Source organism: Saccopteryx leptura, chromosome 5 (genome assembly GCF_036850995.1).
Source record: "Saccopteryx leptura isolate mSacLep1 chromosome 5, mSacLep1_pri_phased_curated, whole genome shotgun sequence".
In the NCBI taxonomy this organism is placed as follows: domain Eukaryota; kingdom Metazoa; phylum Chordata; class Mammalia; order Chiroptera; family Emballonuridae; genus Saccopteryx; species Saccopteryx leptura.
In genome coordinates this window covers 179916191-180204548 of record NC_089507.1, presented here as the reverse complement: position 1 = coordinate 180204548, position 288358 = coordinate 179916191, and the positions used below count along the sequence as shown (strand labels likewise).

At 40.7% G+C, this 288358-nt stretch overlaps 5 protein-coding genes, 1 non-coding gene and 1 pseudogene across 8 annotated transcripts; 4 read left to right on the top strand and 3 right to left on the bottom strand.

Annotated features, from left to right (window-relative positions):
• Nucleotides 1-112805: 112805 nt before the first annotated feature.
• On the bottom strand, nt 112806-190769 carry DZANK1 (double zinc ribbon and ankyrin repeat domains 1). Of its 2 annotated transcripts, XM_066387058.1 has the most exons (21): nt 190627-190769; nt 188891-189011; nt 182602-182755; nt 172255-172369; nt 170334-170430; nt 167517-167635; nt 162079-162164; nt 152103-152220; nt 148430-148543; nt 147933-148025; nt 142846-142968; nt 141913-142077; nt 140684-140891; nt 133158-133261; nt 130152-130226; nt 127852-127948; nt 127341-127441; nt 124611-124691; nt 123571-123698; nt 113996-114070; nt 112806-113552 (listed from the first exon to the last, which is right to left on the bottom strand). In XM_066387058.1, the coding sequence occupies exons 2-21, from the start codon at nt 188997-188999 to the stop codon at nt 113429-113431; spliced, it is 2286 nt and encodes a 761-aa protein (XP_066243155.1). In that variant the 5' UTR covers nt 189000-189011; nt 190627-190769; the 3' UTR covers nt 112806-113428. The 2 variants fall into 2 exon arrangements, with proteins under 2 accessions (XP_066243155.1, XP_066243156.1); XM_066387059.1 differs by lacking the exon at nt 142846-142968.
• LOC136405930 (transcription initiation factor IIA subunit 2 pseudogene) lies at nt 150098-150586 on the bottom strand (annotated as a pseudogene).
• A 273-nt stretch (nt 190770-191042) lies between the features above and the next one.
• POLR3F (RNA polymerase III subunit F) lies at nt 191043-206695 on the top strand. The gene is made up of 9 exons (XM_066387054.1): nt 191043-191205; nt 192102-192219; nt 195591-195658; nt 196138-196205; nt 199074-199186; nt 203351-203494; nt 203695-203802; nt 204651-204842; nt 205896-206695. The coding sequence occupies exons 1-9, from the start codon at nt 191144-191146 to the stop codon at nt 205971-205973; spliced, it is 951 nt and encodes a 316-aa protein (XP_066243151.1). The 5' UTR covers nt 191043-191143; the 3' UTR covers nt 205974-206695.
• A 2146-nt stretch (nt 206696-208841) lies between these two features.
• On the bottom strand, nt 208842-216970 carry RBBP9 (RB binding protein 9, serine hydrolase). The gene is made up of 5 exons (XM_066387055.1): nt 216795-216970; nt 215586-215628; nt 214537-214642; nt 211054-211139; nt 208842-210308 (listed from the first exon to the last, which is right to left on the bottom strand). The coding sequence occupies exons 1-5, from the start codon at nt 216891-216893 to the stop codon at nt 210073-210075; spliced, it is 570 nt and encodes a 189-aa protein (XP_066243152.1). The 5' UTR covers nt 216894-216970; the 3' UTR covers nt 208842-210072.
• A 3885-nt stretch (nt 216971-220855) lies between these two features.
• Nucleotides 220856-274075, top strand: SEC23B (SEC23 homolog B, COPII coat complex component). 2 transcript variants are annotated; one of them, XM_066387050.1, is made up of 20 exons: nt 220856-221227; nt 223297-223520; nt 226153-226210; nt 229530-229616; nt 230784-231020; nt 231128-231213; nt 232034-232178; nt 232578-232736; nt 233075-233190; nt 236654-236777; nt 238004-238084; nt 243992-244081; nt 244479-244585; nt 246940-247093; nt 256774-256851; nt 259488-259649; nt 260666-260752; nt 262761-262916; nt 263273-263338; nt 273610-274075. In XM_066387050.1, the coding sequence occupies exons 2-20, from the start codon at nt 223300-223302 to the stop codon at nt 273697-273699; spliced, it is 2304 nt and encodes a 767-aa protein (XP_066243147.1). In that variant the 5' UTR covers nt 220856-221227; nt 223297-223299; the 3' UTR covers nt 273700-274075. The 2 variants fall into 2 exon arrangements, with proteins under 2 accessions (XP_066243147.1, XP_066243146.1); XM_066387049.1 differs by having other exon boundaries at nt 223286-223520.
• On the top strand, nt 221861-222025 carry LOC136407174 (U1 spliceosomal RNA). The gene has a single exon (XR_010751784.1). It is a non-coding gene; the product is annotated as a U1 spliceosomal RNA (small nuclear RNA).
• Nucleotides 274076-282634: 8559 nt separating the features above from the next.
• SMIM26 (small integral membrane protein 26) lies at nt 282635-284571 on the top strand. The gene is made up of 2 exons (XM_066385427.1): nt 282635-282825; nt 284254-284571. Exons 1-2 carry the CDS (start codon nt 282708-282710, stop codon nt 284406-284408), a joined length of 273 nt encoding a protein of 90 aa, XP_066241524.1. The 5' UTR covers nt 282635-282707; the 3' UTR covers nt 284409-284571.
• Nucleotides 284572-288358: the final 3787 nt, after the last annotated feature.

Sequence of the window (288358 nt, the reverse complement as noted above, 5' to 3'; positions counted from 1 at the left end):
GTTGTGCCTCAAGTTGTTTGTCTTCTATTTCACTAATCCTATCTTCTATCTGGACTGTTCTGTTAGCTAAGCTTGTTACCTCATTTTTCAGCTCGTGAATTGAGTTTTTCATTTCTGTTTGAATTGTTTTTATAGTTTCAATTTCCTTAGTAATATATTCTTTGTGTTCATTGAGTTGTTTTCTGATCTCCCTAAATTGCCTTTCTGTGTTTTCTTGTATATCTCTGAGTATTTTTAAGATTTCTATTTTAAATTCTCTGTCATTTAGCTCCAAGGCTTCCAATATGTTAAGTCTTTTCTCCATAGATTTTTCCACATCTATTTGTGTTACCTCTCGTTCTTTTGTATTCATAATATTCGATTTCCTCTTTCTTATTGGCATCTGAGGGTGGTCTTGTTGATAGCACACAGGCAAACTCCCTGCGTGGCTTGAAGGAACATCCCTGCGGTAGTTAGCTTCCTCCACACCCTAGTCTCTCAGATTCAAGTGATAACAGTCCTATCGCTTTCAGTTTGTGTGGAACTCCGGAATGCTCCGAGGAAAAATTTTTCTGTTTCTAGTTGATAAATTTGTCGTGATTTTGGGGAGATCTGTCGGACGCGCTTCTCACGGCGCCATTTCCGTGATGTCACCCTCTCAATTTCAACATTTTATTAAACAAAAGTATTTATGTAAAATCGTCTATGCATAGAGAGATGTTGTGAAAATTATCTCTGAATGGCTGTATATCACTAAGTTTTGTTTATTTGAATTTTCTGCATTGCTTTCTTACAATAAACCTGTAATGATTTACAGAAACAATAAAGGAAACAGTAAATCATTTAATCAATCAACATTGGATAAAGCCTAAATATCTATATATGTGTATTACTTCAACTATTAATGTGTGCCAGAAGCAAAATATAATGTGATGTTACATTTTAAAACATATAAACACACCTAATCAGGATCTTATTTGAAATTGAAGATATTTTAAATAAAGAAAAGAAATTGAAGATATTTGTTTTGAAAATTTTAGGTTATAAAAGAGTTCATACTCAAATCTTTTCTACTCTAGTGAGACACGTACTTTTACATTAATCTATAAACTTACATCAGAACTATCAAAAACAAAACAAAACATGTTTTTCAAACTTCACAGCCAAGACAGCCCTTGCTGCAAAGCCTGCAGTCTGTCTAGGACCTTCTTTTGCCCATACCCAAAGCTACACGGTGAGTTTTCTCAGCAGCTATTTGCTGAGCACCATGTACCAGAAACTGCAATTAGGCACAAGGCTCAGTGCCCACACACATATATTGAGCTTCCTAGGGAGGTGGGAATATAACAGGCGAGTACACAATGACCTGGTTATTTCTGCGGGAGGGAGAAGCAGAGTTCAGTTGGGGCAGGTGTTGGCACCAGGAGGGGCAGCCACCTTGGCAGGGTCGTGAAGCAGAGAGAGCATGCCCTGGGCCCTTTCCCAGGCCAGGAGGTCTCAGCGAGGTGCAGCAAGAGTGGAGGCTGGAGTGATGGCCACAGCCGCTAAACCAGGAGCCACCGGTCAACTGCGAAAGGGTGCTTCGATTTCTCATGAGGACAGTTGTGGAAAAGGGAGAAACACTGCAGGACAGATGGAGGAAGGCTGTGCGAGTCCCAGAGCGGGAAGGTGGGGTCCTGAGCAAGGTCAAGGCCAGGGGGTGTGAAGACAAGGTGGTGGGACCGAGAGCCGGCATCCTTGTTGAGTGCAGAGTGGGAGTCCCAGCCCCACGTGCAGCTGGGGGCTGAAGAGGGAGGGCTGGAGCAGCCAGTGACACACACTGTAAATGCAGCCACTTATAGCAACCCACACTGATAAGCTCAGGAGTCTGAGCACACCGACCATGGAAAGATGGACAGGGGAGCAGAGAGAAGTCAGGTAAACTCCATTTAGTTTCATTTTCTTAATGTGGAGAGTCAAATCCACATAGATTTTCTTTTATAAATGCTTATTACTTAAAAATAGGTAGTAGGTATCAATATGTAACTCTTTATACTTTATTATCATATTCTCTTTATATTACTCTATTTATCTAAACAATAATTTTCTGCCTCAGGTGGCTACTATGAAGTGAGCAATGTGTGTTCTGAAGCTGATGGACACTGTGTGGGACTGTTAACCAATCACTGTCTTTGGAGGAAGTCCTAACCTCTCCTTGTATACCCTCCCTATATGTTCAATAGCTTCTCTGTTTTCACAGTCAGTAGTCCATATTGCTATCTTATGACCTTTAGCTTTAACATTAACAACAGCTCCGCATACATCATCATCACTGTAGTCATCAAAAGATTCTCCAGTAAGGCACAGCAGTGTCTCTATCCAAATGCTATCGAAGTCACGGCATCTATGCTGTTTGTTTTTATATGTTGTTGGGTTTCTGTGTGGTGGGGTTTTTTTGTATTTTTCTGAAGTTGGAAACGGGGAGGCAGTCAGACAGACTCCCGCATGTGCCCGACTGGGATCCACCAAGCATGCCCACCAGGGGGGCGATGCTATGCCCATTTGGGCCGTTGCTCTGTTGCAACCAGAGCCATTCTAGCACCTGAGGCAGAGGCCTTAGAGCCATCCTCAGTGTCCGGGCCAACATTGCTCCAATGGAGCCTTGGCTGTGGGAGGGGAAGATACAGACAGATAGGAAGGGGGTGGTGGAGAAGCAGATGGTTGCTTCTTCTTGTTCCCTGGCTGGAAATTGAACCTGGGACTCCTGCATGCCAGGCGGATCCTCTACCACTGAGCAAACCAGCCAGGTCCTGTAACTGTAATTCTAAAATCAAACTTTGCATCTCAGATCCACGTTCCCTCTCCAGTAATTAGACAGCTCATTTTAAATCAGTAACTTAGTTATCTTGTTCTTGGTAGTCATTCCATGTATATCAATATCACATTGTGCACTTTAAATATAAGCAATTATATGTATTTATCAATTATTCTTCAATAAAGTTGAAAAAAATAGAAAGAGCATTGCCCCGAAACAACAAGGTTGCAGGTTCGATCCATGGTCAGGGCACACACAGGAAGCAGGTGATGAGTACACGACCGAGTGGAACAATAAATGAATGCCTCCTTTCTCCCTCCCCTCTCACTTCACTACCTCTCTCTGCATCTCTGAAAATAAAAAGAAATAAAGTCTTGGCCAGATAGCTCGGTTGGAGCCTTGTCCTGGAGCGTGGAGGTTGTCTGGTCAATTCTGTGGTCAGGGCACATACAAGAGCAGCTCCATGTTCCTGTCTCTGTCTCCTTGCCTCTCTCTCTCTCTCAAAAATAAATAAATAAAAATTAAAAAATAGGAAGAATCAATGAAACTGAAAGTTGCTTCTTTGAAAAAATGAACATTAACAAACCTTTAGCAAGATTAAGTAAAAAAGAGAGATACAAATAATATCAGAAATGAAAGTGGGGCCTATCCTGTGGTGGTGCAGTGGATAACGCATTGATTTGGAATGCTAAGGTCACTGGTTCGAAACGTGGGGCTTTCCCAGTAAAGGCACGTAGACTAACAATCAATGAACAACCAAAGTGAAGCAACTATGAATTAATAATTTTTGCTCCATCTTCCTCTTCTGTATATAAAATCAATATATAAAACCTTAAAAAAAAGAGATGACATCAGAGTACTGGCATGGTAGGAAGCGATACTGATAAATCTCCCCCAATACTCAACATGATCTTCAACCAGAAACACAAAAATCGATCCTTGGAACCGCCAGATGTTCCGCAATACACCGAAGGTATGGTCAAGCGAAAAATTTGCTAAATATATAATCAAACCCGAAGAATATAGAGAGTAAGAAATACTCCACCTTCTTCACTAACCTAAATAGGGCTGCTTTCACTGGGAATTGACAGTATAGAAACTAAGGCAGGCAAAGGGGGTGAATAGATCCAGGCTGCGGCACAAACGGCCAAACCAGGCTGTGGCACGGAGATTCAAGCCTAGGAAAAACTGTGCTTGGGGCAATCCAGGCAATACAAACTAAGACTCGCACCAAACCCAGATAAAGAAAGATAAGCGGGGCAGCCATTCGCCCCGCTCTCCTGGTTGGAGCGCGCAGATAGTGGGCGAGAGATCCCTCTGATCGCCTTGGGAGTGGGTGCCCGTGTTATCCCACAGAGAGGCAGAGTCAGAGGCCTTTGTGTGGGCTGAAAGTAGAATCTCGGGACTGCCCCAAGTACCCTAAAAAAGCCACGCACTGGGAAGGAGCGAAAGCTAATTCCAACGCTGGATCTTTTCCGTGTGCGCGTGGTTTTCACTCGGAGTGTGAGACTGCTGGCCTGATATGCTGGTTGGCGCACACAGAGAGTGGGCAGGAGATTCCTCCGAGCGCCTCAGGAGTGGGCGCTTCTGTTACCCCACAGAGAGGCAGAGTCAGGGGCATTTGTGTGGGCCAAAAGTGGAATCTTGGGCTTCCCCAGCGCCCTGAAAAAGCCGCGTATGGGGAGGGAGTGAGAGCCAAATCCTACGCTGGAACTTTTCCATGCGGACGGGGGTTTCATTCAGAGTGTGAGACATCTGGCCTGATATCCTGGTCTGTGCACGCAGATAGTGAGCGAGCAATTCCTCCGAGAACCCCGGGAGTGGACGCTTGCCTGTGTTACTGGACAGAGTGGCAGAGTCAGAGGTCTTTGTGTGGGCGGAAGCATCTCCTGATTATGCTAGCAGCTCTGACTGATTGAGCCTTACCCAGAGCCCTGTGCTGAGTGGGAATAGAGTGAGGAGTTGCCAGTTCTTTGTGCCTCTTATTATCCAGACAGAGGCAGCAGCAACCCCATGGCTGGATTATGAGGCTACTAATTGAGGAAGGAAAGACTAGGAGAGAGGCTCTGGGAACACGGTCTCACTTACTGTCGAAGCCTACACATACTAATGAGCCTTGACTGCCAACAAGACTGAAGCCCAATACATGATATTGCCATACATACTTATCAACTTCAAACCTCTACCTGAGCATGCCTCAAGGGCAGAACCCGGGATACAGAGTCACCAACCAGGAAGAGGGAGAGAAATGAAAAAGCAAGAAGATAACCTCTCAAAATCAAGAATAATCCACAGACTTTATAACCTATCCCATTTTTTTATATTTGTTCGTTTTTTTCTGTTATCTTCATGCCTAATTTTTTTTTCCTCTTCCAATTTGGTCGTTTAATTCTATGCAGGCCTTACTGTCATCTCTCCTTGAAATACACTACCCATAAGTGTTACATCTCCCATTATCTTTTCTTTCCTCTTCCTTTCTCTCTTTGATGGTTGCACTCCAAAACCCTTAACTCTCTCGGTCTCCTTCTTTTTTCTTTTTTCTTCTTTTAGTGCTTCCCTCTCTTTCTTTTTTCCCTCTCTTTCTTTTCTCCCTCTATATTAGTTTCTTCCTTTCTCCTTTACATCTCCTCTCATTCAATCCTCAATAATGAACAAATTATCTTATCTGGGACTCAAATTTATGTTTGTGGCATTTTGGGGGTTTTTACTTCACTTTTTTACCTCACTAGCAGTGCTCCAAACCCTGGCTCTCCATTTTATATAGTTCTTGTTTCACTAAATACAATAGTAATTTTTTTTAATTTTTACCCCCATTTTCCTATTTCCCTCTTATTCCTCTCATCATATCTCTTAGCCAACCAACACCTAAAAGCAAATCATTTTATTCTTGTCCCAAACTTTTTCTTCATTTGCATTTTGTGGGTCCATACCCCCCTCTTGTGCCCCATTATTACTTTTCCCCAACTCAGACCCTCCATTACAGGCATTGTTTGTTCTGTTTAGTACAATATAATTCACAGTTCACCACAAGATTTTCTCAAGAAAGAGGGAAGATGAAAGGAGAGGAAAAAAGGAGGGGGGAAATAATTTTTTTTCTTTTATTTATTTATTATTTTAATTTAAAAAATTTTTTTAAAAAAACCTCTTTGCTACTTTTATTTTTATTTTTTTTTAACTTTCTATCCTTATTAAACCTCATTAATACTATCCACGAAACCACCCTCAGATGCCATTAAGGAAGAGAAAATCGAATATCATGGATACAAAAGAAATAGAGGTAACACGGATAGATGAGAAAAAACCTATGGAGAAAAAACTTAATATTTTGGAAACCTTGGATTTAAATGACAGAGAATTTAAAATAGAAATCCTAAAATTACTCAGAGATATACAAGAAAACATAGAAAGGCAATTTAGGGAGCTCAGAAAACAACTCAATGAACACAAAGAATATATTTCCAAGGAAATTGAAACTATAAAAACAAATCAACTAGAGATGAAAAACTCAATTCACGAGCTGAAAAATGAGGTAACAAGCTTAGCTAATAGAACAGGCCAGATAGAAGGTAGGAATAGTGAAATAGAAGACAAGCAACTTGAGACACAACAGAGAGAAGAAGAAAGAGACTCAAAAATTTAAAAAAATGAGATAGCCCTACAAGAATTACCTGACACCATCAGAAAGAATAACATAAGAATAATAGGTATATCAGAGGGAGAAGAGAGAGAAAATAGAATGGAGAACATACTCAAACAAATAATAGATGAGAACTTCCCAAGCCTGTGGAAAGAAATAAAGCCTCAAATTCAAGAAGCAAACAGAACTCTGAGTTTTCATATCCCCAACAAACCTACTCCAAGGCACATCATAATGAAATTGGCACAAACAAATGGTAAGAAAAAAATTCTCAAGGCATCCAGGGAAAAGAAGAATACAACATATAAAGGAAGGCCCATTAGATTATCATCAGATTTCTCAACAGAAACTCTACAAGCTAGAAGAGAATGGACCCCAATATTTAAAGTCCTGAAAGAGAGGAACTTTCAGCCACGAATACTATACCCATCAAAGCTATCCTTCAAATATGAAGGAGAAATAAAAACATTCAGAGATACAGAAAAGATGAGGAAATTTATCATCAGAAAACCCCCACTCTAGGTATTACTAAAGGGGGTTCTCCAATCAGATACAAAAAAACAAAAAAAAACAGAGCCACAAGTAAAAGCTCCAAGAAGAACACAATAAAACAAAATTTAAACTGTGACAACAAAAAAAAAGGGGGGTGGGGGAGAGGATGGAGATTAACAGTAACAAAGGATGATAGAGTGCAAAACTACTCACAAGATAGTGCGTTATAATGAACAGGGTAGGAACCCTTTTCATTATTTAAAGGTAACCACCATTGAAAAAACCACCACAGAAACACATGATTTAAAAAAAATAGCAACAGAGGAAAGATGTATGGAATACAACCAAATAAAAACAAAAGATAGAAAAACGAAAGACAAGGTTCAAACAAGACACAAAACTAACAGAAAACAACCTATAAAATGACAATAGGGAACTCACAAGTGTCAATAATTACACGAAATGTAAACGGATTAAACTCACCAATAAAAAGGCATAGAGTAGCAGAATGGATTAAAAAAATTCAACGGTATGCTGCCAACAAGAAACTCAACTAAGCAACAAGGATACAAACAAATACAAAGTGAAAGGCTGGAAAACAATACTCCAAGCAAATAACATCCAAAAAAAAGCAGGTGTAGCAATACTCATACCTGATAATGCTGACTACAAGACAGCAAAAGTACTCAGAGTCAAAAATGGCCACTTCATAATGGCTAAGGGGACACTGAATCAAGAAGACATAACAATTCTTAATATATATGCACCAAACCAAGGAGCACCAAAATATATAAGACAGCAACTTATTGACCATAAAACAAATACTGACAAAAATACAATCATAATTGGAGACCTCAATACACCACTGACAGCTGTAGATCGGTCATCCAAACAGAGAATCAACAAAGATATATTGGCCTTAAACAAAACACAAGAGCACCTGTGTATGATAGACATCTACAGGACATTTCATCCCAAAGTGACTGAGTATACATTTTTCTCCAGTGTACATGGATCATTCTCAAGAATTGACCATATGTTCGGCCACAAAAACAACATCAGCAAATTCAGAAAAAGCAAAGTTGTACCAAGCATATTTTCTGATCATAAAGCCTTGAAACTAGAATTTAACTGCAAAAAGGAGGAAAAATTCCCACAAAAATGTGGATACTAAACAACATACTTCTAAAAAATGTATGGGTCAAAGAAGAAATAAGCGCAGAGATCAAAAGATATGTACAGACAAATGAAAATGACAATACGACATATCAGAATCTATGCGATGCAGCAAAAGCAGTGATAAAAAGGAAGTTCATATCACTTCAGGCATATATGAACAACCAAGAGAGAGCCCAAGTGAACCACATAACTTCACACCTTAAGAAACGACAACAAGAAGAACAACGACAACCCAAAACCAGCCGAAGAAAAAAATATAATAAAAATCAGAGCTGAAATAAATGAAATAGAGAACAGAAAAACTATAGAAAAAATTAATAGAACAAGAAGCTGGTTCTTTGAAAAGATCAACAAAATTGACAAACCCTAGCAAGACTTACCAAAGAAAAAAGAGAAAGAACTCATATAAACAAAATCCAAAATGAAAGAGGAGAAATTACCATGGACATTGTAGATATACAAAGAATTGTGGTAGAATACTATGAAAAACTTTATGACACTAAATTCAACAACCTAGAAGAAATGGATAAATTCCTAGATCAATACAACCTTCCTAGACTGAGTCAAGAAGAAGCAGAAAGCCTAAACAGACCTATTAGTAGAGAAGAAATAGAAAAAACCATTAAAAACGTTCCCAAAAATAAAAGTCCAGTCCCAAACAGCTATACCAGCAAATTTTATCAAATATTCCAAGAAGACTTGGTTCCTATTCTACTCAAAGTCTTCCAAAAAATTGAAGAAGAAGCAATACTTCCAAACACATTTTATGAGGCCAACATAACCCTCATACCAAAACCAGGCAAAAATGGCACAAAAAAAGAAAACTACAGACCAATATCTCTAATGAATACAGATGCTAAAATATTAAACAAAATGCTAGCAAATCGAATACAACAACATATTAAAAAAATAATACATCATGATCAAGTGGGATTCATCCCAGAATCTCAAGGATGGTTCAACATACGTAAAACTGTTAACGTAATACACCATATCAAGAAAACAAAGAACTAAAACCACATGATCTTATCAATAGACGCAGAAAAGGCTTTCGATAAAATACAACACAATTTTATGTTTAAGACTCTCAAAAAAATGGGTATAGAAGGAAAATATCTCAACATGATAAAGGCCATATATGATAAACCATCAGCTAACATCATATTAAATGGCACTAAACTGAAGGCTTTCCCCCTTAAATCAGGAACAAGACAGGGTTGTCCACTCTCTCCACTCTTATTTAATGTGGTACTAGAGGTTCTAGCCAGAGCAATCAGAGAAGACAAAGAAATAATAGGCATCCATATCAGAATAGAAGAAGTAAAGGTAGCACTTTTTGCAGATGATATGATCCTATACATTGAAAACCCCAAAGAATCCACAAAAAGACTACTATTGTAGAAACAATAAGCCAATACAGTAAGGTCGCAGGATACAAAATTAACATACAGAAGTCCATAGCCGAGGAGTGACGTCACGGAAATGGTTCCGTGAGCAGTACATCTGACAGCTCTCCACAAAATCTCAACAAATTTATCAACTAGAAACAGAAAAATTTATCCTCGGAGCATTCCGGAGTTCCACACACACTAAAAACAAAAGGACTCTTATCACTTGAATCTGAGAGACAGGTCGGAGCTGAGGGTGTGGAAGAAGCTAACTACTGCACAGACGTTCATTCAAGCCGAGGAAGGTGTACGCCTGTGGTGAGTCAACCCACACGTGCAACTGCCCGCCCACACTCGATGAGGAACAGCCTGAGCACTGTGAGCAGCCGCCAAAGTGTGGTAAGAAACCATGCACGCGTGCCCGCTGCCGCTGTCCGGTCGCAGAGCGAGCTCCCAGCATCCCCAGCGGCCTGCGCACTGCAAGTGAGAGTCCCCAGCCACTGGCATGACCAGAGCACCCCATTCGCTTGTGTGCCCTGAAAGTCCCACTCGCCCACACGCCCAGAGCACCCCACTCGCCCGCACACCCAGAGTGCCCCATTCTCCCGTGCGCCCAGTGCACCCCAGCCGCCAGTGGCAAGGCAAGCGGGAAGGGTGCCAAAGCTATCTTCCCTACTCCAGAGATTCTCTCTGTGGGAGGGGAACTCCACCCAGCCATTCAAACTAACAATCAAGCGTTGGGGGAGGGGCGCGCGGGCAGATTGAAATACTTTCTGGAGTACAGCTGTGGATCCAATCACTGAAATTAGCTTAACCCACGAAATCTGCGCACCCACGGGGCTCTAATTGATAAGATCTCTCTCAGTTCAGCGATCCAAGACAAGAGGCGTGATATTTTTTAGTGCCTCTCACTAAAGGGGCAGGGGCAACTTCTGATTGACAGAGCCATCTTATTAAGGGATATACGCTCACAAGAGGGACTTGGCAGATATTAAGATCTATACAGCAAGCAGCGACTAGTGCCTCTTCTTCCCAGCCAAAACAGGCTACAAAGTGTGGAAAGCCTGGGTTGAGTGGTCCAACTGAATGCTAGGCGCTGAACAGTCACCTTGACAACAATTGACTCCCAGCCCCACCTGATTACGCTGGAGGCTTTGACTGCCAGAGCCTTACCCAGAGCCTTGTGCTGAGTGGGGATAGCGTGCGGATTTCCCAGCTCTTTGAGCCTCTTACTCCCCAGGCAGAAGCAGTGGCAGCCTCATAGCTGGATCAACAGGCTGCTAATTCAGGAAGGGGAGACTAGGAGAGAGACTCCAGGAAAGCAAACTCTCTCATTGTTGGACCCTGCAAACGCCAACAAGCCTTGACTACCAACGAGACTAAAGCCAATTATATGACATTGCCATAGAATCCCATCAAATGCAAATCCCTACCTAAGCGTGACACAGGGGCAGAGCCTGGGGTACAGAGTCACCGACCAGGAAGAGGGAGAGAAAAGAAAAAATAAGAAGTTAACCTCTCAAAATCAAGAAAAATCCACAGACTTTATAATTTGTTCCACTATTTTTTTGTTGTTGTTGTTTGTTTCTTCTACCTTATTGCCTTTATTATTATTACTTCTATTTCCTCCACCTCGGTCCTTTTATTCTCTGCCCATCTTATGCTTCCCTTTTCTTGAACTACACTACCCATGAGTGTTTCATTTTATTTCTTTTCTTCATTCTTACTCTCCTTTAGGGTTACACTCCAAAACCCTTAACTCTCACTCTCTCCCGTTTTTTTTATTTTCCTTTTTTTCTTCCTTTTTTTTCTCTTTTTCTTATTTTTTTCTTTGTATTCGTTTCTTCTTTTCTCCTTTTACTTTTCCTCCCATTCAATCCTCAATCACGAACAAATTATTTAATTTGGGACTCAACTTTTTTTGGTTGTTTATTTTTTTGCTTTTGTTTTTGGTTTTCTTTTCTTTGTTTTTGTGACATTTTGGGTACTTTTTACTTGGCTTTTTAACTCATTAGCATTCCTCCCAACCCAAGGTCTCCATTGTATTTAGTCTTTGCTCCACTTCATACAACAGATTTTTACTTATTATTTTTATTTTTTTCTTATTTAATTATTTTTTCTCCTTTTTTCTTTTTCCCTCAAATCCTTCTCATTATATCTCTTAGTCGACCAAAACTTACAAGCAAATCATTTCCTACTTGTCTAAGATTTTCTCCTTTTTTTTGCATTTAGTAGGTCCTTACTCCCTTTTTTGCCCCTTGACGTCTTCAACCCAAATCAGGCCCTCCGTTATAGGCAGTTTTTGTTCCATTTAGCATAATATAATTCACAGGTCATCATGATATTTCTTTAAGGAGGGGAGAGGAGGGGAAGAGAAGAAAGAAAAAAGGGGAAAATAATAAATTATTACTGTTTTTTTTGTGGAGTTTTTCTTTTTTCCCCCATTTTTATTCTTTATTAATTCTAATTAGTGCTATCAACAAGACCACCCTCAGATGCCAATAAGAAAAAGGAAATCGAATATTATGGATACAAAAGATAGAGAGGTAACACAAATGTAGAAAAACCTATGGAGAAAAGATTTAACATATTGGAAACCTTGGAGCTAAATGACAGAAAATTTAAAATAGAAATACTAAAAATACTCAGAGATATACAAGAAAACACAGAAAGGCAATTTAGAGAGCTCAGAAAACAACTCAACGATCACAAAGAATATATTACCAAGGAAATTGAAACTATAAAAACAAATCAAACAGAAATGAAAAACTCAATGCACAAGCTGAAAAACGAGGTAACAAGCTTAGCTAATAGAACAGCCCAGCTAGAAGATAGGATTAGTGAAATAGAAGACAAGCAACTTGAGGCACAACAAAGAGAAAAAAAAAGAGACTCAAAAATAATAAAAAACGAGAAAGCCCTACAGGAATTGTCTGACTCCATCAGAAAGAATAACATAAGAATAATAGGTATATCAGAGGGAGAAGAGAAAGAAAATGGAATGGAGAATATATTCAAACAAATAATAGACGAGAACTTCCCAAGCCTGTGGAAAGAACTAAAGTCTCAAATTCAAGAAGCAAACAGAACACCGAGTTTTCTTAACCCCAACAAACCCACTCCAAGGCACATCATAATGAAGATGACACAAACCAATGACAAAGAAAAAATTCTCAAAGCAGCCAGGGAAAAGAAGAGTACAACATATAAAGGAAGGCCTGTTAGATTATCATCAGATTTCTCAGCAGAAACTCTACAAGCTAGAAGAGAGTGGACCCCAATATTTAAAGCCCTGAAAGAGAGGAACTTTCAGCTAAGAATACTATACCCATCAAAGCTATCCTTCAAGTACGAAGAAGATATAAAAACATTCACAAATTCAGAAAAGATGAGAGAATTTATCAGCAGAAAGCCCCCACTCCAGGAAATACTAAAGGGGGTTTTCCAACCACATTCAAAGAACAAAAGAAAACAACACCACAGGTTAACAGCTCCACCAAGAACATAATAAAACCAAATTTATACTGAGACAACAAAAGAAAAAAAGGGGGGAGAGGATGGAGATTAACAGTAGCAAAGGACGATGAAGTGCAGAAATACTTATAAGATAGGGTACTACAATGAATATGGTAGGTACTCTTTTCATTACTTAATGGTAACCACCCTTGAAAAAACCACCACAAAAACACTTGACTTAAAAAAGGTAGCAACAGAGGAAAGAAGTATGGAACACAAACAAACAAAAACAAATGATAGAAAAACAAAAGACAAGAATCAAACTAGATACAAAACTAACAGAAAGCAATTTATAAAATGGCAGTAGGGAACCCACAAGTGTCAATAATTACACTAAATGTAAATGGATTAAACTTACCAATAAAAAGACACAGAGTAGCACAATGGATTAAAAAAGAAAATCCAACTGTATGCTGCCTACAAGAAACACATCTAAGCAACAAGGATAAAAACAAATTCAAAGTGAAAGGCTGGAAAACAATACTGCAAGCAAACAACACCCAAAAAAAAGCAGGTGTAGCAATACTCATATCTGATAATGCTGACTACAAGACAGCAAAAGTACTCAGAGACAAAAATTGTCATTTCATAATGATTAAGGGGACACTGAATCAAGAAGACATAACAATCCTTAATATATATGCACCAAACCAAGGAGCACCAAAATGTATAAGACAGCTACTTATTGACCTTAAAACAAAAACTAACAAAAATACAATCATACTTGGAGACCTCAATATTCCGCTGACGAATACAGATCGGTCATCCAAACAGAGAATCAATAAAGATATAGTAGCCTTAAATGAAATACTAGAACACCTGGATATGATAGACATCTAGAGGACACTTCATCCCAAAGCGACAGAGTATACATTTTTCTCTAGTGTACATGGAAAATTCTCAAGAATTGACCATATGTTGGGCCACAAAGACAATATCAGTAAATTTAGAAAAATTGAAATTGTACCAAGCATATTTTCTGATCAAAAAGCCTTGAAACTAGAATTCAACTTCAAAAAAGAGGGGGAAAAACCCACAAAAATGTGGAAACTAAACAACATACTTCTAAAAAATGAGTGGGTCAAAGAAGAAATAAGCGCAGAGATCAAAAGATATATACAGACAAATGAAAATGAAAATACGACAGATCAGAATCTCTGGGATCCAGCAAAAGCAGTATTAAGAGGAAAGTTCATGTCACTTCAGGCCTATATGAACAAACAAGAGAGAGCCGAAGTAAACCACTTAACTTCACACCTTAAGGAACTAGAAAAAGAAGAACAAAGACAACCCAAAACCAGCCGAAGAAAGGAGATAATAAAAATCAGAGCAGAAATAAATGAAATAGAGAACAGAAAAACTATAGAAAAAATCAATAAAACAAGGAGCTGGTTCTTTGAAAAGATCAACAAAATTGACAAACCCTTGGCAAGACTCACCAAGGAAAAAAGGCACAGGACTCAAATAAATAAAATCCAAAATGAAAGAGGAGAAATCACCACAGACATCATAGATATACAAAGAATTATTGTAGAATACTATGAAAAATTATATGCCACCAAATACAACAATCTAGAAGAAATGGATAAATTCCTAGAACAATACAACCTTCCTAGACTGAGTCATGAAGAAGCAGAATGCCTAAACAGACCAATCAGCAGGGAGGAAATAGAAAAAACTATTAAAAACCTCCCCAAAAATAAAAGTCCAGGCCCAGACGGTTATACTAGTGAATTCTATCAAACATTCAAAGAAGACTTGGTTCCTATTCTACTCAAAGTCTTCCAAAAAATTGAAGAAGAAGCAATACTTCCAAACACATTTTATGAGGCCAACATAACCCTCATACCAAAACCTGGCAAGGATGGCACAAAGAAAGAAAACTACAGACCAATATCTCTAATGAATACAGATGCTAAAATTCTAAACAAAATACTGGCAAACCGAATACAACAACATATTAAAAAAATAATACATCATGATCAAGTGGGATTCATCCCAGAATCTCAAGGATGGTTCAACATACACAAAACGGTTAACGTAATACACCATATCAACAAAACAAAGAACAAAAACCACATGATCTTATCAATAGATGCAGAAAAGGCTTTTGATAAAATACAACACAATTTTATGTTTAAGACTCTCAACAAAATGGGTATAGAAGGAAAATATCTCAACATGATAAAGGCCATATATGATAAACCATCAGCCAACATCATTTTAAACGGCATAAAACTGAGGACTTTCTACCTTAAATCAGGAACAAGACAGGGTTGTCCACTCTCTCCACTCTTATTTAACGTGGTGCTAGAAGTTCTGGCCAGAGCAATCAGACAACACAAAGAAATAAAAGGCATCCATATTGGAAAAGAAGAAGTAAAGGTATCACTTTTTGCTGATGATATGATCCTATACATCGAAAACCCGAAGGACTCCACAAAAAGATTACTAGAAACAGTAAACCAATACAGTAAGGTCGCAGGATACAAAATTAAGATACAAAAGTCCATAGCCTTTCTATATGCCAAAAATGAAATATTAGAAAACAAACTCAGAAAAATAATCCCCTTCACGATTGCAACGAAAAAAATAAAATACCTAGGAATAAACATAACAAAGAATGTAAAAGACCTATATAACGAAAACTATAAAACATTATTAAGAGAAATAGAAAAAGACACAATGAGATGGAAAAATATTCCTTGTTCTTGGATAGGAAGAATAAATAAAATTAAAATGGACATATTATCCAAAGCAATATATAAATTTAATGCAATTCCCATCAAAATTCCTATGACATTTTTTAAAGAAATGGAACAAAAAATCATCAGATTTATAGGGAATTATAAAAAACCTCGAATAGCCAAAGCAATCCTAAGGAAAAAGAATGAATCTGGAGGAATTACAATACCTGACTTTAAACTATATTATATGGCCAAGAAAATCAAAACAGCATGGTATTGGCAGAAAAATAAACACTCAGACCAATAGAACAGAATAGAAAGCCCAGAAATAAAAGTACATATATATAGTCAAATAATTTTTGATAAAGGGGCCAACAACACACAATGGAGAAAAGAAAGCCTCTTCAACAAATGATGCTGAGAAAACTGGAAAGCCACATGCAAAAGAATGAAACTGGACTACAGTCTGTCCCCCTGTCCTAAAATTAACTCAAAATAGATAAAAAATCTAAACATAAGACCTGAAACAATAAAGTACATAGAAGAAGACATAGGTACTAAACTCATGGACCTGGGTTCTAAAGAGCATTTTATGAATTTGACTCCAAAGGCAAGAGAAGTGAAGGCAAAAATTAATGAATGGGACTACATCAGATTATGAAGTTTTTGCTCAGCAAGAGAAACTGATAACAAAATAAACAGACAGCCAACTAAATGGGAGATGATATTCTCAAACAACTGCTCAGATAAGGGCCTAATATTTAAAATATACAAAGAATTCATAAAACTCAAAAATAAACAAACAAACAATCCAATAAAAAAATGGGAAGAGGACATGAACAGACTCTTCTCCCAGGAAGAAATACAAATGGCCAACAGATATATGAAAAGATGCTCACCTTCTTTAGTTATTAGAGAAATGTAAATCAAAAGTGCAATGACATACCACCTCACACCTGTTAGATTAGCTATTATTAACAAGACAGGTAATAGAAAATGTTGGAGAGGCTGTGGAGAAAAAGGAACACTCATTCACTGTTGCTGGGAATGTAAACTAGTGCAAACATCCTGGAAGAAAGTATGGTGTTTCCTCAAAAGACTGAAAATAGAACTACCTTATGACCCAGCAATCCCACTACTAGGTATATACCCAAAAAACTCAGAAACATTGATACGTAAAGACACATGCAGCCCCATGTTTATTGCAGCATTGTTCACAGTGGCCAGGACATGGAAACAACCAAAAAGCCCATCAATAGATGACTGGATAAAGAAGATGTGGCACATATACACTATGGAATACTACTCAGCCATAAGAAATGATGACATCAGGTCATTTACAGCAAAATGGTGGGATCTTGATAACATTATACGAAGTGAAATAAGTAAATCAGAAAAAACCAGGAACCGCATTATTCCATACGTAGGTGGGATATAAAAGTGAGACTAAGAGACATTGATAAGAGTGTGGTGGTTAAGGGGGGTAGGGGAAGACGGAGACGAAAAGGGGGAGGGGAAGGGGCACAAAGAAACTAGATAGAAGATGACAGAGGACAATCTGATTTTGGATGATGGGTATGCAACATAATTGAATGACAAGATAACCTGAACATGTTTTCTTTGAATATATGTACTCCGATTTATAGATGTAACCCATTAAAAACATAAAATTATAAAAAAAATAATAATAAAATAAAATTTAAAAAAAATCTTAAAAAAGAAAAAGGAAAGAAATGAAAGTGAGAACATTATTATTGACCTTACAGAAACAAAAAGGAATATAAGGGAATATCATGAACAGTTGCATGCTATGCAACAACTTAGGTAACCTAGATAAAATGGACAAATTCTACATAGAGAAATATGATCTAAAGAAATTGACTTAAAAAAGAATAGAAAATCTGAATAGATCTATAGCAAAAGATAAAATAATAGAAAAAATGTCTGATATGAACGTCACGCTCTCTGACACATAGAAATGGACCCGGTGGCACTCTGGGCCCCTCAAAGCACATGGGGGGGATGATAGTAAGGAGTCAGCTTTGTCCTGCAGGAAATAAGCTGCAATCCTCAGTCTTTCTCCCATGTCCTTCTTCTGCTGCTGCTTTTTTTTTTTTTTTTTTTAGGAATGAAATGTAATGGAGTGACATTGATGCATAAGAACCCCTGTCTTTTATGTAAAGAAAAACTTCTAAATTTTTATGAATATACTTGTGGAACTGGACTTTGGGAAGAAACTCTTTTCAATTTGGGGCTAGCCAGGGATGAGCTGACACCTGGGACTGAGATATTCAAATTAGACACAGGAGAAAAACAACAGGGTAAGTTCTTGTCACTCCCTATAGAAGTACATTGAAGAAAACTTTTAAAATGATGCGCGGGATCCACTCCAGAAAGAGAATGACTTGCCTTCATGCCCCCAAGTGTAGGAAGTGGGGATCCTGGTACCAGTTAAGGAAGTCCCTGTTACTAGGTCGAGCCAGAGAGAGTCACACCATCCACTGAAGAAGCCAGATTCTAATGAGTGTTTGCATCCTAGTATCCTAGCTGCATAGAACTCAGAATGCAGTGACCTCTAGGTATATTGTTCTATAGGACAGAAGCCTTTGGAACACTGAGCACAGGAGACTAATGGGTCACCGGGAAACCAACCACAGCAAGTACAATTTAGCTCAGCCAGTGGTTGCAGGAAGAAGGAAAAGGAAAATGAGCTAGAAAGAATTTAGAGGACACAGTCACAGGTGACTGGATTTGAATGAGAGAGAGAGGGAACCAAGGCTGACATCAGAGAGGATCCCTGGGCATAGTAGGTGCCACCCGTTGAGACAGAGAGTACGTAACAGTGCCTCAGCACTGGAGCTCACACCAGGGACACAGCTCAGCAGGGTGAGCCTCACTGTACATGAGTTCTCTCTCCAGAAATTACCAAGGGCTCTCAAAGGTTTGCTTTAACTTTTTAAACTGCAAACCCCTGCAACTGAAGCTTTAGGATTTTCCCCATAATAAACGCACCCCATTGACTTAGATTCAGTACATGCACTTGACCCAAAGACGGTGGGATCAGGCAGGAATAATGCTTACCTGGCAACCTTGAAGTGACCTCCTGGCTGAAATAGTCACACACTTGCATTTAGAAAGTTGCTATGATCTGGGGAGGATAAATGAAACAGAACATTAATGACAAAAAAACATAACTCTGTGGTGCCGTTGCTCTGTCCCCTAGGGCAGTGGTCCTGATGCTTTTTTGGACTACGGACCCATTTAAAGTCAGACAATATTTTCAGGGACCGGCCTTTAGGGTGGGACAAATAAATGGAACATGTGACCGAGACAAGCGTCAAGAGTGAGTCTTAGATGGATGTAACAGAGGGAATCTGGTCATTTTTTAAAAATAAAACATTGTTCAGACTTAGGTATAAATAAAATGGAAATAATGTAAGTTATTGATTCTCTCTCTGCAGACCAGTAACAAATGGCCCAAGGACTAGTACCAGTCCACGGCCCGGAGGTTAGGGACCACTGCCCTAGGGAGTAGAGAGATGTGGGAATGTGAGCTTGAATGTGCTACCATCTGACCAGGTCCTCCAAACAAAATGGCACAAATGTGGAAAGCCCTGTGCACAGTGTGCACACTTCAATTGATGTGCAGTCATGGTGCGTTCTTGTTTCTGAATGCCAAGTATAAGAAATGTAACACAGTGAAACAGAGGAAATGCTTGAGTAAGAAATTTTTACTTTTGTTAGGTTATGTATACCTTATTTTAAAATACTGGTATATTGGAAATATGTAAAATTTCCACTCTACAATTCGTGAACTATTTTTGTGCATTAGAAAATGGTTATCAAGAAATTCTTTGTAAGTATTAACATATCTTATTATTTCAGTTCAAATAATACTGGTCCTGCTAGTTGTCTTGCATTTTGGTGACTCTGACCAGGTCATATCGAAAGAGAAGATATTGTAGGGATTCGAATAAAGGGAGAGATGGTCAAAGCCACATGCAACCCTAAGGGGTGGACAGGATAAAGCTGCATGAACCTGGCTGTGGTTCCAGTTCTCCTTCTCCGAGGGGAGACTCCTCACCCACTGGGCACAGGACGAACACAGTCTGATACATGCACATGTTCACCAACTCTCTGTGGGTGGCCGTCTTTCCAAATGTCAGAGCAAATCCTCGCACTTGCGTGGAGGGCATGCTTTACTTCCCTCTTTCTATCCCCACTAAATGCTCATGAAATATGTTTTGATTGGACAATTTCAATTTACTTGTAAATGCTGGTCCTGGCAGTAAGGAATATAAAGAAAGAAGAGAGTAGGAAACCATTTCTTCTTTTATACCAGGTAATGTAATTCTTAATATATAAAGTAAACTGAGGGGGTTTTTTCCTATATAAATAAGTGAAATTCAACATCTTTTTTAAAAAAATATTTATGTAAAGTCGTCTACGCATAGAGAGATGTTTTGAAAATTATATCTGAATGGCGGTATATCACTAAGTTTTGTGTATTTGAATTTTCTACATTGTTTTCTTATAATAAACTTGTAATGATTTAAAGAAACAATAAAGGAAACAGTAAATCATTTGATCAATCAACATTGGATAAAGCCTAAATATCTATATATGTGTATTACTTCAACTATTAATTGTGCCAGAAGCAAAATATACTGTGATGTTATATTTTAAAACATATAAACCCATCTAATCAGGATCTTATTTGAAATTGAATATATTTGTTTTGAAAATTTTAGGTTATAAAAGAGTTGATACTCAAATCTTTTCTAGTCTAGTGACACACATACTTTTACCTTACTCTATACACTTACATCAGAACTACCAACAACAAAAAGAAACATGTTTTTCAACACTTCACAGCCAAGACACCCCCTGCTGCAAAGCCTGCAGTCAGTCTAGGACCTTCTTTTACCCATACCCAAAGACACACGGTGAGTTTTCTCAGCAGCTATTTGCTGAGTACCATGTACCAGAAACTGGAATTAGGCACAAGGCTCAGTGCCCACACATATATATTGAGCTTCCCAGGGAGGTGGGAATATAACAGGCGAGTATAAAATGACCTGATTATTTCTGCGGGAGGGAGAAGCAGAGTTCAGTTGGGGCAGGTGGTGGCGCCAGGAGGGGCAGCCCCACTGGCAGGGTCCTGGATCTGAGAGAGCATGCCCTGATCCCTTTTCCAGTCCCAGGTCCGATCTCAGCAGGGAGCAGCAGGAGTGGAGGCTGGAGTGATGGCCACAGCCGCTAAACCAGGAGACACCAACCAACTGCGGAAGGGTGTTTGGATTTCTATGAGGACAGTTGTGGAAAAGGGAGAAACAGCGAAGGAGAGATGGAAGAAGGCTGTGCGGGACCCAGGGTGGGAAGATGGGGTCCTGAGCAAGTGCCAGGCCAGGAGATGTGAAGACAAGGCGGTGGGACCAAAAGCCGGCATCCCTATTGGTTGCAGATTGGGAGTCCCAGCCACACGTGCAGCTGGAGGCTCAAGAGGGAGGGCTGGAGTGGCCAGTGACACACACTGTAAATGCAGCCACTTATAGCAACCCACACTGATGAGCTCAGGAGACTGAGCACACCGACCATGGAAAGATGGGCAGGGGAGCAGAGGGAAGTCAGGTAAACTCCATTTAGTTTCATTTTCTTAATGTGGAGAGTCCAATCCACAAAGATTTTCTTTTATAAATGCTTATTACTTAAAAATAGCTAATAAGTATCAATATTTAACTCTTTATACTTCATTATCTTATTCTTTTTATATTACTCTATTTATCTGCACAATAATTTTCTGCCTCAGGTGGCTACTATGAAGTGAGCAAGGTGTGTTCTGAAGCTGATGGACACTGTGTGGGACTGATAACCAATCACTGTCTTTGGAGGAAGTCCTAAACTTTCCTTGTATACTCTCCCTATATGTTCAACAGCTTCTCTGTTTTCACAGTCAGTAGTCCATATTGCTATCTTATCACCTTTAGCTTTAACATTAACAACAGCTCCACATACATCATCATCACTGTAGTCATCAAAAGACTCTCCAGTAAGGCACAGCAGTGTCTCTAGCCAAAAGCTATCAAGATAACTTCATCTCTGCTGTTTGTTTCTATTTGTTGTTGTTGTTTTGTATTTTTCTGAAGTTGGAAACAGGGAGGCAGTCAGACAGACTCTAGCATGCATCCGACTGGCATCCACCAGGCACGCCCACCAGAAGGCGATGCTCTGCCTATCTAGGGCATTGTTCTGTTGCAACCAGAGCCATTCTAGTGCCTGAGGCAGAGGCCATAGAGCCATCCTCAGCTTCCAGACCAATATTGCTCCAATGGAGCCTTGGCTGCGGGAGGGGAAGAGACATACAGACACAAAGGAGAGGGGGAGGGGTGGAGAAGCACATGGGTGCTTCTCCTGTGTGCACTGGCCAGGAACCGAACCCGGGACTCCTGCATGCCAGGCCGATGCTCTACCACTGAGCCAACCGGCCAGGTCCTGTATTTGGAATTCTAAAATCAAACTTTGCCTCTAAGTTCCAAGTTCCGTCTCCAGTAATTAGGCAGCTCATTTTAAATCAGTAACTTAGTTATCTTGTTCTTGGTAGTCATTCCATGTATATCAACATCACATTGTGCACTTTAAATATAAACAATTATATGTATTTTTCAATTATTCTTCAATAAAATTGAACAAAATAGAAAGAGCATCGCCCCGAAACGACAAGGTTTCAGGTTCGATTCACGGTCAGAGCACACACGGGAAGCAGGCGAAGAGTACAAGACCGAATCGAACAATAAATGAATGCCTCCCTTCTCCCTCCCCTCTCTCTTCACTACCTCTCTTTGTATCTCTGAACATATAAAGAAATGAAATCTTGGCCAGAGAGCTCGGTTGGAGCCTTGTCCTGGAGCGTGGAGGTTGCCTAGTCATTCCCCTATTGTGGGCACATACAAGAGCAGCTCCATGTTCCTGTCTCTGTCTCCTTGCCTTTCTTACTCTCTAAAATAAATAAATAAAAATAAATAAAATAGGAAGAATCAATTGAACTGAAAGTTGCTTCTTTGAAAAAATGAACATTAACAAAACTTTACCAAGATTAAGTAAAAAAGAGAGATACAAATAATATCAGAAATGAATGTCGGGCCTAGCCTGTGGTGGCGCAGTGGATAACGCATTGACTTGGAATGCTAAGGTCACTGCTTCGAAACCCAGGGCTTGCCCAGTAAAGACACGTAGACAAGCAATGAATGAACAACTAAAGTGAAGCAACTATGAGTTAATACTTCTTGCTCCACCTTCCTCCTCTCTATATAAAATCAATATATAAAATCTTAAAAAAAGAGATGACGTCAGAGTACTGGCACGGTAGGAAGCGATACAGATAAATGTTCCCCAATACTCAACATAATCTTCAACCAGAAACAGAAAAATCTATCCTTGAAGCCGCCAGATGTTCCACAATATACCCAAAGGTATGGTCAAGTGAAAAATTTGCTAAATATATAATCAAACCCCGAAGAATATAAGGAGTAAGAAATACTCCACCTTCTTCACTAACCTAAATAGGGCTCCTTTCACTGGGAACTGAGAGTATAGAAACTAAGGCAGGCAAAGGGGGCGAATAGATCCAGGCTGCGGCACAAACGGCCAAACAAGGCTGTGGCATGGAGATCCAAGCCAAAGAAAAACTGTGCTTGGGACAACCCAGGCAATACAAGCTAAGACTCGTGCCAAACCCAGATAAAGAAAGATAAGCGGGGCAGCCATTCGCCCCGATCTCCTGGTCGGCGCGCGCAGATAGTGGGCGAGAGATTCCTCCGAAGGCCCCGGGAGTCGGCACCCGTGTTATCCCACAGAGAGGCAAAGTCAGAGGCCTTTGTGTGGGCAGAAAGTGGAATCTCAGGACTGCCCCAGTTCCCTGGAAAAGCCGCACATGGGGAGGGAGCGAGAGCTAATTCCAATGCTAGAACTTCTCCCTGCGGGTGGAGCGCTTTCTCGGAGTGAGAGATGGCTGGCCTGATATCCTGGTAGGCTCGCGCAGATAGTGGGCGAGAGATCCCTCTGATCGCCTTGGGATGGGGTGCCTGTGTTATCCCACAGAGAGGCAGAGTCAGAGGCCTTTGTGTGGGCTGAAAGCAGAATCTCAGGACACCCCAAGCACCCTGAAAAAGCTGCGCCCTGGGAGGGAGTGAAAGCTAATTCCAATGCTGGATCTTTTCCGTGCGCGCGTGGGTTTCACTCGGAGTGTGAGACTGCCGGCCTGATATGCTGGTCGGCGCACACGGAGAGTGGGCAAAAGATTCCTCTGAGCGCCTCAGGAGTGGGCGCTTGTGTTACGCCACAGATAGGCAGAGTCAGGGGCATTTGTGTGGGCCAAAAGTGGAATCTCAGGCTGCCCCAGCGCTCTGAAAAGGCCGTGCATGGGGAGGGAGTGAGAGCCAATTCCAACGCTGGAACTTTTCCGTGCGGGCGGGGGTTTCACTCAGAGTGTGAGACGGTCGGCCTGATATCCTGGTCTGTGTGCGCAGATAGTGAGCGAGTGATTCCTCCAAGTGCCCCGGGAGTGGACGCCCGCTCGTGTTACCGGACAGTGTGGCAGAATCGGAGGTCTTTGTGTGGGCGCAAGCCCCTCCTGATTATGCTAGCAGCTCTGACTGATTGAGCCTTACCCAGAGCCCTGTGCTGAGTGGGAATAGAGTGAGGAGTTACCAGCTCTTTGAGCCTCTTACTATCCAGGCAGAGGCAGCAGGAACCCCATAGCTGGATTATCAGGCTACTAACTGAGGACGGAAAGACTAGGAGAGAGGCTCCGGGAACATGGTCTCTCTTACTGTCGGAGCCTACAAATACTAATGAGCCTTGACTGCCAACAGGACTGAAGCCCAATTCATGACATCACCACAGATACTTATCAACTTCAAACCTCTACCTGAGCGTGCCACAGGGGCAGAACCCGGGATACAGAGTCACCAACCAGGAAGAGGGAGAGAAAAGAAAAAGCAAGAAGATAACCTCTCAAAATCAAGAATAATCCACAGACTTTATAACCTATTCCATTTTATTATATTTGTTCATTTGTTTCTCTTATCTTCATGTTCTGATTTTTTTTTCCTCTTCCAATTTGGTCGTTTAATTCTATGCAGGCCTTACTCTCATCTCTCCTTGAACTACACTACCCATAAGTGTTACATCTCCCATTATCTTTCTTTCCTCTTCTTTTCTCTCTATGAGAGTTGCACTCCAAAACCCTTAACTCTCTCTCTCTCTCTCTCTCTCCTTTTTTTTTCTTTTTTCTTCTTTTACTGGTTCCCTCTTTTATTTTCCCCCTCTCTTTCTTTTCTCCCTCTATATTAGTTTCTTCCTTTCTCCTTTACATCTCCTCTCATTCAATCCCCAATAACAAACAAATTATCTTATCTGGGACTCAAACTTATGTTTGTGGCATTTTGGGGGGTTTTTACTTCACTTTTTTACCTCACTAGCAGTGCTCCCAACCCTGGCTCTCCATTTTATCTAGTTCTTGTTCCACTAAATACAATAGTAATTTTTTAATTTCCCCCCATTTTCCTATTTCCCTCTTATTCCTCTAACCATATCTCTTAGCCAACCAACACCTAAAAGCAAATCATTATATTCTTGACCCAAATTTTTTTCTTATTTGCATTTTGTGGGTCCATACCCCCCTCTTCTGCCCCTTTATTACTTCTCCCCAACTGAGGCCCTCCATTAGAGGCATTGTTTGTTCTATTTAGTACAATATAATTCACAGTTCACCACAAGATTTTCTCAAGAAAGAGGGGAGAGGAAAGGAGAGGAAAAAAGGAGAGGAGAAATAATTTTTTTTCTTTTATTTGTTTTTTTTTTAATTAAAAAATTTGTTTCTAAAAACTCTATTCTAATTTTTTTTTCATTTTTTAACTTTTTATTCTTTATTAAACTTCATTAATACTATCAACAAAACCACCCTGAGATGCCATTAAGGAAGAGAAAATCGAATATCATGGATACAAAAGAAATAGAGGTAACACAGCTAGATGACAAAAAACCTATGGAGAAAAAACTTAATATTTTGGAAACCTTGGATTTAAATGACAAAGAATTTAAAATAGAAATCCTAAAAATACTCAGAGATATACAAGAAAACACAGAAAGGCAATTTAGAGAGCTCAGAAAACAACTCAATGAACACAGAGAATATATTTCCAAGGAAATTGAAACTATAAAAACAAATCAAATAGAGATGAAAAACTCAATTCACGAGCTGAAAAACGAGGTAACAAGCTTAACTAATAGAATAGGCCAGATAGAAGGTAGGATTAATGAAATAGAAGAAAAGTAACTTGAGGCACAACAGAGAGAAAAAGAAAGAGACTCAAAAATTTTAAAAAATGAAATAGCCCTACAGGAATTATCTGACTCCATCAAAAAGAATAACATAAGAACAATAGGTATATCAGTGGGAGAAGAGAGAGAAAATGGAATGGAAAACATACTCAAAAAAATAATAGATGAGAACTTCCCACGCCTGGGGAAAGAACTAAAGACTCAAATTCAAGAAGCAAACAGAACTCTGAGTTTTTATAACCCCAACAAACCTACTCCAAGGCACATCATAATGAAATTGGCACAAACCAACGGCAAGGAAAAAATTCTCAAGGCAGCCAGGGAAAAGAAGAATACAACATATAAAGGAAGGCCCATTAGATTATCATCAGATTTCTCAATAGAAATTCTACAAGCTAGAAGAGAGTGGACCCCAATATTTAAAGTCCTGAAACAGAGAAACTTTCAGCCACGAATACTATACCCATCAAAGCTATTCTTCAAATACAAAGGACAAATAAAAACATTCACAGATACAGAAAAGATGAGGGAATTTATCATCAAAAAACCCCCACTCCAAGAATTAGTAAAGGGGGTTCTCCAGTCAGATACAAAGAAAAAAAAAAAAAAAACAAAGCCACAAGTTAAATTTCTACCAAGAACACAATACAACCAAATTTAAACTGTGACAACAAAAAAAAAAAAAGAGGGGGAAAAGATGGAGATTAACAGTAGCAAAGGACATTGGAGTGCAAAACTACTCACAAGATAGTGCACTACAATGAATAGGGTAGGAACCTTTTTCATTACGTAAAGGTAACCACGATTTAATAAACCACCACATACTAGAGGTTCTTGCCACAGCAATCAGACAAGACAAAGAAATAAAAGGCATCCATATCGGAAAAGAAGAAGTAAAGGTATCACTTTTTGCAGATGATATGATCCTATACATCGAAAACCTCAAAGAATCCACAAAAAGACTTCTAGAAAAAATAAGCCAATACAGTAAGGTTGCAGGATACAAAATTAACATACAGAAGTCAATAGCCTTTCTATATGCCAACAATGAAACATTTGAGAATGAACTCAAAAGAATAATCCCCTTCACGATTGCAACAAAAAAAATAAAATACCTAGGAATAAACATAACAAAGAATGTAAAGAACTTATACAATGAAAACTATAAACCATTGTTAAGGGAAATCGAAAAAGACATTATGAGATGGAAGAATATTCCTTGTTCTTGGTTAGGTAGAATAATATAATCAAGATGGCCATATTACCCAAAGCTATATACAAATTTAATGCAATTCCCATCAAATTTCCAATGACATTTTTTAAAGAAATGGAGCAAAAAATCATCAGATTTATATGGAAGTATAAAAAACCCCGAATAAGCAATCCTAAAGAAAAGAAATTAAGCTGGGGGCATTACAATACCTGACTTCAAACTCTATTATACTGCCACGACAATAAAAACAACATGGTATTGGCAGAAAAATAGACACTCAGACCAATGGAACAGAATAGAAAACCCAGAAATAAAATCACATATATATAGTCAAATAATTTTTGATAAAGGGGCCAACAACACACAATAGAGAAAAGAAAGCCTCTTCAACAAATGGTGCTGGGAAAACTGGAAAGCCACATGCAAAAGAATGAAGCTGGACTACAGTTTGTCCCCCTGTACTAAAATTAACTCAAAATGGATCAAAGATTTAAACATAAGACCTGAAACAATAAAGTACATAGAAGAAGACATAGGTACCAAACTCATGGACCTGGGCTTTAAAGAGCATTTTATGAATTTGACTCCACAGGCAAGAGAAGTGAAAGCAAAAATTAATGAATGGGACTACATCAGACTAAGAAGTTTTTGTTCAGCAAGAGAAATTGATAACAAGATAAACAGACAGCCAACTAATTGGGAAATGATATTTTTAAACACCTGCTCAGATAAGGGCCTAATATCCAAAATATATAAAGAACTCATAAAACTCAACGACAAACAAACAAACAATCCAATAAAAAAATGGGAAGAGGATATGAACAGACACTTCTCCCAGGAAGAAATACAGATGGCCAACAGATATATGAAAAGATGCTCATCTTCTTTAGTTATTAGAGAAATGCAAATCAAAACTGCAATGAGATACCACCTCACACCTGTTAGATTAGCTATTATTAACAAGACAGGTAATAGCAAATGTTGGAGAGGCTGTGGAGAAAAAGGAACCCTCATCCACTGTTGGTGGGAATGTAAAGTAGTACAACCATTATGGAAGAAAGTATGGTGGTTCCTCAAAAAACTGAAAATAGAACTACCTTATGACCCAGCAATCCCTCTACTGGGTATATACCCCAAAAACTCAGAAACATTGACTTGTAAAGACACATGCAGCCCCATGTTCATTGCAGCATTGTTCACAGTGGCCAGGACATGGAAACAACCAAAAAGCCCATCAATAGATGACAAGATAAAGAAGATGTGGCACATATACACCATGGAATACTACTCAGCCATAAGAAATGATGACATCGGATCATTTATAGCAAAATGGTGGGACCTTGACAACATTATACGGAGTGAAATAAGTATATCAGAAAAAAACAGGAACTGCATTTTTCCATACATAGATGGGACATAAAAGTGAGACCAAGAGACATTGATAAGAGTGTGGTGCTTATGGGGGGAGGGAGGAGAGGGAGAGGGAAGGGGGAGGGGGAGGGACACAAAGAGAACTAGATAGAGGGTGGCAGGACAATCTGACTTTGGGTGATGGGTATGCAACATAATTGAACTTTAAGATAACCTGGACATGTTATCTTTGAATATATGTATCTTGATTTACTGATGTCACCCCATTAAAAATAAATACAATAAAAAAATAATAATAAAATTAAAAAAAAAGAAAAAAAAGAAAAAACCACCACAGAAGCACATGATTTAAAAAAGATAGCAACAGAGGAACGATGTATGGAATACAACCAAATAAAACAAAAGATAGAAAAATGAAAGAGAAGGTTCAAATAAGACACAAAACTAACAGAAAACAACCTATAAAATGGCAATAGGGATCTCACAAGTGTCAATAATTACACTAAATGTAAACGGATTAAACTCACCAATAAAAAGGCACAGAGTAGCAGAATGGATTAAAAAAATCCAACTGTATGCTCCCTACAAGAAACACATCTAAGCAACAAGTATAAAAACAAATTCAAAGTGAAAGGCTGGAAAACAATACTCCAAGCAAATAACATCCAAAAAAAGCAGGCGTAGCAATACTCATACCTGATAATGCTGACTACAAGACAGCAAAAGTACTCAGAGACAAAAATGGCCATTTCATAATGCCTAAGGGGACACTGAATCAAGAAGACATAACAATTCTTAATATATATGCACCAAACCAAGGTGCACCAAAATGTATAAGACAGCTACTTATTGACCTTAAAACAAAAACTGACAAAAATACAATCATACTTAAAGACCTCAATACACCGCTGACAGCTCTAGATCTGTCATCCAAACAGAGAATCAACAAAGATATATTGGCCTTAAACAAAACACTAGAGCACCTGGATATGATAGACATCTACAGGACATTTCATCCCAAAGTGACAGAGTATACATTTTTCTCCAGTGCACATGGATCATTCTCAAGAAATGACCATATGTTGGGCCACAAAAACAACATCAGCAGATTCAGAAAAATCAAAGTTGTACCAAGCATATTTTCTGATCATAAGGCCTTGAAACTAGAATTCAACTGCAAAAAGGAGGAAAAAACTCCCACAAAAATGTGGATACTAAACAACATACTTTTAAAAAATGAATGGGTCAAAGAAGAAATAAGCGCAGAGATCAAAAGATATATACAGACAAATGAAAATGACAATATGACATATCACAATCTATGGGATACAGCAAAAGCAGTGTTAAGAGGGAAGTTCATATCACTTCAGGCATATATGAACAACCAAGAGAGAGCCCAAGTGAACCACATAACTTCACACCTTAAGAAACTACAACAAGAAGAACAACGACAACCCAAAACCAGCCAAAGAAAAAATATAATAAAAATCAGAGCAGAAATAATTGAAATAGAGAACAGAAAAATATAAAAAAACTTAATAGAACAAGAAGCTGGTTCTTTGAAAAGATCAACAAAATTGAAAAACCCTGGCAAGACTTGCCAAAGAAAAAAGAGAAAGAACTCATATAAACAAAATCCAAAATGAAAGAGGAGAAATTACCACGGACATAGTAGATATACAAAGAATTGAGGTAGAATAGTATGAAAAACTTTATGCCACTAAATTCAACAACCTAGAAGAAATGGATAAATTCCTAGATCAATACAACCTTCCTAGACTGAGTCAAGAAGAAGCAGAAAGCCTAAACAGACCTATTAGTAGAGAAGAAATAGAAAAAAACATTATAAACATCCCCAAAAATAAAAGTCCAGTCCCAGACGGCTATACCAGAAAATTCTGTCAAACATTCCAAGAAGACTTGATTCCTATTCTACTGAAAGTCTTCCGAAAAATTAAAGAAGAAGCAATACTTCCAAACACATTTTATGAGGCCAACATAAACCTCATACCAAAACCAGGCAAGGATGGCACACACAAAAAAAACTACAGACCAATATCTCTAATTAATACAGAAGGTAAAATACTAAACAAAATACTAGCAAATCGAATACAACAACATATTACAAAAATAATACATCATGATCAAGTGGGATTCATCCCAGAATCTCAAGGATGGTTCAACATACGTAAAACGGTTCATGTAATACACCATATCAACAAAACAAAGAACAAAAACCACATAATCTTATCAATAGACTCAGAAAAGGCTTTCGAAAAAATACAACGCAATTTTATGTTTAAGACTCTCAACAAAATGGGTATAGAAGGAAAATATCTCAACATGATAAAGGCCATATATGATAAACCATCAACTAACATCATATTAAATGGCACAAAACTGAAAGCTTTCCCCCTTAAATCAAGAACAAGACAAGGTTGTCCACTCTCTCCACTCTTATTTAATGTGGTTCTAGACGTTCTAGCCAGAGCAAACAGACAAGACAAAGAAATAAAAGGCATCCATATCGGAAAAGAAGAAGTAAAGGTATCACTTTTTGCAGATGATATGATCCTATACATCGAAAACCCCAAGAATCCACAAAAAGACTACTAGAAACAATAAGCCAATACAGTAAGGTCGCAGAATACAAAATTAACATACAGAAGTCCATAGCCTTTCTAGATGCCAACAATGAAACATTTGAGAACGAACTCAAAAAATAATCCCCTTCACGATTGCAACGGAAAACATAAAATACCTAGGAATAAACACAACCAAGAATGTAAAGGAATTATTTAATGAAAACTACAAACCATTGTTAAGGGAAACCGAAAAAGATATAATAAGATGGAAGAATATTCCTTGTTCTTGGTTAGAAAGAATAAATATAATCAAGATGGCCATATTACCCAAAGCAATATACAAATTTAATACAATTCCCATCAAAATTCCAATGACATTTTTTAAGGAAATGGAGCAAAAAATTATCAGATTTATATGGAACTATAAAAAAACCCGAATAGGCAAAGCAATCCTAAAGAAAAAGAATGAAGCTGGGGACATTACAATACCTGACTTCAAACTGTATTATAGGGCCAAGAAAATCAAAACAGCATGGTATTGGCAGAAAAATAGACACTCAGACCAATGGAACAGAATAGAAAGTCCAGAAATAAAAGCACATATATATAGTCAAATAATTTTTGATAAAGGAGCCAACAACACACAATGGAGAAAAGAAACCCTCTTCAAAAAGTGATGCTGGGAAAACTGGAAGCTATATGCAAAAGAATGAAACTGGATTACAGTCTGTCCTCCTGCACTAAAATTAACTCAAAATGGATCAAAGATCTAAACATAAGACCTGAAACAATAAAGTACATAGAAGAAGACATAGGTACTAAAATCATGGACCTGGGTTCTAAAGAGCATTTTATGAATTTGACTCCAAAGGCAAGAGAAGTGAAGGCAAAAATTAATGAATGAAACCACATCAGACTACGAAGTTTTTGCTCAGCAAGAGAAACTGATAACAAAATAAACAGACAGCCAACTAAATGGGAGATGATATTCTCAAACAACAGCTCAGATAAGGGCCTAATATCCAGAATATACAAAGAATTCATTAAACTCAACAACAAACAAAAAACAATCCAATAAAAAAATGGGAAGAGGACATGAACAGACACTTCTCCCAGGAAGAAATACAAACGGCCAACAGATATATGAAAAGATGCTCACCTTCTTTAGTTATTAGAGAAATGCAAATCAAAACTGCAATGACATACCACCTCACACCTGTTAGATTAGCTATTATTAACAAGACAGGTAATAGCAAATGTTGGAGAGGCTGTGGAGAAAAAGGAACCCTCATCCACTGTTGCTGGGAATGTAAACTAGTGCAAACATTATGGAAGAAAGTATGGTGGTTCCTCAAAAAACTGAAAATAGAACTACCTTATGACCCAGCAATCCCTCTACCAGGTATATACCCAAAAAACTCAGAAACATTGATACGTAAAGACACATGCAGCCCCATGTTCATTGCAGCATTGTTCACAGTGGCCAGGACATGGAAACAACCAAAAAGCCCGTCAATAGATGACTGGATAAAGAAGATGTGGCACATATACACTATGGAATACTATTCAGCCATAAGAAATGATGACATCAGATCATTTACAGCAAAATGCTGGGATCTTGATAAAATTATACGAAGTGAAATAAGTGAATCAGAAAAAAACAGGAACTGCATTATTCCATACGTAGGTGGGACATAAAAGTGAGACTAAGAGACATTCATAAGAGTGTGGTGGTTATGGGGGGAGGGGGGAGAGGGAGACCAAAACAGGGGAGGGGGAGGAGCACAAAAAAACTAGATAGAAGGTGACAAGAGGAAAATCTGATTTTGGGTGATGGGTATGCAACATAATTGAATGACAAGATAACCTAAACATGTTTTCTTTGAATATATGTACTCCGATTTATGGATGTAACCCCATTAAAAAAATAAAATTATAAAAAAAAATAATAAAATAAAATTTAAAAAAAATCTTAAAAAAGAAAAATAAAAGAAATGAAAGTGAGAACATTATTATTGACCTTACAGAAACAAAAAGGAATATAAGGGAATATCATGAACAGTTGCATGCTATTCAACAACTTAGGTAACCTAGATAAAATGGACAAATTCTACATAGAGAAAGATGATCTAAAGAAATTGACTTAAGAAAGAATAGAAAATCTGAATAGATCTATAGCAAGAGATAAAATAATAGGAAAAATGTCTGATATGGACGTCAGGCTCTCTGACACGTAGGGATGGACCCGGTGGCACTCTGGGCCCCTCAAAGCACATGGGGGGATGACAGTAAGGAGTCAGCTTTGCCCTGCAGGAAATAAGCTGCAGTCCTCAGCCCTTTCTCCCATGTCCTTCTTCTGCTGCTGCTTTTTTTTTTTTTTTTTTGGAATGAAATGTAATGGAGTGACATTAATGCATAAGAACGCCTGTCTTTTATGTAAAGAAAAACTTCTAAATTTTTATGAATATACTTGTGGGAATGGATTTTGGGGAGAAACTAAGAGGCTCTTTTCAATTTTGGGGTTGGCCAGGGATGAGCAGACACCTGGGTCTGAGATATTCAAATTAGACACAGGAGAGAAACAACAGGGTAAATTCTTGGCACTTCCTATAGAAGTACACTGAAGAAAAATTTTAAAATGAGGCTTGGGATCCACTCCAGCAAGAGAAAGATTTACCGTCATGCCCCCAAGTGTAGGAAGCGGGGATGCTGTTACCAGTTAAGGAAGTCCCTGTTACTAAGTCAAGCCAGAGATACTCACGCCATCCACTGAAGAAGCCAGATTCAGATGAGTGTTTGCATCCTAGTATCCTAGCTGCATAGAACTCAGAATGCAGTGACCTCTAGGTATATTGTTCTATAGGACAGAAGCCTTTGGAACACTGAGCACGGGAGACTCATGGGTCACCGGGAAACCAACCACAGCATGTACAATTTAGCTGAGCCAGTGGTTGCACGAAGAAGAAAAAGGAAAAGGAGCCTTAAAGAATTTAGGAGAATCAGTCACAGGTGACTGGATTTGAATGGGAGAGAGAGGGAACCAAGGCTGACATCAGAGAGCATCCCTGGGCAGGGTAGGTGCCACCCGCTGAGACAGAGAGTAAGTAACAGTGCCTCAGCACTGGAGCTCACACCAGGGACACAGCTCAGCAGGGTGAGCCTCACTGTACATGAGTTCTCTCTCCAGAATTACAAAGGACTCTCAAAGTTTTGGTTTAACTTTTTAAACTGCAAACCCCTGCAACTGAATCTTTAGGATTTTCCCCATAATAAACGCACCCCACTGACTTAGATTCAGTACATGCACTTGACCCAAAGACCGTGGGATCAGGCAGGGTTTATGCTCACCTGGCAACCTTGAAGTGACCTCCTGGTTTAAAAAGTCACACACTTGCATGTACAATGTTCCTATGACTGGGGAGGATAAAATGAAACAGAACACTAATGACAAAACAACATAACTTTGTAGTATGTTGCTCTGTCCCCTAGGGCAGTAGTCCCCAGCCTGTTTTGGACCACGGACTGTTTTAATGTCAGAAAATATTTTCACAGACAGGCGTTTAGGGTGGGATGGATAAATATATTACGTGACTGAGACCAGCGTCAAGAGTGAGTCTTAGGCGGATGTAACAGAGGAAATCTGGTCACTTAAAAAAAAATAAAACATCGTTCTGACTTAAATATACATAAAATGGAAATAATGTAAGTTATTCTTCCTGGGCAGACCGGTACCAAATGGCCCACGGACCGGTACAGGTCCGCGGCCCGGTGATGGGGACCATTGCCTTAGGGAATAGAGAGATGTGGGAATATGAGGTTGAATGTGCTACCATCTGACCAGGTCCTCCAAACAAAATGGCACAAACATGGAAAGCCCTGTGCACAGTGTGCACACTTCAATTAATGTGAAGTCACGGTGCGTTCTTGTTTCTGAATGCCAAGTATAAGAAATGTAACACAGAGAAACTCAGGAAATGCTTGAGTAAGAAATTGTAACTTTTGTTAGGTTATGTATACCTTATTTTAAAATACTGCTTTATCTGAAATATGTAAAATTCCCACTGTATAATTCGTGAACTATTTTCGTGCATTAGAAAATGGCTATCAAGAAATTCTTTGTAAGTATTAACATATCTTATTATTTCAGTTTAAATAATACTGGTCCTGCTAGTAGTCTTGCATTTTGGTGCACTTTGACCAGGTCGTATCCAAAGAGAAGATATTGTAGGGATTCGAATAAAGGGAGAGATGGTCAAAACCACATGCAACCCTAAGGGGCGGACAGGACAAAGCTGCCTGAACCTGGCCCTGGTTCCAGTGCTTCTCTGAGGGGAACCTCCTGACCCACTGGGCACAGGACGAACACAGTCTGATACATACACGTGTTCACCAATTCTCTGTGGGTGCCCATCTTTCCAAAGGTCACAGCAAATCCTCGTATTCACGTGGAGGGCATGCTTTACTTCTCTCTTTCTATCCCCACTAAATGCTCATGAAATACATTTTGATTGGACAATTTCGATTTATTGGTAAAAGCTGGTCCTGATGGTAAGGAAATTAAGGAAGGAAGAGAGTAGAAAACCATTTCTTCTTTAACACCAGGTGACGTATTTCTTTTCTTTTTTAAAAAAATTTTAATTTTTTTTTTTTTCTGAAGCTGGAAACGGGGAGAGACAGTCAGACAGACTCCCGCATGCGCCCAACCGGGATCCACCCGGCAAGCCCACCAGGGACCGACGCTCTGCCCACGAGTGGGCGATGCTCTGCCCATCTGGGGCGTCACTCTGTTGTGACCAGAGCCACTCTAGGGCCTGGGGCAGAGGCCAAGAAGCCATCCCCAGTGCCTGGGCCATCTTAGCTCCAATGGAGCCTCAGCTGCGAGTGGGGAAGAGAGAGACAGACAGGAAGGAGAGGGAGTGGGGTGGAAAATCAGATGGGCGGTTCTCCTGTGTTACCTGCCCAGAAATCGAACCCGGGACGTCTGCTCTCAAGGCTGACGCTCTACCACTGAGCCAACCGGCCACGGCCACGTATTTCTTAATATACAGAGTAAACTGAGGATATTTTTTTTATATACATAAGTCGATGTCAACATCTTATTAAACAAAAATATTTATGTAAAGTCGTCTATGCATAGGGAGATGTTTTGAAAATTATCTCTGAATGGCCGTATATCACTAAGTTTTGTTTATTTGAATTTTCTGCATTGTTTTCTTACCAAAAACAAGATCAAGCTACACCGGCTTATTGTGGACTTAACCGGTTCACTATATCAACCCACCCATCACCGGATAGCATCGCAGTACTTTAAGGAATTTATTTTCCTTAAACAGCCATCTCCCTAGCTCCGCCTTTTTTCTTTTTTTTTTTTCACTCACCCAGTTAATGTAGCTTAGAAAAAAAAGCAAGGCACTGAAAATGCCTAGATGGGCTCACTAGCCCCATTAATACACAGGTTTGGTCCTGGCCTTCCTATTAATTATTAGCAGACTTACACATGCAAGTATCAGCTCCCCAGTGAGGATGCCCTCTAGGTCAATATTCTGAAATAAAGGAGCAAGTATCAGGCATGCTCAACGCAGCCCATGACACTTTGCTCAGCCACACCTCCACGGGAAACAGCAGTGATAAAAATTAAGCCATGAATGAAAGTTCAACTAAGCCATGCTAATATAGGGTTGGTAAATTTCGTGCCAGCCACCGCGGTCATACGATTAACCCAAATTAATAGTATCAGCGTAAGGCGTGTTTAAGGTAATACCCAAAATAAAGTTAAACCCTGACTAAGCCGTGAAAAGCCCTAGTCTCTGTAAAATAACCCACGAAAGTGACTTTAAAAGCCTGAACACACGGCAGCTAAGATCGAAACTGGGATTAGATAACCCACTATGCTTAGCCCCAAACCTAAGAAGTTAAACTAACAAAACTGCTCGCCAGAGTACTACTAGCCACAGCTTAAAACTCAAAGGACTTGGCGGTGCTAGAGGAGCCTGTTCTGTAATCGATACACCCCGATAAACCTCACCAACCCTTGCCAAATCAGTCTATATACTGCCATCTTCAGCAAACCCTAAAAAGGATTTTAAGTAAGCACAAATATTACACATAAAAACGTTAGGTCAGCCCTGGCCGGTTGGCTCAGCAGTAGAGCGTCGGCCTAGCGTGCAGAGGACCCGGGTTCGATTCCGGCCAAGGCACACAGGAGAAGCGCCTATTTGATTCTCCACCCCTCCGCCACGCCTTCCTTTCTGTCTCTCTCTTCCCCTCTCGCAGCCAAGCCTCCGCCCCCTGGTAGGCAGAGCATCGCCCCCTGGTGGTCGTGCCGGGTGGATCCCGGTTGGGCGCATGTGGGAGTCTGTCTGACTGTCTCTCCGTTTCCAGCTTCAGAAAAAAACAATGCAAAAAAAAAAAAACAACAACAACAACAAAAAAACGTTAGGTCAAGGTGTAACCTATGGGTTGGGAAGAAATGGGCTACATTCCCTATAAAAGGTCATAATCAATATACACGGATACTATAATGAAATATATAGTTGAAGGTGGATTTAGCAGTAAATTAAGAATAGAGCACTTGGCCCTGGCCAGTTGGCTCAGTGGTAGAGCGTCGGCCTGGCATGCAGAAGTTCTGGGTTCGATTCTGGCCAGAACACACAGGAGAAGCGCCCATCTGCTTCTTCACCCCTCCCCCTCTCCTTCCTCTCTGTCTCTCTCTTCCCCTCCTGCAGCAAGGCTCCATTGGAGCAAAGATGTCCTGGGCGCTGGGGATGGCTCCTTGGCCTCTGCCCCAGGCGCTAGAATGGCTCTGGTCGCAATAGAGCGACGCCCTGGAGGGGCAGAGCATCGCCACCTGGTGGGCATAGCGTTGCCCCCTGGTGGGCGTGCCGGGTGGATCCCGGTCGGGCACATGCAGGAGTCTGTCTGACTGTCTCTCCCCGTTTCCAGCTTCAGAAAAATACCAAAAAAAAAAAAAAAGAATAGAGCGCTTAATTGAATATAGGCCATGAAGCATGCACACACCGCCTGTCACCCTCCTCAAACAATACCAGTCTAAAATAATCATATTTAAAATACTCCACTTGCAAGAGGAGATAAGTTGTAACAAGGTAAGTATACTGGAAAGTGCACTTGGATAACTCAAAGCATAGCTTAAGCATAAAGCACCCGGCTTACACCCGGGAGATACTACAACTACTGAGTTGCTTTGAACTAATTCTAGCTCGAACCTGCAAGACACAACTAACACCTACAATTAAAACAAAACATTTACATAAATAAAAGTATAGGAGATAGAAATTATATTCAACGCTATAAAAAAGTACCGCAAAGGAACCACAATTTAAAAGTAAAAAAAAGCAAAGCTTACCCCTTTTACCTTTTGCGTAATGATTTAACTAGAAAAATTTTAGCAAAGAGAACTGAAGCTAAATACCCCGAAACCAGACGAGCTATCTAAGGACAGCCCAAAGGGGCAAACTCATCTATGTGGCAAAATAGTGAGAAGATCCTTAGATAGAGGCGACAAACCAACCGAGCCTGGTGATAGCTGGTTGTCCAGTTAATGAATTTTAGTTCAAGTATAAATCTACCGAAAACACCCATAAATTTAATGTAGACTTATTTTATAGCCCAAGGGGGTACAGCCCATTGGACTCAGGGTACAACCTTTATTAGAGAGTAATTATTTAGTATACCATAGTTGGCCTAAAAGCAGCCACCCATTAGGAAAGCGTTCATGCTCAACAACCTCCCTATCTTAATTACAAACATACTTAACAACTCCTAATAGTAAACTGGACTGTTCTATTATTAAATAGAAGCAATACTGTTAATATGAGTAACAAGAATAATTTCTCCCAGCACAAGTGTATATCAGAACGAATACTTCACTGATAGTTAACAAATTACTAAGCCTATACAAAAAATAAACCCCTTATACCATGATCTGTTAGCCCAACACAGGTGTGCAGTCAAGGGAAAGATTAAAAGGAGCAAAAGGAACTCGGCAAACACGAACCCCGCCTGTTTACCAAAAACATCACCTCTAGCCTTACCAGTATTAGAGGCACTGCCTGCCCAGTGACATAAGTTTAACGGCCGCGGTATCCTGACTGTGCAAAGGTAGCATAATCACTTGTTCCCTAAATAGAGACTCGTATGAATGGCCACACGAGGGTTCAACTGTCTCTTGCCCCCAATCAGTGAAATTGACCTCCCCGTGAAGAGGCGGGGATAATGTAATAAGATGAGAAGACCCTATGGAGCTTTAATTAACTAGTCTAAAGAGAATTAACACTAATCAACATGATCTAACGTAACTCTACTTAGATTAGCAATTTGGGTTGGGGTGACCTCGGAATAAAACACAACTTCCGAGTGATTAATATTTAGACCTACAAGTCAAAATAATATCATCATTTATTGATCCAAAAAATTGATCAACGGACCAAGTTACCCTAGGGATAACAGTGCAATCCTATTCAAGAATCCATATCGACAATAGGGTTTACGACCTCAATGTTAGATCAGGGCATCCTAGTGGTGCAACCACTACTAAGGGTTCGTTTCTTCAACGATTAATAGTCCTACGTGATCTGAGTTCAGACCGGAGTAATCCAGGTCGGTTTCTACCTATTCTAGGCCTCCCCCAGTACAAAAGGACAAGAGAGGCAGGGCCCACTTCATTCACACGCCCTCAAGCCAACAGATACTACAATATTAATCTGATAACGCATATAACTAATCACCCTAGACCAGGGTTTGTTAGGGTGGCAGAGTCCGGTAAATGCATAAAACTTAAACCTTTATAGCCAGAGGTTCAATTCCTCTTCCTAACAAAATGTTCTTGATTAGCCTACTATTAATAATTGTACCTATTTTATTAGCCGTAGCATTCCTAACCCTATTAAAACGTAAAGTGTTAGGATATATACAACTAGAAAAGGCCCAAATGTCATTGGACCCTACGGCCTACTCCAAACAATCACAGATGCAGTAAAACTATTTATTAAAGAACCCCTCCGACCCCTAACATCATCCATCTCAATATTCATTATCGCCCCCATCCTGGCCCTAACACTAGCCCTAACCATGTGAATTCCCCTCCCCATACCCTACCCCCTTATCAACATAAACTTAGGCATCCTATTTATACTAGCTATATCTAGCCTAGCTGTATATGCCATCCTATGATCAGGCTGAGCCTCAAACTCAAAATATGCTCTAATCGGAACCCTATGAGCCGTGGCACCGATCATTTCCTATGAAGTAACCCTGGCTATTATTCTCCTGTCCGTACTACTAATAAGCGGCTCCTTCACACTATCTACCCTTATTACAACCCAAGAACACCAATGATTAATTATCCCCGCATGACCCCTAGCTATAATATGATTCATCTCAACCCTAGCCGAAACCAATCGGGCACCCTTTGATCTAACAGAAGGGGAATCAGAACTAGTATCTGGCTTCAACATTGAGTACGCAGCAGGCCTCTTCGCATTATTTTTCCTGGCAGAATATGCCAACATCATCATAATAAATATCCTTACAACTACTCTCTTCCTAGGAGCATACCATAGCCCTCTAATGCCAGAACTTTACACAATCAACTTGACCCTTAAGACCCTACTCCTCACCATCACATTCTTATGAGTACGCGCATCATACCCTCGATCCGATATGACCAACTAATACACCTATTACGAAAAAACTTCCTACCCCTCACACTAGGCCTATGTATATGACATGTCGCTATACCAATCCTTACAGCAGATATCCCACCCCAAACATAAGAAATATGTCTGATAAAAGAATTACTTTGATAGAGTAAATAATAGGGGTGCAAGCCCCCTTACTTCTAGAACTATAGGATTTGAACCTACCCCTAAGACTTCAAAAATCTCCGTGCTACCACACTACACCAAATTCTAAGTAAGGTCAGCTAAATAAGCTATGGGGCCCAAATACGCCAAAAATGTTGGTTTATATCCTTCCCGTACTAATAAATCCCCTCAACCTCACTATAATTATACTAACAGTTATCTTAGGCACAACAATCGTAATAATAAGCTCCCACTGATTAATAATCTGTATAGGATTCGAAATAAATATATTAGCCGTTATCCCCTTGCTAATAAAACAATATAACCCCCGATCGATAGAAGCTGCCACTAAATATTTTCTAACACAAGCCACCGCTTCCATACTCCTTATGTTAGCTGCCATTATTAACCTGTTATACTCAGGCCAATGAACATTCACAAAACTTATAAACCCAACAGCATCAGTCATTATAACCCTGGCCCTAGCCATATAAATAGGCCTCACCCCTCTCCACTTCTGAGTTCCAGAGGTTACACAAGGCATCTCACTCTCATCTGGCCTAATTTTACTAACATGACAAAAATTAGCCCCACTATCAGTCCTCTGTGTAATTAGTCCTGTTATTAATTTAGATCTAATCCTGCTTATATCTATACTATCTATTGCAATTGGAGGTTGGGGAGGATTAAACCAAACCAAGCTTCGTAAGATTCTAGCATACTCCTCAATCGCCCACATGGGATGAATAGCCTCTATTCTAGCATTTAACCCAACTATAACACTACTAAACCTCCTCCTATATATCCTAATAACAACCACAACATTTATATTCTTTATAATAACTTCAGCAACAACAACCCTATCCCTCTCCCACATGTGAAATAAAATACCCCTAATCACTACTAGCACCCTAACCATTATACTCTCACTAGGAGGCCTCCCTCCCCTAGCTGGCTTCTTACCTAAATGAATAATCATTCAAGAACTAACTAAAAACAACAACATCACTTTAGCTACATTAATAGCCGTCACTGCACTACTCAACCTTTTCTTTTACATACGACTAAGTACGCCACTTCCCTAACTATATTCCCTACCACAAATAACATAAAAATCAAATGACAATTTAATAATAAAAAACAAATAAAATGCCTTTCAGTACTTATTATTTTGTCAACAATTACTCTCCCGCTCGCCCCAGCAATAACCCTGCTCAACTAGAAGTTTAGGTTAACTAGACCAAGAGCCTTCAAAGCTCTAAGTAAATAGAATATATATTTAACTTCTGTACTCTTCCTAAGGACTGCAAGACTCTATCTTACATCAGCTGAATGCAAATCAACTACTTTAATTAAGCTAAGCCCTTACTAGATTGATGGGCTTCCAACCCAGGAAACTGTAGTTAACAGCTAAACACCCTAAACAACTGGCTTCAATCTACTTCTCCTGCCCTGTAGGGGAAAAAAGGCGGGAGAAGCCCCGGCAGGATTGAAGCTGCGTCTTTAAATTTGCAATTCAATGTGTAATACACCACAGGGCTTGGTAAAAAGAGGACTTGCACCTCTGTCTTTAGATTTACAGTCTAATGCTTACTCAGCCATTTTAGCTATGTTCGTAACTCGTTGACTTTACTCCACAAACCACAAAGATATTGGTACACTCTATCTTCCAGGGGTCCCCAAGCTTTTACACAGGGGGCCAGTTCACTGTCCCTCAGACGGTTGGAGGGCCGCCACATACAGTGCTCCTCTCACTGACCACCAATGAAAGAGGTGCCCATTCCAGAAGTGTGCCAGGGGGCTGGATAAATGGCCTCAGGGGGCCGCATGTGGCCCGCGGGCCGTAGTCTGGGGATGCCTGTCGGTGCTTGAGCCGGAATAGTAGGCACAGCCCTGAGCCTTTTAATCCGCGCAGAACTCAGCCAAAGAGGAGCCTTATTAGGCGATGACCAAATCTACAACGTAGTGGTCACTGCTCATGCATTTGTAATAATTTTCTTTATAGTAATACCTATTATAATTGGCGACTTTGGAAATTGACGCGTGCCCCTGATAATTGGCGCCCCAGACATGGCCTTCCCTCGTATGAGTAACATAAGCTTCTGACTATTACCTCCCTCTTTTCTACTCCTATTAGCATCCTCCATAGTTGAAGGTGGTGCGGGAACTGGATGAACAGTCTACCCCCCACTGGCAGGTAATCTGGCCCATGCCGGTGCCTCAGTCGACCTAGCTATCTTCTCATTTGGCAGGTGTCTCCTCTATTCTCGGAGCAATTAACTTTATTACCACCATTATTAATATGAAACCCCCTGGCCTATCCCAATACCAAACACCTCTGTTTGTCTGATCTGTCCTGATTACCGCGGTCTTACTCCTTCTATCACTCCCTGTACTAGCTGCTGGAATCACTATACTTCTAACAAACTGAAACTTAAACACAACATTTTTCGATCAGGCCGGAGGGGGCGATCCCATTTTATATCAACACTTATTTTGATTCTTCGGCCACCCCAAGGTATACATTCTCATCCTACCCGGGTTTGGAATTATCTCCCATATTGTTATATATTACTCAGGAAAAAAAGAACCATTTGGTTACATAGGAATAGTCTGAGCCATGATATCTATTGGGTTCCTAGGATTTATTGTATGAGCCCATCATATATTTACTGTTGGAATAGACGTTGATACACGCACCTACTTCACATCTGCTACTATGATTATTGCTATTCCTACTGGTGTTAAAGTATTTAGCTGATTAGCAACTCTTCATGAAGTTAATATCAAATGATCCCTGGCCATACTATGGGCCCTTGGATTTATTTTCCTTTTTACTGTGGGGGGTTTAACTGGTATTGTACTAGCTAATTCATCCCTAGACATTGTACTTCATGACACTTATTATGTAGTAGCCCATTTTTACTACGTTTTATCCATAGGAGCAGTATTTGCCATTATGGGTGGATTTGTCCACTGATTCCCCCTTTTCTCCGGCTATACCCTACACCCCGCCGAACTAAAGCTCACTTTTTAGTAATATTTGTAGGCGTTAATATAACCTTCTTCCCCCAACGCTTCTTAGGCTTGTCCGGAATGCCACGACGATACTCTGATTACCCTGATGCATACACTACCTGAAACACTGTATCATCTATAGGCTCCTTCATCTCATTAACAGCTGTAATGCTAATGGTTTTCATCGTATGGGAAGCATTCGCCTCCAAACGAGAAGTCTCACTAGTAGAACTAACAACCACAAACTTTGAGTGACTCCATGGCTGCCCTCCCTCTTATCATACATTCGAAGAGCCTACTTATATTAATATTAAATAAATAAGAAAGGAAGGATTCGAACCCCCTTAAATTGGTTTCAAGCCAACACCATAACCACTATGTCTTTCTCCATGGTAGAGGTATTAATAAAACTTACATCACTTTGTCAGGGTTAAATTATAGGTGAAACCCCTATATACCTCTATGGCATACCCATTCCAAACAGGCTTCCAAGACGCAACTTCTCCTATTATAGAAGAGCTGCTACACTTTCACGACCACACTATAATGATCGTATTCCTTATGAGCTCCCTAGTCCTCTATATTACTCTATATTATCTCAATTATGTTAACCACTAAATTAGCCCACACGAGCACCATAGATGCCCAAGAGGTGGAAACCATCTGAATGATCCTACCAGCTATTATACTCATTATAATTGCACTCCCATCCCTCCAAATTCTTTACATAATAGATGAAATTAATAACCCCTCTATTACCATTAAAACCATCAGTGGTACAGAAGTTATGAATATACAGATTACGAAGATTTGAATTTTGACTCCTATATAATCCCCACATCCGATCTCGCACCCGGCCAAATCCGCCAGCTGGAAGTAGACAACTGAGTGGTTCTACCCATAGAATTCACTGTTCATATATTAATCTCATCAGAAGATGTCCTACACTCTTGAGCCGTCCCATCTTTGGGCTTAAAAACAGACGCTATTCCAGGAAGCCTAAATCTAACAACCCTACTATCCACCGGACCTGGCTTATATTATGGACAATGTTCCGAAATCTGCGGATCGGACCATAGCTTCATACCAATTTTACTTGAAATAGTCCCATTAAAACATTTTGAAAAATGATCATCATCCATACTATAGTATCATCAAGAAGCTACTGCAGCATCAACCTTTTAAGTTGAAGATTGAGAGCCTCACCCTCTCCTTGATGACATGCCCCAGCTCGACACTTCCACATGATTTATCACAACATTATCAATAATTATCACACTGTTTATTATTATACAATGAAAGGTCTCCAAACACTCATTCTATTCAGCCCCTGAGCCTTCCTTAGCCAAATCACTAAAGCATACAACCCCCTGAGAAACAAAATGAACGAACATCTATTCGCCTCTTTAATTACCCCTACAATAATAGGACTGCCTGTTGTTGTTTTAATCATTATATTCCCCACCGTCCTATTTCCTTCCTCCAGTCAACTAATTGCAAATCGATTAATTGTAATACAGCGATGACTCCTTCACTTAACATCAAAACAAATGATAATGATCCACAGTCAAAAAGGACAAACCTGAACCCTTATGCTAAGATCACTCATTCTATTCATCAGGTCTACAAACCTCCTCGGCCTTCTACCCTATTCTTTCACACCCATTACCCAATTATCAATAAACCTCGGAATGGCTATCCCATTATGAGCAGGTACAGTAATTCTTGGTTTCTGGCACAAAACTAAACCCTCCCTTGCGCATTTCCTCTCACAAGGTATCCCCATCCCCCTTATCCCCATACTAGTTATTATCGAAACAATCAGCCTATTTATTCAACCCATAGCCTTAGCCGTTCGGCTACCAGGGAATATTACCGCAGGACACCTTTTAATTCACCTCATTGGAGGTGCAACTCTAGCACTCATAAGCATTAGCACTGCAACTGCATTAATCACATTCATCATTCTAATTTTATTAACTATCCTGGAGTTTGCTGTAGCCCTTATCCAGGCCTACGTCTTCACACTCGTAGTTAGCCTGTACTTACACGATAATGCCTAATGACCCACCAAACCCATGCATATCACATAGTAAACCCCAGCCCCTGACCTCTTACAGGAGCCCTGTCTGCATTACTACTAACCTCAGGACTAATTATATGATTCCGTTTTAACTCAATGTCCCTTCTACTATTGGGCCTAACAACTAATCTCCTAACAATATACCAATGATGGCACGACGTTGTCTGAGAGGGTACTTTTCAAGGTCACCATACACCTGTCGTTCAAAAAGGACTTTGCTATGGAATAATCCTCTTCATCATCTCAGAAGTATTTTTCTTCACAGGTTTCTTTTGAGCCTGCTACCACTCAAGCCTAGCCCTTACCCCAGAGCTAGGCGGGTACTGGCCTCCTACAGGCATTACCCTCCTAAGCCCCTTAGATGTCCCCCTACTAAATACATCTGTCCTTCTAGCCTCTGGTGTGTCAATCACCTGAACCCATCATAGCTTAGTGGAAGGCAATCGCAAACATATAATCCAAAGCCTATTTATCACAATCTGCCTAGGCCTGTACTTTACATTATTACAAGCCTCCAAATATTACGAAATTCTTTTACCATTTCCAATGGTGTTTACGGTTCTACATTCTTCATGGCCACCGGATTCCACGGACTGCATGTAATTATTGGCTCCACATTCCTAATCGTGTGCCTATTACTACAATTAAAATTCCACTTTACATCAACTCACCATTTTGGATTCGAAGCCGCAGCTTGATATTGACATTTTGTTGACGTAGTTTGACTATTCCTGCACATCTCTATCTACTGATGAGGTTCATACTCTTTTAGTATTAATTAGTACAACTGACTTCCAATCAGTTAGATTCGGTAATAAGTCCGAAAAAGAGTAATAAACGTAGTAATTTCTATCTCCATTAACACCCTGCTAGCAACCCTCCTAGTAGTTATTGCATTCTGACTTCCCCAGATTAATACATATGCAGAAAAATCTAGCCCCTATGAATGTGGGTTTGACCCCAAGGGGTCCGCACGGCTTCCTTTCTCTATAAAATTTTTCCTAGTGGCCATCACCTTCTTAATATTTGACCTAGAAATTGCCCTTCTCTTATCCCTCCCCTGAGCCACTCAAACCAACAGTCTCCCCACCATACTCATTATGTCTCTATTTCTCATTTCCCTCTTAGCCATTAGCCTAGCCTATGAGTGATCACAAGAAGGATTAGAATGAGCCAAATAATGATAGTTAGTTTAAAGCAAAACAAGTGATTTCAACTCACTAAACTATGGCCTTACCCATAACTATTAAATGTCCTTGACCTATGTAAACACAATATTAGCCTTTACAATTTCCCTAGTTGGCCTGTTAATATACCGCTCCCACATAATATCTTCACTATTATGTCTAGAAGGTATAATATTATCACTATTTGCAATAATCGCTATAACAATTCTAAACTCCCACCTAACCCTCACCAGCATACTACCTATTATTCTTCTGGTATTTGCTGCCTGCGAAGCAGCCCTGGGACTATCTCTACTAGTTATAGTATCCAACACCTACGGCGTTGATCATGTACAGAACCTAAACTTATTAAAATGCTAAAAATTATTATACCAACAGTTATATACCAACTGGTTTGACCTAGAAATTGCCCTTCTCTTACCCCTCCCTTGAGCCACTCAAACCAACAGTCTCCCCACCATACTTATTATGTCTCTATTTCTCATTTCCCCCTTAGCCATTAGCCTAGCCTATGAGTAATCACAAGAAGGATAAGAATGAGCCGAATAATGATAGTTATTTTAAAGCAAAACAAGTGATTTCAACGCACTAAACTATGGCCTTACCCATAAGGTTGTCAAAAACTAATATAGTATGAATTAATACTACTATACCCCCCCCTCATATGGTTGTCAAAAACTAATATAATATGAATTAATACTACAATACACAGCCTGTTAATTAGCCTATTGTGCCTACCTCTGATTAATCAATTCAGCGACAATACCCTAAACCTATCCCTAATATTCTTCTCTGACTCCCTGTCAATACCCCTCCTCCTCCTAACAACATGACTTCTACCCCTGATAATTATTGCCAGCCAGTTTCACTTGACAAAAGAGTCTGCAACACAGAAAAAATTATATATTACTATACTCATCCTATTACAAACATTCTTAATCATAACTTTCACTGCCACAGAACTAATTCTATTTTATATTCTATTTGAGGCTACCCTAGTACCAACCCTCATCATTATCACCCGCTGAGGCGGACAGGCAGAGCGTCTCAATGCTGGACGCTATTTTTTGTTTTATACTCTAGTAGGCTCCCTCCCCCTGTTAGTAGCACTCATATACATCCAAAACACCACAAGATCATTAAATTTTTTATTACTATAATATTGGGCCAACCCCCTACAAAACTCCTGAGGCAACTCCCTTTTATGACTGGCCTGCATGCTGGCATTTATAGTAAAAATACTCCTCTACGGACTCCACCTCTGACCCCCCAAAGCACACGTAGAAGCCCCTATTGAAGTACTACTAAAACTAGGGGGCTACGGAATGCTACGAATTACAACCCTTCTCAACCCACTCACAAGCAATATGGCATACCCGTTTATAATGCTTTCACTATGGGGCATAATCATAACAAGCTCAAGCTGCTTACATCAAAAAGACCTAAAATCACTAATTGCCTACTCATCAGTAAGTCATATAACCCTGGTGATTGTAGCCATTCTCATCCAGTCTCCATGAAGCTATATAGGAGCTACTAACCTCCTCTATACTATTCTGCATGGCCAATTCCAATTACAGGTGAATCCATAGTCGAACTATAATCCTAGCATGCAGCCTACAAACTATTTTACCCCTTATAGCCTCCTGATGACTTTTAGCAAGCCTCACCAACCTAGCCCTCCCCCCTACCATTAATTTAATTGGAGAACTATTTGTAGTCATAGCAACATTCTCCTGATCAAATATGTTTATTATCCTTATAGGACTAAACATTATTATCACTGCTCTTTACTCCTTCTATATACTAATCATAACTCAACGAGGTAAACATACTCATCACATTAATAATATCAAGCCCAACTACACACGAGAAAATACACTAATAGCAATACACCTAATACCCCTACTCCTCCTATCAATTAATCCAAAAATCATTCTGGGTACATTATACTGTAAATATAGTTTAATAAAAACCCTAGATTGTGAATCTAGTAATAGGGTCTAAACCCCCTTACTTACCGAAGAAGAATGCAAGAACTGCTAACTCATGCTACCGCGCCTAAAACCGTGGCTTTTCAAACTTTTAAAGGATAGTAGTTATCTGTTGGTCTTAGGAGCCAAAAAATTGGTGCAACTCCAAATAAAAGTAATAAACCTATTTAATATATCTATTATACTAGCACTACTTCTACTAACTATACCTATTATAGCAACGGCCCTCAACCTAGATAAAAAGCCAAATTACCCAAACTACATCAAGACTATAGTCTCATATTCCTTCGCGGCCAGCCTAATCCCTACCCTATTATTTATCAGCTCCCACCAAGAAATAGTAATCTCGAACTGAAACTGAATCACAATCCAAACAATCAAACTAACCCTCAGCTTCAAATTCGACTACTTCTCTATATTATTTATACCAGTAGGATTGTTCGTAACCTGATCTATTATAGAATTCTCAATATGATATATACACTCAGACCCTAATATTAACCGCTTCTTTAAATACCTACTAATATTTCTAATTACAATAATAATTCTAGTTACAGCCAACAACCTATTCCAACTTTTTATTGGTTGAGAGGGAGTAGGAATTATATCCTTCTTACTCATTGGATGATGATATGGGCGCGCAGACGCCAACACCGCTGCTCTGCAAGCAATCCTGTACAACCGAATTGGAGACATTGGCTTTATTGCCTCTATGGCATGATTCATAATAAACTCCAATACATGAGAACTTCAACAGATCTTTGTACTAAACCCAGAAAATACAAACTTCCCACTCATAGCCCTACTCCTAGCTGCCACTGGAAAATCTGCCCAGTTTGGACTCCACCCATGACTTCCTTCCGCCATAGAAGGCCCCACACCTGTTTCTTCTGCCCTACTGCACTCAAGTACTATAGTTGTTGCAGGAGTATTCCTATTGATTTGATTTTACCCCCTAATAGAAAACAACAAACTAGTACAAACTATAGTCCTATGCCTAGGAGCTATTACAACCCTATTTACAGCAATCTGCGCCCTTACCCAAAATGACATTAAAAAAATCATTGCCTTTTCCACCTCCAGTCAGCTAGGCTTAATAATAGTAACTATTGGAATTAATCAGCCCCACTTAGCATTTCTCCACATCTGCACCCACGCATTTTTCAAAGCCATGCTATTTATATGCTCCGGATCAATCATCCATAGCTTAGGTGACGAATAAGACATCCGAAATATGGGGGGCCTATTCAAGACCCTACCCTTCACCACCACCGCCTTAGTCATCGGAAGCCTTGCCCTAACAGGCACCCCCTTCCTAACGGGCTTTTATGCTAAAGACCTTATTATCGAAGCAGCCAGTATCTCATATACCAACGCCTGAGCCCTACTACTAACCCTCCTAGCCACTTCCCTCACAGCTGTTTACAGCACGCGAATTATTTTCTTTGCACTTCTAGGACAACCACGATTTCCCACCCTTATCCTAATTAACGAGAACAACCCACTCCTAATTAATTCTATCAAGCTCCTGTTAATTGGAAGCATTTTTGCAGGATTCCTACTATCGAACAGCATCCCCCCAACCACTACCCCACAAATAACAATACCTCTCTACCTAAAACTTATAGCCCTAGGAGTAACCCCAACAGGATTTATAATAGCCCTAGAACTAAACCAAGTCACCTACAACCTAATGTTCAAAAAGCCCTCAAGCATGATTAAATTCTCAAACCTCTTAGGCTATTTTCCCACCATCATACACCGCCTCCAACCACTAATAAGCCTTACAACAAGCCAGAAATCCACCTCCCTTCTATTAGACCAAATCTGACTAGAAATACTCCTACCAAAATCAATCTCAAATATACATATAAAATCTTCTACTACGGTATCTAACCAAAAAGGCCTAGTTAAACTATATTTCCTCTCTTTCCTCATCACCCTACCCTTACTATACTCATATTTAATTTCCACGAGTAATCTCCATAATTACTACAACCCCAATAAGCAAGGATCACCCTGTAACTACTACTAACCAAGTCCCATAGCTATACAACCCCGCAACACCTATAATCTCTTTACTAAAAAATCCAGCATCGCCCATATCATAAATCACCCAATCCTCTATGTCATTAAACTTTAAAATTACCTCCAACTCAACACCCTCATTCTCAGTTACACTAACAACTAACCCCACCTCTATAAGTAAACCTGCAATAAGAGAACCTAAGACCGTTTTATTAGATACCAATACCTCCGGATACTGCTCAGTTGCTGTAGCCATAGTATAACCAAAAACCACCATTATTCCCCCTAAAAAAATCAAAAACACCATGAGACCTAAAAATGGCCCATCAAAACTAATCACAATACCACAACCCACCCCTCCACTCACAATCAGCCCCAATTCTCCGTAAATTGGTGAAGGTTTAGAAGAAAACCCCACAAACCCAACTACAAAAATGATACTTAAGATAAACGCAATATATGTCATCATAATTCCTACATGGTCTCTACCCATGACTTATGACATGAAAAATCACGGGTGTATTTCAACTATAAGAATAATGACAAACATCCGTAAATCCCACCCACTATTTAAAATCATCAACGACTCATTCGTTGACCTCCCCGCACCCTCAAGTATCTCCTCCTTTTTTTTAGGAATAAAATTTAATGAAGTGACATTGATGCATTAAGAACCCCTGTCTTTAATGTAAAGAAAAACTTCTAAAGTTTTTATGATTATACTTGTGGGACTGGATTTTGGGGAGAAACTAAGAGGCTCTTTCCAATTTTGGGGCTGGCCAGGGATGAGCAGACAACTGGGACTGAGATATTCAAATTAGACACAGGAGAAAAACAACGGGGTAAGTTCTTGGCACTTCCTATAGAAGTACATTGATGAAAAATTTTAAAATGAGGCTTGGCATTCATTCCAGCAAGAGAAAGAATTACCATCATGCCCCCAAGTGTAGGAAGCAGGGATCCTGGTACCAGTTAAGGAAGTCCCTGTTACTAGGTTGAGCCAGAGAGAGTCACACCATCCACTGAAGAAGCCAGTTTCACATGAGTGTTTGCATCCTAGTATCCTAGCTGCATAGAACTCAGAATGCAGTGACCTCTAGGTATATTGTTCCATAGGACAGAAGCCTTTGGAACACTGAGCACGGGAGACTCATGGGTCACCGGGAAAACAACCATAGCAAGTACAATTTAGCGGAGCCAGTGGTTGCAGGAAGAAGGAAAAGGAAAATGAGCCAGAAAGAATTTAGGAGACGCAGTCACAGGTGATTGGATTTGAATGGGAGAGAGAGGGAACCAAGACTGACATCAGAGAGGATCCTTGGGCATGGTAGGTGCCACCCGCTGAGACAGAGAGGAAGTAACAGTGCCTCAGCACTGGAGCTCACATCAGGGACACAGGTCAGCAGGGTGAGCCTCACTGTACATGAGTTCTCACTCCAGAATTTACCAAGGGCTCTCAAAGGTTTGGTTTAGCTTTTTAAACTGCAAACCCCTGCAACTGAAGCTTTAGGATTTTCCCCAAAATAAACAGACCCCTCTGACTTAGATTCAGTACATGCACTTGACCCAAAGATGTTGGGATCAGGCAGGAATTATGCTCACATGGCAATCTTGAAGTGACCTCCTGGCTTAAATAGTCACACACTTGCTTGTACAATGCTGCTATCAACTAGGGAGGATAAAATGAAAAGAACACTAATGACAAAACAACATAACTCTGTGCTGCTGTTGCTCTGTCCCCTAGGGCAGTGGTCACCACAGACCGGTTTAATGTCAGACATTATTTTCATGGACCGGCCTTTAGGGTGGGACGGATAAATGGATCACGTGACCGAGACAAGCGTCAAGAGTGAGTCTTAGATGGATGTAACAGAGGGAATCTGGTCATTTTTTAAGAATACGACATCGTTCAGACTTAGGTATAAATAAAATGGAAATAATGTAAGTTATTTATTCTCTCTCTGCGGACCGGTACCAAATGGCCCATGGACAGGTACAGGTCTGCGGCCCGGGGGTTGGGGACCTCTGCCCTAGGGAATAGAGAGATGTGAGAATGTGAGATTGAATGTGCTACCATCTGACCAGGTCCTCCAAACAAAATGGCACAAACGAGGCAATCCCTGTGCACAGTGTGCACACTTCAATTCATGTGAAGTCATGGTGCGTTCTTGTTTCTGAATGCCAAATATAAGAAATGTAACACAAAGAAACACAGGAAACGCTTGAGTAAGAAATTGTAACTTTTGCTAGGTTATGTATATGTTATTTTGAAATACTGGTGTATCGGAAATATGTAAAATTCCCACTCTACTATTCGTGAACTATTTTTGTGCTTTAGAAAATGGCTATCAAGAAATTCCTTATCAAGAAATTAACATATCTTATTATTTTTGTTCAAATAATACTTGTCTTGCTAGTTGTCTTGCATTTTGGTGCACTGACCAGGTCGTATCAAAAAAGAAGATATTCTAGAGATTCGAATAAAGGGAGAGATAGTCAAAGCCACATGCAACCCTAAGGGGCAGACAGGACAAAGCTGCCTGAACCTGGCCGTGGTTCCGGTTCTCCTTCTCCAAGGGGAGCCTCCTGACCCACTGGGCAGAGGATGAACACAGTCTGATACATACACGTGTTCACCAATTCTCTGTGGGTGCCCGTCTTTCCAAATGTCACAGCAAATCCTCACACTCGCATGGAGGGCATGCTTTACTTCCCTCTTTCTATCCCCACTAAATGCTCATGAAATACCTTTTGATTGGACAATTTCAATTTATTGGTAAAAGCTGGTCCTGACCATAAAGAATTTAAGGAAAGAAGAGAGCAGGAGACCATTTCTTCTTTCCCACCAGGTGACGTATTTTTTGATATATAGAGTAAACTGAGGGTATGTCTTTCTATAAAAGTAAGTCGATTTCAACATTTTCTTAAACAAAAGTATTTATGTAAAATTGTCTATGCATAGAGAGATGTTGTGAAAATTATCTCTGAATGGCGGTATATCACTAAGTTTTGTTTATTTGAATTTTCTGCATTGCTTTCTTACAATAAACCTGTAATGATTTACAGAAACAATGAAGGAAACAGTAAATCATTTAATCAATCAACATTGGATAAAGCCTAAATATCTATATATGTGTATTACATCAACTATTAATGTGTGCCAGAAGCAAAATATACTGTGATGTTACATTTTAAAACATATAAACCCACCTAATCAGGATCTTATTTGAATTTGAAGATATTTAAAAAAAAGAAAAGAAATTGAAGATATTTGTTTTGAAAATTTTAGGTTATAAAAGAGTTCATACTCAAATCTTTTCTACTCTAGTGAGACACGTACTTTTACGTTAATCTATAAACTTACATCAGAACAAAACGAAACATGTTTTTCAAACTTCACAGCCAAGACACCCCTTGCTGCAAGGCCTACAGTCGGTCTAGGACCTTCTTTTGCCCATACCCAAAGCCACACGGTGAGTTTTCTCAGCAGCTATGTGCTGAGTACCGTGTACCAGAAACTGCAATTAGGCACAAGGCTCAGTGCCCACATACATATATTGAGCTTCCCAGGGAGGTGGGAATATAACAGGTGAGTACACAATGACCTGGTTATTTCTGTGGGAGGGAGAAGCAGAGTTCAGTTGGGGCAGGTGTTGGCACCAGGAGGGGCAGCCACACTGGCAGGAACCTGGAGCTGAGAGAGCATGCCCAGGGCCCTTTTCCAGGCCCAGGTGATCTCAGCGAGGAGCAGCAAGAGTGGAGGCTGGAGTGATGGCCGCAGCCGCTAAACCAGGAGCAAGGGCCCAACTGCGGAAGGGTGTTTGGATTTCTCATGAGGACAGTTGTGGAAAAGGGAGAAACACCGCAGGACAGATGGAAGAAGGCTGTGCGGGACCCAGAGCGGGAAGATGGCGTCCTGAGCAAGGTCAATGCCAGGGGGTGTGAAGACAAGGTGGCGGGACCGAGAGCCGGCATCCTTGTTGGGTGCAGATTGGGAGTCCCAGCCACACGTGCAGCTGGGGCTCAAGAGGGAGGGCTGGAGCAGCCAATGACACACACTGTAAATGCAGCCACTTATAGCAACCCACACTGATGAGCTCAGGAGTCTGAGCACACCGACCATGGAAAGATGGGCAGGGGAGCAGAGGGAAGTCAGGTAAACTCCATTTCATTTCATTTTCTTAATGTGGAGAGTCCAATCCACATAGATTTTCTCTTAGAAATGCTTATTACTTAAAAATAGGTAGTAGGTATCAATATGTAACTCTATACTTTATTATCATATTCTCTTTATATTACTCTATTTATCTAAACAATAATTTTCTGCCTCAGGTGGCTACTATGAAGTGAGCAAGGTGTGTTCTGTAGCTGATGGGGACTGTGTGGGACTGATAACCAATCACTGTCTTTGGAGGAAGTCCTAACCTTTCCTTGTATACCCTCCCTATATGTTCAATAGCTTCTCTGTTTTCACAGTCAGTAGTCCATATTGTTATCTTATCACCTTAGCTTTAATGTTAAAAACAGCTCCACAGACATCATCATCACTGTAGTCATCAAAAGATTCTCCAGTAAGGCACAGCAATGTCTCTAGCCAAATGCTATTGAAGTCACTGCATCTCTTCTGTTTGTTTTTATATGTTGTTGGGTTTCTGTGTGGTGTGGTTCTTTTTGTATTTTTCTGAAGTTGGAAACGGGGAGGCAGTCAGACAGACTCCCGCATGCGCCCGACTGGGATCCACCAAGCATGCCCACCAGGGGGACGATGCTATGCCCATCTGGGCCATTGCTCTGTTGCAAACAGCGCCATTCTACCGCCTGAGGCAGAGGCCTTAGAGCCATCCTCAGTGTCCGGGCCAACATTGCTCCAATGGAGCCTTGGCTGTGGGAGGGGAAGATACAGACAGACAGGAAGGGTGGGGTAGAGAAGCAGATGGGTGCTTCTTCTTGTTCCCAGGCCGGAAATTGAACCTGGGACTCCTGCATGCCAGGCGGATCCTCTACCACTGAGGCAACCGGCGAGGTCCTGTAATTGGAATTCTAAAATCAAACTTTGCATCTCAGTTCCACGTTCCCTCTCCAGTAATTAAGCAGCTCATTTTAAATCAGTAACTTAGTTATCTTGTTCTTGGTAGTCATTCCATGTATATCAACATCACATTGTGCACTTTAAATATAAGCAATTATATGTATTTATCAATTATTCTTCAATAAAGTTGAAAAAAATAGAAAGAGCATCGCCCCGAAACAACAAGGTTGCAGGTTCGATCCATGGTCAGGGCACACACAGGAAGCAGGCAATGAGTACACGACCGAGTGGAACAATAACTGAATGCCTCCCTTCTCCCTCCCCTCTCTCTTCACTACCTCTCTCTGCATATCTGAAAATAAAAAGAAATAAAGTCTTGGCCAGATAGCTCAGTTGGAGCCTTGTCCTGGAGCGTGGAGGTTGCCTGGTCAATTCCGTGGCCAGGGTACATACAAGAGCAGCTCCATGTTCCTGTCTCTGTCTCCTTGCCTCTCTCTCTTTCAAAAATAAATAAATAAATAAAAAATAGGAAGAATCAATGAAACTGAAAGTTGCTTCTTTGAAAAAATGAACATTAACAAACCTTTAGCAAGAATAAGTAAAAAAGAGAGATACAAATAATATCAGAAATGAAAGTGGGGCCTAGCCTGTGGTAGTTCAGTGGATAACGCATTGACTTGGAATGCTAAGGTCACTGGTTCGAATCCCGGGGCTTTCCCAGTAAAGGCACGTAGACAAGCAATCAATGAACAACCAAAGTGAAGCAACTATGAATTAATACTTTTTGCTGCATCTTCCTATTCTGTATTTAAAATCAATACATAAAATCTTTAAAAAAGAGATGACATCAGAGTACTGGCATGGTATGAAGCAATACCGATAAATTTCCCCCAATACTCAACATGATCTTCAACCAGAAACCCAAAAATCTATCCTTGGAGCCGCCAGATGTTCCGCAATACACCGAAGGTATGGTCAAGCGAAAAATTTGCTACATATATAATCAAACTCTGAAGAATATAGAGAGTAAGAAATACTCCACCTTCTTCACTAACCTAAATAGGGCTGCTTTCACTGGGAACTGAGAGTATAGAAACTAAGGCAGGCAAAGGGGGCGAATAGATCCAGGCTGCGGCACAAATGGCCAAACCAGGCTGTGGCACGGAGATCCAAGCCTAGGAAAAACTGTGCTTGGGGCAACCCAGGCAATACAAACTAAGACTCGCACCAAACCCAGATAAAGAAAGATAAGCGGGGCAGCCATTCGCCCCGATCTCCTGGTCGGCGCGTGCAGATAGTGGGCGAGAGATCCCTCCGATCGCCTTGGGAGTGGGTGCCCGTGTTATCCCACAGAGAGGCAGAGTCAGAGGCCTTTGTGTGGACTGAAAGCAGAATCTCGGGACTGCCCCAAGCACCCTGAAAAAGCCGCGCACTGGGAAGGAGCGAAAGCTAATTCCAACGCTGGATCTTTTCCGTGCGCGCGTGGGTTTCACTCGGAGTGTGAGACTGCCGGCCTGATATCCTGGTCCGTGCACACAGAGAGTGGGCAGGAGATTCCTCCGAGCGCCTCAGGAGTAGGCACTTGTGTTTCCCCACAGAGAGGCAGAGTCAGGGGCCTTTGTGTGGGCCGAAAATGGAATCTTGGGCTGCCCTAGCGCCCTGAAAAAGCCACGCACGGGGAGGGAGTGACAGCCAATTCCAACGCTGGAACTTTTCCATGTGGACGGGCATTTCATTCAGAGTGTGAGACAGCTGGCCTGATATCCTGGTCTGTGCACGCAGATAGTGAGTGAGCAATTCCTCCGAGCACCCCAGGAGTGGATGCCCGCCCATGTTACCGGACAGAGTGGCAGAGTCAGAGGTCTTTGTGTGGGCGGAAGCCCCGCCTGATTATGCTAGCAGCTCTGACTGATTGAGCCCTGTGCTGAGTGGGAATAGAGTGAGGAGTTGCCAGCTCTTTGAGCCTCTTACTATCCAGGCAGAGGCAGCAGCAACCCCATAGCTGGATTATCAGGCTACTAATTGAGGAAGGAAAGACTAGGAGAGAGGCTCCGGGAACACAGTCTCTCTTACTGTCGGAGCCTATAAATGCTAATGAGCAGCAACTGCCAACAAGACTGAATCCCAATACATGACATCGCCATAGAGACTTATCAACTTCAAACATCTACCTGAGCGTGCCAAAGGGGCAGAACCCGGGGTACAGAGTCACTGACCAGGAAGAGGGAGAGAAAAGAAAAAGCAAGAAGATAACCTCTCAAAATCAAGAATAATCCACAGACTTTATAACCTATCCCATTTTATTGTATTTGTTCGTATGTTTCTCTTATCTTCATGTCCTGATTTTTTTTTTCCTCTTCGAATTTGGTCATTTAATTCTATGCCGTCCTTACTCTAATCTCTCCTTGAACTACAGTACCCATAAGTGTTACATCTCCCATTATCTTTTCTTTCCTCTTCCTTTCTCTCTATGAGGGTTGCACTCCAAAACCCTTAACTATCTCTCTCTCCTTTTTTTTTTTTTTTCTTCTTTTAGTGCTTCCCTCTTTTTCTTTTTCCTCTCTCTTTCTTTTCTCCCTCTATATTAGCTTATTCCTTTCTCCTTTACGTCTCCTCTCATTTAATCCTCAATAACGAACAAATTATCTTATCTGGGACTCAAACTTATGTTTGTGGCATTTTGGGGGGTTTTTACTTCACTTTTTAACCAAACTAGCAGTGCTCCAAACCCTGGCTCTCCATTTTATATAGTTCTTGTTCCACTAAATACAATAGTAATTTTTTAATTTTTACCCCCATTTTCCTATTTCCCTCTTATTCCTCTCATCATATCTCTTAGCCAACCAACACCTAAAAGCAAATCATTTTATTCTTGCCCCAAATTTTTTCCTCATTTGCATTTTGTGGGTCCATACCCCCCTCTTGTGCCCCTTTATTACTTTTCCCCAACTCAGGCCCTCCATTAGAGGCATTGTTTGTTCTGTTTAGTACAATATAATTCACAGTTCACCACAAGATTTTCTCAAGAAAGAGGGGAGAGGAAAGGAGAGGAAAAAAGAAGGGGGAAAATAATTTTTTTCTTTTATTTATTTATTTTCTTTAATTAAAAAAAAAATTTTTTTTAAACTATTTTCTACTTTTTATTTTTATTTTTTTAACTTTCTTTCCTTATTAAACCACATTAATACTATCCACAAAACCACCCTCAGATGCCATTAAGGAAGAGAAAATCGAATATCATGGATACAAAAGAAAGAGAGGTAACACAGATAGATGAGAAAAAACCTATGGAGAAAAAACTTAATATTTTGGAAACCTTGGTTTTAAATGACAGAGAATTTAAAATAGAAATCCTAAAAATACTCAGAGATATAAAAGAAAACACAGAAAGGCAATTTAGAGAGGTCAGAAAACAACTCAATGAACACAAAGAATATATTTCCAAGGAAATTGAAATTATAAAAACAAATCAACTAGAGATGAAAAACTCAATTCACGAGGTGAAAAATGAGGTAACAAGCTTAGCTAATAGAACAGGCCAGATAGAAGGTAGGATTAGTGAAATAGAAGATAAGCAACTTGAGGCACAACAGAGAGAAGAAGAAAGAGACTCAAAAATTTAAAAAAATGAGATAGCCCTACATGAATTACCTGACACCATCAGAAAGAATAACATAAGAATAATAGGTATATCAGAGGGAGAAGAGAGAGAAAATGGAATGGAGAACATACTCAAACAAATAATAGATGAGAACTTCCCAAGCCTGTGGAAAGAACTAAAGCCTCAAATTCAAGAAGCAAACAGAACTCTGAGTTTTCATAACCCCAACAAAGCTACTCCAAGGCACATCATAATGAAATTGGCACAAACCAATGGCAAGAAAAAAATTCTTAAGGCAGCCAGGGAAAAGAAGAATACAACATATAAAGGAAGGCCCATTAGATTATCATCAGATTTCTCAACCGAAACTCTACAAGCTAGAAGAGAATGGACCCCAATATTTAAAGTCCTGAAAGAGAGGAACTTTCAGCCACGGATACTATACCCATCAAAGCTATCCTTCAAATACAAAGGACAAATAAAAAACATTCACAGATACAGAAAAGATGAGGGAATTTATCATCAAAAAACCTCCACTCCAAGAATTACTAAATGGGGTTCTCCAATCAGATACAAAGAACAACAACAACAAAAAAAAACAAAGCCACAAGTAAAAGCTCCACAAAGAACACAATACAACCAAATGTAAACTGTGACAACAAAAAATAAAAAAAGAGGGGGGAAAGGATGGAGATTAACAGTAGCAAAGGACGATGGAGTGCAAAGTTACTCACAAGATAGTGCACGACAATGAATAGGGTAGGAACCCTTTTCATTACTTAAAGGTAACCACCATTGAAAAAACCACCACAGAAACACATGATTTTAAAAAGATAGCAACAGAGGAAAGATGTATGGAATACAACCAAATAAAAACAAAAGATAGAAAAATGAAAGAGAAGGTTCAAACAAGACACAAAACTAACAGAAAACAACCTATAAAATGGCATAGGAAACTCACAAGTGTCAATAATTACACTAAATGTAAACGGAATAAACTCACCAATAAAAAGGCACATAGTAGCAGAATGAATTAAAAAAAATCCAACTGTATGCTGCCTACAAGAAACCCATCTAAGCAACAAGGATAAAAACAAATTCAAAGTGAAAGGCTGGAAAACAATACTCCAAGCAAATAACATCCAAAAAAAAAAAGGTGTAGCAATACTCATATCGGATAATGCTGACTTCAAGACAGCAAAAGTACTCAGAGACAAAAATGGCCATTTCATAATGGCTAAGGGGACACTGAATCAAGAAGACATAACAATTCTTAATATATATGCACCAAACAAAGGAGCACCAAAATATATAAGATACCTACTTATTGACCTTAAAACAAAAACTAACAAAAATAGAATCATACTTGGAGACCTCAATACACCACTGACGGCTCTAGATCGGTCATCCAAACAGAGAATCAACAAAGATATATTGGCCTTAAACAAAACACTAGAGCACCTGGATATGATAGACATCTACAGGACATTTCATTCCAAAGTGATAGAGTATACATTTTTCTCCAGTGTACATGGATCATTCTCAAGAATTGACCATATGTTGGGCCACAAAAACAACATCAGCAAATTCAGAAAAATCAAAGTTGTACCAAGCATATTTTCTGATCATAAAGCCTTGAAACTAGAATTCAACTGCAAAAAAGAGGAAAAAAATCCCACAAAAATGTGGATACTAAACAACATACTTCTAAAAAATGAATGGGTCAAAGAAGAAATAAGCGCAGAGATCAAAAGATATATACAGACAAATGAAAATGACAATACGACATATCAGAATCTATGGGATGCAGCAAAAGCAGTGATAAGAGGAAAGTTCATATCACTTCAGGCATATATGAACAACCAAGAGAGAGCCCAAGTGAACCACATAACTTCACACCTAAAGAAACTAGAAAAAGAAGAACAAAGACAACCAAGACAAGCCGAAGAAAAAATATAATAAAAATCAGAGCAGAAATAAATGAAATAGAGAACAGAAAAACTATAGAAAAAATTAATAGAACAAGAAGTTGGTTCTTTGAAAAGATCAACAAAATTGACAAACCCTGGCAAGACTTACCAAAGAAAAATGAGAAAGAATTCATATAAACAAAATCCAAAATGAAAGAGGAGAAATTACCATGGACATCATACATATACAAAGAATTATTGTAGAATACTATGAAGAACTTTATGACACTAAATTCAACAAACTAGAAGAAATGGATAAATTCCTAGAACAATACAACCTTCTTAGACTGAGTCAAGAAGAAGCAGAAAGCCTAAACAGACCTATTAGTAGAGAAGAAATAGAAGAAAACATTAAAAACCTCCCCAAAAATAAAAGCCCAGTGCCAGACGGCTATACCAGCGAATTTTATCAAACATTTCAAGAAGACTTGGTTCCTATTCTCCTCAAAGTCTTCCAAAAAATTGAAGAAGAAGCAATACTTCCAAACACATTTTATGAGGCCAACATAACCCTCATACCAAAACCAGGCAAGGATGGCACAAAAAAAGAAAACTACAGACCAATATCTCTAATGAATACAGAAGCTAAAATACTAAACAAAATACTAGCAAATCGAATACATCAACATATTGATCAAGTAGGATTCATGCCAGAATCTCAAGGATGGTTCAACATACGTAAAACGGTTAATGTAATATGCCATATCAACAAAACAAAGAACAAAAACCAAATAATCTTATCAATAGACGCAGAAAAGGCTTTCGAAAAAATACAACACAATTTTATGTTTAAGACTCTCAACAAAATGGGTATAGAAGGAAAATATCTCAACATGATAAAGGCCATATATGATAAACCATCAGCTAACATCATAGTAAATGGCACAAAACTGAAGGCTTTCCCCGTTAAATCAGGAACAAGACACGGTTGTCCACTCTCTCCACTCTTATTTAATGTGGTACTAGAGGTTCTAGCCACAGCAATCAGACAAGAAAAAGAAATAAAAAGCATCCATATCAGAAAAGAAGAAGTAAAGGTATCACTTTTTGCAGATGATATGATCCTATAAATCGAAAACCCCAAAGAATCCACAAAAAGACTACTAGAAACAATAAGCCAATACAGTAAGGTCGCAGGATACAAAATTCACATACAGAAGTCCATAGCCTTTCTATATGCCAACAATGAAACATTTGAGAACGAACTCAAAAAAATAATCCCCTTCATGATTGCAACAAAAAAAATAAAATACCTAGGAATAAACATAACAAAGAATGTAAAGGACTTATATAATGAAAACTACAAACCATTGTTAAGGAAAACCAAAAAAGATATAATGAGATGGAAGAATATTCCTTGTTCTTGGTTAGAAACAATAAATATAATCAAGATGGCCATATTACCCAAAGAAATATACAAATTTAATGCAATTCCCAACAAAATTCCAATGACATTTTTTAAAGAAATGGTGCAAAAAATCATCAGATTTATATGGAACTATAAAAAAACCCAAATAGCCAAAGCAATCCTAAAGAAAAAGAATGAAGCTGGGGGCATTACAATACCTGACTTCAAACTCTATTATAGGACCACAACAATCAAAACAGCATGGTATTGGCAGAAAAATAGACACTCAGACCAATGGAACATAATAAAAAGCCCAGAAATAAAACCACATATATATAGTCAAATAATTTTTGATAAAGGGGCCAACAAAACACAATGGAGAAAAGAAAGCCTCTTCAACAAATGATGCTGGGAAAACTGGAAAGCCACATGCAAAAGAATGAAACTGGACTACAGTTTGTCCCCTTGTACTAAAATTAACTGAAAATTAATCAAAGATCTAAACATGAGACCTGAAACAATAAAGTACATAAAAGAAGACATAGGTACTAAATTCATGGACCTGGGTTCTAAAGAGGATTTTATGAATTTGACTCCAAAGGCGAGAAGTGAAGGCAAAAATTAATGAATGGGACTACATCAAACTAAGAAGTTTTTGCTCAGCAAGAGAAACTGATAACAAAATAAACAGACAGCCAACTAAATGGGGGATGACATTCTCAAACAACTGCTCAAGTAAGGGCCTGATATCCAAAATATACAAAGAATTCATAAAACTCAACAACAAACAAAACAATAAAAATATGGGAAGAGGACATGAACAGATACTTCTCCCAGGAAGAAATACAAATGGCCAACAGATATATGAAAAGATGCTCATCTTCTTTAGCTATTAGAGAAATGCAAATCAAAACTCCAATGTGATACCACCTCACACCTGTTAGATTAGCTATTATTAACAAGACAGGTAATAGCAAATGTTGCAGAGACTGTGGAGAAAAAGGAACCCTCATTCACTGTTGCTGGGAATGTAAAGTAGTACAACCATTATGGAAGAAAGTATGGTGGTTCCTCAAAACACTGAAAATAGAACTACCTTATGACCCAGCAATCCCTCAACTAGGTATATACCCAAAAAACTCAGAAACATTGATACGTAAAGACACATGCAGCCCCATGTTCATTGCAGCATTGTTCACAGTGGCCAGGACATGGAAACAACCAAAAAGCCTGTCAATAGATGACTGGATAAAGAAGATGTGGCACATATACACTATGGAATACTATTCAGCCATAAGAAATAATGACATCAGATCATTTACAGCAAAATGGTGGGATCTTGATAACATTATACGAAGTGAAATAAGTAAATCAGAAAAAACCAGGAACCACATTATTCCATACGTAGGTGGGATATAAAGGTGAGACTAAGAGACATTGATAAGAGTGTGGTGGTTAAGGGAGCTGGGGGAAGAGGGAGACGAAAAGGTGGAGGGGGAGGGGCACAAAGAAACTAGATAAAAGGTGACAGAGGAAAATCTGATTTTGGGTGATGGGTATGCAACATAATTGAATGACAAGATAACCTGAACATGTTTTCTTTGAATATATGTACTCTGATTTATGGATGTAACCCCATTAAAAAAATAAAATTATAAAAAAATAATAATAAAATAAAATTTTAAAAAAATCTTAAAAAAGAAAAAGAAAAGAAATGAAAGTGAGAACATTATTATTGACCTTACAGAAACAAAAAGGAATATAAGGGAATATCATGAACAGTTGCATGCTATTGAACAACTTAGGTAACCTAGATAAAATGGACAAATACTACATAGAAAAAGATGATCTAAAGAAATTGACTTAAGAAAGAATAGAAAATCTGAATAGATCTATAGCAAGACATAAAATAATAGGAAAAAAGTCTGATATGGACGTCACGCACTCTGATGCATAGGGATGGACCCCGTGGGCACTCTGGGCCCCTCAAAGCACATGAGGGGGATGATAGTAAGGAGTCAGCTTTGCCCTGCAGGAAATAAGCTGCAGACCTCAGCCCTTTCTCCCATGTCCTTCTTCTGCTGCAGCTTTATTTTTTAGAAATGAAATGTAATGGAGTGACATTGATGCATAAGAATCCCAGTCTTTTTTTTTTTTTTTTTTTTTGTATTTTTCGGAAGCTGGAAACGGGGAGAGATAGTCAGACAGACTCCCTCATGCGCCCGACCAGGATCCACCAGGAACGCCCACCAGGGGGCGACGCTCTGCCCACCAGGGGGCGATGCTCTGACCCTCCGGGGCGTCGCTCTACCGCTACTAGAGCCACTTTAGCACCTGGGGCAGAGGCCAAGGAGCCATCCCCAGCACCCGGGCCATCTTTGCTCCAATGGAGCCTCGGCTGCGGGAGGGGAAGAGAGAGACAGAGAGGAAGGAGGGAGGGGTGGAGAAGCAAATGGGCGCTTCTCCTACGTGCCCTGGCCAGGAATCAACCCAGGTACCCCACACGCCAGGCCAAAGCTCAACCGCTGAGCCCACCTGCGAGGGCCTCCCTGTCTTTTATGTAAATAAAAACTTTTAAAATTTTATGAATATACTTGTGGGACTGGATTTTGGGGAGAAATTAAGAGGCTCTTTTCAATTTTGGGGCTGGCCAGCGATGAGCAGACACCTGGGTCTGAGATATTCAAATTAGACACAGGAGAGAAATAACAGGGTAAATTCTTGGTACTCCCTATAGAAGTACATTGAAGAAAAATTTTAAAATGAGGCTTGGGATCCATTCCACCAAGAGAAAGATTTACCTTCATGTCCCCAAGTGTAGGAAGTGGGGATCCAGGTACCAGTTAAGGAAGTCCCTGTTACTAGGTCGAGCCAGAGAGTCACACCATCCACGGAAGAAGCCAGTTTCAGATGAGTGTTTGCATCCTAGTATCCTAGCTGCATAGAACTCAGAATGCAGTGACCTCTAGGTATATTGTTCCATAGGACAGAAGCCTTTGGAACACTGAGCACGGGAGACTCATGGGTCACCGGGGAACCAACCACAGCAAGTACAATTTAGCTGAGCCAGTTGTTGCAGGAAGAAGGAAAAGGAAAATGAGCCAGGAACAATTTAGGAGACGCAGTCACCGGTGATAGGATTTGAATGGGAGAGAGAGGGAACCAAGGCTGACCTCAGAGAGGATCCCTGGGCAAGGTAGGTGCCACCTGCTGAGACAGAGAGTAAGTAACTGTGTCTCAGCACTGGAGCTCACTCCAGGGACACAGGTCAGCAGGGTGAGCCTCATTGCACATGAGTTCTCTCTCCAGTATTTACCAAGGGCTCTCAAATGTTTGGTTTAACTTTTTAAACTGCAAACCCCTGCAACTGAAGCTTTAGGATTTTCCCCATAATAAATGCACCCCACTGACTTAGATTCAGTACATGCACTTGACCCAAAGACGGTGGGATCAGGCAGGAATTATGCTCAGCTGCCAACCTTGAAGAGACCTCCTGGCTTAAATAGTCACACACTTGCTTGTACAATGTTGCTATGACTATGGAGGATAAAATGAAAGAGAACACTAATGACAAAACAACATAACTCTGCGGTGCTGTTGCTCTGTCCCCTAGGGCAGTGGTCCCCAGCCTTTTTTGGACCACGGACAGTTTTAATGTCAGAAAATATTTTCACAGACAGGCGTTTACGGTGGGACGGATAAATACATTACCTGACTGTGACAAGCGTCAAGATGAGTCTTCGGGGGACGTAACACAGGGAATCTGGTCATTTAAAAAAAACAAAACATAGTTCAGACTTAAAGATACATAAAATGGAAATTATGTAAGTTAATCTTTCTCTGCAGACCGGTACCAAATGGCCCATGGACCGGTACAGGTCTGCGGCCCGGTGGTTGGGGACCACTGCCCTAGGGAATAGAGAGATGTGGGAATGTGAGGTTGAATGTGGTACCCTCAGACCAGGTCCTCCAAACAAAATGGCACAAACGTGGAAAGCCCTGTGCACAGTGTGCACACTTCAATTAATGTGAAGTCATGGTGCGTTCTTGTTTCTGAATGCCAAGTATAAGAAATGTAACACAGAGAAACTCAGGATATGCTTGAGTAAGAAATTGTAACTTTTGTTAGGTTATGTATACCTTATTTTAAAATACTGGTTTATCGGAAATATGTAAAATTCCCACTCTACAATTCGTGGACTATTTTCGTGCATTAGAAAATGGCTATCAAGAAATTCCTTGTAAGTATTAACATATCTTATTATTTCAGTTTAAATACTACTGGTCCTGCTAGTTGTCTTGCATTTTGGTGCACTTTGACCAGGTCGTATCCAAAGAGAAGATATTGTAGGGATTCGAATAAAGGGAGAGATGGTCAAAGTCACATGCAACCATAAGGGGCGGACAGGACAAAGCTGCCTGAACCTGGCCGTGGTTCCAGTTCTCCTTCTCCGAGGGGGGACTCCTGATCCACTGGGCACAGGACGTACACAGTCTTACACCTACACGTGTTCACCAATTCTCTGTGGGTGCCCGTCTTTCCAAAGGTCACAGCAAATCTTCGCACTCGTGTGGAGGGCATGATTTACTTCCCTCTTCCTATCCCCACTAAATGCTCACGAAATACCTTTTGATTGGACAATTTCAATTTGCTGGTAAAAGCCGGTCCTGACGGTAAGGATTTTAAGGGTAGAGCAGAGTAGGAGACCATTTCTTCTTTCACACCAGGTGACGTATTTCTTTTTTATTTATTTATTTATTTATTTATTTATTTATTTATTTATTTCTGAAGCTGGAAATGAGGAGAGACAGTCAGACAGACTCCCGCATGTGCCCGACCGGGATCCACCCAGCACACCCACCACAGGGCGGTGCTGTGCCCATCCGGGGCGTCACTCTATTGTGACCAGAGCCACTCTAGCGCCTGGGGCAGAGGCCAAAGAGCCATCCCCAGTGCCCGGGCCATCTTTGCTCCAATGGAGCCTCAGCGGCGGGAGGAGAAGAGAGAGACAGAGAGTAAGGAGAGGGGGAGGGGTGGAAAAGCAGATGAACGTTTCTCCTGTTACCTGGCCGGAAATCGAACCCGGGACTTCTGCATGCAAGGACGACGCTCTACCGCTGAGCAAACTGGCCAAGGCCACGTATTCCTTAATATAGAGAGTAAATTGAGGGTATTTTTTTCTATATAAATAAGTTGATTTCAACATTTTATTAAACAAAAATATTTATGTAAAGTCTCTATGCATAGAGAGACGTTTTGAAAAATTATCTCTGAATGGTGGTATATAACTAAGTTTTGTTTCTTTGAATTTTCTGCATTGTTTTTTTACAATAAACCTGTAAGATTTACAGAAACAATAAAGGAAACAGTAAATCATTTAATCAATCAACATTGGATAAAGCCTAAATATCTATATATGCATATTACTTCAACTATTAATGTGTGCCAGTAGCAAAATATACTGTGATGTTACATTTTACAACATATAAACCCACTTAATCAGGATCTTATTTGAAATTGAAGATATTTGTTTTTGAAAATTTTAGGTTATAAAAGAGCTGATATTCAAATCTTTTCTAGTCTAGTGACACACATACTTTCACCTTAATCTATAAACTTACATCAGAACTATCAAAAACAAAAAGAAACATGTTTTTCAAACTTCACAGCCAAGACACCCCTTGCTGCAAAGCCTACAGTCGGTCTAGGACCTTCCTTTGCCCATACCCAAAGACACACGGTGAGTTTTCTCAGCAGCTATTTGCTGAGTACCGTGTACCAGAAACTGGAATTAGGCACAAGGCTCAGTGCCCACACATATATATTGAGCTTCCCAGGGAGGTGGGAATATAACAGGCGAGTACACAATGACCTGGTTATTTCAGTGGGAGGGAGAAGCAGAGTTCAGTTGGGGCAGGTGGTGGCGCCAGGAGGGGCAGCCACACTGGCAGGGTCCTGGAGCTGAGAGAGCATGCCCTGGGCCCTTCTCCAGGCCCAGGTCTGATCTCAGCAGGGAGCAGCAAGAGAGGAGGCTGGAGTGATGGCCGCAACTGCTAAACCAGGAGCCACTAACCAACTGCAAAAGGGTGTTTGGATTTTGCATGAGGACAGTTGTGGAAAAAGGAGAAACAGCATAGGACAGATGGAAGAAGGCTGTGCGGGACCCAGAGCGGGAAGATGGGGTCCTGAGCAAGTACCAGGCCAGGGGGTGTGAAGACAAGGTGGCGGGACCGAGAGCCGGCATCCTATTTGGGTGCAGAGTGGGAGTCCAAGCCACAGGTGCAGCTGGAGGCTTAAGAGGGAGGGCTGGAGCGGCCAGTGACACACACCGTAAATGCAGCCACTTATAGCAACCCACACTGATGACCTCAGGAGTCTGAGCACACGGACCGTGGAAAGATGGATAGGGGAGCAGAGGGAAGTCAGGTAAACTCCATTTAGTTTCATTTTCTTAATGTGGAGAGTCAAATCCACATAGATTTTCTTTTATAAATGCTTATTACTTAAAAATAGCTAGTAAGTATCAATATTTAACTCTTATACTTTATTACCATATTCTTTTTATATTACTCGATTTATCTACACAGTAACTTTCTGCCTCAGGTGGCTACTATGAAGTGAGCAAGGTGTATTCTGAAGCTGATGGGTACTGTGTGGGACTGATAAGCAATCACTGTCTTTGGAAGAAGTCCTAACCTTTCCTTGTATACCCTCCCTATATGTTCAACAGCTTCTCTGTTTTCACAGTCAGTAGTCCATATTGCTATCTTATCACCTTTAGCTTTAACATTAACAACAGCTCCACATACATCATCATCACTGTAGTCATCAAAAGATTCTCCAGTAAGGCACAGCAGTGTCTCTAGCCAAAAGCTATCGAAGTCACTTCATCTCTGCTGTTTGTTTTTATTTGTTGTTGGTTTTTTGTGGGGGTTTTTTTGTATTTTTCTGAAGCTAGAAACGGGGAGAGACAGTCAGACAGGCTCCCGCATGCGCCCGACTGGGATCCACCTGGCAAGCCCACCAGGGGGTGATGCTCTACCCATCTGGAGCGTTGCTCTGTTGCAACCAGAGCCATTTTAGCGCCTGATGCAGAGGCCATAGAGCCATCCTCAGCGCCCGCGCCATCTTTTGCACCAATGGTGCCTTGGCTGCAGGAGGGGAAGAGACAGACAGACAGGAAGGACAGGGGGAGGGGTGGAGAAGCAGATGGGCGCTTCTCCTGTGTGCCCTAGCTGGGAATCGAACCCATGACTCCTGCATGCCAGGCCGACTCTCTACCACTGAGCCAACCAGCCAAGTCCTGTAATTGGAATTCTAAAATCAAACTTTGCATCTCAGTTCCAAGTTCCTTCTTTAGTAATTAGGCAGCTCATTTTAAATCAGTAACTTAGTTATCTTGTTCTTGGTAATCATCCCATGTATATCAACATCACATTGTGCACTTTAAATATCAACAATTATATGCCTTTATCAATTATTCTTCAATAAAGTTGAACAAAATAGAAAGAGCATCGCCCCGAAATGACAAGGTGGCAGGTTCGATCCACGGTCAGGGCACACACGGGAAGCAGGCGATGAGTTCTCGACCGAGTGGAACAATTACTGAATGCCTCCCTTCTCCCTCCCCTCTCTCTTCACTACCTCTCTCTGTATTTCTGAAAATAAAAAGAAATGAAGTCTTGGCCAGATAGCTCGGTTAGAGCCTTGTCCTGGAGCGAGGAGGTTGCCTGGTCAGTTCCCTGGTCAGGGCACATACAAGAGCAGCTCCATGTTCCTGTCTCTGTCTCCTTGCCTCTCTCTCTCTCAAAAATAAAAAAAATTAAAAACAATAGGAAGAATCAGTGAACCTGAAAGCTGGTTCTTTGAAAAAATGAGCATTGACAAACCTTTAGCAAGATTAAGAAAAAAAGACAGATAGAAATAATATCAGAAATGCAAGTGGGGCCAAGCCTGTGGTGGTTCAGTGGATAATGCATTGACTTGGAATGCTAAGTTTGCTGGTTCGAAGCCCGGGGCTTGCCCAGTAAATGCACGTAGACCAGCAATAAATGAACAACTAAAGTGAAGCAACTATAAGTTAATACTTCTTGCTCCAACTACCTCCTCTCTATATAAAATCAATACCTAAAATCTTAAAAAAGTAAAATAAAAGAAATGAAAGTGAGGACATTATTATTGACCTTACAGAAACAAAAAGGAATATAAGAAAAAATCATGAACAGTTGCATGCTATGCAACAAATTAAATAACCTCGATAAAATGGACAAATTCTGCAAAGAGAGAGATGATCTAAAGAAATTGAGTTAAGGAAAAATAGAAAATCTGAATAGATTTATAACAAGAGATAAAATAATAGGAAAAAAGTCTGATATGGACGTCAGGCTCTGTGACGCATAGGGATGGACCTGGTGGCACTCTGGGCCCCTCAAAGCACATGGGGGGGATGATAGTAAGGAGTCAGCTTTGCCCTGCAGGAAATAAGCTGCAGTCTTCAGCCCTTTCTCCCATGTCCTTCTTCTGCTGCTGCTTTTTTTTAGGAATGAAATGTAATGGAGTGACATTGATGCATAAGAACCTCTGTCTTTTATGTAAAGAAAAACTTCTAAGGCTTTTTTTAATACATTTGTGGGACTGGATTTTGAGGAGAAACTAAGAGGCTCTTTTTTAATTTTGGAGCTGGCCAGGGATGAGCAGACACCTGGGTCTGAGATATTCAAATTAGACACAGGAGAAAAACTACGGGGTACGTTCTTGGCACTCCCTATAGAAGTACATTGAAGAAAAATTTTAAAATGAGGCTTGGGGCCCTGGCCGGTTTGCTCAGTGGTAGAGCGTCGGCCTGGCGTGCAGGAATCCCGGGTTCGATTCCCGGCCACGGCACACAGGAGAAGCGCCCATCTGCTTCTCCACTCCTCCCCCTCTCCTTCCTCTCTGTCTCTCTCTTCCCCTCCCGCAGCCAAGGCTCCATTGGAGCAAAGATGGCCCGGGCGCTGGGGATGGCTCCTTGGCCTCTACCCCAGGGGCTAGAGTGGCTCTGGTCGGGACAGAGGGACGCCCCGGAGGGGCAGAGCATCGCCCCCTGGTGGGCAGAGTGTCGCCCCCTGGTGAGCGTGCCTGGTGGATCCCGGTCGGGCGCATGCGGGAGTCTGTCTGACTGTCTCTCCCCGTTTCTAGATTCAAGGAAAAAAAAAATGAGGTTTGGGATCCACTCCAGCAAGAGAAAGATTTACCTTCATGCCCCCAAGTGTAGCAAGTGGGGATCCTGATTCCAGTTAAGGAAGTCCCTGTTACTAGGTTGAGCCAGAGAGAGTCCCACCATCCACTGAAGAAGCCAGTTTCAGATGACTGTTTGCATCCTAGTATCCTAGCTGCATAGAACTCAGAATGCAGTTTCCTCTAGGTATATTGTTCCATAGGACAGAAGCCTTTGGAACACTGAGCACGGGAGACTCATGGGTCACCGGGAAACCAAGCACAGCAAGTACAATTTAGCTGAGCCAGTGGTTGCAGGAAGAAGGAAAAGGAAAATGAGCCAGGAACAATTTAGGAGACGCAGTCACCGGTGATAGGATTTGAATGGGAGAGAGAGCGAACCAAGGCTGACCTCAGAGAGGATCCCTGGGCACGGTAGGTGCCAGCCGCTGAGATAGAGAGTAAGAAACAGTGTCTCAGCACTGGAGCTCACACCAGGGACACAGCTCAGCAGGGTGAGCCTCATTGCACATGAGTTCTCTCTCCAGAATTTACCAGGGGCTCTCAAGGTTTGATTTCACTTTTTAAACTGCAAACCCCTGCAACTGATGCTTTAGGATTTTCCCCATAATAAACGCACCCCACTGACTTAGATTCAGTACATGCACTTGACCCAAAGACGGTGGGATCAGGCAGGACTTATGCTCACCTTGCGACCTATAAGCGACCTCCTGGCTTAAATAGTCACACACTTGTTTGTACAAAGTTGCTATGATCTGGGGAGGATAAAATGAAACAGAACACTAATGACAAAACAACATAACTCTGTGCTGCTGGTGATTTTTCCCCTAGGGCAGTGGTCCCCAGGGACCGGTTTAGTGTCATAAAATATTTTCATGGAGTGGCCTTTAGTGTGGGATGGATAAATGGGTCACGTGACGGAGAGAAGCGTCAAGAGTTAGTCTTAGACGGATGTAACAGAAAGAATCTATCTGGTCATTATTTCAAAATAAAACATCGTTCAGACTTAAGTATAAATAAAATGAAATTTTGTAAGTCATTTATTCTCTCTCTGCGGACCGGTAACAAATGTCCCACGGACTGGTACCGGTCTGCGGCCCGGGGCTTGGGGACCACTGCCCTAGGGAATAGAGAGATGTGGGAATGTGAGGTTGAATGTGCTACCATCTGACCAGGTCCTCCAAACAAAATGGCACAAACGTGGAAAGCCCTGTGCACAGTGTGCACACTTCAATTAATGTGCAGTCATGGTGCGTTCTTGTTTCTGAATGCCAACTATAAGAAACTAGAAAGCCAGGCGGTAATTTGAAATGACCGCTGTTCTAGATATTATAAATTGTAATTAAAATGATTTGTACAAAGGTGTCTGCTAATTCAAACTGAATTACCCAGGGCAGGCGGTGAGGACGCCCCTTTGCTTAGTGTCCCACGGGTTTTCGCCCTTCTACTTGCTTAACTCTTTTTCTCTCTTCTTCAGTGCTGTATTTTCTAGGAGGCATTCTTTTTTTTTTCTTTTAAAAATTTTTAAGGTTTATTTATTGATTTTAGAGCGAGAGGAAGGAAAAAAGAGATAAAAAGATACCCAGAAACATTAATCTGTTTCTGTATGTGCTCTGACCAAGGGATCAAATTGGCAACTTTTGTGTATCAGGATGATGTTCTAACCATTGAAGCTCTCTGGCCAGGATGCTAATTAATTTCTGGTCACAAGTTTATAATGTGTTAGAAGAAGAGTTTGTACTAGGTGTCGATATGCTACCGCTTCCATTTCGTTGTTCACTGAGCTTGCAAAATTGGCACTCTTCTATTGATAACTTCTTTTTTGTTTGTTTGTTGTTTTGTTTTGATTTTGTTGTTTTTTTTAAATAATTTTATTTTTTTAATGGGGCGAAATCAATAAATCAGGATACATATACTCAAAGATAACAAGTCCAGGTTATCTTGTCGTTCAATTATGTTGCATTCCCATCACCCAAAGTCAGATTGTCCTCTGTCACCTTCTATCTAGTTTTCTTTGTGCCCCTCTACCTCCCCCTTTCCCTCTCCCTTTCCCCTCTCCCCCCCGTAACCACCACACTCTTATCAATGTCTCTTAGTTTCACTTTTATGTCCCACCTACGTATGGAATAATGCAGTTCCTGGTTTTTTCTGATTTACTTATTTCACTTCGTATCACGTTATCCAGATCCCACCATTTTGCTGTAAATGTTCCGATGTCATCATTTCTTATGGCTGAGTAGTATTCCATAGTGTATATGTGCCACATCTTCTTTATCCAGTCATCTATTGACGGGCTTTTTGGTTGTTTCCATGTCCGGCCACTGTGAACAATGCTGCAATGAACATGGGGCTGCATGTGTCTTTACAATCAATGTTTTCTGAGTTTTGGGGGTATATACCCAGTAGAGGGATTGCTGGGTCATAAGGTAGTTCTATTTTCAGTGTTTTGAGGAACCAACATACTTTCTTCCATAATGGTTGTACTACTTTACATTCCCACCAACAGTGGATGAGGGTTCCTTTTTCTCCACAGCCTCTCCAACATTTGCTATTACCTGTCTTGCTAATAATAGCTAATCGAACAGGTGTGAGGTGGATCTCATTGCAGTTTTGATTTGCATTTCTCTAATAGCTAAAGAAGATGAGCATCTTTTCATATATCTGTTGGCCATTTGTATTTTTTCCTGGGAGAAGTGTCTGTTCATATCCTCTTCCCATTTTTTAATTGGATTGTTTGTTTGTTTGTTGTTGAGTTTTATGAGTTCTTTGTATATTTTGGATATCAGGCCCTTATCTGAGCTGTTGTTTGAAAATATCATTTCCCATTTAGTTGCCTTTCTGTTTATTTTGTTATCAGTTTCTCTTGCTGAGCAAAAACTTCTTAGTCTGATGTAGTCCCATTCATTAATTTTTGCCTTCACTTCTCTTGCCTGTGGAGTCAAATTCATAAAATGATCTTTAAAACCCAGGTCCATGAGTTGAGTACCTATGTCTTCTTCTATGTACTTAATTGTTTCAGGTCTTATGTTTAGATCTTTGATCCATTTTGAGTTAATTTTAGTACAAGGGGACAAACTGTAGTCCAGTTTCCTTCTTTTGCATATGACTTTCCAGTTTTCCCAGCACCATTTATTGAAGAGGCTTTCTTTTCTCCATTGTGTGTTGTTGGCCCCTTTATCAAAAATTATTTGACTATTTATATGTAGTTTAATTTCTGGACTTTCTATTCTGTTCCATTGGTCTGAGTGTCTATTTTTCTGCCAATACCATGCTGTTTTGATTGTTGTGGCCCTATAATAGAGTTTGAAGTCAGGTATTGTAATGCCCCCAGCTTCATTCCTTTTCTTTATGATTGCTTTGACTATTCGGGGTTTTTTATAGTCCCATATAAATCTGATGATTTTTTGCTCTATTTCTTTAAAAAATGTCATTGGAAGTTTGATGGGAATTGCATTAAATTTGTATATTGCTTTGGGTAATATAGCCATCTTGATTATATTTATTCTTCCTAGCCAAGAACAAGGTATATTCTTCCATCTCATTGTATCTTTTTTGATTTCCCTTAACAATGGTTTATAGTTTTCATTGTATAAGTCCTTTACATTCTTTGTTATGTTTATTCCTAAGTATTTTATTTTTTTTGTTGCAATTGTGAAGGGGATTATTCTTTTGAGTTCGTTCTCAATTGTTTCATTGTTGGCATATAGAAAGGCTATTGACTTCTGTATGTGAATTTTGTATCCTGCGACCTTACTGTATTGGCTTATTGTTTCTAGTAGTCTTTTTGTGGATTCTTTGGGGTTTTCGATGTATAGGATCATATCATCTGCAAAAAGTGATACCTTTACTTCTTCTTTTCCGATATGGATGCCTTTTATTTCTTTGTCTTGTCTGATTGCTCTGGCTAGAACCTCTAGTACCACATTAAATAAGAGTGGAGAGAGTGGACAACCCTGTCTTGTTCCTGATTTAAGGGGGAAAGCCTTCAGTTTAGTGCCACTTAATATGATGTTAGCTGATGGTTTATCATATATGGCCTTTATCATGTTGAGATATTTTCCTTCTATACCCATTTTGTTGAGAGTCTGAAACATAAAATTGTGTTGTATTTTATCAAAAGCCTTTTCTGTGTTTATTGATAAGATCATGTGGTTTTTGTTCTTTGTTTTGTTGATATGGTGTATTACATTAACCGTTTTACGTATGTTGAACCATCCTTGAGATTCTGGAATGAATCCCACTTGATCATGATGTATTATTTTTTTAATATGTTGTTGTATTTGATTTGCTAGTATTTTGTTTAGTATTTTAGCATCTGTATTCATTAGAGATATTGGTCTGTAGTTTTCTTTTTTTGTGCCATCCTTGCCTGGTTTTGGTATGAGGGTTATGTTGGCCTCATAAAATGTGTTTGGAAGTATTGCTTCTTCTTCAATTTTTTGGAAGACTTTGAGTAGCATAGGAACCAAGTCTACTTTGAATGTTGTTGTTTTTTAAATAAATTTTTATTAATGGTAATGGGATGACATTAATAAATCAGAATACATATATTCAAAGAAAACATGTCTAGGTTATTTTGTCATTAACTTATGTTGCATACCCCTCGCCCAAAGTCAGATTGTCCTTCGCCACCCTCTATCTAGTTCTCTGTGCCCCTCCCCCTCCCCCTAACTCTCCCCCTGTCCTCCCTCCCCCCACCCCTGGTAACCACCACACTCTTGTCCATATCTCTTAGTCTCATTTTTATGTTCCACCAATGTATGGAATCATGTAGTTCTTATTTTTTTCTGATTTACTTATTTCACTCCTTATAATGTTATCAAGATCCCACCATTTTGCTATAAATGATCTGATGTCATCATTTCTTATGGCTGAGTAGTATTCCATAGTGTATATGTGCCACATCTTCTTTATCCAGTCTTCTATTGAATGGCTTTTTGGTTGTTTCCATGTCTTGGCCACTGTGAACAGTGCTGCAATGAACATGGGGCTACATGTGTCTTCACGTATCAATGTTTCTGAGGTTTTGGGGTATATACCCAGTAGAGGGATTGCTGGGTCATAAGGTAGTTCTATTTGCAGTTTTTTGAGGAACCACCATACTTTCCTCCATAATGGTTGTACTACTTTACAGTCCCACCAACAGTGAATGAGGGTTCCTTTTTCTCCACAGCCTCTCCAACATTTGCTATTACCCGTCTTGTTGATAATAGCTAATCTAACAGGGGTGAGGTGGTATCTCATTGTAGTTTTGATTTGCATTTCCCTAATAACTAATGAAGCTGAGCATCTTTTCATATATCTGTTGGCCATTTGTATCTCTTCCTGGGAGAAGTGTCTATTCATGTCCTCTTCCCATTTTTTTATTGGATTGTTTGTTTGTTTGTTGTTGAGTTTTATGAGTTCTTTGTAAATTTTGGATATTAGGCCCTTATCTGAGCTGTTGTTTGAAAATATCATTTCCCATTTAGTTGCCTTTCTGTTTATTTTGTTATCAGTTTCTCTTGCTGAGCAAAAACTTCTTAGTCTGATGTAGTCCCATTCATTTATCTTTGCTTTCACTTCTCTTGCCATTGGAGTCAAGTTCATAAAATGTTCTTTAAAACCCAGGTCCATGAGTTTAGTACCTATGTCTTCTTCTATGTACTTTATTGTTTCAGGTCTTATATTTAGGTCTTGGTCCATTTTGAATTAATTTTAGTACACGGGGACAGGCTGTAGTCGAGTTTCATTCTTTTACATGTGGCTTTCCAGTTTTCCCAACACCATTTGTTGAAGAGGCTTTCTTTTCTCCATTGTGTGTTGTTGGCCCCTTTATCAAAGATTATTTGACCATATATATGTGGTTTTATTTCTGAGCTTTCTATTCTGTTCCATTGGTCTGAGTGTCTATTTTTCTGCCAATACCATGCTGTTTTGATTATCGTGGCCCTATAATATAGTTTAAAGTCAGGTATTGTAATGCCCCCCAGCTTCATTCTTTCTCCTTAGGATTGTTTTGGCTATTCGGGGTTTTTTATACTTCCATATAAATCTGATGATTTTTTGTTCCATTTCTTTAAAAAATCTCATAGGGATTTTGATGGGAATTGCATTAAATTTGTATATTGCTTTGGGTAATATGGCCATTTTGATTATATTTATTCTTCCTATCCAAGAACAAGGAATATTTTTCCATCTCATTGTATCTTTTTTGATTTCCCTTAACAATGCTTTGTAATTTTCATTATATAGATCCTTTACATTATTTGTTATGTTTATTCCTAGGTATTTTATTTTTTTTGTTGCAATCGTGAAGGGGATTATTTTTTTGAGTTCGTTTTCTAATATTTCATTGTTGGCATAGAGAAAGGCTATGGACTTCTGTATGTTAATTTTGTATCCTGCGACCTTACTGTATTGGTTTATTGTTTCTAATAATCTTTTTGTGGAGTTTTTCGGGTTTTCGATGTATAGGATCATATCATCAGCAAAAAGTGATACCTTTACTTCTTCTTTTCCGATATGGATGCCTTTTATTTCTTTGTCTTGTCTGATTGCTCTGGCCAGAACTTCTAGCACCACGTTAAATAAGAGTGGAGAGAGTGGACAACCCTGTCTTGTTCCTGATTTAAGGTAGAAAGTCCTCAGTTTTATGCCGTTAAAAATGATGTTGGCTGATGGTTTATCATATATGGCCTTTATCATGTTGAGATATTTTCCTTCTATACCCATTTTGTTGAGAGTCTTAAACATAAAATTGTGTTGTATTTTATCAAAAGCCTTTTCTGCATCTATTGATAAGATCATGTGGTTTTTGTTCTTTGTTTTGTTGATATGGTGTATTACGTTAACCGTTTTGCGTATGTTGAACCATCCTTGAGATTCTGGGATGAATCCCACTTGATCATGATGTATTATTTTTTTAATATGTTGTTGTATTCGGTTTGCCAGTATTTTGTTTAGAATTTTAGCATCTGTATTCATTAGAGATATTGGTCTGTAGTTTTCTTTCTTTGTGCCATCCTTGCCAGGTTTTGGTATGAGGGTTATGTTGGCCTCATAAAATGTGTTTGGAAGTATTGCTTCTTCTTCAATTTTTTGGAAGACTTTGAGTAGAATAGGAACCAAGTCTTCTTTGAATGTTTGATAGAATTCACTAGTATAACCGTCTGGGCCTGGACTTTTATTTTTGGGGAGGTTTTTAATAGTTTTTTTATTTCCTCCCTGCTGATTGGTCTGTTTAGGCTTTCTGCTTCTTCATGACTCAGTCTAGGAAGGTTGTATTGTTCTAGGAATTTATCCATTTCTTCTAGATTGTTGTATTTGGTGGCATATAATTTTTCACAGTATTCTACAAAAATTCTTTGTATATCTATGATGTCTGTGGTGATCTCTCCTCTTTCATTTTGGATTTTATTTATTTGAGTCCTGTGCCTTTTTTCCTTGGTGAGTCTTGCCAAGGGTTTATCAATTTTGTTGATCTTTTCAAAGAACCAGCTCCTTGTTTTATTGATTTTTTCTATAGTTTTTCTGTTCTCTATTTCATTTATTTCTGCTCTGATTTTTATTATCTCCTTTCTTCGGCTGGTTTTGGGTTGTCTTTGTTTTTCTTTTTCTAGTTCCTTAAGGTGTGAAGTTAAGTGGTTTACTTCGGCTCTCTCTTGTTTGTTCATATAGGCCTGAAGTGATATGAACTTTCCTCTTAATACTGCTTTTGCTGCATCCCAGAGATTCTGATATGTCGTATTTTCATTTTCATTTGTCTGTATATATCTTTTGATCTCTGCGCTTATTTCTTCTTTGACCCATTCATTTTTTAGAAGTATGTTGTTTAGTTTCCACATTTTTGTGGGTTTTTACCCCTCTTTTTTGAAGTTGAATTCTAGTTTCAAGGCTTTTTGATCAGAAAATATGCTTGGTACAATTTCAATTTTTCTAAATTTACTGGTATTGTCTTTGTGGCCCAACATATGGTCAATTCTTGAGAATGTTCCATGTACACTAGAGAAAAATGTATACTCTGTCGGTTTGGGATGAAGTGTCCTGTAGATGTCTATCATATCCAGGTGTTCTAGTATTTCGTTTAAGGCTACTATATCTTTATTGATTCTCTGTTTGGATGACCGATCTGGAGCCGTCAGCGGAGTATTGAGGTCTCCAAGTATGATTGTATTTTTGTTAGTTTTTGTTTTAAGGTCAATAAGTAGCTGTCTTATATATTTTGGTGCTCCTTGGTTTGGTGCATATATATTAAGGATTGTTATGTCTTCTTGATTCAGTGTCCCCTTAATCATTATGAAATGACAATTTTTGTCTCTGAGTACTTTTGCTGTCTTGTAGTCAGCATTATCAGATATGAGTATTGTTACACCTGCTTTTTTTTGGGTGTTGTTTACTTGGAGTATTGTTTTCCAGCCTTTCACTTTGAATTTGTTTTTATCCTTGTTGCTTAGATGTGTTTCTTTTAGGCAGCATATAGTTGGATTTTCTTTTTTAATCCATTCTGCTACTCTGTGTCTTTTTATTGGTAAGTTTAATCCATTTACATTTAGTGTAATTATTGACACTTGTGGATTCCCTACTGCCATTTTATAAATTGCTTTCTGTTAGTTTTTGTATCTAGTTTGATTCTTCTCTTTTGTTTTTCTATCATTTGTTTTTGTTCGTTTGTGTTCCATACTTCTTTCCTCTGTTGCTACCTTTTTTAAGTCAAGTGTTTTTGTGGTGGTTTTTTCTAGGGTGGTTACTATTAAGTAATGAAAAGGGTACCTACCATATTCATTGTAGTACCCTATCTTATAAGTATTTCTGCACTTCATCGTCCTTTGCTACTGTTAATGTCCATTCTCTCCCCCCTTTTTTTCCTTTGTTGTCACAGTTTAAGTTTGGTTTTATTGTGTTCTTGGTGGAGCTCTTAACCTGTGGTGTTGTTTTCTTTTGTTCTTTGAATCTGGTTGGAAAACCCCCTTTAGTATTTCCTGGAGTGGGGGCTTTCTGGTGATAAATTCTCTCATCTTTTCTGTATTTGTGAATGTTTTATATCTCCTTCGTACTTGAAGGATAGCTTTCATGGGTATAGTATTCGTGGCTGAAAGTTCCTCTCTTTCAGGGCTTTAAATATTGGGGTCCACTCTCTTCTAGCTTGTAGAGTTTCTGCTGAGAAATCTGATAATAATCTAATAGGCCTTCCTTTATATGTTGTACTCTTCTTTTCCCTGGCTGCCTTGAGAATTTTTTCTTTGTCATTGGTTTGTGTCATCTTTATTATGATGTGCCTTGGAGTGGGTTTGTTGGGGTTAAGAAAACTCGGTGTTCTGTTTGCTTCTTGAATTTGAGGCTTTAGTTCTTTCCACAGGCTTGGGAAGTTCTCGTCTATTATTTGTTTGAGTATATTCTCCATTCCATTTCCTTTCTCTTCTCCCTCTGATATACCTATTATTCTTATGTTATTCTTTCTGATGGAGTCAGACAATTCCTATAGGGCTTTCTCGTTTTTTATTATTTTTGAGTCTCTTTCTTCTTCTCTCTGTTGTGCCTCAAGTTGTTTGTCTTCTATTTCACTAATCCTATCTTCAATCTGGGCTGTTCTGCTAGCTAAGCTTGTTACCTCGTTTTTCAGCTCGTGAATTGAGTTTTTCATTTCTGTTTGATTTGTTTTTATAGTTTCAATTTCCTTGGTAATATATTCTTTGTGTTCATTGAGTTGTTTTCTGATCTCCCTATATTGCCTTTCTGTGTTTTCTTGTATATCTCTGAGTATTTTTAAGATTTCTCTTTTAAATTCTCTGTCATTTAGTTCCAAGGCTTCCAATATGTTAAGTCTTTTCTCCATAAATTTTTCCACATCTATTTGTGTTACCTCTCTTTCTTTTGTATCCATAATATTCGATTTCCTCTTTCTTATTGGCATCTGAGATTGGTCTTGTTGATAGCACTAATTAGAATTAATAAAGAGTAAAAAGTAAAAAAAAAAAAAAAAAAAAGGTAAAACACCCCACAAAAAAAAGCAGTAATAATTTATTATTTCCCCCTTTTTTTCTTTCTTCTCTTTCCCTCCTCTCCCCTCCTCAGGGAAATATCGTGCCTATAATGGAGGGCCTGATTTGCGGTGAAGAGTTCAAGGGGCATAAAAAGGGGAGTAGGGACCTACTAAATGTAAAAAAAAAAAAAAAAAAGGAAGAAAATCTTAGACAAGCATAAGATGATTTGCTTGTGAGTGATGGTCAACTAAGAGATATAATGAGAGGGATAAGAGGGAACCAGAAAAAAGGACAAAAAAAGGAATAATAAAGAAGAAAAAAATAAAAATAATAAGTAAAAATCTGTTGTATTAAGTGGAGCGAAGACTAAATACAATGGAGACCTTGGGTTGGGAGGACCAAAAATGCCACAAAAATAAACAAACAAGAAAAAAAAACAAAAACAAAAGCGAAAAAGAAAAATAAAGCCAAAAAAAGCCTTGAGTCCCAAATTAACTAATTTGTTCGTGATTGAGGATTAAATGGGAGGAAAGTAAAATGAGAAAAGAAAAAACGAATAGAAAGGAAAAAATAAGAAAAAGAGAAAAACGAAGGAAGAAATAAAAAAGGAAGAGAAAAAAACAAAATAAAGCAAAACAAAAAAAAACAAAAGAGGAGAGAGTGAGAGTTAAATGTTTTGGAGTATAACCTTAAAGGAGGGTGAGGATGAAGAAGAGAAATAAAATGTAACACTTATGGGTAGTGTAGTTCAAGAAAAGGGAAGCATAAGATGGGCAGAGTATAAAAGGACCGAGGTGGAGGAGATAAAGGCAATAAGATAGAAGAAACAAACAACAACAAAAAAAAAATTAGTGGAACAAGTTGTAAAGTCTGGATTTTTCTTGATTTTGAGATGTTAACTTCTTCCTTTTTCTTTTCTCTCCCTCTTCCTGGTCGGTGACTCTGTACCCCAGGCTCTGCCCCTGTGTCACACTTAGGTAGGGATTTGCAGTTGATGGGATTCTATGGCAATGTCATATAATTGGCTTTAGTCTTGATGGTAGTCAAGGCTTGTTGGCGTTTGCAGGGTCCAACGATGAGAGAGTTTGCTTTCCTGGATTCTCTCTCCTAGTCTTCCCTTCTTGAATTAGCAGCCTGGTGATCCAGCTATAAGGCTGCCACTGCTTCTGCCTGGGGAGTAAGAGGCTCAAAGAGCTGGGAAATCCCCACTCTATCCTCATTCAGTGCAAGGCTTTGGGAAAGGCTCTGGCAGTCAGGGCCTCTAGTGTAATCAGGCGGGGGTGGGAGTCAATTGTTGTCAAGGTGACTGTTCAGCGCCTAGCATTCAGTTGGACCTCTCAACCCAGGCTTTCCACACTTTGTAGCCTGTTTTGGCTGGGAAGAAGAGGCACTAGTCTCTGCTTGTGACTAGTGTAGTATAGATCTTATTATCTGCCAAGTCCTTCTTGTTAGCGTTTATCCCTGAATATGGAGGCTCTATCAATCAGAAGTTGCCCCTGCCCCTTTAGAGAGAGGCATTAAAAAATATCACGCCTCTTGTCTTGGGTCGCTGAACTGAGAGAGATCTTATCAATTAGAACCGAGGGTGCGCAGATTTCACAGGTTAAGTTAATTTCAGTAATTGGGTCGCAGCTGTGCTCCCAAAGGTATTTCAGGCTGCCTGCGCACGCCCCTCCCCCAACGCTTGATTGTTAGCTTGAATGGCTGGGTGAGGTGTTCCGCCCACGGAGAGAATCTCCCAAGTAGGGAAGACCGCCCTGGGGCCTCTCCCGCTCCGCCCAATGCTGGCGGCTGGGGCGTACCGGGCGCAGGATGATGGGGCACCCTGGGTATGTGGGCTAGCAGGGCGCTCTGGGCGCGTGGAATGCCCAGGGTACACGTGCAAATGGGGTGCTCTGGGCACCGGTGGCTGGCGACTCTCACTCGCAGTGCGCGGGCCACTGGGAATGTTAGTGGTGCTCGGTCTGCAACCGGACCGGGCGCGCGCCAGCGGCTGCTCGCCGTTCCGGAGTGTGGGCGGTTCTCGCTCTGCAACCGAACCGGGCGCGCGCCTGCGGCTGCTTGCGGCTGCTACTCGCGGCGGCTGCTCACGGCTGCTGCTCGCGGCTCCCGAGTGTGGGCTGACTCACCACCACCACAGGCGCACTCCCTCACGGCTTGAATGAACGTCCCTGCGGTAGCTTCCTCCACACCTTCGTCTCTCAGATTCAATTGATAACAGTCCTTTCGTTTTCAGTTTGTGTGGAACTCCGGAATGCTCCGAGGATAAATTTTCCTGTTTCTAGTTGATAAATTTGTTGTAATTTTGGGGAGATCTGTCGGACGCGCTGCTCACGGCGCCATTTCCGTGACATCCCCTGAATGTTTGATAAAATTCGCTGGTATAGGTGTCAGGGCCTGGACTTTTATTTTTGAGGAGGTTTTTAATGGTTTTTTTCTATTTCTTCTCTACTGATAGGTCTGTTTAGGCTTTCTGCTTCTTCTTGACTCAGTCTAGGAAGGTTGTATTGTTCTAGGAATTTATCCATTTCTTCTAGGTTGTTGAATTTAGTGGCATAGAGTTTTTCATAGTATTCTACAATAATTCTTTGTATATCTACGGTGTCCGTGGTGAATTCTCCTCTTTCATTTTCGATTTTGTTTATATGAGTTTTTTCTCTCTTTTCCTTGGTAAGTCTTGCCAAGGGTTTGTCAATTTTGTTGATCTTTTCAAAGAACCAGCTCCTTGTTCTATTAATTTTTTCTATAGTTTTTCTGTTCTCTAATTCATTTATTTCTGCTCTGATTTTTATTATCTCCTTTCTTCAGCTGGTTTTGGGTTTTCTTTGTTCTTCTTTTTCTAGTTCCTTAAGGTGGGAAGTTAAGTGGTTCACTTGGGCTCTGTCTTGTTTGTTCATATATGCCTGAAGTGATATGAACTTCCCTCTTATCACTGCTTTTGCTGCATCCCATAGATTCTGATATGTCGTATTGTCATTTTCATTAGTCTGTATATATCTTTTGATCTCTGCACTTATTTCTTCTTTGAGCCATTCATTTTTTAAAAGTATGTTGTTTAGTTTCCACATTTTTGTGGGATTTTTTTCCTCCTTTTTGCAGTTGAATTCTAGTTTCAAGGCTTTATGATCAGAAAATATGCTTGGTACAACTTTGATTTTTCTGAATTTGCTGATGTTGTTTTTGTGGCCCAACATATGGTCAATTCTTGAGAATGATCCATGTACACTGGAGAAAAATGTATACTCAATCACTTTGGGATGAAATGTCCTGTAGATGTCTATCATATCCAGGTGCTCTAGTGTTTTGTTTAAGGCCAATATGTCTTTGTTGATTCTCTGTTTGGATGACCGATCTAGAGCCGTCAGCGGTGTATTGAGGTCTCCAAGTATGATTGTATTTTTGTCAGTTTTTGTTTTAAGGTCAATAAGTAGCTGTCTTATATATTTTGGTGCTCCTTGGTTTGGTGCATATATATTAAGAATTGTTATGTCTTCTTGATTCAGTGTCCCCTTAGCCATTATGAAATGGCCATTTTTGTCTCTGAGTAATTTTGCTGTCTTGTAGTCAGCATTATCCAATATGAGTATTGCTACACCTGCTTTTTTTGGATGTTATTTGCTTGTAGTATTGTTTTCCAGCCTTTCACTTTGAATTTGTTTTTATCATTGTTATTTAGATGAGTTTCCTGTAGGCAGCATACAGTTGGATTTTCTTTTTTAATCCATTCTGCTACTCTGTGCCTTTTTATTGGTGAGTTTAATCCATTTGCATTTAGTGTAATTATTGACACTTGTGAGTTCCCTATTGCCATTTTATAGATTTCTTTCTGTTAGTTTTGTGTCTTGTTTGATCCTTCTCTTTCGTTTTTCTATCTTTTGTTTTTATTTGGTTGTATTCCCTACATCTTTCCTCTGTTGCTATCTTTTTTATCTCATGTGCTTCTGTGGTGGTTTTTTCAATGGTGGTTACCTCTGAGTAATGAAAAGGGTCCCTACCCTGTTCATTGTAGTGAACTATTTTATGAGTACTTTTGCACTCCATCGTCCTTTGCTACTGTTAATCTCCATCTTCTCCCCCCCCTTTCTTTTTGTTGTTTCACAGTTTAAATTTGGTTTTATTGTGTTCTTCTTGGACCTTTAACTTGTACAGGCTCTGTTTTTTTTTTTGTTCTTTGTATATGATTGTAGAACCCCCTTTAGTAATTCCTGGAGTGGACGTATTCTGATGATAAATTCCCTCTTCTTTTCTGTATCTGTGAATGTTTTTATTTCCCCTTCATATTTGAAGGATAGTTTTGATGGGTATAGTATTCATGGCTGAAAGATCCTCTCTTTCAGGACTTTAAATATTGAGGTCCACTCTCTTCTAGCTTGTAGAATTTCTGCTGAGAAATCTGATGATAATCGAATGGGCCTTCCTTTATATGTTGTATTCTTATTTTCCCTGGCTGCCTTGAGAATTCTTTCTTTGCTGTTGGTTTGTGTCAATTTCATTATGATATGCCTTGGAGTAAGTTTGTTGGGGTTAAGAAAACTCGGAGTTCTGTTTGCTTCTTGAACTTGAGGCTTTAGTTCTTTCCACAGGCTTGGGAAGTTCTCATCTATTATTTGTTTGAGTATGTTCTCCATTCCATTTTCTCTCTCTTCTCCCTCTGATATACCTATTATTCTTATGTAATTCTTTTTGATGGAGTCACATAATTCTTGTAGGGCTATCTCATTTTTTAAAATTTTTGAGTCTCTTTCTTCTTCTCTTTGTTGTGCCTCAAGTTGCTTGTCTTCTATTTCACTAATCCTCTCTTCTATCTGACCTGTTCTATTAGCTAAGCTTGTTACTTCGTTTTCAGCTCATGAATTGAGTTTTTCATCTCTGTTTCATTTGTTTTTATAGTTTCAATTTCCTTGGACATATATTCTTTGTGTTCATTGAGTTGTTTTCTGAGCTCCCTAAATTGCCTTTCTGTGTTTTCTTGTATATCTCAAAGGATTTTTAGGATTTCTATCTTGAATTCTCTGTCATTTAGCTCTAAGCTTTCCAATATATTAAATTTTTTCTCCATAGATTTTTCCTCATCTAGCTGTGTTACCTCTCTTTCTTTTGTATCCATGATATTCGATTTTCTCTTCCTTAATGGCATCTGAGGGTGGTTTTGTTGATAGTATTAATGAGATTTAATAAAGAATAAAAAGTTAAAATAATAAAAAATTCGTAGTTTTTTTTAAAAAAATTAATAATGAAATAAAGAAAAATAAAATAAAATAAAAATTTTAAAAAAAGGAAATTATTCCCCCCCTCCTTTTTTCCTCTCCTCTCCTCTCCCCTCTTTCTTGAGAAAATCTTGTGGTGAACTGTGAATTATAACAAACAATGTCTGTAATGGAGGGCCTGAATTGGGGAAAAGTAATAAAGGGGCAAAAAAAAGAAAAACAAAAAAAGAAAAAGAAGTGGGTATAGACCCACAAAAAGAATTAAATGATTTGCTTTTAGGTGTTGGTTGACTAAGAGTTATGATGAGAGGAATAAGAGGAAAACAGAAAAATGGGGGGACAAATTAAAAAATTATTATTGTATTTAGTGGAACAAGAACTAGATAAAATGGAGAGCCAGGGATGGGAGCACTGCTAGTGAGTTAAAAAGGTGAAGTAAAAAGCCCCCAAAATGCCACAAACATAAGTTTGAGTCCCAGATAAGATAATTTGTTTGTTATTGAGGTTTGAATGAGAGGAGATGTAAAGGAGAAAGGAAGAAACTAATATAGAAGGAGAAAAGAAGGAGAGAGAGAGAAAAAAAGAGGGAAGCACTAAAAGAAGAAAAAAGAAAAAAGAGGAGAGAGAGAGAGAGAGTTAAGGGTTTTGGAGTGCAACCCTCATAGAGAGAAAGGAAGAGGAAAGAAAAGATAATGGGAGATGTAACACTTAGGGGTAGTGTAGTTCAAGGAGAGGAGAGAGTAAGACCGGCAGAGAGTTAATCGGGCAAATTGGAGGAGGAAAAAAAATATCAAGAATGAAGATAAGAGAAACAAATGAACAAATATAATAAAATGGGAAGGTTAGAAAGTCTGCAGATTATTCTTGATTTTGAGAGGTTATCTTCTTGCTTTTTCTTTTCTCTGCCTCTTCCTGGTCGGTGACTCTGTACCCTGGTGTCTGCCCCTTTGGCACGCTCAGGTAGAGGTTTGCAGTTGATAAGTCTCTATGGTGATGTCATATATTGTGCTTTAGTCTCGTTGGCAGTCAAGGCTCATTAGCATTTATAGGCTCTGACAGTGAGAGAGTCCATGTTCCTGGAGCCTTTCTCCTAGTCTTTCCTTCCTCAATTAGTAGCCTGATAATCCAGCTATGGGGTTGCTGCTGCCTCTGCCTGGATAGTAAGAGGCTCAAAGAGCTGGCAACTCCTCACTCTATTTCCACTCAGCACAGGGCTCTGGGTAAGGCTCAGTCAGTCAGAGCTGCTAGCATAATCAGGCGGGGTTTCCACCCACTCAAAGACCACTGGCTCTGCCACTCTGTCCGGTAACACAGGCGGGCGCCCACTTCCGGGGCGCTTGGAGGAAACTCTCGCTCACTATCTGTGCGCGCAGACCAGGATATCTGGCCAGCAGTCTCATGCTCTGAGTGAAACCCCCAACTGCATGGAAAAGTTGCAGCGTTGGAATTGGCTCTCACTCCGTCCCCATGCATGGCTTTTGCAAGGTGCTGGGGCGGCCTGAGATTCCGCTTTGGCCCACACAAAGGCCCCTGACTCTGCCCCTCTGTGCGAAAACACGAGCGCGCACTGCCGAGGCACTCGGTGGAATCTCTCGCTCACTATCTGCGTGCGCAGACCAGGATATGAGGCCGGCCGCATTTCCCTCTGAGTGAATCCCCTACCAGCACGGAAAATTTCCACCATTGGAATTAGTTCTCGCTCCCTCCCGTGCGCGGCTTTCCCAGGGCACTGGGGCTGCCCAGAGATTCCGCTTTCTGCCCACTCAAAGGCCTCTGACACTGCCTCTCTGTGGGGTAACACGGGCACCCACTCCCGGGGATTAGGAAGAAATCTCTCGCCCACTATCTGCGCGCGCCGACCAAGAGATCAGGTAAAATGGCTGCCCGCTTGTCTTTCTTTGTTTGGGTTTGGCGCGAGTGTTAGCTTGTATTGCCCGGGTTGCCACAGGATCAGTTTTTCCTCGGCTTGGATCTCCATTCCACAGCCTGGTTCGGCAGTTTGTGACGTGGCCTGGATCTATTCACCCCCTTTGCCTGCCTCAGTTTCTATATTCACGGATCCCAGAGAAAGCCGCCCTGTTTAGGTTAGTGAGGAAGGTGGAGCATTTCTTACTCCCTATTTCCTTCAGGGTTTGGATATATATTTAGCCAATTTTTCGCTCGACCATACCTTCGGGTGTATTGCGAAACATCTGGAGGCTCCAAGTATAGGTTTTTCTGTTTCTGGTTGAAGATCTTGTTGAGTTTTGGGGGAGATTTATCGGTATCGCTTCCTACTCCACCATTACTCTGACGTCATCCTCTAAGAGGCATTCTTAAAAGAAATTACGTTAGGACGTAGTTTTTATGTAAAACAAATGATTGCCAATGCAAACAAATGTTCACCTTCCTCCTTAACCAGCTCAATTGCCGTTCAGCCATGGAAACTTCACCGAATTGGCTATTACAGTTACAAAAGCAAACAATAAGCTATCGGCGACAAACAGACACTTAAGCCGCATATAATAAAAATGTAACACAGAGAAACAAAAGAAATGCTTGAGTAAGAAATTGTAACTTTTGTTAGGTTATGTATACCCTATTTTAAAATACTGGTTTATCGGAAACATGTAAAATTCCCACGCTACAATTCGTGAACTATTTTCCTGCATTAGAAAATGGCTATCAAGAAATTCCTTGTAAGTATTAACATATCATATTATTTCAGTTTAAAGAATACTGGTCCTGCTAGGTGCCTTGCATTTTGGTGAACTTTGACCAGGTCGTATCCAAAGAGAAGATACTGTAGGGATTCGAATACAGGGAGAGATGGTCAAAGCCACATGCAACAAAGCTGCCTGAACCTGGCCATGGTTCCAGTTCTCCTTCTCCGAGGGGAGCCTCCTGACTCACTGGGCACAGGACGAACACAGTCTGATACATATACGTGTTCAACAGTTCTCTGTGGGTGCCCGTCTTTCCAAATGTCACAGCAAACCCTCGCACTCGCGAGAGGGCATGCTTTACTTCCCTCTTTCTATCCCCACTAAATGCTCATGAAATACCTTTTGATTGGATAATTTCAATTTACTTATAAAAGCTGGTCCTGACGGTAAAGAATTTAAGGGAAGAAAAGAGTAGGAGACCATTTCTTCTTTCACACCAGGTGACGTATTTCTTGATATATAGAGTAAACTGAGGGTATGTTTTTCTATATAAATAAGTCTATTTCAACATCTTATTAAACAAAAATATTTATGTAAAGTCATCTATCCATAGAGAGATGTTTTGAAAATTATCTCTGAATGGCGGTATATCAATAAGTTTTATTTGAATTTTCTGTATTGTTTTCTTACAATAAATCTGTAATGATTTACAGAAACAATAAAGGAAACAGTAAATCATTTAATCAATCAACATTAGATAAAGCCTAAATATCTATATATGTATATTACTTCAACTATTAATGTGTGCCAGTAGCAAAATATACAGTGATGTTACATTTTACAACATATAAACCCACCTAATCAGGATCTTATTTGAAATTGAAGGTATTTGTTTTTGAAAATTTTAGGTTATAAAAGAGTTCATACTCAAATCTTTTCTACTCTAGTAACACACATACTTTTACCTTAATCTATAAACTTACATCAGAACTATCAAAAACAAAAAGAAACATGTTTTTCAAACTTCACTGCCAAGATAGCCCTTGCTGCAAAGCCTACAGTCGGTCTAGGACCTTCTTTTGCCCATACCCAAAGCCACACGGTGAGTTTTCTCAGCAGCTATTTGCTGAGTACTGTGTACCAGAAACTGGAATTAGGCACAAGATTCAGTGCCCACACATATATATTGAGCTTCCCAGGGAGGTGGGAATATAACAGGCAAGTACACAATGAACTGGTTATTTCTGCGGGAGGGAGAAACAGAGTTCAATTGGGGCAGGTGTTGGCGCCAGGAGGGGCAGCCACACTGGCAGGGTCCTGGAGCTGAGAGAGCATGCCCTAGGCCCTTTTCCAGCCCCAGTCTTATCTCAGCAGGGAGCAGCAAGAGTGGAGGCTGGAGTGATGGCCGCAGCCGCTAAACCAGGAGTCACCAACCAACTGCAGAAGGGTGTTTGGATTTCTCATGAGGACAGTTGTGGAAAAGGGAGAAACACCGCAGGACAGATGGAAGAAGGCTGTGCGGGACCCAGAGCGGGAAGATGGGGTCGTGAGCAAGTGCCAGGCCAGGGGGTATAAAGACAAGGTGGCGGGACTGAAAGCCGGCATCCTTGTTGGGTGCAGATTGGGAGTCCCAGCCACACGTGCAGCTGGAGGCTCAAGAGGGAGGGCTGGAGTGGCCAGTGACACACACTGTAAATGCAGCCACTTATAGCAAACCACACTGATGAGCTCAGGAGTCTGAGCACACCGACCGTGGAAAGATGGACAGGGGAGCAGAGGGAAGTCAGGTAAACTCCATTTAGTTTCATTTTCTTAATGTGGAGAGTCCAATCCACATAGATTTTCTTTTATAAAATAGCTAGTAAGTATCAATATGTAACTCTTTATACTTTATTATCATATTCTTTTGATATTACTCTATTTATCTACAGAATAATTTTCTGCCTCAGGTGGCTACCATGAAGTGAGCAAGGTGTGTTCTGTAGCTGATGGGGACTGTGTGGGACTGATAACCAATCACTGTCTTTGGAGGAAGTCCTATCCTTTCCTTGTATATCCTCTTTTTTTTTTAAATCTTATTTTTATTAATTTTAATGCAGTGACATTGATAAATCAGGGTACATATATTCCGAGAAAACATCTCCAGATTATTTTGACCTTTGATTATGCTGCATACCCCTCACTCAAAGTCAAATCATCCTCTGTCACCTTCTATTTGGTTTTCTTTGTGCCCCTATCCTCCCCCCACTCCCTCCCTCTCCTTCCTCTCCCCTTCCCCACCCCTCCACCCCATGCCCTGTTACCATCACATTCTTTTCCATGTCTCTAAGTCTCATTTTTATGTCCCATCTATGCATCGGTTCATATAGTTCTTAGTTTTTTTTAATTTACTTATTTCACTCTGTATTATGTTATCAAGGTCCATCCATGTTATTGTAAATGATCCGATGTCATCATTTCTTATGGCTGAGTAGTATTCCATAGTATATAAGTACCAAAGCTTTTTAATCCACTCGTCCTCTGATGGACACTTTGGCTGTTTCCAGATCTTCGCTATTGTGAACAATGCTGCTATAAACATGGGGGTGCTTTTCTCCTTCTGGAACCGTTATATGGTGTCCTTGGGGTATATTACTAAAAGTGGGATGGCTGGGTCAAATGGCAGTTCGATTTTCAATTTTTTGAGGAATCTCCATACTGTTTTCCACAGAGGTTGCACCAGTCTGCATTCCCACCAGCAATGCAGGAGGGTTCCCTTTTCTCCATATCCTCGCCAGCACTTATTCTGTGATGTTTTGTTGATGAGCACCATTCTAACCGGTGTGAGGTGATATCTCATTGTGGTTTTAATTTGCATTTCTCTAATGATTAATGATGTTGAGCATTTTTTCATATACCTATTGGCCATATGTATATCCTCTTTGGAGAAGTGTCTATTCATTTCTTTTGCCCATTTTTTGATTGGATTGTTTGTCTTTCTGGTGTTGAGATTTATATGTTCTTTATAAATTTTGGTTTTTAACCCCTTATCAGACATACGGTCAAATATGTTCTCCCATTGTGTAGTTTGTCTTTTTATTCTGTTCTTATTGTCTTTGGCCGTGCAAAAGCTTTTTCATTTTATATAGTCCCATATGTTTATCCTGTCTTTTATTTCACTTGCCCGTGGAGATAAATCAGCAAATATATTGCTGCGAGAGATGTCAGAGAGCTTACTGCCTATGTTTTCTTCTAAGATGCTTATGGTTTCATGCCTTACATTTAAGTCTTTTATCCATTTTGAGTTTATTTTTGTGAATGGTGTACATTGGTGGTCTAGTTTCATTTTTTTGCAGGTTGCTGTCCAATTTTCCCAACACCATTTGTTGAAGAGGCTGTCTTTACTCCATTATATTTCCTTACCTCCTTTGTCAAATATCAGTTGTCCATAGAGCTGTGGGTTTATTTCTGAGTTCTCTGTTCTGTTCCATTGATCTATGTGCCTGTTGTTACACCAGTACCAGGTGGTTTTGAGTACAATGGCCTTGTAGTATAGCTTGATATCAGGAAGTGTGATACCTCCCCCTTTATTCTTCTTTTTTAAGATTGCTGAGGCTATTTGTGTTCTCTTTCAGTTCCATATAAATTTTTGGAATCTGTGATCTATATCTTTAAAGTATGTCATTGGTATTTTAATTGGTATTGCATTGAATTTATAAATTACTTTGGGTAATACAGACATTTTAATGATGTATATTCTTCCTAAACATGAGCATGGTATATGCTTCCACTTGTTTGTATCTTCCTTGATTTCTTTTATCAATGTTTTATAATTTTCCGAGTACAAATCTTAGTCTCCTTGGTTAAATGTACTCCTAGGTACTTTATATTTTTTTGTTGCAATAGTGAAGGTGATTGTTTCCTTAATTTCTCTTTCTGATTGTTCATTGTTGGTGTATAAAAATACCTCTGATTTCTGAGTATTAATTTTATATCCTGCCACCTTGCTGAATTCATTTGTCAGGTCCAGTACTTTTTTGACTGAGACTTTAGGATCTTCTATATACAGTATCATAACATCTGCAAATAATGATAGCTTTACTTCTTCTTTTCCAACTTGAATGCCTTTTATTTCTTCTTCTTGTCTGATTGCTGTGGCTAGGACTTCCAGGACTATGTTGAATAAGAGCAGTGAAAGGGGGCACCCCTGCCTTGTTCCTGATCTTAAGGGGATTGCTTTTAATTTTTTCCCATTGAGTATGATGTTGGCTGTGGGTTTCTCATAGATGGCTTTTATCATGTTGAGGTATGTTTCCTGTATTCCCACTTTGCTGAGAGTTTTAATCATGAATGGGTGCTGGATTTTATCAAATGATTTTTCTGCATCTATTGAAATTATCATGTGGTTTTTCTCCTTCCTATCATTTATGTGATGAATAACATTGATAGATTTGCGAATATTGTACCAGCCTTGCCTACCCAGAATAAATCCCACTTGATCATGGTGTATGATATTTTCCATATATTGTTGGATCTGGTTTCCTAATATTTTGTTGAGGATATTAGCATCTATATTCATCAGGTATATTGGCTTATAGTTTTCTTTCTTTGTGTTGTCTTTGCCTGGTTTTGGAATCAGAATTATGCTCGCCTCATAGAAGGAGCTTGGAAGTCTTCCTTTCTCTTGAATTTTTTGAAATAGCTTGAGAAGGATAGGAGTTAGTTCTTCTTTGAATAGTTGGTAGAATTCACTTGTGAAGCTATCTGGCCCAGGACTTTTCTTTGTTGGGAGTTTTTTGATAACTGTTTTGATCTAATTTGGTGTAATCGGTCTGTTTAGGTTTTCTGATTCTTCCAGACTGATTTTTTGAAAGATTGTATGTTTCAAGGAATTTGTCCATTTCATCTAGGTTGTCTAGTTTTTTGCATACAGTTCTTCATAGTATTTTCTTACACTCCTTTGTATTTCTGTTGTGTCAGTTGTTATTTCTTCCCTCTCATTTCTAATTTTATTTATTTGAGTCCTCTCTCTCTTGTTCTTGGTGAGTCTAGTTAAAGGTTCATCAATCTTGTTTACCTTTTCAAAAAAACAGCTCTTAGATTCATTGATCCTCTGTATTATTTCTTTAGTCTCTATGTCATTTATTTCTGCTCTGATTCTTATTATTTCCTTCCTTCTACTACATTTAGGCTTTACTTGCTGTTCTTTTTCTAGTTCTTTTAGATGCAGGGTTAAGTTGTTTATTTGAGTTTTTTCTAGCTTCTTAAAGTGTGCTTGTAGTGCTATGAACTTCCCTCTCAGTATTGCTTTTGCTGTGTCCCATAAATTTTGAGTTGTAGGATGCTCGTTATCATTAGTTTCTAGGAATTTTTTTATTTCTTCTTTGATCTCATTCTTAATCCATTCGTTATTTAACAACCTGCTATTTAGTTTCCATGTGTTTGAGAATTTTTGAGCGTTTCTGTTGTGGTTGATTACAAGTTTCATGCCATTGTGATCAGAGAAAGTGTTTGATATGATTTCAATCTTCTTAAATTTGTTGAGACCACTTTTGTGCCCTAACATGTGGTCTATCCTAGAGAATGTACCATGAGCACTTGAAAAGAATGTATATTCTGCTGCTTTAGGGTGAAAGGTTCTGTAGATATCTATTAAATCGAGTTGATGTAGTGTGTCCTTTAATTCTGCTGTTTCTTTGTTAATTTTCTTTCTTGAGGATCTGTCTAGTGATGTTAGTGGGGTATTAAAATCCCCTACTATTATAGTGTTGCTGTTGATCTTGCTCTTTATATCCATCAAAGTCTGCTTTATATATTTAAGTGCTCCTATATTAGGTGCGTAGATATTTATAATAGTTAATATATCTTCCTGTTGGATTGCTCCCTTTATCATTATGTAGTGGCCTTCTTTATCTCTGATTATGTTCTTTGTTTTAAAGTCCATTTTGTCTGATATAAATATTGCTACCCCAGCTTTTTTTTATTTCCATTTGCATGAAATGTTTTTTTCCATCCTTTTACCTTCAACCTATGTGCTTCTTTTGTTTTAAGGTGTGTCTCTTTTAGACAGCATATGTACAGGTCCTGTTTTCTTATCCATGCAGCTACCCTATGTCTTTTGATTGGATCATTTAATCCATTTACATTTAGGGTTATTATTTACACATAATTGTTTATTGCCATTTTATTCTTTAAAGCTGTATTTCTTTTTTGCTATATTCTTTTCCCACTTTGGTCTGTTTACACAATGCCCTTTAACATTTCCTGCAGCATTGGTTTGGTTGTAATGAATTTCTTGAGTTGTTTTTTGTCTGGGAAACTTTATTTCTTCTTCAATTTTAAATGATAGCCTTGCTGGATAAAGTAGTCTTGGTTGTAGGTTCTTGTTCTGCATTACTTTGAATATTTCTTGCCATTCCCTTCTGGCCTCAAGTGTTTCTGTTGAGAAGTCAGATGTCATCCTTATGGGCTCCTTGTAGGTGATAACTTTTTTTTCTCTTGCAGCTTTTAATATTTTCTCTTTATCGCTTAGCTTTGGTATTTTAATTATGGTGTGTCTTGGTGTAGGTTTCTTTGGGTTTCTCTTTAATGGAGTTCTCTGTGCTTCTTGGACTTGTGAGAGTTTCTCTTGCAATAATTTAGGGAAGTTTTCAGCTATGATATGATTGAACAAAGTCTCTATCCCTTGTTCTTTTTCTTCTTTTTCAGGAACCTCTATGATGCGGATGTTATTTCTCTTCATGTTGTCACAGAGCTATCTATGAGTTTCCTCTGACTTTTTGAGTCTCTTTTCTTTTTTCTTCTCTGCTTTCATGCCTTCATTCCAGTTGTCCTCCAACTCAGCTGTATCCATCCTGTTTTTAATTCCTTCCATTATGGTCTTCATATCTGATATTGTATTTGTCATCTCCGACTGATTCTTTTTTAATATTTCAATATCCTTTTTTATACTTGTTATTTCTTTATTTAGGTGTTCGTGATGACCATCCATTGTTGTTCTAAGATCCCTAGGCATCCTTACAATCATTATTTTAAACTCTGCATCCGGAAGTTTGATTATTTCCATATCACTCAGTTTATCTCCTGAAGGTCTCTCTTGTGGTTTCATTTGGATTGCACTTCTTTGTTTTCTCATTATGCCTGGGTATCTGGGTGTTTTCTTTGTAGAGCTGGGTGAGTCTAGGCTTGGTGTTGTCTGCCTCTAGCTTTTGCTTGTGTTGTTTCTAAGTCTTCTTGGGTTGGCATCAGCTATTATTTGTAATCCAATTTAGAATTCAGGCCGCTTTGAAGTCTTGATTTGTTTGTTTTCTTAACAGGTGATTGTCTTGTTTGCTGATCTCAGCAGGGGGCTTATTTGAAACTGTATCCAGGAGTGGGTGTGACCTGAGACTTTGAAATCCTCTTCTGCCAGTTAATCCCTCTGGGGGTGGGTTGCTTTCTCAGCTTCAGTAGGGGGAGGTGTATCTCAGATCTCCAGGGAGACCTGAGTTACTGCCCCTCCTCCCCACTTCTTGTTTTCAGCTGTGTCTTGTTGCACTGATTGGAGCTGGAGAGATGTCTGTTTCTCTGTTACCTGGAAGTACTTTTGTATTTTGCTTTGTGGAAGGATCAGCCCCTCCCCCAGTTATGGCCGCCTCCAGCACTGAATGAGTCAGCTTTTTATGTCACCTCCTATATTTTTCTCCCCCTCACCATCCGTCTCTCTGTTTCTCCTTTCTTTTTGGAAGACAAGCGGGCTCTTTCAACACTCCTTGTTCCCTGGTCACCAGGTAAGTGGTTGTGAGCAATATTTACTGCTCTTTATGTTTAGAGTTGAGAGCCCAGCCTCACAATCCCCCCCCCTTGTTCCAGTAAGCAGGGAAGATTCAGACGCTCCCTACCAGGTTTATTGTGGCTTCTTCTTTGCTCCTTGATTTTTGAAAGCTGTTCTTCTAGTCCAGATTTGGTTTTTCATGCTGATATTCATAAATTAGTTTATAATCCAGTTCGGTGATGTGAGCTGGGAGTCTGTGCATCTGCCTACTCCGCTGCCATCTTCAGGTCTCCAAATAAAAATATCTCTATACCCTCTTTATATGTTCAACAGCTTCTCTGTTTTCACAGTCAGTAGTCCATATTGCTACCTTATTACCTTTGGCTTTAACATTTACAACAGCTCCACATACGTCATCGTCACTGTAGTCATCAAAAGATTCTCCAGTAAGGCACAGCAGGGTCTCTAGCCAAAAGCTATCAAGGTAACTTCATCTCTGCTGTTTGTTTTTATTTGTTGTTGGGTTTTTGTGGGGTTTTATTGTATTTTTCTGAAGTTGGAAAAGGGGAGGCAGTCAGACAGACTCCCGCATGCGCCCAACTGGGATCCACCCGGCATGCCCACCAAGGGGCAATGCTCTGCCATCTGGGGCATTGGTCTGTTGCAACCAGAGCCATTCTAGTGCCTGAGGCAGAGGCCATAGAGCCATCCTCAGTGCCCGGGCCAACATTGCCCCAATGAAGCTTTGACTGCAGCTGCGGAAGAGACAGAGAGACAGGAAGGAGAGGTGGAGGGGTGGAGAAGCAGATGGGTGTTTCTCCTGTGTGCCCTAGCCGGGAATCGAACCCGGGACTCCTGCATGCCAGACCAACGCTCTACCACTGAGCCAACCGGCCAGGTCCTGTAATTGGAAATCTAAAATCAAACTTTGTATCTCAGTTCCAAGTTCCCTCTCCAGTAATTAGGTAGTTCATTAGAAATCAGTAACTTAGTTATCTTGTTCTTGGTAATCATTCCATGTATATCAACATCACATTGTGCACTTTAAATATAAACAATTATTTGTATTTATCAATTATTCTTCAATAAAGTTGAACAAAATAGAAAGAGCATCGCCCCGAAACGACAAGGTGGCAGATTCGATCCACAGTCAGGGCACACAAGGGAAGCAGGCAATGAGTACACGACCGAGTGGAACAATAACTGAATGCCTCCCTTCTCCCTCCCCTCTCTCTTCACTACCTCTCTCTGTATCTCTGAAAATAAAAATAAATGAAGTCTTGGCCAAATAGCTCGGTTGGAGCCTTGTCTTGGAGCGTGGAGGTTGCTTGGTCAATTCTCTGGTCTAGGCACATACAAGAACAGCTCCATGTTCCTGTCTCTGTCTCCTTGCCTCTCTCTCTCTCAAAAATAAATAAATAAAAATAAAAACAGTAGGAAGAATCAGTGAACCTGAGAGCTGGTTCTTTGAAAAAATGAACATTGACAAACCTTTAGCAAGATTAAGAAAAAAAGAGAAATACAAATAATATCAGAAATGAAAGTGGGGCCTCGCCTGTGGTGGTGCAGTGGATAATGCATTGACTTGGAATGCTAAAGTCCCTGGTTCGAAACCCGGGGCTTGCCCAGTAAATGCACATAGACAAGCAATCAATGAACAACTAAAGTGAAGCAACTATGAGTTAATACCTCTTGCTCCACCTACCTCCTCTCTGTATAAAATCAATACATAAAATCTTAAAAAAGGGAAAGAAAAGAAATGAAAGTGAGAACATTATTATTGACCTTACAGAAACAAAAAGAATATAAGAGAGTATCATGAACAGTTGCATGCTCTTCAACAACTTAGGTAACCTAGATAAAATGGACAAATTCTACAGAAAGATGATCTAAAGAAATTGATTTAAGAAAGAATACAAAATCTGAGTAGATCTATAGCAAGAGATAAAATAATAGGAAAAAAGTCTGATATGGACGTCAGGCACTCTGACAGTAGGGATGGACCTGGTGGCACTCTGGTCCCTCAAAGCACATGGGGGGGATGATAGTAAGGAGTCAGCTTTGTCCTGCAGGAAATAAGCTGCAGTCCTCAGCCCTTTTTCCCATGTCCTTCTTCTGCTGCTGCTTTTTTTTTTTTTTTTTTTTTTTTTAGGAATTAAATTTAATGGAGTGACATTGATGCATAAGAACCCCTGTTTTTTATGTAAAGAAAAACTTCTAAAGTTTTTATGAATATACTTGTGGGACTGGATTTTGGGGAGAAACTAAGGTGCTCTTTCAAATTTGGGGGCTGGCCAGGGATGAGCAGACACCTGGGTCTGAGATATTCAAATTAGACACAGGAGAAAAACAACGAGGTGAGTTCTTGGCACTCCCTATAGAAGTACATTGAAGAAAAAATTTTAAATGAGGCTTGGAATCCACTCCAGCAAGGAAAGATTTACTTTCATGCCCCCAAGTGTAGGAAGCGGGGATCCTGGTACCAGTTAAGGAAGTCCCTGTTATTACGTTGAGCCAGAAAGAGTCCCACCATCCACTGAAGAAGCCAGATTCAGATGACTGTTTGCATCCAAGTATCCTAGCTGCATAGAACTCAGAATGCAGTGACCTCTAGGTATATTGTTCCATAGGACAGAAGCCTTTGGAACACTGAGCACGGGAGACTCATGGGTCACCGGGAAACCAAGCACAGCAAGTACAATTTAGCTGAGCCAGTGGTTGCAGGAAGAAGGAAAAGGAAAATGAGCCAGAAAGAATTTAGGAGAGGCAGTCACAGGTGATTGGATTTGAATGGGAGGGAGAGGGAACCAAGACTGACATCAGAGAGAATCCCTGGGCAAGGTAGGTGCCACCCGCTGAGACAGAGAGTAAGTAACAGTGCCTCAGCACTGGAGCTCACACCAGGTACACAGCTCAGCAGGGTGAGCCTCACTGTACATGAGTTCTCTCTCCAGAATTTACCAAGGGCTCTCAAAGGTTTGCTTTAAGTTTTTAAACTGCAAACCCCTGCAACTGAAGCTTTAGGATTTTCCCCATAATAAATGCACCCCACTGACTTAGATTCAGTACATGCAGTTGACCCAAAGACGGTGGGATCAGGCTTGAATTATGCTCACCTCGCAACCTTTAAGCGACCTCCTGTCTTAAAAACTCAAACACTTGCTTGTACAAAGTTGCTATGATCTGGGGAGGATAAAATGAAACAGAACACTAATGAAAAACAACATAACTCTGTGGTGCTGTTGCTCTGTCCCCTAGGGCAGTGGTCCCCACGGACCGGTTTAATATCAGAAATCATTTTCATGGACCGGCCTTTAGGGTGGGACGGATAAATGAATCATGTGCCCGAGACAAGCGTCAAGAGTGAGTCTTAGATTGATGTAACAGAGGGAATCTGGTTATTTTGAAAAAATAAAACATCGTTTAGAATTAAATATAAGTAAAACGGAAATAATGTAAGTTTTTTTTCTTTCACTGCGGAATGGTACCAAATGGGCCACAGACTTGTACCGGTTCGTGGCCCAGGGGTTGGGGATCACTGCCCTAGGGAATAGAGAGATGTGAGAATGTGAGGTTGAATGTGCTACCATCTGACCAGGTCCTCCAAACAAAATGGCACAAACATGGAAAGCCTTGTGCACAGTGTGCACACTTCAATTAATGTGAAGTCATGGTCTATTCTTGTTTCTGAATGCCAAGTATAAGAAATGTAACACAGAGAAACACAGGAAATGCTTGAGTAAGAAATTGTAACTTTTGTTAGGTTATGTATACCTTATTTTAAAATACTGGTTCATTGGAAATATGTAAATTTCCCACTCTAAATTCGTGAACTATTTTCGTGCATTAGAAAATGGCTATCAAGAAATTCCTTGTAAGTATTAACATATCTTATTATTTCAGTTTAAATAATACTGGTCCTGCTAGTTGTCTTGCATTTTGGTGCACTTTGACAGGTCATATCCAAAGAGAAGATATTGTAGGGATTCGAATAAAGGAAGAGATGGTCAAAGCCACATGCAACCCTAAGGGGTGGACAGGACAAAGCTGCCTGAACCTGGCCGTGGTTTCAGTTCTCCTTCTCCGAGGGGAGACTCCTGACCCACTGAGCAGAGGACGAACACAGTCTGACACATACACGTGTTCACCAATTCTGTGTGGGTGCCCGTCTTTCCAAATGTCACAGCAAATCCTCGCATTTGCGTGGAAGGCATGCTTTACTTCACTCTTTCTATCCCCACTAAATGCTCATGAAATACCTTTTTTTAAATCTTTTCTTTATTAATTTTAATGCAGTGACATTGATAAATCAGGGTACATATGTTCCGAGGAAACATCTCCAGATCATTTTGACATTTGATTATGCTGCATCCCCCTCACACAAAGTCAAATCATCCTCAGTCACATTCTATCTGGTTTTCTTTGTGCCTCTAACCACCCCCCACTCCCTCCCTCTCTTTTCTCGCCCCCTCCCCACCCGTCCACCCTACTCCCTGTTACCATCACATTCTTGTCCATGTCTCTGAGTCTCATTTTTATGTCCCATCTATGCATGGGTTCATATAGTTCTTAGTTTTTTTTCTGATTTACTTATTTCACTCCATTTAATGTTATCAAGGTCCATCCATGTTATTGTAAATGATCCGATGTCATCATTTCTTATGGCTGAGTAGTATTCCATTGTATATATGTACCAAAGCTTTTTAATCCACTTGTCCTCTGACGGACACTTGGGCTGTTTCCAGATCTTCGCTATTGTGAACAATGCTGCTATAAACATGGGGGTGCTTTTCTCCTTTTGGAACCCTTCTATGGTGTCCTTGGGGTATATTCCTAACAGTGGTATAGCTGGGTCAAAAGGCAGTTCGATTTTCAATATTTTGAGGAATCTCCATATTGTTTTCCACAGAGGCTGCACCAGTCTGCATTCCCACCAGCAATGCAGTAGGGTTCCCTTTTCTCCACATCCTCGCCAGCACTTATTCTGTGCTGTTTTGTTGATGAGCGCCATTCTAACCGGTGTGAGGTGATATCTCATTGTGGTTTTAATTTGCATTTCTCTAATGATTAATGATGTTGAGCATTTTTTCATATGCCTATTGGCCATATGTATATCCTCTTTGGAGAAGTGTCTATTCATTTCTTTTGCCCATTTTTTGATTGGATTGTTTGTCTTTCTGGTGTTGAGATTTACAAGTTCTTTATAAATTTTGGTTATTAATCCCTTATCAGACATACTGTCAAATATGTTCTCCCATTGTGTAGTTTATCTTTTTATTCTGTTCTTATTGTCTTTAGCTGTGCAAAAGCTTTTTAGTTTGATATAGTCCCATTTGTTTATCCTGTCTTTTATTTCCCTTGCCCGTGGAGATAAATCAGCAAATATATCACTGCGAGAGATGTCAGAGAGCTTACTGCCTATGTTTTCTTCTAAGATGCTTATGGTTTCATGCCTTACATTTAAGTCTTTTATCCATTTTGAGTTTATTTTTGTGAATGGTGTACATTGGTGGTCTAGTTTCATTTTTTTTGCAGGTTGCTGTCCAATTTTCCCAACACCATTTGTTGAAGAGGCTGTCTTTACTCCATTGTATTTCCTTACCTCCTTTGTCAATTAGCAGTTGTCCAGAGAGCTGTGGGTTTATTTCTGGGTTCTCCGGTTCAGTTCCATTGATCTATGTGCCTGTTGTTACACCAGTACCAGGTGGTTTTGAGTACAATGGCCTTGTAGTATAGCGTGATATCAGGAAGTGTGATACCTCCCCCTTTATTCTTCTTTTTTAAGATTGCTGAGGCTATTCGTGTTCTCTTTCAGTTCCATATAAATTTTTGGAATCTGTGATCTATATCTTTAAAGTATGTCATTGTTATTTTAATTGGTATTGCATTGAATTTATAAATTACTTTGGGTAATATAGACATTTTAATGATGTATATTCTTCCTAACCATGAGCATGGTATATGCTTCCACTTGTTTGTATCTTCCTTGATTTCTTTTATCAATGTTTTATAATTTTCCGAGTACAATTCTTTAGTCTCCTTGGTAAATGTACTCCTAGTTACTTTATTTTTTTGGTTGTAATAGTGAAGGGGATTGTTTCCTTAATTTCTCTTTCTGATAGTTCATTGTTGGTGTATAAAAATGCCTCTGATTTCTGAGTATTGATTTTATATCCTGCCACCTTGCTGAATTCATTTGTCAGGTCCAGTACTTTTTTGACTGAGACTTTAGGATTTTCTATATACAATATCATATCATCTGCACATAATGATAGCTTTACTTCTTCTTTTCCAACTTGAATGCCTTTTATTTCTTCTTCTTGTCTGATTGCTGTGGCTAGGACTTCCAGGACTATGTTGAATAAGAGCGGTGAAAGGGGGCACCCCTGCCTTGTTCCTGATCTTAAGGGGATTGCTTTTAATTTTTGCCTATTGAGTATGATGTTGGCTGTGGGTTTCTCATAGATGGCTTTTATCATGTTGAGGTATGTTCCCTGTATTCCCACTTTGCTGAGAGTTTTGATCACGAATGGGTGCTGGATTTTATCAAATGCTTTTTCTGCATCTATCGAAATTATCATGTGGTTTTTCTCCTTCCTTTCATTTATGTGATGAATAACATTGATAGATTTGCGAATATTGTACCAGCCTTGCCTACCCAGAATAAATCCCACTTGATCATGGTGTATGATTTTTTCCATATATTGTTGGACCCGGTTTGTTAATATTTTGTTGAGGATTTTAGTATCTATATTCATCAGAGATATTGGCCTATAATTTTCTTTGTTTGTGTTGTCTTTGCCTAGTTTTGGAATCAGAATTATGCTCGCCTCATAGAAGGAGCTTGGAAGTCTTCCTTTCTCTTGAATTTTTTGAAATAGCTTGAGAAGGATAGGAGTTAGTTCTTCTTTGAATAGTTGGTAGAATTCACTTGTGAAGCCATCTGGCCCAGGACTTTTCTTTGTTGGGAGTTTTTTGATAACTGTTTTGATCTAATTTGGTGTAATCAGTCTGTTTAGGTTTTCTGATTCTTCCAGACTGATTTTTTGAAAGATTGTATGTTTCAAGGAATTTGTCCATTTCATCTAAGTTGTCTAGTTTTTTGCATAGAGTTCTTCATATTATTTTCTTACAATCCTTTGTATTTCTGTTGTATCCGTTGTTATTTCTCCCCTCTCATTTCTAATTTTATTTATTTGAGTCCTCTCTCTCTTGTTCTTGGTGAGTCTAGTTAAAGGTTCATCAATCTTGTTTACCTTTTCAAAAAAACAGCTCCTAGTTTTATTGATTCTCTGTATTGTTTCTTTAGTCTCTATGTCATTTATTTCTGCTCTGATCTTTATTATTTCCTTCCTTCTACTAGCTCTGGGCTTTACTTGCTGTTCTTTTTCTAGTTCTTTTAGATGCAGGGTTAAGTTGTTTATTTGAGTTTTTTCTAGCTTCTTAAAGTGTGCTTGTAGTGCTATGAACTTCCCTCTCAGTATTGCTTTTGCTGTGTCCCATAAATTTTGAGTTGTTGTATGCTCGTTATCATTTGTTTCTAGAAATTTTTTTATTTTTTCTTTGATCTTAATCTTGATCCATTCGTTATTTAACAACCTGCTATTTAGTTTCCATGTGTTTGAGAATTTTTGAGCTTTTCTGTTGTGGTTGATTTCTAGTTTCATGCCATTGTGATCAGAGAAAGTGTTTGATATGATTTCAATCTTCTTAAATTTGTTGAGACCACTTTTGTGCCCTAACATGTGGTCTATCCTAGAGAATGTACCATGAGCACTTGAAAAGAATGTATATTCTGCTGCTTTAGGGTGAAAGGTTCTGTAGATATCTATTAAATCGAGTTGATGTAGTGTGTCCTTTAATTCTGCTGTTTCTTTGTTAATTTTCTTTCTTGAGGATCTGTCTAGTGATGTTAGTGGGGTATTAAAATCCTCTACTATTATAGTGTTGCTGTTGATCTCGCTCTTTATATCCATCAAAGTCTGCTTTACATATTTAGGTGCTCCTATATTAGGTGCGTAGATATTTATAATAGTTATATCTTCCTGTTGGATTGCTCCCTTTATCATTATGTAGTGGCCTTCTTTATCTCTTACTATGTTCTTTGTTTTAAAGTCCATTTTGTTTGATATTTTAAGTATTGCTACCCCAGCTTTTTTTTCATTCCCATTTGCATGAAATGTTTTTTTCCATCCTTTTACCTTCAACCTATGTGCATCTTTTGTTTTAAGGTGTGTCTCTTTTAGATAGCATATGTACAGGTCCTGTTTTCTTATCCATGCAGCTACCCTATGTCTTTTGATTGGATCATTTCATCCATTTACATTTAAGGTTATTATTGACATGTAGTTGTTTATTGCCATTTTATTCTTTTTTTTTTTCTTTTTCAGCATTTGTCCCTAAGACAGCAGTCTTTATAGTGGCAACACCATAAGTAAATATTTGCTGTCTGTCTATAGATTAAAGGGGGAATATGGCAAATGCTGAAAAGCCATAATCTTTGTGCCCCTCCCCTCCCCCAAACCCCTCCTTCTCCTCCCCCACCCTATAACCCCAACACTGTTGTCCATGACCATTTTATTCTTTAAAGCTGTATTCCTCTTTTGCTATATTCTTTTCCCACTTTGATCTGTTTACAGTCCAGGGGTATCAAACTCGCGGCCCACAGGCCGCATGCGGCCCGCTGAACAATTTTGTGCAGCCTGCAGACTAATCCACGAAGTTCAAAATATTTTGGATAAAATTAAGTAAGCCTAGGGGCCTACTTGTATTTTTCATTTCTCTAGCATCCTAGCTAGACATTAGCTTAGTTAACAGCAGTTGTGATGTGAACTACAGTTTCTGGTCGTTTTGTGACACTGAGTAAAATGCATGTACGATTGTGCTTGTTGTACTGATTTTTTTTTGTTTTCAACTGCAGTGAGAAAAGTGTTGCGTAACAGTTGCCTTTTGTAGACCTAGTGCGGCCCGCCGAATGGCTGTGATCTTGCTCTGTGGCCCACATGCTGAGTTGAGTTTGAGACCCCTGGTTTACACCATGCCCCTTAACATTTCCTGCAGCATTGGTTTGGTTGTAATGAATTCCTTGAGGTTTTTTTTTTTTTTTTTTTTTGTCTGGGAAACTTTTTATTTCTCCTTCAATTTTAAATGATAGCCTTGCTGGATAAAGTAGTCTTGGTTGTAGGTTCTTGTTCTGCATTACTTTGAATATTTCTTGCCATTCCCTTCTGGATTCAAGTGTTTCTGTTGAGAAGTCTGATGTCATCCTTATGGGGGCTCCTTTGTAGGTGATAGCCTTTTTTTCTCTTACAGCTTTTAATATTTTCTCTTTATCACTTAGCTTTGGTATTTTAATTATGATGTGTCTTGGTGTAGGTTTCTTTGGGTTTCTTTTTAGTGGAGTTCTCTGTGCTTCTTGAATTTGTGAGAGTTTCTCCTGCATTAATTTAGGGAAGTTTTCAGCTATAATATTATTGAAGAAAGCCTGTATCCCTTGTTCTTTCTCTTCTTCTTCAGGAACCCCCATGATGCGGATGTTATTTCTCTTCATGTTGTCACAGAGCTCTCTAAGAGTTTCCTCAGACTTTTTGAGTCTCTTTTCTTTTTTCTTCTCTGCTTTCATGCCTTCATTCCAGTTGTCTTTCAACTCACTGATTCGATCCTCAGCTCCATCCATCCTGTTTTTAATTCCTTCCATTGTGGTCTTCATTTCTGATATTGTATTTGTCATCTCCAACTGATTCTTTTTTAATATTTCAATATCCTTTTTTATACTTGCTATTTCTTTATTTAGGTGTTCGTGATGACCATCGATTGTTGTTCTAAGATCCCTAAGCATCCTTACAATCATTATTTTAAACTTTGCATCTGGAAGTTTGATTATTTCCATATCACTCAGTTCATGTCCTGAAGGTCTCTCTTGTGGTTTCATTTGGATTGCACTTCTTTGTCTTCTCATTGTGCCTGGGTGTTTGGGTGTTTTCTTTGTAGAGCTGGGTGAGTCTAGGCTTGGTGTTGTCTGCCTCTAGCTTTTGCTTGTGTTGTTTCTAAGTCTTCTTGGGTTGGCATCAGCTATTATTTGTAATTCACTTTAGGATTCGGGCTGCTTTGAAGTCTTGATTTGTTTGTGTTCTTAACAGGTGATTGTCTTGTTTGCTGATCTCAGCAGGGGGCTTATTTGAAACTGTATCCAGGAATGGGTGTGACCTGAGGCTCTGAAGTCCTCTTCTGCCAGTTAATCTCTCTGGGGGCGGGTTGCTTTCTCAACTTCAGTAGGGGGAGGTGTATCTCAGATCTCCATGGAGACCTGAGTTACTGCCCCTCTTCACCACTTCTTGTTTTCAGCTGTGTCTTGTTGCACTGATTGGAGCTGGAGAGATGTCTGTATCTCTGTGACCTGGAAGTACTTTTGTATTTTGCTTTGTGGAAGGATCAGCCCCTCCCCCAGTTATGGCCACCTCCAGCACTGAATGAGTCAGTCTTTTATGTCATCACCTATATTCCTCTCCCCCTCACAATCCATCTCTCTCTTTCTCCTTTCCTTTTGGAAGACAAGTGGGCCCTTTCAACACACCTTGCTCCCAGGTCACCAGGCAAATGGCTGTGAGCAGTATTTACTGCTCTTTTCCTTGGAGTGAGAGCCCAGCCTCACCCCCCCAACCCGTTCCTGTAAGCAGGTGAGATTCAGGCGCTCCCTACTAGGTTATTTGTGGCTGCTTCTTTGCTCCTTGACTTTTGAAAGCTGTTCTTGTAGTCCACATTTGGTTTTTCACGCTGATTGTTCATAAATTAGTTTATAATCCAGTTCGGTGGTGTGAGCTGGGAGTCTGTGTGTCTGCCTACTCCGCTGCCATCTTCAGGTCCCATGTAATACCTTTTGATTGGACAATTTCAATTTACTTGTAAAAGCTGGTCCTGATGGTGAGGAATTTAAGGGAAGAAGAGAGTAGGAGACCATTTCTTCTTTCACACCAGGTGACGTATTTCTTGATATATGAAGTAAACTGAGGATATTCTTTTCTATATAAATAAGTTGATTTCAACATCTTATTAAACAAAAATATTTATGTAAAGTTGTCTATGCATAAAGAAATGTTTTGGAAATTATCTCTGAATGGCGGTATATCACTAAGTTTCATTTATTTGAATTCTCTGCATTGTTTTCTTACAATAATCCTGTAATGATTCACAGAAACAATAAAGGAAACAGTAAATCATTTCATCAATCAACATTGGATAAAGCCTAAATATCTATATATGTATATTACTTCAACTATTAATGTGTGCCAGAAGCAAAATATACTGTGATGTTACATTTTACAACATATAAACCCACTTGATCAGGATCTTATTTGAAATTGAAGATATTTGTTTTGAAAATTTTAGGTTATAAAAGAGTTGATACTCAAATCTTTTCTAGTCTAGTGATATACATACTTTTACCTTAATCTATAAACTTACATCAGAACTATCAAAAACAAAAAGAAACATGCTTTTCAAATTTCACAGCCAAGACACCCCTTGCTGCAAAGCCTGCAGTCGGTCTAGGACCTTCTTTTGCCCATACCCAAAGCCACATGGTGGGTTTTCTCAGCAGCTATTTGCTGAGTACCATGTACCAGAAACTGGAATTAGGCACAAGACTCAGTGCCCACGCATATATATTGAGCTTCCCAGGGAGGTGGGAATATAACAGGTGAGTACAAAATGACCTGGTTATTTCTGTGGAAGGGAGAAGCAGAGTTCAGTTGGGGCAGGTGATGGGGCCAGGAGGGGCAGCCACACTGGCAGGGTCCTGGAGCTGAGAGAGCATGCCCTGGGCCCTTTTCCAGGCCCAGGTCCGATCTCAGCGAGAAGCAGCAAGAGTGGAGGCTGGAGTGATGGCCACGGCCACTAAGCCAGGAGCCACTGGCCAACTGCTAAAGGGTGTTTGAATTTCTCATGAGGACAGTTGTGGAAAAGGGAGTAACAGCGAAGGACAGATGGAAGAAGGCTGTGCGGGACCCAGTGCGGGAAGATGGGGTCCTGAACAAGTGCCAGGCCAGGGGTGTGAAGACAAGGCAGCAGGACCGAGAGCCGGCATCCTTGTTGTGTGCAGAGTGGGAGTCCCAGCCACACGTGCAGATGGAGACTCAAGAGGGAGGGCTGGAGCGGCCAGTGACATAGTGTAAATGCAGCCATTTATAGCAACCCAAACTGATGAGCTCAGGAGTCTGAGCACACCAACCGTGGAAAGATGCACAGGGGAGAAGAGGGAAGTCAGGTAAACCACATTTAGTTTGATTTTCTTAATGTGAAGAGTCAAATCCAGATAGATTTTCTTTTATAAATGCTTATTACTTAAAAATATCTAATAAGTATCAATATGTAACTCTTTATACTTTATTATCATATTCTTTTGATATTACTCTCTTTATCTACACAATAATTTTCTGCCTCAGGTGGCTACTATGAAGTGAGCAAGGTGTGTTCTGAAGCTTATGGGGACTGTGTGGGACTGATAACCAATCACTGTCTTTGGAGGAAGTCCTAACCTTTCCTTGTACACCCTCCCTATATGTTCAACAGCTTCTCTGTTTTCACATACAGTAGTCCATATTGCTACCTTATCACCTTTAGCTTTAACATTAACAACAGCTCCACATACATCATCATCACTGGAGTCATCAAAAGATTCTCCAGTAAGGCACAGCAGTGTCTCTAGCCAAAAGCTATCAAGGTCACTGCATCTCTGCTGTTTGTTTTTATTTGTTGTTGTTGTTTTTGCATTTTTCTGAAGTTGGAAATGGGGAGGCAGTCAGACAGACTCCCGCATGCACCCGACCAGGATCCACCAGGCATGCCCACTAGGGGACGATGCTCTGCCCATCTGGGGCATTGCTTTGTTGCAACCAGAGCCATTCTAGCACCTGCGGCAGAGGCCATAGAGCCATCCTCAGCGCCGGGGCCAACTTTGCTCCAATGGAGCCGTGGCTGCGGGAGGGGAAGAGAGAGACAGATAGGAAGGAGAGGGGAAGGGTGGAGAAGCAGATGGGTGCTTCTCCTATGTGCCCTGGCCGGGAATCAAACCCGGGACTCCTGCACGCCAGGCTGATGCTCTACCACTGAGCCAACCGGCCAGGGCTCTCTGCTGTTTGTTTAATGTAATTAGCCATCCTCCTCCTCGTTTGTTTTTCTCATCTACCCCCATAGGCTTATTACCATCCTTAAAAAGTGAGTGGTCACAGCCAGGCATTAAATTCCTAAACAACCATATATGGTTGTACAGAGCCCAAAATCTTCAACAGTGTCAAACTCAGAGATCAGCTGAAGGTTTGCTTGCCAAGTTTTGCTTTTTCATTTAAAAAAAACCAGAGTGCTCAACTATTCTGTAAAGGATGTTTAATATAGTGTTCTGGGTTAGCAACCTCCTGGTTAGATTCTGCTTTCTTCTGTAAGCACGGGATTTGGAGTAGGGGTGGTTTCCAGTTCCACAGTCACCATCTTAGAACTACATAACGTTTGATGTAATCCTGTTGGATTTTATCAGAATGTTCCTGGATTTGAACCTGTGTTCTTATATCTTAAATATTAAGCTACATGTTCATATTGTAAATGTTTTGGTTGTGATGGAGTGAAATTCAAGGGCAATTTGTGCTGACCATGGCTTTAGTAAAAGGAATGACCTGGTGTGAGATGTCAGGTGTGTGCTTGGCCTCCAGGGGTGGGGGCCAGGACCCTCCACCAGGAAGTGTGGAAAATCCAAGGAACAGTAAAGACGTGGTTCCTACACTCAGGGCATGAAAGTTACCCCCAAAAGTTCTGAGACTATTGTTTCTGGAACCCATGGGTCCTTGAGGCCCTCTGTGCTCCCTGAGATTTGGAGAAAATGGTCCTGAACTCCACCCCCTGCTCCCCGGGGTCAATCCCAGAGCCTGTGGGTGTGAGCCACAGCAGTGTCTGGCGTCCTAACACACCTTCCAAGTGTGACGGCCATTTTTTCACACCCACATTCTACATCTCACACTCCATGCAGTGTCTCTTGCAGCCAACCCTGAACCAAGTCATGAAGGAAGAGAACTCTGGGAAAGGTCGTCTCAGCTAAGCAAAGGTGACACAGTGTAACTTCCTCTTCCCCTGGACACCAAACCATAGGATCACACTCTACAGGTTTCTCCACAGACTGGTCACTTTTGCAGTGTCCCAACAAAGATGACAAGGGTGTGAGCAGGAGAGGCCATTGCCAGCACCGCCCAACTCCACTGGGAACTTGGACCCCAGGAATGCACCTCTCCCACAGACACAGTCACCCACGCATGGGGATGAAGAGCACGTAGTGATGACTACAATACCCACAGACACAGTCACTCACGCATGGGGATGAAGAGCACGTAGTGATGATTACAATACCCACAGACACAGTCACCCACGCATGGGGATGAAGAGCACGTAGTGATGACTACAATACCCACAGACACAGTCACCCACGCATGGGATGAAGAGCACGTAGTGATGACTACAATACCCACAGACACAGTCACCCACGCACAGGGATGAAGAGCATGTAGTGATGACTACAATCCCTTAAAGTCTGTTACTCACTGTGCTACATTGATCACTTTAAATGAATGAATATTCTAGTTATTTAAGTTAACAAAAAACAATTTAGGAACTCCATGATTTCATCACCCAAAAACTGAAATAACATTCTTAAAAAAGAAATGTCAAAATTACACATTCCTGCTAATGGTTTTTTCACCACTGTTATTTGTCACCAAATAACAAACCATAATAATAGGAATATCGATTAGTTCAACACAGGAAAAAAACTTTAAATAAACTCAATCTTTATGTACTAATTTCGAACCACTTCTAACATACATTAAGCAAAAGAACAAAATGGAACAGTATGTAGTTTGCTACTATTTGTCTTAAAAGAGGGGAAAGAATACATATGTGTGCTATCTCCACTTAGGTATACTCCACAAACATGCATGTACACATATCAGATCACATGTGTTCACAGTCCAACAATGTCTGGGAAGGTACAGATGGCACTGGCATGACCAGCCACATCTGGGGTGGGAAGTGGTGGCCACGAGACGGGGCAAGGGGCCAATTTTCACCATACAATACTTTACACTTTTTAGCTTTGACTTCTGTGCAATTATTAGCTATTGAAAAATAAATTTAAAAGAAAATCCTAAAATAAGCAGCAATAAAACAAACATTAGGTTCATTACCATCCAGGGAACACGAGGAAATGCCCATGTGGAATTACACTGTCATATAATTTTTAAAAAACAACTTATGAGTTCCTCTTAACTTCAATTCCCAAACCTCAAATGTATACTTCAGAAATAAACAAGCAAAGAACAGCCAGAGCTAGATGGTTTCTCAAGGGAGGCCCTGCAGAGGCCCTGGGTCTAACAGTCAGCCAGGCTGAGCTTAGCAGCAAAGAGCGGGGTGATGAGGTCGTCCCCGAGTGTCAGAGCCAGGTCATGGGCTGTCTGGCCTCTAGCGTTCTTCTTTCGGATGTTTGCATTGCATCTGCGAAGAGAATGGTGTAAACTGAAGGACGGGGGGGGGGGGGGGGCACTGAGACCTGAGGGCCTGGCTCTTCCCTGACACAGAGGCCAGTCTGAGAGCCTCCTGGCCCCACCTTCCCAAACCTGTCCCCAAGAGGCCACAATGACCCTCATTCCGAAGGGTGGCTCTCCAAACGGTGAGGCCTTTTGAAGGACTGACTTCAAACCTTCAGTTACAATCTTGGCCATTGGTCCCCATTGCATCAAAGTCCTGCAACCCAGCGTGTTTAAGGGGACATTTTCACTGTGTTTAAAAGCCCCTAGTGCCCAGAAGCCATGCTGAGATGATGGCATCCACTCACAGGATTAACTATACATCCAGGCACCAGGGTCCTCCCAAATCACCCAGCGCAGGAGGGCGATCACTGGGGCCCTTAGAGTTCTCTCTGAGGGTCAGGAACTTACCCCAGTAAAGCAGCAACGCACTCCCTTCCCGCCAGGCCAAGCAGAACTGCTTCATGAAGAGCCGTATTTTGGAGCCTGTTTGGGGAAAAGTCATCCTGGCTAATGAAACTGGAGAGGGAGCACATGAGCACAGGTGCCTTGGTTTCCCCCACTGACTTACTTCACAAGTTGGGATAATCTCTTGGGTCCCCCCTCACTGCAGCTTCCCTTGGAGGAATACTGTTTTGGTGGGTAAGCTCTGGTATCAGAGAGAAAGTGAACATCGATGAACACAGTCATTTTTTAAAGTGAGAAACCTGACAAGGATCTGGTTTGTTGTTGATTTAACAAATGCTAATAAATATTATTTTAGTAAATTTCCTGCCAGAGCTTACAGAACTTATTAGACATGGTCTCAGTACTGGCTTGGACCTCTGGGGCCATTGTCTATATGATAATAACCTTTCGGGCTAAGGTTCCTATTCCTGTGTAGGGAAAATGGCTTTGGCTTCAGTGAGTTGTGTTTGTATGATATGAAAGAAAACACCAAACTTAGAAACCAAAGAGCAAGCCCAAGAGGTCAGTGAGCACATTTTACTGCGTGCCAGACTGTCTCTCAACCTCTCCTGGGCAGGCTGGCCGGAGGGAACAGAGAGGGACTGAAAGGGTGGATGGGGTGGAACCTGCATTCTGAAACTCATGAAAGGCTCCTGATCAGAGATGGCAGGAGCAATGGCACGCAGGAGGCACGACTGGGGGAGAAATGGTGTGAGCAACTGCAGCTCTGCCTTCTCCCAGACCTGCTCTTTCCCCGATACCAACACTCCAGCCCCTGAAGCCATAAACTTATCCCAGTGGAGAGATCAATCTGGTGGTCTCTTCTCTGGAAACGATAAATTGAGCCTCCGGTAAGAATCGGGCGAGCAACAGCCGTGCCCAGGGGGAAGTCTCCCACTTGTCCCAGTCGGAGAACAGCTTCATCCACCCCTAACCCTCCCCAGATGACAAACTCACCTCATGGACACAGAATTCCCACTCACTAGCACATTCCCCATAAACATGGAGAGACAACAAAGGATCACAGACATCTGACAAAAACCAAGACACGCAAACATAGAAATTTTAAAAAATATGAAAACCTAATGGCATCTTCAGAATGACTTTAGACGAGAGCAGACAAAAACATGACTCCATGAAGAAGAAACAATCCGGACAAAAAGTAGCTCTTATCGAGTAAAAATATGGTTGTTGAAATAAAAAGACTTAAATAGGAAGATTAAGAAAATCTCTTAAAACAGAGAAAGGGAGATAAAAAATATGGAAAAATATATATAGGGGATCAATTCAAATGGTCCATGATCAAACAAGCAGGAGTTCTAGTAGAGAACAGAAAAAAAGGGAGAGGAGAAAATACCTTCCCTTGAACTGAATAAAGACATGACTTTGCAGAATAAAAGGGCCAATTGTATGAATGAAAAACAGCACATCAACAACCAAAAAAATTATCCTTGTGAAATTTCTGAGTGTCAAGGATCAACATTCCTGTCTCTCTCCAGTCTTCTCTCACTAAAATCAGTAAGTAAAAATTAAGAAAAAAAAAAAAGAGTGGAGGCAAAAGAAAGCCATTTTTAGGCCGTTTAAAGACTCAGAAAATTTTTAGACACAACTTTTCTGAAGACCTAACCCGAGGCCACACTTTATCCTGACAAGGGTCAAAACCAAGAGAAAGGAAAGAAATGTAAACAATAACTACAGGTGGATTCCAATTAAAAAGAAATCCCATAATGACTAATGTACAGCAGGGCCGGAAAGATATCAGGTAAAATCCAAATAGGAGGTATGTATACTCCAAGAAGAAAGTCTCTAAGAAGAACGGCATTGAAAAAGTAAGAAACCAGAAAGGATGATGGATTTGGTGAAGCTATGTTCTTTTTCAAACAGAATAAAACAAAGGCAACCAGGAATTCCAGGAAAATCAAAGACATAAAAATTATTTATAGTTTATGAAAAAATATGAAATGTGATGAGCGTTTTAAATAATTCATGGTGTAAAAGAATCCATTTCACATCTCTGGTAAGAAAATTCTACTTTGAGTGATACAAAGGTCATTATGAATGAATGAATTTTCTTACATTACATGAAGAAAATGTAATCACAGCATACGACTTAATTCTGCAATGAACAGTGTTCACATAGCTATATAATGCAATTGCTTTTGGTGCTTTTCAATTACTGAAATTAATAAATGGCATCAATTATAATTATGACATATAATCATAAAGAATGGCAGTCTTCATTATGTTAATACAAGAAAATATCATTGTGATCAGCCTCATAAAAAGTAAATATAGGGTAACAGAAGTTCTGAGACAGAAGGGGAAAGAGAGGTAGAGGTAACGGCAGGGAACACTAATATTCAACTATATTCACTTATATACGAGGTGGTCAGGAGATACGTTTGAAAGGTAATGGTCAAAATATGAGTTTAAGCATATTATAAAAGCAGTTAATAAAGGAACCAAAAATAGTAATAGAATGATTAAAACATGAATATGGGGATAGAAATGATCAGGTGGGGTCATGAGCCAAATCATCTATCATGGCAAGAATCAAAGACAATGCCTAAGCATGCTACATCAGGAATGATCAGTTTAAGTGTAGTATTTAGTGACAGAGATAGACAGACAGAGATATTACTTAGTGAGAGAGTAGTTGATATCCAGGAGAGTTTTAAAATATTTAAATGTAGTTGGGAATGGGGATTAAGAAGTGAGGGCACAGTATGGCTGTGAATCCCTTCTATAGGATTTGATTTTTCAGTCATGTGCATGTCATTTTGATAAAATTAACAACATATTTGGTGTGTAAGCATTGTTTTCAATAAACAAACACAAACAAAATTTTATATTCTGCCAGATTAATTATAAATAGGGCAATTTCACTTTGGACTAAAAGTTAAAGTTTGTGAAAGCTCTCCAACACTCCTCTGCACCTACAAGAAGTGTGTCTGTTCCAGACTCTTCCTGTGTCTCTGGTCCTAATGGGAGGTGTGGGGCCTCACCACGCCCTCTATTCTTCTACCTGGCTTTATTCTCTTTGTAGCACTTATCTCTCTGGTATTATTTATTCATTTGCTTACTTGTTTATTGTCTGTCTCCTCCACTAAACTGTAAACTCCATGAGGGAAGAAATTCTGTCTTCATCACTGCTGTATCTGCATCACCTAGAATGTGGACTGGCACATAGTAGGTGCTCAGTGACCACTAGGAAGATGAATGCATCAATGAAAAGAATAAACAAACAAATTAAGGGAAGGGTGTTGCCTCCAAGACTGAACCCCATATGAGTTGCAAAAATTTCAGGTAAATAGGACAATGATCCTCCCCCTCCCATTGTGGAAGGATAATCCTCTGCCCGATTTGGGTACCAGAATCTGAACTGTCTACTTGAATAAATGGCTCTATTTTCCAAAGTAAATGAGAAACTTAGCACTTTCCTTGATTTTCACTGCAACTGCACTCGAAAAGCATCAAAACCTCTAATGGTTTTAGATATATCTAGTTTTACATTTTATCACTCATATAATTTCTGTTACTTAAATACCTTATCTGGCCAAGGCTCCTAGTGTCAAGCAAATCTGAACGGTGTTTTTCTTCATATTTTCTCTGAGGCAATAGATGGAAATGTCAAAGTAATATACTTTATGACAGAATTTCCATGAATTTCCAAAGGATTGCCCTTTGATTCTATATAGTTTCTTTTAAGCACATAAGATTGGGGTCAGTCTTCATGCTGTTGTTGGTGATGATATCATTAATTATTATTATTATTATCAGATCAACATAACGGACTTATCAGGTACAAGGGGAAATCCCATGTCCAATACCATGAGGCCATTCTCTTGCCAAGGGCCATGTTGGACTGTCTCTTAAAAGCTCAATGAATATTATGAAGTCTCTAGATCCTTGTTACTCAGACTGTGGTACCTGAACCACTGGCATCTCCTGAGAGCAAGTTATAAATGCAGAACCTCAGCTTCCTCCCCCTGGGATCTACTGCATACTCATTTTTTTTTTTTTGTATTTTTCTGAAGTGAGAAGCGGAAGGCAAACAGTCAGACTCCCACACGCTCCTGACCGGGATCCACCCGGCATGCCCACCGGTGGGCAATGCTCTGCCCATCTGGGCCATTGCTCCAATGCGACTGGAGCCATTAGAGCACCTGAGGCAGAGGTTGTGGAGCCATCCTCAGTGCCCTGGCCAACTTTGCTCCAATGGAGCCTTGGCTGCGGGAGGGGAAGAGAGAGATAGAGAGAAAGGAGAGGAGGAAAGGTAGAGAAGAAGATGGGCACTTCTCCTGTGTGCCCTGGCCAGGAATCGAACCCTGGACCTCCACACACCTGGCTGATGCTCTACCGCTGAGCTACCAGCCAGGGCCTACTGCATACTCATTTTAACAAGATCCTTGGGCAATTCATATGCTCATTTAACTATAGTTATCACATATATCTTCTTAGAATTTGATATATTAATAGCCTATATCATGCCCTTTCTTTATTATTAAAAATCAGGCTTAGGACGACTTGGTACCATCTATTAACAATAATAGAATATTAAATTAACTTAAATTCTATTAAGCAGTCCTAAGACCTTTCTCCCTGAGTTTCTGTTATTAAAAGCCCCATACATGGCTATTCTTCCAGGCCAAACTCTGCTCATTCCCATGTCCAATGTCAGTCATCATGAAGTCAATATTTTCCATTCAAAGCCTGGTCATCATCTTTTTCATAATAACCACCCTGACTGCTCTTTTCTTTCTTTCTTTCTTTCTTTCTTTCTTTCTTTCTTTCTTTCTTTCTTTCTTTCTTTCTTTCTTTCTTTCTTCTTTCTTTCTTTCTTTCTTTCTTTCTTTCTTTCTTTCTTTCTTTCTTTCTTTCTTTCTTTCTTTCTTTCTTTCTTCGTATTTTTCTGAAGTGAGAAGCAGGGAGGCAGAGAGACAGACTCCCGCATGCACCCAACCAGGGTCCACCCAGCATGCCCACTAGGGGCAATGCTCTGCCCATCTGGGGCATTGCTCCATTGCAACCAGAGCCATTCTAGTGCCTGAGGCGAAGGCCCTGGAGCCATCCTCAGCACCCAGGCCAACTTTGTTCCAATGGAGCCTTGGCTGAGGGAGGGGAAGAGAGAGACAGAGAGAAAGGAGAGAGGGAGGGGTGGAGAAGCAGATGGGTGCTTCTTCTGTGTGCTCTGGCTGGGAATCGAACTCAGGATTCCTGCACACCAGGCCGATGCTCTACCACTGAGCCAACCAGCCAGGGCCTTGACTGCTACCATTTATTAGTGTCCAATTATTAAGCTTTTCATAGGAACTACAAATACATTTCCTCCAACCATTCTATGACATATTATCTCCATTTTACAGATGAAACAACCTAGAAAAAATATGTTCATTTTCTTTACATTTTGCTCTCTTCTGCCCCTAAACTGTCTTCTGTCCCCACAGAAGAGTCTATGTTCTCTCCCTCCATCAGCAGATTTTCCAGTGCTTGCCTTCTCAGCCTACCTCTCTCCTGAGGTCTCTTGGATCACCGCCACCTGGCTCTCAGTCACCCTCACTGTTTGTTCATCTATTCAGCACATGTGGAGTGTCAGCCTGATGCCCCCACTGTGCCAGGGCCAGGGTCACCATATCACACGTGGCACAGTGTTTGTCCTCTGTGCGGGAGCTCAGAGGACTCAGCTGAAAATGCAGGACAGAGGGGTACACAGCATGCTCTGGGAGTGTTGACAAAGGATGTCTTGGTCACACCCATGACCCCAACCTCCTCCCATCTTTCATGTTTCCTTCCTCCCTAGTGGCATATGGCTTAATTGTTGGTCACTTCATTCCTCAAGTTCATTGGGTCTTTATAAGGCATTTACATTTGAACTTAGATACATCCATGGGGTCGCCATCTCCTAAATAGACAATGATCTTCTTTCTTCAAAACTCTCCCCACATTGAGAGCAGAGTGTGTAGTCTATTTACAGTTTAGTGTTGAAAAATGATGGATTGTGACTCTGCCAACTCTAATTTTATATACTGCCCACCAAACAACTTAACCCAAATATGGGAAGTGTGCTGGATGGAATACCCCTCCTTATCAGAAACCCACGCTTCAGAGCAGAGCTCGTGAGTTTGTCCCTCTGAAAAGCCGGTGTCATTGCATCAGACCTTCTAGAACATTCAGTTCAGCAGTTATACCTTGGTGTTCCTGAAATTTGTATTTTTAAGAAATTTTGTGGCCCTACCTGGTTTGCTCAGTGGATAGAGTGTCAGCCCGACATGCGAATGTCACCAGTTTGATCCCTAGTCAGAGCACACATGAGATGAGCGTCTGCTTCTCTCCTCTCCCCCTTCTCTCCTACTTCTCCTCTTGCAGCCAGTAGCTTAACTGGTTCAAGCGTTGGCCCGGGACATTGAGGAGGTCTCAGTAGATTTGAGCATCAGCCCCAGATGGGGGTTACCGGGTGGGTCCCAGTTGGGGTGCATGTGGGATTCTATCTCCCCTCCTCTTATTTAAAAAAATAAAATAGCCCTTGCCAGTTGGCTCAGTGGTGGAGCGTTGGCCTGGTGTGTGGAAGTCCTGGAAGGCCAGTACACACAGGATAAGTGCCCATCTGCTTCTCCACCCTTCCCGCTCCCCTTTCTATCTCTCTCTTCCCCTCCCGCAGCCAAGGCTCCATTGTTTTGGCTCCAGTGCTGAGGATGGTTCCATGGCCTCCGCCTCAGGCGCTAGAATGGTTCCGGTTGCAATGGAGCAACAGCCAAGATGAGCAGAGCATCGCCCCCTAGTGGGCTTTACAGGTGGATCCTTGTCAGGCGCATGTGGGAGTCTATCTCTTTCCCTCCCTGCTTCTCACTTCAGAAAAATACAAAAATAAATAAATAAATAAATAAAATTTTGCTATTAATGCACAAACAAATCAAACTATTTATTCAAATCTAAGCATCATGGTGGATTAAAGTATATTCTCATCATAAATCTTGAATTACCTAATAGAATAAATCTCCACAACTGATCCTCTAAAAAGTAGACTGATGGTGCCATTTCCTTCACCTGGGACAGAACTAGGAAATTAAATGTTTGAAACTCCAGTGAAGAGGGGCTTTTACTTTCCAGAAGCAAACAGCACTTCTGCATTTCCTTCTCCTTGTGAGATCTTAAATCTGTGTTTCACAAGTCTGACAGTGAATCTCAGCTTTGGTGGAGGACGTGTACTTAGCCATTCCCTTCCTGTTGAACATGAGTTTATTCTGATAGAAATGATATAAACATGGTAAACAGAAACCTGCTGAGCTGCTTAGTGGACATTAGTTCCTATGGAGACCAACGAGGTCGCTTCTCTGCACTAGGCACACGTGCCTGGGGGAAAGCAGTTATCCAGGCGTGCTGAGGGACAGTTGCTGAGCCTCTTTTCTAGGGAAGCCAGCTCTCTGGATGGCTTATGTCTGAGAGCAGGAAATGGATGAGGTCTCCAGGATGTGCTCCTGGATCAACAGAGTCCTGCTGTGGGACAGAGGGCAGGCTGACCTAGGCCTAAATACTTCGAACTAACAAATATAAACCAGACTTCGCAGAATTTAGCTCTATTGGAAAAAAATCTGCTCTCCTCCAGAATTTGGCATAAACTGAAAGGGAAGAAGAGACGTCTGTGCTCTATTTAGGGGAAAGGCCTCCAATCTAGCTCCCCGCCTCCCTGCTGTCCCCCACCCCCCCCTGCACATGTGAGCTAACAGTAACCATGACACTGCAGTGAGAACGACAAAGGGCTGTTCTACACCATTTAGTATACGTGCTGCCGAAGCGAGCACAATTACATGCCATTTAGATAGATGGCATACCCACAGTGTTAGACTTAGTAGAAATGTAATGAGATCACATGAGTAAATGTCAATTTATAGAATGGTGATGAAGTAGCAATGGAAACTGAGGAACACCAAAGAAAAGCAATTAATCAGGTCCTGGCTGGTGGTTCAGTGGATAGAGTGTCGGCTCGGTGTGCAAACCTCCCGGGTTCAATCCCTGGTCAGGGCACGCAGGAGAAGTGCCCAACTGCTTCTCTTCCCTTTCTCTGCTTCTTCCCCTCCAGTGGCCAGTGGCTTGAGTGGTTTGAGCATCACCCTGGGCTCTGAGAATAGCTTTAGAATAGTTGGTCCAAGTGCTTCAGCCTCAGGTGCTAAAAATAACTCGGTACTTGAGCATAGGCCCCAGACAGGGTTGCTGGGTGGATCTCAGTTAAGGAGCATGTGGGAATCGGTCTCACTCTCTCCTCTCCTCTCACTTACTCCATATTCAGAGCAGTTTCATCCTCTTAGCGGGGCTTTTCATAAAGCTAGGACTCATAATACTTAAGCATCAATTCAACATGTGCTTAAGATATTTTTGTATCAACCACAATGTACTATAAGAAAATATACTATAAGAAAATACTGTAAGAAAAGCTTGTCTGAATTGTACAAATATAAAGTATACCTTAACACAAAACAAGGTAGCATTATTTTTATAATGATAATACAGGTGTGGGATAAAGAAGTTGACAGAGTATGATGAATGTGAACCCTAAGAAAACTTGAGAGAATATTTACACCAACGTGCAAAACATCCTGCTATGAAATAAAACTATAAAAGGGGTTGTGTCTCCTGGTATCGCTGTCTTATTGGGCAGAAACTTATAAAATGCACATTGAGAGATTATATATTTTGAATAAAAACACTAGAGGAAATTTTGAAACAGAGAAAAACAGAAACAAAACTATTAAACTTATGTCCTTATGCTCCCTTGAGATACTCAGCCACATGATTCACTGACCTGGGCTTCGACACAGGGGGCAGCAGTGTTAGACACCTGTGTTGCCCGGGAGATTCTAGTTCAACAGCAACTAACTGGAAGGACTCACACTCAAGGCAATTTCCACCCCAGGTTTCCTACTATTTGTAAGAGAACAACAGAACCACAAGGCTGGGAGAGGTCAAGCGGCAGAACAGCACCAAGACTAGGACAGTATATCCAAAGCCATCCCACAGGACTTGGTATCTCTCTGTCCTGTTTCATGGCTGGGGAAACCAAGGCACCAGGAGATTATGTGGTGAACCAGATGGACCAGTCTCCTCCCCAGGGATGTGAAAGACATCTGGAGACAACTGTATCTTCTTTCTGCATTAACCTCATGGGTACATTTCTGTGGGGGTTTCTTCTCTTATAGGCCTTAAGAAATCAGATCATAACAAAAACATTGCTTCACACCCCAAGTGCTAAGAACCTGCAAACCCCACAATAGTATAAATTCATGAATTAACAAACTGTATCTTCATTTATAAGAGCTACTAAAATTTAGGCAATCCACAGTCCACTTTTAAAGTTTTATTTTCCCCAGATTTAGAAACTGTGAGCAGGTGAGTCTTTTACTAAGTTCACAGTGGGTCTGAATGGTTCTAAGTGGATCTAATTGAACAGGGCATGCACGTGGACGGGTCCTGCTGCAGCAGAGCCCCTGAGGCATCGCTGGCTGCGCCCTGGCACCAGAACTCTCCCTGCACGGTGTTTCACTTACGGTCCCCACTGCTGGTCAATGTCTGCTCCTCTCTGCGCGAGAACAGGGATCGCTCCGTGGTGCTCATTGATCACGGCCACAGCAATGGCGGGGCGGCCCTCGCGATCGCTGCAGTTGGGATCCGCTCCCTGTAGCGGGTGGAAAAGGACAAACGTGCCACCACAGCCTGCACTCAGCAGCACTGAGTTGCCATCTTATTCAATAACAAACATTCCTGATGGAACTAAACTGCTTTAAATCCAAAGACAAGAAAATCAGGAGTCTCAAGACCCAACATAGAACAGACAGAACTGCCAAAAACTTCCATTCCCATACAGGAGGGGAAGGCACCAGAAAACCTTGCTTCTTTAAGAAAACATGAGGTCACATGGGGTCTCTTAAGGTCAGGGACTCTGCCTAACTCCATGCATGTTATTTGGGCTCATGTACACTTTTCTGCCTATTTTCTTTGCCATAAAAACTAGCAACAGGGCCCTGGCCGGTTGGCTCAGTGGTAGAGCGTCGGCCTGGCGTGCAGGAGTCCCGGGTTCGATTCCCGGCCAGGGCACACAGGAGAAGTGCCCATCTGCTTCTCCACCCCTGTCCCTCTCCTTCCTCTCTGTCTCTCTCCTCCCCTCCCGCAGCCAAGGCTCCATTGGAGCAAAGTTGGCCCGGGTGCTGAGGATGGCTCCATGGCCTCCACCTCAGGAGCTAGAATGGCTCTGGTCGCAACAGAGCAACGCCCCAGATGGGCACAGCATCACCCCCTGGTGGGCATGCGGGTGGATCCCAGTTGGGCGCATGCAGGAGTCTGTCTGACTGTCTCCCCGTTTCCAACTTCAGAAAAATACAACCCCCCCCCAAAAAAAACACACACACACACACAAAAAAAAACTAGCAACAGGTAACAATTCATGTAAAGCTTTACACGCACCATCTACTCCATTCCCAGTATATTTAAAAATTAAATGGTCGTGTAATAATCACAATAATATTGAACAAAACTTCCATCCAAAGAGACAATGAAACCCCAGAGAGCCTCGCTCTTTGGTTGCACTTACTTCATCAAGCAACTGCTCAATCACAGACTCCCTTCCTTCCCCTGTCGATCCGACTTCCTTCAGCAGGAGTCTGCTTTCGGGCTGCAGGGTAACAGAACGTGGTCATTTCCACCCCACAATGTACTTTTACTGTTGGGTCCCACTTGCCCAGGCTCAACCCTCAAGGTAAATGTTTCCTCTCCAAGGTTACATTCTGAGCACCAGGAACAGGTGAGCAAGAAAATGTGTGTGTGTGTGTGTGTGTGTGTGTGTGTGTGGTCTTTAACAGCCAGCACACCTACGTAAATCTTGCTGGCCTTTGAAACCTGGATGGAGGACAACACATTCTCACTGTTTTATGTTATTAAGGATAGAAAGCAATGAGAAATCTCGCCAAACCCAGTAACCTCACACTAGTTTTATTACCAATATTTCTAGGAAAAGCAACCAGGTGAATCCTAGAATTTCCTTTGCATGCTGTATAAAGTGTTTAGACTCAGCCTAATATGACAGTTCAGAACACATGCTCCACTGAGGTGTGAGTGAACCAATAAGGTCAACCTCTTGCTTGGGGGAGGGGAGGGGGCTCTCTCATCTATCATCGGAAGATTTTATTATCTTTTATATTTTCAAAATGCAATGAAATTTCTCTTTATATAATCTTTCCTTCCATACAAAAGATTTCAAGTGCTGCTTACTGGAAAACTGAAGGAAGCAGTCTAGAAAGCAGATGTGACTTCCAGTATGCTTCTGCCACAGGCTCCCACCCAGAGGTGACTGGGGAGGTAGTCCTGGGATTACCATTTCTCTGTGTATATAGTGGGAGTAATCTCACCCCTACCTGGCTCCCTGGGAAGCCATGAGGATGAGGACACTGGCCAAGTCCCCTGAGCCTTGCGGAAGAAGACCCTGCGTCCTCCTGGTGGGTAGCTTGGAACAAGATATTCTAATCAATTAAAACCCTCCCCCCCCATGGGATTGTTTACTCTGAATTGCATTCTTTATGGGGGAAAAAATGTACTAGAATGTCAACTTCATGAGGTCTGAGACCTTTGTGTCTTTTGTTTTATTTTCAACATCTAGAACTGCACCTGGTACATATGTGCTCAAAAATAATCACTGAATGATTGAATAGATGATATACTTTCTGTTACATGTCCCCTAAATATGATAAAATAAAGGCGCATGACAATGGGGGGTTCAGGTCACATACAGAATAAGTGGGTAAGTCTCCAAAATGGTAAAATTGTTACCAAGTTTATGGAGCTCTATACCTGTCTTATATACTTCTCACAAAAATTAGGGGATATTTTATAGCTTCATATTTATTTTGAAATATCCCCTAATTTTTGTGAGCAGTGTACTTCCTTCTATACAATGTTATTGTCAATAGATCAAACTGGGAGAATGTTGAGAGTACAAAGACTCACAAGCTATTACATTTAAGACAATTCTCTTCCCCAGTTTACTGATGTTTGTGACAAGAGGAGGATCAGAAGTCCCTGCCTCCGGAGAAGTCACCATGCCTGCCGGGCGCCCTGAGGGGGCCCTGAGGGCTTGGCTGACAGAGGCTGGAGGGAGTGGCCGACGCTGCGTCCACCTCCATCACCGGCTGGGAAACCCGGCTCTGGCTTGTTGCCGAGTACACCCGTTCTGTGCTGCAGCCAGGGGACCGCTACAAGGTAAGGTGGTGTGCAGAGCAGGACACCCACTATCTCTTCCTGCAGAGCTGCCATTCAAATTATTCATGGTTTGTATTTTTGAAAAGCCAACTCTAACAGCTGTGGAAAGCTCCAAAAGGATACTCTCAGTGGATCAGAAATTGGGAGGAATCCCAGAGACTAGAAGTAGATGGAATCTGACTGACAGGGCAATCAAAGCAAAGAAAAGCCCTAGGTGAGGACCCCAGAGATATGTGCGTGTTTCCTCCAGGGAGCCCTGCAGACACCCGAAGCTAATCAGCAAGGAGGCAGGAGCCAGGCACAGGCTGTGTTCACGTGTATCGTTAGAGGGCTTTCCTGTGAGTGGCTGAGATGCTGGTGTCCTCCCCTATTCCATGGAGGACAGGAGGCTTTTTCTTTCTGCTTGAACCCTGACAACCATTATCCAGAGAGTTCATGATTTGCCTATCAAAGGCTTCTACTGGGAGCATGGGGCCCAAGAAGAACACTATGCATGGGTCCTGAACACTATGACAGACTGAGGGAAGATCTGAAAAGAGCTTACCCAGAGCCCTCCACAGCACCACCCTCGCCACCAGAGGAGGGGCCTTCTTGCACTGGCACCTTCCTGGACCCAAGGCTTTCTCCTGTCCCTTCCCACACACCCTCCAGGAAAGTCTGTCCCCAGCATGCCATTCACTCACATGGAGACCCCAGGCCCTATTACCCGTGTGGGCACCCGTGCCAGGTGCTTGTGATAATCAAACTAGCCCTTCATTTGTTAACGTGACCTGACAACCAAGGAGCTTCACATTTGAGAAAAAGCAAAAACAAGAAAGAGAAGGATGGGCATGCAGAACTGACCCCAGAGGAAACAGAGGTGATTTAGGATGCTGATGAGAACTTTAGAATAATTCTAATAAATAATCTTGAGACATTTCAAAGGATTCCAAAAAATAAAAAATATACTGTCATAAAAAAATGGAACAGAAAATAAAAAAAGCAATCTTCAATTAAAAAAACACCTCAAAATAAAACATTCAGTAGACAGGCCAAAGAAGACAGCTGTGAGGACCAGGGAGGCACATACTGTAAGCTGCTCCTTCTCTTCTTGAAATGCTGTGGTCTTGAAAGCCTTGGTCACCTTGGCTTTGTCCGTGGCGTCTGTGGTGCTCTGGCTGCAGTCACTCACTGCAATGACAGAGAGTTGAGGACAAAAGTGATGCCTCCAGCCTCTCCTCACAGGCCCCTCGAGACGTCAAATGGTAAAATGAGTTTTATAGGAATTTCTATTTGATTGAACCTGGCAGTAAGGACTCTGAGCCACTCCTCTCAGTCCAGGACTGGGTGTGAGGGAGAGTAGAAAAGTAACTACAGTTTTCAGGCCACAGAGCACACCCGCCACTGCAATTTACCTCCTCATGACTATATAAGACCCAGAAGTCTCACCCGCCTTCAGGGAGGCCAGCAGAATAAAATGGCTGGAACACAAAAGTAAGCCACGTGATCAGGCTGGAAACTTTCATGCAGTTCTGCCATCCTTGCCAGGTCAGTGTGCTCCTGCTCAAAGGCTTTAAAACCAGTGGACGGGCACAACTCACCCAAGCTGGACCTGCTGCCGAACAGCCCATTACCACCCTCGGTGACACTGCTCAGAAAGTGGTCGCTGAAGTTCACCGCCTTACTGAGGTCAAGGTCCTGGCCAATAAGACAATGCAAGCACCATGAATGATGAGGCTGCTGTGTTCCAACAACCCCCTCCCACCAGCTCCTCCTCTGGTCAGTGACCACCACTCTCCCCCCATGGTCAAAGCTGAAGCCTGGCACCCTCCCAACAGCCCCCTCTCCCATCAGCTCCTCCTCCGGTCAGTGACCACCACTCTCCCCCCCATGGTCAAAGCTGAAGCCTGGCACCCTCCCAACAGCCCCCTCTCCCACCAGCTCCTCCTCCGGTCAGTGACCACCACTCTTCCCCCACGGTCAAGGCTGAAGCCTGGCACCCTCCCAACAGCACCCCACCACCAGCTCCTCCTCCGGTCAGTGACCACCACTCTTCCCCCACGGTCAAGGCTGAAGCCTGGCACCCTCCCAACAGCACCCCTCCCACCAGCTCCTCCTCCGGTCAGTGACCACAACTCTTCCCCCACGGTCAAGGCTGAAGCCTGGCACCCTCCCAACAGCACCCCACCACCAGGGCCTTCTGTTCATTTTGCCATTTTGCCTCTTAACCAGCTCCTCTGGCTGCCCCCCTCTGTCAGTGCAGCCTCAGCCCCCCAGTCTCGGTCGCCGCAGGCTTGGCCCCCCTGCCCCGGCCTCTGTTGCCATGGCTTCGGCCCCTTGGCCTCCCACTGGGATCATTACAGCAGCCTCAGCAGGTTCCCACCAGCCCGCCTTGCATGTGCCCTCCCCAACCCCCCATCACCTCCATACACTTTATAAGTAACTGTTTCCTGCCCCTTCTGTGTCTTGGAATTAGGATGGCATGATGGGAGGTTCAGGCTGTCATTTACTAGATTAGGGACCCTGGAAGAAGCAAGTTGCTTAACTTCTCTGAGCCTCAGTTGCCTCACCTATAAAGTGGAAATATTACAACCTACCTCAAAGGGATGTTGTAAAAGTAAGACGAGGTGAAACAGATGTTTCTACAATAAGGACAGATAATACACAGGCCCCACCTGAAGTCCTGTATCCACCGGGACTAATGCCACAGCACAGCATCCGGCCCTAACCTTTCAGCTGCCAGCTCCTGCCCTAGGGAACCACCTGCTACTTCCTGAGCCCTAAAACATGCAGGCTAAGGGAAGAGACACAGTGAACCTGGGGATAGCTACTCCCCTTCCACTTGAGGCACAGTGTGTTGTAGATGCTATTGGCGCCCACCTAGTTCCCCTTACCTGGTCAGGATACCCGTCCCAGCTGCTGTCGGCTGCTAGCAGCTCACCACTGACCTCTCCTCCAGCCAGCTGCCCTCAGGACTCGGGGGCTACCTTTCCCTGGAGGTTATGCATCTCCCCTCTCTGCCTCAACCGGAGACACTGTGTGGTGTCATTCACAATCCAGACCCTCATGGATCAGGCTAAAGCTAGACATTATGTGCGACCACTTGCTCATTCAGCCCCTCCCCTGCCTTGTCCCACGTCCCACACTCATCTGCTCCTGAAGTACCGCCCTGACCCAAGTTCTGCTCTAAACGCAACCAGACACACGGCATTGGTGCTCTGCATGGATATGCCCAGCCTCCTTTTGCGCTAGGCAAGGCCCATGAAGCTTTCTTAATTTTAAAAAGACTGTTAGCACTCTGCTGGGCACATGGCCAGGACCCAATAAGGAGTAGTTCTTCTCCTTTTCCTTCTCTTCTGTACCCATCTGCTCAATCCACTGGGTATTCTTTTATATGTTTTGACCTCTTGTCCAATGACACTAAAGCAGCCAATATCAATCAGTGTTTGTTGCACACTTACAGGCTCTGTGGCAACACTCAGTCACCATATAAGAGGTCAGAGCAAGGGAGACGTGGCCACAGCATTTGGTTTCTTTTTATAGGCAAACAGGTCAAAGTATGTATCAGCCAACATTGTTGTCAGTCTTTCTCCAAACCAGTTGTATCACAGACCTGCCATCAGCTGTCGATGAGTATAAATAAGCCTGAGAACTACAGGACCAATCGGCAGGTGACAATTCTTGTTCTTACTACATCACTGTGTGGCTGAGAGCTGACTTCTCTCAGGCTTAGCTCAGTTACTTATCTGATTCTATGAAATTGTTAGCCTACAGTCAAGTTTCATAATATTTGAAACTTTTCCTTTCTATGGATTATACAGAAATATTTCCATAAATCATAAGCCACAATTTACTAGTTCAGTCAATTCTCCAATGAATACCTTCCGAAGGTTTCACTCACCTTGTTTGAGACTTGAATATAATTCAGCCTGATGCTAACTTCATAGCCATCTTCATGGACCGTAGCAGAGATAAGCTTTTAAAAAAATTAGGAGAGAGGATTCACAACTGTGGGTTTGGGACTCAGTGCCCTGAGCAACAACAAAGATATTCTGATATGTTAAACAGTAAATTTAATCAAATATTTAACACAAGAGAAGGCAAAATAGAGAAACAGAGGAACAAGAACTAGATATAAAACAGCACACAAATAGCAAAATGGCAGACACAAATCTAACCATATTTATATTTCTGCTAATTATACATGAACTAAATAAATACTCCAATCAAAGAGCAGAGAGCTGGCCCTGGCTGGTTGGCTCAGTGGTAGAGCATTGGCCTGGTCTGTGGAAGTCCCAGGTTCGATTCCTAGTCAGGGCACACAGGAGAAGCATCCGTCTGCTTCTCCACCCTTCCATCTCTTCTTTCTATCTCTCTTCCCCTCCCACAGCCAAGGCTCCATTGGAGCAAAGTTGGCCTGGGCACTGAGAATGGCTCCATGGCCTCCACCTCAGGCACTAGAATGGCTCTAGCCGCAGCGGAGCAATACCCCAGATGGGCAGAGCATCGCCCCCTGGTGGGCATGCCATATGGATCCCGGTCAGGTGCATGCGGGAGTCTGTCTGACTGCCTCCCCACTTCTAACTTCAGGAAAATGCCAGAAAAACCCCACACAAACAAACAAACAAACAAAGAGCAGAAAGCCCCAGAACAGACAAGAAAGCAGACCCAAATATATACACTCTGAAAGAAAAGTACTTTAAATTTAATCAAGCCATGTGGTCGGATGCCATCACCTTGGAGAAAGTGTCCTGGGGCCAGGCATTGACAATTTGGGCCAAGGACACACAGTTGAGCAGCTTTCTCTGTAAGCAGTGGGAGGAATTTAGAGCAAACCAGGGATCAGCAAATGCTTTAAGGATCACATAGTACACGTTTTAGGTTTTGTGGGCCATAGAGTCTCTGTCATGAATACTCACCATCACCACTGTTAACACAAAAGCAGCCACAGATAAGAAGTGAATGAATGAGGATCGCTGTGATCCAGTAAAACTTTATAAAACCGCAGGCAGGAACTGCCCCACAGGCCACAGTTTGCAGACTCCTGGATGAGGCCAAACACTTAATAAACCATCAAAATAGATTATCAAAGGAAACTGAGCAATACTTGGCACTGAAGTAATTTCAATGTTGGCCTATTTAGTGGCAGAGGAGCACACAGGCTGATTTTTTTTTTTGGTGTTTTTCTGAAGCTGGAAACGGGGAGAGACAGTCAGACAGACTCCCGCATGCGCCTGACCGGGATCCACCCGGCACGCCCACCAGGGGCGACGCTCTGCCCACCAGGGGGCGATGCTCTGCCCCTCCGGGGCGTCGCTCTGCCGAGACCAGAGCCACTCTAGTGCCTGGGGCAGAGGCCAAGGAGCCATCCCCAGCGCCCGGGCCATCTTTGCTCCAATGGAGCCTTGGCTGCAGGAGGGGAAGAGAGAGACAGTGAGGAAGGAGGGGGTGGGGGTGGAGAAGCAAATGGGTGCTTCTCCTATGTGCCCTGGCCAGGAATCGAACCCGGGTCCCCCGCACGCCAGGCCGACGCTCTACCACTGAGCCAACCGGCCAAGGCTGATTTTTTTTTTCTTTAGCGAGAGAGAGACAGAGAACAGACAGGGATAGACAAACAGGAAGGGAAAGGGATGAGAAGCATCAACTCATAGTTGCAGCTCCTTTGTTGTTCATTGATTACTTTCTCATATGTGCCTTGACTAGGGAGCTCCAGCTGAGCCAGTGATCCCTTACTCAAGCCAGTGACCCCTTACTCAAGCCAGTGACCTTTAGGCCCAAGCAAGCAACCAAGGCTCATGTCTTTGATCCCATGCTCATGCTGGTGAGCTTGGGGTTTCAATCTTGGGTCCTCAGTGTCCCCAGAGATCAACAGTTTATCACCGTCGCTTGGTTAGGCCAGACAGGCTGATTCTTAAAGGTCCCTTCTGGTCTCATGACAGAGGAACAGGTATTCTCACAGGTATCTCTTTCACAGTGGCAGAGAGAAGGAACAGTGGTTGGGAGCTAACAGAGCTGCTTCAAATCCTGACTCCCCTGAGACCTAGCAGTGCAGTCCTAAAGAAGTCAGCAAACCTCTCTGAGCTGTTTTCCTGGCTGTCAGGTATATATGTCCTGATTCTGTACTGCAGTATGAAAAAATCCCAAACTCAGTCAGGTTAAAGCCCCATTTTTATCACGTTCATGAATTCCAATGGGGCCTCACAGTGATGGCTTGTCTCTCTGCCACTCATCTGAGGCCTCAGCTGCAAAGACTCAAAAGGCTAGATGCGGCTTCACGTTTGGGAACTGGAACGACGCAGGGGTCGTCTAACTTTTTATAAAAACCGCCCACTTTTGCAGTGCTGGTCAACCTGGTCCCTACCGTGCAACCAAACAGCGCCGCAATTGGCCTATCATGAAAGCTGGCTCCTCAGCTAGGATGACTTGAGGGTTCCACATGGCCACTCCATGTGGCTGGATGGCTGAGCTCCAGAAGGAGTTTTGGGGGTGAGCAGGCCAACTGAGCAGAAGCCACGTGGCCCATGTGACCACACCCTGGAATCCCCTAGCATCCTTTCCAATATCCTCTTCTCCAACAGTCACTAGCCCACCCCGATTCAAGGTGAGGGAGATAGACTCCATTCTTTGAAGGGAAGACTGCTGAAGAGTCTGTGGTCATGCTGTAAAAACCTACCATGTAGGTTTGTTTTGAGAACTGGAGATGATAAACATGACAGATAGTAAATGCATATTAAGTGGTTAAATCTTATAATTACTATTGTTAATATAGTGTAGCAGTTAAGGTTACAATTTGGCTGGATTAAACTACGCTGGGTCATTTAGCTCTGACATCCTGGCAGGGGGCCAGGAGCAGACCCTGCTCCCATGGGACACCGTGAAGAGGCAGTTCCACTTGGAGTCCACTCACCTTTCCCATCCTGGGTTCAGCAATCAAGGCCCGGAATTCAGGGTTGTTCTGAGCATAAGACCTGAGGTGGGCAGAGATGTGGTCCAACTGCTTTCTCCAGTATCCTAAAGAAGAGAAATCCGTCTACATGGGTAAGTTTCTGAGGCCGAGAAAGAAAATGCTGATGTGGATTGAGCATCCTAAGAGGGCTGACTTGCTTTGCCAAACTTCCTGATGGTTTTTAACTTATTTCCCCATGTTTAAGACACACCTTTTTTTTTCTTTTGAAAAACTTAGGGTCTAAAAACTGGGTGCATATTATACAGCAGTCGTAGATTTTTTTTACTTGCATTCCCGCTTTTTTACACTTGTTTTTGCGCTCATTGTCAAAGACAGTGATTTGTCATCAAACACAGATGAGGACAAGCTAATGGATGGGAGTTTTAACAGTAATGAGGAGTTGTATGAAATTTATGATGAATAAAACTTGAGTTCAATAACTTTATGTAATACATATTTTTTCAAATTTCGAACCTCAAAATAAAGGTGCGTCTTATACATGGGGATGTCTTATACATGAGAAAAATTCAGTACTTATCTGAGCCTCAGCTATGTACCAGAATAAGCTCCATTTTTGTTCCCAGCTTCTTTTTATTATTGAATTATTTTAATTATAGAATATTCTAGAATCTCAAAAGAATATATTTTGATTGTTGCACATGGGGTCTTTTCTTCTATTCTTTAAAAATTCTTTTTAAATAACCACATTGAGATATACCATTAGTAAAATGCACCTATTTAAAGTATACAATTTTGAGTTTTGGCAAGTGTACACCTCCCCATTGATATGAAGAACATTTCCATCACTCCTGGAAGTTCCCTTGTGCTCCTATCCAGGCTGCACAGGGTTTAAAACACATTTGAATTAGCAGCCACCATTAAAATCCTGGGAGATGTGAAACGGGTCTAGCTTCCCAGTTTCTCATGCACAGGCAGGAGATACAGCAGCACTGGGCCTGCCTCCGGCACGGGCACAGCTGCCAGGGCCAAGGAGCAGCTGCCCTCTCGGCACAGGGCCCGAGCCTCCAGCTGGCCACTCTCCCCATAGACCCAATTATCTGCCTTTACTTCCTGGGTCTACTTCAACCCCTAGATCTGTAAGCATGCATCAGGTCCTGCCTCATTGTTTTATGACAAGGACACTGAAGTTGAGAGCAATCAAGTGGCTTGTTCAAGGCAAAGTGCTTTTTTGAAAAGGGTGCATGAGGCCCTGGCCAGTTGGCTCAGTGGTAGAGCGTCGGCCTGGTGTGCAGGAGTCCCGGGTTTGATTCCCAGCCAGGGCACACAGGAGAAATGCCCATCTGCTTCTCCACCCCTCCCCCTCTCCTTCCTCTCTGTCTCTCTCTTCCCCTCCTGCAGCCAAGGCTCCATTGGAGCAAAGTTGGCCCAGGCGCTGAGGATGGCTCCTTGGCCTCTGCCTCAGGCACTAAAATGGCTCTGGTTGCAACAGAGCAATGCCCCAGATGGGCAGAGCATCGCCCCCTGGTGGGCGTGCTGGGTGGATCCCGGTCGGGCGCATGTAGGAGTCTATCTGACTGCCTCCCCGTTTCCAACTTCAGAAAAATACAAAAAAAGAAAAAAAAGAAAAGGGCGCATGATTTGGAATTCAGAAAAGCCTGTACTTACAATTTAAATTTATCATTTATTAGCTTAGTAAAGCCAGACACTTAAATCTCATTAAACCTTATTTTCCTTACCTATAATGGGACTAATATCTCTTACTTTAGACATTATTGTGATGTTAAGTAAGAAAACCTAGGCCATGGACAGTTGGCTCAGTGGTAGAGCATTCATTTGCCCAGCATGTGGATGTCCCAGTTCAATTCCTGGTCAGGGCACACATGAGAAGCACCCATCTGCTTCTCCACTTCTCCCCATCTCCCTTCTCTCTCTCTCTCTTCCCCTCCCGCAGCCATGGCTTGATTGATTCGAGCAAGTTGGCCTTGGGTGCTGAGGATGGCTCCATGGCCTCCACCTCAGGCACTAAAAATAGCTCAGCTGCCAAGCAATGGGTAATAACAACAGAGCAACAGGCCCCAGATGGGCAGAATATAGCAGGTAGGGAGCTTGTGGGTGGACACCCGGTTGGGGCACATGTGTGTATCTGTTTCTCTGCCTCCCCTGTTCTCACTTAATAAAAAAGAAAGAAAAGGAAAGGAAAAGAAAGGAAAGGAAAGGAAAGAAAACAAAACCTAAGGCCCTTAATTTGGGTTCCCCTGGCAGCAGAGCCTGAAGCAAAGACTTGGGACAAGTAGTTTCTTACAAAGATGACCCCAGGAAGCACAAATGATGGAGTAGTGTGAACTCCCTAACAGTTCTAAGGTATACCTGCCCATGGACAAGAAATCTGCTGCTGTGCTGAAGAAACTCTAGGGCAGCAAAGGAAATAGCTGCAGTGGCACATGTGAGCATGAGGCTAGCAACGATGCAGTGAAGCATGACCACCACGGCTGCACTGAACTCAGGCAGGCTGGGGGATCTGGTGTGGTACATCGCACGAGTCCGCCATGAACACCTGGGATAACACCGAGATAACCCTGGGCTAGCACAGTGTTTGGCCCAAAGTAGGCATTCATTTCTCAAGTATTTATTGAGCATGTACTATTATTCTAGGGTTGGGAATATGGGAGTGAATAAAGTTCTTGCCTTTGAGTAGCTTACAGTCCAGTGGACACAGAGAACACGAAAATAAATGTAAATGCAGGAGTATGTTAAACACAAAGTTCTGACAGAGAATCTACAATACAACAGATGTACAATTCCCAGATCTAGCCTCACCTCTCAAAAAATCACCAAGAAGGACTTCGGGAAAAGGCTGGGTTAAGAGGGGGGGGTCCTTGAAAAGGGGCCATTGCAAGACTTTGAGCCCTCTTTTGGGTGGGGTTGGTGGTCTGCTTTCTTCCGGCTCAGACTGATAAAGGGGGTCCTAAGGGACTGCCTTCTGCCATAGGAAACTGAAGACGTGGTTCTGTCATCTATTGCTGCCAAGCAAAATACCCCGGAACCTAGTGGTTTACAATACTGACCACTTTATTGCTCATACTTCTTTCTTTCTTTCTTTTTTTAGGTTTCCATGCTGGGGAGTATGGAGTTTATCCCCCAAAATAGTAGAAAGCTATAAAACATCCCAAGTAGAAGAATGATGAGTTGTTCACACTTCTATGGGTCAAGAATGTGGTCCGTGTTCAGCAGGTCAGGCTCATCTTTGTTCCACGTGGTGTCAGCTGAGCCATCTAAGCTGGGGATTGGGGTCCAAGATGATCTCACTCGTATGGCTGAGCCTCAGCTAAGACAGCACAAACTGCTGGGGGCAATCTTCTCATAATTGCTGCTGGCACACACTCAAATCTCTGGTGTCTGCACTGGCTGTTAGCTGGGTCATCTCTATTTTCCTCCACATGGTACCTGTTCTAGTTCAGCAATCTATCCTGAACTTCTTTACATAGTGCTCTTTTCCTAAAAAATAAGAAGCTTCAAGTCCTTTTAAGGCCTAGGCCCAGAACTGTCATGCTGTCCCTTCTACCACATCCTATTGGTAGAGCAAGTCACAAGACCAGTCCAGATACCAAAAATAGGACACAGCCTCTTCCTCTTGTACAAAAGAGTGGCATGTGTATATAGGCATAGGATAAATCATTCTGGTCATCTCTTTAGACAATCTTCCATAGGACTGATGACGCACAATCCCAGAGGAGCTCGATCAGATCACGGACTGCGCTCTGACTCCCAGCTGGGAAATACAGAGAGCAAGAGAAGAAGAGCTGGCAATGATCAGCCAGCAGCACGGCAGCCCGAGGAGCTCAGCAGACCCTCTCACCAGACAAACTATAAAATAAATAAACACTTAAAGTCTCTGGAAATAGTTCTAAGGACATATAACAAATAAACATTTAATGAATAAAATGTACTAAAACTTATAGTGAGAGACTGTGCTATTTGAACCATGATCCACTTCCTCCTTCCCCTCTCTTAGCTAGTCATGATGGAAACCACTCCATATATGTGTAGCCAAAACTTCAGCGCTCCCCTTACTCCAAGCTCCCACCTGAAGAGCTATGGTATCTTCCCAGAAGGGAGAAGATTTCAGTGTTTCTCATTCTGCTCTCAACTACCAGCTGCAGAGACCAAGTTCTGGGCAACTATGGTTGAGAATTGGGGCTTCCTTATTATGCCCTGCCAATATTCATGGATGGAGGCTATACCATGGGCCTAGTACACTGAGATTATTGGGGTCTCAATCTTCCTGCCCTGGCATATCTGTAAAAAGAGGTACTGTGCTATAAGAGGTTAGTGAAGAAGACCAGAGGCAATAGCTGCACCACTCTCCCCTGAGTTCCCAGCTTCTGAAGCAGGGGTCTGACTCTGAGAGAGACACGCCATTTTCCCCATCTTCCGATCTAGAGCACTGGCTCAGATATTTTGCACAGAGGAAAAGGCAGGCCATAAGACAAGAAACTCTAAATCTCCAACAAAAGAACTTACTCCATTTGCAACAGAGTGTGAAGAAGTTCAAGTCTACAGATGCAAGCTGATCCTAAAATTCATATGAAAACTCAAGGACTCAAATAGCCAAATCAATCTGGAAAAAGAGGTCTTGGAGGACTCACACTTCTCAATTTCAAAACCTACTATAAAACAACAGTAATGGAAACAGCATGGCTCTAGCGTAAGAATAGACACATAGATAGGTGTAATAAAATAGAAAGTCCTGAAATAAACTCATGTATCAATGGTCAACTGATTTATGACAAAGGTACCAAGACCATTCAATGGGAAATAAAAATCTCTTCAACAAATGCTACTGGGATAACTGAATTGCTGCATACAAAATAATGTGGTTGTACATCATACACAAAAATTAACACAAAATGGACACAAAACCTAAATGTAAGAAATAAAACTATAAAAATCTTAGAAGAAAAGATATGAGAAAATATTTGTGACTGAGACTTGGCCATGGATTCTTAGGTATGACATCAAAAACACAAGGAACAAAAAAAATTGATAAGAATTTAATTTAAAATTTAAAAATTTGTGCTTCATAAGACACTATCAAGCCTGACCAGGCGGTGGTGCAGTGAATGGAGCATCGGACTGGGATGCGGAAGGACCCAGGTTCGAGACCCCGAGGTCACCAGCTTGAGCGCGGGCTCATCTGATGTGAGCAAAAAAAAAAGCTCACCAGCTTGGATCCAAGGTCACTGACTCCAGCAAGGGGTTACTCAGTCTGCTGAAGGCCCACGGTCAAGGCACATATAAGAAAGCAATCAATGAACAACTAAGGTGTCGCAACGAAAAACTGATGATTGATGCTTCTCATCTCTCTCCGTTCCTGTCTGTCCCTATCTATTCCTCTCTCTGATTCTCGCTCTGTCTCTGAAATAAATAAATAAATAAATATTTTTTTAAAAAAAAGACACTATCAAAAATGAAAAAGCTAGGGCCCTGGCCAGTTGTCTCAGTGGTAGAGAGTTGGCCTGGTGTGTGGAAGTCCTGGGTTCAATTCCCGGCCAGGGCACACACACTATGCTTCTCCACCCTTTCTCCTCTCCTTCCTCTCTGTCTCTCTCTTCCCCTCCTGCAGCCAAGGCTCCATTGGAGCAAAGTTGGCCCGGGTGCTGAGGATGGCTCCATGGCCTCTGCCTCAGGCACTAGAATGGCTCTGATTGCAATGGAGCAACATTCCATAGGGGCCAAGCATAGCCTCCTGGTGGGCATGCTGGGTGGATTCCAGTTGGGCACATGCAGAAGTCTGTCTGCACTTCTCACTTCGGAAAAATACAAAAAAAAAAATAAATTAAAAAGCTAAAAGCCAATCTACAGAATGGTAGATATGTTTGCAAATTATATATCTGATAAGAGTCTAGTATCCAGAATATATAAAAAAACTCTTACAACTCAATAACAATAGACAAACAAAATTTAAAAATGGATAAAGGATCTGAATAATTTTCCAGAGAAAATATATAAATGGCCACCAAGCACATAAAAAGACACTCAATATCATTAGTCATCAGAAAAACACTAATTAAAACCACAGTGAGATACCACTTCACACCTACTAGGATGACGACCATGAGAAGGTACTAAGTGTTGGCAAAGAGGTGAAGCAATCAGAACCCTCAGACTCTGCTGGTCAGAAAGAAGGTAAAAGAGCACAGCACTCTGGAAAGCAGTCTGGAAGTTTCTCAAAGTGTTAAACATAATGTTACCATTTGACCCAGCAATTGTACTCCTATGTATATATACAAGGACATGAAAACATATGTCCACAGAAAAACTTACACATAAATGTTCACAGCAGTATTATTCCTAACAATCAAAAGATGAACAAAACTGACATGTCCATCAACTGAGGATGGACTTACAAAATTTCATAAATCCTTACAATAGACTATTCTTCAGCTATAAAATAAAAATAACGAAGACCTAAAACATGCTAAAATATGGATGAACCTTAAAAACATAACACTAAGTGGAAAAAGCCAGTCACAAACGACCATGTATTATATAGTTCCACTTCCATAAAAATGTCCAGAATAGGTAAATCCATAAAGACCGAAAGTATATAGATTCCTGGTCGCCAAGCACTTGGGAGAGGAGATGTGGAGAGTTACAGCCTAAGGAGAATAGGGTTTAGTTTGGAGTGATGAAAATGTTCTGGACACAGAGTGGTGATGGTTGTACAATATTATTATTGTACCAAAGGTTACTGAATTACACACTTCAAAATGGTGAATTGTTATGTGAATCTTACCACAATAAAATACAGAGATAACAGCAAACAGCAATAACAACACAGATTAGCAACATTTCTGCCATAAAGGGAGAAACCCATGTGTGATATTTAATCTACAAACTAGACTAGGGGGCTATGAGTCAAAACATTAGAGTACTAAAAGTTAAAGGAAGAACTATTATTTATACAAATTAAAATTACTTGAAAAAAGTAAAATAAATTTATTTATTTATTATATATAACAATAAATCTAAAGGAATAAAATTGGAAATTTTCTTCCAGAGAATGAGTGAGTTTTCTCCTAACAAGAAAGCATATCTTGTATATATGCACCATATATACAATGGAATACTACTCAGCTGTAAGAAATGATGACATATTGCCATTTATGACAACAGGACATATTGCTATTTATGACAACATGGATGGACCTTGAGAACATGATACTAAGTGAAATAAGTAAATCAGAAAAGGCTAAGAACTACATGATTTTATACATGAGTGGGATATAAAATTGAAACTCACGTACATAGATAAAAGTGGTTACCGGGGGAGGGAGGTATAGAGGGACAAATACACAGTGATGGAAAATGACTTGATTTTGGGTGATGGACACACAACACAATCAGCAGTTCAAATGCTATAGAGATGTTTATCTGAAACTGATTGTACTCTTACTGATCAATGTCATCTACTAGATTTAATTTCTAAATAAAATTTAAAGAAGGAAGCATATCTTTCTCCTCACCTCTTCCGGGGCTGACGGCTGTGAGGAGAGGTTTATGATCACTCATCTTCTCCTGCCTCTGCTTATGAGAAGCCATTTCCAGTTCCTTTTTTGCTAGTAGCTTGCCAGATGGGTAGAAGAGGCCAGCAGTCTGTGTACCTACATTCTTCTTAGTCCCGACATCAGGTTTGGGTAAAGGAACATTTAGGGACTGCCAGGCAGATCGGGGCTATGAATGAGACAAAAATGTACAATATTATAATATAATTTAATCTTTCATTTTGCTCACAGAAAACAATTGTGATCAGAAGTAAAAGGTATCTAAAAAAAACCTGTATTTTGAACTAAAAAGAGGTTGTCATCTCTTGCCTCAGCATCTGTGCTTCTGTCTTTCCAGCAACTCCCAACCCCATCCTCTTGGCCATTGCTGCAAAGTCAGCAAATTAACAGATGCTCCCTGCTTTGCCTGAGGCCCGGAAGATATCTATCTTCTCACCCCTACAATCCAGTAAAGCATAGACTTTACTACCCACCCACCAACATTCCCTGTGAAACATTCCCTGCATCCTGAGACTGTAAAAGAACAACCACAGAAGGTTACGTAGGTGTGCACTGCACAACAGCATTGCGTCTAAAGGGGTACCATTCACATAGTTGACATGATATTTTTGCATATTTATTAGGACTTTTCTGATAGAAGAAAATGTCTAACAAAATTAGTATATTAGAATTAATTTCCCACAGTTGGCATTCAAGTGTCTTGAGGAAAGAACACAATTTCACAGAGGTGGCATGTAGACTACTGGCAGTCCTAGGACGTATGACCCAACCTGGGTTAAGAGGACAATGAATTTCCTAAAAGTGACCATCTGCTTCTCTCCCCACCCTCTCCTTTTTCTCTCTCACTTCCCCGCTCACAGCCAGTGGTTCAACTGGTTCCAAAATCAGCCCAGGGCACTGAGGATAGCTCAACTGGTCCAAGCAATGGCCCCAGACACGGGCTGCTGGGTGGATCCTGGTCAGAATGCATGTGGGAGTCTGTCTATTTCCCTTCCTCTCATTAAAATCAATCAATCAATCAAACAAACAAACAAACCCAAGTTAATTAATTTTATTTCCACACCTGGATGAAAGCCCATGTGGAAGGTCTAAAGGCTTTGGTTCTCCTTCCCCGGGCTAATTCATGGAGCACACAAACACAGTGACAACCTCTTCCCAGGCACAAGTGCCTACTCCGGGGAAGGCCTCACCTGAGCAAAAGGGCCATGCTCTCCAGCAGCTAGAGCAAGGCCGGTGTCCACACTGAGTTTGGCCAAGGACTTCAGGTAAATACCACAGGAGCCACAGAATCGAGCAGATGGGTGATTGCTGGCCCCACATTTAGGGCAAGCAGAGTAGCAGGCAGGAACGCCAGGCTAAAGGACAGAAAATATTTTTATATTCTCATAATTATTAGATTCATAATTTTCCAATATAAATTATTCCCACACAAGTCATCAAAGTAATACATGCGCATACCCTCCAACCCTGCAATTCTACCTTGTAGAACAAATGTGTACTTCATTCTGCGGATGGACAGGTACACAAAGAAGTATTTTCAAGACCATTCCCTGAACGATTGTGATTTTAGAGGCAATAACTGGAAACAAACTAAATGTCCAGCAAGTGGGGATGGCCTAAATATATCACAGCACATCAAGACAGTGGAGGGTTATGAAGCACGGAAAAGAATGAGGAGGTGACCAACACGACATCTTGCTAGGTGAGGAGAACTGGGTCAATGCTCACAGTAACTCCCAGTTTTCTCACTACTGCCCTGAGTGGCTGAAGGACCACCTCAGGGGTGAGGGGAAAGACAAACCTTCACACTAAAGCTTTTGTATTATTTACATGAAACACTCAATAAATAATCTTGAGTGTTTTATTAAAAGGTAAGCAATTAATTCATAGGAGAAAAAAATCAACAGTGAATAAATGAATAAAAAAGATTAATCTCAAAGCAATGCAAATTAAAACAGCAATGAGAGACTGTTCTCACTTTAAAAGAATTAACCATCTGTCTCCAGATTCTTAAGGAATAAGTGCTAGGACTCAGATCCCAAGAACTGATTTCTACAAGGCAGTGGGTAAGGGGGCGTGGCTCTTTCCAGGGCTGTGGCGAGGTGCTCCACATGAATACCCACCGAGGCTCCACACCAGTCACAGAAGCAAGCGCCCCCGCGGTTCCAGCGGCCACATGTGGAGCAGGAAGCAGCCTCCCCTTTCAGAGTGGGCGCAGGAGGACCTATATCCCCGCTGCACAGGGGCTGGTGGACACAACGGCATTGACAGGCAGATCAGTGCTCTAGTCTCCAATCCCCGCCCAGTCCAGAAAAGAGAAAGGCCCCAAATCAACACAAGACCTGGAAATAAGGTATTTCTGCCAAAAAAGAGGAAAACTACCAGAAGCTTCATTGATGAATAACTTTGTACAAAGAGAGTGCATTCCTTCACAGAAAGCTGATGAAACTGGTGCTTCACACAACTTAATATTCTTCAGTACTGTTAATACCAAAGGTAGCAAGCCTACTGTTGACTTGAATACCAGTGTTCATAAAGAAAGAATGGAAGAAGAGCTGAGCCCCTGAGGAAGAAGTGTCACCACTGAGGTTTATCGTCTATCATTTGGAGTTCTAAGGCTTCCATCTGGAAATGTGAATTTATTTTCCATTCCTGACATATGAAAAGAATTACTTTATTTGAGGGAGAGAGACAGAAATGTTTCGGGAAAATTTCTGAGACCTTGTTAGGTAGACCTGTATTAGAATCTTTGCTCCTATTACTTACTTGTATGGCCTCGAAAAATATTTTCTCGTCAAATAGGGATGATCATATTCACCACTGCTGCGTGATTACCAACTGTGTGCAGGCACCGTTCTGAGCACTGCCCCTGTAGCCTCATACCAGTTCACACACAGACCTGTGAGTTGGGTCCCATAATCATCACTGTTTTACAGAGAGAGAGAAACTGAATATTTAAACCTGGGCCCTGACTTTTATCCACGACTCCAAGAATCCTTTTCAATACAGCCTCCTCTCAAGTCTGTAGGGGGCTTCCAATGATTATGGCAATTAAGTATGTAAAAATGCTTAGCACAGAGTCAAGCTCCATATGTCGGCTTCTCTTCCTTCTCATCTTGCTTTCCACTCAATCATGATTTTTTTTAAAGATTTTATTTATTGATTTTAGAAAGAGGAGAGGGAGAGAGAGGAGAAAAGGTGGGGTAGGGAGAAATGAGAAGCATCAACCCATAGTTGCTTCTCATATGTGCCCTTACCAGGCAAGGCTGGGGTTTTGAACCGGCGACCTCAGCGTTCCAGGTCAATGCCTTATCTACTGTGCTACACAGGTCCGGCCTGATCCTGATTTCTTTAAGGAGAAGGACTACCATTTCACTAGTTTCCCTACTAGCACAGTGCCTGGTAGCTTGGCACATGGGAGTCATGCAAGTCATTGCTGAATGAAGGAATAAATCAATGAATAATTGATTCATTTGATAACTAGATATGTATGTGGTTATACATTCCCTGTATAATACTAAGAATGTGCACACTAAAGAAAATGTTTCCTAAGGACAATTTTTTTCTCAAACATCAATATTTTAGTTAACTTTATTTGCCCAGCTCTATCCTGTTTTATTTCTGGGACTGTTCTGTTATCCTAAAGCAGATCGAGGCCACATCGTCCCCAACATCCAGAGACTGAGCAAGAAGATCTCTCTCTGTGTACCCCGCCCCTCATCCCGTTTCTGTGAGGGAGGGGGAGATGCCTTGGGAGAAATCAAGAGAGAATCCCTTTGCACACTTCTGCGTCAGACTTAAATTTCAACTTATCCTACTGTTTAAACAGGGTTTTGATAACTTGCTGACTTGGGTTTTTAAATACAAAGCCTTCAGATCTTTTGTTTAAATGCATCTACTGCTTAAGTGAATTTTTCAACTATAACATTGCTTTAAGGAAAGAAAAGTAAGCTTACTCCATTCAGATTAGTGCTGCTCAACAAAGGGAAGACACAGAGCTGTCAGGTGGCCGTGCGCCGCTGCTATGGTGGGCACCTCAGGGATAAACACTCCCGTCCTGACGTCTAAGCTCTGCTATCCCATTCAGAGAGAAATACATTTTGAAAACAAATTTAATTTTGTAATTGTTTCTGAAACAGTTTTATTGATAGGTGAGACCCAGAAACAACTACATCACTGACAAATCGATTTAAATTATTTAACTATTTATATAAGAAGTCCAAAATGTCTGAGAAAGTAGATTTTTTTTTGCTTGGCAATTTACTTAAATCTATCTGCAAGATCACTCCAAAAATTCCAAGGTACCACAGTTTTCTTTTTTTATGCTTTCCCAATCTCACAGTTTTTCTCTCTGGTGCCTTGGAAAATTAAAAAGTGCAATTTCATGATAGGAGCGTGACATAAAGTCTGATGACAAATTAAGTTAGATAGATAAACAAATTGCAGTTAACAAAAACTACCCTAAAATTGCATTTGACTTGATTTGGAAATAGATGGGTTTTCTTATTAAATTTGTCAGCTCATTAGCATGTTTTTAGTCTGAGTTCTGAGGGGAAAAAAAATCACAAATAATCATCTTTTAAAAAAAACTACAGATCTTCCTTCTGGTAATGAAGAAGTCACAGATTAATTAGAAAAAAGTTACAATAAAAATATAATAAAAAAACTAAACTGAATTATAATAAAAATATAACTTATATAAGTTTCTGGAATGTTGTTAAAGAAATTCATATAGATAAATTTATAGTTTCTTTTTATTTTTTTAACATTTCAGACCATTGCTTTATTTCACTATTGTTCAACAGCGAAGTTCATTCCTCTCAACATGGATCTTGAATCGTTCCTTTCCTTGTTCTGAATAAAAAAGGTAATGAACAAAAAGCCTGTACTTTTGGAGACCTAGAATCTTACTTATCTGATAAGCTTTTTGACTGCAAGTTCATGTGACACTGCTTTCTGCTGGCACCTTGGTGTTCACAGAGTTCGTCCACTCCAGGGAAGATGGCTGTCCACAACTACCCCCACTGAAACCAAACTTGAAATCAACAATCTGAGTACTCACCTTAAGAAATTAGAGAAAGCCTATTAAACTGACCCCAAAGCTAAGAGAGGATAAGAAATAATAAAGAGCAAGATTCAAAAAAAGGAAAATAAAAAAATAGAGAAAAATCAATGAACTGGAAGCTAATCAAATGAAATGTTTAATTCTCTAGCTGGAGAGAGAAAGAGAGTAAGGCAGAGAGAAAACCCAGATTACAACTATCAGGAATAAAAGAGTAGGGATAGGACTACAGAGCCCACAGGCATTAAAATCGTAAAAAGGGAATATCATGAATAAATGCCTGATAATACCAACTGCTGGTGAGAATGTAGAGAAACTGGACCTTTGTGAAGGAAATCAAACAGAAAATATCTGTACATTTCTGTAAAAGGTAAAACTATAGTGTCAAAAGAGAGCAGTAATTTCTGGCGCTAGTAATCAGGGCAGGAGCTCAACTGCCAAGGAGCACGAGAAAACTCGGCAGGGTGGTGAAACTGTTCTGCATCTCCATTGTGGTGGTAGTTAAAATGATATATATAAGTACCAACATTTATTAGCCTGTATAATTAAAATAGCTGAGTTTTCCTGCATATAAATTACACCTCAATAAAGACTGTAACAGCCTGACTGGCGGTGGCACAGTGGACAGAGCACTGGCCTGGGAAACTGAGGACCCAGGTTTGAAACCCTGAGGTCGCCGGCTTGAGCACAGGCTCACCAGCTTGAGCGCAGCAGTCACTGAAATGATCCCATGGTTGCTGGCCTGAGCCCAAAGTCACTGGTTTGAAGCCCAAGGTTGCTGGCTTGAGCAAGGTGTCACTGGCTCAGCTTGACCCCCTCCATCAAGGCATGTATGAGAAGCAATCAATGAACAACTAAAAGTGCCGCAAGTACAAATTGATGCTTCTCACTCTCTCTCTCCTCTCACTCTGTTTCTCTTTCTCTCTCCCTCTTCTCTCCCCCCCTCCTTTTGCATGCGTGTGCATGTAAAAAAAAAAGACTGGAACAAAAAGAGTTCTTTCAAATCAACTAGTCTTAAATAGTCAGTAATTAGATATAACCTTAAAAGATATCTGGTTCAACTCCCCTGGTATGGGGTTAATAGTGTCAGCACCAAAGAGATATGTTAAAGTCCTAATCCCTAGGACCTCAGAACATGACCTTGTTTGGAAATAGGATCTTTATAGAAGCAATCAAGTTAAAATGAGGTCATGAGGGCGGGCCTTAGTTAGACATGACTAGTATTTTTATGAGAAAAAGAAATCTGGACACAGACACAGACACACAGAGGGAAGATGATGTGAAGACACACAAGGAGAAGGTGGCCATGTACCTGGAGTGACATATCTACTGGCCAAAGGAGGCTTGAGGCTACCAGAAGCTAGGAGAGGGGCATGGGACAGTCCCTTCCCTAGAGCTTCAGAGGAGGGGTGGCCCTGCCCACATCTTGATTTTGGACTTCTGTCCTCCAAAACTGTGAGATTATAAACTTCTCTCGTGTTAAGACACTCAGTTTGTGATGAGTGTTTTACTTATATGTAGGTAATGACTCCCAAAAAGCAAGTCTTTTTCTTTTGCGTTGGCTAGGAAATGCCAACTTTTGGGTGTTACTGTTAGGCCAGGGCAAGAGTCACCTGGAAGTAAATTTTAAAGCCTCCTCTTCACCAGAAACATTTTATATACATGAAACAGATCATCTAAGCTGAACCCATTCATTCTACTTAAATTGCATATACTCCTATTCCTTCACTCAAACACTCAAAACAGGCTGGTAGGAAACCCAGGGATGGGTGCCCACTGTGTTCTCAATTTCAAAAAATAGCACGCACAGTTCATAAAAACATACCTGACTTTAAATGAAATGTGAATGGGCCCATTCCCCCACTGGCTGCTGCCAGTTTTCCATGCAAAGTTACCAAAGAAAATTGTAAGAAATCGTGGATTTTACTGAATACCCTTGAAGTGAAGCCTTTGAAAACAATTTTGTATTGGTGAACATATGACATCCTCTCCACGTTTAGAAAAGTTGCTTTCAGAGCCTGAGAGGCTCTTTGGTCTCTCTCCCTCCTCCCACTTCCTCCCTGCCCTGCAGATTCTATTTATTCATTATCATTAACACTGAACATTTAGCAGCCACTAAATATAGGATGTCCTCATGCAGTCATCTACCTTTTGTGATGAAGGCAGGGCCCTCTCACAGGTGACGCAGTATTTTAGGTGAGCAGGATTCTCTGTGCCACAGTTGCGGCAGATTGCTTTCTCCTTGAAAACGGAACAGGAAATACATGTTACTCTGAGCAAAGAACTGTGCAAATAAAGCAAACAAAAGCAGAAGCCACTTTAAGAACAGGATTAAAATTCAAAATTAATTGCAATGTTCAGGTTTAAATATATGAGGTAAAAAACTGTCTAGGTTAGCTTAGTGCAATTTGTCCTCTCAATGTTCAGGGAACAGATGTCGAGGTATTCTTCTGCACATTATACATAGATCCCACTGATAAGTTAAACTCGTGGGCAGCATGCCTTTCCAAAAACTAGAGTGGGTTCTGTTCACTTCTATTGGTTTATCAATTGTTGGCCAATTCTATCAGCTGAAGAGAGACGACTTTTCAAAAAAAAATTTCTACACATTTTATTCATGTTTTTACAAAGTCGCATTTGATTACCTTCAAGCGGAGGCGGGCCTGCGGCCGCAGCTGCACACCAAGGGGCGCCTCACACACCACGCAGATGGGAGTGTTCATGGGCACCATGCCGCCACATTCCGTACACCAGCCCATCTGCACAAAGACGGGGGCAGGTTTGTCTCGGGTGCAAAAACTGAAGGTATAAGCGATCTCAGAATATGTTTCAATTTGCTTTTGTAAAGAAATCTTTCTAAGTAATTACCTTTATTCTTATTTTTTCATATTAATAGTAAAAACCATGTTTGTTAGAAAACAGAGGTGTAAAAAACAAAGAAAAAAAATATCTTCCAGGAGGACAGAGTGAAGAAATTGACAAATCCTCCTTCCAAAAAAGCAATTGTAAAGTTGCTAAAACTGTGAAAAACAACCATTTCCAACTCAGAACATCAACCAGACAGACATCAAGGTGAAAAGCACTGGACTTCCTTCACAAAAGAACCCTCTTCCCCCTTCCCTGCGCTGTCAGCTTGGAGCGCCACCTGGTGGACAGGCTGCAAAAAGCCGGAAGCTCTGTCACCACTGATGACAGGGCTCACCTGATTTGGGGCACTTCTGAGGTTAAATCTCAGCGGCAAGCCAAGAGAGAGGGCCAATGTTTCCACTATCCTGAGACTGTAGTTCTGTGCAGGGCAGTGAACCAGCAAGTAGCCAGGAGTTTAACTGGGAGTTCCAGGAAGTAAATCAACTACAGGGGACAAATCAAGGAGTTGGCTGGGCCATGCTCTCTCTGAAGCTCTAGGGAAGGTCATGTTCCATGCCTCTCTCCTAGCTTCTGGTAGCCTCAAGCTTCCCTCCGCCTGTAGACTTGGCACTGTGGTCAGCTTGCCACCCATAGCTGACTGGAGGCTATGTGCAGGTGCGGCACAGACCAGAGTGGGCCCCAGCAGTGGTGGGATTCAGAAGGTTCGCAGCGGTTCAGTAGAACCAATACCTAGTTTTTTGTTGAATTTGGCAAACCGGTTGTTAAAATGGCACTTGTAATCAGGGTTCTCTCTAAGGTGGGCACCTGGGCAGCCTCCCAATGTAGAAATCACAAATTTACATTCTGAAGGAATGGGATCCTACTCCTACAGTGAAAAGATGGTTAAGGATAAATCACACAGCAATGATGCTCGGATAAAAGTGAAAAAATTGCAAGTGGGGATGCCAATCAAGAGGCAATATGGAAATACCTTAATAATATAACCCCATATCAGTGGTCGGAAATTGCAGAGAAGACAGACAAAAAAGGTTTAATGCCTCTGAGCTGTGGTGGTGCAGTGGGTAAAAGCATTGACCTGGAACGCTGAGATTGCCAGTTCAAAACACTGGGCTTGCCCGGTCAAGGCACATACGAGAAGTAACTATTATGAGTTGACGCTTCCCACTTCTACCCCCATCTCTCTCTCCTTTCTCTAAAATCAATATATAAAATCTTAAAAATATATATGTATAAAACATTTTTTAAAAAATGAGTTTATTAAAGAATGTTATCAGGAAGGCAACGATGTTTGATTTGTCATTAAAAAAAAGTTGTTTCTTCATGCTGTATAATAAAGGTAATGTATGAGGCTACGAAGTTATGAGCTTCTTCCTACCAGGTTCTGACAGTATAGCACAGTGTAGTCATTTCTACAATGCTAGAATAAATTTTAAAAGTCTCTTCTATGCTTCTATTTAACAAGTGATGATAACAACAGAAGATGGCATAAAAAAGCCATTTTTCTATTCATTCTGTATTATTGAAGCCAGTATTTTTACCATCACAGGCTACAATTTTCACTTTATCCACTTTAATAAGTTCTGTCACCTCTCTGAATTCAACATCATTCAATACGTTATCGCAGAATCTGTACGTATTTAGAGAGCCCCTGAAATTGACTCTGTTCCTGACCCTCTGAGCCAATGCTGAATTTATAGCCATGTCAAACTGAAGTAGAACTTGAAGGGCTAGTTGGGAGGTGATCTGTTGAGACTGTATAAGCTCATCGAGGCTTTCCTGAAGACTGTTTCCCGAAGTGGTATTTCTGTATAACTGATATGCCATGGCTTAGGAGGAAGAAGCTGTTTTTCTTATTCAGTCTTGCATCGATGTCTTGTGGGGGAGGCGCTTCCCACCTAGGAGCAGACAGAAGCAGCACCGCCCGGAGCCCAGCAGGAGGTGTATCAAACATTTAATGCAAGTAAAAAAACAAAACAATACCACTAGGAGAAAAAGTCAAAATCCAGAATTATTACAATGTATTACCTAAAATGTCCAGAATTATTAAAAAAATCTATGAGACATAAAATAAACAAAACAAGAAAATGTGACTCCCCTCCACACACACAAACAAAACCAAAAAACAATTAATAGAAATTGTCTCTGAGTATCCCCAGAAGTTGCAGGCAAAGTCTCCAAAACAGATACTATAAGAATGTTCAAAGAACAAAAGGAATCCATGTTTTAAAAATTAAAGAAAATATAATGATAATGGTCTGAAAAAAAGGAAATTTTAAAAAAGAGAAAAATTTTAAAAGAATTCAAAACGAGACCCATTTGTTATTTTATCCAAGAAGTTCAAAACATACCATAGAAGCAATTTAAATTAACTTCTACTACATGTCCATTTAATATCTGACCCCTTGCTTGAGTAATAACTCAATTTTAAAACTCTGGACTTTGAATTCATCGAATTAGCCACTATTTCTTAGTTACTACCTTTTCTAAATGTTCTTTTTTTTTTCTTTTAAGCAAGAGAGAAAGAGAGAGGCAGACAGACTGGAAGGGAGAGACATGAGAAGCATCAATTCATAATTGCAGTACCTTAGTTGTTCATTGACTGCTTTCTCATATGTGCCTTAACCAGGGGTCTACAGCAGAATGAGTGACCCTTTGCTCAAGCCAGTGACCTTGCGCTCAAGCCAGTGACCTTTGGGCTCAAACCAGCAATGATGGGGTCATGTCCATGATCCCACGCTCAAACTGGTAAGCCCATATTCAAGCCAGTGACCTTAGGGTTACGAACCTGGATCCTCAGAGTCCCAAGTGGATGTTTTACCCACTGTGTCACCATCTGGTCAGGCTAAATGGTCATTTTTCATATTCATGGTCATTTCACAAATCCTTTTATTCAGTCCTTCCACGAAGAACCAAATACATAAAAATATGAATACATTTGGATGAACTTATTGATTTTTAGAAAGCCAAGTACGCTTTCTAACTAACTATAAATTTAGTGGTAGAATAGTATCAATTATTGTCTATACTTGGCTAAAATTTTAAAATTTAGATAAACTGATCTATCTGTAGCCTATATAAACAGCTTCTTTGGAAAGAATGATGTATCTTGTAACTATACAGACTTGTAATTAGTACATCTCATTTATTTCTAGAACATGTTTCCTTATTATATCCAGGTTATATACCGAAATATCATGTAAGTAGGAAATTAATATTTACCCATTAAAACAATAGGATTTCAGTCTATTTCTGAACCTGTGTTTCTATAAGACCACACGCGAAAATGGTGCTGCAAATAATTTTCATGCCTAAGGAGTCGGATATTAAGAGAGTTTTCTGCCAGTAATATTTTCAGCAAGTATTTATGTTTGCAGTTTGTGCATAACAGGCACTGTGCTACTGCTGCGAATAAAGATCAGATGAACCAATGGAAGAAGCTGTGCTGCTCACCTGAGCTGCTTCTGGGGGTGGGAGACGACAACCAAATATGGGTGGGACAGGAGAGCCACATTCTTGACAGAAGCGAGCAAAGGGATCCGATGGGCGTGGGGCGAGGCACTGGGCACACCTGCAACAGAAGAGCTGCCTGACAGGCCCTGTTCTGACGGGCTCACAGGAAGAAGTCAGGTAAAAATCTAAAAGTATTCAAGAATTAAAAAACAAAACAAAAAACACTCTCAAAGGCTATGGAACAAGTTCTCATCATTTTATTACGAAGTGTCCTCAGAGCTGGGACCACTGGGACCCTTCACCCGTAGACCATCTTGCTTCCTGACTACAGCTGAGGTTAACAGCCTTGCTCCCTCTTCTTAGGGGGGATCTGCCCTGTCCTGTCATGTTGTGTTTGGCATTGGATTTGTGAGGATTAGCCTAGGGAATTCCACTAATGTCTACATTGCACTTTTCCCACCTCCTACCTGAGCATTGAGCCCAGTTTGTGTAACACTCTGGAGGGTCACTGTCAGTCAAGCTCTGCCATTGTCTTCACGCACCTGGTTAGCGTTCCGAGGCCCTGCCCCAGAAATGCCTGTCCCAGTCTCCAGGGAAAATGGATCCCATCATTTAACCCTCACCCAGCTCCTTGGGTTCTGGATGTCAGCCAAAGAGAAAGCACTGACAAAATTCAACATCCCTTCATGATTAAAAACACTGAATAAACTAGGGACAAAAGGAAATGTCCTCAGCATACTAAAGACCACATACAAAAAACCCACACTAACATCATCCTGTATGGTGGAAGACTAAAAGCTCTTCCTCTAAGATTAATAACAAGACAAGAATAGCCACGTTCACTGTTTCTATTCAACATAGTATGGGAAGTTCTAACCAGAGCAATTAGGCAAGAAAAAAAAAATAAAGGGTGCTTAAACAGGACAGGAAGAAGTTCTTCCTGTGGAACAGAAGAATTATCTCTGTTCACAGATGATATGGTTTTACACATAGAAAACCCTTGAGAGCATACACAGAAGTAAATGATTAAAGCTAATAAGTACAGTCATCCTTGCCATATCATGGTTCACTTTTCACAGTCTCACTGGATCGTGGATTTTTAAATTGTATATATCTAATTTTGTATTGCAGATTTTTTGCTATATCATGGAATTTTGCAATATATACAATAGGTATTTTTATATATTATTTTAATTATTTTTGTGGCAAAATAAGCATTTTCCAGCTTAAAAATTGAAAATAATATAAAATATATAAAAAGACATTAAGAGAATATTAAATAAAAATAAAATATGTAGCATTACAGCAGATGAGTAGACAAAGACTTGCACGTATGGAAAATGCACCTATGGCCACTTCCACCTGAGCTAGTTTGGCCACATGAGATCATACATGGCACATATTGGCTGATGGATGGGAGGCGACCAACCAAAGCACTGTGTTCTGCATCCCAGGTGCTGATTGGCTCAGCGACCATAGTCTTAAAATATATATAAATAATAAAATAAATAAAAGGTCACTACTTTGTGGATTTTTGCCTATCATGGGGGGTCTGGAACCCAACCCTTAAAATAAGCCAGAGACCACTGTACATTTTTAAAAGTTGTAGGATAAAATAACCAACACACAAAAATATGTTGTTTTCCTATAAACAATTTCAATGGAAAATAAAAAAAAAACACTTCCATTTATAATGGCATTGGAAAAAATAAAATATTTAGGAATCAATTTAACCAAGGTGGTAAAAGACTTATACAATGAAAACTACAAAACTTAGAAAAAAGGCCTTGACCAGACAGTGGCAAAGTGGATAGAGAATCGGACTGGGATGTGGAGGACCCAGGTTCGAAACCCCAAGGTTGCCAGCTTGAGAGCAGGCTCATCCGGCATGAGTGGGGGCTCACCAGCTTGAGCGCCGGGTCACTGGCTTGAGCCTGGGATCATAGACATGACCCCATGTTTGCTGGCTTGAGCCCAAAGTCGCTGGCTTGAAGCCCAAGGTTGCTGGCTTGAGCCCAAGGTCCCTAGCTTGAGCAAGGGGTCACTCACTCTGCTGTAGCCCCCGCCCCATCAAGGCACATGTGAGAAAACAATCATTGAACAACTAAGGTGCTGCAATGAAGAATTGATACTTCTCATCTTACTCCCTTCCTGCCTGTCTGTCCTTATGTCTGTCTCTCTTTCTCTGTCTCTGTCACAAAACAAAACTTAGAAAAAAGTAAAAAAGATATAAATAAAAGGAAAGACATTCTGTATTTGTGAGTCAGAAGAATTCATATTGTTAAGATGAAAATACTACCCAAAGCAATCTACAGATTCAATGCAACCTCTATCAAGCTCTCAATGACATTTTTTTTTTGCAGAAAAACTCATCTTAAATTCATGCGGTATCTCAAGAAACCCCGAATAGTCAAAATAGTCTTTAAAAAAGAACAAAGTTGGATGACTCACACTTCCTGATTTCAAAATTTACTACAAACTAATAAAAGCAGTATTATTCTAACATAGGACAGATATATGGATCAATAGAATAGAGAGCCAAGAAATAAAACTTTGCACATATTGTCAAATGATTTTTGGCAATGGCATGTACACCACTCAATGGGCAAAGGACAGTCTAACAATGGTGCTAGGAAAACTGGACATCCTCATACACAAGAATGAAATTGGACCCTTACCTCATACCAAATACAAAAAGTAACCCAAAATGAATCAAAGACCTGAATGTAAGAGATATATCTACAAACCTCTCAGAAGAACACATAAAGGACAAAACTTCATGACACTTGATTTGGCAATAATTTCTCGGATGTGCTACCAAAAGCATAGGTGGCAACAACAATATATATATATATATATGTGGTATATATATATATACCAGATGTGATCAAAATTAAAAGCTTTTGTACAGCAAAATACACTATAAAGTGAAAATGGAAGAAAAATTTCCAAATCATGTACCTGATAAGGGACTAATGTCCCGAATGTATAAAGAACTCCTACAACATAATGAAAAACAAACAACCTATTAAAAAAGGGGCATCTGACCAGCTGGTGGCGCAGTGGATAGAGCATCGAACTGGGATGCGGAGGACCCAGGTTTGAGACCCCGAGGTCGTCAGCTTGAGTGTGGGCTTACCTGGTTTGAGCAAAGCTCACCAGCTTGGACCCAAGGTCACTGGCTCGAGCAAGGGGTTACTTGGTCTGCTATAGCCCCACGGTCAAGGCACATATGAGAAAGCAATCAATGAACAACTAAGGTATCACAACAAAAAACTAATGATTGATGCTTCTCATCTCTCTCCTTTCCTGTCTATCTGTCCCCATCTATCTCTCTCCCTGACTCTCTCTGTCTCTGTAAAAATAAGTAAATAAGTAAATAAATAAATAAATAAAGGAGCCAAGACTTGAATAAACATTTTGCCAAAAAAGAGCCACAAATATTCAGGAAGCACACAAAAATGGGGAATGTAAATCAAAACTACAATGAGAACCACTTTATACTCATTTGGATGGCCATATAAACAATTTGAACAGAAAATTTAAAAATTAAAAATAAGTGATGGGCCCTGGCCGGTTGGCTCAGTGGTAGAGTGTCGGCCTGTGTGCAGAAGTCCCGGGTTCGATTCCCGTCCAGGGCACACAGGAGAAGCGCCCATCTGCTTCTCCACCCCTTCCCCTCTCCTTCCTCTCTGTCTCTGTCTTCCCCTCCCGCAGCCAAGGCTCCATTGGAGCAAAGATGGCCCGGGCGCTGGGGATGGCTCCTTGGCCTCTGCCCCAGGCGCTAGAGTGGCTCTGGTCGCAACAGAGCGACGCCCCGGAGGGGCAGAGCATCGCCCCCTGGTGGGCAGAGCGTCACCCCCTGGTGGGCATGCCGGGTGGATCCCGGTAGGGCGCATGTGGGAGTCTGTCTGACTGTCTCTCCCCGTTTCCAGCTTCAGAAAAATACAAAAAAATAATAATAATAAATAAATAAATAAGTGATGGTGAGGGTGTGAAAACACTGAAACCTGGTGCACTTCTGCTGGAAGCACAAATGATGCAGCTGCAGTAGGAAACAGCAGCAGCTCCTCAGAAAGGTAAACGCAGAGTTACCATACAATCCAGAAATTCCACTTTGAGGCAAATATGCAAATGAACTGAAAGCGGGGGCTCAAAACAGATACTTGTACACCAATGATCATAACAGCATTATTCACAATAATCAAAAGGATAAACAAAATGGTAAGCACACAATGAGAATTGTGCACCTGAAACCTGTATAAGTTTATTAACCAATGTCATCCAAAAAATTCAGTAAATTTTCTTAAAAGGTGGTATATACACACAATGGAATATTACTTATCTTTAATAATGAATGAAATTCTGATACATGCTACAACTAGCATGAACCTTGAAAACATTATGCTAAGAGAGTTGAGCCCAACACAAAAGAACAAATGTTGTCTGATTCTACTTACATGACGTATCTATCGATAGAATAGATTACATCATAGAAACAGAAAGTGGAATAGAGGTTACCAGAGGCTGGAAGGAGGGAGTAATGGAGAGTTACTGTTTAATGGGAACTGGGCTCTGTTTAGAAAGATAAAATAGTCCTGGAAATGGATAGTGGTGATGGCTGCAAAACATTATGTATGTACTTAATGCCATGAAATTTTGCACTGAAAATTAAAATGTATAAAGGACCTCAAAAAATTGATTATAGAAAATAGAATAATGTATTATGAGGTTCATAATATTGGTAAAAGTACAATATATGACAATAGCATAAAAGATAATGGTATTCAGTTATTGGAAATATACTGCTATAAGGTATTATGCTATACATATATAGTACTATTATACTATTAGAAGATAAACTATTAAGTTAAAACTGTACACTAAAATGTACCACTAAAAAAAGTTATAGCTAATAAGCCAACAAAGGAAATAAAAGAAAATGGAATAATAAAACATACCCAATTAATCCAAAAGAAGGCAGAAAATAAAAAGAAAAGGCAACAAATAGATAAGATAAACAGAAAACAAACAGCATGATTGTTGATTTAAATTTAAATACATCAATAATCAGAATAAATATACTCTCAACATCTCAATTAAAATGCAGAAATTGTCAAATTATTTTCTAAAAATCCAACTTTATATAGAGAGACACAAATAGGTTAAAAGCAAAAAAAAAAATAAAAGATTTGTCATGCAAACCCTAATCCTGAGAAAGGAGGAATAACTGAATTAATATCAGACAAAATAGATTTCTGAGCAAGAATATTACCAGAATTAAAGAAGTTTATTTCATAATGATAAAGGGGTCAATTCAGCAAGAAGACATAAAAATCCAACAGGTTTATACACTTAGTAGAGCTTCAAAGTACATGAAGCAAAAACTGATAGAAATGCAATCATAAGTAGAAAAATTCATAATTATAATCATAGATTTCAGCCCAACTTTCTCAATATTTATTAAACAATAGACATAAAATTAATAAAGATAGAAATAACTTAACACTCTCAACCAACTTAACTTGACAATTTCAAAACACTCACCTAGCAAAAAACACATTCTTTGTAAGTACACATGAAATATTTACCAGTCAAAACTACAATATATATATTCTCTGAAGGTATGAAATTTTATTTATCTTATTTTATTTTTCTTCTTTTCCAAGTGAAAGGAGGGAAGATAGAGAGACAGACTCTCACATGCACCCCAACAGGGATCTAACCAGTAACCCCTATCTGGAGCCGATGCTCTGCCCATCTGAGGCTATGCTCACAGCTGAGCTATTTTTAGTGCCTGAGACAGAGGCTCTACAGGACTATCCTCAGTGCCCCAGGCTGATTCGCTAGAACCAATGGAGCCATGGTTGCAGGAGGGAAAGAGAGAGAGAGAGAGAGAGAGAGAGAGAGCAGGGGGAGGGTGGAGAAGCCGAGAGTCTCTTCTCCTGTGTGTCCTGACCAGGAATCAAACCTGGGACATCCAAATACCGGGCTGACGCTCTACCACTGAGCCAACAGGCCATAGAAAAGGTATGAAATTTTATATAAACACCACAAAATATAATGAAAATGTTCAAATATCGGGAAACTTAACAGAGTTAAGGTAGTTTGGCCATGTGAGATCATACATGTGCTTCTAAATAGCCCATGGGTCAAAAAGAAATAACAAGAATACTTACTAACAGTTTAAACTGAATTAAAAAGAAAACAAACATTGAAATTTGGAGGCTTCAACTTTAAAGTTCTAATGCCTATATTAGAAAAAAAGGCTTCAAATGAATGGCTTTATCTCCCACAGTAAAGAAATTAGGAAAAGAAGAGCAAATAAAATTTAAGGTTCACTCAAAAAGAAATACAGCAACCTGAATAGACTTATAACTATTAAAGAAATTGAATGTGTAGTTTAAAATCATCCTTAAAACTCCAGAGCCCAGTGCCTTCACTGTTGAAGTCTATCCAACATATAAGAAAGAAAGAATACTAATTATACACAAACTCTTTCAGAATATTGAAGAGTGAATACTTTCTAAGTCATTTTATGAAGCCAGAATTATCCTGATACTAAACCCAGACAAAATACATTACAAGACAAAAAAGTCTATACACCAATATCTCTTTTGTACACATATGCAAAAAAATATATGTTTTAGTGGGTCAAATTAAACATTATATAAAATGTTACAAGAGTGGGATTTATCTGATGAATGTATGGTTAATTTAAAACTTGAAAATCAATACTGTAATTCATCACATGAACAGAAAAAGAAAAACTGTAAGATTATTTTAATAGAGGGACAAAAATGATTTGAACAAAGTTCAACATTTAATCCTGATTTTTTTTAAAAAGGCCCTGGCCAGTTGACTCAGTGGATAGAGCATTGGCCCTGTGTGCAGACATTCCGGGTTCGATCCCCAATCAGGGCGCACATGAGAAGCGACCATCTGCTTCTCTTCCCCTCTCTTTCCCGTCTCTCTCTCATGCCCTCTCGCAGCCAGTGGCTCAGTTGGTTCGAGCATCAGCCCCAGATGCGGGCTGCCAGCTGCATCCCGGTTGGGGTGCATGCAGGAGTCTGTCTACCTCCCCGCCTCTCAAATAAGAAGCCTCAGCAAACTAGGAATAGGAGAAAATTTCCTCAACGTGAAAAATCAAGAAAAAGCCCACAGCTAATATCATCGTTAATATGAAGAAATGGAATATTTCCTCCTTAAGATCAGGAATAAGGTAAGGATGTCCACTCTCACCACGTCCATTACAAATTTACTGGAGGTTCCGGCAATGCAACATTTGCAGGTGATGTGATCACCTATACAAACAATCCTGTGGAATCTTCCAAAAAAGCTAAATGTCAGTGAGTTTAGTGAGGTTCCAGAATACATGACCACCACACAGAAATCAATTGTATCTTTTATTTTAACAATAATTAATCAAAAACTTATATTTAAAAATCAATACCATTTAGGACAGTATTAGAAAATAAGAAGAATTTAGGGATAAATCTGTGAATAGATATGCAATGCCTGTGCACTGAAAAGTATACAATATTGCTGAAAGACATTAGGGAGGACCTAAATAAATGATGAGACATACCATTTTTCTAGACTTTAAAAACTCAAATTTGTTGTCAAATTTTCTTAAAATAATATACAAATTTAATGCAATCCAAATAAAAACTCTAGCATACATTCTACAGATGTTGACAAGCTGATTTTAAAATTTATTTGAAAATTCAAAAGTCGGCCTGACCAGGCAGTGGTGCAGTGGATAGAGCATTGGCCTGAGATGCTGATGACCCGGGTTTGTAACCCCGCGGTAGCCAGCTTGAGCATGCTCACCAGCTTGAGCGCAGGGTCTCCAGCCTGAATGTGGGATCATAGACATAACCCCATGGTCTCTGGCTTAAGCCCAAAAGTCACTGGCTTGAGCCTAAGGTCGCTGGCTTGAGCAAGGAATCACTGGTTTGGCTGGAGCTCCCTAGTCAAGGCACATATGAGAAAACAATCAAAGAACTAAAGTGCCACAACTATGAGTTGATGCTTTTCATCTCTCTCCCTTCCTGTCTGTCTGTCCCTGTCTGTCCCTCTGTCTCTCTCTCTCTCTTTTCCTCTCTCTCTCTCACTTAAAAAAAGAAGAAAAAGAAAATTCAAAGGTCCTAGGATAGTTAAAATATTTTTGTAAATGAAGAAAAAAGTTAGGAGGATATAGATGAGTATAAAAGAACTCAAATATGTGGTGACAGGAGATTTGACTTTGAGTGGTAAACACACAATACAATATACAGATGATGGCCTGATCTGTGGTGGTGCAGTGGGTAAAGTGTCAACCTGGAACACTGAGGTCGCTGGTTTGAAACCCGGGGCTTGCCCAGTCAAGGCACATAAAAGAAGCAACTACAAGTTGATGCTTCCCATTCTTTTAAAAAAAGAAAATAATTTATTAAAAAAATACAGATGATGTTTTATAGAATTGTACACTTGAAATCTATATAACCTTATTAACCAATGTCACTCCAATAAATTTAATTAAAAAATTTAAAAAACACAAAGTTGGAGAATTTACAATGCTTGGTTTCAAGATTTATTGTAAAGCTGTGATAATCAGACAGTGTGGTAATAAATAACCATAGACAAACATTAAGGACTAGAATATAGAGTCCAGAAACAGATTACAAAAATTATCAATGGGGAAAGGATCATCTTTTCTGGAATAATTGGATATCCATATGCAAAAATATAAACCGTTACCTCACACAAAATTAACTAAATATGGATTATAGACTTATAGAAGAAAATAAAATAGAAAAACTTAGTGTGTAGGATAGGATATGTCTTAGGTTTGGAAAATATTTTTTAAATATCTCAAAATAAGCAGGATGTATAAAGGAAAAATAAACTCATTAGATTTCATCAAAAGTAAAAACTTTAGCTCTTTAGAAAAAAGAAAACTTTAATAAGAAAATGAAAAACCAAAGACTGGAAGAACATATTTGCAAAACATATGTAACACAAGAAAACACGCATAATTCGATAACAGGAAAATACAGAATGAAATTTTAAAAAGAAGACAAAAAAATTGAGCAGACATTTTCCCAAAGAACACGTATAGACAGCAAATAAGCACATTAAAAGATGTTCACAATCATCAGTCACTAGGAAAATGCAAATTTAAACCACGCCCACCATCTCACTAGCACGGACAAACATTAGTGCTGGTGAGGAGGGAGAGCACTGGAGCTTTCACACTGCTGGTGGGAATGTAAACCGGTCAGCCTCTCCGGGAAACAGTATGATAGTTGTTTTAAGTTAAACAACTCAACTATCATATGACCCTGGCATTCACTGCTAGGCATTTACCTCAGTGACATGAAAGTGTCTGCACAAACGTTCACAGGAGCTTTATCCGTATCTGCCCCAAACCGGAAACAACCCTGCAGTCCATCAACAGGGAACTGGATAAACAAACTGTGATGTGTCCCTTCAATGGAATACCACTTAGCAATAAAAAGAAATAAGTGTTTGACACATGCAACAACATGGGCCATGGGCAAATCTAAAAATAATTAGGCAGAGTTAAAGAAACTGGCCAAAAAAAAAAAAAAAGGGAATACAAACTGAATCATTCCATTTAGACACGGAATCAAGTGTGAGCTGAGCTATAGTGATAAGAAGCAAAGCAGCAGTCGCCTGGGGACAGGGAGGGGCACAAGTGAGAGATTTCAAAGGGTACAACACTTTTGCAAGTGATAGATTTGTTCATTTCCTTGACTATGGTGACAGTGTCAAAGTTGTATACATAAGTCAATTCTACTCATTAAATAACTGCCATTTACTGTATGCCAATTATGCCTTTAAAATCTGTAAGAACTCAATAAGAAACAGCCGGGGTGGGCAAACACCACTGTGTCCTATCCTTACATTCTTTTGGATCATATTGTCTTAGAAGGATGTAAGAAATAATAAAGAGAGTGAGATTACTTACTTGAGAAAGTCTGTCTCCCTCTGAATTCTCATGATCTCAGTGCTTGTCAAATTCTTGTGGCCAGTTATGTGTGCAAAACTAGGGAACTAAAATTAAGAATAAATCAGAATCCTGGTAAAAGCTGTGGTATAGTAAACTGTCATTAAAAATTAATTTTAATGTTTTGTCTTACATCCAGCATCCATCCTCTACAAATCATGATTGGGGGAGTCACAAGTAATCATTATCTTGGTATCCAACATTAAAAAGTTAAAGTGCTACTCATAACCAGATGTGTATATTACATTAAAAACATAAGTTTACAAGAGAAGATATCTGAATTTACCATCAGAAAGACCAGATTTTAGCATTTAAAAACCTAAATTTGCATCCATTTTTCTCAAAGATCCCTAGGAAACTCAAAAGGACTCACCTGAATGAATAAATGCAGCAACTGCCTTGTATTATCCACACACACTTAACTCACTGTGACATTCTTATTTGAGCATGCACTTTGTACCAGGCGCTGTGTGTGATGCACAGAGGGACAAGGGTACATGGCTATCCTGGGACTCGGGTGGTTTGACATGGCCTATATGTCCAAGTGGTAGGAGAATGGGCCAGGAAGGAAGTTTGGAGAAGGAACACGAAAGGAAGAAGCTAACACTTACGGAGGGTCTGACAGTAGTAAAATGTGCCCAGCATTTTTTGTAGCCATTATCTCCTTGACATTTCACCATGACTTTATGAGGTAGGTATTATTATCCCCATTTTATTTTATTCTTATAACATTTTTTTTGATAATTTCAAACTTACAGAAAAGTTACAAGGATTATACAAATAATTCTTGTATAACCACCCTGACCAACTGTTCACCTTAACATCTTCCCCCAAGTGCTTTCGTTCTCTCTCTCTTACTCATGGAGAATAAGCTGCAATCACGATCCCTTCTGTCCCTAAATACTTCACGTGCATTTCCTATGAGCAAGGATTTCCTCTTACACAATTGTGCAATTATCAAAACCAGAGAACTAAGAGTGATATCATACTATTATCTAACCACAGATCTTTATTCACATTTATTAATCGGGCCAATGTCCTTCACAGCTATATTTTTCCTAGTCTAAGATTCAGTCTACCATCATACTTTCACTTAGTTGTCATGTCTCTTTGTCTCCTTTAATATGGAGACAAAGTCTCTTTATCCTCAGTCTCTTTATCCGTTGTGATGTTAACATTTTTGAAGAGTAACCGGTCAGTTAATTTGTAGAATGTCCTTCAATTTGGTTTTGTCTCGTGTTTCTTTGTGATTGGATTCACTTGTGCACTTTGGTACAAATACCAGAGAAATGATATTGTGTCCATCTTAGTGCATCATACCAAGAGGCACATATATTCATTTTTGAGATGAAGATGCTGACACTTAGAAAGTTAAGTCACTTGCTTGAGGTCAGGTCAACAGTACCTGTAATATCTCACATACTCAGGCCTATCTGACCCTGGTGGACTGCTGCCTACTACCATACCTGCAGGCTGAGCTTAGGACTCCAGACTTTACACTATAGGCAAAGGGGATCAGTCAAAGGTTTTTAGTTGCTTTGTGTTAGACCCAACATAGCTTACTTAGACCAGAAGTCACAAGTGCTGGTCTATTGGCCAAATTTGGCCTTCCATTGAGTATTAATTAGCCCACATATACAATTTTTTTTTGCACAAATTTTGAAGTAATTGCTAAAATTTAAAATTAGGTAATAACACATAAAGAAGCAGATTTCTGGATTCTCTTGCAAATTCCCCAGATGCGGCAACACTAAGCCTACAGGCCTTCTTGTCCATGGTTGGCTGGAGCTGAGAAAGATAACCTTGTCACCAGGCGAGGATGTTTCACCTGACCGGAGAACCCCAATGTCGTGCCCTGATACTAAAGCCAGATGTCAGCTGTCCTTTATTTCCATCCAGGCTGCCTCACACATTTACTCTGCTGCCTGGCACTTGGCGGTGACCCCAGACCAGATGCTGAGCTCAGAGATATCTTTCTTCCTGGTGGTTGTTAGCATGCTGTAACACCCACCGGCATCATGAATTCTGATGCTTGCTGAAGTATATTTCAGGTGGGACTGAACTGGAATATTGGGAACAATGTCTCATCAATATGAAGGAAAAAATGGAAGATAAATGCTTCATGGTCATTTACAGGCTCCTTTGGCCCTCTGAACTCTAGTCAAAGTCCCCAAACTTGTCCTCATGTTCCCCCTTTTTAGGATTCTGAATCTTGGAGTCTTTACATACTGTTTTACCCCATCTTTCCCTTTGAAACAACAATTCTTAAATAACTAGGTAAACAAAGTAATCCAAATATCCTTGCACAGGGAAAAGAATTCTTTCTAGACATACTCTAGATCAGGGGTCTCAAACTCAACTCAGCATGTGGGCCGCAGAGCAAGATCACAGCCGTTCGGCGGGCCGCACTAGGTCTACAAAAGGCAACTGTTACGCAACACTTTTCAGTGTCACAAAACGACCAGAAACTGTAGTTCGCATTACAACTGCTGTTAATTAAGCTAATATCTAGCTAGGATGCTAGAGAAATGAAAAATACAAGTAGGCCCCTAGGCTTACTTAATTTTATCCAAAATATTTTGAACTTCGTGGATTAGTCTGCGGGCTGCACAAAATTGTTCGGCGGGCCACATGTGGCCCGCGGGCCATGAGTTTGAGACCCCTGCTCTAGATCATTAAGGACATGTGAGACTGCTTTTCTGAAAATAGTTATGACTGTGTTTTGTCATCTAGCATTCATTCTTCAAAATTATACCTTTTAGATTTCAAAGGCAGTATTCTTATTTGGATGACACCAGCAAGCACTGCTCACAAGAGTGTGTGTGCTCATTATTCTATTTGGTAACCAGGTAATCAATCTTTCCAGAAGACTGGGAAGGGCAACATTCTGTTGCAGGCAGGTTGGCCATTTGTTCAGTGGGGTTTGCAAGCAGGCCATACATTCTGTTGTCCTCTGGCCTTGGCCTTGTGATCCTCTAGAAAATACAACGGGTGGGCCAAGGAAGGCCCAGGAGGTCAGATGGAGTGGCCCCACAGCATTAGAGACTGAAGTGAAGGAGAGGCCTGACCTAGAGATGAGGACAGGCAGGCTTCCAGGCCAGTGATTCTCAGACTGGGCTGATCATCAGAGTGCTCTGGCCTGTGGACTCCATCCGGGTTTGTAAATCAGATTATCTAGGAGGATTTCAGAAGGCATAGCTGGAAATCTATCTATCTATCTATCTATCTATCTATCTACCTACCTATCTATTTCAAAGTTCCCCCTGCCCTTCCCCCAGTGATTGTGATGTTCAATCAGGTTTGGAAACCATGCTTTTTAGCCTGTATAAGTGTGATTATAAGTGTGAGCAGCCTTGGAGTCATGGGCCCACAAGAAGCAGTTGTGGTTGGATAAAAATGTGACTCCACAAATGCTCTACCTAGGGCTTGGATTGGAGGAAGAGAGCAAGGGCTCTTGGGTTGCCTTTTGATGCCAAAATTCTAAGTTGGGTTATATAAACATTGAAAAATCAAATTTCTATAACAGTAGTAGTAGTAGGCAAGTACAGTAGTATAAGGGCGTCCTTCCTGTGTTATAGTAAAAAATCTACTGACATAGCCTTTATTTAGGTCATAAATCATCTCCATCTTGTCAAATCCAATAGGCAAGTCCCTATCCTTGTCTAATTTGAATCCCAATAATATTTGACATAGGTGACCACGGCCTTCTCCTGAAACCCTTTCTTTTCTTGGCTTTTTTTTCTTTCTTCTTCCTACTTCTCAGGCTTTTCCTTGTCTACTCAACCTCTAAGTCAAGGATTTTGTCTTCTGCTATTTTCCCTGTCTGTACATCCTTGGCAAGTAATCTCATACAAACCCAAGCGTGAAATACCATCTATAAAGGGGTGGGCAAAAGTAGATTTACAGTTATGAGTATGTGAAAGAGTTTATTCTTGTATGATTATTTATTTATTTATTGTTGTATTTCCCAAACAAACAACTGTAAAACTACTTTTGCCCACCCAGGGTATTATATATTTCTGTGTACATATATTTCCAGCCCCAACCTCTCCTCTGGGTTTGAATTTGCATGGCCAACAGTCTATTTAACACCTCTACTTAAACTTCTAATGAGCCCTTGAACACCTGCTCCTCCCTCATCTTTCTCATCTCCATTAATGGTACCACCACCTCCAGATGCTTAGTCCAGAACCCAGAGAGTCATCCTTAATTTTTTCTTTTCCTTCATTCCATCCATCCTACCCCACAGCCAAACCTGTCAGCTCTACCTCCAAAATACATCTGGATTCCACTGGCTCCTGGGATCACCACTTGTACAGCCTTGTACTAATCACCATTATCTCTCACTTGAAACAAAAGCCTCCCTAATGATATTCCCCTCTTACTCCTCTACAGCCTAATCTCCAAACTGTGGTCAAAGAGGAAACTTTTTTTCCTCCTCTTCTTTGAAATGTAACTTGTAAATGTGAAATCATGTCTATAGTCCAAATGAATCCCCTTTACAATTAGTAGAAAATTCAAACCCCTTACAATGGGACTCACCCATAGTATCTGTGATTCCCAAGCCTGCCTGCCCATGAGAATCACTTGTGGGTGAATTAAAAACATAAAACCATGCCCCAACCCCACACCAGACGAATGAAATCAGAGTTTCTGAGGCTGGGTTCCGGGACTGGTTTGAAGCCCTGGGGTGATTCCGATGTGCAGCCCTGATTGAGAAGCACAGCCCCCCATGCTCTGGTCCCCAACCCCTTCCCCCCTACGCTACTCTCCATACCAGCCTCTCTGCAATCCCCACTTTGCTGAACCTGCTGTTGCTGCTGCCATGTCTTTGCAGGGCTGGCTTCTCTTCTGTTCACCTGGGAGGCTCAATTCAAACTCACCTTTTCAAGGAAGCCCTCTCTTCTCACCCTCAGAACACTGTCCTTCCTTCGTGGTCATTCTCTGTCCCAGGGGTGCACAAACTTGAGCGTGCATGAGAACAAGGGCTAATGAAAAAGATGAGTGGGCCCACCTCAAGAGCCCTTAATTCAGGAGGTCTTGTTGGGCCTGGGAAACTGCATTTCTAATGAGCTCCCATGTGATCCTGATGCCACTGTCTGTGAGGTCCACATTTAGAGAACCACGGCTCTATCCCATTACCCAGTGTTATCTATTTCATGATATTTGTCTCAATTAAACATTTTTTATTATTTACATACATATTTATTATCTGCCTACCCAAACCCCCAATAAAATGTAAGTTCCAAGAGTATTTCTTGTGCAACCCAGTGTTCCCAGCTCTGGAAAGTTCCTGGCACATGGTGCAAAGGCTGGGAAACACTGCCTTACAGTACTTCATGGGAAACATTAAAAAATAGTAGGCATTCAGTGCCCTAAAGATTTTCCTTAGCAGTTACCTGGGAGCGGTGGGAGGCAGGCCTGGAGCCCGACTCTCCTTGGCGCCCCGGGCCTTCCAGGACACCGTCTGAGAAGCGAAGGCCTTTCGGTGTCTCAGTTCTTTCATCTCCCTGGAGGTCTGCAATTACATCCAAAACATCGTTCTGTGAACATCTGTATTTATATAGGTAACCATGCAAACACATTTTTTAATCATATACTAAATTTAAAAATATAAATCTTGCCTGACCTGCGGTGGTGCAGTGGAGAAAGCGTCAACCTGCAATGCTGACATTGCTGGTTCGAAACCCTGGACTTGCCTGGTCAAGGCACATATGAAAGCAACTACTGTGAGCTGATGCTTCCTACTCCTCCCCCCTTTCCTCTCTCTCTCTCTCTCTTATCTAGATCAATAAACAAAATCTTAAGAAAAAAATATAAATCTTGCCCTGGCCAAGTGGCTCAGCATCATCCCAGTGAGCCAAGGTCACGAGTTCAATGCCCTGGTCAGGGCACATACGAGAAGCAACCAATGAATACACAGCTAAATGGAACAATTAGGTGGAATAACAAGCTGATGCTTCTCTCTCTCCTGTCCTCTCTCTCTCAATCAATGGAAAAAAAATTTAAATACAAATTTTATTTGAAATGCTTATAAAATATTGTAGACATATGTATTGTCAAATACTATCAGATTGTGATATTAGGTACATTTACAAAGGTTAACATAGTCGGAAACCTTTTAATAAGGGATCACTGTCATCACAGTAGCAAATATATAAAGATGTCCCCACTTAGGTGAATTAGCACTGAGAAAGAAAAAAATTAGCCCAGAGTGAGAAAATTAAAATCTGCCCTGTTATATTCTAAAACAGTTCACATCAGGCTTGGAAAATAGATAAATTCAACCACAAGTTGCCTGACCAGGCGGTGGCACAGTGGATAGAGCATCGGACTGGGACGCGGAGAAACCCGGGTTCAAATCCCCAAGGTTGCCGGCTTGAGCGTGGGCTCACCAGCTTGAGTGCAGAGTTGCTGGCTTGAGCCCAAGATCGCTGGCTTGAACAAGGGGTCACTCGTGCTGCTGTAGCCCCCCCTCCCCCATCAAGGCACATATGAGAAAGCAATCTATGAACAATTAAGGTGTTGCAATGAAGAATTGATATTTCTCATCTCTCTCCATTCTTGCCTGTCTGTCCCTATCTGTCCCTCTCTCTGTCTCTGTCTCTTGCTAAAAACAAAAAAGAAAGAAAAAAAATTCAACTGCAAGTTTACCAAGAAATATTTCTCCACAGGACACAGTGCAGCAATAAAATGTCTTAACAGCACCCCACCTGCTTTGACTGACCATTGTTTCTTACCTGCCAAGATACCTTATTCTCTAAAAATCAGATTTTCAGAAACTCCTGTTTCAAATCTCTTTTCATTTTTTTTTTCAGCTCCTTCTACCTAGTCCTACTTTGTCCAAGATTTCCACAGTACATGTACGTTTGTGTTCCTCTGCATGTATACTAATAAAAAATTCAATAAAGGAGCAATTTTAAAGCAGAAAAAAAACAAAAATATTTCTTATACTGACAAGCTCCCTTTAAGCCTTGGGCACAACAATATACAGCATTGTTGTACAAATACTTAGAACTCAGCCTTCAAAGAATTATACAAATGTGCTCCATGTTTTAAATCATTATATTTAGGTATCTTAATCCTTCTGAATTTTACTGTATAGCAACATTAAAAAATCTTTATTAAAAATGTTGAAAGGTATAAAACAGTAATTATAAACTATCAATCACCCAATTTTAAAAAAGCAGTTATTTTCTGTTCCTTACATAGTACAAGCAACAGTGATTTGGATATTATTATTATTATTCACTTATCAGCCACCATACTTCCCTAGATGTACTTCACTTAAGTTTTTAGCTTGTGTTTCTGAAGAATCCTGTTTCAAATCTCATCAGTAAGAATGAAACGTCTGGGCCCTGGCCGGTTGGCTCACTGGTAGAGTGTTGGTCTGGCGTGTGGAAGTCCCGGGTTCAATTCCCAGTCAGGGCATACAGGAGAAGCGCCCATCTGCTTCTCCACCCCTCTTCCTCTCCTTTCTCTCTGTCTCTCTCTTCCCTTCCTGCAGCCAAGGCTCCATTGGAGCAAAGTTGGCCTGGGCACTGAGGATGGCTTCATGGCATCTGCCTCAGGCACTAGAATGGCTTCGGTTGCAATGGAGCACCACCCCTAATGGGTATTCTGGGTGGATCCCCGTTGGGGTGCATGCAGGAGTCTGACTGCCTCCCCATTTCTAACTTTGAGAAAAAAAAATGAAACGTCTGACTCTTGCCTAAGTCATGCCAACACAGACAAACAGTCTTAATTTCCAACTCCACTGCAGAGCTGCAGGGGGTTCTGAGCAACAGTCACATTTATCTTTGTTGTTTCCAAGGTAACAGTACGCTGCTTCTGCTAGGCAGTCTACACTGGATGGTGACCACTTGACACACAGCACTGCTGTGCCCTGCACCTTTCAAACACTCTGCTTTCAGTAACATCTAAGCCAAACTCCAGTGTTCCCCCAAAACCTCCACTCTTTCCCTTGTTTGTTGATATACATCATAGGTCCTCTGGTGTGTGTCCTCGCTCCCTGCAATGCCTCAAAACCTGGCTTTGTGGATTGCTTGATTAGCCCTTGTAGAAAGCCATTGGCTAAGACAGCACTAAAACTCTAATTAGAGTTCGCTTTATATAGTTCAGTGTTTCTTATTCCAGCCCTTGTACAGACAAAATACAATATGGACCTGTGTGGGGTTTAGAATACTAAATGTTATCTTCACTCTCTCATGTCATACCTAGAAACTTTCGAAGGTTAACATTCCAACCCAGTTTATTTTCAGCATTCTTAGACTTCTTCCTTAGTTGTGATCCAACAAATCCATTTTTTAATTCCTAGGAATGAAAAGATTGCATGTCAGTCACTTAATTAGGCCCTCTTAGAATGTAAACATTAAAAGTTACACAGTAGAGGCAGTGTCATAGCGCGTACCTCTTGCTTGGAAGGATTGACAGTAGGTTTTACAAAGTGACCTCTGCCTCACCTTACTCTGGAAGCACACAGCTTTGTGCCTGGGCCATGTGGTTGGCAGTGGTGTCTGGGTGGTAGGCCCCACCAGGTCAAGCGGCCAAGACAAGAGGCAGGTAGCAGCGTACGCAGGCAGGATGTTGCCATCATGGGAGTCTCAGTAATAATGGAGGGACTACCAGATCCAGGGGGCAAAGATAGGGTGGGGTCAGGCCAAGACAGGACTTATGTACACTACCTGCCCACACACAGTCCTTAATGCTCCTCTCCGGGCTTTCTTCTTCATGGACTCAGTCTCTTATGCCTGACTAAGCCTAAGCACCTGCTGACACAGGTAGGCTCAGGCCCTGATGGCTGCCCCTGCCCAAGCGTAGATCCTTCCCTGATCATGCCGAAGCCTCACACTCTGCCTGCAGCCACTGCTTTCATCCCACAGCCTCTTCTCTGGGCTCCGGCCACTGGTGGGCTGAAAGGACTCTCCCAAAAACTTGATGTCACTCCAACAAGACCTCCATGGCAGACTTTTGAGTTGGTTGCCTTACCATAAGTTGGCCCATCTTCTGGGCCTTGATCTATCTCACTGATGCCCACAACCAGGGACTGAAATTTCAGACACCCTTTTTAGATAGGTGTAAGTTCACCTTCCAAAGGGAGGCTTTGCAGCTATTTGAGAATGAAGATTTCAACATAACAGAATGCAGTGCCCACTGAGGGCTTCTCTACTAGCCCAGTGTATCTAACTACTCTGGTGCATCTATTCAACAAATATACACTCACCGCCCTCTCCTACCTGCCCCTGTGCAAGACATTGAGTGTGGCAAATATGCTGTCTGGCATCTTGGTGCTTACAGTAGTACAAGGGGATGAGAAACAAGGAGCAAAGTAATCACATATGGAAAGCAGTTTATAAAAGGAGATGGTCTGGGTGGAAGGTGGCAGTGATAAAACACAGAAAATCCAGTTCAGTTCAGCTGGAGTGGATACTGGGGAGTCACAAAGCAGGAAAGGGTGACTGAGGACAGACCTGACCATTAGGGATGCCAGGCTGAAGGTTTCTGTTTCTTCAGTAGGTAAGGGGGAGCCTGACCAGTGGTGCTGCAGTGGATATAACATCAACCAGGGACGCTGAGGTCCCTAGCTCTAACCCCAAGGTTGCTGGCTTCAGCACAGGCTCACCAGCTTGAGTGTGGGGTCACAGGCTTGAGCATGGGATCATCAACCTGATCCCGTGGTCACTGGCTTGAGCCCAAAGGTCACTGGCTTGAGCCTAAAGATCGCTGGCTTGAGCCCAAGGTTGCTGGCTCGGCTTGAGCCTCCCCAGTCAAGGCACGTATGAGAATCAATCAATGAACAACTATAACGTGCCACAAGTATGACTTGATATGTCTTATCTCCCTTTCCTCTCTCTCTCTCTCACACACACACAAAATAGGTAAAAGAGAGTCACTGCAGACACCACAGTGTGGGCAGTAACGATGGGTGGGAATTTCTAATGTGCACTGTGGAAAAAAGACTGACCAAAGGGGGAAATCAGCAAAGATACTTTGCAATGGTTGATAATGGCCCCAATGATAAGAACCTGACTGTGGGCAGAATGACTGGGGTGAAGAAATGAAAGGGAAGATGTGACCACTGAGAAAGAAGGAACAAAGGATGTGACTATTTGAATGTATTATAATTTCATTACTTGCCTGCTTTGAAGAATCTTCGAGAACATTTTCAACACTGTCTTCTGAAGAGATTGTATTTGGTGGTTCATATTCCACCTGAAACACCTTTGTTACAACACCACTCTGTCTGCAGTCTCTGCAAATTATTTTAAAAAGAAAATATCTGTGCATTACACAAAGATTCCAAAAAAAGATGGCTAGAAATTAAGATCACTTAAAGTCCTTTAGTCTAGCTTCTGAATTAATTATATTTTAAATTGGAATGCCTGACCTTTGGTGGTGCAGTGGATAAAGTGTCAACCTGGAATGCTGAGGTTGCTGGTTCAAAACCCTGGGCTTGCCTAGTCAAGGTACATATGGGAGTTGATGCTTCCTGCTCCTCCCCATTCTCTCTACCTCTTCTCTCTCTCTCTCTCTCTCTCCAATAAAAATGGATAAATAAAATCTTTTTTAAAAATTAGATAAATAGATATACAACTTCTATGGTCTTTCTTTACCTTATTTTCATTTAGATTATCTATTGCTTTGCAACAAAACACTCCAAAACATACTGTCTTAAACAAATCTGTGAGTTAATCAGGCTCAGCTGGGCAGCTGTTGTCTGCAATCTGTCATGTGGTTGCAGTCAGACATTGGCTGGGGCTGGAGTCAACTGAAACATCAGCTTGGCTGGATGTCCAAAATGGTTTCTTCCCTCATATTCACAGCCTAGGCTAGGATTTCCATTTCTCTCTGTCTCTCACTCTGATTGGTTGGTTAGCTTGGGCTTCCTCACAGTATGGAAATCTCAGGGAAGTCAGACTTTCTATCTGGTGGCTAGCTTCACCAGTGTTTTGTTCCAAGGGAGCAGAACAGAATCTGCTACACTTTGTATGATCTCACCTTAGTATCATTTCTGAAGCATTCTATTGGTCAAAAGTAAGTCACAGGGCCAGCCCAGATTCAAGTGGAGGGGCTACACTGGGATACATGGTTCATTTTTGGAGATTATCTACCATACTCATCATAAAGATTTAATACTTTAAGTCCCAAACTATTCTGAAATGAAGAATAAACCTGTATATCATTTCATGTGATTCAAAGGAATTTTCCTTACCCTGGCTGTAGGTAGCAAAATATATGCTGCTCTGGTAGAGTTTAACTGTTAATCCTCAAAAACCACCATGTTTTAAATTTATTCATAATATTTTACAAGGAACCTTGTTCCTGTCTGATGCAAAAGAAGTTCCATGAGAAGCAACACAGAGGTGCCCATACAAACACTGCTGGTGGTCTGTTTGGAGCACCAGTAGCTCACCTACACTTTTTACTTTTTTAAAAACAATTTTAATGAGGTATAATTTACAGGCCATAAAACTCACCTATTTTAAGTACACAGTTTGAAAATATTTAATAAACTTAAACAATTGTAAATTATTACCACAATCCAGTTTTAAAAAACTTCCATCACCCCTCCCCCCACTATCCCTAGGTCATTGTACACGTCCTCAGGATTCAACATAGCTGACCTGCACCTCTACATTCCAACCAGCAGGAGGCAGTACCTACACCTTCTCTTTAAGGGTATAATCCAGAAGTCGCACACAGTGGCTCCACAAACATCCCACTGCGGGTATGTTTCACTAGCTGCAAGGAAAACTGAGAATATCCTTCTTTTGGGCAACCATGTGTCTCACTAAAAATCATGGGCTCTAATATTATAAAAGAAGGAAGACACTAATAGTGGGAGACAACCAGCAGTCATCATTGCCACATCTTCATGGCTGCACTTGGTGTATTTATTTGATGTTTAATTCTCACACCCATTAATTTGTGTTGAAAGCTCAACACAAATGGAACACAGGTGATTCTGTTTGATCTGTCAAGATACTTAATGCTTTTTACACTTCCAGTTGCTTTGTTCTTATTAACTTTCATATTGGCCTTTAACATATTTTTCTGCTTCATTAGCATTTCTTTTGCAATTTCTTTTACTTCTTACATGCTGTTCTTTACATTTCTTAAATATTTTTAGCCCCTTGGCCCTGGCCAGTTGGCTCAGTAGTAGAGTGTCGGCCTGGTATGCAGGAGTCCTGGGTTCGATTCCCGGCCAGGGCACACAGGAGAAGCGCCCATCTGCTTCTCCATCCTTCCCCCTCTCCTTCCTCTCTGTTTCTCTCTTCCCCTCCCGCAGTCAAGGCTCCATTGGAGCAAAGTTGGCCCGGGCACTGAGGATGGCTTCATGGCCTCTGCCTCAGGTGCTAGAATGGCTCTGGTTGCAACAGAGCAATACCCTAGATGGGCAGAGCATCGCCCCCTGGTGGGCATGCCGGGTGGATCCTGGTCGGGCACATGCGAGAGTCTGTCTGACTGCCTCCCCATTTCCAACTTCAGAAAAATACCCCAAAAAAATTATTTTGTGTTGAGACTACAAAAACCTTAACGTCGCCTGACCTGTGGTGGCGCAGCAGATAAAGTGTCAACCTGGAAACGCTGAGGTTGCCGGTTCAAAACCCTGGGCTTGCCTGGTCAAGGCACATATGGGAGTTGATGCTTCCTGCTCCTCCCCCTTCTTTCTCTCTCTCTCTTCCCTCTCTATAATGAATAAATAAAACCTTAAAAAAAAAAAAGGGCACTTATTTAAAAAAACAAAACAAAAAAAAAACCCCTTAATGTCTATCCCTTTACCCCATCCCTCCCTGTAATAAAGTTGAGAAAACACTAAAAAAAAATAATAATAAATTTTGAGCCTTTTAGTAAATGGGCCCCAACTTAAAATTCTTTATAAAAATACCAATTCCAAAACAGTTTAGAAATGTTTAAACATTATATAGTATCTAAATTTTAAGTCAAATTTTTGGAAGAGGAGAAAAGTTTTTCAGAAATACACAATTTATATAAACAGCTACTTTGTATCAGTGAGTGACAATATATTTAAGAAATAGCATGCTTGCTCTCTGTAATCAGTGAATATATGCATGTTCATTGGCTGGAGTGACTTATATTATAGATGGCTAAACTTTGGAGAAACGTATGTTTTGCTTTGTTCTTAATAACAAAACCAGGTTTGCAGATACATAAATCTGGATGCAGAGTGAGATGAACTGCTACTTTAACTCATTAACCTTGACATCCTCTCATCTGAGTGTACTTTGGTTCGAGGTCTGTCATCCAAGATACAGTCATCTTTGTTAGCACACATCCTGTACATCACAAACACCTCCACCCAGGGATCAATCAATACTGGGCAATTGTGGGGCTTCCTGATGGTGCACTCACAGCCCCACTGTCACAGTGACTAGAAGCCTGATTCCCATTCACTTGCTCTCTCCTTAAGGTCCAAGTTGTGTCCCCACCACAGCTGCCCCCTTCCTTAGTAACTCAGCCAGGGCTTGTACCCACAAGTAACTTGTTCCCGACAAGTAGAGCCCCAAAACTAGCTTAAACAGCCTGCGAAGTAAAAGGACTTCGAGACTGTAATCCTTAAGAACGATCAGGTTTGGGGTTGGAGCTAGAAATCCTACTCAGAGCCCCATTTGAACACACATCAATTATTGCCAGGGTTGGACTCTTAGACCTTAAATACATATCTTTAGGAATACCAATATAATGTACACTCAGTATAAAAAAATTACATGTAGCTCTATTCCCACTAAGATATACTATCCCTTCAATAAATCACCAGAATTACTGTATATTAATGATTGCAAAGGAAGTATGAGGCTGGCTCTGTAAGAATTCTGCAATTGGGTCTGGGTAGGTTTTCTCAGCCTATTGTAAACTCCTGAGAGTTTGGGCGAGATGAGCCTTTGTTGTGGGGGGCTGCCCTGTGCATTGTAAAGTGATTAGCAGCATCTCTAGCCTCCACCCACCAGATGCAACTAACACATTCCTACCTCTAGTTGTGGTTTCCACAAAAGTTTCCAGACCCTACTAAATGTCTCCATTAGGTCAAAATTATACCCAGTTGAGAACTGCTGGTATAGAAACATGAAGGGGTTGAGTAAAAACCCCTTATTCACTAGGCATACACTTTTCAAAGCACAGAACAGCAATCTTTTAGGGCTTTGTTAAAAATTTTAGTAATAATAGCCTGACTTGTGGTGGCGCAGTGGATAAAGCATTGACCTGGAATGCTGAGGTCATTGGTTCAAAACCCTGGGCTCGCCTGGTCAGGGTACATATGGGAAGTTGATGCTTCCTGCTCCTCCCCCTTCTCTCTCCCTCTCTCTCTCTCCTCTCTCTCTAAAAATGAATAAATAAAATCTAAAAAATATATTTTTTTAAAAAAATTTAGTAATAACAAACAATAACAGCTCCTACATATCCTATCTCTGATCTTCACAATGGCTGTCAAGTAAGTTCTACTAACCTCATTTAACAAAAGATGAAGCTGAAACTCAGAAGGCCACATAACTTAATCAATGTCATACAAATAGTTTCAGCTGGAACTGGGATTAAAACCCACATGTGAAGGTCAACAAACTCCATCCACTTTCCCATACCCCAAAATACCACTCTCAAAGCAGTTATGTTCTTGCCTTGGTCACTGCCTATGGAGATGAAATCTTGAGCTTTCCTCCACACAAATGCAGTATTTTAGGGCACATTATGTATTCCAAGGAGCTGCAGCTAGATGCCCTGGTAACCTGCCAATAAGTTAACTTTATTAACGACTGTTGCAAAACTGGGGAGTCCCTCATGGTTCTGCTAAAGAAAAGTAACTGTTCTCAGGGTACTCTGACTCCTCCCAATTACTTACTTTCAGTTCAAGGCATCTTTTACTGCATCCAATCGTGATTTACCTTGACCATAATATAAAAATCATTGACAAAAAAGGGAGAACCATGCAAGTTCATTGCAAAAACACCACAAAATGATGATATCAAAGTTAGTAAGCTCTTGACCATAAAAGTGGCTTTTAAAGAAGGAAGGAAGATAACAGAAATTTTACAGACCTTGAAGTAGACCATCAATATGGGCCATCAAGACCTGACCAGCCCCCTCCCCACTGAGATGTTCCTGAGTTCTTGGAACTATTTGTTTTTCACTGACTATTTTCCAATGTGAAATTCATGGATATAAATATGGGCACATGCAAACACAAATATGACAATGGTCACATTCTTTTTCTTTAATTCTAGAATATCACACTTAAATAAAAATATATTCCAAAATAGTGTGCTGGTCAAAGGTACATCATAACTAAAATGACAAAGGTTAAAGACAAAGTGAAAGACAGTTCATTACCTATAAGGGAGCTCCTGTATGACCGTCAGCTGATTTTGCAACAGAAATATTTCAGGCCAGATGGGATAGGCATGAAATATTCAAAGTGATGACAAGCAAGGACCTACAACCAAGATTACTTTATCCAGCAAGGCTGTCATTTAAAATTGAAGGAGAAATAGAGCTTCCAGACAAGAAAAGGTAAAGGAGTTCATTACCATCAAATCAGTATTACAAAAAAATGTTAAAGGGTAAAGAAGAAAAGAAGAAAGAGGAGAAGGAGAAGAAGGAAGAAAGGAGGAGGAAGATGAACAGGAAGAGAAGAAAGAGGAAGAGAAAAACAGAAACATAGTCAAAAGAATAAAATGGCAATAACTATATCTATCAATATTCATATTAAATGTAAATGGCTTATATGTCCCAATAAAAAGACATAGAAAAGCTGAATGAATAAGAAAACATGACTCATATACTCTATAAGAGACCCATCTCAGAATGAAAGATACACACAGACTAAAAGTAAAGGAATAAAAAAAATATTTCAGGCTAATAGAAATAAGAAAAAAACCCAGCTGGGGCAGCAATAATTATATCTGCTAAAATAAACTTTAAAACAAAGGCTACAGTAAGAGACAAAGAAGGACACTACATAATGATAAAAGGAGCAATCCCACAAGAGGACATAACGTTTGTGAACATTTAAGCATCCAATGAGGAAGCACCTAAATATGTAAAGCAATTCTTGATGGACATATTGGGAGAGATGGACAGTAATACAGTAATAGTAGGGCATTTTAATATCCCACTGACATCAATGGATAAATCTTCCAGGCAGAAAATCAACATGGAAATGGCGGCCTTAAATGATACACTATATCAGATGGATTTAATCGAAATCTTTAGAGCATTTCACCCCAAAGCAGCAGAATATAGATTATTTTCAAGTACACATGGAACAGTTTTATAGGATAGACCACATATAAGGACACAAAGCAAGTCACAATAAATTTAAGAAGACTGAAAACATACCAAGCATCTTCTCTGAACATAATGGTATGAAACTACAAATCATTCACAAGAAAAAAACTGAAATATACACAATACCTGGAAGCTAAATAACATGCTATTAAATAATAAATGGGTTAACAAGAAGAAATAAATAAATGCTTTAAAATGAAAATAAGGATACAATAACACAAAATGTATGGGACACAGCAAAACTAGTTCTAAGAAGAAAATTCATAGTATTACAGGCTCATCTCAAGAAACAAAAAAACAAAAAACCAAATCAACAATATAACTTTACCCTGAAAGGAACTAAAAGGAAGTAAAGAAAAGAATAACAAACAAAGCCCAAAGTGAGTAGAAGAAAGGAAATAATAAAGATCAGGGCAGAAATAAATAAAATAGAGTCTGAAAAACAATACAAACAAAACAGAAGAAGACCAATGAAACCAAGAGCTGGTTCTATAAAAAGATAAACAAGATTGATAAACCTTAACTAGACTCTTCAATAAAAAAAGAAAGAGGACCCAAATAAACAAAATTAGAAATAAAAGAGAAGTAACAACTGACACCAAAGAAATACAAAAAGCATTGTAAGAAAATATTATGAACAACTACATGCCAACAAACTGAACAGTCTGAAAGAAATGGATGAATTTCAAGAAATATACAATCTTCCAAAACTGAATCAGGAAGAATCAGAGAATCAGGATAGATTATGGCCAGTGAAACTGAAGCAGTAATCCAAAAAATCCCAACAAACAAAACTTCGTGACCATATGGTATCACGGGCAAATTTTACTGAACATTCAAAGAAAAACTAACACCTATTCTTCTCAAACTATTCCAAAAACTTCAAGAGAAGGGAAGACTCTCAAGTTCATTTTACAAGGCCAGCATTATCTTATTTTCAAAACCAGTCAATAATACTACAAAGAAATAAAATTATAGGTCAATAGCCCTGATGAATGTATATAGATGCTAAAATCCTCAACAAAATATTAGCAAAACAAATCTAGCATTATTTTAAAAAGATTATACATCATAATCAAGTATGACTTATTCTGAAGTTGCAAGGCTGGCACAATCAATAAACGTGATACACCATATAAACAAAATGAAGGATAAAAATCATGATAACATCAATAGATGCAGAAAAAACATTTGATAAAATCCAGCACCCATTATTGATAAAATCCCTAAGCAAAGTGGGAATAGAGGGAACATAACTCAATGTAACAAAGGCCACATATGACAGGCCTACAATCAATATCATCCTCAATGGGCAAAACCTACAAGCATTTCCCTTCAGATCAGGAAAAAGACAGGAATGTCTGCTATCACCACTCTTATTCAATATAGTACTGGCACTACTAGCCATGGCAATCGGACAAGAAGAAATACAAGGCATCCAGACTGGAAAGGAGAAAGTAAAATTGTCATTATTTTCAGATGATATAATAGTAGAGAACCCTAAAGATTCCACCAAGAAAACCTACTAGAACTGATAAATAAATTCAGTAAAGCAACAGAATATAAAATAAATATCCAGAAATCAGTTGCATTTTTATATACTAGTAATGAACTATCAAAAAGAGAAACTTGATTTATTGATGTCACCCCATTAACATTAATAAAAATTTATTTATTAAAAAAAAGGAAACTAGAAATAATAATAATACCATTCACAATTGTTTCAAAAAGAATAAATATTAACCAAGGAACAAATTTAACCAAGGATATAAAAGACTTGTACTCAGAAAATTATAAGACACTAAAAAAAAATTGAAGAAGGCACAAATATGTGGAAGTATATGCCATCTTCATTGACAGGAAGAAGTAACATCGTTAAAATGTCCATACTACCCAAAGCAATCTATAGATTCAACACAATTCCTTCAAGATACTAACAGCATATTTCACAGAACTACAACAAATATTCCAAAAATTTATATGGAACCACAAAAGATCCTGAATAGCCACAGCAACCTTGAGAAAGAACATAGTTTGAGGAATCATGCTACCTGATATTAAAGTATACTGTAAGACCACAATAACCAAAACAGCATGGTACTGCCATAAAAATAGACATAGAGCAATGGAACATAATAAAGATCCAGAAGTAAACCCATGACTTTATGGCCAACTATTTTTAACAAAGGATTGCAAGAACATACAATGGAGTAAAGACAGTCTCTTCAATAAATAGTGTTGGGAAAACTGGACAGATACATGTAAAAACATGCAATTAGACCACGTTCTTACACCATACACAAGAATAAACTCAAAGTGGACTAAACACATAAATGTAAGACTCAAATTCATAAAAATCCTAGGGGAAAACATAGGCAGCAAAATCTTGAACATTTCTTGTAGCAATATTTTTTCTGATATGTCTCCTTAGGCAAAGGAAACAGAAGAAAAAGTAAACAAATGGGACTACACCAAACTAAAAAGTTTTGTACAGCAAAGTAAATCATCAACAAAATAAAAAGATAACACACTGAATAGGAGAACATATTCACAGATGACATACTTGATAAAGGGTTAATATCTAAAATGTATAAGAGCCGGACCAGGCGGTGGCGCAGTGGATAGAGCATCAGACTGGGATGCGGAAGACCCAGGTTCAAGACCCCGAGGTCGCCAGCTTGAGCACGAGCTCATCTGGGTTGAGCAAAAAAAGCTCACCAGCATGGACCTAAGGTCGCTGAGCAAGGAGTCACTCAGTCTGCTGAAGGCCAATGGTCAAGGCACATATGAGAAAGCAATCAATAAACAACTAAGGTGTCGCAACGAAAAACTGATGATTGATGCGTCTCATCTCTCTCCGTTCCTGTCTGTCCCTATCTATCCCTCTCTCTGACTCTCTCTTTGTCCCTGTAAAAAATAAATAAATAAAAAATAAATAAAATGTATAAGAACTCATAAAATTCAACACCAAAAAAACAAACTACCTGATTAAAAAATGAGCAAAGGATCTAAGTAGACACTTCTCTGAAGAGGACATACAATAGACATATGAAAAGATGCTCAATGTCACTAATCATCAGACAAATGAAAATTTAAACCACAATGAGCTATCACCTCACATCTGTCAGAATAGCTATCATCAATAAATCAGTATACAACAAGTGTTGGTGACGATGTGGAGAAAAGGGAACTCTCGTGCACTGCTGGTGGGAATACAGACTGGGGCAGCCACTGTAGAAAACAGTATGGAGTTACCTCAAAAAATTAAAAACAGAACTGTCTTATGACCCAGTAATTCCCCTCCTGGGAATTTATCCAAAGAAACCAGGAACACTAATTTGAAAGAATACATGCACCCATATATTAATTGCAGCATTACTTATAATATCCAAGATTTGGAAGCAGCCCAAGTTCCCCTCAGTAGATGAGTGGATAAAAAAACTGTGGTACATTTAGACAATGACATTTACACAATAGAATATTACTCAGCTGTAAAAAAAATAAAAAAAAGAAAGAAAGAAAATTTTACCTTTTGCAACAGCATGGATGGCCCTAGAAGTCATTATAAGTATTATAAAATAAACCAGTCAGAGAAACACCAGTACCATATGATTTCACTCATATGTGGAATCTAATGAACAAAATAAATTATCAAGCAAAATAGAGACAGGCTCATAGATAGAAAGCTGTCAGGGCCGGCGTGGGGGCTAGGTCAGGGGTGGTGGAGGAATTGAGCAAAAGGTAAAAAAAGAGAAAAAACGGACAAGTGTAGTGATTGCTGAGGGAGGGAGGATGGAGGCAGATGGCAGAGGGTATAAGGGGACTGAATGATGATGAATGGAGACCTGACTTGGGGTAGAAAACACACAATATCATGTACAGTGCAAAATTGGATACCTGAAATCCATACAATTTTGTTAACTAGTGTCACCTTCAATAAATTCAACAAAAAGAAAATAACAGTGTTAATATACATAGCACTTCATTGAGCTGTACTCTTATGATTTCTTCACTTTACAGTATACTTCAATAGAAGAAAAAAACAAGTTACAGGTACATGCTGAAATTAAATAATTTTTTCTTTAGTAGCCTTCTAATCCAGCACAGATTCTCACAGAAGGAAGGAAAGAAAATTAAAGTATCATTATATTATAAATTATAATCACCAGGCTCTTAACTTACTTAGAGACTGCAATAGCTTTAACTTGTATTTTTCCATCAGGTAGAGTAATCGGTTTTGTATACTTCAATGTATTATTTTCACCATAACCAATTCTCTTTAGAAATTCAGGTTTGCTGCCATCCAGGGTATAATATATGTTGACATCTGGGGTATCTGAAAAACCCAAAACAGGATAACGGGATGAACACTAAAGTAACAAGTCCCTGAATAACGCCAATGGGCAGTTATTTAATGAGGGTTTTTTTAAACATATTGTTGAAAACATGTTATTGTAGAACAATAACAATCATTGAGTTCTTTCTCTACACCAGGCACTGTGCCTTAGATAAATAAGCTCATTTTATCTGTGCAACCCGATTAGATAGGTCCTATTATATACCTACTTTATAGATGAGGACAGAGTCCCAAAGAAGTTGTGAAGTTGAATCGATAGCCCATGCCCTTGAATCACTATGCAATTCTGCATCTCCAACAGGGCATTGATACAAGTAGAGCAGGGGTCTGTTTTAAGACTAGAAAACCCATGAAAAAGCAGAACCTATTTTTTCATTGTTTTGAGCATTGTTTAAGAAATGCTTTTATAGTTTATTTGGATTTGGTAAGTAATTCATTCCTACACTTCTTAGAAAATTTGTAAAGATAATAAATTCATATTTATCAAGATTCAAAATATCAAAAACTGATATATAATTAAAGCTCTCCATCCAACTCCCAACATCAGCTGCCCAAAAGCAATCAATGGTATCATGAATATTCTTTCTTTTCTTTTCTTTCTTTCTTTTTTAAGGGAGAGGAAGGAAGATAGAGAGACAGTCTCCTGCATATACCCCAATCAGAATCCACCTGGCAACCCCCATCTGGGGCCAATGCTCAAGTCAACCGAGCTATGCTCAGTGCCTAAGGCCAATGCTTCGACCAATTGAGCCACTGTCTGCGAGAGAGGAAGAGAGAAAGAAGGGGAAGGGGGGCAAGAAGAGAAGTAAATGGTCGCTTCTCATGTGTGCCTTGACCAGGGATCGAACCTGGGATGCCTACATGTCGGGCCAATGCTCTATCCACTGAGCAAACTGGCCAGGGCCTGAATATTCTTTCAAAAATATTTTATATTCACACAAGCATGTATATACATATTCTTATTTTCCTCACTCTTTTTATACAAAGATGGTGTATCATACTCTGTTCCATTCATTTCTTTTTTAACTTAACAATAAGTCTTGGATATTGTTCTATATTGGTATATAAAGAGAGTCCCCATTCTTTGTGCTATGGTTCCTTCATAGTCTCTCTTTATATAGATGAACCACAATTTAACCAACCCCCTAGAGAGCGACATCTAAATCTTCTGGGGGGTTTTGTTTTTGTTTTTTTGCCATTACAAGCATTGTAATGAATAACCTTGAAACAGCTTCTTTCTATAATTATATTTGTAAAATATGTAGAACCAGTACTGTTGAGTCAAAAGATATGTGCATTTGTAATTTTGATTAATATTGCCAAACTTCCCTCATGGACACTGAAACAATTTGCACTGTCCCCAGTAACTCATGAATATGCTTTTTTACCCACAACCTTACCCATATAATATGCTATCAATTTTTCTTTTACTTTTGCCAATCCCTTAGGTAAGAAAAAAAATTATCTTGTTAGTTTTAACTCACATTTCTTACATCTTGAGTAAGAATCATTCATTCCTTCAACAAATAGTTACCAAGTACCTATTATGTGCCAGACACTGTTCTAGGCACAGGGGATAACCAGTGACCAGAGTCCCCACTCTTATAAGCTTCCATTCTAGGAAAGACACACAGACAGTAAACAAACAAAAAATATACAATCTGTTGAACGGTGATTAAATGCAATGGAGTAAACAAGCAGGGGATAAGGTCTACTCAGCAAGCAGGCAAAGGGTAGGTAGAAGCATATTCTCATGTTTAAAAGACATTTATATTTCCTTTCCTATAAAATGTCCTTTCAAATCACTTGTTCATTTTTTATTAGGTTATTATTCTTTTTGTTATTGAATTGTAGAACCACTTATTTATTAGACATTTTAAATATCAGAGAATTTAAATACTCTGTTATTCATACCATCATTTATCAACAACCATTTAACTTTTTAAAATTTTTTTATTGATTTTAATTTATTGTGCTTACATAGATTCAAGTGTCTCACTGAATATATCTCCCTCATCCCCACCCACGTATTCCCTTTGATACCCCCTTTGGCCCCTCCCCCCAACACCCTCCCTGTTTCCCTTCAGGATTTGCTGTCCTGCTCTCTATAACCCTGTGCTATGAATATATAATTTCACTAATCTCTTTCCCTTCTCTGATCCAATTCTCTCCTCCCCTTTCCCTCTGACCACTTTCCCTCTGGTCCCTTTGATCCCACCTCGGCCTCTATTCTGTTCCTCAGTTCACATTGTTCATTAAATTCCTCATATGAGTGAGGTCATATAATATTTTTTTTTCTCTGCCTGGCTTATTTCACTTAGCATAATAGTCTCCAGGTCCATCCATGTTGTCACAAAAGGTAAGATTTCCTTCTTTTTCACAGACACGTAGTATTCCATTGTATATATGTACCACCACTTTTTAATCCACTCGTCCGCTGACAGACACTTGGGCTGTTTCCAGAACTTGACTATTGTGAACAATGCTGCCATAAACATGGGGGTGCATTTCTTCTTTTGAATCAGTGATTTGGTATTTTTAGGATATATTCCTAAAAGTGGGATAGCTAGGTTAAAAGGCAGTTCCATTTTTAATATTTTGAGGAATCTCCATACTGTTTTCCACAGTGGCTGCACCAGTCTGCATTCCCACCAGCAGTGCAGGAGGGTTCCCTTTTCTCCACACCCTTGCCAGCACTTGTTATGTGTTGATTTGTTAATGAGCGCCATTTTGACAAGTGTGAGGTGGTATCTAATTGCAATTTTAATTTGCATTTCTCTAATGATAGTGATGTTGGCATTTTTTCATATACCTATTGTATGTCCTCTTTGGAGAAGTGTCTATTCATTTCTTTTGCCCATTTTTTGATTGGATTGTTTACCTTCCTGGTGTTGAGTTTTACAATTCTTTATAAATTTTGGTTGTTAATCCCTTATCAGACGTATTGTCGAATATGTTCTCCCAATGTGTGAATTCTCTTTTTATTTTCTTCATATTGTCTTTAGCTGTGCAAAAGCTTTTTAGCTTCATATAGTCCCATTTGTTCATCCTGTCCTTTATTTCCCTTGCCCATGGAGATAAATCAGCAAACATATTGCTGCGAGAGATGTCAGAGAATTTACTGCCTATTTACTGCCTTCTTCCAAGATGATTATGGTTTCACGATTTACATTTAAATCTTTTATCCATTATGAGTTTATTTTTGTGAATGGTGTAGGTTGGTGATCCAGTTTCATTTTTTTGCAAGACCCTGTCCAATTTTCCCAACACCATTTGTTAAAGAGGCTGTCTTTACTCCATTGTATGCTTTTACCTCCTTTGTCAAATATCAGTTGTCCATAGAGCTGTGGGTTTATTTCTGCGTATTCTGTTCTGTTCCATTGATCTGTATGCCTGTTCTTATGCCAGTACCAGCCTGTTTTGAGTACAACGGCCTTGTAGTATAACTTCATATCAGGAAGTGTGATACCTCCCACTCTATTCTTCCTTTTCAAGATTGCTGAGGCTATTCATGTTCTTTTTTGGTTCCATATAAATTTTTGGAATATTTGTTCTATATCTTTGAAGTAGGCCATTGGTATTTTAATAGGAATTGCATTGAATTTATAAATTGCTTTGGGTAATATAGACATTTTAATGATGTTTATTCTTCCTATCCATGAACCACTTGTTTGAATCTTCCTTGATTTCTTTTATCAATGTTTTATAATTTTCCGAGTACAAGTCTTTAACCTCCTTGATTAAATTTACTCCTAGGTACTTTATTATTTTGGTTGCAATAGTGAAAGGGATTTTTTTCTTAGTTTCTCTTTCAGACAGTTCATTATTGGTGTATAAAAATGCCTCTGATTTCTGAATATTAATTTCCTATCCTGCCATCTTGCTGAATTCATTTATCAGGTACAGTAGCTTTTTGACTGAGACTTTAGGGTTTTCTATGTACAGTATCATATCATCAGCAAATAATGATAGTTTTACTTCTTTTCCAATTTGGATGCCTTTTATTTCTTCTTCTTGTCTGACTGCTGTGGCTTAAACTTCCAGAACTATGTTGAGTAAGAGTGGTGAAAGGGGGCACCCCTGCTTTGATCCTGATCTTAAGGGGATTGCTTTAAATTTTTGCCTATTGAGTATGATGTTGGCCATGGGTTTGTAATAGATGCCTTTATCATGTTGAGGTATGTTCCCTGTAGTCCCACTTTGCTGAGAGTTTTGATCATAAATGGGTGCTGGATTTTATCAAATGCTTTTTCTGCGTCTATTGATATTATCATGTGATTTTTCTCCTTCCTTTTGTTTATGTGATGAATCACATTGATTGATTTGCGAATATTGTACCAGCCTTGCCTCCCCAGAATAAATTCCACTTGATCATGATGTATGATTTTTTCATGTATTGTTGGATCTAGTTTACTAATATTTTGTTGAGAATTTTAGCATCTAAGTTCATCAGGGATATTGGCCTATAGTTTTCTTTCTTTGTAGTGTCTTTACCTGGTTTTGGAATGAGGATTATGCTTGCCTCATAAAAGGAGCTTGGAAGTCTTCCCTCCTCTCAAATTTTTTGAAATAGCTTGAGAAGGATAGGAATTAGTTCTTCTTTGAATATTTGGTAAAATTCGCCCGTGAAGCCATCTGGCCCAGGACTTTTGTTTGTTGGGAGTTTTTTGGTAACTGTTTCGATCTCATTTAATGTAATCAGTCTATTTAGGTTTTCTTATTCTTTCAGATTGATTTTTAAAAGATTATATGTTTCAAGCAATTTGTCCATATCATCTAGGTCACCTAATTTTTTGGCATACAGTTCTTCATAGAATTTTCTTATAATCCTTTGTATTTCTGTTGTGTCAGTTGTTACTTCTGCATTTTCATTTCTAATTTTATCTATTTGAGTCCTCTCTTTTTTTCTTGATGAGTCTGGTTAAAGGTTCATCAATCTTGTTTACCTTTTCAAATAAACAGCTCTTGGTTTCATTGATCTTCTGTACTGTTTTCTTGCCATTCCCTTCTAACAACCATTTAACTTCTAAGTGTCATGGGCACATATATTAAAATTTGTATTTTGCTTTGAGAATTTTAAAAATAATATTAGCTTTGATAAAAGGTGACATAGTATAATAAAATGTACTTTTAGTTGGAACTCTGTCTCAGAAGCTCAGGGTCATTAGAAAGACAGATAATTTATATATATATATATATGTTATTAAAGTATATTTGAATCTCAAAGTCTGTTTTAAATAAGTATTTTTTCATATATTTTATCTATAAAACTTTTCCTCCTCTATTTATTATACATATGTATGTGTATATGTGTGTGTATATATACATACACTTCTGGCATTAGTAAGAAATATATTCATTGTTTTATTTTTGTAATACTAGCTAAGATTTATTTCGGCAATACCACATGCTAGACCCTGTGTAACTCTCATCAACTTATTTAATCCTCACAATGGCTCTATCAGGGGTCCCCAAACTTTTTACACAGGGGGCCAGTTCACTATCCCTCAGACCACTGGAGGGCCGCCACATACAGTGCTCCTCTCACTGACCACCAATGAAAGAGGTGCCCCTTCCGGAAGTGCAGCAGGGGCCCGGATAAATGGCCTTAGGGGGCTGCATGCGGCCCGCGGGCCGTAGTTTGGGGACGCCTGCTCTAAATGGTAGATATTATTATCACTATTTTATAATGAGGAAACTGACAGTAAGTAATGTACCAAAAATCAGCAGAAGTTGTCAAAGCCAGGATTCAATATGCAGCCTGAGTGGAGAGCCTGTATTAGTAGGTCAAATTCTTTATTTCAGCAAAATAATGAGCATCCTGGGAATGTTTCGGGAAGCACCTGACATCTTACCTTGGCTAAGGTGAGTCAAGGCACTGCTGCAATAATGTACCTACACAAATGAAAGGGTGATCAAAGCTAACCATTTCCATCTAAACATACACCACTCTATAAACCACCAAGTATAATACTGTTGCAAATTTTGAAAGTTTTATAAACTTCCCAACATTCTAGTTATAGAAAATATGCAAAGAAGAAAATTAACAACCTGATGAACATATAGAGTATGGCCATGTTATTTTAAACCATTTCAAGTATGTTTGATTCTTACCTGATTTCATTTCCAAAAGTGTATTGTTATCAATTTCATGGTTGGCTTTTCCAGGCTGAGGAACTCGCAGTGGTATGATCTGAGGGACACACACTGAACCAGCAGTCATTTTCTCTGCTTACTTAAAGGAAAAAAAAAAAAAAAAGCAGATGAAAATAAATTCCAATGGCCACCTATATTTGAACACAAAAGCCGAAGAGAAGCACCTCACTTAAACACAGTAAAACTAGTAAAAACTAAAGAGGATGATGTTAATATATCACCTAAAAATATTATTTAATATTTAATTGAAATAATTATTGCTTTCAGCTGTATTTTTACTGCTGAAGGCTTGTATGGGGTTTTGATTATCTAAGTACTTACTTTACTTCTGGGAAAAGAGCATGAATGAATGGGATGGGGGAATGAAATTATTTCAATGGGAAAATTAAATGAATGCATCAGAACAAAGACCATCACTAATGATCGGGTCCAAACTCCCTCTGGATTATTATCAGCCTTTACTGCCTTTTATCCATGTGCCGCCTTGTTGGCTTCAGGGCAAGTCATTGCACAAGAGAAATAGAAGTAACTCTGTATGCAGCATGAAATGTTAATTTAGAGCCAGCTCCTTTGGGAAAGCTTAAGTTCAAGGCCCTGCCGTCGTTACCAAGTAGTTTTTGCATTTATAAGCTGCACAGAAACTCTAGAAGGATGGCAGAGTATCACCCTTCAGCCAGTAGAAAGTTGGTACCAAGATAAACCATGAGCAACAAACACAAATGTCTCCCACTCCATTTACTTTATTTATAAATAATTAAGTATGAGTATGGAGGTTTTACTGATCTTTTTGCTGGGCAGTGTCATAATTTTTAATATGCAAAGGACTCAGGAGTAAAAAACAACCCTTGCCTTAATACAACAACTGTTCAGATCACTGAGTAGCCTATATAAATTCCAATGTGTATGATACATAAGTTTTACTCAACTATAATCTATATATTAATTCAATTTTTATAGTCTAGTTATTGCACCCTCACTCTATTATCTACAATTTCCCACATAGTTATATAACCTTTTTTTAAAAATCAATTTGTAGTTGAGTATTAAGAATATTACTAGTTTCTTTTCGTTTTGGTTGTTGCAATTCTAAATAATGCTCCTCAGAACATCTTGCCGTTTGAGTTTTGTCACAGACTGTATCCCTAAAAGCGAGATAAATAAAGGTAGGAGTGAACTAAATGCCTGGTTAGTTTCAGGTTGGAGGTCAAGAATTTGAACTGCAAATACTGATAGATCACTAGCCCCTACAAAAGGATGGCTAGACCTGGGGGACTTACCAATCCATCCTCACATTTCTATTTATGTGAGAGGTCGTTAAAATAAAAAATAGTTGAAATTTTAATTCAAAATGAAATTAGTTGGGGGGGGGGGGTAATTCACATGCGGTAACTAGGAGCTGCCCTTGGAAGGCAGGGACGGCGGGATCGAGCAAAGTGGATCATGCAGGAGAGCAATCCAGCCCCTGGCTGGGTTGTTCAGTGGGTAGAGCGCCGTCCTGGCGCGCGCGCGCTCACACACACATTGATCCTTCCCTACCTCGGTTCTGAATCCCATTTGGTCCCGGCCCCTACTCCGGGGCAGTCAGAGACTCTCTTCCTTTGGGGAGGAATGACCGAGGTCCTCCTCCACCTGCGACCACTGGGAACGGACTAAGACACCCGAGTACCACCGCTGTCCCTAGCCAGGTAACCCACCTCTCACCACCTCCGGCCTTGTCCTTCGCCAAGGTCTCGGTTACCACAGACGCTGCGAGCCGCGCCCCGCCTACTGAGAGCCGGGTAGGTAATTGGCCGAACCCGGCTTCCTAGCAACCAGCTCCGCCCCTGACACTTGACTGGGAGAGGGGTACCCTCCTGATGTTCCTTTCCTAAGGCTTCGCCGTAGGCATCCGAGAATAAGCCTTCACCGTGGTTGGAAAGTGATAAAAACAAGTGGCATGTCAACGCAAAATGAGGGAACCAGACACATTCATCCGACAGGCACTAACATTCTGAAAGACAAAAATAAGAGAATATAGCGGCGCCGGGGAGTGAGGCAGTGCAGGCGTGACTTGGCCACCTCATTCCGACTGACAAGGAAGGACCGGCGCGACACGAGGAAGAAGGCCCACTGCCCAAGTCCGGCGCCGTCTCTTCCGCTTCTCGGGTGTTAGGGTTCGCTGTCTGGCCGCTGCGCGTTTTTCTCCCCCGCAGAGGTGGCAGCTGCGCCCTCATGGCTGAGGTTAAGGTGAAGCTGCAGCCGCCCGATGCGGTTCCGGTAGAAATAGAAAACAGGTAAGTCAGTGGGGGAGGCAGAACAAGCACAGTGAGCGGGTTTGCAACCCCCAGAGAGCAAAACTCATCTGACAGTTTGCAGCTGTGTGTAGCTGTCCCGACGTTATGCGGGAAGTGGATGATGCACTGCCGTCCTGCGTTAAGGCGGTGGAGGCTCCGAGAGAAGACGGTGTTTTACCGTAGGACTTGAGGATGCGTGTTCTGATCGAGGATCTTCCTCGTCGCTGTGGGAACTCCCACCACAAAACGTTTAGGCCAAGTTAGGGGTCGGTTTGTAATTACAAAGCAACGTTAAGCCAAAAATGGTTTCGATGTAGTATTTAAGTCAAGATTGTAGGGTACCTAAAGCTTCTCCCAATTTTGTATTTTCTGTAAGTGCACTGCTATTTTAGGTTGCCACGTAGTTTTAAAAGAACCCAGCTCTCGCCTACTATTATGAATATATATGATGATCCCGTAACAAGGTGAAGATTTGGGCTTTGCTTGGTAGGGATAATTCCAAAAGCAAGCCCCACTTGTACTGAATTGTCAAATTTAGGCTTCCCATCGGAAGTATCCAATTTACCTCTTGCTTGCATAGTTGTGGCCGTCCAACTCACTGTACCTTAACTTTGTCATACTTGTGTCTTGGAAAACTGAAACTACAGTGTTACTATTTTTTCATTTGACTTTTGTTCTAATTTAAAGTTTGTATTAGTGAGAAAAAACTTTCCCTTAAACAATAATAATGTAAGCATGTATTTCAAAAGGTTTGAGTCAGAACCATCATAGAAATCCAGACTATCTACCAAATGTGAAAAAAGTCACAATTTCAAATTGTTCTGCTACTGTTTTTCCTCACTGCCTTTTGAAATAAGTAAAAGTGTGAATAATAACATTAATACATTTATTTCTAGGATTATAGAGTTATGTCACCAGTTCCCTCATGGAATCACAGACCAAGTAATTCAGAATGAAATGCCTCATATAGAAGCTCAGCAGCGGGCAGTGGCAATCAATAGACTGTTGTCTATGGTAAGATGAATGCAGTTAGTAAATGTAATTATTTTTTTTTATTATTACCATTGTCATTACTTCCTATTATTAGCCATAAAACACTGGAAGGTGTGTTAGATTGTGATTGATAAGATTCTAAACCAGGAAACAACTCAGACTGTCTGCACTGAGGAAAGAGGAAATAATTATTGATCAGATTACAAGACAAATGAAATAAACATATTTTGTTTAGACTGTTGTATTTGTTAACCTAATTGTCATTATGATGCATAAAGGCTCATGGGCATAGTCTCTTCTCACCGTCTGTTTGCTTCCTACTCCTGGTATTGGGCCACTCCTTATGAAATATATCTCCTGTATTCTGTGAATCATTACGGAGCCTACCTTTGGGGTGTCATTCTCCACAATCTCACCCTGAGCATTTCAAGAGGCAGGAAAAATGTCTACAGTGCTGGGCCTCTGGGAGGGAGTCTGCCCCCACTGATAGAAGTGGGTTTTGTTTTGTTTTTTTCAATGAAGCCCTTTTACCTGCTCTTACCTCTTCTGTTCTCCTGGGGCCTTAATGTCATTCTCCTCCACTGTCCAAAAACATCCTACCTACTGGTACCCCAAGCTCTAAATCTACCTATTTCTCCTTTCCCCTATCATCGAAATTTCCATGTCCTGAGAGCATTTCAGTTTATTTTAGTAGCAATTAGGTAAAAGGTTTCTATACTAAAGATTCATCTGAGGGCTAATCTGCTTTTTAAATCTACCACTTAAAAGTTTTTTTTGTCCTGTGACCACCCTTCCAGCCCTTCCCTTTCTGTATGAAAATCATCCTCAGTACCCCCGTCTCTTTTACCACCTCTGTGACTGACTCCACCTACTGCCATCCTGTTGGCTATAGGCTATATAGACCAGGGGTAGTCAACCTTTTTATACCTACCGCCCACTCTTGTATCTCTGTTAGTAGTAAAATTTTCTAACCACCCACCGGTTCCATAGTAATGGTGATTTATAAAGTAGGGAAGTAACTTTACTTTATAAAATTTATAAAGCAGAGTTACAGCAAGTTAAAGCATATAATAATAATTTCTTACCAAGTACTTTATGTCAGATTTTCGCTAAGTTTGGCAGAATAAATCTTTATAAAACAACTTACTATAGTTAAATCTATCTTTTTATTTATACTTTGGTTGCTCTGCTACCGCCCACCATGAAAGCTGGGACGCCCACTAGTGGACGGTAGGGACCAGGTTGACTACCACTGCTATAGACAGTGGTGGAGCTATTGAAGAATCTTAAGCAAGAGAGTAATTATTAATAAATCACAAAGTATTACTGATTGTAACTCTTAAATAAGCCCCAAATTTGTCCCCCTATTTCCATTCCTACTACCTCTGCATGTGTTCAGACTCTTGGCTTTTACCTGGACTATCTTAACTGGTCTTCCTGACTCCCATCTGTCCCAGAGCAAACAGCCTGGTCTACCTTAAATACAGATATAACCAAGTCATTCCCCCACTGGAAATGCATCTTTCAATGCTATAGAGTCAAGTCCAAACTCATGGGTTGACCACACTGAGCCCCGACCTTCCTTATCTGACTCATCTTTTGCCATCATTGTGCCTCAAAAGCTAGATTTCAGACCCTGGCCAGTTGGGTCAGTGGATAAAGTGTCGGCCCCACATGTGGATGTCCTGGGTTCAATCCCCAGTCAGGGCACTTAGGAGAAGCAACCATCTGCTTCTTTCCCTTTCCCTCTCCCCCTTCTCTCCCTCTTCCCCTTTCACAGTGGCTCAGTTGATTTGAGCGTTGGGCTCCTGGTGGAGAGCATGCAGGAATCTATCTCCCTCCTCTCACTTAAAAAAAAAGTTTTCAAAGGGAACAGATTCTTTTGGTTCCCTGTCACGTCCTGCTGTTGCATGCCTCATGTCCTTTGCTCATGCTGTCTTCCCTGCCTAGAAGGCCCTTCTTGCCTTTCTTCACAGACTAACTCATTACTGTCCTTCAAGATGCAGCTGTGCTGTTATTTCCGGGAAACTTCCCTGAATCCCAAAATTGGGCCAAACCTTCTTCTCTGAGGGCTCATCCCACCTATTACTTACCTCTATCTTAACACCAGACAGATGGTATTGAAGTTAGCTATGTGGTTCTGTTTTAGAATTTATGTTTGTATCCCCAAACAACAATCCTAATACTAATGTTCATTAAATGTTTATAGGTCCAATTAAATGTCTGAAAAGAGTCTCTAAATTGAGTTTTGTGGTTCAGTTTTGTCACTTAGTAGGGTCAGGGAAGGGAGGGTATTACTGTTCAGCCATGTGTAAACCTATTTCCAAATCATGGATCTGCTCAGTCTTAACTTATGGGAATGGGGACTCTCTTAGCCACAGCTTCCCGGAATGGCCAGAGCCCAGTGGGATATCCATCCTGGTGCTCCTAAGTTCAGACTCGAGGAAATACAGAGCACATCAGACATGCTTTATTTTACTTTTGACTTGTTATAGAAAAACAAAACTGCAGATCATCTATTCATTGGTTGACCTTTCTGCCTAATTTTCATGTAACACAATAGAAATCACATAAATACTAACTTTGTAAATTTTATTTAATTGTTATGTTATAGAATATTTATGCATGTTAGCCTTTATTTGAACTTTCTATTATATAGGTTATTTTATTTGTATTTATATTTATTGAATTTATTTTAATTTGAATGTAGATTTTTATCCATTCTATTTTTTATATATTTATTTATTTTTAGTGAGAGGAGAGGAGGCAGAGAGACAGATTCCCACATGCATCCAGACCAGAATCTAGCTGGCAAGCCCACTAGGGGGCGATACTGTGCCCATCTGGGGCTGTTGCTCTACTGCTCAGCAACAGAGCCATTTTTTAGTACCTGAGGCAGAGGCCACCAATCCATCCTCACTGCCCCAGGCCAACTCGCTCGAACCAATCCAGCCATGGCTGCAGAAAGAGGAGAGAGAGAGAGAAGGGGGAGGGATGGAGAAGCAGATAGTCACCTCTCTTGAGTGCCCTGACCAGAAATTGAACCTGGGATATCCACACACTGGGCCAATGCCAACCAGCTAGAGCCTTATCCATTATTCTAAAGCTGTTTCTTTATAGTTTTTTATGAATTGACCAAGCTGGGATCTAGTGTATAATTGTTAGTATATAATTTTAGAAAATGGTGTAATGAAGAGCTAAGTTTTTTTAAAAAATCACACTGTGTGTGATAAGTAGGCAAATACTTAAATTTTAAGTGAGGAACTGACAAATAGCTGTGGGAGGTAGGATATTTTTGTCTGTATAAAATACTAGATAATGCATTCTCATTTGTCATTGGATTTGATATATCTGCAAAGTAATTTACTGCTATTATCTATTCAAAAATGTAGGGTCAGTTGGATCTTTTAAGGAGCAATACAGGCCTTCTATATAGAATAAAGGATTCTCAGAATGCTGGGTAAGCACCTAATTATATCATTTTAAGAAAACTTTATTTCAAAAGTAATACATGTTTTTGAAAAATGCCGATACAGAATTGCATAACCTAAACCTCCTGCGTATCATCCCTGCCTCCTATTGTGAGTTCCCCTTCCCAGAGAATAACTGCTCTTAATAATTTGGTATTTATCTTTTCTTCTTGATATAATATATAAATATAGATGATTATTTATGTATAATCTCTTTTTTTTTTTTTAAACAAAATTGGGATCATGCTTTCCATACTGTTTTGCAACTTGTTTTTTTCACTTACTCTATCTTGGACATTTTGTCATTCTGGTAAACACAGCTCTGTCTCATTCTTTTTAAGGTAAGCCCTTCTTTTGGTAAATAAATCAATGTGATGACTTTGTTTGCTAATTCATTTAAGTAGCCATGTAGATTATTAGATTATCCTGTACCTCTTTGCCTTTTTAATTCTACTTTATTCCCCTGCAGTAAAATGAAGGGATCAGATAACCAAGAAAAACTAGTATATCAGATCATAGAGGATGCAGGAAATAAAGGTGAGCATGTGAAGGAAGAAGCAGAAAAAACATTGTCTTTGGGACCTGATATAGCGACTGAGAGCCTGTCTGTCCAGGGTGTGGATCCATGTGTACACTGCCATTTATGTGAAAAGGGGAGGAACATATACATCTATACAGGGTGGACAAAAGGAAGTTTATAATTATGAATACATAAAATGGAGTTTATTCCTTTTTTTTTTATTATTCATTGAAAGGAAGGGAGGCAGAGACAGAATCCCTCACGCATCTTGTCTGGAAGCCACCTGGCAAGCCCACTAGGGGGCAATGCTCTGCCCATCTGGGGTGTTGCTCTGCCACTGAGCTCTTCTTAGTGCCTGAGGCAGAGGCCATGGAGCCATCCTCAGTGCCCAGCCAACTCGCTCCATTTGAGCCATGGCTGCAGGAGGGGAAGAGAGAGATAGCAGAGAGACAAAGAGAAACGAAAGGGGGAGGGGTGGAGAAGCAGATGGGCACTTCTCCTGTGTGCCTTAACCAGAATCAAACCCGGGACATCCACACACCAGGTCGATGCTTTACTACTGAGCCAATGGAACAAGGCCCAGAATTTATTCTTGTTATTATTAATTATTGTACTATTTTTCATATGAACAACTGTAAACCTACTTTTGTCCCATCCTGTACTGTACATGGGCTTGAAGGACATGTGAGTGATGTCATTGTTGTCTCAAAGGAGGCAGGAATTAGATGACCGTGGGCAGGGATGGAAAGGAACTTTTGAATATTGAACCATGTGAATGTATTATCTATTCAAAATAAAAGTTTAAGTTTTTTTTAATCCTCTCTATACTTTGGAAGCCTTAGTTTCTTCATCTTATCTACAAATTGTGGATAATAAATCTCTCTGGTTTTGTAAAAATAAAAAGACATGTGTAATGTAGTGTGGCAGTGTCTGACTAGGCCCCTGAACAGCTGTTTAATTCTATCTTCATTGAGCAACTCTATCTAAATTGCTGCTATTACAATTTAGGATCTATCTGGTCTATTAGCTTTAATATTCTGATATAATTTAAACCATATAATTCTTTCTTTATTAGGTAGAAAGTTCAATGAACAATTAAGAAATACACCAACGAAAAAGCCATTCTCTATTTAAAGGAAAATTCTTCCTATCTCATTATGCCTCTTTTTGGGGAAGAAAAACGGCAAAATATTTTTACATAAAATTCCCTTTTTAAAGATAATGCTACTTCCTTCTTTGAAAAAAAAATTATAGCTTCCTGTGCAGGACATTTAATGGCTGTAAGAACTATAATCTTCTAGTTTTCATCTCCCAAATATAGTGTTGTATAAACAGTGGGCATAGGTACTCACAAAAAAGGATTTTTTTGCTCTCCCTTGAGGATGGCAGCTGACCCTAGCCTAAACTTAAGTTTGTCTGTAACATATACAATCTGAAGTGAAATGTCTAGAAAACAGGTTGAGGTGCAAGAGGGGATGGAATACAATACAGTCAGGCACCACTTAACTACAGGTATTAAGTTCTGAGAAATGCATTGTTAGGTGATTTCATTGTTGTGAAAACATCATAAGGTTCACTTATACAAAGATGGTATAAACCTGCACACACCTAGGCTGTGTAGTATATATACTATATATATATAGTATATATGTAGCTCCTAAGCTACAAGCCTATACAGCATGTTACTGTACAAAACAACACGAGGTTAAATCAAGCACAAGAGAAAACTACAGTCAAGAGACACAGTAAATGTGAGAGATATATGAGGCTGATGTATGAGGCTACTGCAGCATACTATTTTACAGCAACCCTTTTTATAAGTAGAAAGTACACCTACACTCATGGTAAAAAGTATAGTATAGGAAATACATAAACTAGTAACAGTCACTTATCAAGTATTATTTACATAATTGTATATGCTGTATTTTTACATGACTCTTTTGTTTACACCAACGTCACCACAAACACATGAGTAATAGGTTGGGCTTCAACATTAGGACAGCTATGATGACACCAGGTGATAGGAATTTTCAGCTCTATTACAGTCTTAGGCAGGGGTCCCCAAACTACAGCCCGCAGGCCGCATGCGGCCCCCTGAGGTCATTTATCTGGCCCCCGCCGCACTTCTGGAAGGGGCACCTCTTTCATTGGTGGTCAGGGAGAGAGCGACGCAAAGCACGATGTAGCTCACGTACAGTACTACTTCCGGTGACGTGGGACGCACGTGTCACGGCTCTGGAAGCGCGTCATATCACTTGTTACGGCTAGCAGTGACAAATATGGAACCGGATATTGACCATCTCATTAGCCAAAAGCAGGCCTATAGTTCCCATTGAAATACTGGTCAGTTTGATTTAAATTTACTTGTTCTTTATTTTAAATATTGTATTTGTTCCCATTTTGTTTACTTTAAAATAAGATATGTGCAGTGTGCATAGGGATTTGTTCATAGTGTTTTTTATAGTCCGGCCCTCCAACGGTCTGAGGGACAGTGAACTGGCCCCCTGTGTAAAAAGTTTGGGGACCCCTGGTCTTAGGGGACCACCAGTATACATGAGATCCATCATTGTCTGAGATGCCATTATGTAGTACATGACTGTATAAATTGAGTAGTCAAGATATTTTTTCTAATATGAAAAATGTCCTTTTCATTTGTTTTTAAAGAAGTTCCACACTAGTATTCCAAGAAATTTCTGATCAGTAAATAAGAGCATATAACTTATGTATTATTTTGCATATTTTTGTTACTTTGAGATTCTTGCCTCTACATCACTTAATTTTACTTATCGTTATTGCTCTAGAAAAAATATATATACATGTTTTGCTACATTGGAAATGAGATATGAGTAATAGTTTTCAACTTATTTTACTTTGCTTTCTTATAGGAATATGGAGCAGAGATATCCGGTACAAAAGTAATTTACCATTAACAGAAATTAACAAAATTCTAAAGAATTTGGAAAGTAAAAAGCTTATCAAAGCTGTTAAGTCAGTGGCAGTGAGTATTTTACTCTTTTCCTGAATGTTGACTATACATATATTGCTCCAAGTATATTTCAGGTTTTCTTTGTTCTTTAAGGTATGTTGTGATTTAAAACAACTGATCAAAAAGGACTTTAAAAAATTTAGCTCATATTTGTTTGGAGATGCTGCTTAAATATGTCACTCTAGTTAACTTAGTGTCCTACCCATTCAAAAATCTAACGTTCCTGAACAAATGGTGGCGCAGTGGATAGAGCATCAGACTGGGACGCAGAGGACCCAGGTTCGAAATCCCGAGGTCGCCGACTTGAGCACAGCCTCATCTGGCTTGAGTGCGGGGTCGCCAGCTTCAGCATGGGATCATAGACATGACCCCATGGTCGCTGGCTTGAGCCCAAAGGTCACTGGCTTAAAGCCTAAGGTTGTTGGCTTGAGCCCCAGGGTGCTGGCTTGAGCAAGGGGTCACTCACTGCTGTAGCTCCCCGGTCAAGGCACATATGAGAAAGCAATCAGTGAACAACTAAGGTGCCACAGTGAACTGATGCTTCTTATCTCTCCCTGTTCCTGTCTGTCTGTCCCTATCTGTCCTTCTCTCTGTCTCTGTCACAAAAAAAAAAAAAAAAAAAAAAATCTAACGATATTTTATTCAGGAAAGAATTTTTGGAATCATGAATATTTTTTTCACACTCAAGGGGCCAAAGAGCCGCATGTGGCTTGCGAGCCATGGTTTGCTGACCAGGGCCCTGGACTAAAGTTAATGTAAGCACAAATTTCATTATATAAGAACTCAGTATTGGCCTTGGCCAGATTGCTCAGTGATAGAATGTCAGCCTGGTGTGTGGATGTCCTGGGTTTGATTCCTAGTCAGGGCACACAGGAAAAACGACCATCTGTTTCTCCATCCCTCCTCTTCTCACTCTTTCTCTCTCTCTCTCTCTCTCTCTCTCTTCCTCTTCTCCTCCTGCAGCCATGGCTCAATTGATTCAAGTGAGTTGGCCCTGGGTGCTGAGCATGGCTGGTGGCCTCTTCATTAGGTGCTAAAATAGCTCAGTTACTGAGCACTGGAGCAACAGCCCCTGGGGGGGCTTGCCAGGTGGATCCCACTTGGGGAGCATGCAGGAGTCTGTTTCTATGCCTTCCCTCCTCTCACTTAAAAAAGAAAAAAAAATTATATTAATGCAAATTGGTGCGGTCACTATGGAAAACAGTATGGAGGTTCCTCAAAATATTAAAAATGGAACTGCCTTATGACCCAGCAATTCCATTTCTGGGAATATATTTGAAGAAACCCAAATCACTAATTCAAAAAATATATGCACCCCTATGTTCATTATAGCAATATTTACAATGACAGAGATTTGGAAGCAACCCAAGTGCTCATCAATAGACGAGTGGAGAGCCTAACTGGTGATGGTGCAATGGATAGAGCATCAACCTAGGACACCGATGTCCCAGGTTCAGAACCTCAAGATTGTCAGCTTCAGCGTGGCTTCACCAGCTTGAGTGCGAGGTTGCCGGCTTAAGCATGGGATCATCGTATGATGCCATGGTCACTGGCTTGAGCCCTAAGGTCACTGATTTGAGCTAGGGATCATTGGCTTGGCCTTAGCACCCTGGTCAAGGCACATTTGAGAAGCAATCAATGAACAACTAAAGTGATGCAATTTTGAGGTGATACTTCTCATCTCTCTTTTTTGCTTAAAAAAATAGATGAGTGGATAAAAAAACAGTGGTATATAATATACACAGGAATATTACTTGGCTATAAAAATGGAATCTTACAATTTGTGACAGCATGGATGGACCTTGAGAGTATTATGCTAAGTCAAATAAGTCAGTCAAAGAGAAATATGAGTTTACTAAAATCTGAAGAAGAAAATACATGAACAAAGAAACAGAAACATACTCATAGATAAAAGAGAAAAAATTGCTGGTTGCCAGAGGAGAGGAGCGGAAGAGAGTATTATGCTAAGTCAAATAAGTCAGCCAAAGAGAAATATGAGTTTACTAAAATCTAAAGAAGAAAATACATGAAGAAACAGAAACATACTCATAGATAAAAGAGAAAAAATTGCTGGTTGCCAGAGGAGAGGAGCGGAAGAGAGTATTATGCTAAGTCAAATAAGTCAGTCAAAGAGAAATATGAGTTTACTAAAATCTAAAGAAGAAAATACATGAACAAAGAAACAGAAACATACTCATAGATAAAAGAGAAAAAATTGCTAGTTGCCAGAGGGGAGGAGCGTTGGGCTGAGTGAACGGTGAAGGGATTAAGACATACAGATACACTGATTGGTAGCTCAGAACAGTCACGGCAATGTAACGTATAACAGGGAATATAGTCTATAATGTTCTACCTATGGATGGTGCCATGTGGGTACTTGAAATATCAGGGGGGCCACTTTGTAAGGTATATGATTGTCTACCCAATATGCTATATGGCTGAAACTAATATAAAATATTATTGAATGTCAACTATAATTGAAAGTAAAAAAAAAAATCATGTGAACTGCAAAAAATTTTTGATATTAATTTCATTTTATCTATCAATGATATTTATCATACCACTCCCTAAATTATAATATTATTTCCCTTCCATGTTTTTTTTTTTTTTAAGTGAGAGGAGGGGAGATAGACTCTCGCATGTGCCCTGATCGGGACCCACCTGGCAGCCCCTGTCTGGGGCCGATGCTCAAATCAACCTAGCTGCTGGCTGCGAGAGGGGGAGAGGGAGAGAAGAGGGATAGGGAGGGGAAGAGAAGCAGATCTCGCTTCTCGTGTGCCTTGACTGGGGATTGAGCCTGAGACGTCTGCATACTGGGCCAATGCTCTATCCTCTGAGCCAGCTGTCACAGGGCCTCTCTTCCACATTTTTCATGGATAATTTACAATATATACAATATAGAATAAAGGAAATAATATAATGAATCCCAGCATATCCATTACCTAGCTTCATTTTGACAATTGTACATCTTTATTTTTAATAACTTTATTGATATAATTTACATATTTTAAAATTAATTCTCAAAGTGTATGATTCATTAGGTTTTAGTGTATTCACAAAATTTTGCAACCATCACACTTTTCTAATTTTAGAACATTTTTATCACCCCAAATTATGACCCCAGTAGCAGTCACTTTCCAGCCTCCTGGACCCCAGGCCCTGATAATCATTAATGTATTTTCTGTCTCTGTAGATCTGCCTCTTCTGGACAATACCTATAAATGGAATCATACATTAGTGGTCTTTTGTGTTTGGCTTCTTTCACTTAGTGTGATGTTTTCAAGGTTGCAAACTAAAGAGTATAAATATTTATGAGTCCATTCCAATAGATAAATGTTTGAATAAATAAATGGGCAGATTAGACAAATCTTCTGTACAGAATTATTCTAAATAATCTGTAGACACTCTGCCCTAAAGGAAGTAGAGCATAATTCCCAGTCCTTAACTGTGGGCTGTGCATGGTGACTTTCTTCCAAGGAACGGGCAGGAAAATAAGTTACAGCAGTGAAGAAAACCGAGAATCACTACCTTTAGCCAAGTGGTTAAGGTTAACATCAACACTGGTAAGTCATATTGATGACATTCATCACTTGGTGACATCACATACCCTTGATATGATGTGATAAGAAGGTCATTTGACCTCTGTGGTCTAATAATCATCAGAAAAACTTCAGACAAATCCCAATTAAGGGCATCCTGCAGAATATCTGACCAGTAATTCTCAAAACTGGCAAGTTCATCAATAATAAGACTGAGAAATTGTCACAACTAAAATTTGCCTCAGGTGACATGACAACTAAATCTAATGAGATAGGTTAGATAGAATCCTGGACCAGAAAAGGAACGTTACATAAAAACTGAGGAAATAGGAATAAAGTGTAGATTTTAGTTCATAATACAGTGTGTCCGTAAAGTCATGGTGCACTTTTGACCGGTCATAGGAAAGCAACAAAAGACGATAGAAATGTGAAATCTGCACCAGTAATTATAACAAACGTACCTTATTAATATAAGATGTTAATAATAGGAAAAACATCACCAAGTAAATGGGAGTTCTCTACCATTTTCACAACTCTGTAAATTTAAAACTCTAAAATATAATTTCTTTTTTTAATTTTAGTTTTGAGAGACTATTTGTTAGCTTATAAGCACATCTGCTGTGCATGTTTCTCCTAGGCCTCGAAAAAGAAGGTGTATATGCTCTATAATCTGCAGCCTGACCGGTCTGTGACTGGTGGAGCCTGGTACAGTGATCAGGATTTTGAATCTGAATTTGTAGAAGTGCTTAATCAACAGTGTTTTAAGTTTCTGCAAACCAAGGTGAGACAAAATTGAGTAAACATTTTTTTTAAGTTTCTTCATAAAAAGTGCTTAATTTTGTAAGTCTTATTTTATAGGAATTAAATATTAAATCTGTACTTTTTACTAAACAAAGAGTGTACTGCTGTTGATTTCACTTTGTATACATTGTGTTCAGAAAACACTTGTATTCCTGCTAAGATTTGTTTCTACCCTTATAGGCAGAAACAGCTCGAGACAGCAAACAGAATCCAATGATACAAAGAAACAGTTCCTTTGCTTCATCACATGAAGTGTGGAAGTATATCTGTGAACTGGGGATCAGTAAGGTTGGGACTCAATTTCTAATTTTAATCTTATTTTTAAAAGCTTATTTATCGTAGGGTTATAGTTTACAGTGTATATTTGACCCAGACCCTGTTTTCAGGTGATAACCTGTGAACATTCTGCAGAACCCACTCTGAAAAAGTACTCTCCTGAGCCAGTTAGGCAAAGGTGGTTGTTGGCATAGGCACCGTCTGAACTGTATAGACTTGAGATGGAGCAGCAGGCTGCAGAGTGGGGGCCTGGCAGTACACATCACCGAGTTCAGTCTGTACTGACAAGGTCTGACTTTCTCGGGCACATTTCAGCATACGTGCTAAGTATTAGTAATCGCATCAGTTGTCATCTATTGGTATTTTCTCTCTTAAGAGATAGAAGTGATGTTATCAGCATATTATTTGTAGACCTGCACATAAGGTCCTGTACTTAAGGAAACTGTGCAGGGTGCTTTTCATTGTCAGAGAAGACAAGTGAACAAGTCATTTTCATTTCCCAGATTTCTAAGAATTTTGACTAAAGACTGTTTGATGTCTAAAGTATCGTTCTGCTCATTTTATAAATCTCCATCAAGTTCTTGCCAAACATATATTACTTTACAAGATTTCTAGATTTTGCTTACAAAAGTCAAGATACCAGAAAATGTCAAGCTCAGTTTGAGGTACGAGTTCTGTTTCTAGCATTTGAGTGGTTTGTGCTAACTTGGACCATTCTTCAACCTCCTTGTGCTTTTGACTAATTGCAAGCATACTTCCCCATTTTGCTGAGGAATTGTGACCCTTTACTGTTTTTAACGCCCTCCAAAAGCATGTCTCCTTGTCCTTTTTGTTTCGTTTTTAATATATCCCCTTTATAGGTAGAGTTGTCCATGGAGGACATTGAAACCATCTTGAATACACTCATATATGATGGGAAAGTGGAGATGACTATCATCGCTGCAAAAGAAGGCACAGTGGGCAGTGTAGACGGACACATGAAGCTATACAGGGCAGTCAATCCAATCATCCCGCCCACAGGTTTGGTCCGGGCCCCCTGCGGACTTTGTCCGGTGAGTTCAAGTGACTTCACATTATACTTGACTGCAACCCAGTGCAAATGCCACATAACATACCAGTAAGCACACCCCAGTTTTCTCACTCAAGGTCAACCAAGAGCTCCTCAAACCTCCATGTAACCTGGATGAGACATCAATGAACAGATCATTGCATTATATAAGAAATTTGTGTTTACTTGCTCTTGGCCCTGAAATGGACAATTTTTGACACGAATTAATTATTTAACCTAAGTGGGGTGGGAAATGAGATTTGTTGAGAACGTACCATGGGCAGATATGTTTTTGAAGATTTGTGTGGTTTTATTTAATCCTCCTTATGTCCCTTTGAGCTAGTGGTGTTATTCCCCTTTAAGTAGGAGGGAACTTAGGCTAAAGGAAGACCTAAGAGCATTTAGCTTGGAAATAACAAGCAGGATTAAAACTCAGAGGTAATGCTCTTCCCCCTGCAGCATGCCCCAGCCCTGTTCTTTCATTCATTCCCAGTTTATGAGTGCCAGCTGTGTGCTAGAGGCACTGTCCCAGCTGTCAGTGCATTTATATTCTGCTAGTCGGTGTTTTATTTCATTACACTGGCCCCTTTCTATACATCTAAGCACTCTTTGTGATTGCTTCAAGTACTAGAGAAAAGGCTAGCATATTGGGAATTCTATTCAGCATCTCTTCACAAGAAGGAAGGTAGCTAAACATGAAACATTTGGTTACTCAAAATTAAGTCATTCTTATGTATAGCTCTCCCTTCTTTTATTCCCGTGTTACCTGTGGATAGCCTTCTCCCCAGTGGCAGGCAAACATGCTCATTTTAATGCTATACTAAAAGGTTTCCCATCAGCAAACTATCACAGAGCAGGTCCCGCTGTAGTGTGTTCTTATAGTCCTACTCCCTTTCCATTTGAAAGTTAGTTTTAATAGCACTTTAAATAAATGCTTGGGTCTTAGATATTTTGTTAACAGAAATTCGAGTTATAGTTGATACTTAATTTGACTTTACCTAGTAGTGTAATAATTTAAAAACTTCGGTTTATATATAAACTTTTTTCTTTTCTAAAGGTTTTTGACGACTGCCATGAAGGTGGTGAGATTTCACCATCTAACTGTATTTACATGACAGAGTGGCTAGAATTTTAACAGACAGCTAATGAACTTGACTGACATTTTGCAAATGAAGTTATTTTGGGAGCAAATAATTTAACTCACAGTGGAACATCCAACTCCTTTGAAAACAGACTTCACAATAATGGATGAAGACTTGCTGCTATGAAAATATACATTTTTTAATCTCTGAAGACTGAGACTGAGTTTATATTGGCAGAGTAGCTAACAGAATATGAAGCAGGTGGGTTAGCAGTGAAATCCATTCTTCAATAAAGTACCCTGATGTTCTGGAGGACAGTATCTACTGCAACTTGCAAGACCTTTGGTCAAGAAAAAAGAAGGCAACAAATCCATACTTACCAATGAATAATGGCTAGAGCATAAAACTGCTTGTTTTGTTTAAACCTATTTATTAAGGTCTTCATTGGAAATTGTGTATATCTGGGTCACTATCACCATTTCTGTTTTCTCAATGGTTCCATTGAAAAGAAATTAAAACAGGGAAGGCATGAATAGCACAGTAGTCTGCACAACTTGGGGCCTGAATGGAGGAGAGAGTTGGAACATCCCTTTCCCACATGCTGTTAATTCCTTTTTACATCAGAAATATTCTTTCAGAGGATTATGCCACTGTATTTACCTCAAACCTAAATGACTACTGTTGTCAAGGGTGTTTTCAGTGCATAAATATTATCGTTCTCACCCCAAAGAATTTATTTCACTAGATCATTTTTACTAAAGTCTTAACAAGTTCACTTGGTGACTCAATTGTATTATTCACTAGAATTTTTTCCTAAATTTTTATTAACTAAAATTAAAACTAAAAACAACCCATTGCCCTCCATTCATACTTTATTTTGGAGAGGGATACCATTCTTTTCTTGTCCTGTTTTAGATTGGTTTTCTTTCCTTGATCTGTTCTAAAAATCATGATGTAACACATCTAAGCTGAGCATAAAGCCATTATAATTGTCCTCAATTCTAATAGCATGTTCAATTCCAGTCTCAGCCATATAGAAAATACTGGCTTATCAGAGGTAATGTTGCACAGAAGTTAGCTGGAGGCTTTTTAGATTTCAGCTGTTATTTTCTCTTTTAACTCCATTTAGAAGTTTCTGTGTCTAGGCCAAAAGCATGGTGCCAAAGAAAAGGAATTCAAGCTCAGCTATTCCTGAGACCTGAGTTCAAACAGCAGTTTGGAGATACTCTTAAATTGACAACTACCAGAAGGGTTATTTTGAGATAAATGGGATTAGTAAAATAAATTCAGCTCAATAGCCAATTTTTAAGAACGAGATAAATTCTCTGGCCAGTTGTACAGAATTAGCATTTGATGACACTAGCTCTTGGAAACAAAGATCACTTTGAGTGTTAGATATCTGTAAGATAGAGAGAATCTGGAAGCCTGCAGGTGCAGGATTCTCTTCTACCCCTAGTGAGAGTTACAACATCTGTCCTTCCAGAACCTGGCCTGTCACAGAAATGTAGTCTTAAAATTTAAGTAGCAAATTGAATCTGCAGAAGCAGAATTAGAGCAGGGCCACTTTTAAATACAGACATGCATTATGTCTAGATAGCCATTCCTTGACTCACTGGAATAATCTCTTCAAAATTTTTTCTTATAGCATGCTTTTAAACTCTGAATTTAACTGAAAGAGAAAAGCGAAAATAATTTTAAAATATAGCACCTCTGATGATAAGTAAACATGTATTTTTGTACAAGAGAAAACTTGGACCAAAAAAAACCAGTAGGGCTCTAGACTCATGACAATACCAAAAAAAATGGTGAGTGAAGTCCTAATCTTTAGGACTGTCAGGGCCTTGGCTATGGTTAATAATGATCCATGCAGTCAAACATGGAATCATGAGAATCTATGATTTGATGGTTTAAATGGATAGTTAATATGGGAATCTTCCATGAAGCTACTCCAATCTGTTTGGAGATGAGTAAATTTTATGGAGCCATGAGGTTGATGATGATGAACTAAGCAAACTAGTCAAAGAGAAGTAACTTCAAGTTGAGTCACTTACTTTGTACTATTATTCATTATTTGATGGTGGGTGGGGGAAGGATATAAAATACATGCCCTAGACTCCAGTGCTGCCCAATAGAACTTTCTAGAGCAGTGATTTTCAACCTTTTTCACCTCACAGCACACATAAACTAATTATTAAAGTTCTACAGCACACCAAAAAAAAATGTATTTTTTGCCAATCTGACAAAATAGGTATGATTCTATTCGTTCACAGTGGACGGCTATTGTATTGACTGGTCATTTTGTGGGTTTGGTTTTTTTGTGTGTGACAGAGGGACATACAGGGACAGGCAGGCAGGGAGAGAGACGAGAAGCATCAAATCTTTGTTGCAGCACCTTAGTTCATTGACAGCTTTCTCATATGTGCCTTGATGGGTGAGGGGCAGGCTACAGCAGAGCGAGTGACCCCTTGCTCAAGCCAGCGACCACGGGGTCATGTCTATGATCCTACACTCAAGCCAGCAACCCCACGCTCAAGCAGGTGAGCCCACACTCAAGCCAGCAACCTTGGGGTTTTGAACCTGGGTCCTCTGCATCTTAGTCCGATGCTCTATCCACTACGCCGCCTGGTTAGGCATTTTTTTTTGACAATCTGAGGGAAAAAGACGTCAGTGCCCCTGACTAGTCAGCTATTGCATGTTTTAAAAATTCTTGCAGCACACCAGTTGAAATCTGCTATTTAATAATGGACTGAAAATTGAGGCCATTCTTAGGGATTGTAATAGACAAAAATTGCTAGGAAATGATAAAGGTTTTTTCTGAGGGATTATGATCGAAGAAAAATCAAGGAATGATGCTTGAAAGAGATCTAAAGGACCATGGAAGTAAAAAGGTAGAACTACAGGAAAAAAGTTTGAGTGATGGAAAGGTTATTTTATAAAATGATTAAGACTTGGCCCTGGCTGGTGGCACAATGGATAGAGCACTGTCCTGGAGCACAGGCAGGGTCACCAGTTTGATTCTGTGGTCGCTGGCTCCTCTCAGGTCACTGGTTCTGGGCTTGACCCTGAGGGAGAGGGTGCCAGCTGGACCTCCAAGGTCACGGGTTCAAGCCCTGGTCAGGACACATAAGAAACAATCAATGGTGCAACTAGGTGTAATAACAGGTTGATGCTTGTGCCCCCCCCCCCTCAAAAAAAAAGAAAAAAGACTTTCTAACAAAATCCACATTGTTTCAATGATTTCATCCTTTGATACTGTGCTCATTTCTCAGGCTTTATAGAGAATCATTTAAAGCACTGGGCTAAATTAATACTATGGCAGAGGCCATGAATGGATGGATGGCTTGCAATTTGTGTGTTGCAGTGTTTCTAAGTTTTTAATTTACACTGTGGTTGCCAACTAATTTGTATGTATATGGACTGGACATAATTCCATATACGTATAGATGATATATATCAACATATGTACCCCCTGAACATAAAAACCACTGTATAAAGTTCTTTCCTCAAAAAACAGAAAAATGGCAACACCTTGTCATCTCCCATAACATAGGTTCTCCACATTGCCCATATCCTCACCACTGTGGTCTTACACAAATAAGGCTGACTGCTTATATTCCCTACTGGACCCTTGCACACCCCTGCCTCATAGCATCTAGGATTAATTCTCTCAACCGATGTGAAGGACTAGGGGTAGAGGGTAGGGTGTCACAGGTGAAAGCCTCAGTCTGGGTTCAGTATCCTGGGCCAGCTCAAACAGCAGTTGGTGTTTCGATCTCTAAGCCAACCCTGGACCTTTAGTCATATTTTCCTTCTCCAATAAAATGGAAAAGTTGTACTTCAAAGAGGAATACAACTCCTATAACGTACATGCAGTCTAGTTTTAATCTGGACTTGAAATCAGGAAACCTGGCTTCCATTTCTGTCTTACTCACTTTGGGTGGATAAGATATCCTTGTGTCTCATCATACAGGGAAAATACTACTTGAGTTCATAGCAATTTGGGTAGATGCAGATGCTATGGAAAATGGAAATGCTGTTTCTAACTTAGTTTGAGCACTGAAACTTGTGTTTGTTTTTTTAGGCATTTTCTAATGATTATTTACCTATAATCGGATCATTGCTCTAATATACTGATATGCCAAATAGCAGAAATCATTCTGTCTGTGCTGGTACTTTCAGCATAGACTTGACCACATTAATCAGTTCGGGAAAACACGTGTTCTGAAAGTGGCCACGGTCAGTGAATTTGTACAATTTGGCTTCCAGCCTATTGGCCACTTCTTGTTGTTCCTTCCAGGGGAGGAAAGGATCATCAGTGGAGCCAAACTGCACAATGTGGGGACAGTTGGCTTTGATCTTCTCCCACTGCCAGGGGCGGTTGAAGTATCCTATGGGGAAAAAATATATATAACCTATCAGTGGCCATGGATAACTTCCATTCTAGCCATTCTAAAATTCCAGTGAAGACCATAGCAGAGACAAAATCAGAACCAAGTGGTTTTCAGATCTGTAGGACTTGTTACCATAGGTACAAATAAAGTCAGGCCTTGAGGGTTTAAGTCTAGACTACAGATTACAAATACTCTACAACCTCAAAGTGCCGAACTTATAATAAAAGATGGGTGGTAAATAGTTTTCATGTGTTATTAGATTTTTTTTAATCCAAAAGACAATACTGTTTTATAATCTAAGGCAGTCCTGGCCCTGGCCGGTTGGCTCAGTGGTAGAGCATTAGCCCAGCATGTAGAAGTCCTGGGTTCAATTCCCCGCCAGGGCACACAGTAGAAGCGTCCATCTGCTTCTCTACCCTTCCCCCTCTCCTTCCTCTCTGTCTCTCTCTTTCCCTCCTGCAGCCAAGGCTCCATTGGAGCAAAGTTGGCCTGGGCGCTGAGGATGGCTCCATGGCCTCCGCCTCAGGCGCTAAAATGGCTCTGTTTGCAATGGAGCAACGCCCCAGACGGGCAGAGCATCGCCCCCTAGTGGGCATGCCGGGCGGATCCCAATAGGGCACATGGAGGAATTTCTCTCTGCCTCCCTGCTTCTCACTGCAGAAAAATACAAAACAAAAAACAAAAACAAGCAGCCTTGTGGCTAGAGGAGGGGCTTTTCTAGAGTTTCTGCCTTCACACTTACCACTTGCACGCTCATTTTCATCCCCCAAGTCTGATGTGTATGCAGACACTAATACAATCGCATATACTCGATGTGTTTCTGCATACCTGCAGAGAGAAATGATGTCAGCCAGTACTTAATGTTAAATCTGATCACCAAAATGTCAGTTACCCACCAACGAATGCATTTGGTTTAGCTTACAGGAAGTATGTGCTCAATGCTGTTGAAAGTAGTATGAAAAATAGTAAGGAAACTGCAGAACTACAAGTCCAGTGGTTAATCACTTAATTTTCACTACTTGATGAGTTTCTACTCATTTTTCAAGGTAGTCCAAACCTCTTCTTCTGCCCTTTCCAGATACACAGAAAAAGTAATCATTTTCTTCAATGAGTGCATTAATCTACTTTCAGTATGCATCAGCACTATGAGGTTAACACGGAGATTTCCAGGCTCAGTCCCAGAGTATGATTCAGAAGGCTGGGATTGAGGCCCAGGAATCTGTTTTAAGGCAAGATGCCTCCCCCTACCAACCATATATTTTTTAAAATTCTTATTAAATTGATTGATGGATTTCAGAGAGGAAGGGAGAGAAAGAGAGAGGAAAAACAATTTGTTATACGACTTACTTATGTATTCATTGGTTGATTCTTATATGTGCCCTGACTGGGGATTGAACCCACAACCTTAGCATATCGAGATGACACTCTAACCAACTGAGCTACCTTCCAGGGCTGACCAACCCAACCATATTTTAAGGAACACTGTACAAGAGCAGAAATGTACCTCTTTCACCACACACTCCCTATTACTGTATTACTCGTTTGTGGCGTATTATATCTGTCTCCTCCAATGTAAACTATAAACTCCTTACGGGCATATATGAATCTTCTCTTTGTGACCCTGTTGCCTACCTAGTACAGTGCCTGGCAAACAGTTAACTATTTGTAGACAGTTCCCTCAGCAAAAACTAGAATGGTAACAGTTTCAAGGAGCCTTTGTGCCAGGAAAGATTTAGGGTTGGTATTTTGTTCTTGGGTCTAAACTTTCCCTTCCAACCTTTTGTTTTGAAATTTTTCAAACCTACAGAAAAGTTAGCATAACAACCACCTAGATTCATTAATTTTGCTACATTTCACCTCTAAATACTTCAGCATGTATCCCTAAGAACACCCCTTACACTATTGCACCTAATAAATTTAACATTGAGACAGTAATATTAAACTGTTTTCTTTTTGCCCAGTTGTACCAAAAGTGCTCTTTAAACTGCTTTTCAATCCTAGACTCAAAGATTATGCATAGAATTTGGTTTTCATGACTCTGTAGTCCCTTTTAAATTTTTTGTTTAAAATGACAGTTTTTAAGAATTTACGACTAAGAAAGAAAACAAGAAAAAAAAGCAAACATACACAAGATATAAGAAAAAAATATCCTGGGCAATAAAAAATTATTTTAAACCAAAAAAAGAATAATTCCGGCCAGCTGTCCTGCACATTATTCTCATACCTGAATTTATCTGTTTCCTCGTGATCAGACTGAAGTTAAACGAGGGTACTACTACACAGGTGATGTGTGCAACTCCCAGTCCATCCATGAGAGGCACCAGATGCCAAGCTGTCCCGTTATTGCTGAGATTGTTTGGTTACTTGCTTAAGGTGAAAAGACACAGTTTCTCCCTGTGATTAACAATCTGTGATGTGAGTCCTCTGTGACTGTCAATACCCTGTTTGGCATCTATTTATTTCTCTTTGCCTACCTTAAGTTTAGAAGTCAATTCCTAGAAGGTTGCTGACAATCCTGCAGTAAGTTACAGGGATCTTTGACAGAAGGCACGTCTTTGCTCTATCTGCATAGCTCAGTTAATAGCATCGTCCCGATACGCCAAGGTTGTGGGTTCGATCCCTGGTCAGAGCACATATAAGACTCAACTAATGAATGCATAAATAAGTGAAACAACAAATCAGTGTGTGTGTGTGTGTGTGTGTGTGTGTGTGTGTGTGTCTCCTTCCTCTCTCTAAAATCAATGAAAATTGTTAAAAATTAAAAAATAAACAAAGGCACATCTTTATTAGCCAGTGGCCTGAGAATAATTCAGGTGGCCTTGAGTTGGTACAGATTTCAGCATAAAGGGGTTTCTTCATTTTCCAGATAACCGTTGGCAGCTTATAAACACTGACTATACCATAATTCTGTAGCTCCATGTTGGAAAGCATTATTATCATAGCTTTGATTAATATGGCTGGAAGTTTATAGAATTTGGCAAGATTCTCTGACATGCATTCATGTGACTTCCTGAAGGACTGCTTGGGATGAGGCTAAATAAATAAAAGCTACAATCCTTTGTCATCCAAGCTGGCAAATATGGAAGAAACCCAACCCTAACAGGCTTATTCAGCCAGCTAAGTCCCTAACCCCTAGGTCTTATACACCTAAAGGGAGAGATATAATGTTCTATAGAGAGCATCAGGGATATGCCCATGAATCCTAAGAGTTGGGGGTTTAAGGATGGAAGAAGTAACAGCCTTTAACCAATAACAAATATTTACTGAACACCTACCATATCCCAGACACTCTTCTAGGCACTGGGGTTTCTGTGTCAGAATGAACAAAATCCACTCTTGTGGATCTTACATTCTATTGGCAGGAGAAATACAAGAAATAAACAGGATATCAGGTGGTGAAAAGTGGTATAGATAATAAGGGGTATATTAAGGTATAAAGGGAATTGAAGCCAGAAGGATGAGGCTATTTCACACGGAGTGAAACCCTGAGCTCCCTAGCTTGAACACAAGTTCACCAGCTAGAGCACAGTGTTGCCGGCTTGAGTGTGGGATCATAGACATGATCCCATAGTTGCTGGCTTGAGCCCAAAGGTCTCTGGTTTGAAGCCCAAGTTTGTTAGCTGGAGCAAGGGGTTACTGGCCCAGCTGGAACTCCCTGGTCAAGGCACATATGAGAAAGCAATCAATGAACAACTAAGGTGCCGCAACTATGAGTTGATGTTTCTCATCACTCTCCCTACCTGTCCCTATTTGTCTGTTTCTAGCCAAAAAAAAAAGAAGGCCTCACTGAAAGGGGACACTTGAGCAAAGCCTAAAGAGGAGAAAGCACACAGGTATCTAGGGACAGAGAGTTCCAGTAGAACAAGAGCAAGCACGGGCTTAAGGTCCGTGCATACTTGGCATTAAAAAACTGCAATGAGGTCTGTGAACCAGGCTGGGGGCAGTGAAGGTAAAAATGACATCAGAGCTAGGTGTCTTGAAAGCCAAGTTTTTCTGAAGGGATGGGCAGCTGCTGGGGTTGGAGCCAATTCTGTTTTAAACCATCATTGTATCCCAGAAAATTATCACACCACTTACCAAACTGGGAAGAAATTAGGACAGATTATGTTACCACTTGTGAGGTCAGCACTGTTTCCTCTACAGTGGAAACCAGATATACACAAGGTATTTCCCAAGCAGGCTTCGTTGCAGCCGACACAGGGTGATAATTCAACGAGGATCGCACCTCATGGCCGCAATGGCCCCGGAACTGTGGCCTATGATGATGGTCTTCTCATCACAGTGCAGCTCCGTCTCCATGAACGGCAGCCAGATACTCTCTCGAGCTGTAACTAAGGTTCAGAGTAAAGAAAGAGTCTGTCACTTTATAAGGACAGCCTTAGTCTAATGCTACCCACCATTCTAATAGATGACTACGCAGCTCACAACTTTTAAAACTTCAGCACACTGTGAGAGATGGGGCTGTTTTAACAGAGCCAAAGATTTGTGTGTTGCTATTTGAAAGAATCAAATTCATAGTTCTGTTTTTGTTTTTTGTTTTTTATTCATTTTAGAGAGGAGAAGGAGAGACAGAGAGGAGCGACAGAGAGAGAGAAGGGGGGAAGGAGCTGGAAGCATCAACTCCCATACGTGCCTTGACCAGGCAAGCCCAGGGTTTCGAACCGGCAACCTCAGCATTTCCAGGTCGACGCTTTATCCACTACGCCACCACAGGTCAGGCCATAGTTCTGTTTTTATTTTTCACCATTTTCTTGTAAGAAAATACTGAGGAAATAAAATAGAACTCGGAAACTTTAAACTTTCCAACTTAAAAAAAAAAACAACTTGACAATATTCTCTCTCAAATTTGTACATTCTTTTTCAAAACAAATTCCTGAGACAAGTCATAGCCAAACTCAGAACAAAAGTAGCACTGTTATATTTTTAAATATTAGGACCTCCTAGATGCTGTAAAGTTTTACCCTAGCTCTGTCTCAAGTGAAACGCCCATAAATTTTTCCTGGAAATATTTGTTGATTTATAGAAGGGAAAATCAAACTGCTTGCAAAATAGAAAATTAAATTTTACCAAGTCCAAGTGCTTTACTTGATCCATACTAGGATTTTTCCATAGTATTTTTTGGTATATACCCGCCTCGCCAGACTACTGCCATCATTCATTCTTAGGTACATATTCTGTTTGGCTGCTCTACTATGATATTCTTGTTCTCTACCACAAAAATGCAAGATCAAAATCAACAAGATGAGGTTATTTAAAAACACTTTTAATACTCACTTGGGTCAGGCATGTTTTTAGCCAAACACTGGAAACCAGGTATCTATGACATGAGGAGGGGAAAAAACTATAATAAACAGCTTAATTATAACTAGTACTCTGCTAATAAGAAACGAGACACCTAATATGATCTTTATTCAACAAGTGTTTGTTTATGTTAAGAAATCAAGTGGGTTAAGTATTACAGAATTACATATGAATATACAATCCCTCTCATAAACTTTATCTGTCGATAGTCTACATCTAGCCCGCTCTGTAGGTCTCTATGTAGAAAGACCTTTATCTATAGAGAGGGCATGAGTGAATGAGTTCTGGACAGACTGACCTGGAGCCAAACAGACTGTGCACCAGGGAGTAGGTAAAATGTGGTACAGAAAGTTGAGAGATCCTATCCCCTTGGGCAGCCCCAGCCCAGACCTCTTGGTTTGTAGCTCTGGCCATGGTTTTCTGCCACAATCCAGAAATATTCTAGAAACCTCTAGAGTTCTAGAGCAGTGAGATTATCGGGGTGGTTAACACTTTCACAGGCCCACGGTTGAAAACCACTGCGAGTCTAGAGGACAGCAACCCGGGAAGCAATCTTGTCTGGTTTTGGAAGAAAGTTAAAAAAAAAAAAAAATCAACATGCACAAGACAACCTACAGAATACTGTTTTTATAAAGCTTACAAAGAAGCCAAATTAATATGTTGTTTAAAGGATACATACTTAGGTTGCAAAAGTACTTTAATCTTTAAAATAGGAGCAAATGAAAAAAATTCAAGATGGCAGGGAACTAGGGTGGAGAAACACACAGATGGCTTCTATTGGTAATGTTCTAGATTTCAGGTTGGTGATGGATTCGCAGGTATTGATTACATGATTCATAATTTACATACGTTACATATATCCTTTGTATATATTAAGATTACATGTTGAATTTTTTTTTAAAAATCTGAGACAGGAAACAAAGACGATACCTATAAAACTATACGGGAAGTCCCAAATCTGAACCAGCAGCAGGTACAGGGAGGGGATGGGGGCCCTGTCTCTGCAGTTTTATCAAAATTCTGACCACTAGTTTTAGAGTTTCAGACTGGGCAGCAAAGGAGAGTAAATATAGGGGTTGGCGTGAGAAGTGGGAAGACATAGGTTCACACTTCAGTCCTCCATCCCTTCCGTCCCCTACAGCTCCAGTCCAATTTCCCAGCGCAGCTAGGCGTGTCTCTTACCTGCTCTAGCCCCTTCTTCACCCAGCCATACCAGCCGTGGGTGGCCACATCCCCGCCTCCGTTCCCGGGAACAATTACTGCCTTGTTGGGAAAAGCCATGAACGTAGAAATGCCAGACTACTCCAGCAGCCCAAATGCTGCGCTTAGAGCCTGGAAGTGAGTCGGCCCAGGGAGCGAGTCGGACCAAGGATCCTGCACGACAGCATTCTGGGAATTGTAGTTCTAGGGCACCAAGAGAGCCGTTCATTCACTGTGGCCTTACTGCACAGGGCAACCGAAAGCAAACCTTACGAGTTTCAATCGAATGTAAATCACCTTTTCCTTGCTTCTTACTAGCGCTTGCATTACCTACCCCCTCAATTAGGACAGGCTGTGACAAGTGCAGAATGTGTTATCTCTTTACTAGAATTATTGATATTTCCATTAGGAAAGTGTGCTTTTATTCCAAACATGCAGAACACAGCCTACTTATTAGTTGAGGACTCCTGGAATCCATACCAGATTTCCTTTGGATTTCAAAATAGTTCTTTGGATAATAGTCGATATCAACCCTGTTTGTTTATTTTTATTTTTATTTTTTACTTTAAATGCTATCCTTTAAAAGGTTTCACCATTTGTGTAAAATACATGGATAGCATTTATACTTAAACTAATTTATAGACTGGGGAAGCTGAGATACCAGTAAAATGGTTTACCTATTATAATACTGAAGTCCAGAAAATAGAGTAACTGGTTGTAAATTATATATTCAAACCTTATTGAATTAAGGTGGGCACAGTCTGTGTTATAAATGGAAATGAACAGTAAAGTACTTCTTATTCCTTGCCCTCCCATGGACTTATTGGATACATCATATATATTAGCATCTGACATTGAGAAACATTCTTCAGCAGTTTATTTTTTTAACAGGTACAAGTAGGTGATCAACAATACACTGCACCCCCCCACCACCACATTCTTTAAGAAAAGCAAGACATCCTTTTCCCAAGAATATCAAAGACCTGTATTTACAAAATTATAAGACACTGAAGAAATTGAAAAAGATTAAAAAAAAATGGAAAATCCTATACCATGTTCATGGATAGGAAGAGTTAACATCATTAAAATATCCATATTACCCAAAGATATCTATAGATTCAATTTAAGATAGTAATGGTGTGTTTTACAAAACTAGAAAAAATATTCCAAAAATGTATACAGAACCACAAAACACCCTAAGTAGCCACAGCAATCTTGAGAAAGAACAAAATTGGAGAAATCACACTACCTGATATCAAACTATACTACAAGGTCATAGTAACCAAAAGAGCAAGGTACTGGCATAAAAAAAGATAAATAGAACAGAATAGAGAGCCCAAAAGTCAACCATGCTTATATGGTCAATTAATATTTTACAAAGGAGGAAAAATCATACAATGGGGTAAAGATAGTCTATTTAATAATTGGTTTTGGGAAAACTGAGCAGATATGTGCAATATAAAAAAAAATGAAAATAAACCACCTCATTACACCACACACAAGAATAAACTGAAAATGAATTAAAGACTTAAATATTAGACATGAAACCATAAAAATTTTAGAAGAAAACACAGGCAGCAATATCTTGAACATTTCTCATAGCAATACTTATTCAGATATATCTCCTCAGGCAAGGGAAACAGAAGAAAAAATAAGCAAATGGGACTATGTCATATTTTAAAAACTTGTAAAGCAAAGGAAACCATCAACAAAATGAAAAGAAAACATTCATTCATACATCTGATAAGGGATTAATATCCAAAATTTATGAAGAACTTATAAAACTCAACACCATAAAAAAATAAACAATCCAATTAAAAAATGGGCAAAAGGCCTGACTAGGCAGTGGTACAGTGGATAGAATGTCAGCCTGGGATGCTGAGAACCCAGGTTTGAAACCCTGAGGTTGCCAAAGTGAGCACAGGCTCATCCAGCTTGAGCACGCAATCATAGACATGACCCCATGGTCGCTGGCTTGAGCCCAAGGTCGCTGGTTTGAGCAAGGGGTCACTGGCTCAGCTAGAGCCCCCTGGTTAAGGCACATATGAGAAAGCAATTAATGAACAACTAAGGTGTTGCAACTATGAGTTGATGCTTTTCATCTCTCCCTTCCTGTCTGTCCCTCTCTCTGCCCCCCCACCCCCGTCCCTCTCTTGCCCCTGTGCTCTAAAAAAAAAAAAAAAGAAAAATGGGTAAAGGACCAGAATAGATACTTTTCTAAAGAGGACATCCAGATAGCCAGTAGACACATGAAAAGATGCTCAATGTCACTAATCATCAGGAAAATGCAAATTTAAACTAGAATGAGGCCTTGACTGGTTAGCTCAGTTGGTTAGAGCGTCATCCCAAAATGACAAGGTTGTGGGTTTGATCCCTGTCGGTATACACACGAGAAACCAATGAATGCACAACTAAGTGGAACAACAAATGAATGCGTCCCTTCCCCCCTCTCCCTTCCTGTCTCTGTATCTCTGAAAATAATAATAAAATATAATTTAAAAAGCTCTGGCCAGATAGCTCAGTTGGTTGGAGCATCATCTGGAAGCACTAAGGCTGCCAGTTTGATCCTGGGTCAGGACACATATAGGAACAGCTCAAAGTTTCTGTCTCTCTGTCTCTCTCTCCTTGTCTTTCTCTAAAAGAACAAACAAAGTAAATAAATAAAACCACAATCAGATATCACTTCTCACCTGTCAGAATGGTTATCATTAATAAATCAACAAACAAATGCTGGTGAGGGTATAACCCTCATGCACTGTTGGTGGGAATGCAGACTGGTGCAGCCACTCCGTAAAGTATGGCATTATCTAAAAAAATGAAAAATGGAACTGCTTTTTGACCCAGCAATTCCACTTCTCAGAATACAGCCTAAGAATCCTGAAACACTAATTCAAAAGAATATATGCACACCTTTGATCATTGCAGAGTTATTTACAATAGCCATTATCTGGAAACAGCCCATGTGCCCATCAGTGAAAGAGTGGATAAAACAGCTGTGGTGCATACACAATGCAATACTACAGTTGCCATAAAAAAGAAAGAAATCTTACCTTTTGCAACAGCATGGATGGACCTGGGATCATTACGCTAAGTGAAATAAGGCAGTCAGAATAAGACAAATATCATACGATGTCACTCATATGTGGAATCTAATGAACAAAATAAACTAACAAGCAAGATAGAAACAGACTCATAGAAAGCAAGCTGACAACTGTGGGGGTTGGTGGTAGGGATGAGGAATAGTAGGGGGATAAACGATGATGGACAAAGACTTGACTTGGGGGGGTTGAACACACAGTACACTGTACAGATGTGTTATTGTTAATCAGTGTTACCCCAATAACATTGAGGGGAAAAACAAAAATAATTTCCTAAATTTATACAAATATAATGGTCAGATGACCTAACATTACTCTTACATGCTTTAGGAACATGGAAAATATAAATTTCTTTAATTATTCTCACAAGCTTTTTATATGAACAGTAATTGTGTCATAGTGCTTCGACTTACATGAATTTCTATAATCTGTAATTTAAAACTGTACTAACACTAAATTGAACTAAATTATAATTCTTGGGTGCCTCGATATATTCTAAACATAATTTTAAGTTTATATAGCTTTGCTTATTTTTACATGCTACAGACAGACGATGTCTCCGGGTCACGTTAATAAACCTAACCTCATTTTTTGCCACTTAAGAGGCTGTAGAAGTTGCGCTCTACAAGTTGTGAGGTAGTTTTAGTCTTCTAAAGTGCTTAACAGTTGTTAATTAGTCACCACCTCAACCGAGGACAGGGAGCGACAAGCAGGAGATATGCGCTAGTGCGAGTCTCAGCAGGAAGCGAAAGACATCGGAGCAAGTAAGGGGAGAAAAACATCCTAAACGGCCACCGGCCCCTCAAAGACGCGTGCGCGCAAGCGTTCACGCTCACCGCCCCACGCTCCCTCCGCCCCGCCCCTTCCTAGCGCTGACGCCTGTTTCCGGCCAGCTTCAATGTCCTCCGCGCAGTGCAGCGCCTTCTTCCGGGTTCTACGTCATCATTCTCGCTTCCCGGTAACTGGGGCAACGAGATGAACGCTCTACTGAGGTGAGGGCACTCCTGAGGCGTGCTAGCTGTACCTAAAAAACATCTGGCAGGCGCCGGGATTTAGCAAAGTGGAAACGTCTATAGGTGAAAGTAGAGAAAGGTATGTTCTGAGGAACTGCGGTTTTGCGGCGCTAGGCACGGCTTTCATGCCTTTTTCCAAGATGGCGGCGAGGCTTCCCTGACGTCTTGCTTCCGCTCGGCCGCGGGGAGTGACGCACAGGAACGCTGGCCAATCGATTGAGCGCTGAGCTGGACTTGCCTTTGGGAGCTTGCGCCGGCTCCTGTAGGTGTGAGCGGCTGCGGCCAGGTGGACGGCCCCGTCCAGGTGAGTGGGAAACAGAGGAGGGGTTGGAGGTCCGAGCGCAGGGGCATGAGTCTGTAGACGACGAATGGTTTGCTCCTGGGTGCGACTTTTGCCAGGAGGCAAAGGAACCGAAGCCGTCGGTGATCCAGGGGTCTTCTGGGCGAGACCCTTTCCCCGCTAGGCCTAGCGGCCGGCTGGCTTCTGACTCGGGACCCCTTAGAATGGCGGGGTGTGGAAGGACCCAAACCCTTTCATTCCACTGAGGAACTCGAGTTTCAGGTGAAATGACTTCTGCTTCGTGATGGAGCTGAAGCTAGAATTCTTTCCTTAAGGATTTAACCTTTGGCTAAACTTGGCTCCTGTGTCCTGAAAAGCTGTGCCTTGGTGGGATGAGAGTGGTTCCGTTTACTTTTAGCGGGCACTCCCATAGGATCTTTCCAGTCCTTTCATTTATCCATTCATTTAGCTATTCGTCTCTTCAGATACCCTTCGCCTTTGAGACTTGGGTGAACAGTAGACCCATCTCCCTAGAAAACTGCACGTTTCGCTCATGCACGTAATTTCGCGTAAGTTTCAGAGGATTATTTGAGCCTTTGAAGTCCCGCTGGGTTATGTGCCAGGGCAAAGAGTGCATGCTATAGAAGAAGGCGAGAGATACTTACCTGGCCGGGGAGATACCATGATCACGACGGTGGTTTTTCCCAGGGCGAGGCTTATCCATTGCACTCCGGATATGCTGACCCTTGCGATTTCCCCAAATGTGGGAAACTCGACTGCATAATTTGTGGTAGTGGGGGACTGCGTTCGCGCTCTCCCTAAATAAATAAAAGAAGGCGGCGAGAGGGGAAGGGACAGTGGGAAAAGTGAGAGCAGGTGTTAATGTCAGATGCTTGAGGACATTGGATGGAGCCAGTACCTTTTAATAGTTAGTGCTCTGTCTTGAGAGGGGAAGCACTCATTTGATGAAGCCTGCTGAGTACTTGCTGAGAACTGTGATGTTAGAATTTTCATCCCAGTGCCATCCAGGAAGCTGTGCAAGTGCCTGCTGTGTACACAGTGCTTCGGGTTCAGATGGAGCAAACATTTGGAATTTTTGTGGGCTGGGTTGTGTCCAGTGCAGTAATTCATTCATTTGCTTTTCTAGCTATACGATATTATTACCTTAGTTCAAATTATTTACAGTATGGCTCTTTTCATAGAATGGAGAATAGTTAGTCCGCACAGTCCGCACTGTATGAAATGAGCACTAGAGGCCAATAATGTCGTAGATTCTTTCATTCACTTTTTTCCTCTATTTTTCTTGAAGTGCTTGTTCTTTTGAGCCCAAACAGCTGAAGTATGCATTAGCCTAGATTTTAGAGTGTGAACAGGATGTATAAAACATTCAATGGAGTTGACATTATTGGGGTTTGTAAAGGTTTGTCTGAATGACTTGACTTTTCTTAAAATGAAACCTTTCAAGGCACAGGCATAGCACCCATTGTGAGGCACTCACGTAGCATGATTGTAAACGTTTCTGTGTAATTTTGTGGATCCCAAGTAGAAATTCAGTCAGAACTGGTGGCTGTTCCCATTATGAATTGGATTCACACATCAGTATCCTGTCCTGTTCTCCACAGGTGACAAAGGGAGGAGGGAAAAGAGCACAAAACCAATATCACTTGGAGTGTGAAATTTAGGAGTGTTTACTTTAGTGGAAGAAAGGGATCAGGGAGGAGGGTAGCTGGATGCTGAAACAGGGTTTGAGACCAATCTTTGGGCAAGGAGCTGAAATCAGCTAGGCCGAGATGATGGAATGATATATATAGGAAGTTGAAATGAAGCTTAGAGATGATCAAGTCTTGCAAGTCCCTTTTATTTCTTTAAGTTTTACAGAGGAGGGTTGAGAAAAGGACAGCAGTCAAAGAACACTGAAGTTAAACAGCTCTGGGGGTAAGTGGGAAGGGAGATGTCATTTTACAGTTACAGGTTCTTACAGAATAAGTGTTAAGAATCATTCCAGACTAAGTGTTAGGGGACCCTTTTTTTTAATCTTGAAGTTTAGTTGTATTTCACATACAATTAAAATTTTAACTTCAGTTTCTTTTTAGACTATGGCAACATATCTGGAGTTCATTCAGCAGAATGAAGAACGGGATGGTGTGCGTTTTAGTTGGAATGTGTGGCCTTCCAGCCGTCTCGAGGCTACAAGAATGGTTGTTCCTCTGGCTTGTCTCCTTACACCTTTGAAAGAACGTCTAGACCTGCCCCCTGTACAGTATGAACCTGTGCTCTGCAGTAGGCCGACTTGCAAAGCCATTCTCAATCCACTTTGGTATGGATTCTTTTAAAACCTAGTAAATGATGAATACAATAAATTATAACATTTCTGTGATTCTCATATAAGTGATTGAATTTGGACAAGTTGTCAGATATGAGATTATTAGATGGTGAGATTCTTAGTTGATGAAAGCTTTTAGAAATCTCTGACATAATACTTCAGATAAAATTAGAATGTCTGGAAATGAGGTAAAAATAGAGGAAAAGAATTTGAAACTCAATTATTTTTTGGCTCATTTTCAGTTTGTATTTGGGTTAGCTGTATATATTTATTGGTGCCTTTTAAGCATTTAAAAAAAATCCAAGCCCCTGGCCGGTTTGCTCAGTGGTAGAGCATCCACCTGGCGTGTGGATGTCCTGGGTTCAATTCCTGGCCAGGGCACATAGGAGAAGCAACATCTGCTTCTCCACCCCTCCCCCTCTCCCTTCTATCTCTCTCTTCTCCTCCCCTCTTATAGCCATGGCTCTGGAGCTAGTTGGTCCCAGGCACTGAGGATAGCTTTGTGGCCTTCGCGTTAGGCACTAAAAAATTACTCCAGTTGCAATGGAGCAAAGGCCACAGATGGGCAGAGCATCCCCCTCTATTAGGCTTGATGGGTGGATCCTGGTGGGGGCATATGCGGGAGTCTGTCTCTGCCTCCCCTCCTCTCATCAAATGAAAAAAAAAAAAAAAGAAATCCAAAAGCTTTTGGCAGTTTTTTCATACATATCTGGTATAATGGTGCTCTAATAGAAGAAAGTTTTAACTCTGAATGATTTTATTGTGATTTTTTTTTCTTCTTTTCCAAGTGAGAGAGGAAGGGAGATAGACTCCCTGCATGTGCCCCAACCAGGATCCACCCGGCAACCCCTGTCTGGGGCTGATGCTCTGCCCTTCTGGGGCCACACTCACAACTGAGCTATTTTTAGCACCTGAGGTAGAAGCTCCACAGAGCCATCCTCAGTGACTAGGGCAGATGCTCTGGAGCCAGTTGAGCCATGGCTGTGGGAGGGAGAGAGAGAGAGAGAAGAGGGGGAAGGGTGGAGAAGCAGATGATTACTTCTCCTATGCCTTGACTAGGAATCAAACCTGGGGCATCAAAATGCTGGGCTGGTGTTCTGCCGCTGAGTCAACCAGCTAGGGCCTGATTTTATTGTTAAGTGTAATTTTTTTGCTCCTGAGATAGTGACCTATGATATTTCTCTTAAATATAGACACTATTTGAAAGAATTTTTAAATAGATAAAGAGTGTCATAGATACTCTTTAAAAGATGAAATTTTTACATGAGGGAACATTTTTTACTTCATTACCTTGCTTTAACTTAATGTGCCCATGTTTAGGATGTTGCTCCCTTTTTTAAAAAAATGATAGCCACTGATTGTTAATTTTCTAAATGTAGAAAGGGGGGAAAAGCAACTAAAGTACCTTGAACCAATTCTAGTAAGTGTACCAACTCAAGCATGCCTGCTCAACTTTTCTTCAAGTGACTTCAGTGTGGTTCAAGTCTGGGAAATTTTTCCTTGTGTGCAATATACTTTTTAGTATTGAAATTCAGTAGTTTCACATATCTGAATAATAAAGATGTTAGAAGTATTACATATACTATGTTGATATAACAAGGCAATAGAAAATAACAAATACTATGTTGATATAACAAGGCAATAGAAAATAGCATAATTTATACAAAGCATGTAATTCTAGGTGACTCTTCTTTCCTTCCCTCTCTCTCCCTCTGTTCCTCTCTCTCCCTCCCTTCTTCCCTCTCCTTCCCTTCTTCCCTCTCCTTCCCTTACTTTCCCTCTCCCTCCAGCACCCGCACCATTTCCCTACCTTATTCCCCAAGATGTGTTTTCCTTGCCTCTCTTTTTCTCCTAAGCTCAAGGACCCTGAAACTATGCAGCTCAGTTGCCTCAATTCTTCTATCTCTGACTTTCTTTTTGTTTTGTTTTTTATAAGATTCTATTTTATTAATTTTAAAGAGAGCAGAGAGAGAGAAAGGCAGAGGTAGGAGGAGTGGGAAGCATCAACTCCTAGTTGATTCCTATGTGCCTTGACCAGGCAAGGCCAGGGTTTTGAACCTGTGACCTCAGCATTCCCGGGTGAGGCTTTATCTACCATGTCACCAGAGGTCAGGGATATTTATGACTTTATAAATAAACTTTAGCTTGTATTTGGGAAACAAATCTATCTACCTCCCTCCCTCCCTCCCTCCCTCCCTCCTTCCCTCCCTTTATTGATTTTAGAGAGGTAGGGAGAGAGAGAGAAGAGAGACATAAATTTGCCTTTCTACCCATCCATGCACTCATGGGTTGATTCCTGTATGTGCCCCAACTGGGGATTGAACCTACAACCTTGGCATATCAGGATGACACTAATCAACTGAGCTACCGGGTCAGGGCTGGAAAATTTTTTTTTTAATATTATCTAGGAAGTTGGAGAAGAGAAAGAAGGATTTACTAATTCCTCATTACCACTGTTTGAAGGAAGCTTTTATTGTACTTAGCAGCCAGAATTCTGACTGCAGTGAACGTTTTGCAGACCTTTATCCATACACTTCTATGTCTTAATAAACTTGAAGTTTATGTTTGAATGCTTTATACCTTAAAAATGAAAGTGCTAAAGTTGTAATATTTATTTTTTTCACAGTCAGGTTGATTATCGGGCAAAACTTTGGGCCTGTAATTTCTGTTTCCAAAGAAATCAGGTATGTGAATTATTTTTAAAAGTATTTTTTTTATGTTTTAGTTGCACTACTCTGGAAAAAAATTAAGTGAGGTTGAATTTGTGCCATGGCAGGCAGCAATTTCTGCTGAACTCAAGGTGATATAGCTCTAGTTAAGCATGATATTAAATGTTAAATGTTTGTGATTTTTCCAGTGAATGGTGACTCAGTTTTATTATATGGAACCCAGTTATTTGCTGTCGATGGGACATAGAATTCCGTTTTGTTGTAAGTTCTGTGTTAGCAGTGAATATATTACCATTAAGAAAAACAATATGTTGTTTCTATTTCATTTGACTTCAGTTTATTTTTAATTGGATAGTGTATGTTACTGAATTTCCATTTTCTGATCTTTCTAACTTTTAGGGCCCAAGTATCAGTGTTGAACTTCTTTTGGCTTAGAAAGTTTTAAACTGCTAAACTAGAAGGAGCTCACAAATGGCAAAAGAGACTTCTCTTTAAAGTGAATGTGACCATGATGGAAATGGTCTAAAACTGGATTGTGTTGATCATTGCACAACTCTGCATATTTATTAAAAGTCACTAAATTGTACATTTAAAGAGGGTGGATTTTTTGGTCCATAAACTGTACCTCAGTAAAAACTTTCAGAAAATAATTGTGCCCAACATAATGTACAGTGTTCTAGCATATCATAAGATTTTAATAACGTGTATTTACTTATTCATATATTTGATCATAATTATAATTAACAGTGTCATTGTCAGTTACATCAACAAGTTCAGTGATGTAAAGAATGTACAATTGATGACTAATTATAGGCTTGAAAACTTCATGATTTATCTCTATGAGAGATTCAGAAGTATATACAAATCTTAAAAAACATTTCTGCCTCATACAAATTGATGTCTGTGTTTAATATAATTTATTGTGAAAATTTTAGTGTATCAAAAGACAGTTACCACAGAGTAAAAAGGAGACCCCCCAGGATGGGTGAAAATACTTACAAATCATAATATCTGTTATATCTGATAAGGGATTACTACACAGAATATAGAGAAGACTCCTAACACTCAATAATGAAAAACCACCAACCCAATTCAAAAGTGAGTAAAGAACTTGAATAGATATTTCTCCAAAGAAGATATATAATGACCAATGAGCACATGAAGAGATGCTCAATATCACTAATTATTGGTGGTATTTACCAAACGATCCAGCATTTCCACTTCTGAATATATTTCCAAAAGAATCAAACGCAAGGTCTTGAAGAGATACTGTACACCCATATTCATAGCAGCATTATTCACAATAGCTAAAACGTAGAAGCAACCCAAGTATCCACTGACAGATGAATGGATGAATAAAAAAATGTGGTATAATGTATATAATGGAATATTCAGCTTTAAAATGGAAATTCTGATATGTGCTACAACTTGAATGAACCACAAGGACATTATGCTAAATGAAATAAACTAGTTTCAACAAGAAGACATACTGTATGATCCCACTTTGATGAGGTACTTGGAGTAGTCAGATTCATAGAGTCAGAAGTAGAACTGTGGTTGCCAGGGTCAGAGGGGTGGGAGAATGGGGAGTTACTGTTTAAAGAGATTCCAAGTCTCGGTTTTTCCAGATGAAAGGAGTTCTGGAGATGGAGGATGAAGAGTGTTGCACATTATGAATGAATGTACTTAAGACCACTGAACTATAAACTGAGAAAAAGATTACGATGGTGAAATTGATATGTATTTTACTACAGTAAAAAATTTGGCGAAAAATTCAACCTGTAAGCTATGAATTTACAATGTTTGCAGGGAGTTTTAAAAACAAAATGCATATGACATGTTAAGCACAAAAAGCGAGTCGCAAACTTGTATACATAGGACAACCTCAGCTGTGTGTAAGTATAAACAGTGGAAGGAAAAATGCCAAGATGTTGACAGTGACTCCCTCAAGGCGATAGGATTGTGAGGGTTTTTTTCTTTCTGTTTTCTTATATCTTCCTGTACTTGGCGTATTTTCTGCAGTGAACATGTATTACTTTCAGGACAGCTGAAATAATAAACCCAGATAAAAGCTGTAGTCTTCCACAAAGACTGTTGGTGAGATAGCTAAATTCTCTGCCCTATTTTATAGGATAGTGCTTAAGAACTAGTTTTTTTTTATAAATAAATTTTTATTAATTTTAATGAGGTGACATCAATAAATCAGGGTACATATATTCAAAGAAAACATGTCCAGGTTATCTTGTCTTTCAATTATGTTGCATACCCATCACCCAAAGTCAGATTGTCCTCCATCACCTTCTATCTGGTTTTCTTTGTGCCCCTCCCCCTAAGAACTAGTGAAGTTGGAAACAGGAAGGCAATCAGACAGACTCCCGCATGCCCCCGACCAGGATCCACCCAGCATGCCCACCGGGGGAGATGCTCTGCCCATCTGGGGCTTTGCTCTGTTGCAACCAGAGGCAGAGGCCATAGAGCCATCCTTAGCGCCCGGGCCAACTTTGCTCCAATGGAGCCTTGGCTGCGGGATGGGAAGAGAGTGACAGAAAGGAAGGAGAGGGGGAGGGGTGGAGAAGCAGATGGATGCTTCTCCTGTGTGCCCTGGCTGGGAATTGAACCCTGGACTCCTGCACACCAGGCCGACGCTCTACCACTGAGCCAACTGCCAGGGCTAGAACAATATATATATATATTTTTTTGTATTTTTCTGAAGCTGGAAATGGGGAGAGACAGTCAGACAGACTCCCGCATGCGCCAGACCGGATCCACCCGGCACGCCCACCAGGGGCAACACTCTGCCCACCAGGGGGCGATGCTCTGCCCTTCCGGGGCATCGCTCTGCCGCGACCAGAGCCACTCTAGCACCTGGGGCAGAGGCCAAGGAGCCATCCCCAGCGCCCGGGCCATCTTTGCTCCAATGGAGCCTTGGCTGCGGGAGGGGAAGAGAAAGACAGAGAGGAAGGAGTGGGGTGTGGAGAAGCAAATGGGCGCCTCTCCTGTGTGCCCTGGCCGGGAATCGAACCCAGGTCCCCCGCACGCCAGGCCGACGCTCTACCACTGAGCCAACCAGCCAGGGCCTAGAACTAGTTTTTAATAGTGCATTTTATTTAGAAGTTACAGTGTAACCTAAAACTGCATTAAAAGTTACAGCACGATGTAAATATAAATCATAGTTAATAAATTTTAAACTCTGATATTTGTATTTTAGTGACACATATTTTGTGTTTTCAGAATTAATATATTTTAATTAATGGTATTTATAAATAAAAAATGAAAGGTATAATGTACAAATTTTTCAACCCTAATAAAAGTGGCTCTGTATTTTTCTCTTCAGTTTCCTCCAGCATACGCAGGCATATCTGAGGTCAATCAGCCTGCTGAATTGATGGCCCAATTTTCTACCATTGAGTATGTGATACAGGTAATTATTTGTCGCATAGTTAACCAGTGTTCAGTATTTAGATTCTCTTGAAATGCTTTGTCTTCTGTGTCTCTCTGTGGGAAGTTAAAGCTGTGAGGGCAGCAAGATCTTAAACATTACGTTGTGATGCGTGTGTGCTTTGTGGCATTGTGAGGTCGTGGGAGAAGGCTATAGAAGAAGCACTCAATAAATTCAAACCCTGACCTTCACAGCCTTCTCCGTTTCAGCTGGGGTACTTCATCTTCTAGTTGTTCAGCTTAGGAACCTTAGATTCGACCTTGACTTCTCTTTCTCATTCCATATCAGATCCGTTTGGAAATCCCACTAGCTCTGTATTCAGAATGTATCCAAAATCCATGCACTTTTTCTTCCCACCGCTCCTACCCTGGGCCAGCCACCACCTCCTACTTGAATTGCTGGGGCAGTCTCTTAACTCTCCTTCCCAGCTTTACCCTTGCCCACGTAGGTTTTATTCTTAACCCAGCAGCGGAGGAACTCTAAAAACATATTATTCTGTGTTCAGAAACCTCCACTGGTGAAAATGCCTCCTTTTTCTTCCAGAATTACAGTTTCCAAAGCCCTTTGTGAGCCAGCTCTGTGTTACCTCATTCAGCCAGATGGGCCTCCGTGACTTGGCTCACTCATGCCAGGAACAAGTGTGCCAGCAATGCTCCTGCCTGGGGGCCTTACTCTCGCTTTTCCTCAGGCACTCTGTCCCTGTGTCTGTGTTGCTCTTTTCCTCTCCTGGAAATTACTCAGATACTACCTTTTTAAGGAGGCTGCCCTGACCTACCATTTACCGTAATACTGGAACCTGCCCCCTTCCCCCACTCCTGGCATGTACAATGCCCCTTCCTTCTCCATTCCAGGAAGTTTGCTCCTTGAGGCTGGCTGGGATCTTTGTTCTTTTGATTCACTGATGTATCTCTTGACCTGGAACAGGTCTGGCACTTAGAAGACTTTCAAAAATGTGCAATAAATTGCTAGATTCAAATAGCTTCTTTTAGTTTGTTTTAACAGAACCTGTCATTTAATGATGTTTGTTTAGATGTTCTTAGCCCAAACAGTAAATGTGAGTGAAGACCTTATTTACATACCTTATTTGCCTTTAAAAGAGCTGGATATGTCTACTTGTATATTGATTATGCTGTTTTTCTGTACATAAAGCGAGGTCCACAGTCCCCTCTAATCTTCCTCTATGTGGTCGACACGTGCCTAGAAGAAGAAGACCTTCAAGCACTTAAAGAATCTCTGCAGATGTCCCTGAGTCTCCTTCCTCCAGATGCTCTGGTGGGTTTGATCACATTTGGGAGGATGGTGCAGGTTCACGAGCTCAGCTGTGAGGGAATCTCCAAAAGCTATGTCTTCAGAGGGACCAAGGATTTAACTGCAAAGCAAATACAGGTGTGTGCCTTAACTTCTACACAAGCTAGAGCAAAGGTATTTCTTAAAAATTAATTAGTCCTTCACTGTCAGTGAGCTGGACAATGAGTCATTTGGTTCTTTTTCAGGACATGCTGGGCCTGACCAAGCCCGCCATGCCCATGCAGCAAGCACGGCCCGCCCAGTCGCAGGAGCACCCTTTTGTTTCGAGCAGGTGAGGCGCCCACACCGAGTGCTGCACGGCCAGTGCTCGACATGCAGAGCAGTCCGCTCGAGTGAGGGGAGAAAAATGTTTATTTTTAGAGAAAAAATAAATGACTAAGCCTAACCAGTATTTAATGTTTGGTAATGCAGTTAATGCTTCACTGTCTGTGTATCACATGTAGCTGAATTATATCTGCTTACATGTGTGGCAGCTTTGTTCAGAATGCTTTTCCTGTTAGTGTTGTGTCAGCACAAAGGTTCTGATACCATTGCGTTCAGTAATGGCCCTCCTCTTAAACATGGCTGTTGTCCTTTTACTTCTTAAGTGAAACTGGGACAACTGAAAAGGTGTGTGTTGGGTGTCCTCCAACAGAAACCAGGTACTTCCTTCCCTCGGCCCCTGGTGTGTGTGGAGCTGCCGGGCTCGGTTAACACTCAGCAAACACGATAAAAGGCACTGCCTAGGGAGACAGCCTGGTACGCTGCTAAGGAACCATGTTTCTCTCTTACTCCTGAGGCTCAAGAGAGAGAAATACAAACAGTCTTTAGATGATGAAGACTGTCTGTGTAATGAACCTTGTGATTTACTCTTATTTAAATGGATTTTTTCCATGCTACTTATATAAATTGCTATATATTAGGCTTTAAAATGTATCTTTGAATAAAATTGCTTTGAGTTGTTTTGTGTTTGTACGTAGATATAACTTGGAAGAAAAAATTGCACATTTTTCTACTCTGAATAATTATTTTGAAGAAATATAGTACTTTAGGACTGAAGTTGAGTTATTTTTTTTAAACCAGGATTGACATGTCTGTTCAAAATCATTCAGGTTTCTGCAGCCTGTTCACAAGATCGACATGAACCTCACTGACCTCCTTGGGGAGCTGCAGAGGGACCCGTGGCCTGTGACTCAGGGGAAGAGACCTTTGCGCTCCACTGGTGTTGCTTTGTCCATTGCCGTTGGCTTGTTGGAGGTAACTGAGAACTCCCGGGACCCCTCAACCACGCATGCTTGCTCTCAGCTGTTGTATTTATTGGCCTTCTTTGAAAATCAGTTGCAACCTAAGTCAACTGAGTGTTAATTTATCAGAAAGTGCTTCAGTCATTATTATGTACTTTGGAGAAGCCCTTGATGTTTTAAAAGGACCAGTGTTCGTGAGAGCAGTCAGGGCAATGGGAGGTGCTCACAATAAAGTGTACAGAACCTGCAGTTGGAGAGAGAAGGCTGCTTCTCTGCATTGTCCTCTGGTTATTCTGCAGCGTCAGCATTCAGTACAGCTGAGAACTTGTCTTTGTAGTGTTGTTTTAGGGAGATAGCAACAAACTTGGGGTATGGTTGTCTGCTTCTAAAAGGCTACCATTTACTGTTTTAGGGCACTTTTCCGAACACGGGAGCCAGGATGATGTTGTTTACTGGAGGTCCCCCCACCCAAGGGCCTGGCATGGTGGTTGGAGATGAATTAAAGGTTCCTATTCGTTCCTGGCATGATATTGAAAAAGATAATGCACGTTTCATGAAGAAAGCAACCAAGGTAGGTGCCCTGGCTACAGGCTACAGTGGGATGTGGTAAGTGGTGCTGGGCCTGGCTGCTCTGAGTGACGGCCCTCTGCCGGTGGTCAGCGCGTGCTCTCGCTGAAGTGGCCTAGCAGATCTTGCTGCTGTTAAATTCCCTCCCTGACTTGAGAACTTAGAGTGGGTGGCCTGAAAGCTGCCAAAGTGTTTTAAGATTGAAAATTCTAGTTTTACTATTTGGATGTGTTTAAAAACTACCTGCATATTCCTACATTTGATTACATCCCTTTGGTATTAGTAGGGTATACCTGGTGAATAACATCACTGCTTCATATAGGTGCTTGCTTGTCTTCCCAGCACTATGAAATGCTTGCGAACCGCGCTGCGACAAACGGTCACTGCATTGACATTTATGCCTGTGCCCTTGATCAGACCGGACTCTTGGAGATGAAATGCTGTGCAAACCTTACTGGGTATGTTGACAACAAACACCTGGGAAATGTGAGAGGGCTTGCTTCAGGGAAGGGAAATGTGTGACGGAACACTAGGAGAGGGCAGGCTGGCTTGGGTGAGTGTGCAGATAACTGCACAGTGCCTCCGGGGCTGGGAAGGTGTGTGGGCCTCTTGGTGGAGGGAGCCATGGTGAACAGAAGGTCTTGAGCATAACTTTATTTCTTCCTCCGAGTCGTTACAGATACCAGAGCAGAAAGAAAGAGGCATGGAGTATGTGGCCTTCAGCAAGGCACTTCCTTGTGAGAAGGGGGAAAATTGGGTCTGAAGATCAGAGCAAGTAGGAGACCCTTCTCCTGGCTTAGTGGCCTTTCCTCATGACAAATACCTAGCACACGCTAAGCCCAGAGAGTGCTGCAGGTGTGCTGACATAGAGCCCACGTCCATATCCTACACCCAGATCCCAGGATAGAGCCCTGATTCTCAGAGTGCAGTGGTGTCTGCCCAGCAGCCTGCAGGGCTCCTGGAGACTGATGAGAAATGTTTATCCTTGGGCCTTATCGCAGGCCTGAATCAGGAACTGTGGAGCTGCAACACAGCAGCCGGTTTAACCAGCTCTCCAGGGAATTCTGGTGCATGTGAAGGTGGGAGAACCACCAGTGTGCGGCACTGGTCTGAAGCTAGCACGTCAGTCACCTGGAGAACTTGAAAATCTTCTCTCGCTTTGGGTCTTGTTCCTGGAGATTTTCTGATTTGATTAGTGTGTGTGTGGGTGGGGGGGGTAGCCTCCTGGGCATCAGCTTTTTTTTTTTTTTTTTTTTTAATGTGTATTTAGAAAGTCACAGAGGTAGAGGAAGTGAGCTATAGAAGAAAATGGCATCAGAATTTTTTAAGGTTCCCCCAGTTGATTCTACTGAGGAGTAGAATTTGAGAGCCACTGGTGTGGACCCTTAGTATTCAAGTGTGGCTGAGCATAGGCCACATCAGCCCACCTGAGAGCTTGTTAGAAACAGCATCTTGAGCCTTACCCTAGACCTCCTGACTCAAAACCTGCATTTGAATAAGACCCCAGGTGATTTGTATGCACAGAACAGTTTTGAGAGGCACAGGTATAGAGCTGTGTATGGGCCTGTGATTCTGCATTTCCAACAAGCTCCCAGGTGATGCTGCTGGTCCTCCCTGAGTGAAGCGGGGAGGGAGGGAGATAGAACCCAGCTCACCTGAAGGTGTCTTGGAGAGCAGCAGAATTGTTAGGTGACATGAGCTGTGTCAGGCACATGTAATGAAGTGCCCTCTAAAAGCTCTTGACTTGGCACATCCACCTGAAAGCTTTAGTGTGTGTGTGACCATTCCTGAGTTTGTACACCAGAGTTTATGTGTATGTGTATTTCTTCTGTGGAGAGGATCCATCACTTCCATCAGAGTTTGAGTGAAGTCTTTGATTCCTGAATGACTTAGTGTTTAGGTCACATCACCCTTTGTACAAATAGAGTATCAAGGAAACGTGTTAGCAGTGGCATATCCTAAATTAAAATTTAGAGGTTTTAGTTGATAACTCACCTGAAACGACCCAACAGTTTAGGACGACTTCCAGCAAAGATAAAGTGATCCTAGATTGTGTTATAGGAGCTAATTGTCTTCAGAGAAGAGATTATAGTCTTGATTTCCTTGGTGCTTGTCACACCGTATCTCCATTATATCACCGTCCGTTCTGAGCATTGCAGTTCAGAAGGGGTGTGGAGATGAACTGGAGAAGTTGAGGGGAACAGTGAGAGTGATAGGGAACACCTGAGACTGTGCCATATGGAGAATGAGTGAAGGAGCTAGAAAAGATGCTGAGGCAGATGGGGTGGGAGAACTACACTGCTCACAAAAATTGGGGGATATTTTATTCATATGCATTTTGAAATATCCCCTAATTTTTGTGAGCAGCATATATTCAACACTTGCAGACCTGTTCTGTGGAGAAGGAATCAGATCTGTATATGTCCAAAGGGTAGAACTGGAACCAGTGGTGGACGCTGTTGGGAAACGGAATTTTGCTCAGCATAAAGGAAGACCTTTCTTGCAGTCAGCACTGTCTATGCATGGAATGGATTGCTTCTGGAGGGCTTATGTGCCCGAGGCTGGAGGTGTCTAATCTGGATGAGATCCTGGCGGGTGTTTTGGTAGAGGGCAGGTGTGAGTCAGTATTAGGTTTGTGTGTGTGAAAGAAAACCCCAGACAGATTTTTTTTCCCTCTCACTGGGGGTAGGCAGCAGGGCAGGTAGATTGATTTCATTATTATCAGGAGCTGAGGCTTCCATGCTGCCCCGTTCAGGACAGTTAGTGGGCTCTAGCCATGTCCAACCGCAGGAAGGAGGGAGGATTGAAGAAGTACATGCCCTTTCCTGTATGAACACCCCCTTTCTTCAAATCACAAAGGCCACTTCAGTCGGCAAAGCTCAGTCCACAGCCACATGCAAGGCAGGCTGGGAAATAGTCTTTGTTCCAGGGAGCTATGGATCCCATGACTAAGGAACGTGGGAGGGTGTATATTAGGGGCAGGGGCCAAATGGCAATCACTGTCAGTGGGGGAGTTAGATTCTGAAATAGTGGACAGATAATCTTGTGTTCTTCCCAATTCTGAGACCCTGTTAATGAATGATGGCTGGATGCATAGTTTGCATCAAGCTGTGCTCGTCTGCCCAAATGCATGAAATGTTGATTTTTTTTTTTTTTTTTTTGGCGAGAGATACAGAGATAGAGAGAAACATATACACACAGAGAAAGCGAGATGAGAAGCATCAACTCATAGTTGCATCACTTTAGTTGTTCATTGATTGCTTCTCATACATGATCTGACGGGGAGGGGGGGACTCAGGCTGAGGCAGTGACCCCTTTCTCAAGCTAGTGACCATGGGATCATGATTATTCCACACTCAAGCCTGTGACCTTGTGCTCAAGCCGACAACTCAGGGTTTTGAACCTGGGACCTTGGCATGACACTATCCACTGTGCCATCACCTGTCATGCAGGAAGTTTATTGATTGGATATTTGGGGTTTTGTTTTATACTTTTTATTTTTAAATAATTGGAAATTCTCAAATTGTAAAAATAGTACAAAGGAATCTGTTTATATACTCTTCATCTATCTACTCCCAGGCACAATACAGTTAGCTCTGTTACAGACCTTGGATTTCAGCAGTTTTTACATGCACTTATTTTTGTGTGTGTGTTGGTGTATTTCTAGGAGGGTGTGTCATCTTTATAACTATCGCAGTGATAGAAGTACATAACTGTTTTAAAGTGTTCTGTTTTTAATGTTTTAAAATTAGTGTTTTTCCTAAGTACAAATTGAACTTGCTGTTTCCACTTAAATTAGTTAGCACTTTTATGGATGTGGTTTATTTTTTTTCCTTCTTTTTAAATTATTGTTTGTAACTACTGAGGGTGCATCTGAATGGCTTTCAGACATCCTAAATATTCACTTTTTTTCTTTTCTAGAGGCTACATGGTGATGGGAGATTCTTTCAATACATCTCTCTTCAAGCAGACATTCCAAAGAATTTTTAGTAAAGATTTTAATGGAGATTTCCGAATGGCATTTGGTGCTACTTTAGAAGTAAAGGTACATAAAATTGTATAAACTTTTTTTTATTTTTTTTTAAATTTTATTTATTCATTTTTAGAGAGGAGAGAGACAGAGAGAGAGAAGGGGGGAGGAGCTGGAAACATCAACTCCCATATGTGCCTTGACCAGGCAAGCCCAGGGTTTCGAACCGGCGACCTCAGCATTTCCAGGTCGATGCTTTATCCACTGCGCCACCACAGGTCAGGCAAAATTATATAAACTTTAAAGGAAGAATAGTGTTCTTACTTACTTAGTATTCAGACTTGTGGAAACCTCAACCTGCCAGATGCAGGGAAATTAAGAGGTTCCCAACAAAGTGTGTTCATTCTGTCCCTTTGATTCTTGAGATGGTCTGAGTATTTATTTATGTTCTAACCAAAGAATTGTCTGCTGTGCTGTAGGTTCTGCTCTGCGCCAGCAGCCTCGGAAGGGTGGGAGGTTGGGCACAGGCAGCCACGTGGCCTGGAGCATTCTCCCAGCTGTAGGAGTGGGTGGCTGCATGCACAGGCCCGAAGTGCAGCCGGAGTGCTCTAAAACAGTGCGACCCTGCCTTCGGGTTTTGTTTTTCCATGTAGGAACTGATAGCCCTGCATACTTGATTCTAAACACTAAGAAAACAATAAAAGGGGCTGTCAGAACATACGATTGGAATTAGTACTTTGAGAGTTGAAAATGATTGTTAAATCATCTCGGTTAAACTTCAGACAACATTCTCAAATGTGTGAGGGTTTTTGCTTTTGTTTTTTTTTTTTTAAAGATGAAGTGAATTCGAGTTAAAAAGTCTTGAGTGTGTTTGTTAGCCTTGTCATTATGTTGGAAGCCATGAATTATTTTTAAAGTAATACAAAACAGTGTATTTACTGATTAAGAAATTGTGAATAATTATGACTGTGTACATGGAATTAGGAAAGAATGTAGTATTGTTAGTAGAATTGCTACCTTTTATGTGTACAATTTCAAAGTTGAGGAAGTTGGAAATGCTGCATCAACTTTGGAGCAAAGATAATGCAGTTTCTAAGGGAGGTCTTTTACTGAAGTTCATGAGACCACGGTGGCCCTGGAAAAGCTTGTAAGAGCATTTGCATACTGCAATCCATGTGGGGTTTTCTCTTGGTGGAATGATAATGCTGCATTTGTCCTGTAGGCTCTGATTGTTGCCTTTGTGAGAGCAGTGTGGTTCTCAGTGATTTCTAACTTTACACTCATATTTAACTCTGTTTTAGACCTCTCGGGAACTGAAGATTGCAGGAGCCATTGGTCCTTGTGTATCTCTGAATGTGAAGGGACCATGTGTGTCAGAAAATGTAAGGAAAACTTCCTCCATCACCCTCACCTCCTGTGCCCTGGGATCAACCCATTAGAAATGTTAAAATTGCCTGATCATACAGTGAATAGTGTCAGCCTGGGACACTGAGGAACCAGGTTGAAAGTCCTGAGGTTGCTGGCTGGAGTACAGGTTCATCTGGCTTGAGTGTAGGCTCACCAGCTTGAGTGTGGGGTTGCTGGCTTGAGCTTGGGATCATACACATGACCCCATTGTTGCTGGCTTGAGTAAGGGATCACTGGCGTGGCTAGAGCCCCCGCTCAAGGCATGTAAGAGAAGCAATCAATGAACAACTAAGGTGCCGCAACTATGAGTTGATGCTTCTCATCTCTCTCTTCCTGTCTGTCTCTCTTTCACTCTCTGTCTCTCTGTTGTTGCTTTAAAAAAAAAGGCAAAAATTTCTAATCAGGCTTGATGACCTTGCATTGTTACTGGTTTATATGTGTGTGGTAAGGGAGAAGGGCTAAAGATGACCACCTCTGAGAGGTGGTTTCATCTCTGTCTGTCCATCTGACCAAAGAGGAAGAAATTGAGACTCAGAGAGGTTAAGTATCTTGCTCAGAGTTAGAATTAATATAAAGAAGCTGGAGTCTAGGTCCCTGTGACCCCATGACCTATGCTTGGGTCGCTGTGCCAACGAGCCATGGAGCATTCTGTTCAGCACAGGGTAAGCAGTCAGCCAGATCCTTCAGGAATAAACCTACGTACTCATTGCCCTTAGAGGCGATACCTTGGTCTCACTTCTCACAGACCATTTTCAGTTGGTTGGGCAGCGGGGGGCACTGTTGTATGTGCAGACCTCTGTGTACCTTGAGTATGAACAAACTTACCACTAGAGGGTGAGAGGCTTTGCTGGCGGCCAGCTTTCTCTGATTATTACTTCAGTTGCCAAGAGACAAACCACTTGGTCTGATGAAACGTGCTCAGGCTGGGGCTGGGCTGGGCTTATCACAGCCGTGTCTTTCCCTCATTGCCCTTTTCAGCAAGAGTGTGGACTCCAGAACCAGAAGTGGAGTCAGCACACAGCTCTGTCGCTGTCTGCATGTGGCCTGGGCAAGGCACTTAATCAGTCTGAGTCCATGTCTTTATCTGGGAAATGGAGATAATATTCATACTGTACTTTGCTCTCCAAAAGAAGAATTGAGTTAGTTCAGGTAAAGCACTTAGAATGGTGCCTGGCACAGTGGAAGCCCACCCTGGACTCGACCTTTGTCTTCATCAGCAATGCACACTCACTTATTGACTACTTAGATAAAACTTGTTGAACTTGACAAAGACAAGGCAATTTGAGGGAACATTTCTATAGACCCCTGGGTGAGGCAGGTTGCTACCCCAAAGCCCGTCACTCATCCCCTGTCCTAGGGGTCTGTGGGTCTTGTGCCCCTGTCTCCTGGCAGGGCTTTGGAAGGCTGTGTAGTCAAAATATTTCTCTTAATTTTGAAATCTGCCTGATGAGGACTTCCTGAAGTAGTTTAAGAAGATAACTTTATGAGTTAGTACAAGCTGAGCAGCTGCTCTAGGATCCAGTAGGCATTAGTCATGAAGTTTTTGGATGGGGGGGTGGAGGATAATTTTCAGAGATACAGAGTTGTTCAAAGAAAAGTAAATGAATTCCTGTAACCCACCAGTTAGAATCAGTAACGGTAACTTTTTGTCATAATTGCTGTCATTATGTTTTGCCACATGCTTTACCTCTGATCATCACCTAGTTGCCTCATTTGCTTTATAGTCTGTATTTTCAGAGCCTTTGAAGACAAGTTGCAGACATCATGGTACTTAGTCTTTCAGTGTTTCAGTGTGCATCTTCTAAAAACGGGTACTACATTATTATCAAACCTAAGAAACAGTTTTCTAATATTGAGTCCATATTCTTTCCCTAGTTTCCTCTCAGATGTCCTTTGTAGCTGTTTTTTCCTCTCTAACCAGCATTGCATTTAGTCTTCCTATTGCTTAGTTTATGTTTTTGCTTGGTTGTGTTTTGTTTTGTTTAATGACGTTGACTCCGTGAAGAGGCAGCGCCAGGTGTGTTCTATAATAGAGCATCCCACATTCTCCATCTGTCTGTTTCCTTGTGGCAGTGGTTAAGATGTTCTTTACTCCCTATGTTCCTGTGAAGTGGAAGTTAGGCTTGAAAGTGTGCTTAGGTTCAGGCTAAGCCTCTGTCAGTGAATGGTGAATGTGGGGAGTGATCTGTGTGTTTGGTGCTGTTTCATCAGGAGGCACCTTGGTCCTGTCAGCCTGTGTTAGTGCAGCTGGGTTAGATTGTGTGGTCAAGTTGATGGCTGTCCCACGTCTTCTCTTTATAGGAGCACCTTTTCCCTTTGCCATTAGCAAGAAATTGGTTGAAAGAGATTGTAGCACGGTATGGATATCTTGTTCACCCTGTGGTTTCAGTGTCCATTGATTGTTTGTACTTGAATCAGTGTATTTCATTGGAGATTATAAAATGGTTATTTCCATTCTGTCTTTATAGTTCCTCTGGTAAAAACTGGATAAATGCTTACGTAAGGAATTTGTGTATTATTGAGAAAATGTACGTTTGGAGTTCTGCAGGGTTTTTGGCCATGCTGGGCCTTGGAGTTGTAGGAGAGGAAAAAATGTTTTTTCTTCTACGTATCTTAGGTTCATCGACGGGGCTCTGCAGATTAGATTGACACGACTGATGAACAAGAGAAAACCAGTTCATTAATGTGTGCACCACGTGTACACATCACACACAACACACTGATGAGGAACTCAAAGGACTAGTTAGAACTTGGACTACATAGCATCTTAACAAAAGAACAATAAGTTTATAGAACAAGGACAAGACAGTGCAAAGGGACTTTGAGCATCTAGGCTGTCAGCTTGTGGAAAAGTAAGTGTATGGGGAAAATGAATGGAAGGTAAAGTTATTTCAGCAAGGTTGTTCCGTAGATTCCTCTAGTGCCACTTCTGGTGATTAAAAATCATTCTGCTCTTCCCGGTAGAGAGGGGAGGGCATAGAGTTTTTCTTGTGTCTACTTTTTTTGTTTTAATTGCTTTCAGCTCAAAATACTGCTTATGTGAGAGTGGCATATTTTGAGGTGGCATACTCTGAACTCCTTGATCTCCTCATTTGAAACTTTAGGAATTGTATTAAAAATTGAGTTGGTAGGTGTGGACAGATTCAGGATAAGGGTTCAGCAAGGCAAGGAGGGCACGCGAGCTTCTTTTACTTCTTTGCTGTTTTTTCTGGCTTGGCTCTTTCAGCAGATGCTACCTGCTTCTTTTATAAAAGGCCACTAAAAGGGAAGGTCAGTACCCATGAATTCATCCGTGTCATAGGCTTGCTTAGCTCTCTTAGAGCTGCTGTGTAATTTCATTTACGATTAATCCCTCTCCCCTCTGGACCCTTCGCTCTGAGATTGCTGGTTCTGTGGCCAGGTACATAGGCTCCAGACAGGGCTTTATAGAGACCAGACTGATATCAGCTCTGCGCACCTCACAGTTGACAGTTTCGGTGGATTCAGAATAACCTGGAAATAATATCACGGAGAGGAGTGCTCCACCCAAGAAAGATGGTGTCTATGTGTGCCAGAGGGACTCAGCACAGGGGTCCTGGTGGCTTCTCTGCTCTCTCCCCAGAGCCACAAACCTCAATCTCTGCTCACATGACTAGTCCGCTCCACCTGCCCTCTGCTGCAGCCCAGGTTCACTCTAGAACTCTTCCAGAAGAGGTGATGAACTCAAGTTCCTACGTGAGGACACTCAGGATTCTACTGAAATAACAGCAAAGATATGTTTAAAGTATCATGCAGGGCAGCAGGTTGGAAATTGAGAGAGCGTGCCATCGAGGGACCAGAGTACTTGAGGAACTTTTAGAAAGTAGCAAGCAGTGTCAAGATTGGATCAAGAGGGTGGATGATCCTATTCACAGCCTTCAGCTGCATCCTAGACCTCTAGGAATTACAGGAAAGAGATGAAAAACTTTAACAGTGCTGGTGGATCCTATGAGACCTCTGGAAGAGAAATGGGGTTGGGTGGAGGAAATGATAGCCCAAAACACAGGAGGAAGAGGTGCCTATGCAGGGTGGGAAGGGCCCTGAGGGGTGTGCAGGGAGGGTTTCAGAGGTGCAGTGCATTAGAATCCAGTTGAGCTGGGGGGACCTCAGCATGAAGCTGAGCACCCTGGGGCTCCCCCATCCAGGACCCCTAACCTCACGTGACACATTCCCTCTCTGACAGCCTTTTAGCTGTGTTCTAATCTCCGTGAACTCCACCCTCAGCTCCGTGGACAGAACATTACCTCTTTCAGTTTAACTTCCTCAACAGGAAGGTACCCAGAAAATGGCCCTCTCTCTGGGGGCTCAGAATGTGACGCCCCAGGTGCTTCAGTTTCCATGACCCCTTACACACTTGCTCCACTGTTCCCAAATCTCCTGAATTTGCCCTTGAACCAGCAACTCCAAATACCAGCACCCCAGAAATTTCTATATCCTGGCTTGATGGCTTTTCACAAACAGAGCTGAGAGAAATGCCTATTAAATTTTTGTTGCAAGGAAAAAAAGTAATATTATGAATCTCAGTGTATAATCACATTACTTTATAAAATGGTATTTCTCATTTTGATGAGGTATGTTAAAACATGTAATACTATCTCTAGAATGATAGAAGAATGTATGTTTCAGAGTCTAGTGATCTTGGTAGTTGATTCTAGGTATTTTTGAACCCTGCAGCCTTTTCTTCTAAATGGCATGCTTAAAACAGGTCTGCTTTTACATTTTAGTGAACCTCATATTTATCACTGGGAGCATTCAGCTGGTCCATAAAAAGCGGCCTCGTTTTATTTTACTTATTTTTAAATTTTTATTTGTTGACTTTAGAAAGAGAGAGAGAGAGAGAAATACCAATTTATTTGTTTCACTTATATATGCATTCATTGGTTGATTCTTGTATGTGCCGACCGGTTATCAAACTCTCAGCCTTCGTATATGGGGACAGCGCTGTAACCAACCTAGCTACCAGACCAGGGCTAAAAGCTGAAATTCTCTCTCTCTCTCTTTTTTTTTTTTTTATAAAATGAGAAGCAGGGAGGCAGAGACAGATTCCTGCATTCACCCCAACCGACCAGGATCCACTCAGGCAAGCCCCATACTGGGCGATGCTCTGCCCATCTAGGGCCGTTGCTCCATTGTGCAGCAACGGAGCTATTTTAGTGACTGAAGCGAGGCCATGGAGCCATCCTCATTGCCTGGGGCCAACTTTGCTTGAACCATTCAAGCCACGGCTGTAGGAGGGGACGTGAGAGAGAGAGAAAGAGAGAAAGGCGGGGAGGGAGGAGGGATAGAGAAGCAGGTGGTTGCTTTTCCTGTGTGCCCGGACCAGGAATCGAACTTGGGATTTCCATATGCTGGGCCAACGTGACACTCTACCACTGAGCCAGCCGGCCAGGGTAGCCTCAGTTCTCTTACCAAGAATTTATATGTTGCTTTTTCACAAAGGATTTAGACTAAAAATTGATATTTAATAGCTAGCATTCTGTAACTATTTATTCTAGTAGTGATGTACATAAAACTTGCAAGCTAAGCAACTCATTTTTCTTTTCTACGATTCTTCCCAACTCTGATTTGATTCTTTCATTTGACTTTAGTGTTATGTACCACATCTGTATGTATGAGTGTTTGTACATGTAAATAGATATATCTTGGTGGTGAAATGGAAATTGATCAGAGTGCTGGTATAAAAAGTTTAAAGTACTTTAAATGTAAGTGGTAAACCATATTCTAATCCATAATTGTACTTTTTTCAGTTTAATTTTTATTTGGAATGAGATATTCTAAGTGTCCTATACGTCTCAACATCTGCTTTTCATCAGCATTTGACAACAGGAGTAGCTTTTTGTTTTAATTCCTCTTCTCACCTCTAGGAGCTTGGTGTTGCTGGCACGAGTCAGTGGAAAATCTGTGGCCTGGATCCCACATCTACACTTGGTATCTACTTTGAAGTAGTCAATCAGGTGAGTTTGATTTCTTCATGAATATTTGTGTCTCCGTGTTGTGTTCTCTGATTTTTACAAGACTGGTGGCCTCTGGTTTCTTTCTCCACAACCACAACTTATTTTTCATAAATAGCAATTACTGTATTTGCTTTGTTTATTTTTGATACATTTCAGTGCAGATTGCAGTCATCAGTGTGTTTCATCTCCAGACCCTTCAGCGTGCATATCATTAACTTGATATCAGTATTTATTTCAATATGGTTCTTTTTTTCCCCCAAGGGAAAAGTTTTATATACAGTGAAATGTGTGGTCTTAATATCAGTCATTTCAGGAAGAGCACAGTGGGCTCTGCCTGTCTGAGCCAAGCCTGTAGCAGTAACACTGTGTCTACTGTGTCTGGCCTCTCGCCCTGCAGCACAACGCCCCCATCCCCCAGGGAAGCCGAGGTGCCGTCCAGTTTGTCACGCAGTATCAACACTCCAGCACCCAGAGGCGCATTCGTGTGACCACCATTGCCAGAAAGTGAGCAGCCCAGTTTCCTTTCTGTTGCACTGCCGACTGATGTTTTGCCCAATGAAGAGGCAATTTAACATTATTAGTTTATCTCTGTAATTCATTAACTGTTTCTCACCAGTTTTCACTGGCTCATTCAATTGGAGGAGGAGGAGGGGAAGTAGGAGGGGCATTGTGGGCTAACCCAGTTAGGCCGACAGCACTTGCCTAAAGCAGTAATTTTCCAGTAGGAATCAGTTCATTCAAAGTTAATTTTTATTATTTTATTTATTATATAAGAAACCTTAAATACATCCTCCTTATAAAAGATTCAAGCAGCACATAGGTATATAAAGAATAGGTCTCGTCTGCCTGACCAGGCGGTGGCACAGTGGATAGAGCGTCGGACTGGGATGCAGAGGACCCAGGTTCGAGACTCCAAGGTCATCAGCTTGAGCGCAGGCTCAACTGGTTTGAGCAAAGCTCACCAAGCTCGCTGGTGAGCAAGGGGTTACTTGGTCTGCTGTAGCCCCACGGTCAAGGCACATGTGGGAGAGCAATCGATGAACAACTAAGGTATCGCAGCGAGGGACTGATGATTGATGCTTCTCATCTCTCTCCGTTCCTGTCTGTCTGTCCCTGTCTGTCCCTCTCTCTATGTCTCTGTAAAAAAAAAAGAAAAGAAAACGAAAAACCTAAAACAACTGCAACAAAGTTAATTTAGGCTTAACGTGGCTTATTTACAAGCATAGTTATTTAAAAAAAAAAAAAAAAAGAATAGGTCTCTTCTCCCACCCTCCCCAGAACTGAAGTGCTATTACTGTGCTGGCATTTAATGTCACAGTCCCATTTCTCTAGAGTTATATACCGTGTGTCCATTCTGTGCACGTGTGTCTCCTTATGCTTTCCTCAGGAGTGTGTCAAAGATATCTTTTATATCAATAACAGAATAAGCCTCTGTCTCGTTCACTTTAGTGGCTGTTAACGTGCTTTGGATGGGATGTACCTGTCCTTTGCTAAAGGCCATCTCAGGTCTTACCTTCTTGCTAGCAGTGCTGCATTCACTTTAGATCTTTGTGTACATGAGTATTTCTTTCATCACTTCAAAGGAGAATTTTTGGATAGTGTAAAACAACTTTTCTAAGAAGCTAGTTTGTATTTTTCTTAGTAGTGTAAGGAGAGTACCCTATCTCCTTATTAATAATATTAATCTGTAACATGCAAATGTAGAGGTATATGTCACTTTCATATATATTTTCCCACTTACCAATGGATTGAGCACTTTCCAAGCCAATTGGTCATATGTATTTCTTCTTGTGATAGCCTTTGCCCATTTTGTAAAACCTGTTTCTTTTCCTTATTTGTTGATTGGCAAGGACTCTTCATGTATTTGTTGCTCATACCTGTTCCTGGTCTATCTTCTGTCTTTTAGCTTTGTTCATAGTGTTTTTATTCATGTGGAATTTTTAATTTTTATTTATTTATTTTTTTGTTAAGTGAGAGGCGGGGAGGCAAAGAGGCAGACTTCCACATGCACCTGGACTGGGATCCACCCAGCAAGCCCCCTACAGGGTGATGCTCTGTCCATCTGGGGCTGCTGCTGCATAACTCGGCAACCAAACTATTTCAGCTCCTGAGACGAGGCCATGGAGCCATCCTCAGTGCCCAGGCCCAACTTGCTCAAACCATTTGAGCCATGTCTGCAGGAGGGGAAGAGAGAGAGAGAGAGAGAGAGAGAAGGGAGATGGGGGAAGGGGTGGAGAAGCAGATGGTTTCTTCCTCTGTGTGCCCTGACCAGGAATTGAATCTGGGGCTTCCACATGCCAGGCAAACGCTCTGCCGCTGAGCCAATGTGCCAGGGCCTTAATGTTTCTTCCTTTCTTTCTTTTTTCTTTTTTTTTTTGGAGATAGGGGAGAGAGAGAGAGTGAGAAAGAGTGGAGAGAAGTGGAAAGCATCTACTTGTAGTAGTTGCTTTTCACTGTGCCACCACAGATCAGGCAGGAAAACTTTTGTATGTGCGCTAATTCTCTTTCCCATGATGTTGGAGAAGACATTTTGTAAATTTGTAAACATTTAGATTTTTTTAAGATTGACTTGGAAGGAACACTGGCTGAAGACTTAAGTACCTTTTGGGTATCTATTTTCATGATATCTTGTGGAATATTGGAAAGTTCTCTATCATTTTCTTTTGCATTAGAGCCTTCAGAAATCACATGAGGGTAAATGAAAATGTGTGTGAAACTCCTTCGATTCCTTACAGGCAGTGCAGTTCAAAGTTGTTTTCTCTCAGTGAAGGAATAGGACTTATGTTTCTTTATCTCAGTAAAGAGCTGGCTTTCTGGTCTTCAGCATGTAAGCCTGGTGCTAATTCTGGAATTGTCAGTTGGGCAGATGTGCAGAGTCAGCTCAAGCACATAGAAGCAGCATTTGACCAGGAAGCCGCAGCAGTCCTGATGGCACGGCTGGGAGTGTTCCGGGCGGAGTCAGAGGAGGGGCCCGATGTGCTCCGGTGGCTGGATCGACAACTCATTCGACTGGTGAGTTTGAAATAGTGGTGCTGGGTTCTGTCTTGATCTCTGATCTAGGACATTTGGAGCATGATAAAAAGTGTAAAATAGGCATTTTTCCTCGGCTTATGTAGCGGTTGGGAAGGAACAACACATGCAGAATATTTAGAGAATGATGCAAATCTGTATATTTGAGAGTTGATTTAGATAAATCATTGTGAATGCTGTGTCCTGTATTTTCTTTCCAGATCTTGGGAGATTTTTTTTTGAAATAGGGTCTATGACCCAGTGAGTGTAGGGAGATGCCTCATGTGTCATTCTGGGTCTAATCAGGAGAGTAATTTCAATGGGGAAAGGTGTGTAGAATTACTGTGACAGCAGGGGATTAGAATAATGAGGATGAGCTAATAAGATGTAAAGAGGATACTAAGGAATGTAGGGATAGCAGATAAAAGGTGCAGCCACTGCTCCTATGCTGAGACAGAGAGCCCGAGGAAGAGCCCTTTTCTCCCAAGGGTGGGCCAGACCTAGGTGGGACAGCGTGACGACAGTCCACTGAATCTCATGGCAGAGAGGTTGCCATGGTGTTGTGCCAAGAGGAGCTTACTAGAAATCCGCCCTCTGGAATTAGGTGCAGATCCACCCTCTGAAGTGCTGAGGGAAACTTCACAGGAAAGGGTCTCATCAGAGGCACCTTAGCTGCTGGTTGCCATGGCCGCAGAGCCAGGTGCTGGGGAAGCCACACTGCTCCTGCTGAGCAGAGACCCTCTACTGACAAAGGTCACCTTGGTGCCAGCTAGCAAAGGAAGAGTTTTTAAAGAGCCCACATCCATTTCACAACAGGCAAAAGGGTGAGTTTGGAGCCCACGATAATAAAGCAATAATTGTCATACCTCATAGTTTCATTTTCTTGGAAATTCACTACAGGTACTTATTATCAAAAGCACTGAAAGCCCAGTAAAGAAATATATTTAAATTTGTTTAGATCTGTTTGACCTTGCTGTTTTTTTATTTATATTTATTTATTTAAACTCCACAAACTTTATTGAGATTATAGGTTACATGTTTTCCCAGTAGGAGAGTTTTTTTTTATTGTGTTTACATAGATTCAAGTGTCGCATCGAATACATCCCTCCCCACCTTCGTGTTCCCTCAGCATCCGCCTTGTCCCTGTCCTCCAATGCCCTCCCCCCTTCCCTCCAGGATTTGCTTTTCTGCTCTCTATTACTCTGTGTTATGTATATATAATTTCACCAATCTCTTTCCCTTCTCTGATCCCATCCTCTCATCCCCTTTCCCTCTGCCCGCTTTCCCTCTGGTCCCTTTGATCCCGCCTCTGTCTCTATTCCGTTCCTCAGTTCACGTTGTTCACTGGATTCCTCAAATGAGTGAGGTCATATGATATTTTTCTTTCTCTGCCTGGCTTATTTCACTTAACATAATAGTTTTCAAGTCCATCCATGTTGTCGCAAAAGGTTAGATTTTCTTCTTTTTCATGGCCCCATAGTATTCCATTGTGTATATAATATGTACCATTGCTTTTTAATGCACTTGTCCACTGATGAACACTTGGGCTATTTCCAGATCTTGGCTATTATAAACAATGCTGCCATAAACATGGAGGTGCATTTCTTCTTTTGAATCAGTGATATGGTGTTCTTCGGATATATTCCTAAAAGTGGGATGGCTGGGTCAAAAGGCAGTTTGATTTTCAGTTTTTTGAGAAATCTCCATACTGTTTTCCACAGTGGCTGCACCAGTCTGCATTCCCATCAGCAGTGCAGGAGGGTTCCCTTTTCTCCACATTCTCTCCAACACTTATTCTGTGTTGTTTTGTTAATGAGCGCCATTCTGACTGGTGTGAGGTGATATCTCATTGTGGTTTTAATTTGCATTTCTCTGATGATTAGTGATGTTGAACACTTTTTCATCTGCCTATTGGCCATCTGTATGTCCTCTTTGGAGAAGTGTCTATTCATTTCTTTTGCCCATTTTTTGATTGGATTGTTTATCTTCCTGGTGTTGAGTTTTACAAGTTCTTTATAAATTTTGGTTATTAAGCCCTTATCAGATGTATTGTTGAATATGTTCTCCCATTGTGTGGTTTGTCTTTTTATTTTGTTCATATTGTCTTTAGCTGTGCAAAAGCTTTTTATTTTGATATAGTCTGATTTGTTTATCCTGTCCTTTATTTCACTTCCTTATGGAGATAAATCAGCAAATACATTGCTGCAAGAGATGTCGGAGAGCTTACTGCCTATGTTTTCTTCTAAGATGCTTATGGTTTCATGACTTACATTTAAGTCTTTTATTCATTTTTTAGTTTATTTTTGTGAATGGTGTAAGTTGGTAGTCTAGATTCATTCTTTTGCAGGTAGCTGTCCAATTTTCCCAACACCATTTGTTAAAGAGACTGTCTTTACTCCATTGTATTTCCTTACCTCCTTTGTCAAATATCAATTGTCCATAAAAATGTGGGTTTATTTCTGGGTTCTCTGTTCTGTTCCATTGATCTATATGCCTGTTCTAAGCCAGTACCAAGCTGTTTTGAGTACAGTGGCCTTGTAGTATAACTTGATATCAGGAAGTGTGATACCACCCACTTTATTCTTCTTATTCAAGATTGCTGAGGCTATTTGTGTTCTCTTTTGGTTCCATATAAATTTTTGTAATATTTGTTTTATATATTTGAAGTATGTCATTGGTATTTTAATAGGAATTGCATTGAATTTATAAATTGCCTTGGGTAATATAGACATTTTAATGATGTTTGTTCTTTCTATCCATGAACAGGGTATATGCTTCCACTTGTTTGTATCTTCCTTGATTTCTTTAATAAATGTTTTATAATTTTCCGAGTACAAGTCTTTAAACTCCTTGGTTAAATTTACTCCTGGGTACTTTATTTTTTTGTTGTTGTAATAGTGAAGGTTTTTTTTTTTCTTAATTTCTCTGTAAGGCAGTTCATTGTTGGTGTATAAAATTGCCTCTGATTTCTGAATATTAATTTTATAAACTACCACCTGGCTGAATTCATTTATCAGGTTTAGTTGTTCTTTGCGACTTTAGGGTTTTCTATGTTCAATATCATATCATCAGCAAATAATGATAGTTTTACTTCTTCTTTTCCAGTTTGGATGCCTTTTATCTCTTCGTCTTGTATGATTGTTGTGGCTAGGACTTCCAGAACCATGTTGAATAAGAGTGGTGAAAGGGGGCACCCTTGCCTTGTTCCTGATCTTAAGGAGATTGCTTTTAATTTTTTCCCATTGAGTATGATGTTGGCTGTGGGTTTGTAATAGATGGCCTTTATCATGTTGAGGTATAATCCTTGTATTTCCACTTTGCTGAGAGTTTTGATCATAAATGGGTGCTGGATTTTATCAAATGCTTTTTCTGCATCTATTGATATTATCATGTGATTTTTCTCCTTTTGTTTATGTAATGAATCACATTGATATTCGATTTGCGAATATTGTGCCAGCCTTGCCTCCCCAGAATAAATTCCACTTGATCTTGATGTATGATTTTTTCATGTATTGCTGGATCCGGTTTGCTAATATTTTGTTGAGAATTTTAGCATCTAAATTCATCAGGAATATTGGCCTGTAGTTCTCTTTCTTTGTATTGTCTTTGCCTGGTTTTGGAATCAGAATAATGCTTGCCTCATAAAAGGAGCTTGGAAATTTTCCCTCTTCTTGAATTTTTTGAAATAGCTTGAGAAGGATAGGAGTTAGTTCTTCTTTGAATATTTCATAGAATTCAGCTGTAAAGCCTTCTGGCCCAGGGCTTTTGTTTGTTGGGAGTTTTTTGATAACTGTTTTGATCTCATTTGTTGTAATTGGTCTGTTTAGGTTTTCTGATTCTTCCAGATTGATTTTTGAAAGATTATATATTTCAGGGAATTTGGCCATTTCACCTAGGTTGTCTAATTTTTTGGCGTAAAGATCTTCATAGTTTTTTATTAAAATCATTTGTATTTCTGCTGTCAGTTGTTACTTCTCCACTCTCATCTCTAGTTTTATTTATTTGAGTCCTCTCTTTTTTTTTCTTGGTGAGTCTACTTAAAGATTTATCAGTCTTGTTTACCTTTTCAAAGAACCAGTCCTTGCTTTCATTGATCCTCTGTATTGTTTTTTTTTTTTTTTTTTTTTAGCCTCTGTGTCATTTATTTCCATTCTGATTTTTATTATTTCCTTCCTTCTACTTCCTCTGGGCTTCAGTTGCTGTTCTTTTGCTAGTTCTTTTACATGCAGGCTTAACTTGTTTATTTGAGCTTTTTCTAGCTTCTTAAGTTATGCCTATAATGCTACGAATTTCCCTCTCAGGACTGCTTTTGCTGTGTGCCATAAATTTTGAGTTGTTCTATGTTTATTTTTCTTTGTTTCAAGGAAATTCTTTATTTCTTCCTTGATCTCATTGTTACCCCATTTGTTATTTAATAACATGCTACTTAGTTTTTAAGTGTTAGAGTATTTTTCAGTTTTTCTATTGTAGTTGATTCCTAGTTTAATGCCTTTGCGATCTGAGAAGATGCTTGATATAATTTCAGTCTTCTTAAATTTATTGAGACTTGTTTTGTATCCTAGCATGTGCTCTATCCAGAGAATGTACCATGAGCACTTGAAAAGAGTATATATTCTGCTGCTTTAGGGTGAAAGGTTCTGAAGGTATCTATTAACTTGAGTTGATCTAGTATGTCCTTTTAGTCTGCTGTTTCTTTGTTAATTTTCTTTCTTGAGGATCTATCCAGTGCTGTTAGTGGGGTATTAAAATCCCCTACTATTATAGTATTGCTGTTGATCTCACGCTTTATGTCCATCAAAATATGCTTTATATATTTAGATGCTCCTATATTAGGTGCATAGATATTTATAATGGTTATATCTTTCTGTTGGATTGCTCCTTTAATCATTATGTAGTGACCTTCTTTATCTCTTACTATAGCCTTTGTTTTAAAGTGTATTTTGTCAGATACTATAAGTATTGCTACCCCAGCTTTTTTTTCATTTTCATTTGCATAAAATATTTTTTTCATCCCATTACTTTCAGTCTATGTGTATCTTTTGTTTTGAGGTGGGTCTTTTATAGACAGCATATGTATGGGTCCTGTTTTCTTATCCACGCAGCAACCCTAAATCTTTTGATTGGAGCATTTAATCCATTTACATTTAAGGTTATTATTGATATGTAGTTGTTTATTGCCACTTTATTCTTTAAATCTACACTTCTTTTTTACTAGATTTTTTCCCCTTTGTTCTGTTTACAACAGGCCCCTTATCATTTCTTGCAGCATTGGTTTGGTTGTAATGAATTCCTTGAGTTATTTTTGTGTGGGAAGTTTTTTATTTCTTCTTCAATTTTAAACAATAGCCTTGCTGGATGAAAAAGTCTTGGTTATAGGTTCCTGTTCTGCATTACTTTGAATATTTCTTGCCATTCCCTTTTGACCTCAAGTGTTTCTGTTGAGAAATCAGATGTCATCCTTATGGGTGCCCCTTTGTAGGTGATTGATTACTTTTCTCTTGCAGCATTTAGTATTCTTTATCTCTTAGTTTTGGCATTTTAATTATTATGTGTCTTGGTGTAGGTCTCTTTGGGTTCTACTTTAATGGGATTCTCTCTGCTTCTTGAACTTGTGTGACTTTTTTCTTCATCAATTTAGGGAAGTTTTCAGCTATGATTTCTTCAATCAGATTCTCTGTCCTTTGTTCTTTCTCTCTTCTCCTTCAGGAACCCCTGTTATGCAGATGTTATTTCTCTTCATGTTGTCACAGTGCTCTTTTAGAGTTTCCTCAGACTTTTTGATCTTCTTTTCTTTTTGCTGTTCTGCTTTTGTGCTTTTTGCTTATCTTGTCCTCTAAATCTCTGATTCGATCCTCTGCTTCACCCAGCCTGCTTTTAATTCCTTCTAGTTTAGTCTTCATTTCTGATATTGTGTTTTTCATTTCTGATTCTTTTTTATGACTTAAATGACCTTTTTGATACCAGCTCTTTGTTTAGGTGCTCACTTTGTCCATCTATTGTTGTTCTATGATCCTTGAGTTTCCTAAGAATCATTCTAAACTCTGCATCCGGTATCTTGTTTATTTCCATTTCATTCAATTCTTTTTGTGGTCATTTCTCGTTGATTCATTTGAATTGTACTTTTCTGTCTTACCATTTTGTCTCTGTATAGACTAGATACCACTCTAACTGTGGTTGTTAGATCCTGAGCTTATGCTCTCTATATCTGGCTGCTGGATGTAATAGCCCTGGACCTCCCTGGCCAGAACCTGGTGCAGACCAGTGGGGATCACTGCTTTTGACTGTCAATTAGGAACCTTCTTGGAACTACAGGCAATCCAGAATTTGTGGCTGCCTGTGCTGGGCTCTGAAGCCATTGTAAATATCAGCTGCACTCCCAGGCTGTCTTTTTTCTACTCTTGGCTAGTATGTGTGGCCTTTTCTGAAATGAGGTCTCTCTGCTGGCTCCTCTCTACCTACGCCTCCTCAGGCACTGGGGCACCAGCATGGGCTTGAAGGCTGCAGCTTGGTCTGCTCCAGGGGTGGGGGGACTCCTTGCCTCACTTGGCTCCGCCCCCTGCAGGTGGGCGCAGGCGGCTTCTCTTGCTCTGCACCCGCAGGTGTGTGGGACACCTCCCCTCTTTGCAGTGCAGGCTGCTGGGCTCTGCCCTTCATGGGTGAATGGGTTGACTCTCCAGGCCCTGCCCGCTGCAGGCGCACTGGACAGCTCTCTGGGCTCCTCCTGCCTCCGCACCCCCTCCGGCCTTGCCCCCCCCCCCCCACTACTGCTGTTGTGCGGGCTGCCTTGCTGGGTTCTGCACTCCACCACAGTGCGGGTAAAATGCAGTGGCTGCAGTCGGGCCCTCCCACCCCTCAGAGGGTACTCAGCAGGTTGGGGGGGGCGTGTAGTCCAGACCTCAGCACTCAAATCTGTGTCCCTGATTTGTCCCCTGCTTCTAAGTGTCTCTCTGCACTGACTGGAGCAGGAGAGCCTCTGGTGGGTGGAGTAATTGCTTCCCTTTGCTGCCTTGGTTCTCCCAGGAAGAATGGGCACTTTAGGTTTGGGGAGTGACCCAGTACAGGGGTCAGGGTGGCTGTCCACCACAGTCTCTTCCTGTGCCCCTGAGACTACACTGTCCTCTTGTAACTCCAGTCCTCTCGACGCTCCTCACTCCTGGAGCCCCGGGTAAGTGGCTGTGAACGAGATTTTCTGCGCTGTCCCTTTAAGATGGAGGCTGGGTCTGAGAGTTCTGTCTCTCTCGCAAACAGTAACCTGGCTCTTCTTCAGCTAAATACTGTCCATATGCCTCTCTAGTCTCTGGGGCTCCAGGCTGGGGCTCTGGTTCTAGGGCTGGGGGTCCACAACTTTCTGGGAACTCCCCCTTCCCCCACCATGAGAGAGTCTCCGGGCCTCTGCTCACTCCTGGGAGTCAGGATCCCTTTCCGCATCTCCGCTTTTCCTACCAGCTCAGTGTGGTTTCTTCAGCGATGCTGGGTTATAGATTCCTCTTACTTTAGTCCACAGTTGGTTTTTAAAGATGATTGTTCCTAAGTCGTCATCCACTTTGGTTCTGGGAGGTGGGAGTTGTAACATCCGCCTACTCCTTCACCATTTTCCCTCTCTGCCCTTGTTTTATAGAACCATATTTTCCTCCACGGAATATCAACATTTCAAACACAATATGAAAGTTGAGCAGAGGGTCCAAGTGGTTGGCTTCATGTAGAATGTGAGCCTTGAATGAAATCTTTTGTGTTCTTTTTTAATTATTTTTTTAATGAGACAGAGAGGACAGACTGGGTTAGACAGAAAGAGAGAGGTAGGAAGCATCAGTTCTTCGTTGCAGCACCTTAGTTGTTCACTGATTGCTTTCTCATATGTGCCTTAACTGGGGGGCTCCAGCCTTACCAGTGGCCCCTTGTTCAAGCCAGTGACTTTGTGCTCAAGCCAGTGACCATGGGGTCATGTCTACAATCCCGCACTCAAGGCGGGTGAGCTTGTGCTCAAGCCTGCAACCTCAGGTTTTGAACCTGGGTCTTTAGCATCCTAGGTCGACATTCTGTCCACTGTGCCACTACACAATCAGGGTTAAATTAAGTCTTTTAAAAATGAGTAGGCTAGTGGAAGAGGAGAAGGCAAGACTTGCCACGTGGAGGGCCCAAGCCTCGGGGAGGCAGCTGTGCTTTTCAGCTTATGCTGGGGGCATTGGCTTTTGTCACAGAGGCCAGTCTGTGCAGTGGGGAGGGAGGCAGTGAAAGTGCAGCTTAATTATGAAATGTATTCATTGTAAACTTTAAGTCACTGCCTGAGTGTCAGAGAAAAAGGTGCCTTAGGTGTGAGTCCAAAGCAGGGGTGACAGCAGCATGATTCTCACCGTTGCCATGTAAGCTAATTTTGGGAATTGAAAAGGCTGCTGTTAAACAACTAAGGAACCGCCACAAAGGATTGATGTTTCTCATCTCTCTCCCTGTCTGTCCCTCTCTGACTCTCACTGTCTCTGTCACCAAAGAAAGAAAGAAAAGGCTGCTGTTAGGGAGACCGATGGAAGGGTTTGCAGACTGAAGGATGCTGAGACCTGGGGGGCAGCAGAGGAAGTGAAGTGGGAGAAGGTTTGGAATCAGGATGAATGCTAAAAAATAATTGATAAAACTTGGTGAGACTGTATGTGAAATCAAAAACCAAAGAAATGAGCATTGGTCAAGTTCTGAGTGGGTGATGGAGAGAATGACCACGAGGTAGAAATGGGAAAGGAGAGCAGCTTTGGGGAGGAAGGTGAATCTTTTTTTTTAAGTTAATTTATTTTTGATAGTCTGAATGTGCAAATTGCAAAAGTATGTCCAGGGAAAGCTATTCTGCAGTTAATTGGAGGCCAGCAGTGGACATGGACATGGAGGAGGGTTTGACTGACATTATTCTGGTTCTAGTGTTCCTTTGTAACACTCCCGAAGCAATGAGGATGGGAGCCAGGCCCTAGGACTAACCTCTAAGGAGCCCGCAGGTAGGAGTAGGACAATGAGGGGCAGTTGAAGGCAGAGAATGGTTGGTTGTAGAGTTGATGGAAAATAGGAAAGTGCTATTTCAAATGCTGATGGAGAGTTTCCAGAAGTTTGGAGAATTGCTTGGCTTGAGGTGTTCAGGAGTTCAGGAAAGTCAGAACCGCAAGGGCGTTGGGTGTGGTAGGAAAAAGGTGAATGTGAGAGGTGGGTTTCCTTTAAATGGTGGGCAGTCTCATTCTCTAATGGCCAGAGGAAATGTGTGACATAAAGAAGAGATAAAGACAGGAAGAGAAAACCTTGTTCAGAAATTTGCCTTTGAAAGGAGGAAGAAAATTAAGCTGTACAGTGATGGACTGGCAAGGCTGATTTATAATTGGTAGTATTTCATGGTCCTAGAGCATTTTTTAAATGGAAGAGGCACCTGAGAACTCATCTAGCCCCTCACTAGTCAGTGGTTTTCAGCCAGCATGGCCTTGGTGCAGCTTAGAATGCAAGATCTCCAGGCCTCCCCCGGTCTGCCAAACCAGAATTTGCATTTCAGCAGTGCTGTGTGGTGTATCCACCCGCCTATGGCTGAGAACGGCTGGTCTGGGACTCACGGTCAGTGGCAGAGTTGAGATTGAAACGTAGCTCTCTTACTCCAGGGATATTTCCAGGTGACGACAACTTAGCGGTCCCCACACCCTTATTTTGCTGTTTTCTTTCAACAGTGTCAGAAGTTTGGACAGTATAATAAGGAAGATCCCACTTCTTTCAGGTTATCAGATTCCTTCTCTCTGTATCCTCAGGTAAGTAATACATGTTTCTAAAATACTGATAGATGAATAAATTATAATGGAAGTACTGCTTATCCCTTGCTGCTCTTGGGGCAAAACAGAGAAAGTTTTTTCTTTTAAAATTTAATTATTGATTTCAGAGAGAGAGAGAGAGGGGGTAGGGAACAGGATGCATCGACTCGTATGTGTCTTGGTATGTGCTTTGACCGGGCAAGCCCTGGCCTTCGAACCAGCAACCTCAGCATTCCAGGTCAACACCCTATCCACTGAGCCACCACAGGTCAGGTGAGAGACTTGGTATGTTTTGAGATTGAGGCTATAGGTGATGCAGGTTATTCACTTCCAGACAAATACTGTGTCTCCGTGCGAGACTGTGCCTGAGCCCTGCAGAAGACAGGTGACCTGCAGAGAGGAGATGACAACTGTGTAAACTCTCATGAAAAGGCAAAACAGGATCGCTGCTGTAAGGCCCCAACAACGTCTCTGCCTTGTAGGAATTCTAGGTGTACAGTGAGCTACCTCAGTTGCAAATAAACAAGACTGAAGCTCGTAGGAAGATGAATATAATAGATACCACGTGAATATGACAGGTGTTGAGTGATATGTCCATGGTCACTACGCTGCATCGTAACCAGGAATCACAGCAATGAGCAGCTTGTGTAAATCACTGCTCGATGCAGGAACTAAGCACCAGGGAGCCATTGGGCAGGGGAAAGGAGAGCCAGAGGAGGGAGCATGAAGTGCTGTCAGGGGTTTGGGCAGGGCTCTGGGTATGTACCTTTTCTGAACCTGCGTCCTCGTCTGTGAATGGGGAACTAGAGCTTAGCTCAACGAGTGCCTGTGAGTTGCCATGAGCTGAGGCCGGTCTAGTGTCTAGCACCGAGGGAATGGGAGTCATGGCTCCACAGCGGTGCAGGGCTGCAGGCCAGGCTCTCTCGGGCCGTCTCCAGCGCTGGAAGCAGACTCAGCTTTATTTCCTCTTCCTGAGACACACCTTTCTGAGGAATAAATAAAAAGAAGCAAACTTTCATTTTTAAATAAACTTGTGAGGACTTAGATATCCAGATGAATATTATCCTTTCAAATACGTGCTTTGGACAGTGGACACCGATTTCAGTCATGAACTTCTATAGCTCTCACTCTTGAGGTTAAAGGGGGCCTCGGAGGTTGCTGCCCTCGACCCCTGCCCAGGGCGGCTCTGTGGTGCTGGTGTGCGCCTCTTCCCCGGCCTGGGCCGAGCTGTTGAGGCTGCGTGGAGTTGTGGCAAGAGCCAGAATCAAGGCCAAGTTCCATTGCTGGCTTCACCCTGCTGATCTTGGATGAGATCCTGGACCCCTGTGAATGTGGTTTCCGCTTTAAAAGGAAGATTTGTCTGGAGAATTGATTTGCCGTCTTTACAGCTGTTGAAACCTTTCATCCAGAGGACCCTCTTAGAAGCCAGAACAAAAGGCAGGCACACTTGGGTGTGCTCTGGTTATGCCCAGGCACCCCCGCTCCCCACTGGGTCCCACCACAGTACGCTCCACATCTTACTCTCAGGGCCCTGTGGTTTCACTAAAACTCAGGAGCACAGTTTGAAACCACTGAGTGAGCTGGCTCAAGATTCCCTCTTTGGGGCATCTGGAGTAGCAGTCAAGAGCCCAGTCACTGGAGCCAACAGCCTGGTTTAGAGTCTGGCTCGGCCATTCAGTAGCAGTGGCCTCGGGCAAGTTGCCTACCTTCAGTTTCCTGATGTGTAAACTAGGGATGGTAGGAACCTACCTCATGGGCTTACTGGAAGGCTGACTAATTCTTGTCAAGTGCTTTATGCCTTAAATGTCAGCTGTGATTATTATTTAGGAACCTAAGCTTCAATGTGTGTAGTCTCGGGAAGCTTTGTACTTCTTGAGGCAACTCAGTTCTATGTTCTGCTAACTCTTTAGAGTGAGTTAGAAGTCAGCCCTGCAACTTCTAATTCTCAGGGTAAAGAGTGTCTCTCTCCAGTGTCATCCTGTCCCTGTCCTTTACAGCCCTCACTCCAGCCTGTGTCTGAGCTCTAACCTCCCATCTGCTGTTACTGTGCCTGGAGTCCCTCTCCCCCGGCCCTCTGGCCTCATGAACGTCTTTCAGACTCCAGTGGCTTTGGGAAGTCTCCTGCTGCCCCCTACCCCACTGCAAGTAGCAGTACTTTCCTGTGTGGGCGCTCAGACCGTGCTGCCCAATGTGCCTTCCCCACTGGACTGGGAGCCCACAGGGAGCATTCTGTCTCTGCAAACCAGTCCAGTGACTCCAGGAATTAACGTGGCTTTGCATTTATTGAAAATCTTTGACATATCAGAGAGGCTCTCCCTATACTTTAAAAATAATTTTTAAAAATTTCTAGTTGTAAAAAAAAAACAAAATTTATCATTTTAACTGTTTTTAGGTATACTGTTCAGTAGTGTTACAGATCTCCAGAACTTTCCATCTTGCAAAACTAAAATGCTTACCCATTCACCAACAGCTTTCTTTTCCCCACCTCCCAGCTCCTGTACTACCATTTTATTTTATGAGCCCAGAGGCCATTTTCTTAAAATCCGGATTCTTCAGTTTCAGAGACTTAAGGCAAGTCTACTTTCTGGGTATCTAAGGTTACAGCTGTGTGTGTCTTTTTTCCTTTGTGAATGCAGTTCATGTTCCATCTTAGAAGATCTCCATTTCTGCAAGTGTTTAACAACAGTCCTGATGAGTCGTCGTATTACAGACACCACTTTGCCCGACAGGACCTGACCCAGTCCCTCATCATGATCCAGCCCATTCTCTACTCCTACTCGTTCCACGGGCCACCGGAGGTGAGGGTTCATGCAAGTGCTTCTCGGAGTTGGAATCACCTAATATATTGTTTTTCTAGGAAATTCACTCTTAGTGCAAAACTATAAGAAAATAAAACTGAGTTTTTATAGTATTTTAACATTATTTCTGGGTCTTTAAAATATGCATAGGAAAAGGTTACAGTCATGCAAACCTAAAATCTGTGGAAGGCAGGATTACAAGTGAAAAACTTAAAAATATGTTTGTATTTTTTTCAGTGTGTTCAGATACTTTGACCCAGTAGGTCCATGTCCTATATCTGAAGAAAATACTCCCATATACAGAAAAGGCTTTGTTCAAAGAAATAGTAAATAGAAAATTAGAAAACAATCCAAATGCTCAATAGTAGGAAAATAAGAAATCTAAGAAATAGTAATAGTTTATATATCAATAAAATAGATCTATCCTTATGTTGGCAAATATTACATGAAAAAAATTAAAATAGAACCTTTTCTAAACTAAGATTTCTAAAAAGTCTGCAAGAATTAAAAACTATATGGAAATAATCCAAACTATTAATATTTGTTGTCCTTGGGTTCAGATTTTCTTTAATGACTATGTTACTTTTATTATTGAAATAAAAATCATAAATATATTTTGTAGTAAACTTCCCAACTTGTATTAAAAGCTGTGCTTTTTCATATAGCCATTCCCTTTTGTAATCTATAATGATAGTAGATTTGATAGAATGTGTCTTAGATAGATAAAATAACATTTTTAGCACAAGACTGAGAATGTGTGGGATAGCGTTTGATTCCTAGAGCAAAAGATACCATTAATCTCCCTTCCCAATTGGTGAGGGATTATTTGAGCCAGTTTCTTCTACAAAGTTGAAGCCTAAAACTGCTGAGTCAGGAAGCAGAAAGAAAAGGGCAATGGCACGGGGAGTTGGAGCAACCGCACCTGGCCCCGCTTGGAGAGGGCCTTGTTGCTGTTCTGGCCCTGTGGTGTGGGGAACTGGGGAAGACCAGCCTCATCTCTCTCCCTTTTTCTTCAGCCAGTACTGTTGGACAGCAGCAGCATCCTAGCTGACAGAATTTTGCTGATGGATACTTTCTTCCAAATTGTCATTTATCTTGGTGAGGTAAGATGATATTACTAATTTTTTTTCTTACTATTGTTTTTACTTTCTTTTTAATTTAGGTCTTTATGTGTTTTAAACAAGAATTTGGGCTGAGAAAACCCATAGTTTATTATAATGAATATAGTAGCTTTTATTCTAGTGAAAAAATCTTTACTCAGATCCCTGGGGTATTTGTTCATTAGTAATTTTAATATTTGCTGTCAGTAGCAAACAGGTGGTCCTTCACCCTTACCCTAATTTATTATTGCTTTCTGAGTTGTCAGGCAAGGACCAGTTCCTTTTCCTCAGTAAACTTTTTATATGCACTGCTACCCTTTCAGAGTTACATTAGAGTTGTCAACACCTATACATTCAGGACTCAAGTTTTTCTGTGAAATAACGTGGCACGATGAACTGACGCTGGGTCCATGGATCTCGGGCTGTCTGTAGATGGCTTCCCCAGCAGAGTTCATTCTTCCCTCAGAGTTTCATTCCCTAAGAAAGACAGTTCTTTTTTTAAAAAAATTTTTTGAGAAAGGGAATTTTTAAACCGAGCATTACAGTGAAGTATTCTTTTTCTTCTATTGTACATTCTTTACCTTCAGTAAGTTGCTTTGGTGGTTGACTTGACTTCATAGTGCCTGTACATTAGAAGTCATTTCAAAAAAGAAAAAAGTGATTTCAGATGTCCTAGAAAGATAAAAATTGTGTTTCAGAATTCTGTTAAAATAATTCATTTTCTAATACTATTGGGCATCTTTTAACTTTAAACTTTTTTTTGTTAGCATATTAACACCCAGTCAGCCAGCCACTTGCCCACAGATGGCCTAGCCCAATGGCTGTTTGTGACCAGCTGCTGTTCCCACTTGCTCATTTAAGAACAATAATCATAACATAGCTTTCTTTGCCTTCAGCTCATTCCTTATATACATCTCTGCCCACAGCCTCTGGTTCTATTCATTCATGCATTTATTGAGGGCCTTCTGTGTGTAAGTGATTGGTTCTGTTGACAAAGACAATGACATTGTTCTCGCCCTCCAAAAGCCCCAAGTCTGCTGGTAGTTGGTGTTCTTATGAACTCCTGGACCCTAGTGAGCGTATGGTAATTTCCTCCATGCTACCAGTCAGTCAGAAAGTTAAGACCTAGAAAATGTACTGGGAAGTCAAAGGGAGAGGAGCCTACAGAAGGAAACATCTGAAGAGCAGCTTTTCTGGTGTCCGATGAACAGTTCACATCAGAAAGCACTTCAGCTTATTTGTAAAGATACATTAATCAGTTCAAAATAATTCCTAGATGGAAATGGAAGAAGGAATGAGATACAAAGTGTTTAGCCTAGTTGGGGAGACAGTATTTACTTTCCTCACTTACTATATTGCCTTCTACTCGTTGCCTAAGTCCCATGCTTTGATTTGTATAGCTTTTATATACTATATGTGTGTGTGTGTGTGTGTGTGTGTATGTGTGTATGTATATATATATACATATACTTACCCACCAAGAATACCCCACTCAGAGCCCAGGGGAGCAGGGAATGGGGATGGGGTCTGTGCCACTAGATCTGTGGTTACTCTGTACTGGAAGAGGGTGTACACATGTGTTGACTTAAAAGAGAGGGGGGATGGATTTTATGGGGGCAGTCTGCAAACCCCTTTGCCTCTCTGGTTTAAGGAAATGAGAGGCTAGACTGAGTGATGGCGGTAGAAAGGAAGGGAGCCCATAGTTCCTTGGCACAGTGACTCCCTGGCACTTTGGCTGGTGGTGCTCACAGTCAGAAAGGGAAGAGGAGCTGGGACTGATGACTCAGTCTTCTGGGAGAGCTGTGTAGTTGGGGTCCTGGCTGCACCTCTACTCTCACACTGCTAGCCCGCTCCACCTGGATCCCCTCTGAAACTTGTCATTCTTGACATAAGACTTCTTCACTGGAAACACATTTGTATGTTTGGGGCAGGGGTAGAGTTAGAATGGGAAGTGTCAAAGAAGGCCATTGTTCCAGTGTTTCCACAGTACTTTTGGTTTGGTTTGTTGTAGACCATAGCCCAGTGGCGTAAAGCTGGGTACCAGGACATGCCCGAGTATGAAAACTTCAAGCACCTTCTGCAGGCACCACTGGATGATGCTCAGGAAATTCTGCAAGCGCGCTTCCCGATGCCACGCTACATTAACACAGAGCACGGAGGCAGCCAGGTGGGTGAGGTCCAGTCTAGCTTTAGTATTTAGTTGTTTGTATGGTATATTTTATGACTATAAATCCAAACAGTATGGTTAATATTTTATGTGGCGACATAAACTGACATACCGATCAACTCAAATATGACTTTTTAAATGAGTGGTCAGAATATGTTAATGTAAAAGTAAGTGATTCTCAAAATAAAATACATTTTATGCTTCTGGAATTCGAATAAATTGAGGGCTATTGGTCTTAGACTAAATAAATAGGTTTCTGTGCTGTAAAAAAATTCTAATTTAACAAAGTAAATATTAAACTTTTTTTTCTACTACATTAATATTAATGCCACTTTTAATCTTGAATTTTTTTTAAGGCTCGATTTCTTTTGTCCAAAGTGAACCCATCTCAGACACACAATAATCTGTATGCTTGGGGACAGGTAAGAAATTATCAGGTATTTGGGGAGGAGGGCAGGCTACTTTTTAAAAAACTAGTTAGAAATTGTATTCTTTTTGGCACAGAGACAGAATAACTTGGGTATTTGCCTGGGAAATACCTTGAAAGTAGCTTGGGTTTGAGGGTGGTTACCCACAGTATGATCTGACAGGTTCAGGCCGGAAGACAGAACTCCATAGTGTGGCCTCTGTGTGGCTCCGGACACAACAACATTGCCCAAGTCCTCCTCCTCCTCTCCTTTCTCTCTCTCTCCGGCGGGGGCAGGGCAAAGACTTCTACAGCTGCTCACCATTGGTTCTGTGTCCTCTACTTTTCAGCCTCCGATCCCTTCTTTATCTAATTATTCTAACCCTTTATGTCTCTCCCAAATGAGTCTTTTCTTTCATTCTGTTTCCTTATAACATTTCTAAAATTAAACTTTTCTGAGGTAATTGTAAATTTATATGCCGTTGTAAGAAATAATACAGAGATTGCCCTCTACCTTTCCCCAGTTTCCCCCAATGGTAAGATCTTGTAAGACTGGAATGCAGTATAGTCGGGGCGCTGACATTGATACAGTGCAGATGCACATTTTCATCAGCACGAGAATCTTTCCTGTTGCCCTTCACTAGTCACACTTGCTTCCCTCTTGCCGCCACCCCTTTCTTAATGCCTGGCAACTGTTAATCTGTTCTGCATTTCCTTAATTTTGTCATTAAGAATGTTCTCTGTATGAAGTCACATGTTACATAACCTTTGGGATTGTCTCTTTTTTCTTCAGCATAATTATCTAGCCAGTCGTCCTGGCGTTGTATGTCAATATTTGCTTCTTTTTATTTGCTGAGTGGTATTCCTTAGTATAGATGTACCATAGTTTAATCATTCACCCACTGAAGGACATCTGGGTTGCTCAGTTTCTGACTAGTAGGATAGAGCTGCTTTAACTATTCCTGTATGTAAATTAAAGCATCAAAAAGGTTTCTTTTGAATGTAAGTATTCATTTCTCTGAAATAAATGCCCAAGAGTACATTTGCTTGGTTGGTAGTTACATAATTAGTCTAAGAAACTGCCATACTGTTTTCCAGAATGACTGTCTTCCATCCCCTCTATCAGTGTTTGAATGATCCATTTCTCTCCACCCTTGCCAGCATTTAGTCTTGTTGTTCTTGTTTTAGCTTTTCTGATAGGTGTGTAGTGGTGTAACACTGTGGTTTTAATTTACATTTTCCCAGTAGCTTCTGATTTTGAATATCTTTTTATGTGCTGCTTTTCCATCTGTGTATCTTCTTCGATGAATTCTCGGTCTTTTGCCCATGTTCTAATTGGATTATTGGCTTTTTTTACGGTTGAGTTTTGAGTTCTTTATAAATTCAAGGTAATAGCCTTTGTTGGATATGTGGTCATGTGTATCTTCTCTCATTTGTAGCTTGTCTGTACATCCTCTTCACGGAGTCTTTTGCAGAGCACAATTTTTTGTTTGTTTTTTTTTTTTGTGGCAGAGACAGAGTCAAGAGAGAGGGACAGACAGACAGGAAGGGAGAGAGATGAGAAACATCAATTCTTCATTGCGGTTCCTTAGTTGTTCATTGATTGATTTCTCATATGTGCCTTGACCTGGGGGCTACAGCATACCGAGTGACCCCTTGCCTGAGCCAGCGACCTTGGACTCAAGCTGGTGACCTTTGCCCAAACCCGATGAGCCTGCGCTCAAGCTGGCGACCTCGAACCTGGGTCCTCCGCGTCCCAGTCCGACACTATCCACTGTGCCACCGCCTGGTCAGGCTGCAGAGCACAGTTTTTAATTTTTATGAAGTCACTTTATCAGTTTTTCCTGTTATGGATTGTGCTTTTGGTGTCAAATCTGAGCAGTCTTTGCCTAGCCCTGGATCCCAAAGATCTCCTGTGTTTGTTTTCCTGATTTTATGTTTATATTTTCATCCATGAACTAATTTTTATGTAAAATATGAGGTATAACTATTTTTTGCAAATGAATGTCTAATTCCTCCAGTACTATTTGTTGAAAGAAGCTACCTTCCTTCCACTACATTGCTTTTGTATCTTTGTCAAAGATTAGTTGGGCCTGATTAGTGGTGTAACAGTGGATAGAGCATTGAGCCGGGAACCTGAGGTCTCAGGTTCGAAACCTGAGGTCGTTGGCTTGAGTGTAATGTCATTGACATAATATGGTCGCTGGTTTGAGCCCAAGGTCTTTGGCTTTAGCAAGGGGTCACTGGCTCAGCTGGAACCCCCTAGTCAGGGCACGGATGAGAAGCAATCAGTGGACTCAGTGGTAGAGCGTTGGCCTGGCATGTGGATGTCCCAGGTTTGATTCTCAGTCAGGGCACTCAGGAGAAGCGCCATCTGCTTCTTCGCCCCTCCCCCTCTCGCCTCTCTCTCTCTCTCTCTCTCTCTCTCTCTTCCTCTCTTCCTTTCCCTCTCTCTCCCTCTCCCTTCCTCTCCCTCTCCTTGCTGCGGCCATGGCTCAATTGGAGTGCGTTGGTCCCAGGCACTGAGGATGGCTTCATGCCCTCCACCTCAAGTGCTAAGAAGAGCTCAGTTGCTGAGCAACAGAGCAACACCCCAGATGGGCAGAGCATCGCCTCCTAATGGACTGGCCAGGTGGATCCCTGTTGAGGAGCATTCAGGAGTTTTTCCTTCTGCCTCCCCTCTTCTCACTGGAAAAAAAAAAAGCAATCAATGAACGATTAAAGTTCCACAACTACAAGTTGATGCTTCTCATCTCACTCTTTCTCATTTAAAAAAAAAAAAAAAAGATTAGTTGGGCATATTTATGTGAGTCTATTCTAGGTTTTCTGCTTCCTTTTATTGATCTGTTTCTCTCCCTCTACTAACACCACACAGTCTTGATGACTGGAACTGTCTTAAAATCATGTAGACTAATAGTCCCACTGTTGTTGTTTTTTTTTCAAAGTTATCTTAGCTATTCTAGTTTTACTGCTTTTACATATGAATTTTAGAATATACTTGTCTATATATTTAAAAAATCTTGCCGAGACTGAATTGATTGCTCGGTGGTTTAGAGCAGTAGTCCCCAAACTTTTTAGGGCCACGGACTGGTTTAATGTAAGAAAAGATTTTCACAGCCCTGCCTTTAGGGTGGGATGGATAAATGTATCACGTGACTGAGACAAGTGTCAAGAATGAGTCTTAGACTGATGTAACAGAGGGAATCTGGTCATTTTTAAAAAATAAAACATCGTTCAGACTTAAGTATAAATAAAATGGAAATAATGTAAGTTATTTATTCTTTCTCTGCAGACCGGTACCAAATGGCCCATGGACCGGGGGTTGGGGACCACTGGTTTAGAGCATTGTCCCAAAGCACAGAGGTTGCTGGTTCGATCCCTGGTTACACAATTGATATTTGCATGTTTATTTTGTTTATTTTGTATCCTCTGACCTTAACTGAGTCACTGATTACTTATTTGTTGAGTTTTTTGGTAGATTCTCTAGGACTTTCTATGTCATGTCATCTACAAGTGGGGAGAGTTTATTCCTTTCCAATTTGAATTATCTTTTATTTTCTTGTTTTATTGTCTTTTTAAAAAATATATATACATATACATGTATATATATAATTAAGTGAGAGGTAGATACAGACTCCTACATGCACCCCAACCAGGATCCACCCAGCAAGCCCGCTACTAGGTGATGCTCTACCCATCTGGGGCTACTGCTCCATTGCTCAGCAACTAAGCTATTTTTAACACCTGAGGCGAGGCCATGAAGTCATCCTCAGTACCTGGGGCCAACTTGCTCAAACTGTTTGGGCTGTGGGAGGGGAAGAGAGAGAGGAAGGGCGTATGTGGAGAAACAAATGGTTGCTTCTCTTGTGTGCCCTGACTGGGAATCAAACCCTGGACTTCCACACACTGGGCCGATACTCTACTGCTAAGCCAACTGGCCAGTGCCTCATTGTCTATTTTTAATGTCATTGATTTCTGCTCTAATCTTTATTTTCTTCCTTCTGCTTGCTTTAGGTTTATTTTACTCATTTTCTAAGTTCCTGAAGTAGGAGCTTAGATTATTGATTTGAGACTTTCTTTCCAGTGTATACATTTGGTGTGTTATCTTAATACTTTTTCAGCACTGCTTTGGCTGTGTTCCAGTTTTAATATGTTATATTTTTATTTTTATTCATTTTAATTTTTTTAAATTCTCTTCAGAGTTCTTTGAGTTGGATTATTTAGAAGTGTTGTTTAGTTTCCAAGTATTTGGAGATTTTCTTTGTTACTGATTTCTTTTTCCTTTTTTTTTTCTTTTAAGTTAGAAGAGGGGGAGATAGTGAGACAGACTACCACATGTGACTGGGATCAATCCAGCATCCCCGTCTGGGACCAACGCTCAAATCAACTGAGCTATTTTTAGCACCTCAGGCTGATTTACTGGGACCTACTGAGCTCTCCTCAGAGCCTGGAAAGACACTCATACCAGTCAAGCCATTGGCTGTAGTAGGGAAAGTGGAAGAGAAGGGGAAGAGGCAGGAGGAGAGAAGCAGATGGTCACTTTTCTTGTGTGCCTTGACCGGGAATTGAACCTGGGACAGCCATATGCCAGGCCGATGTTTTATCCACTGTGCCAACCATCTAGGGCCATCTGTTACTGATTTCTATTTCCATGGTTAAATTAAAACTATTTCCATGGTTTTAATTCTCGTAAGTTTATTGAAGTTTGTTTTATGGCCAAGGGTATATACTGTCCTGGCATATGTTCCATGGTCCCTTGAACGTGTGTCTTGCTGTTGTTGGATATTGTTCTGTAAATGTTAGATTCTGTTAGTTGGTAGTGTTGTTGAGCTCTTGTTTAGTTCTGTCAGTTGTTGAGAGTGTTGAAGTTTCCAACTCTGATTGTGAATTTGTCTGTTTCTCTTTTGAGTTCTCTCAGTTTTTGTCCACATATTTTGTAGTTTTGTTGTTTGTTTCACACATAGGATTACTATGTCTTTTTGGTGGGTTGACCTTATATCATTTATTATATAATGTCTTCCTCTATCTCTTCCTCTATTTGTTTGCACTAATATCTACTTTATCTGACATTAATAAAGCCCTCCTTTCCTTTATTCCTTTTAGTTAAAAAAATGTTTGCATCATATATCTCTTTTCATCCTGTAACATTCAACTTGCTTCTATCATTATATTTGAAGTGAATTTCTTATAGACAGCACATACTTGTGTCATTGTTTGTTTATTTTTATTGTTTGGAATCTATTCTGCTAAACTCTTATAATTGATGTATATATAATAGGATTTCCATCTTCTCTTTAGATTTATGTTTGATGTTTGAATAAAATCTGTCACTGATGTATGTGGATGAAATATTTAACACAATTATATAAATATCCATATTTTTGCTTACTTTTTTTTGTTTTTAATTTACCATCTTAGATAGTTTTAATTTTATTTATTGACTGATTTTAGAGAGACAGGAAGGGGGCGAGGGAGAGAGAGACACATCCACCCATTGTTCTTATTTATGCACTCCTTAATCCGTTCTTGCATGTGCCCTGACCAGGAACCAAACCCACAATCCTAGTGTGTCGGGACAATGCTCCAACCAACCGAGAGCCATTTGGCCAGGGCCACTTACTGTGTTCTTTATCCTTCTTGATACTCCAAGGTTCCTTCCTTTATCATTTTCTTTCTATGCAGAGAGTTTCTTTAGCCATTCTTTTAGAGTAGGTCTGCTGGTGATAAAATCTTAGTTTCCCTTCATTTGACAGTCTTGATTTCCCTTTCATTCATGATGTATGTTTTCTTTGGATATAGGATTCTAGTGATATTCCTTTTTGTTAGGTAGTTAAAAAATATTTTGCCCCTCTCTGGCCTCTGTGGTTTCTGATGAGAAATTCACTGTTATTCTCACAGTTTTTCCCCTGTAGATAAGGTGTCATTTTTCCCTGGATTTTTTTTTTTTTTTTTTTTAGATTTTATTTATTCATCTTAGAGAGAGGAGACAGAGAGAGAGACAGAGAGAGAAAGGAGGAGGAGCAGAAAGCATCAATTCCCATATGTGCCTTGACTAGGCAAGCCTGGGGTTTTGAACCGGCAACCTTAGCTTTCCAGGTCGACACTTTACCCGTTGCACCACCACAGGTCAGGCTCTGGCTGCTTTTAAGAATTTTTCTTTGGTTTTAGTTTTCAAAAAGTTAAAGTACTATGTGTTTTGGTGTGGATGTCTTTGAATTTATTCTACTTGGAATTTTCTTAGTTTCTTCTTTTATGTCTCCTGGAAAAATTGAATAGTTTTCAGCCATGATTTCTTTGAATACTTTTTCAGCCTGCCCAGTTTTTCCTTTCTTTCTTGGACTCAAATGTTAGGTGTTATTTTTTTAATCTCCAGTTTACTGGGTTTTTTTCTCTGTTCCCTTTCTGCTGTTGAGTTTATGCACTGAGCTTTTTATTTGTTGCTGTCTTTTTTTCTAAAATTTCCATTTCCATTTGTTCTTTTTTATGTCTTTCGCTTCTTTCCTGAGACTTTGCGTTTCTTTGTTGAGGCTTTGTTTATTCATTTGTTCTCAATTGTGTTCATTGTTGCTCATTGAAGCATTTTTTTCATGGTTGCTTTAAAGCAGGAGTCGGGAATGTTTTTGACTGAGAGAGCTATGAACGCCACATATTTTAAAATGTAATTCCGTGAGAGCCATACAACGACCTGTGTATGTTACGCGTTATCCAATAAAAATTTGGTGTTGTCCCTGATGACAGCTGTGATTGGCTCCAGCCACCCGCAAGCATGAACATGAGCGTCAGGAAATGAATGGATTGTAATACATGAGAATGTTTTATATTTTTATAATAATAACGTTATTATTATTTTTTTATTAAAGATTTGTCTGTGAGCCAGATGCAGCCATCAAAAGAGCCACATCTGGCTCACGAGCCATAGGTTCCTGACCCCTGCTTTAAAGTCTTTGTCAGATTAATTCTAACATTTTAGTCAACATGGTGTTAACTCTTTTTAAAATTTATTTATTTATTTTATTATTACTTTTTTGTATTCTTCCAAAGTGAGAAGCAGCGGGAAGGCAGACAGACTCCCTTATGCACCCGACTGGGATCCACCTGGCATGCCCACCAGGGGCAATGATCAGCCCTCTGGGGTATTTCTCTGCTGCAATTGGAGCCATTCTAGCAGAGGCCACAGAGCCATCCTCAGCGCCTGGGCCAACTTTGCTCCAGTGGAGCCTTGGCTGCAGAAGGGAAAGAGAGAAATAGAGAGAAAGGAGAGGGGGAAGGGTGGAGAAGCAGATGAGTGCTTCTCCTGTGTGCCCTGGCTAGGAATTGAGCCTGGGACTTCCCACGGCCCATCTACTGCTGAGCCAACTGGCCAGGGTGGTGTTAACTCTTGTTGACTCTCTTCATTTCTTTGATATCTTGGTTCTTGGTATGACAAAGTATTTTTGATTGAAACATGGACATTTTCATATTTGTTAAGAGATTTTGGATCTGTTTAAACCTGATGGTTTAGCTGGCTTTTTGTCATGCCACTCTGCCAGGGAAGGGGCAGGGCTAGGGGGGAAATTTCCTTACTTCCAGGTAGAGATAGAAGTCCAGGTTTTCCATTCGCCTCTATTGATACTTCATCTCCCCAACTCCCACCTCATTTCCACCGCTCCTGCTTTGGAGATGGCCTTATTACTGTTGGGCGAGGTGAAAATGCTGACTCTCCACTAAACCTTTTCTGACACTACCCCAGTGGGTGGGTAACAGACAACTTATTATTGCCATTTGGGGGTAGAAGTCCATGATTTCTGCTGATAACCATGGGGACAAGAAGACTGTCTATTGGGGGTAAAATTCCCAATGCCCCGGTGGGGTTGTTAAGGGTACCTTGTTACTGTCATGTGTGAGTGTAATTCTAAGCTGCCTACTCAGGCTTTGCTGGTATGGATGGTTTGGGGCCACAATTTTATCTGGCATCTTTGGCTTTAGTACATTGGTTATCTAACATTTTTCTGTCTTGCTAGGCTGCCCTAGTCCTTTGGCTAGAGAAATGGTCTTTTATTGTTGTTTTTATCTGTGCTTAGTGACCACTTGCCAGCTTCTGCAGCCCCAAGTCTGGGACATAGGAGGTAGAAAGAAAACCCAGGGCATTCAACACGGTGTTGTCCTTGGATCCCAGGGTCCCTATTTTGTCTGCTCTCTTCTCTGTTCCTTTCAGAGTCTTATGCTTATTTAATGTAAAATATCCTGGGTTTTTAGTTGCACCAGTGGAAGGAATAGGGAAAAGTACATCTACTTCTTCCTACAAGAAGTCTTTTTATAAAATTTTAATCATGTTTATATTTTTCTAATTATAATAGCAGTAAAATTTTATTATGAAATTTGCATATGTAAAAAAGATTAAGCCTAACCGGGCGGTGGCGCAGTGGATAGAGCGTCGGACTGGGATGCAGAGGACCCAGGTTCGAGACCCCGAGGTCGCCAGCTTGAGCGAGGGCTCATCTGGTTTGAGCAAAAGCTCACCAGCTTGAGCCCAAGGTTGCTGGCTGGAGCAAGGGGTCACTCGGTCTGCTGAAGGCCCGCAGTCAAGGCATGTATGAGAAGGCAATCAATGAACAACTAACGTGTCACAATGTGCAACGAAAAACTAATGATTGATGCTTCTCATCTCTCTGTTCCTGTCTGTCTGTCCCTGTCTATCCTTCTCTCTGACTCTCTGTCTCTGTAAAAAAAAAAAAAAAAAAAAAAAGAGAAAATTAAAATTACCTATAGTGTAATTTTAATTACAGTTAACTAGAGTTAACTGTTTTTGGCTTCTTGTTAGGTGATACAAAATGTGTGTGTCTTGTATATCTTTTCTTTATTTTTTCCCCTCTTTCCTTCTTTCCCTCCCTTCCCTCCCTTCCTTTCCTTTCCCTCACTCCCTCACTCCCTCCTTCATTCCTTCCTTTTTTAAAAATCAAGAGTTCTATTCAGTTTTTTCCCTTAATATTAAATAAACATAAGTATTTTCTTTTAAATTTCTTTTTCTTCTTTTCCAAGTGAGAGGAGGCAAGATAGACAAACTCCCACATTAGCCCCAACTGGGATCCACCCTGCAATCCCCATTTGGGGTCTATGCTCTGCCCATCTGGGGCCATGCTCATAACCGAGATATTTTGAGGCTCCACAGAATCATCTTCAGTGCTTGGGGCTGATGCACTTAATCCAATCGAGCCATGGCTGCAGGAGTGAAAGAAGAAAGAAAGAAAGAAAGAAAGAGAGAAAGAGAGAAAGAGAGAGAGAGAGAGAGAGAGAGAGAGAGAGAAAGAGAGAAAGAAGAGAGAAAGAGAGAAAGAGAGAGAGAGAGAGAGAGAGAGAGAGAGGGAGGGAGGGAGGAAGAGAGAGAGAGAGAGAGAGAGAGAGAGAGAAAGAAAGAAAAAGAAAGAAAGAAAGAAAGAAAGAAAGAAAGAAAGAAAAAGAAAGAAAGAAAGAAAGAAAGAAAGAAAGAAAGAAAGAAAGAAAAAGAAAGAAAGGTAGATAGGTAGGTAGATAGGTAGGTAGATAGATAGATAGGTAGGTAGATAGATTAGATAGATAGATAGATAGATAGATAGATAGATAGATAGATAGATAGATGATAGATAGATAGATTAGATTAGATAGATAGGGGGGTAGAGAAGCAGATGGTCACTTCTTGATAGATAGATAGATAGATAGATAGATAGATAGATAGATAGATAGATGATAGATAGATAGATTAGATTAGATAGATAGGGGGGTAGAGAAGCAGATGGTCACTTCTTCTGTTTGTCCTGCCTGGGACTCGAACCTGGGACATCCACATGCTGGGCTGATGCTCTACCACTGAGCCAACTGTTCAGTGGAAATACTGATTCAGTCCTTTGTGAACATACCATTGTCAAGCTTCTGTAGTAAGGAGAGCATTTAAGAGCATTGGGCTAGGTGCTGTGGCATAGTGGTGGGGAAGATGAGAGGCCTCGAGATGTGTGGGCCTCAGGAGCTTACGCCAGGTGGGGAGCCAGACTCTGGGTCAGAACTGTGGAGAGGGGAGGCACAGAAGAGTTCAGGCACCAGACAGTTCAGGACTGTCTAGTGGCAGGGATGGCTTGAGCTCAATGGGTCAAGGAGGGATTTTGTGAGGAATTGATGCTTCAGTTGAAAGAATTAGTTAGCTAGGCAAGGGATGGGGTTGGCGGAGAACGCATAACAGAGGGACAATACTTGCGAATGTTCTGAGTCCTTAATAACTCATAAATTCTAAACTATTTTTATGATACCTGCCAATAAACCTTTATTATTAAATTTCAGGAAACGGGAGCACCCATCCTAACTGACGACGTTAGCTTGCAGGTCTTCATGGATCATTTGAAGAAGCTGGCTGTCTCCAGTGCCTCTTAAAGTGGGCATGTGTGCTGGAAATTAAAGAAAACACTGTCAATTGTGTTCATAATATTTATAAAGGCTTAATTAACATTCCATTCACTTTTCTCATGGATTAAATAAATAATCAAAGGAAGTGTTGTATGTAATAACTGTTTATAATTTATTTCTTTTTCTTATCTGTGCCCCTTTTCTCATAAAATTACAAAGTCATAAATGTTTTGGTACTTATAAATGTTTATATGCTTTTTGTATCCTAACTTTGCAGTCTATATAAAGTCAGAGGTAATGTATTTTTACACCCTGTTTAGATGAAAATGGTAATGGTCAGAAAATAAATTTGAATGAAGAAAGCACTGGCTAAAATAATGGTAATACAGATTTGATTTCCTGAGGTCACTGTGTTTCTGCGTGTGTGTGTTTTAAGCAGCTCTCCCAAGAGATATTTACTGAACTTATTGTTCATTTACTGTCTAAAATGTTAATAGGTCAAAGAAAAGTTTGAAATACGCAAATTCCGTTGAGGTGCAGTGGTCTAGAGTGGCACTGTCTCTCAGTCATGTATAGCATTCCATGTGAACAGTCCAGCCTGGGTGGACACGAAGAGTGGCTCTAACACAGACAACACATTTATCTTGTGCACAAGTAAAGAACTTTTTAACAGGTACTGTTTTTTAATCAAAGTGTATTATATGCATGTTAATAATTAAAAACAAGCCCTGGCCAAGTAGCTTAGGCTGTTAGAGCATTGTCCAGATATGCTAAGATTGTGGGTTTGATTCCCAGTCAGGGCACATACAAGAATCAACCATTAAGTGGAACAACAAATTGCTATTCCACCCCTCCCTTTCTCTCTTTTATATCAATTAATTAAAAAACAACTTACCCTGCCCCAGGCGCTAGAGTGGTTCTGGTCGCTGCAGAGCGACGCCCCGGAGGGGCAGAGCATCGCCCCCTGGTGTGCAGACCGTCGCCCCTGGTGGGCGTGCGGGGTGGATCCCAGTCGGGCGCATGCGGGATCTGTCTGACTGTCTCTCCCCGTTTCCAGCTTCAGAAAAATACAAAAAAAAAACAACAAAAAAAAAACTTACCCTAAAGAGCTTATAAAAAATAAGTTTCCTCCACCCCCTAAGCCAGGCATGGCCAACATACGGCTCGCGGGCCGGATGCGGCCCACCTAATAAGTTTATGCAGCCCGTGATTAAATTTTTTTTTATAAATTTTTATTAATTTTAATGGGGTGACCAATAAATCCAGGTACATATTGATTAAATTTTTAATATTCTCCACACAACACACTGTGAAAATGAAATAAGTGGTACTTTTAAATCATTATACATAAACTACGATATCTAACCATTGTACAACAATGGAAGTTAAAATCTCAGCTACTCAGAAGCGGAAGCATCTTTGATTATTGGAAATCGAGATAGTTAAGAAGATAGTGATACGTGGAAAAGAATTCTGCGTGTATCTAACCTAGGGTTAACTTTCAATAATTGGTCAAATGGATTCGTGATACTTCTTTATTTTTTAAAAAAATTCCATTATAGCCTGACCTGTGATGGCGCAGTGGATAAAGCATCGACCTGGAAATGCTGAGGTCGCTGGTTTGAAACCCTGGGCTTGCCTGGTCAAGGCACATATGGGAGTTGATGCTTCCGGCTCCTCCCCCCCTTCTCTCTCTCTGTCTTTCCTCTCTCTTGGTCTCTCTCTCTCCTCTCTAAAAATGAATAAATAAAAAAATGAAAAAAAATTAAAAAAAAAAAATTCCATTATAAAGATTTACAACTTTTGTACTCATCTGTGCAATTTTTATAAGCAATTGAATATTGGAAAATATGGAAATTAAAAGAAACTTGCCAAGGAATATTTAGTAATCTTCAGCTCAACTTATATTTGTGAACAAACTTTTTTTTTTATGAATCTAAAAGTACAACAAGGCTCTGGCCGGTTGGCTCAGTGGTAGAGCGTCGGCCTGGCGTGCGGGAGTCCCGGGTTCGATTTCCGGCCAGGGCACACAGGAGAAGCGCCCATCTACTTCTCCACCCCTCCCCCTCTCCTTCCTTTCTCTCTCTCTCTTCCCCTCCTGCAGCCAAGGCTCCATTGGAGCAGCGTTTACCCGGGCGCTGAGGATGGCTCTGTGACCTTTGCCTCAGATGCTAGAATGGCTCTGATTGCGGCAGAGCGACACCCCAAGATGGGCAGAGCATCACCCCCTGGTGGGCATGCCGGGTGGATCCCAGTCGGGCGCATGCGGGAGCCTGACTGCCTTCCGTTTCCAACTTCAGAGAAATACAAAAAAAAATAATAATAATATTAAAAGAAAAGTACAACACGATCAAGATTGAATGATTTACATTTGGAAGCTGTGTTAAGATAGCTACTGCAGCCTGACCAGGCGGTGGCGCAGTGGATAGAGAGTCAGACTGGGATAAGCTCACCAGCTTGGACCCAAGGTCGCTGGCTTGAGCAAGGGGTCACTCAGTCTGCTGAAGGCCCACAGTCAAGGCACATATTAGCAATCAATGAACAACTAAGATGTTGCAATGAAAAACTGATGATTGATGCTTCTCATCTCTCTCCTTTCCTGTCTGTATGTCCCTGTCTATTTCTCTCTCTGACTCTTTCTCTGTCTCTGTAAAAAAAAAAAAGCTACAAGGATAGAGCCAGATATTAAAAAAATAATAGCAATGCAAAGCACCTCAACACATCACATTAATTTTTATTAATTTGTTGTACTAAATTATTTATTCATAAATTACATAATAGAATTTTGTTTACTTAAAAGAATTTTGTATTTAATATTTTTTAATTTTAACATTTTGTCTGGCCCGTGAAAAAAATTTTTCTAATCTGGCCCGGGGGCAAAAACTGTTGGCCACACCTGCCCTAAGCCTAGACCTACTTCTCAGAGGTAACTGCTTTTAACCTTTGCTTTCAAACTTGTTGATGTATCAATTTTAGCCAGTATCCATTTCCATTTTTAAGAATAAAGTTTTTAAGACCTTATTGCCATTTAGTTTTAATCAGATATACCTTTATTTTTATATTATAATAGTAAAATTTACATTCCAGCCTACAACCATACGTCTTTTGTCTCAAAGTTGATTCTGAAAGTTGACAGCTAATAAAGATTATCTACACAGTAGAGATAATATAAATAAATATAAATATTGTTCATGTCCGATTCAGGTAGTATTACATTTTTCTCCAGGGGTTTGATGTTGCAGTTCCAGTGCCACTTCAGGGACAATATTTCTAATGACAAAATCACTTTTCTTACATTCCAGCATTCCACAGGTAGGTTTGTTCCTTTTTGGATGATGATTTATATTTGCTGTTGTTGTTTTTCCCTAGAGTTTCTAATTGTTGAGAGAAGAATTTGTTTTCTATTAAGGAATTGCTGTTTTGTTTTTCTTTTATTGATTTTAGTGAGAGAAGCAGGGAGAGTGAGTGACAGAGAGAGAGAGACAGGAACATCATGTGCCCTGACTGGGATCGAACCAGCAACCTCTCTGCTTTGGGGTGATGCTCTTAACCAACCAAGCATCCAGCCAGGGAAGGAATTGCAGCTTCTTATTCTACTGAGTAGATGCATCAGCTTCTCATTGCGTCACTCTAGTTGTTTGTTGATTGCTTCTCATTTGTGCCTTGACTGGGGGAATTGGTGGGGGTGGGGCTCTAGGTGAGCCAATGACCTTTTGCTAAAGGCAGTGATCTTGGTCTCAAGCCAGCAACCGTGAGATCATGTCAATGATGCCCCGCTGAAGCCAGTGACCCCTTGTTGAAGCTGGTGAGCCTGCGCTCAAGCCAGTGACCTTGGGGTTTTGATCCTGGGACCTCAGTGTCCCAGGTCAATACTCTATCCACTGCACCACCACTGGTCAGGCTGAATGGAGTATTCTTTAGAGCAGGGGTCGGGAACCTATGGCTTGCAAGCCAGATGTGGCTCCTTTGATGGCTGCATCTGGCTCGCAGACAAATCTTTAATAAAATAACATTAAAAATATAAAACATTCTCATGTATTACAATCCATTCATTTCCTACTGCTCATGTTCATGGTTGCGGGTGGCTGGAGCCAATCACAGTTGTCCTCCGGGACAACACCAAATTTTTATTGGATAATGCATAATGTACACGGGTCGTTGTATGGCTCTCATGGAATTACATTTTAAAATAGGTGGCATTCATGGCTCTCTCAGCCAAAAAGGTTCCCAACCCTGCTTTAGAGGTTACTGATGTTCTTAAACATAGGCCAATTGCTGTGACAGCTGTTATCCAGGAGGGTATTTTTTGTTTGTTTGTATGGACTCCTGGGTGAGTTTTCTATTCCCTAAGTCATTTTTCCATCTTACATGACATTTTCTTAAAAAAATAAAAAACACGTGGAAAACAATTCACTGAATCTGTTCTGGCTTCCTACTTGACAGTTTTACTGAGTATAACATTCTAAACCCCGAATTTATCTTTGAGGATTTTGGAGCAACTATGTCGTTCATTCCACAACTAATTCTTGAGTATTTGCTATGTACAGAGTAGTCTTCTAGACACTGGGAAGGAAGCCAGTAGGACAAAACTTCTGCCTTCATGTAGCTTATGGTCTAGCGAGGGAAGAACAACAATAACAAACTAGAAGTAAATTATGTAATTTATTAGAATGAGTGCTATGGCTCCAGCCTGCTGGTTGAGTGGATAGAGCATTGGCCTGGCATGCCGACATCCCAAGTTTGATCCCCAGTTAGGACACACATGGGAAGCAATCATCTGCTTCTTTTCCCTGTCCTCTCCCCCTTCTCTCTGTCTTCTTTCATAGCCAGTGGCTCGATTTTTCCGAGCATGGGCTTCAGGCGCTAAGGATAGCTCAGTTGGTTTGAGCATTGCGCCCCAAACAGGCATTGCTAGGTGGATCCCAGTTGGGTGCATGTGGGAGTCTCCCTGCCTTTCACTTTAAAAAATTAATTAATAATAATAAATAATGAAAGAATGAGTGCTATGTAGAAAAATAAAGGTGGGAACTATTAATTGGATGTTGTACCATAGATTGACTCTGTAGCTCTGTCTTCTGGATTTTTATGTACTGCCTTTTGCCTCTGCTCTGCATTCTTGGGAAGTTTTCCTATCTTAAGGTGTTTAACAGTAACATTTATACTGATAGAAGGGAGGCAGGAGCAGGAAGCATCAACTCCCATATGTGCCTTGACCGGGCAAGCCCAGGGTTTTGAACTGGCGACCTCAGTATTCCAGGTCAATGCTTGATCCACTGAGCCACCACAGGCCAGACCAACAGTAACATTTAAATGCCAAGAGCTTTTATTTTCTGTAGCTTTCCTATAGAATACCTTTCTTATTTTTTGGATATAATTTTTAATTGAGTTACATCATAGAGGAGAGTACATAAAACTGTGTACAGAATAAGGCTGAAACTTCCTTCTTGGGCCATTCTGTTTTACTTTAACAGAAGAATGTGATAGACCTAGCTCACTTGGATGTTCTCTCCAGTGAAATGAGTTGCAGTGCTGGGCAGAGGGGACATCACTGGGTGACCTAATGTAGAAGACATGTCTATTTCCAGATAGAACGTGGAGGTTGGGATTAGTGTTTTATGGACAGCAGCCACCCCAAAAGGGGAGCATGGAGTCCTGTGTGCCCAATGAGGACTGTGAATTTTATCTTAGAGGCAAGGAAAGCTTCTGATTTTGCTTAGGGTGTGATCAGTATGAATTTTAAAAACTCGAGGAGAGGGACAGGATAGATGGGAGGAGGCTGGAATCCAAGCGAGGTCTGAACAGAGGTATATGTTTATACAGAGATTACAGATGGGATGTTAGGCAGGAGGATGAGGCCAGGTTTCTGACTTCGGTGGTCATTCTCTGAATTATAGAAAAAGAAAGGTTTCTATCCTATTGCGGCATAGCATTGATAAATTTAATTCTGGACATGGTGAGTTAAGGAACTTGTGGGATATAACTGAAAATACCGAGCAGGTTGGCAGTAATTAATATGGATTTGCTTTCAGGAGAATTGAGATTTTTGTTTGTTTGGTTGTGTGTGTGTGTGTGTGTGTGTGTGAGAGAGAGAGAGAGAGACAGACAGACAGACAGACAGGAAGGGGGGGGAGAGATGAGAAACATCAATTCTTCGTTGTGGCTCCTTAGTTTGCTTTCTCATATGTGCCTTGACCCAGGGGCTACAGCAGACTGAGTGACCCCTTGCTCAAGCCAGTGACCTTAGGCTAAGTCTGGTGAGCCTTGCTCAAACCAGATGAGCCCATGCTCAAGTCCATGACCTCGGGCTTTCAGACCTGGGTCCTCTGCATCTCAGTCCACTGCGCCACTGCCTGGTCAGGCGAGAATTGAGTGGATTTGGAAGTCATTAATATATAAAGTAAATAATGAGTAAAGTTACTCAGAATTAGAAGAGAAGGAAACTTGAAACAATATAAATTTTTCTGTTATTTATTTATTTATTTATTTATTTATTTTTTTATTTATTTATATTTTTCTGAAGCTGGAAACGGGGGAGAGACAGACAGACTCCCACATGCGCCCGACCGGGATCCACCCGGCAAGCCTACCATGGGCGACGATCTGCCCACCAGGGGGCGATGCTCTGCCCCTCCGGGCATCGCTCTGCCGCGACCAGAGCCACTCTAGCGCCTGGGGCAGAGGCCAAGGAGCCATCCCCAGCGCCCGGGCCATCTTTGCTCCAATGGAGCCTTGGCTGCGGGAGGGGAAGAGAGAGACAGAGAGGAAGGGGAGGGGGGTGGAGAAGCAGATGGACGCTCTCCTGTGTGCCCTGGCCAGGAATTGAACCCGGGTCCCCCGCACGCCAGGCCGACGCTCTACCGCTGAGCCAACCGGCCAGGGCCTAGATTTTTCTGTTTTTATCAACTTCATTGAGCTATAATTTATATACAGTAAATGCACCCATTTAAAGTGTATAATTCAGTAAGTTTTGTCAAGATTATGTACACATGAAACCACCACCATCAACATACAAGAACATTTCTATTGTCCTCATGTCTCCTCAGTCCCCATTTTTAGTCCTTCCCTTTCTCTACATTCAGCTATAGGAAACTACTGGTTAGCTTTCTTTCACCAGATTAATTTGCTTCTAGAATTTTATGTCTGGTTTCTCTTGTGTCTGGCTTTCACGTGGCTTAATCCACTTGAGATTCATCCATGTATTTGCATGTATCAGTAGTTCCTTTTTGCTGCCAAGTAGTATACCACATTTATCCATTCACTAGTTGGACATTTGGGTTCTCATTTTTTTGTCTCATGAATAAAGCTTTGTGTATATTTACGTACATGTCTTTGTGTACATGTCTGTGTGGATGTACTGTTTTCCTTTCTTTTGGGTAAATGAGGGGTAGCTCAACTTTTTAAGAAACTGCCAGTATTCCCAAGAGGTTGTGACATTTTATGTTTCCACCACAAAGGGTTCTGATTGTTCCAAGTCCGTACTACTCTCAGTGTTCTCACCAATTTTTTTTCAATCTAAGTTTTAGTCATTCTAATAGGAGTGTAATAATGTCTAGTTGTGGTTGACTAATGATGTCCCTGTGTTCATTGGCCATATGTATATCTTCCTTTGTTAAGTATTTGTTCAAATTTGTTGCTTGCTATTTAATTGGGTTGTCTTTAGATTTTTACTTTATTTAGTTTTTCTTTATTTATTCATTTTAGAGAGGAGAGAGAAAAAGAGAGCAAGAGAGAGAGAACAGGGGAGGAGCAGAAAGCATCAACTCCCAGATATGCCTTGACCAGACAAGCCCAGGGTTTCGAACCAGTGACCTCAGCGTTCTAGGTCAACAGTTCACCCCCTGTGCCACCACAGGTCAGGCTAATTGGGTTGTCTTAATTTTTGAGTTGTAAGGCATCATATATATTGTGTCAAATTATATGTATTTTGAATATTCTGTTGCTTGTTTCATTTTCTTAACCGAGTTTTGAAGAACAAGTTTTAATTTTGAAGGTGTCCAATTTCACAATATTTTGTTTTGTGCTAAGAAACAAGAAATCTTGGCTTGTCTCAAGTTGGCAAATATTTTTCGGGTTTTTTTTATTTAGGTTTGTTGTTTTAGCTTTTAATTTCAATCTATGATCCATTCAGAGTTAGTTTTTTTGTGTTGCAAAACACCAATTTCTAGAGGATGAACAAAACGTAGAAAGAGTCCAGGGAAGGATTTGGAGGTGCCAAACAAAATGCTTTTGAGAATGTAAAAGGAGAAGGTGGGGTCTGTGGGGTTAAATACTGTAGACGTCAAGTTTGATTATGGCTGAAAAATACATCCATATATGGCAATTTGAGTGTCCAGCACTGTGAAGCACATCACTTTTGCTCTCAATTTGTTTGGTCTTTTGGAGTCCGGGTAGATTATGCTTTGAAGAAATGTATGGATAGGAGAAAAGGTGAAGGTGGACACAGACGAAGAATTTTTGTTGTTGTTCTTGAGATAATGGGCACATTTATATGATGAAGGGTAAAAATAAAATGAAAATGCGTGGGAGGTGGGGGAGAAGTAAGGTGTAATTGATGGGAAAGGCCCTAGAGGAAGGAGTAAGAATGGGACCCAGAGCATAGTGGAGGGATTAGCTTTGATGTGGATAAACCCAATGCTCACCCAGACAGGGCTCCAGAAAGTAAAAGGGGGAAGAGTTTGCAGGGTGAGACAGGTGAAGGAGGAATGGAACTAATCTTTACAAAACCATCTGAAACCTGTTAAGGCAGGCGGTACAGTTTTGTAAGTGAGAAGTTCGCTCTCAGAAACTGTCATTTAACAGGTCATTTGGCATGCACGGTTGTGCGTTCGCAGCAAAGCAAAGAAACCATCCCAAGCACCTGAAGCAAAGGTCCTCGACCTGTGTCCAATCCCAGGAGCGACTTTCCGTACTACACGCCCCAGGATGCATCGGGACAACTCTGCATTGGAGGCAGCGCCAGCGGTTGTGACGCACAGGCCGGAAGACCCGCCTACCTCCTGAGTCTCGGAAAATCGAAATCTTTTCGTGGTCCCGCAATGCGTCCGGACCAGGCCACGACTTGGTATCGGCGGATGTCCGCTTTCTACGCCTTGGGCACCTGGAGCCTGTTGGGCTCCTTGATTTTATTCGGCCGGAAAAAGAGCAAGCCATTAGGTAGGGCTCTCCAGCCTGACCTTCCCCCGGACGTGCGGCCTTGGTGGGGTATGCGCAGGGATGACCCGAGCGGCCTTGCTGTGCTATCAGCGAGCTAATCTGCACAACTGGGGAATGGTTGCTTGGAGCCACTCGTTATAATGGAGTCTGCCAGGAGCTACATTTTTAATTCTCTTATCTAAGTCTTCTTCATATTTTGAACGAGGCCGGCCCTTATACTCAGAATTTGAAGGATCAGTAATGTTCGAAATGCAATTTTCAGACCCTGGACGGCGGTGCTTCTGTTAGCATTAGTCCTGGTCGCATTTGGCGAGCAAACAATTGGCAGAGTTTGTACCAGCTAAGGAATAAATAGTAAGACCTTCCCCGTTACTGAGTGGAAAGGAAATCCCTTAGCTTTCCAAGATGTGCTTGGAAATCTGAATATACTTCTCTAGTCGTTTAGTGGTTGCCTGGGGCTGGATGGGAGGAGTAATGCGGAGTGACAGCAAAAAGGGGTTTCTTTTTGTGGATTAAAATATTGTAAAATTGTTGTGCTCGTTGCTTAGACTTGAATATACCAAAAACCATTTAATGATACGTTTTAAATGAGTAATTGTATGACATGTTAAGTATGTATCTCAGTAAAGCTGTTATGTTGAAGCTGTGCTGAAGATTACATTTAGTGATGAAGATTGTCAGTGCCCTGAATGTACACTGTCCAATATTGAGCGTTTAAAAATATTTTAGTTTATGTAGTGGTCACGTTTTGTTTGTTTTTCTTGTTTACGGAAATAAAATGGTGTCGGTATCTAATGAGGGTGGGGATAATTCTATTTTATTTACAAAACTTTACTAATAATTTACATGACTGATTTCAAAATTAGAAGTTAATAATTGAGGTGTTCTAGTTTTTTGTTTGTTTTTTCTGAAGTGAGAAGCAGGGAGGCAGAGAGACTCCCGCATGAGCCTGAGTGGGATCCACCAGACATGCCCTCTAGGGGGTGATGCTATGCGGATCTGGGCCGTTTTTCCGCTGCAACGGAGCCATTCCAGTGCCTGAGGCGGAAGCCATGGATCCATCCTCAGTGCCCAGGCCAACTTTGCTCCAATGGAGTCTTGGCTTTAGGAGGGGAAGAGAGATGAGGAAGGAGAGGGGGAAGGGTGGAGAAGCATATGGGCGCTTCTCCTGTGTGCCCTGGCTAGAATTGAACCTGGGACTTCCACACGCTGGGCTGACATTATCACTGAGCCAGCCGGCCAGGGCTTGAGGTGTTCAATTTTTTAAAATGGTGATGAAGTAGGACAAAAAGATGTCTCAAAAAAGGAAGTCCTGGACCAAGTAATTCTTGTCTTAGTTTATTTTATTTCCAGGACTTTACTAAATAATTTTGATGATTACTTCCTAAGTAAAAAGTTAATAATTCAGGTGTTCCATATTTTTTAAAGGTGATGAATTAGAGCAAAAGGATGAAATAATTGAGCCCCCGAAAGGGTTTTATGTGGAAACGATTATCACATATAAAGAAGATTTTGTTCCAATTACTGACAAGATCGCCAACTATTGGAAATCATGGACTGGAGGCCCTGGACCAGAATCATGATTAACGGTGGAATTCTGAAAACCAGGACTTTGGTTCAGCGTATACATTTGATAGATGCCTTGATTTCCATTTTATGTTTGTGAGATGTGTATACATTTAACTAATTTTGCTGTAAAATAGTCACTAATAATATGCAATAAATATTTCCTTGAGGAAAAGTAAATTTGCATATTCAACAAGTGTGTCCCTCTGTACTTTCATGAGTGAAAAGTTAAAGTGAAAATTTACATTGAGGTCTTTAAGCTTGCTTTCTGAAACTAGTGAATAAACTTTATATTTCCTTTATGTTTCCGTCAGACATGGCTTTAGTGGTCCATTAATGGTTAGATTCAGCAAATCTCTATTTTCAGTTTGGGATTTGTAGCAGCCCTTTGGATACTGTTGGGTACTTGGTAAATATGTTATGAACTAAGTAGACAGCTTGTTATTTAGAAACAGAGCAGGTGTTGATTAAATCCCAGCTGTGACTACCTATAATCTAGAGGCAGGGAATACAAAGTTGGGACAATATGCTTCCTGCCCTAGAGTGCTGCACTGGTTTCTTTACTGGTCTCTTGGTTGCAAGGAACAAAATCACATAAGTGAGCTTAAATCAAGGGGGTGTTTACAAAAAATGTGTATGGACACCACAGAATTAGAGCAGATTATGTTGCAGTTTTAGGAGGGCCTGGCACCAGGAACCGGAATGCAGCCAGCCACCCACTCAGCCGTCCTGCCTGCCTCTGGCTGAAATAAATTCTAATAAACTATTATGAAAATTTTCTACAAGTTTGGATGTTCTTATTTCAACATACATGTACTTAAAAATGGGTTCCTAAGTCTCGTAATTCAGTAACTTGAACCTTTAAAGTTTTGCTAGCTAAATTAAACTACTACAACATTAATTACTGAACATAGGTTTACTTTTTGCTTCTCATAGAGGAACTAAAGATATTTGAGTCTATTAATAAACATGTTTTGTTCCACATTAAAAAGATTTTGTGCTGTGAGGGAATATATATTTATTTTATTTTTTTTATTCAGTGAGAGGAGGGGAGGCAGAGACAGACTCTCGCATGTGCCGGGACTGGGATTCACCTGGCAAACCCTCTAGGAGGCGATGCTCTATCCAGCTGGAGGGTTGCTCCGTTGTTCAACAACTGAGCTTCAGTTAGTGCCTGAGGTGGAGGCCATGGAGCCATCTTCAGTTCCTGGGGCTAACTCCAATGGAGCCTTGGCTGCAGGAGGGGAAGAAAGAGAGAGAAAGAAGCGAGAGGGGAAGGGTGTAGAAGCAGATGGGCTCTTCTGTGTGCCTTGACTAGGAATTGAACCCAGGACATCCATATGCCAGGTCAACACTACCATTGAGCAAAACTGCCAGGACTGGAAATATATATTTCTATAAATTATAAAATGTGTTTATAAAAGAATACTGGTGTGACAGTTCCAAATTGTTTACTCCTTAGTTTTTCCCTAGAAATTGGGATTTTTAAAGGTTAAGAAGTCTAATATGTGTAATTAAAGGTACAAAAATTAATGTGTATACAAGAAAAATAGGATATACTTGGCTCAAAGAAGGTGTAAGATGTGGAAATGTGTTTTCCTTAAGGGAAATGAAATAATTTTGTCCAGATTATTTCTGAGTAAGAGAACAAGGGACATACTAAAGCAGACACAGAAAGTTGAAGAAACATGATGAAAAAGTTTTTTTTTTTTACAGAGACAGAGAGTTAGAGAGAGGGATAGACAGGGACAGACAGACAGGAATGGAGAGATGAGAAGCATCAATCATCAGTTTTTCGTTGCACATTGCGACACCTTAGTTGTTCATTGATTGCTTTCTCATATGTGCCTTGACCGTGGGCCTTCAGCAGACGGAGTAACCCCTTGCTCGAGCCAGCGACCTTGGGTCCAAGCTGGTGAGCTTTGCTCAAACCAGATGAGCCCACACTCAAGCTGGCGATCTCGGGGTCTCGAACCTGGGTCCTCGGCATCCCAGTCCGATGCTCTATCCACTGCGGCACCGCCTGGTCAGTGAAAAAGTAATCTTGAGGAAGGAAAGTTTAGAAGTGAAACTGAGTAAGAGGGAATAATTTCAATGAATTTAAATATCAAAAGTAAGATGTAAAATTAGAGTTTAGTTTTCTCTCTTTACTACAGAGGACAAAGTTTTCTTAGACTATTGGTCTGCTACTGATATTTTGAAAAATTTTTCTGCTTAGAAAGCAGAGATTATGTGTTTTATCAAAATAATTTTCTGTATTTTATATTATCTTAGTCCTTGATTACCTAAGAAAACCAAATCTCCTCAATAGTAGGAACCAAATTTTGCCAACAGGTATGTAAACCTCTGTATTTGTCTTTGAAAAAATAGTTTTGTCACTGGTTAAATGGATACTTAAGTATTGCTTCATAATGAGTATCCTCTTTAGTCAAATGTCCAAACCTTTTGAGATATTTTAAGAATCTTCCCAATTGGCCTGTGGTGGCGCAGTGGATAAAGAGTTGACCTGGAATGCTCAGGTTGCCCATTTAAAACCCTGGTTTTGCCTGGTCAAGGCACATATGACAAGCAATTAATGAACAACTGCTGTGGAGCAGCTGTGGGTTGATACTTCTTGCTCTTCTATCCCTCTCTTTCTCTGAGAAAATAAATAAATGAAGAATCTTCCCATAGTTAGGTTTATTTGGTATGTTAACTTTCATGGGAAGCATTAGAAAATGTGGTGACAGCCTAACCAGGCGGTAGCACAGTGGATAGAGCATGGGACTGGGACGCAGAGGACCCGGGTTCGAAACCCTGAGGTTGCCAGATTGAGCACGGGGTCGCTGGCTTGAGCCCAAAGGTCACTGGCTTGAGCAAGGGATCACTTGTTCTGTTGTAGTCCCCCAGTTAAGGCACATATGAGAAAGCAATCAATGGACAACTAAGGAGCCGCAGCAAAGAGGCACAATGAAGAATTGATGCTCTCATCCCTCCCTTTCTGTCTGTCTGTCTGTCCCTATCCCTCTCTCTATCTCTGTCTCTGTCACCAAAAAAAGAAAGAAAGAAAAGAAAATGTGGTGACAAGCTTCTAGGGTATATTGTAAAGATAAACAATAGCATGAATAGGGAAGATTGTAGGAAACCCAAGGCAGCCACTTGGTTCTTTCAGGCTTCTGGCAAACCCTGTTTGTTTGTTTTTTCTTTTTGCATTTCTCCATCACCATACTACATTTAAGCCAGATTTTATTCAACTGCAATTGGGATGGGTTATCAATATGTTCACATTGTATGATTCCTGGACAGGTTAAAGTCTTCCCCTAATGAAAGGTTGACACCCTCACAATGGCAAACACTGTTAGAAAATGTGTTTGTCCCTTGGGGTATGCCTTCTGCAACCTCTGAGCAAATCATATGAACTTTGATGGACAGCCTTGAAAATTTCTTGGAATTATCACTGAACCTATCACCTTCAATTATCAAGCAGGGTTGAGAGAACTAATGGAAAAACTGGATTCAAGCAGAAATTTAATTATATAGGATTGAATGAACTGATGAGAACGGTTACAACTTTTATGATTTTTGTTTGAAACAATTGCTGGGTTTTTGGTTTGTTTTAATTTGTTGTTGTTTTTTTGGTTGTTTTTTTACAAATAGAAGAAAAAATCTTTCTCTAAAATTAGCTATGGGCCCTAGCCCAATGGTAGAGCATTGGCCCAGTGTGTTGATGTTCTGGGTTCGATTCCCGGCCAAGGCACATAGGAGAAGTGCCCATCTGCTTCTCCACCTCTCCCCCTCTCACTTCTTTCTCTCTCTCTTCTCCTCCCCTCCTGCAGCCAGGACTCAATTGGAGTGAGTTGGCCTTGGGAGCTGAGGATGGCTCCATGGCCTCTGCCTCAGGCACTAAAAAATGGCTCCGGTTGCAACGGAGCAATGGCCCCAGATGGATAGAGCATGCCCTCTAGTGGGCTTGCCGGGTGGATCCCGG

Bases quoted from the DNA above. Each gene is read 5' to 3' on its own strand.
- RBBP9 (XM_066387055.1), bottom strand. From the start codon at position 216,893: ATGGCTTTTCCCAACAAGGCAGTAATTGTTCCCGGGAACGGAGGCGGG. The intron at 214,643-215,585 runs GTGAGTATTAAA...TCTGAACCTTAG, and splicing joins TAAAAACATGCCTGACCCAA to TTACAGCTCGAGAGAGTATC. The intron at 211,140-214,536 runs GTGCGATCCTCG...TTCTCTCTGCAG, and splicing joins GGGGCCATTGCGGCCATGAG to GTATGCAGAAACACATCGAG.
- SEC23B (XM_066387050.1), top strand. From the start codon at position 223,300: ATGGCAACATATCTGGAGTTCATTCAGCAGAATGAAGAACGGGATGGT. The intron at 229,617-230,783 runs GTAATTATTTGT...CTGTACATAAAG, and splicing joins CCATTGAGTATGTGATACAG to CGAGGTCCACAGTCCCCTCT. The intron at 232,737-233,074 runs GTAGGTGCCCTG...TTGTCTTCCCAG, and splicing joins TCATGAAGAAAGCAACCAAG to CACTATGAAATGCTTGCGAA.
- POLR3F (XM_066387054.1), top strand. From the start codon at position 191,144: ATGGCTGAGGTTAAGGTGAAGCTGCAGCCGCCCGATGCGGTTCCGGTA. The intron at 191,206-192,101 runs GTAAGTCAGTGG...ATTTATTTCTAG, and splicing joins CCGGTAGAAATAGAAAACAG to GATTATAGAGTTATGTCACC. The intron at 195,659-196,137 runs GTAAGCACCTAA...ATTCCCCTGCAG, and splicing joins AAGGATTCTCAGAATGCTGG to TAAAATGAAGGGATCAGATA.
- DZANK1 (XM_066387058.1), bottom strand. From the start codon at position 188,999: ATGACTGCTGGTTCAGTGTGTGTCCCTCAGATCATACCACTGCGAGTT. The intron at 140,892-141,912 runs GTGAGGCCTTCC...TCTCATTCATAG, and splicing joins AGCATGGCCCTTTTGCTCAG to CCCCGATCTGCCTGGCAGTC. The intron at 123,699-124,610 runs GTAAGTGCAACC...CACCCGCTACAG, and splicing joins TTGAGCAGTTGCTTGATGAA to GGAGCGGATCCCAACTGCAG.
- SMIM26 (XM_066385427.1), top strand. From the start codon at position 282,708: ATGCGTCCGGACCAGGCCACGACTTGGTATCGGCGGATGTCCGCTTTC. The intron at 282,826-284,253 runs GTAGGGCTCTCC...TATTTTTTAAAG, and splicing joins GAAAAAGAGCAAGCCATTAG to GTGATGAATTAGAGCAAAAG.